This window comes from Asterias rubens, chromosome 5, assembly GCF_902459465.1.
Source record: "Asterias rubens chromosome 5, eAstRub1.3, whole genome shotgun sequence".
Classification (NCBI taxonomy): Eukaryota; Metazoa; Echinodermata; class Asteroidea; order Forcipulatida; family Asteriidae; genus Asterias; species Asterias rubens.
Window position 1 is genome coordinate 15,246,105 of NC_047066.1, and position 275,669 is coordinate 15,521,773.

At 39.4% G+C, this 275,669-nt stretch overlaps 8 protein-coding genes across 10 annotated transcripts; 5 read left to right on the top strand and 3 right to left on the bottom strand.

Moving 5' to 3' along the window:
- The first annotated feature begins 16,470 nt into the window (after nucleotides 1-16,470).
- Nucleotides 16,471-35,016, top strand: LOC117290382 (golgin subfamily A member 3-like). 2 transcript variants are annotated; one of them, XM_033771750.1, is made up of 16 exons: nucleotides 16,471-16,575; nucleotides 17,531-18,586; nucleotides 19,121-19,261; nucleotides 20,291-20,410; nucleotides 21,840-21,985; nucleotides 22,384-24,711; nucleotides 25,215-26,303; nucleotides 26,551-26,644; nucleotides 27,717-27,931; nucleotides 29,090-29,233; nucleotides 30,133-30,267; nucleotides 30,875-30,991; nucleotides 31,887-32,012; nucleotides 32,351-32,544; nucleotides 33,190-33,303; nucleotides 34,150-35,016. In XM_033771750.1, the coding sequence occupies exons 2-16, from the start codon at nucleotides 17,587-17,589 to the stop codon at nucleotides 34,373-34,375; spliced, it is 6,189 nt and encodes a 2,062-aa protein (XP_033627641.1). In that variant the 5' UTR covers nucleotides 16,471-16,575; nucleotides 17,531-17,586; the 3' UTR covers nucleotides 34,376-35,016. The 2 variants fall into 2 exon arrangements, with proteins under 2 accessions (XP_033627641.1, XP_033627642.1); XM_033771751.1 differs by having other exon boundaries at nucleotides 19,124-19,261.
- Nucleotides 35,017-45,038: 10,022 nt separating this feature from the next.
- LOC117290547 (protein phosphatase PTC7 homolog) lies at nucleotides 45,039-75,115 on the bottom strand. Its single transcript, XM_033771983.1, has 6 exons — nucleotides 74,760-75,115; nucleotides 64,404-64,583; nucleotides 56,359-56,554; nucleotides 55,103-55,226; nucleotides 53,257-53,386; nucleotides 45,039-46,847 (listed from the first exon to the last, which is right to left on the bottom strand). The coding sequence occupies exons 1-6, from the start codon at nucleotides 74,992-74,994 to the stop codon at nucleotides 46,780-46,782; spliced, it is 933 nt and encodes a 310-aa protein (XP_033627874.1). The 5' UTR covers nucleotides 74,995-75,115; the 3' UTR covers nucleotides 45,039-46,779.
- A 1,742-nt stretch (nucleotides 75,116-76,857) lies between these two features.
- On the bottom strand, nucleotides 76,858-87,320 carry LOC117290981 (dynein regulatory complex subunit 2-like). The gene is made up of 9 exons (XM_033772574.1): nucleotides 87,175-87,320; nucleotides 85,219-85,382; nucleotides 84,515-84,767; nucleotides 83,200-83,423; nucleotides 81,477-81,674; nucleotides 80,645-80,863; nucleotides 79,741-79,893; nucleotides 78,465-78,682; nucleotides 76,858-77,668 (listed from the first exon to the last, which is right to left on the bottom strand). The coding sequence occupies exons 2-9, from the start codon at nucleotides 85,369-85,371 to the stop codon at nucleotides 77,581-77,583; spliced, it is 1,506 nt and encodes a 501-aa protein (XP_033628465.1). The 5' UTR covers nucleotides 85,372-85,382; nucleotides 87,175-87,320; the 3' UTR covers nucleotides 76,858-77,580.
- A 305-nt stretch (nucleotides 87,321-87,625) lies between these two features.
- Nucleotides 87,626-109,347, top strand: LOC117290402 (putative L-aspartate dehydrogenase). Its single transcript, XM_033771788.1, has 8 exons — nucleotides 87,626-87,807; nucleotides 101,338-101,473; nucleotides 102,842-102,926; nucleotides 103,690-103,833; nucleotides 104,645-104,753; nucleotides 106,142-106,262; nucleotides 107,733-107,890; nucleotides 108,879-109,347. Exons 1-8 carry the CDS (start codon nucleotides 87,762-87,764, stop codon nucleotides 108,914-108,916), a joined length of 837 nt encoding a protein of 278 aa, XP_033627679.1. The 5' UTR covers nucleotides 87,626-87,761; the 3' UTR covers nucleotides 108,917-109,347.
- Nucleotides 87,737-99,418, top strand: LOC117290401. Its single transcript, XM_033771787.1, has 7 exons — nucleotides 87,737-88,057; nucleotides 88,989-90,401; nucleotides 91,001-91,351; nucleotides 92,043-93,431; nucleotides 94,370-96,334; nucleotides 96,883-97,449; nucleotides 98,085-99,418. The coding sequence occupies exons 1-7, from the start codon at nucleotides 88,019-88,021 to the stop codon at nucleotides 98,232-98,234; spliced, it is 5,874 nt and encodes a 1,957-aa protein (XP_033627678.1). The 5' UTR covers nucleotides 87,737-88,018; the 3' UTR covers nucleotides 98,235-99,418.
- A 3,303-nt stretch (nucleotides 109,348-112,650) lies between the features above and the next one.
- Nucleotides 112,651-183,655, top strand: LOC117290305 (eIF-2-alpha kinase activator GCN1-like). The gene is made up of 48 exons (XM_033771622.1): nucleotides 112,651-112,925; nucleotides 114,784-114,979; nucleotides 115,616-115,724; nucleotides 116,882-116,980; nucleotides 117,777-117,980; nucleotides 118,892-119,000; nucleotides 121,176-121,250; nucleotides 122,299-122,427; nucleotides 123,563-123,715; nucleotides 125,146-125,319; nucleotides 126,408-126,560; nucleotides 128,670-128,762; nucleotides 129,948-130,023; nucleotides 130,526-130,685; nucleotides 131,296-131,485; nucleotides 132,173-132,300; nucleotides 133,578-133,759; nucleotides 134,422-134,515; nucleotides 134,858-134,980; nucleotides 135,996-136,194; nucleotides 137,704-138,077; nucleotides 139,685-139,909; nucleotides 140,654-140,781; nucleotides 141,578-141,767; nucleotides 142,289-142,525; nucleotides 146,454-146,648; nucleotides 147,037-147,283; nucleotides 148,065-148,186; nucleotides 149,621-149,735; nucleotides 150,550-150,729; nucleotides 152,247-152,467; nucleotides 153,342-153,549; nucleotides 154,142-154,338; nucleotides 164,817-165,074; nucleotides 166,719-166,934; nucleotides 167,955-168,119; nucleotides 169,070-169,184; nucleotides 170,065-170,204; nucleotides 170,524-170,667; nucleotides 173,060-173,329; nucleotides 174,201-174,545; nucleotides 175,410-175,606; nucleotides 176,573-176,687; nucleotides 177,105-177,201; nucleotides 178,925-179,073; nucleotides 179,760-179,864; nucleotides 181,766-181,984; nucleotides 183,313-183,655. The coding sequence occupies exons 1-48, from the start codon at nucleotides 112,808-112,810 to the stop codon at nucleotides 183,433-183,435; spliced, it is 8,061 nt and encodes a 2,686-aa protein (XP_033627513.1). The 5' UTR covers nucleotides 112,651-112,807; the 3' UTR covers nucleotides 183,436-183,655.
- A 4,636-nt stretch (nucleotides 183,656-188,291) lies between these two features.
- On the top strand, nucleotides 188,292-225,182 carry LOC117290954 (leucine-rich repeat-containing protein 74B-like). Of its 2 annotated transcripts, XM_033772537.1 has the most exons (14): nucleotides 188,292-188,622; nucleotides 192,737-192,884; nucleotides 199,777-199,949; nucleotides 201,230-201,337; nucleotides 202,819-202,912; nucleotides 204,475-204,524; nucleotides 206,423-206,590; nucleotides 207,816-207,931; nucleotides 209,138-209,216; nucleotides 210,374-210,469; nucleotides 211,271-211,513; nucleotides 212,905-212,990; nucleotides 218,690-218,722; nucleotides 224,681-224,757. In XM_033772537.1, exons 1-13 carry the CDS (start codon nucleotides 188,476-188,478, stop codon nucleotides 218,718-218,720), a joined length of 1,539 nt encoding a protein of 512 aa, XP_033628428.1. In that variant the 5' UTR covers nucleotides 188,292-188,475; the 3' UTR covers nucleotides 218,721-218,722; nucleotides 224,681-224,757. The 2 variants fall into 2 exon arrangements, with proteins under 2 accessions (XP_033628428.1, XP_033628427.1); XM_033772536.1 differs by lacking the exon at nucleotides 218,690-218,722 and having other exon boundaries at nucleotides 188,293-188,622; nucleotides 224,681-225,182.
- A 37,273-nt stretch (nucleotides 225,183-262,455) lies between these two features.
- Nucleotides 262,456-268,648, bottom strand: LOC117290867. The gene is made up of 4 exons (XM_033772422.1): nucleotides 268,578-268,648; nucleotides 266,311-266,741; nucleotides 265,217-265,326; nucleotides 262,456-263,496 (listed from the first exon to the last, which is right to left on the bottom strand). The coding sequence occupies exons 2-4, from the start codon at nucleotides 266,546-266,548 to the stop codon at nucleotides 263,326-263,328; spliced, it is 519 nt and encodes a 172-aa protein (XP_033628313.1). The 5' UTR covers nucleotides 266,549-266,741; nucleotides 268,578-268,648; the 3' UTR covers nucleotides 262,456-263,325.
- Between the last annotated feature and the right edge of the window lie 7,021 nt (nucleotides 268,649-275,669).

Below are 275,669 nucleotides of genomic sequence, written 5' to 3' on the forward strand. Positions count from 1 at the left end.
GTGATGAACTTGGTAGTTAGGTAACGTAGAAGTCAGATCAGCAATTGCACGGTGGTCACGATTATCTCCAGATGACCATGTTTCAGTAATACAGAAAATGTCAATGGAATTTGAAATGACGAGATCACACATGACGGTGATTTTGGGTTTTAGTGATCGTGCATTCCATAAACCAAAGTTAGTAGGAACCATTTTCTGCTCAGTAGAAGGTGTTGGTGTTATTTGTACAAGGTTGGTGAGATGAGCACCGTTTTGACTTGGCTGGTAATCAGGGTGAAACTCACAAGTATAACACACTGACCATAAATATTTACCATTAAACGGAAGTGAGTACTCAAAACGGCGCAGACAATAAATATAGTGTGTACAACACCGTGAGTTCTACCCATGTCCACCCAAAGTATAAGACACCGGACAGTAACAAACGTGGTATGGCCTACAAAAATAGGTGTCCCAGGGGACAGAAAATATCTATGAAATTGGGACCTACTGTCATGTGACCACTCCCGAACAGGAGGTCACATGACTAGGAAGGGTTAATCACAACGCTGAATTAAAAAGTCGTGATGAACTAACAGACTCTGAAAAAGGTACCTACATGTATTTTACATGTTTGTACAATGAACTACCACGAAAGAACTTGGGAGATTTACTTGTGAGTTTTAACCACCGTTCTTAAAAAACGTTGGTTTGTTAAGATAAAGAAGTTGTGTTGATTTTGATGTGGAGATGGAATGTAAAATTTGTTAATCTTTGAATGAAGTTTCATACCAAATAACTCAAAGATGTGTTCACTAACCTTGGCAAGTGTCTGCTTACAAATCTGCGACAAAACAACCAATTTGGAGCTGCAAAGAGAAAACAATATCTGATTAAACAGTGTGTCTTTTTACATTAACATGTAGTTCTAATTTATTATAAACTAAATGCAGGTCACAATAAAGGATTGGAGTACTTCTTGTACATGTAATACAAAACACAATGTTCACAGATTTACATTAAACTTTATAAACAGTTTGAAAAAAGTGATACATGTATTAGAAGGCTTCCCTTAAAACTTAACTTGCTGTAGTTTTTGAGAAATTAGTAAAACAATGTTTAATGAAAAAAAGCGTTTTACATGCAAACAATTTGTTTCTGTGACTTGTTTTACTCATTTCTCAAAAACAGCACCTCAGTTAGCAATATTTAATGGAGAAGCTTTTCTACCGTCATTATCTTCAAACCATATAAGTTTAATGTAAAATATGTGGACATTGTCTTTTGTGTCCAACAAAAAGTACCCAGGGCATTCATGTAAAGCCCAGAGGGGAACCAAAAAATATCACAGGCATGGGAAAGACTCGGGAAAGTACTGAGTATACAGTGCTAACACACATCGGTGTATGGGGAAAGTACTGAGTATACAGTGCTAACACACATCGGTGTATGGGGAAAGTACTGAGTATACAGTGCTAACACACACCGGTGTAAGGGGAAAGTACTGAGTATACAGTGCTTACACACATCAGTGTAAGGGGAAAGTACTGAGTATACAGTGCTAACACACATCGGTGTAAGGGGAAAGTACTGAGTATACAGTGCTAACACACATCGGTGTAAGGGGAAAGTACTGAGTATACAGTGCTAACACACATCGGTGTAAGGGGAAAGTACTGAGTATACAGTGCTAACACACATCGGTGTAAGGGGAAAGTACTGAGTATACAGTGCTAACACACATCGGTGTAAGGGGAAAGTTCTGAGTATACAGTGCTTACACACATCGGTGTAAGGGGAAAGTACTGAGTATACAGTGCTAACACACATCGGTGTAAGGGGAAAGTACTGAGTATACAGTGCTTACACACATCAGTGTAAGGGGAAAGTACTGAGTATACAGTGCTACCACACATCGGTGTAAGGGGAAAGTACTGAGTATACAGTGCTAACACACATCGGTGTAAGGGGAAAGTACTGAGTATACAGTGCTACCACACATCGGTGTAAGGGGAAAGTACTGAGTATACAGTGCTAACACACATCGGTGTAAGGGGAAAGTACTGAGTATACAGTGCTTACACACATCGGTGTAAGGGGAAAGTACTGAGTATACAGTGCTAACACACATCGGTGTAAGGGGAAAGTACTGAGTATACAGTGCTAACACACATCGGTGTATGGGTAAAAACCTAAATTAATATTTTTTATCCCCGATGCAAATTTAACATCTATTATATCGTTGCGGTACCCGCTGCCAAAACATAGGATTCAAACTGCCTCTAGCTGCCGGGCAACCTCGGTAGTCTAGTTGGTAAGACACTGCTCTAGAATTGCAAGGGTCGTGGGTTCGAATCCCACCCGAGTAACATGCCTGTGATATTTTTTTCACAGGACTCGGGAAAGTACTGAGTATACAGTGCTAACACACATCGGTGTATGGGTAAAAACCTAAATTAATATTTTTTATCCCCGATGCAAATTTAACATCTATTATATCGTTGCGGTGCCCGCTGCCAAAGCATAGGATTCGAACTGCCTCTAGCTACCGGTCAACCTCGGTAGTCTAGTTGGTAAGACACTGCTCTAGAATTGCAAGGGTCGTGGGTTCGAATCCCCCCGAGTAACATGCCTGTGATATTTTTTTCACAGGACTCGGGAAAGTACTGAGTATACAGTGCTAACACACATCGGTGTATGGGTAAAAACCAAAATTAATATTTTAGTATTATTGTTATGAATATGAGACACCCTACCTGGCTGGAGCTTTCTGTGCATTGGTTGCCATCCGACCTCTTTTCACTGTCTCTCCATCCCCACCTTAATGAGAGAAATAATTCATGACTTCATTCTCAATGGTTAGAAGAGCATTATGGCTAATTCATCAATAAGTAATTCACTATGGCTTTTCCCTTCATTATATTTTGACAGAAATCCATTCATTTTTCATATCTGGTTCATTCACTTTTGTTTTCAAAATGAATGCTTTGTTGAGTTAACATTCAACAATGAAAGAGTATTCAATTTCATTAACTCTCAATGGTTAGAAAAGTATTATGGCAAATTCATAAATAAGTAATTCACTTTGGCTTTTCCCTTAATTATATTTTGACAAAAATCCATTCATTTTTCATATCTGGTTCATTCACTTTTGTTTTTAAAATGAATGCTTAGTTGAGTTTACGTTCAACAGTGAAAGAGTATTCAAATTCACCCATTTAGCTTTCACTGGTTAATCAAAACCATTCAATTCTACTAAAGATTAATTAAATTTCGTAAAAGCCAGCTCAGCAAGAGTTGGTCAACCATTCAATTTCATCAAGTGTAAATAGGTAACAGAAATTTAACTTAGAGACACTGGACACTATTGGTAATTGTCAAAGACCAGTCTTCTCACTTGGTGTATCTCAACAAATGCATAAAATAACAAACCTGTGAAAATTTGAGCTCAATCGGTCATCGAAGTTGCGAGATAACAATGAAAGAAAAAACACCCTTGTCACATGAAGTTGTGTGCTTTCAGATGCTTGATTTCGAGACCTCAAATTCTTAATCTGAGGTCTCAAAATCAAATTCATGGAAAAAAACTTCTTTCTCAAAAACTTTGTCACTTCAGAGGGAGCCGTTTCTCACAATCTTTTATACTATCAACCTCTCCCCATTACTTGTTCCAAGTATGGTTTTATGCTAATAATTATTTTGAGTAATTACCAATAGTGTCCACTGCTTGAATGGTCAAAGTCATGAATGCCTATAAATGGAATAGAATGACTGAAATGAATCTGAATGAGAAAAACAAAATAATATCTGAACGAACATGAAATTTAATGCAGTAAAGGCAGTGGACACTATTGGTAATTCCTCAAAATAGTTGTTAGCATAAAACCTTACTTGGTAACAAGGATTGAAGAGCTGTTGATAGTATAATACACTGTGAGAAATGGCTCCCTCTGAAATAACGTAGTTTTTGAGAAAGAAGTAGTTTTCCACGAATTTTATTTCGAGACCTCAGATTTAGAATTTGAGGTCTCGAAATCAATCATCTGAAAGCACACAACTTCCTGTGACAAGGGTGTTTTTTCTTCCATTTTTATCTTGCAACTTTCACGACCAATTGAGTTCAAACTTTCACAGGTTCGTTATTTTATGCTTATGTTGAAATACACCAAGTGAGAAGACTGGTCTTTGACAATTGCCAAAGGTGTCCAGTGTCTTTAACATCGTTGAAAAGATCCGATCTTTCTCTTTCCAATGATGGTAAGCTTGAGTATATAGAGAGTGAACAAGGACAAAAGTACAGTTCAGTATTATATTAGAATAAAATATTGGATTAAATATTAAGAATTTCACAAATTCCAGCGTAAAAAGCTCTTACCTGCAGTGGGCCATGAGAGTCTGTTACCAGACGAGATGCATGCAGCTACACCACAAGGGTTGGCCACCAGACAAGTGCGAATCCAAGACTCAAATGTGCGACATGTGAATGCAAGAGTGATCTGTGAGAGGTGAGATTCGCAGTAACAGCATACGAATCAATATATATTTGGTTTGCGGTAACACCATGTGTGTATCTACTTGCCAGGTAGGTTTTGCTTTTTCGGGAGACTGCTCAGTTCTGAAAAGAACTGTCCTGAACTACTACCTGAGCGGAAGGTAGAAAATCAGCTGGGACTACATATACTTCTTTAGTTATAGAGGATCCACTACCACTGAATTGTGACTGCTGTAGGGTTAGGGTATTTTATTCATTCGGGTATTTTATTTATTGTAATTTTATTTATTTTATTTTATTTGACTGCTGTAGAAGACAGGGCTCACGGTTTGCTTTGCTAGGATTAAGCCATGATCTTTTCTCCAGGTGTCGTGGCCGAGCGGTTAAGAGCACCAAATTCATACTCTGGTGTTTCTGATCAGCAGAGTGTGGGTTTGAATCACCAGCCGTGACACTTTTGTCCTTAACCAAGACACTTAACCATTGCTTCGCCCTTCCGATGGGACGTAAAGCCATTGGTCCCAAGTGTTGTGTAACGCATGTAAAAGAACCCAGTGCACTTATCGAAAAGAGAAGGGGTTCGCCCCGATGTTCCTGGCTGTGGCTACTAAATGCGCCGTAGCACCTTGTAAACCCTTATAAGATTCTACAAAATTGGGTCTCAGAATTCATCACTTCAATAACCTATCTTTCTGAAAGTTTGTATATACTCAGCGCCTTGAGTACCTTGTTGGTAGATACGTGCGCTACATATAATTATATTTTACCCTTACAGACAAAATATACGATTCTGTGATTAAAAAAAACACCCTCTGAATATGCTCAGAATTGATAAGGAATTCTTTGTACATCAACAAACTGTTTACCTTTGAGAAGCCACTCTTTTGTTGAAGGGATTGCATTTTTGCAAGCTCGTGTACTGACTTCACCGAACTAACATACGTGAAGATACAAATCAAAATACATTGTAATGTTATGAAATAAGTGATAAGTAAATCCCTTCTGACTCCCCCAGTTATCGAAACCTAGTCGTATGGTTCTCGCTCTTTCCAATATGCAGCAGTTCAGTTATGGAACAGTCCTCCAGAGGTTGTCAAACAGGCTGAGACATCAGAACAATTCAAAACCCAGTTAAAAACATATCTGTTCACTTTGTACAATAATTGTTGATTTCCTTTTACAGCGCATAGGGACCTCACGGTGATATGCGCTATATAAGAATGATTTTTATTATTATTATTATTATTATTTTATTTGAGTTCAGCCTCGCTAACATGGGCAGCCAGTCATTTCATTACCTCTCTTCACTAATATTGTATATAACCCACGAAAGGAAATTGCAGAAAAACAATGCTGTTGGCTAACAAAAAGTGACAGCTCTGTACGCATGCTAGTTAAAAACATTTTAAGCGTTAGTAGCGGGGCTTCAAAAAGCAAGTAATTTGGCTGGTAACCAGTTTCTGCTAGGCAAGATTTGTCTGTGCTTAGGACATTTTTGTTATGCTTACAGGCTTTATGACATTGGGCCCTGATGGTATTTTGGAAAGTAGGTAAGTACATGTACATTACTAACCTTGAGCCATCCACAGAGCCTTCTAAGAGGAAGCTCATAGATTGAACCGCTTGAAGAGATAACAGAACATCAGTGGCAGAACCTGCATACGGATCTACAGTAAACACAATTACATTGAAAGGTATTATACAGGATAGACCCCTTGCTTATTTTCTCAGAAGTCCAAAACAGCACCCTCTCTGATTGCCGAGAGTTGTGCGCAGCGCACACGCCTTTCAAATGTTTGAGCTCAGCGATGGCTGCCATTGCATGGGGTCTTCTAGCAGAGCTGACAAAATAGTTGCAGTGTTCTTTTTATTGTCAATCATATACATGAAACAGCAAACCTGTAAGAAAGTTTGATTACTCTGTTGTGTGAGTCAGGAGAAAATAGGGAAAAAAACATCCACAATTTTCAGCATGTCAACAGTGTCCCTATTTTGGTCGCACAACCAAAATCAGCTGTTGCGATTTAATACATTTTCAGATAATGTTTGTTTGAGATGACATCATTTTAGACAGCTGGACAGACACCATTCGAGAATGGTCACGTTGTGATACCACTCAACTCAAGGCAGCAGCACTGGAAAAGACGGGCTGTGGTGGGAGCGGTACCAGTGATTCAAGCGGGGTATAATTGAAGGAGGAGGCCATGGGCAAATGCCTATGTCTACCAGAAAGAGATTGGTATAAAAGTAGGCAACCATTATACACATATTGACCGGCAATGAGGTAAAATTTAGTGTACGTCTATTCCCCCCCCGAGGGACTTTGGAGCGACCACAAGAGGGACCCATTTCTTGAGGCTGAAGGAAATATGTCCCTCTTCTGGTCACTCACAGGCGCGAGGGGGATAGACATGCACTTTTTACCTAATTATGCCAGTCCATATGTGTTTTATAACACACCTCGGTCTTAAATGTGAAATGAGAGAAGAAACTTGGAAAAGAAAGATTAATTTCCCCTGATTCTGTTTTTTAATTGCTGTATATGGTTCACATCATGAGAGGGCCCTGTAACCAGTCAAAAACTTAAAAGACTAGTGCACCCTCGGGAACTGTAGTTCCCACAAAACATGCGCGTGCGATCACTAGCCTATATTAGTTCACCCCACATGACCGTGTTTCAGCCAACCAGAACACAGAAAAAGCAAGAGGTGTCTTATAATATGAAATATTCTTTGAGAATGTATGCACTTACCAGCTTCTACAAGGAGTGAGAGCATATCGTTGAGATGAGCAAGAACAAAGGCCATGTGAGTGTTCTCATCCAAGCTCTGGAAGAGAAAATTAATTCAAGAACAAAGCTCCACAATCACATAACTTCAAACACAAAAAAACTTTTAAATCAAAATTTAGTTTGGCCTTGTTTTTTAACAATGACATACAAAAACCAGTAGTTGAACACTTTAGCCTGCCTGCAGCCGATTTCACAAAACGCGAGGATTAATCCCATCTCGAGTTAGGACGAGTAACCCGTCCTAACTTAGGGTGGGTTTTATGCGTCCTAACGTCTTGGAATACGGAACTGAACTCGTCCTAAGTCCTAGGATTTATCACAAGTTAGGAAGAGTTTGGTGAAATTGACGGCTGGTCATTCCCTGCATCACCTCAAGGGGGCCAGTGTTCAGCAGAGAGCATTCAGAGACAGATATGCAAGGGAAGCTGCTGAACAAAAGATCATCAAGAACCTGAACTGTATTGATCAACAACTAAACAGGGACCTTAGTTTACTGTCCCACTACAAGGAGTAGATGCTCTCTCTTCAGTCACCGACCCCACCTTGTGCTATTTGATTATAAGCTCATGCATTTTTGTGTAATGAGTTAGTCTTTAAGTGCTACCACTACATTCCTGGTTTGTCTTCTTCTAATGCAGAACAGATTGCCACACAGTCAAATGGGCAGAAAGGGTGACACGGCTGTAATTTTGTAAACTGCAATCACATAAACGTATAATGGATCGAGCCAATTTGGGGGGGGGGGGGGGGTCATTATCAAAGTTTGACTCTACCTTTAAAAGTTAAATTGGCTCCAAAAAACCTGGGCCAGGTGTACCTGGTACTATAAGTACCTTCACAGTCAGCATTTACATACGTACTTTGTTATATCTACTTAAAGCCATTGGACCCTTTCGGTAAACACTATTGTCCAAGGCCCACACTTCGTGTATCACAACTTCTATATAAAATAACAACCCTGTGAAAATTTAGGCTCAATCGGTCATCGAAGTCAGGAGAAAATAACGGGAAAACCCACCCTTGTATCCGCACGTTTCGCCGTGTCATGACATGTGTTTAAAATAAATCCGTAATTCTCGATATCGAGAATTGATATTGTTTTACTGTTTTCTCAAAAAGTAAAGCATTTCATGGAATAATATTTCAAGAGAAGTCTTTCACCACTACCTTCTGTAAACCCTGTAAATCTGTGAACTTTTATTTTTTTTTTTCTGTACCGAAAGGGTCCAATGGCTTTAAAGCCAGTGGACACTATTGGTACTTACTCAAAATAATTATTACCATAAAACCTTACTTTGTAACAAGTAATGGGGAGAGGTTGATTGCTCCCACTGAAGTAACGTAGTTTTTGAGAAAGAAGTAACTTTACACGAATTTGATTTCGAGACCTCAGATTTGAGAATTCGACGACCGATTGAGCTCAAATTTTCAAAAGTTTGTTATTTTATACATATGTTGAGATACACTGAGTGAGAAGACTGGTCTTTGACAATTACCAATAGTGTCCACTGTCTTTAAGCATCCATACCTTAGAGTTGATGTTTCCTCCTCTGGTATCAACATCTGGGGATCGTGGACGCGTTGGCCATCTACAAACATCTTTGTTAAGATCAATATTTACAGCAGTTACACGTTGTATGGTTTTTGACTGGCGGTCTCCCTAGGCCGCCAAAATTAGAGGTAGATAACTCAGTTGGCAGAGCATGGCACGTCATACAGAGGTCGCAAATCTCAATCTAGTCAATGTTTTGATTTTCAACCCACAGTTATTATACACATAATGAATGTTTATGAGTGCAATGGTGCGAATATGTTCATGAGTTGAAAGATGGAATGTTCTATTCAACGAGGCGGAGCCGAGTTGAATGGAACATTCCAGCTTTCAACGAATGAACATATTCGCACCATTGCACGAATGAAAAACATTCATTATTTGTTTTATATAACATCCAAGTAGATCTTTGTCATTTTGATTGAAAGAAACAACTTTCAAAACAAACAATTTCAACTGTAGAAGCCGAATGCTAGTAATTTTACTATGCCTTCTTGCAGTAACACCTGCTGCGTTACCAAAGACACGCGCACGCAGTGATGTTTTTACTCAGCTTTTTCGTTCCATCCGAAAAGTACCATTGCACGCTGGCAGCGTGCCAGCGTGCAATGGTACTTTTCGGATGGAACGAAAAAGCACGGCGAGTGACTCAGCGTGCAATGGTACTTTTATTTGCTATCACGTGACGGACAATCCTCCAATCAAATGGCAAGGATCGGCTTGGGTGTTATATAATGTTCAATAATTTCATTAGACGTGCATCCGATCAATGTGTACTGTTAAATAGGGACTAGCCAGCAGGACCAGTTAGCTTGTCATTTCAGTAGTCAAGCAGCTTTTTCACTGTCAATATTACTCAAATGAAACAATGTAGGTATACTTTCCAACACTGAACTAGCCAGGAGCAAGTTCGAGTGGGCACATTTAGCCGACCCGTGGTTGACTACTGACCCGCAGCGTACATGCGCAGTGATGCACTCACTCGAATGACTCTAGTCAAGTCTAAACAACCTTCCGCCTTTTCGCTATACTGTCACTGGTTCCCCTCTGCGCTTTACACATGTTAGAATGGAACATGCTAGTGGGACCAGTGAAGAAACCATGGGCTCGAGGCTGGTTCCAAATGGTCAACCACAGTAGTCAACCAATGGTCGACCAGCCTGGGTTCGAGTGCAAATGGTCAATAATAACAAATTCTTATACAGCACATTTCACTATAAACCGTATCAATGCGCTTTACATTAGTCCCCTGGTCATTGGGCCAATAAACATCCCTTTTAATCTTTCTCAGCTCCCACTAGGGAGAATACAGCCCCGAGCTGCCGTGGCGCTCCGAAAGCTTTTCATTCACAATATCAACCTCTACCTACGCAGGTACCCATTTATACCCCTGGGTGAAGAGAAGCAGTTAAAGTAACGTATCTTGCTCAAGGACACAAGTGTCACGACCGGGATTCGAACCCACACTCTGGTGACTTAGCACCAGAACTTGAATTTGACGTACTAAAAAAAATATACGCGCCTTTTAAACATGACGCACATGACGCTCGCAGTTTGTGACGCTGGTAAGCAGATTGTGCGTTCACATTTGCTGCATTTTTTGCTTCGATGACACATAAAAAAGAACAAACGCACTATCATGCAAATAGCCGTACAATTGCTGTACAAAATTTCCAGCTTTTGTATTGGTTTGTACATAAACATGGCTGTGCCCACACGGCTTCGAAACCTTAGTGCTTGTAAAACGGGGTGTTAGCGCTCTAGTCCATATATATAGCTCTACGGTTGAACATGAAACAATCAGCAGATATTTAAAAAGGATACTCGTCACCAGCAACTAGAGATGAACGAAGTGATATCCTGTGAACCTGCTGCAGGAATAAATACAGCAGGAATTCCAGTGTGTCTACTGACGCCTGACTCTTCAGAAACTCTGCAAATTCAAAAAAGCTATCAGTAGTCACAAGAGGAATAACCATGGTAAACAGGTCAGTGTTATAGTCATGAACTTTGACCCTTCGACCTACAGTCATAATATGTAACGGTTGCTTATAAAGACACAAAAAAAATGAACACTTAGACCTTGTTTTAAGGCAGTGGACACTATAGACCAATCCGACGAAACAAAATTGGTAGCGCCCTCTATTGAAAATTACCAACTGCGGTGTCTTTTTGTGCACAATCTAGGCATTGAAGACACGGCAGCAAATGGTGCGCGGTGCTCAACACTTGCGTGCCCGGTGCTCAACACTATGGCGCCCGGTGCGCGTCGGATTGGTCTATTGGTAATGTCTCAAAATAATTATTAGCATAAAACCTTACTTGGTAACGAGTAATGGGGAGCTGTTGATGGTATTACACACTGTGAGAAACGTCTCCCACTGAAGTTGAGTAGTTTTCGAGACAGAAGTAATTTTCCACGAATTTGATTTTGATACCTCAGATTTAGATTCATTCGTATCTCGCAACTTCGACGACCGATTGAGCTCAAATTTTCACAGGTTTGTTATTTCATGCGTATGTTGAAATACACCAAGTGAGAAGACCGATTTTTGACAATTACCAATAGTGTCCAGTGTCTTTAAATTACAATAATAATAATAAAAAATTCTTATAGCGCATTTCACAATAACCGTATCAATGCGCTTTACATTAGTGCCTTGGTCATTGGGCCAACAATTAGCAGCTGCAGCTCCAGCTGTTGCTGGGGGTGTTTCTATGGGCAGCCTATGGTCTGGTGATGAGTGATTAATTGATTGGTTTATTTCTTAACTCTGGTTATGAAGCCACTGGTTCTCAGAAATACGAACTTATAGGGAAGGCACACGCTTGGTAATTACTCAAAACAAATATTAACTTAAAAACTGAGTTGGTAACGAGCATTGGAGAGCTGTTGATAGTATAAAACATTGTAAGAAAGGGCTCCCTCTGAAGTAGCATAGATTTTCAGAAAGAGGTAATTTCTCACTAAAATAATAAAAGACTTCTAGCTAGAAGTCTTTTATTCCTATCTGAAAGCACACAAATTCGTCCACCAAGGGTGTTTTTTCTCTCATCATTTTCTCGCAACTTTGATGACCAATTTAGCTCAAATTTTCACAGGCTTGTTATTTTATGCTTATGTTGGGATACACCAAGTGAGAAGACTGGTCTTTGACAATTACCAAACGTGTACCTTCCCTTTAATCATTGTACTAGCCAAGAACCTAATGGAGAGAAAACAAGGAAGTTAAAATTTTAAAGATTGTCATCTACGACAGGGCAAGGCATTTTTCACTTTGCAAAGGGCACTTCTATTGGAAAATGTTAAGGCCTATGGGAAACTTTTGAAGGGGCACCATGGCCTGGATACCTTTTTCTTCGGGTGTTTTGCAAGATTGCACCTTCTCTGCCAACTGAAGTCTCGTATCTGCTGGGCATTCACAAAGTAAATCATATCCTTCAAAGAACCTATAAAAAGCAAAAAATCACAACAATTTACAATAAAGTAACAATATATATTTCGTTGCGGTTAACACCATGTGTGTATCTAAATTGCTGTTAAAATAAAAAATGTAGAATTTAGAAAATAAGAATGTAGTATTTCCTCAATACAGGGCACCTCTATGAGAGAAACTTCAGTTTCTATTGGAACATTTCAAGGTGCACTAAGGGCAAGGAGGCAGTTGCATCCGTTAAGCACCAATTTCATAGAGCTGCTTCAGCACAAATTGTAGCTAAGCACAACACAATTATGCTCAACAGAATATGGTTTAAGCTTGGGCGATATCACGATATTATCGAATATCGCGATATTAATTTGGACACGATTTCGATATCGGATGGATTTGGTTTTAATCGAAATATCGATATATCGCGTTATATCGCGATATATCGCGATAATCGCGATATATCGATATATCGATTAAATACATGTATCGCGATGTATTTGCTAGCTGAGGCATCTTGCACCCCATAGGTTTGGAGTAAAACCAGAAGAACAGGTCATTAGAACACCTCTCTTATGCTAGGACTGTCTCTTCTACAACTTTCACTTGGAGTTTTAAGACTGATGATGTCAAATTTCATTAATCGCGATTATATTGAATATCGCGATATATTGTCGGCGATATATCGTGAATAAAATAAATCGATATCGCCCAAGCTTTTACCAGCCAAAATACCATTATACCAAGCATTATTTTCTGCTTTGGCAACTGGCCCTGCAGCCGATTTCATGAAACTTTACGCAACTGCGGAAGTCCACTTGTGCAACGTTTATGTCGCAAGTTGCGCCATAAACGTTGCTCAAGTGGACCTACTCAGTTGCGTAAAGTTTGGTGAAATTGGCTGCTGGCTTACAGCAAGTACCACTTGCTCTCATTAGAAATGTTCCAAACATTTCAGAAGTTATTTGCCCTGCAGAATTCTTTAGCATTTGCATTCACTATAAAAAATCAGAAACTGCAATCAGTGCATAAACTTACATCCAGGCTAAGTCGTCTGATATGTTGAGCTTGTTCACAGCAATGTGTCTCCACACTGGAAAGCTGAGATTGGGGAAACCTGCTCGTCCTTTGGTCGTTGCATACACAGCCACTTTCCGCAAATACTGACATTAAGATGGAATAAAAACAGGTTTAATAATTGAAAACAGAGCTTTGCCTTTTCTCTTGTAAATTAAATAATGAGTGCTTTGATATTCCTTAGGAGGGGTGTGACAAAGTCCAATCATTATTTCAAATAGAAATGTGCCTATCCCAGGCCTGATCATTCACGGAGGGAACAAGGCGATTGCCTCCATGCCCCCTGGTCATTGCCTTGGCGCCATTGAAATGCTACCATAGAAAAGTACAATTTCCTCACAGGATGCCCTTTACCAAGGAGAATATGCCTTCCTTTTAAAAACGAAGCATATGTACAGGCCTGCATATATTTATGTAGTTTTATATCCTACATTCATAAATACCTAAGACAGTTTATCCATTCTGATTGGTCGAGAGGGCATCACGTGGGGGTGTTTGAACGGATGATATAACACCAGTAAAAAGCACCTGTGCTTATACATGTAAGACAGTTTCTCCATTCCTATTGGTCGAGAGCATAAGGAGTTGTTTACCAGAGGGCCTTACCATTTCATAGCTGGAGGGGTATTGTGTTGAAAGAATTCATTGAACAATTATAATTTTTGCATTTATTTTACTTTTTGACCAAAAAGTGTTGATGTTTTTTGACCGAAAATATTTATGAATGGGAATCAAAGTGTGTTGAATCTGTTTTCAACTAGTGGTTTAAACCTGCCGAGGCCTGGTTTTTGATAATTTTACCTCGACTTCGTCTCGGTAAAACTATTAAGAACCAGGCCTCGGCGGGTTTAAACCACTAGTTGAAAACCTCTTCGCGACACATTGATTCCCTTATTATTCAACTTACGTGGAGAGACAACTTTGGATGTGGAGAAACCTGCAAGGCACCGATGTGAAACGGATCAAACTTGAGCCACAAATTAGCTTTGGCCGCCATTTTATATCATCAGGCAGTTACATGGATCTCAGTGTAGACCTCTGATGAGAAAGGTTCAGCATAAAGAGCAGAAATTGTTAATATAGGTGCTTGATGCTTGATGGGTAAACACCTAGAAAGCTAACTGCTTGTCCAAGGTGTGGTATGGGGGTGCTCGTGTTGTGCGGTCGTGAAGGTGCCGTATTTTAAAAGTAAAAACATCCTCATCATCTTAAAGGAACAAGTTGCCTTGGATCTGTCGAGTTTGTCTATAAAAAGCATTTGTAACCATTTGTTATCAAAAGCATAAGGTTGGAAAGATGTTGTAAAAGTAGAATACAATGATCCACACAAAGTTGCCTCGAAAATGCGTGGTTTTACACGGTCGGCCATTCATGGGAGTAAAAGATTTGACTCCCATGAATGGCCGACCGTGTGAATAGTTGACGAAGTAAAAGGAAAACCGTGCAATTTCGAGGCATGTTTGTGTGGATCATTGTATGCCACTTTTACATTATCTTTCTACCCATGTGCATTTTATAAAAAATGGTTACAAACGCTCTTCAAAGACCAACTCGACCGATCCAAGGCAACCTATTGATGGGTGGTGGTGAGGAGCATGTCTCTCACTGCCAGAAGGGCCACTGCCTGAAAAACGTGTAGATTCTGCTGTACTCGTAAACACAAAATTATTCAACCTCAAAATATTTCAGCCTCTATCATGAACCATGTGCGTTTGATTGCGATTGTGTAGTAGTAGAATCTGGTGAACCATGGTGACTGAGATGACATTACCACTTTGTATAAAATATTTGTTGGGGGAGTTTTCCATCATGACTATGTTTGTCAAAATCATTACTGATGGGGCGCTGTTTTTGTAAATGCGGTTGTAAATACTTTGTAAAACTAGAGTTACTCTAACCACTAACTGCCCCAGTTATCCAGCCTGACGCTTACTCTTACCCTTCCCTAGTCCTAGAACTGTGACGTTCGCTCCGCTATCGCCTCGGGAGGCGATAGCAGAACGAACATCATAGTTCTAGGACTCGGTACCTGACGCAACTCTACATTGAAATAACAATCGGTTTTTGTTTTGCATTGAATTAAACTCAGAAAAAAATATTAATAAATTGTTTTTGAAAAAAAAAAAAAGAACTGACTGAAGAAAGGGACGTTTTTCTGTTGGACAAAAAATGTCAAGTACACTAATTGATGTGATGATTGTATTAAATTACTGTATTTATTATTTGATCGATGATTGTTTATTTTCTCATTACACATAATCAGGTAAATTCTTAAATAAAATAAACAGATTAGTTAGTTGAATTTAGACTAGCCCACCTTGTTGAGCTGTTAATGGCTCCGCTTTTAACATCGGTCTCATCACTGTCACCATTGACAGTGATGAGACTGTGACAGCGATGAGACCGATGTTAAAAGCGGAGCCATTTAAATAATTAACAGCTCAACAAGGTGGGCTAAATGTAATGTTGTAATGTAGACTAGCTGACTAGAGATTTGTCTGCTTGCAAAATTTGGTTTTAAAAATTTGCAAGAATTTAATAATATGCGGGGGGGGGGGAGAAGAAGTTAAGATCTTTTCATGACGTTGGTTAAACAAATTAAATTAATGAAATTAATCAGGATTGATTGAGACAAATTTAAAAGTCGCGCGTTCGGAGCATGATCGCAGCGGTATGATGGACTGTGTAGTGCGCACTCTGCAGCGGTCCCCTGTGCAGTGCGGCAGTGCGCCGCGCAAATAAACAACCGCAAGAGAAGAGGAAAGCAAAACACGCACCACAACAATCCCAAACAACCCATTTAATTGCACAAACCATTGATTGAAACGCTGCATTTGGGCCTATAAAATGCATATAATAGTTATAAAATTAACAACTTCAGATTGGAGTTAGAGTCAAAAGTTTGCGTTACAAAAAGTCAATTTTACAGCTCACCTGGTGGCTGCCATCTTGAAATCTCTATTCACGTACAGAGTGAGATTTCAAAGCTGTCAGGCGTTCATTCTTTTTTGTCCTCTATCATCGTTCCCAGGTATATATTTAATATCATTTAGCGTACATAAATTTCGGCTGTGAACGAGGTTGAATGTACGCGTGGAACCCGGAAGACCTCTCGTTTTTCGTGAGAGTTCGTGAAAAGGGACGTGTTCAATCTCCGTCAATCGGGATTTCAATATAAAGAGGCGAAACATCAAATTTAGAGTTAATCAGTAATAGTCAGAACCATTTCTGGCGCAGTTTATGGTTTATTTTCAAGGTAAGATGACATATTACTCAATTTGTCTTGAGGAGGTTAAAAAGGTTAGGAAATGAACGTTAGTTGACTCATCGACTTGACATATCGAAACTGATCAATGAATAATGATGGGATTGATGAATGAAGTTCCTGCATGAACCGGTTTGATAACCGGTCGATCAAAACTGTGTTTTTCAGTGTCATTTCTGTCACACACACTCACAGACACAGGGGTATTTCAGTCGGCATGGCTCATTAGTGTCGTACCTTGCCTCTTTTTTGTACTTAAACTTTTATTTTAACCTCGCCCGGGTTAGACTCCTAATTTATAATTTTATGATTTGTGACTTGACCTTACTTTGTTAACTTTGACTTGAGTATTATATATTTTATAATCAATTATCAAAGTTAAAAATTAAATAATATTCATAATCACGATCATGTCATGTTGCGTTTTGCCGATGATGATGTGAGTGCAAACCGTACCATGAGAACTTGTGTTTTTGACTTGGTCACCCCGAGGTTTAAATTTAAAAGTAGACTAACAGTGCGCGACTAAAGAGTCCCATAGACAATTGAAACATTAAAAGGGCCACAGACTTGAATTGAACCAACTTCATTTATTCACGGTAAACTTGGATTGGATTAAAGGCAATCAAATTGTTGAATATTAAATTTTTACCTGTGATGGCAGTGTCATCCAACTGCTTTTTTGCACTACCGCAATCTTGGACTTTATTTCCATTTAAAGTTTTGGGGAAAAGATATTCTTTTACTTTAATAGAAGACTTCTATTTTTTTCATGGACCTCAAATTAGAACAAGCAAAGGCACTAACAATTAGCTTTAATTTATTACCCAAACAGATTGTTCTTCATTCAAAACCTGTACAATGTACGTAATTATTCATTAAAATAAACTATTATCCCATGTTTATAAATACTAATCTTTGACTAATGTTTTTTATTTCATTGAAGCTTTTGCCGGCTAATTTCGCCTGGCTTCCTGAATTTACAGTCAAGAATGTATCTCAATGGATGAATCCGAATTGTCTGCTTCAAGACGAGCAAACTACCTGACCAGACAGCTGGGGGATACTGGGGGCTCTTTTGACGTCCTCATTTCCTACGACTCTGAGATACAGCGGCAAGAGTCTGCGGGAGACAGGACAAACAGAAGCCAGGAGACTTTGCGGGAGCTTGCCGGACTCTCTCGTATAGAGTCTCCATCCTCCAGACAAGACTACGAGGAAGTATCTCTCCCTCGGGGTGAGATCCTAGATGATGACATCAGTGAGATTCCAGTCAGAGATGTAGATTCCGTTAGTACTGTAGTACCTGACGCAGGTTTAGTGACCACTACGGGACATCTCCAAACTCAACCGCAGTTTGATTTGTTTTCAGCTGCATCATTACCGTCATCTCCTGACAGATTACCATCTCATGAAGGTCCCCAGATCTTGAATTCATCAGATCCTCTTGTCGAAGGCGATAGAAACACTGCAAGGTATCTTCGGATTCTTGTCCCACAGCAAGACACTGGTTCCCGAGCCTTAACGCCACCTCTGGACATTCCCCAACCACAACCAGGCTACAGCAGAAACACATCTTACAATATCAGTGACGGCGAATTGTTTGAGAGCCTACCAAGCACATCAGAGTTTTTGTTGCTTGAGAGCCCCTCCGATTCCCCCGCCCACTTTAGTCAACTGCGCCTGACACTGAACAGCATAGAATCAGATGGGGAAACATTTTTATCCCTTGATGAAAGTGTAGGAGAACAACAACAGCACAGTTTGAACAATAGTTTTCTCAGGCAGCCCTCCAGACAGCATAGTCGTAGCAAGCAGAAAGTTACCAACAAGAGTAAAGCCATCGAGGACACACAGGTTGTGGGGAGTGATCTTAAGAAAGAACTCCAAAGGCTCGTTGTGGAGATTTACTCTGAGAGAAACACAGAGTTTGTCCCCATTCCAGGTCTGATTTCAAATAGAATGGATGCTATCCATTCTGCAAGAAATACAACACAGCAAGGTAATTTTTGGAACCCCCACATTTTAACTAAGCAGAGACTGTTTATTGCTTTCGCATATAATACTGTTGCCCTTTTACTTTCGTTACTACAAATCACTTCGAGGGACTAAAAGAGACCAAGCAAAAAATCTGTAAACAAAAGACAGTAAATTGTCCCTTTTGTTCCAAAACCTTGAATGGAATTGCCCTGGCACTGACATCACACGTGGCTACTGCTGCCAAAGGTATGCCATTTTGTGGGTCAAAATGTATGTAAAGATATGGTGGTAGGCTATTCTTCATGCATGTTTAGCATTCTCTCTTAACAGTGACTCGCTGTCCAAATGCAATTTATAACGCCTAAGAACCAGTCAAAATTCACTTAAGTGTTCCAGCTGGCTAGTTTAGTGTTGAAATAAAAGTTCTTGAAACAGTGACCGCAGTCTAGGCATGCAGAGTTTCAAAGCTGATATTTTAAACTATATTGTGGTCACACTCACAACCTGATCTTTCACCAATTTGTCAAACTTATTTAAATTTGTATTCATTGTTCAGCAGATTTGAAATCTCGCACAATGGGTGATGGGCACCCTTCCTTCGTACACTTCCAAGACAACATGTCATCAGTAGAAGACATCATGGACGCCAAAACAGTTTCTACTGCTCCTGACTCTCAAACAACTTGTAACTTTGATGGTAAATAACAAATCAATCACAATACTTAAAGACAGTGGACACTATTGGTAATTGTCAAAGACCAGTCTTCTCACTTGGTGTATCTCAACATATGCATAAAATAACAAACCTGTGAAAGTTTGGGCTCAATCGGTTGTCGCAGTTGCGTAATAATAATGAAAGAAAAAACACCCTTGTCACACGAAGTTGTGTGCTTTCAGATGCTTGATTTCGATACCTCAAATTCTAAACTTGAGGTCTCAAAATCAAATTCGTGGAAAATTACTTCTTTCTCAAAAACTACGTCACTTCAGATGGAGCTGTTTCTCATAATGTTTTATACTATCAACCTCTCCCCATTACTCATAATCAAGAAAGGTTTTATGACGATAATTGTTTGGAGTAATTACCAGAGGTCCACTGCCTTTAAGCAAGCCTTAAACTTACACTTTGCTCAGAAAAGCACAGGGCACCTTGGCAATGCCCCTTATTTTTGACCGCGCGGGGGCGCTATAAATAGTATTTTGATCACTTCCGGGGGTACACGCGATTCGCCCTGCACAAATTAATAGGCGTTCTGTCACTTTTGTTGCGCCGTAGTTTCAATTTGCTTTAGAGGTGGATTATAACGGCTCCTTTTAAAGTCTTATTGTCTGTGATGGATTAGATGTCTGTGGTTATAATGTGTTCCAATCTTTAAAAACTGTTTTGCGTATGAATGAATATACCCCCGGAAGTGATTGAGAGCGCCCTCACGCGGTCAAAAATATGGCCCATTGCTGTTGGTGCCCTGGGTTATTTCAAGGCCTGCTTACGAAGATCACCAGTGAACTGTTTTTTAGTAAATAGTTTACATCACTTTATCCACCCCATCTTTAAAAAACAACTAAGAGGACATGTTAAATCAATTTGAGTGTTTTAATTTTTCTATTTTCCATATATTTCTGAATTAATCACTAAAAATTGTTGAGTCTATGTGTCCACAAGATTATTTTTGTGGCATTGAAACTCATTTAATTTATACATTTTAAAATCTTTATCTCTGAAAAGGAGCCGATAAAGCAGCTGTATCTGGCAGTGACCGCCCTCAACCGGCTGGAGCCAGTTTGGAGACATTGTCAGCCCTGTCCTCTACTGCTGATGCTTTGGCTCTGCAGCGCTCTGTCATTGGTAAAAACCTCTTGGTTGTTTAAAGAATCACTAGCCCTTCTGTCTTACCTTTGTTAATGCCATTTACAAGTTAGGAAGTGAGATATGGCTTTGAAGAAAAAGTGATTCATGACCTTATAATCTATGTAACTTTTGTAGGACAAAAAAAACAATGTCCACAGATTTACACTAAACTTACACAGTTTGAAGATAATGATAGTAGAAAGCTTCCCTGAAAATATTATGTGCTGAGGTGCTGTAGTTTTTGGGAAATGAGTAAAATTTTGTCATGACAATTATTTTAATCATTTACAAACGTATTTTCATGACATTGTTTTAATCATTCCTCAAAAACTACAGCACCTCAGTAAGTAAGATTTGAAGGGAAGCTTTCCATCAGCATTATCTTCAAACCCTGTAAGTTTAACGTAAATCTATGGACATTTTGAAAAAGTACCCAAATCCTTTAACATCAGATCTGTCAAATGATGGTTATACTTAAAATAAGGTTGCTCTTTTTGAATCTCTTCAAATTTGAGTTGAAAGATCCGACCACCTACGGAGCGCCCTTTGGTTGTGTGCAAAAACAAGTATATTTGATTGCAGAAAGAATTTGACATTTATTGAAAGGAAATTTATATGGAAGGGAATTCAATAAGTAAGGATTTTAAGTAAAGGATTTTGTTACTACTTATTTTGCTGTAAAACAATATCGTCATAGAGATAATGGAGTTTGTATAAATAGCCTTTGAACAAAAGTTTTGTGTTTTCCAAAGATGTGTGCTCCATGCTTGAATAGGCACCAGCAGTTGTCTATGTCAAAACACAATTGATAACAAAGGGGTTAATACACAAGTAATAATAATAATAATAATAATAATAAGACTTGTAGTGCGCACATATCCACCCTGCTGGGTGTTCAAGGCGCAGTAAAACCAAAAACAAAACAAAAACAAAACACAACACAAAGAAAAACAGACACAACAAAATTAGTCATTGAAAACCTGTGACATAAGATAAGTTTTGAGAAGAGACTTGAATTTTGCAGTACAAAGACAAGATCGAAGAGTAAGTGGTAGAGAGTTCCAGATGCGTGGCGCGGCTGAAGAAAAAGACCTGTCACCCCATGAGTGTCGAGACTTGGGTTCAATGAGAAGAAGCATAGAACTTGATCGAAGATTCCTTGATGGAGTGTAAACTTGAAGCAGTTCAGAAATATAGTGGGGAGCCTTGCCATTAAGAGCTTTGTGGACAATGAGCATCAGCTTGAAGATGATTCATGTCCTACATGTATATACATGTGGACACACAATTGAATTATGATCTTGATGCAAATTAGATTGAGTCCATGTTTTCAACAGAAGATATAACATTGTTTACTTCAGTTGCAAGCTTTATTCTATGAGATGCTATTTGCAAGATATTGACTGAAAGATGTTTTAACCTCCAGGCTCTAGCCCAACAAAGCCAGCATCAATGGAAGAGATTGCAGCAGCCATTGCAGCAGCTGAGAAACAGTACAGGCAGCGACTTCAGTATTATAAGCAGCAGCAACAGCCTGAACAGCAGCACAATGGCAATCCACCGTTCAATATGGTAACAAAAACACTTTTATCATATTTGGTTCTTGTCAGGAATTTTTCATTGCAACCACATCTAAGCATGCCAGTCTATCATTATGGGAAAGCTCCATTATGAAAGAGGCTTAAATGAAACCCCCTTTTGGTCTGGCAATTCACTCCTGTTATCTCCTTGTAAATCCTTTTCCAAACAATGGACTTAATTGGATCATGCACAAACCAGACGTGCTGCTGACTGCCCCATGCAGATTAACTGCTCATCCTTTAATTTTAACGACCCAACTGAGATTGATATACTATCTGAGTATGGAGCTTTCCTGTGATGTAATCCAGTGTACAATTTGTTCCTGATTTTGTTTTAATGTATTAAATAAAAAGCTTTATGAAACCGTTTCCTTTTTTTTTCCTTCCCAGAATACCTTGGATGAAATGCCAACCCGCCTACCAGCCACCCCACCGAGAGACACCTCTGAGGACAATACTCTTGTCCAATCAAACCATGAAGTCAATTATCTTGCATCAAATGGTAACCAAAACATAACACACACATATGACCCCCAGCAAGGTGCACCAGCCAGAACCAAATCCTTACCAAATACCACAAGAGTGCGCCCTGGCTCACTGGTCGCTCAAAACACAGGACTCGCTGTTAGTAGTGCAGTTGGGGCCAGGTTTGGGACCCCAACCTCAAGTAAAGAACATAGCCTGTCGCCAAAAGATTCCTCCAACAAGGATCCAGTGTTTTTCCGTAGTCCAGTTCAAGCTATCACAACCTCACGAGGTGGGCGAACAATAGCAGTTCACAAACCTGACCCCAAGAAAGTAGAGAGTAAAGGATCTAAGAAACATAACCCTAAGAGAGTTGACAACCAGGTTTATTCTACCCCTGCTGAGATGAAGGCATTAATCGCTTCACATTCAGAGGATCTGCTGCAGGACAAGAAGCACAGCAAACTTCCACCAAGTGTAGTCTCTGTCAAAGCTGCAGAGGATCAATTTCAGGTTCAAGAGGTTGGAGTTGAGCCAAACTCTGGGGTCATTGTAACAAGTGATCCAATTCACAGAGTCCACGAAGACCCTTTTACTGAACATCAGGCTGCACATACCTCTCCATTGCCATCTCCCGAGGGAGATAAACCCAAGCAGTCTTTTCTAGGATCGTTCTTGCAGTGGGGAAAGAAACAAGAACCTCAATCCCTCAATTATGAAACCAGCTCATCAACCGCACCATCACCTGGTGCTGCCTCACCTGGTGAATTTTCAAGCCTGGGAAACAGTGGGAAATCCCATTATTCAGGTCTTGCTCAACAAACAGCTGCAGAGAGCCATGACTCTGGTATTGACTTAGTACCATCCGCAAACAATATAGGGGAGGTATTCCATGCTGACTTCGAGCCAGTCAGTGCCTCAACTCCTGTAAAATACAGAGAGGATAGTAATGGCGTCACTGAGCCACACATGGCCAACAACAGAATGATGAGCTCGCTAGCTAAGAAAGCCGACTCTGATGACGAAACTGATTCTAGGCTTCACACAACAAGACAAGGCCCATTAGGAGAGTCGTCATCCCACCAGCAAACCTTCCCCAGTGGGAGCAGTGCTCAGAAGTCCAGATCAATCAGAGCAAATCACGTTGGGAATAGTACTTCCCATGGAAGTATGCGTCGGAGGGACTTAAACAAATTGCCAAGTACACGACTGACATCAGTGTATGGGTCCCTCAAGGTTGCAAGCCCTAGTTTTCCAGCAACTTCAACAGATCCAGGAGATATGGAAAGTGTACTACGAGAAAAAGCTAACCTTGAAGGGAGGCTGGAGACTCTTGCAGTAGAAACAGAAGCAGCCCTGCAACAGAGAGCTGAGATGCAGACTCGGGTCGCTTCGCTTCAGGCTCAGCTTAAAGCACAAAGCTCTGTTGCTGACACCTCTCAACACCAAGTGTCTGCCATTGCTAATGATCTGATTACTGCTCAGCAGAATCAAGCACAGCTTGAACAGGCTGTAGCAGCACTTCAAAACAGTCTTGAAAGTAAGGAGGAGGATTTAGACAATCTTCACAGAGACCTGGAATCTTCTGAGTCTACAAGCCACAGGCTTAATCTAAAGATGGAAGAGATTAAGGAAGTCATGGGAGCAAAAGAAGCTACAATTGCAACCTTAAAAGAAAAAATCATAACTTTGCACAAAGAAGCAGAAAAAGCCCACAAGGAACGTACACAGTATTTAGCAGAGCTCAAGACACTACAAGGGGATGTGGAATCACTTATTAGTTCCAAAGAATGGTTTGAGGAGCAGCTGCAAGCAGCCCAAGAGTCTCGGAGTAAGCTTCAGAAGGAGCTCACAGAGACCCAGACCCAGGCAAAGAAGCAAGGCGCAGCAGTTGAAACCCTAAAAGCAGACAAAGCACAGCTGCAACATCAGTTATCTGAGACCCAGCAGCAAGCTTTGAAGGAGAAGGAACTGATCGCCAAGCATTTAGAGACAATTGAGGCAGACTTTCTTGCCCGTGAAGCTGCATTTGAAGATCTTCAAAAGGAGAAAACTGCTGTCCAGGAGGCTGTGGCTTCCAGGATGGACCAGATGAACGAAGAGAGGTCAAAGCTGTCCAATTTGATTGCTAGCTGTGTGGAACTTGAGCGCCAATTGGATAGAACTCAGAAAGAGCTGGCAGACAAGAAAGCTAGTGTTACAAATCTAGAAGCTGAAAAGAAAGAATTAATTAAGAGACTAGCACTTGTTCAAGTGAGTAAGAATTAAAGATGTGGTGTTTAATAATTAGATTATAACATGCAAATAAAATCATCATCACATTTAAGTGAAATGTTAAAAACAAGTAGTAGATTGTTGGATACCTTTTATACATACCAGGTATGCATAAGTGTGTGTGTGTTGAAACCGATGACTTTCAGGAAAGAGATTCAGCTGGTTGGACTAAAGATGTTCAAGGTTTGATTTTTGTAGATAACCAACTGAGAAATCCTTAAAAAGTGAAAGGACAAAAAAAAGGTTGTTGGGTTGACAAACATGTTTGTGTAGGGACTGCTAGCTGTGAGGACTTTAACAAAGGGATGCTGGTGTTTTGACAGAGCAATGCTTTGTTATGCAAACCCAATGGGGGCATTGCTAAAAAAAAACTAAAGTCCAACCAAAGGAAAAATTAAGTCCTTAATTTACGGGGTCAACAAACATGTGCGGGTGCGTGTTGGTACAAAATTTCATTTTCTGTTTTTTTTTTCTCATTAAAGGAGTCTCTTATTTCACGTGACAATGAACTGGAGGCAATGCAAGAAAAATGTATTGACAAGGAGACAAAGTTACAAGAACTTCAAAGTAATTCAACAGAACAAGAAGGTGCTTTGCAGAATCATCGAGCTGAGAAGGCCTCCCTGGAAGCAGCACTGTCTGCTGCCAACCAGGAGAAAAGGGCATTTGATGAGGCATTGCAGACCTTACGAAAGGATATGGGAAAGGTAGAGCAGAACTTCATGCAGATGAAGCAGGAATTGAGCAACAAGAATGCCCAGATGGAGATGCTGGAGAGAGACAGAGAGGATGCCCAGATGCAGCTACATAATGCTGGGGAGCAGCTGAAGCATCATCAACAGAGTATGGAGAGCTACCAGGAGGACCTCAGTGGCAAGGACAGCCTGGTAGGAGAGTTGGGTAGAGTCAAAGATGTCTTGGAATCTCAGATTGCCACACTCAGACAGAAGCTTGATGCATTGCAAAAAGCAAATAAGGAGTCTCACGCAATCAGGGCAGGCCTTCAGGATGAGTTGGCACAGAGTCAAGAAGATTTCAAAGACTTGGAAGTCCAGTTGGAGTCGGCAATGTCAGAGAATGCTCACCTGGAAGGGCAGCTGGAAATGATGGCTGATGAGCAGCAGCGCTTCTCAAATCTTCTAGATGAGAATGCCAACTTGAAGCAGAGGCTTGCTGAAACCCAGAGCACAACACACCGTGAGCTGGCAGACCAGAGAGCCAAGGTGCTACGTCTCGGCTCAGATCTTGCCTCCACACAGAAGGAGCTGAAGGACAAGCAGCGCAGCTATGAGACAACAGCAGGAACTCTGACCAGGAAACTCAAGGAAGCCATGGATTCTAAACAGGCTGCTGAAGGAGACCTAGAGGCCCTTCGCCAGAATGCAGCAGCCAGTAGCATTGAAGTGCAGAATCAACTCATTGCTCAACTGGAGGCTGCAAAGACGGAACTCTATACTGCCCAGCGAGATCGGGATGATCTAGAGAGACAACTTGAAACATTGAAAACTAGAATGGAAGAGGAGGCTGATGAATATAAGGATAGAGTGGCAGAGCTCGAGGATCAGCTCCAGGTAAACAATAATAATCCACAACAATAAATAATATTACAAATACAATGTACATATCCTCAAGAAACAAACTCACTGTAAACAAGCATGGCATACAAACTGAAGACTTCATTACCAGTATCTGTGGAAGTTACAAGTATATATTGTGTTTCATGTCCAGCACGTTGTTCAATTATGGTTTTGGTTCTTTTACATTACTTCCCTCTTTTTAATCCCGGCATTTGATTTTAATTTTATATTCACTGTCAAGGTTCTTAAAGACTTGTGTGAGCAGCAACAGAAAAATGACGAGGCCACTCGCAGGATGGCATTGGACCTGGAGAGAGAACGAGGTCGTTTGGCAGGTCAGTACTAAAAACATGACATTTCTTGGTTCGTCTCAGTGTCTGTTGACATTAAGAAGCAGGAATGATATTCTTCCTACTTAAAGTGAAGGCACACATTTGGTAATTACTCCAAACAAATATTAACTTAAAGAACTGACTTGGTCACAAGCATTGGAGAGCTGTTGATAATATAAAACATTGTGAGAAACGGCTCCCTCTAAAGTAGTAGCATAGATTTTGAAATAGAGGTAATTTCTCACTAAAATAATCAGGCTTCTAGCCAGAAGTCTTGTATTCCTATCTGACAGCACACAAATTTGTCAAACAAGGGTGCTTTTTCTTTGATCATTTTGTCGCAATTTCAATGACCAATTGAGCTCAAATTTTCACAGGCTTGTTATTTTTGCTTATGTTGGGATACACCAAGTGGGAAGACTGGTCTTCGACAATTACCAATAAAGTCAAGTGCCTTTAAGTCTGATTTCTGATTTTTTTTTTTTGCCCTGGAAAAATTTGATTTCTGTTTTATTAAAGGCAGTGGACACTATTGGTAATCACTCAAAATAATTATTAGCATAAAACCTTTCTTGGTGACCAGTAATGGGACGAGGTTGATGGTATAAAACATTGTGAGAAATGGCTCCCTCTGAAGTGCCATAGTTTTCGAAAGAGAAGTAATTTTCCACGAATTTGATTTCGAGACCTCAAGTTTAGAACGCACACAACTTAGTGTGACAAGGGTATTTTTTCTTTCATTATTATCTCGCAAGTTCGATGACCGATTGAGCTCAAATTTTCACAGGTTTGTTATTTTATGCATATGGTGAGATACAACAAGTGAGAAGACTGGTCTTTGACAATTACCAATAGTGTCCACTGCCTTTAAATAGCCTGAAAAATATGTTAAACCATACACCATAATATGAACAAGTAGTTCAGCCCTTGGGGTCAAAGATTTGTTTCCTACTTTTACACCAGGACCAAATTTCATGCCTTCATGTGTACATGTACATGTAGGTCAGCCCAAAATATCCCTGCTGAAAATTGTTTGGGACCCAAACTTTATTTTATTTGTCCTAATCTATTGAAGGTGTTCAGCAAAGCCACTCAGCCCTAAAGCAACATGCCAACCTGCTTGAGGCAGCTCTTGGTAGGCGAGAAACAACCTTGGCCGAGATGGCTGGCCAGATGTCCACCAGCAGCCAGGAGCATGCTGCTGAGGAAGGGAAGCTCCGTGCGAAGCTCCGAGAGGTCACCGAAGCGCTCAAGAAAGAGAAGGAAGCGAGCAAGAAACTTCAAAAACAGGTGTGTGGAGGAACAACATTTGATTTTCAGACAAACTGTACACAGAAAATTGTTGACCTGCTGGGTGCAAAAATATTTGTCAGTTCTTCATTTCAGAGCAACCAGATTAACACACTTATGCATTTGTTTCATCTCTTTGCATTTAACCCTCCTACTTTCTGACCATTCAATATCATTGTAACATACCCAGTGTATGTATATCGACTGCCAAGAGGTGGCGCCCTGTGCATAGTTTGTGTAGTTCAAGACATGTCAGGAGTCCTAATAAAACAGACATAACCTTTACAGCCTCTCTACAATCACCAATAGACCGTATTGAATAACCCTTTTTTACTATGAAAGTCGCCATCTTGAAAAGCAAACCGTATGCACGTCCAAACATGTACATAAATGCAGCACGCAGCATTCCCGGTTTGATTTCTACGGCACACGCACACAGACGCCATGTTGTAGGGCATATATTTAAAAGGTGACGTCATATTCAATAGGGTCTATTGCGGTGTTATAGTACATAGATACACTATGCCAGCCTAAAATATGATTTCATGTGGTGAATGAATCTGAAACGAGGGTAAAACCCACTCACGGTAAGGAGCTACATAAAGACAAATATTTAAGATAACAAAACTTTGGGCAGCTGCAGGTAGGAACTGATATTCAAGCTAAAATAGTCTAGATCCCACAAAGGGATATAAACACCAAGCTGACAACAGCCAATCTCTCTCATACAAACATTGGTTTAGCGTCTATGATTATGAATTACACAACTCAAGAAATTGTGATTCATTAACTAGACGACAATATTTATTCTAGTCGTTGTGAAATCAGCGGTTAGCTGGGGGATTCCAACCCACAACCTTGTGATTGCAAGTCCTGCAGTCTAACCACTTGACCACGGTGACAGACTGTAGGATGGAGGGAAACATGCACCAGGCAAAGAGATGCAGTACGTGGAATAAAGCTGGAGGAATGGCCCTTTGGTCTATATCTAAGCAAAGCAAGAGTGCGGGTGTGCCAGTTTAGTTTCCAGCGAGAATTGCTACGGGGAATACTTTATTCAAGACTAAAGAAGCAGAAAGCCTGGTTTCATGCTCAAACATTCTTTATAGCATTGAATATAGATGTGGTATAATAGACTAATTAAATTAATGTATACAGGTTGCTTCTGGTAAAGCTGAGACTGGGAGGCTTGTGAGAGACATTCAAGACCAAGGGGAAGTACTAGAGGAGACCAGACAACAGCAGGATGCCCAAGGTCAGGAACTACAGGCTCTTTCACAACAACTCAACAAGGCTGCTCAGGTATGGCATTTTAGCATACATTCATGCACTATAAGTTATAATACTACTTGGTTCTTATACATGTTATTTAGCTCTTTGTTGCACCCCCTGGGGGCGTATCAAAGCGCATAGTATTTTATTGTGCAAGGTTTGTGGAACTATGTTTGTGTAGCACCTTGTAATGGTTTACATGGTGCTATGGCGAAATGTGCTGCCCATCAGACTAGGAACATTGGGCTGAACCACTTCTCTTGATGATAAGTGTACAGGAGTGGATTTCACAAAGGTAATCCTAACTTAGGACTAATCCTAGGCAATGCTAAGAGATAGGACCAGTCCTAAGTTAGGATGAGTTACTGGTCCTAATTTAGGACCAGTCCTATCTCTTAGCATTGCCCAGGACTAGTCCTAAGTTAGGACTACCTTTGAGAAATCCACCCCTGCAGCCGATTTTACGAAACACTAGGATTAATCCTATCCCGAGTTAGGACGAGTTAACCTATCCCGAGTTAGGACGAGTTACTCGTCCTAACTCGGGATAGGATTAATCCTAGTGTTTCGTAAAATATTCTTAAGGTCTGCATGCTTCAGTGCAGGGCTGGGACTCATCCTTAGTCCTAAGATTAATCCTAAGTTAGGAAGAGTTTGGTGAAATCGACGGCTGGATACTTTTACCTGCAATACACAATACACATGACCTATAGCTTTACGTACAACCTGGAGGATGCAGCAGTAATGGTTAAGTGCCTTACTACAGGACAGAACTGTCTCGACCGGGACTCGAACCCACACTCTAAACAGAAACACCAGAGCTTGTGTCTGGTGCTCTTACTTGCTGATCCACGACACATCATACAAGTATTGACAGAACTGTTTCACTCTTGATATTAAGATTTTTATTTTGTTTTAAATACTTTCAGCTCGAGGGAGATCAAAAAATGAAAGCAGATGAGGTCAGAGTTCAACTACAGGAGGCACGAGGTCAGATAGGTCAGCTGAAGAGACAGCTTCAACAGAAGCAATCTAGAGATCCTGTCGTAGCTGAGCAAATCAAGGTAAAGAAATGAACCAAAGACAACATACATGTACCAATGTGGTGGTGTTTGTCTAAAAAACTAAAATGACCACAGAGTAAGTATTGTTTGAAGCTTTGCATGGTGTGGCGAAATAAGAAGGAACTATATTAAAATAAATAGTAAACTTACGGGTACAACCATGTGTAAATCTCTATGAGTGAGGGTTGGCTCTGAAAAGAGCCGGTTTGGTCTCAACGTTTCGAAAAGTATACTCTGCTCGTCTTCAGGGTAAAGCTAACCTGAAAACTGTTAATAATGGTGGTTTTGATTTGTCACCAAATATACTGTTCGAAAGTTGAGACCAAACCGGCTCTATTCAGAGCCAATACTCACTCATAAGAGATTGACACATGGTTGTACGCGCAGGTTTACTATTTATTTATAGTTCCATCTTATAACCACAGAGTGTTTGACAGAGACAGAAATGGAATGCGACTTTTTATTTCACATATCAAATAATAAACCACAACCGAAACTGACTAGGTAAATTAAAAAACAAAATTTACTAGAGGTCGTTGGTTCAAATCCCGCTCTTTACATCGTGATGCCTAGAAACGCCTTTGATACATTTTTGTTGTTCTTGTAGGCTTTGGAGTGGGAAAGTGAACAGCGAGGGCGTGAAGCGGAAGCCTTGAAAGAGCAACTGGAGTTAGCAGAGCACAGACAGAAGATAGAGATGGACAACGCCCAGGCTACCGTAAAGGTACTACCCTCAAACATACACAACAAGTGCTAAGTAGTGGTTTTTAGTTTCTAGCCTGAACTGAAAATTATTGGTCTCGGGCCTGCTGTCCAATGGGAGATTTAGCCCTGGAGAGTTAGAAAATAGAATTAAGCTGTTGGAAACTGCTTACGCACTAAAAGGAGCCATGGGTACAAATGCACAACATAGTGAATGACCTGAGGGTTTGACCCTAGCAGAGTCTTTCTCGAGGGCTATATGACAACGCAACACTCACAACAGTTACGCAAGTGTAACAGAAGCAGACAAGTAGGAAAGGGGGGGGGGTTGGAAGAAAGGGGCTTGTTTGACCACAATATATTAGAAACACAACTGACAAGATCGTAGATTGGAAGAGGGAGACAAGGTAATTAATTAATAGCGCCATCTATCTAGAAAACTAATATGAGGCGCTGGAGAGGAAAAGAAACCGAAACGGAAAAGTTTATACAAAAAAAGGATCTAAAGAGTGCCTAATTTAAGTGATTTAGGAAACAAATAGGTTTTTAGTTGCAATTTAAATGTGTCTAATGATGAAGCTGTGCGAATGCCTATTGGTAGAGTGTTCCAGAGGGTTGGTGCTGCAAATGAAAAAGCCCTATTACCATAAGAGGTGTGTGTCCTCGGTGTCACAAGAAGACACTTGTTTGATGATCTGAGGCTGCGTTGAGGAATGTAATGTGAAACAAGTTCATTGAGATACCCTGGTGCTAATCCGTGAAGTACTTTCCATGTTAAAAGTAATAATTAGTGAATGAGGGAGATTAAAATAGAGGTTTTCCGCGGGGAAAAGGAGAAGGCAAAGACAAAAGATTATTAGTCTTTCCTTCCTGGAGATCTAAACACAATTTTATCTGTTTATGTTTTCTTTTTACAGATGGGGCGCAAGGAGCTAGAATCTTTGAAGGCGGAGCTTGACTCAACTCGGAAGGAGAAATTTGCCTACCAGGGAAAGCTCAGTCAGTTCAAGTCAGCTCTTAAAGCTACATTACAACAAAACAAGGTGCAATATATAACAAAAACATTGAACTGGATCATACGGTCATTTGGTGGCCGACTACTAACACCACCTTTGTAATAAGGGAATGAAAAAGTTGGGACAAGGTCTTGAACAGCCGTTTAAAACTGGCATGGTCATTTGGGCGAGATAAAGGACCAAGCAGAAACAGGGTCCTTTATCGCATGGCCATGTCCCTGCAAAGGTTTTATTATTTCATTACCAGAATCCCAGGAATTCCTTTGGAGTTAGAAATAGCCGAAAATGTGGACATGCAGCAAATAAATGGTGGTTTTAACGACTTGCTAACGTGATAATCATTCTATTTCATCTTCCATTTGTAGCTCCTGAAGGCAAAATTAAAATCGAGACAGAAAGAGAGGAATGCCGCAGCAAACACCAAGACGGCTGCCGGTCTGGTTGCCAGCGGTGACGTTACCATGGTGCCTGATGACATCATAGTGCCTGAAATCAGCGTAGATGTTGAGGCCTTACTGAATAGTGATGATAGAGACGGCATCACAGCCAGCAGTAGCAAGTAAGACATAACCCTAGACCTGTTCCTAGGGGTCTGTATTAGACCTTACTTCCAATTTTATTCAATGTAGATCAAACCAAAGCTGGATAGACAAAAATAGTCTGGGTCCCCATGTGTGAAACTTGGAAATGGAACTTTCAAGTACAAGTGTATGCAGGAGTACCACAACCTAGATAGCCACATGTATTCAATTTCAAACACAAGTGTAAAACAGTATTCGAGTACAAGATGAGTGCTTCAATTTGTAGATGAGTTTATTTTCATGAGCGCGCATACAAAAGAGTACACAAGTGTACGCTTAATCCTAGAAATTGTTCATGAGTATTAAAGCCTATAGACACTTTGTATTCATCTACATGTAGGGTATTCCATTTACTTGATAAGATGTTCCTTAGTTTTCAAGGACCAAATAACACGCCTTTATAGGACATCAACACAAAGAAACACAACACAGAAATTAGATTCCTGACTTCAGAATGTACCCTAAAAGCAGAACATCTTTACAACGGCGCTTGTTACAGCAAGAGCTAATTGTACATGGAAGAACAAGAGAAGAGCACCTCAGCTGCACTGGCAACAATCATCACCCTCACATCAAAGAATCAACAATAATTCTGTTTTGTATCCATTTCTGTATACCCACAGGCCTCTGACAGCATTACGGGGATGTTTACAATCAGTCAAGGATCAGATGGGTGGGTTACAACAACAAATGGACGAGCACACATCGGCCGTCAACTCCTCTTCCCGAGCATGGAAGTAAGTACTCACTTTAAGTTCTAAAGATTAAGATATGAACTTCATGTCGGATGACTTGTATACAGGCCAAACTTTTCCAAACTGGCCTACAGAGGACGATTATAAATTCCAAGAACAAATTCGGAACATCCTTTGTTGGCGTTTAGTTGATCGCCTAATGTTTATAGTCGGGCAGTAATAGACCGATCCATTAGGCTCCGCCCACAACGCACGTGTGAGTAAGAACATGTGAGCCTCTCCAATGCCTTTCTGCACAATCTGCTGCCCGCGCCAAGCATACGCGCACGCATGTCGGACCTTATTTGTCGACCTTCGTTACGTTGTGATTGGTCAATACGCAATTGGGAGGAGCTTAATGGATTGGTCTATTGTATTATGTATCAGAGGCATGCAACACTTCGTTCCCCTGTACAAGGAGTGATAGATGGTACTTGAATTTCTGCTCGAAATCTCCCTTTTTCTGGTGGGTATTGTGTAATTCCTAATAAGATACCGTTGTCCTTTTGTTATACAAATGTGGCTATGGACAGACTATCATCATTGTTAATCATTGTACATGTGTTCGGCTCAGTGGGCGGTAAGTCCGAGTGGAGTCTGAGATTCCAGCGTACCTTGGGATTTACGGTATTCTCGAAAGAGAACAAAAAATCCTGATGCTTATTAGGACAACCTTTGATGTTTTTCCTTTGTCAAAGCAGGTTTTTATTGTGAGGATATTCTCAAAGGAAAATTATTGGCTCCTAAAAGTTCAGAATATCGTGCAGAGGCGAAGAAAATGTTTGTTTAATACCGCCATGAAGTGGTTAAGTATCTTTTTGTAATATATACGCATATTTTTTATGATAGGGATGTTGAGTCCAAAGTACGAGACCTACGTAAATCCTGTATGCCACCAGTGGAAGGGTCCTCTTCTACAGCTCCCACAAGCACCTCAAGACGTTCACCACCAACCACACCCAAGAAAGCCCCGCCCAAATCGGCGACGCCAACAGCCAATTACATAAACAACTCACCACGTACAACTCCAGCATCCATGACCTTTCCCACCTTGCCGAACGTCTACGACATTTAACCTCTGGCTGTAAAGGTAGTGTATAGACCCTATTCACAATGTGCAGCGCACATACAGGCGCGTCTCCTGTCTGCAATTTTGTGTGTAAAAACATGCACAAAAGGAATGGACCCCCCTAAAAAAAACAGAAAATAGTACATGCGCTTTGTTTGGAGGTGCGTAAAAACGTGTACCCATCCTTTTCTGCACATTTTGACACACAAAATGGCGGACAGAAGATGCGCGTGTATCGGTGCTGCGCGTTGTGAATAGGGTCCATTGTCAATTTAAAATTATGTTTCTGGAAGCCATTGGGAAGCAGTTTGCTAAAAGCCCATAATGGCCACAAAAGAAATAACATTTTGGCAGAATTATTGTTTTAAACTTTTTTTTAGAAGCAAAGGTTGTACATTTTTATTTCGAGTTTGGCCAAAGAAACAACTTTTTAGTTTCCTTCTTTTTTACAAGATGTTTTAGCAGGCTGTGAAATTATTAGCATAGATTATTAGCATAGATTAATCCTTCAGGGATATCCAAAATATGTAGAACTTGATTTGCATGTACATTGTAGAAACATAGGTTTTGTATACTGTAGTGTAGTTAAAGGCAGTGGACACTATTGGTAATTGTCAAAGACTAGCCTTCACAGTTGGTGTATCTCAACATAAGCATAAAATAACAAACCTGTGAAAATTTGAGCTCAATCGGTCATCGAACTTGCGAGATAATAATGAAAGAAAAAGCACCCTTGTCACACGAAGTTGTGTGCAATTAGATGTTTGATTTCGAGACCTCAAGTTCTAAATCTGAGGTCTCGACATCAAATTCGTGGAAAATTACTCCTTTCTCGAAAACTGTGGCACTTCAGAGGGAGCCGTTTCTCACAATGTTTTATACCATCAACCTCTCCCCATTACTCGTCACCAAGAAAGGTTTTATGCTAATAATTATTTTGAGTAATTACCAATAGTGTCCACTGCCTTTAACGTAGGTTACAATTTCACAAGAAGAATTTTTCCAGGGGCAAGATCCTATTTATAAGTAATGTACAGTTGTAGTTGAAGCAATTCAAACTTTATGATTTTCACTTTGAAATGATGAAGAAAGTTGCTGATAGAATGTTTAAGATCTAGTGCAGTATACACGTATGAAAATGAAATAAACTCTTTTGTAGCATTTTATAGTCACCCGTAGTTATACAATAAGGGTTAAAATATGTATATGGAACTTGCCCAACTTCTATAGACCAGGGCCCAATTTCATAGAGCTGCTTAAGCACAAAAATTTGCTAAGCATGAAATATCTGCCTCGATAAAACAGGTTCACCAACTGATATTTCCACGTGATTTTCAGGATAAGCAAACTACAACTGAATACCAGTAACAAGCAATATGCAACAAGAAGAAATTTGGTTGGGAATCCTGTTTTTATCAAGGAAGAATTTTCATGCTAAGCAAATTTTTGTGCTTAGCAGCTCTATGAAATTGGGCTCTGCTAAAAAGCAAACAAATTACCTGAGCACCAAAACAAGTTACCAACCAATTTGCCATGTGACTGATTGATAGACAAACTGATTTCTCACTCAATCACCTTCAGTTCATGAATAATTCTGTTGTGCAATATTTTCTATTAAGCAGTTCTTCGAAAATATGCCCCGGCGTGTATTTTGTTCATGAATATATTAAGTTAAAATAAATGGTGCTAGTAAAAAACAATTCTACTACATGTAGTCAAAAGGTAAACCAGTTGTTAGTGCGCATTCCGTTGCATGCTTGAAACTGCGATCTTTGAAATTAGCTACTTGTTTCGCTGAAATATTTGTATAGAAATATCCACTTAATACATGTACAATCATCGACTGGTTTTCTGCTTAGTTTTGCTTAGACGAAATGTGGTAAGCAAGGTTTTTCTGTTTAAGCAGCTCTGTGAAATTGAGCCCTGAGGTCCGTTTCATGGCATAGTGACCATGGAATTCTGCGCTTACGCTCCACCAAGGTCCATAGAAGTACATGTATGTGCTTTACAGGGCGCAATAAGCGCTGAATTCTCTGTTAGGAAGCGCCGTGAAATTGGGCCCACGGTGAATTTGGTCAATATGAGATTGAAGAAGCTAATGGAGGACCCAACTAGGTAAAGTTGTAACGTTATGACAACTTGTATGTAACTGATATGTTTTTGACATGTTATTGCAATAACAAACTTAAAAGGTTTTTACAGATTGTTGCTATATAATCAGTAGAAATCCAGCACTGCTTAATGTCTTCCTGACAACAAATTTATGGTAAAGGGTTTCGGAAGTCTGGTGCATCTAATTATTGTAGAACATTACTAAGTAGGATGTAGACCGCTGTTTATAATACCAAACTGTTCAAATTTAATATTTGGAAGCAATAATTATAAAGACAATATATTTAAATGAATCTATTTAAGCTAATTAAGCCTTGTATTAATTCAGTATACATAAATTGTAGTCAATGTTATTATTTGTTAGCCATGTTTTATTTTATTCCCAATCATATTTTTATATGCCGCACATCTCTTTATTATTTTCAATGCAAAAATAGTGGACTACATAGCTCGATTAGATGGACCTACTAACAAAGATTGCCATTTTTGAGAAGTTGTACTTTGATTCTCAGTAAAACCCAAGTGGAACAGATCCTTGTGCTGTTTTTTGCCAGAAAGTTCCTTTTTCTTGCTTGGTATCAGGAAAAAGGTGTGAAAATTCTCATTCTAAAGCTTAGAATTGAAAACCAGTTGCTTTAAAAAAGAATTTTGTCTGACTTGCTGTTTGAAAGAAAAAATGTAAAAGTCTATAGATTTTCCACTTGACGTCTCACAATGTAAAGTTGGTTGCTTTACGAGCAATTTTGTCTTTTTTTTTAGTGCACAACTACGTCTTTTGCGTAAATACTGAATGTAGTGCATGATTGGTCAATGAACCATGTGGCTGCATAGGAAAAATGTGAAAGCTTGACGCCACTCAAAGGATAAATCTTGATGTTCTTTATCCCCAATGCAAAAGTAACATCCATTCAATCGTTGCGGTACCGGCTGCTTAGGGAGTCAAACTGCCTCTAGCTACCGGGCAATCTTGGTGGTCTAGTTGGTAAGACACTGCTCTAGAACTGCAAAGGTTGTGGGTTTGAATCCCGAGTAATATGATTTTTTTTTTTCACAGAACTCGGGGGAAAGTACCGAGTATACAGTGCTTAAACTTAAATCGGGGCATGGGTAAATCCGAAATTTATATTGTTAAATAGTTGGCTATAAAGATGCTGTTTTTCTTTATACATGGATGCCATAGGCTTAATTTATAATACACAACCTTGAGTTTGAGTCACTTTGCATCATTAATTGAGTCTTGAGTGATACAATGTATCTCAGTAATTTTGACTCGTTACTCAAGTTGTTAAATTTAGAAACTTTGCAATTTTTCAATGTTAATTTGGTTGAAAGATTAGTTTTGTCAAGACTTTATGTATACGTTCTCTAGGATATACCTCTCATTAGTATGAATATAGACTGTACAGGGTAAATGCTGGATAGTTGCAATGGATGTAGTGCTACTTTAATTACTATATTATTTAATTATAACCTATTGTTCAAATCTCAATTAAATTTATTATATAACCACCTATTTTAATCCTTCACATTTATAAGTAATCATAAAAATGAAAGCACAATGTAGTGATAAATGTTATTCTGATACGGGAAATATTTTGTAGGGGTAAATTTTTTAAGTTGGAAAAATTATTTGGTGTTGGAAGGATTAGTTTTTTAAAAATGAAATGAAAGTATTTGTTATACAATTTTCTACATCCACCCTAAAGGCGGAGTGTTTAGTGGACACCATTTTGGCATCAATGACCATACAGTACAACAATAAACTGTTTTGTAGAATAACCTTTTAAGCAAGATAGCTCTAAGGGGGTCGACTTTTCATACCCACTTAACCCACTTATTGAAAAAAGTAACGTGCCTTTATCATCCAGTCAAATTTCACAATAATAATAATAACAACACAGCATTTGTAATAACATTTGTATAACATTTAACAGCACCAGTTCAGGTCAATCAAAGAATTCTTAGATGTGTTCAAATGCCTATCTGAAAAGATGTGTTGTAAGAGAGTTTTGGAAGTGAGTAGCGTCATGTGTCAACAATCAAATACATGTATGCTTGACCCCAATAGACCGTATTGAATAACCCCTTTTTACTATGAAAGTCGCCATCTTGTAGGTCAAACCATATGCGCGTCTTAATGCGTACATCAATGAAGCACGCAGCAATCCCGGTTTGATTTCTACGGCACCTGCACATACACAGGCACGCACACAGACGCCATGTTGTAGGGCAGATATTTGAACGGTGACGTCATATTCAATACGGTCTATATAGCCAATTAGTGACCACAACCGGCTTGGCCCGCAATGGCCACGCAGTCCCAAAAAGCTTTAAGATTTGACCTACTTCCACTCAGCCAGAATGGTAGAGTCCATGACTGGAAGTGAAATTCATCAGTGTTTCCAAATCTTTTAAAACAAAACAAAATTTCTGTTTTGTTTTAACCAAATATTGTGCCAAAGGCGCAGGATGAGATTACTGGCTGAAATGTGCACTGGACGCCATTTCAGCAAGAAACTGTGGTGTAGATGACCCTTGCTATCAAGGAATAAGAAAACATTTGCTCGCTGAAATGGCATCAATGCATATTTCACTTTCCAAGAGCTCCAGTGACTGTATGCCTTCTGCAAGCTCTTGAAGTAAATCTTACACAAAATGTGACCCCGTGTGTTGAAACTGAAAATAGAAGTAAAAGACTCATTTGGAGGATTGGAAACAATGATATGATCTGGAATTTTGACGTGGTGTCTGCTTTCAGTCACAAAGTATACAGTATTGGCCATACAGTCTTTTCTTTGTATTATCCGAACCTCGTCTTATATGCAGCGCACTATTTACAAGTACATGTACGAGGATCATAGAGTTATATATAAGAACTAGAGGGCCCACTGATGATGCTGCTTGCACATACGCGAAGGGACCGCAAGGAGACGCGCGCGCCATTCTGTACGAGCATTGAATCTGAAGTACATGTTGGATGCTGTTTTGTCAACTTACAAAATGGCCGCACAAACACACGCTGTTTGATGCTGTTTTGTTAATTTAGAAAATGGCCGCATGCGCACATGTCGGGCCGCGCATATTGGCCAGTGCCCCCTCTAGTTCTTATATATAACTCTATGACGATGATGTATATGTGGACTACGAGTGTGTGGTGATGATTGTACAGAAATAAAGGGTCTATGAAGGGTACCATATTGACAGAATAACAATCGAATTCTAAAATATTGACACTAGTGATTCTACATTCCAAGTACACTGACACTTCATTGTGAAGAACTCAACTAAAGATATTCTGTAGTGTTTATTATTATGCATCATTATGTTCAACAGGGTACATGTAGAAGTTTTAAATTGTTGAAATACTCCTTGGAAAAATTAATTTTGGTTATTACCTAATTATTTTATGGTTTACTTTTCAATTTTGTAATTTGAATGAATGTTATAAGGTTTTATTAAACCCAAATGGATTATCTTTCTTTGGTAAATAATTGTTTGTGAATAGTTTTGTTTGTTTGCATTAGTACCCGACTTTCGTCATCATCTTCCTACAATGTAAACAGGTACAGTCCTCGCATGCGAGTAAAATTGTACCGTGAAGTGCAAAAGTGAGCAGGCCGCGGGGAACACGTCACCAAAAACCTCACAAAATACGTGTATACATGTATATTCAGATGCATGTTTTAGTAGGCTGCCAGTGGAAGTAAAAACTTGAAACTATGGATGGCTTTGTGTTTTCAAACTGTCTTCAGACCCTGGTCTATTGACATCAGATGTCTGTAGTTCAGACAAGGCACATCATATTGGTCTATGGCAATTATATCTGCCGAGTTGAGCCCTAGAACTGCCAAAGTTTTTGACATGGAGAAAAAAAAAACATTCAAAATGAACAACAAAGAAACAGGAGTTGGGTTTTTAGTGGGTTTCTTCCCTACATTTCACCTCCTGTCCTCAATTCGAATCTTGCACCAGAACTTTACAGTGTATTAGGTTTTACAGTGTACTTGATTTTAGGGTTTTCCTCCACTTCAAAAGTGATATTTCTTGATGATGGTCTTCAAGCCTACTGGGCCCACTTTCATGGTTCTGGTTACCGTAAGCACAGAGTCGGCGCTTACGGAAGCAGGGAATTTATTTGAAACGGGTATTTCACAGGTTAGCAGCGAATTTTGGCTTCTGTGCTTGCATACTCCGTGCTACTACATGTAGGCATTCTGCGCTTGCAAGGCTAGCGCAGAAATTCGGCGCTTGCAAGTAAGCGGGGAATCGTGATCGTACATGTAAGTGCAGAATTCGGCGGTAAGCAGAGCCAAGAAATTGGGCCCAGGTTACAGTGTTACAAACATTTATACTGGTTTTGGACAGGCGCGCCAGAGTCATGCCAAACCAAATAGAGTAGGTAGACTAAAATAAATCTTGGTTTCAGACAGGCGAACTCAACATAGCCTTTTACATAGCAACCTCAGCTCATGACAAGATCGACATTTGATACCAAAGCACTCCACTTCAGCAACAGACGTTCTTTAGACATCTAACATGTCCAGTCGCTCTTAATTGTTTCAGATGTCCAACTTTCATGTACTCTGAAACGGGTGTTAGTTACTTCTATAGAATCCTTGGTTTGTTACAAGAAACATTTTATCAATATAAACCACAAGGGAAAATTCACTGGGTAAATTTTGAAATGATTTTTGGGGTCGAGCATAGAATTTAGTAGAGTGGGATTCGAACCAACGACCTCCGGATGAACGTGCCGGCGCTCTACCAACTGAGCCATCTACCCCTATATTGGGGGTGTTCCTATTTTGTCAATATCTTTGTTCGGGGGTGCTAGTCAGAAGCCATACAACTGTTAACTGCCGTTTAGCCAGGGATCATACCAAAATTACGATACAACCTGGGAAGCGGCAGCCAGGGGATCACCTTAAGGGGATGCGACTTTTTGTTTCAGATATCAATATAAACCACAAGAAACTGACTGGGTAAATTTTGAAATGATTTTTGGGGTTGAGCATAGAATTTACTAGAGTGGGATTTGAACCAACGACCTCCGGATGAACGTGCCGGCGCTCTACCAACTGAGTTATCTACCCCTATATTGGCGGTGTCCCTATTTTGTCAATATCTTTGTTCGGGGGTGCCAGTCAGAAGCCATACAACTGTTAACTGCCGTGTAGCCAGGGATCACACCCAAATTACGATACAACCTGGGAAGCGGCAGCCAGGGGATCACCTTAAGGGGATGCGACTTTTTGTTTCAGATATCAATATAAACCACAGGGGAAACTGACTGGGTAAATTTCGAAATGATTTTGGGGTTGAACAAAGAATTGACAAGTCAATTCTTTGTTCAATTCTTTGTTCAACCCCAAAAATCAAGAAACATTTTAAATACATAAAAAAACAAATACATGTAGTCAGACAGTACTAAAAAAGTTTCATTTGCAGACCTATAAGGGTTTATTCAGACAAAATGTTCTAATCCTTGACAACATGTTCAACCAAGACCAGTCTCAGGTTAACAAGCAATTTATAGTCAAGTACAAATTTACAGTTTTTCCATACACAATGCATCCTAACATCACCTCATTTATTTTAAACAAAAAGGAAGGGGGTATTTTATAATAATATAAATATAATTTCTGTAAAGTTTGCAGCTAGAACTGTACAACACAGAAAGATCCACCTCAATCGGGTTTGAATATATTTAAATATATTTCTACATAGTCTTAAGGGCCTCATCATGAGTTTGTGCAGATAACTTCAAAGTGTTTATTTTATTTTATAGATGATCTCCCCGTGAAGGGAACTCTGCAAACTCCCACACAGGGATACAATCGATACAAAAACCAAGCTGGCAACAGCCAATCTCTCTCATACAAACATTGCAATGTTTGTAGATTTCTGGTTTAACGTCTATGATTATGAATGGCACAAATCAACAAATTGTGATTCAGCAACAAGAAGACAAAACTTATTCAAGTCATCATGAAATCAGTGGTTAACTTGGGGGATTCGAACCAACAACCTTGCAGCCTAGAACTCCCCTCCCCCCCCCACCAAGTCCAGGTTTTACCAGTGTAATGATCATGGGTGATACACTTTTCTACAGCCATTCTCCTGAGCAATTCGGAGTTAATATTTCTAGCATTTGGCCTACTGTAAATGACATCATCAATGTATCTCAATTATCTAAATTTTAATCAATTATTCCTTAAAACTTTTAGTCTACCCAGTAGCCAATACATTATTGCCTGAAATAGGGCCCTCTTATAGATTAACCTCCGTCATTAGCCTACGATTACGAGTTGGGGCATGTGATAGCTAATCTGTAGGGGCATTTTTCGTGGCTGATGCGGGTTTTTTTGTGGCTGATGCAGAGGAATAACCGCAATCTCAGACTTGAAATCAAGTCTATGCAGAGGTTAGCATACACATCCCTGACACAGAAGTATCAAAACAGAAACCAAAGATATTATGAAAACCAAGCCTTTGTAAATATTTGGGTTGAAACAAAATAATAAATTACACAAATTACACAAATGTTTTACAAAAATCACAGCAGATATCATCAAACAAAACAAAAAAGGAGTAAAACATAACACATAATAATAATATTTAAATCTTTGCATTGCTTTTGTGTTTTTGTTTGAAAAAAGAAAGAACATAAAATTTACACAAATTCAGATTTCAAAAGATCATGCAACAATTTTACTCTGGCCCTGACACATGAGACAGTTATAATTGTGCAATATAATAATTCAGTATAATTCAGTTACCAGATTTTTCTAGTGTTGGATAAAAAAATGCTTACTGTTAGAGAATAAAGAAACTTTCATACGTGAATTTTTTATATATTTATACCAGTACACAATGACTAGAGAAGTGTTTCCACACAAAAATCCACAATTTGCGAGATCGCCTAAAAAAACTTGGTCTTATTGTAATTTAGCAAATAAATATAAAATAACTATAAACGTCACAAAAATTCTCGCCAATTCTATGCCGTTTCTTTCACAAGTTGGGTTTCCGATGACATTTATAGTGCATTGAGCTAAACAAATACATATCTCATAGTCGTTCCAACTCTTTTGAAAGTTTACATGGTAAGTGATTTAAACAAAACCAAACTTTAATTCGTGTAAACTACATGTAAAGGAAGGTGAATGCATGGATCTTCACTTGACCCTTTTTACTTCTGGAACCGACTCCAACACTGCAGCATTTCTGTGTCCAACATGTAGAATTTCTTCCAGCTGTGGAGAGTTTCCACTAGCCACACAGAAACATAACTGACAATGCTGTATGGTCCAAAGCATTCTAAAATAAAATCTAAGACTTAAGAAAGCCTAACTGATGATGAATTAACTGATGACGAATTTGGAGTCAATAACGCTTGGAAGTTTTATGCAAAAGAGATTGTGAATTAAAGGAACATTACAGAATTGACATTTGCTGGCAGAGTAAGCACTTTATGTAATCCACCATATACATAAACTGACCAATCTGTCGAAGTTTAGGATTGATCAGCCATCTGGGTCACGAGAGAATAGTAAAAAAAACGATTACAAATTTTGCATTGCATCGATGCCAAAACAAAAATGAATAAAACGCTCACTGAGCGATGAACTCCAAACGCGAAGTTAGATTATTTATTTCTCATCAAATATGAAATTTCAGACATAAATATTTCAAGGGATGTTTTCTACTATCATCATCATTAGACCATGTAAGTTTTATGTAAATCTGTGATCTTCACAATTTTTGTTTCATACCAATTCTGTAACGTTCCTTTAAGAAACCCTAACTGATGATGAATTAACTGATGATGAATTTGGAGTCAATAACGTTTGGAAGTTTTATGCAACAGAGATTGTGAATTAAAAACACTTTATGAGAAAAACATACAACTGAAACAATATCAAGTGCAACATTGTAGAGTTTTTTCAAAACGGGAAACAAGGTCATGCCTTGCTGTAAAACTCAATGGTGTATGCTCAATAACTGGCATTATAATTCAACTTTGAAACCTGACTTAGTTTGTAACCTACAGCTTGCATCCATCTTGGCATATTAATTTGTTTTTCAACTGTAAAAAAAAATCGTTTCCAAGAAGCATTGCAGTATATTTTTAAGATGGTGCTTGTGCGTATGGGCCATTTCTGGTTCAATAGGCGATGACCTTTTTCCTACAACCGAGTAACAAAATTGTGCTACCAACATTAATGTGGCTAAGAGTGGAAACAGTGATCCAGGTTAGCATTTACCCCAGCACCCCAGCCCCCAACCCTACAAATACCTGGTGAACCTCTCACACCCCATCCTGCCCCACCCACCACATGTGGGAGACACTGTATAAATAGGTGGCAGCAGACCATAGAGTTATATATAAGAACTAGAGGGCGCAGTGGTGATGCTTCTTGCACAAACGCGATGGGACCACAAGGAAACACACGCGCCATTCTGCACGCGCGTTGAATATGAAGTACACGCTGGAGTTTGTGTTTATTGAACACTGACGCGATGCTGTTTTGTCAACTTACCAAATGGCCGCACAAACACACGTTGTGAGATGCCTGTTTTGTCAACTTAGAAAATGGCCGTCTGCGCGCATGCCCGGTCGCGTATATAGGCCTTTGCGCCCTCTATTAGTTCTTATGTATAACTCTATGCAGCAGACATACACATGTACATGTACATGTATCAGGTATAATTCCAATGGTCTGGAGTGGCCATGTGTATGTTATAAAATGAATAATGGATTTACCCGGGCAGTCTGCTGCCACCTACTTTAATCCCCCAAAAGTCTCCCATTACTTAATAGCTTAGTGAAAGGCTATGTATGTCGATAGTATGCTATTTATTATATATATTTATGATTGTACCTCTACTAGTACAGACCTCTTCATTAAATTAGTGCTTCCCCATAGGGGAAAAAAATACAGGCTGATTAAAGTGTAGACTAGTATAACCTGAGAAAACAAACATCACATTCAGTCCATTTTCCTACTCACACACTTACACGCACACCCACCAAAATGGTCACCATGTCATGCATATCTAGATTGTTATTCACTTCACAAAGTCAGGCCGTGTCCAAAACGGCGACTTCGGCTACAGCTACGGCTAGATCAGCGTATCTGCCAGTGTTGAAGAATAGGCAGACGTAGCTAACTAGCCATAGCTGTAGCCGGAGTCACCGTTTAGGAAATGGCTACCCTACAGGATAATACAGGAACAGGCGGGTAATCATCTACTGTTGGTTACAAATGGGATCATATACATGTACATGTAAGTTTGCTCAGTTTGGATGAGCAAGAGGTTGGGAACTAGACTGAACAGCATTCAAGTACAGTAGGTTGGTCCACAAGCCTGTTGGAATAAGTCTGTTGGAGTACAAGTCTTGACTAAACATGTATGCTGGTCAAAGCCTGTTTGAGCAAGTAACTTGGAGCAAGGTCTGTTGGAGTAAACATATTGGAGCAAGCCTACTGGGGCAAGCCTACTGGGACAAGTCTTTTGGGGAAAGCCTGTTGAAAGAAGCCTATTGGGGCAAGCCTATTGGGGCAAGCCTGTTGAAAGAAGCCTATTGGGGCAAGCCTGTGTTGGGGCAAGCCTGTTAGGGCAAGCCCGTTTGGAGAACCCCGACGGAGTAAGCTTGTTGGAGTACACTTTTTACATTTACATAACATAATAAATGTCCTGTTGGAGTAAGCCCGTTGGAGTAAGTCTGTTTTGCAAGCTGGTGGAAAACAGGCCAGGCCCTGTCCAACCTCAACGACAGCTCTTAAGGACTCCAGTAATCCAAAATGTATATACTCAAGACTCTGCTATGATTTGGTTAGCCTGACCTCCTGCAAATACTACTTGGTTTGGGAGTCGAATCCACCCAAAAGGCTTCAGTTATGTTGGTAAATATGTTTAGTACACCGCACAACCCATTGTCCTTTATACTGTACCCTTCTCAATCCAATACAGTAGATGGTTAAATATGTGGGGAGAACATACATAAAATAATGATGTTGAATCTCTTGAGTTCCTTATGTACATTTTATACCTCACGCCAAATCACACACAGAAGATAAAGTGCGCAGCCAATAGACATTCATCATGTACAGTAGTGGCCATTTTGCTTTGCAACCCCGCAAATGTACAATGTATACAGCCCAGACCGAGGTTGAAAGTACATTTTTAGTCTGGCCCCATACATGTACATGTACAGGTGCTATAACTGCGTACAGGAAACTAGATTGCCCACAGCAAGAAATAGAGCTATGGGTGTAGCCTTGGGCTGTGTGCTATGATGACTCTTCATGTGCATAGCAGACAGCTGAGAGTATTACAGTGATGTCATCTGGTTTTCCTCCTGCAGAAGAAACACAAGAAGTAAAACAAAACATAGAATTGATTAAAGGTATTTTATAAAGTTCAGAAATATCTTGGACAGTTTATCCAGTTTACCTTTGTTCTTTTATTTCTGTTTTCAAATATCTGGATTCGTACAAGTAAGGTCACTAGTCACTGTTTAGAATCCCTTGCATGCCTGATACGTCACAGAAGCAATGAAGGCGATTGTCTCCACGCCCCCTGGTTATTGCCTTGGTGCCCTTGAAATGCTCCAATAGAAACTTACAGTTTCCTCATAGGGTGCCTTTTACCGAGGAGAAAATGTCTTGGTGCCCTGCACTGCCCTTTCCATTTCAAAACACAAAGCAGACAGGCCTACCCTTAACCAAAAATATGCTATAATAATCATGACCAACCAATAATTGTTGTACTCATATTCTCACAAGCTGGAGCATTTCATGCACAAATATTTCATGGGAACTTTTCTACCAAGACCATCTTCATACCATGTACATACACACAATGTACAAGTTATGCATACAGCGGAACATTCATATTTTCAATATTACCAATATTATGCATATCCTTTACCTTTAAAAGTTGCAAAACTAGCTGTATAAAGAAAACACAACAGATTGTTTGTCTGTGATGTGCATCCCTTGGTGTTTGTCAAATCTGGAAGCATTTGAAACAACACAGGATCTGCACTTTGCACACATGTTCAAGTTATTTCCCATGTCACTTCATCCATCAATTGAAGGTCATGATAATAATAACAGCTCATATTACTATCAGCAAAATGTCATTTGACAAGTGTTTGGGTTCTTCGTAGGATTACAACAGCTGTTACTAAGGATCCTTTTTACAAAGTCACACCATGAAGTTAGGTCCAAGACAAATTTCTGATTTGGATATTTTATTTTTATTTGAAACATACGGCAAACATTTGTTATTGTCAAAGACCAGTATCCGCACTCTACACAACCCACGGTATGTGAAAGTTTAAGCTTAAAGGCAGTGGACACTATTGGTAATACTCAAAATAATGATTAGCATAAAACCTTACTTGGTAACGATTATAGTATAAAACATTGTGAGTAACGGCTCTCTCTGAAGTAACTTAGTTTTCGAGAAAGAAGTCATTTTCCACGAATTTGATTTCGAGACTTCAGAATTAGATTTTGAGGTCTCGAAATCAAGCATCTGAAAGCACACAACTTTGTGTGACAAGTGTGTTTTTTCTTTCATTGTTATCTCGCAACTTCGACGACCAATTGAGTTAACATTTTCACAGGTTTGTTACTTTATGCATATGTTGAAGTACACCAAGTGAGAAGACTGGTCTTTGACATTTACCAAGAGTGTCCAGTGTCTTTAATTAATCAGTCATCGGAGTAACAAGAAAATAGTAAAAAATCCCATCACTGTTTTCGGTGTTCCCAAAACTAGATTCTGGACTCTAATACTAATTTGATTTGAGTTGGGCAAAACAAATTTTCGGGTCATTTTCTATCATGACCATCTGTGTATTCAACATGTCCAATGTTATTTTATGGGAAAATATCTTTAAACAAATACATTTTCACTACTTGTATGTATTACCAAAGTTATGCACACCCCTTCAAAGGTAATACATGTACATGTACATTTACATGTATGCACTTCATGGTTGTTGGAGGGGTACATTCATTGCCACCCTCAAGTTTTAAAAACAAATGCCTAAAGTGGCCACAAGTGGCTGATACCAAAATACACTTAGTACAAGTGGCTTGTTACCATTCCTAGGACCCGCAGCAAATCTGGCAATCGCACATTCACTGTAACTGCATCCACAGAATGGAACAACATCCCTTCTTTCATTAAAGCCGCTAAATCCACTGACCAATTCAAAAAACTTCTGAAAACACATCTCTTCCCTGTTTAAGCTTTTCTCTTTTTCTCATGCTTTTCAAACATTGTGTATGTAGCTTTTTCGATAAGTTGTTGTTGTTTTATTGTGCATTTTCAGTTTTTGTAAGCGCTGTGATATAGTTTTCTATGGGGAGCGTTTCTAAATACCTGTTATTATTGTTATTATTATTATCATCATACTACGGGTCGCTTTATACCAACAAATTGCCCACATTTGGTGTAGTAAGCACAAATTTCATGTAAGCAGAGCCATGAAATTGGACCAAGAACTTGAGTCGATTGCTCTAGACCACTCAGCCATGACATGCCTACTTATCATTTCATTTCTCATTCAGACATTCAGCGAGCTGAAGACAGACATCCAGGACCCACATACATGTACATGTACAGCTGCCTAAACCCCAAATAGTGCTTAACAATTTCTTGCTTAGCAGAAATGAGCAGGACACCAGCCATACATGTATATGTTTTTTTGTGCTTAAAGGGCCTGGCTGCATTTGTCATTCTTCTCGTCAAAGTACTTTAAGTGTTATTACTTCCAATTTGAGCAATTACAAGTACCAACAATGCATGGTAACTCTGAACTGTGTCATTATCCATGCTCTCCACACTGCAGTGAAGTTATAATCTACGTTAATCATTGTTAATGGGTTGACTCTAGTGCCGTAGAATTTCTCAAACCAACCATTAAAGGGATGCAGCAATAAGGGGTGAGATTCGGCAAAAGTGAAAAGCTTGAAAAGCATGAAAAGTGAGAGCAAAAGGGACATTGTAGTACAACAATACAACACACATTTTTCAGGCCTTTATGCTGCATTTTCAAAAGCGCAGGGGCACCAAGGCATTTCTTTATAGGGCACCCTATGAGGAAATTGTTAATTTTGACTATAGACCCATTGCATGACGCCACTCTCTCAAAAAGGAGGCAGATCATTGGACAGTAGCCGTTCTCTGGGCGTAAAAACGTGCACCTGACCTCAGCGCACATGTAGCGTTTCGCGTTATGCAAGGGGAGATATTGACTTCTTACACAATTTTAGCCTCCGAACAATGCGCGTAATTTTGGGTGCCAACTCTCTTTTGTGCATGTTTGTATACGATTTTGACACCTAAAATGACACCCAGGATAGGCACATGATGTGAGCACGCTGCACGTATTGCAAGGGGTCTATAGCATTTCAAGGGCACCAAGGCAATGATCAGGGGGCACCGAGGCAATCGCTTTTGTTGCCTCCATGAAGTATCAGGCCTGATTGTCAATGTCTGTTCTTGGCATTACATGTAAGTGGAATGGCGCCTCTTATAACTCCCCATATACATTGCACAATAACATCTGAGGTCATCATGACAATAATCCTTGTTCGACCATAATGATTCAGGTAGAGTCAATGTTCCTATGTGTTAGGCTCCACAGTTATGAAATACCAGTTAGCATGTGCAGGCTGGTCCAGTGGGAATTCTCCACTACATGTACGAGCCCAGTGGTCTTGTGAATTGTCTCGCCAAAATCAAGCTTTAATAATAATAATAATAATAATAATAATAATAATAATAAGACTTGTAATGCGCACATAGGCCTATCCACCCTGCTGGGTGTTCAAGGCGCAGTAAAACCAAAACCAAAACAAAAACAAAACACAACACAAAGAAAAACAGACACATAAAATTATTGGAGTAGATGTTGTGTACATTCCCTTTAATGAGAACACTACAGCTTCTAAACAGACTACACGTTTTCATCTGACGAGTAATGAATTGGCAGAAAATGATTGATGTCCATTAAGCACCGGCAGTGTTGGTCTACTGAAGCTTGATCAGTTCATGCCATTAAAGAAGTGTACCTAGAGTAAATAGTACCTTGATATGCCGTTTAATTTCCAGAGATATTTCTAGCTTGGTTTGTTCCCCCACAAGAGTCAAGATAATGTGCAGACACAAATCAGGGGAAAGGTTTAATTGTACAGCTTGTAACAATTTCAAGAACTTAACTTGTTGGTCAATAGTTCAAAAACAGTTCTTCTATGACTGTGTTTTAAAGGAGCACGACTACTTATGTAGTTCCTTCATAAAGGTAAATTTCCACATTTTCTACTAGCCTTGTTTTAGTCTCTAATTTTCATTTTGCCACTACAGAAATGTTGTTATAAAATTTATTATAACAAATAATGCACAACTTGTTTGCATACTACATGTATCCGATGTTAACAACATTTTGACTTGTGGCAGTGCACCTAAAGGTACCAAGAATACTTAAGGGGGTTGAGTATGGTGAGATTGAACCCTTGCATTTCTGGTTCACATAGCAAGCACACTTGTTTACAGGTTTCCAATTTTAGAGAGCCAATTTTAACTAGCCCAAAGCTTTCTTGTGTTTTTAGCAAGTAACAAAGTCAAAGCCTGTAGATGTCATTCTAAAAGGTTTTGCCGTCCCTTTAAGGAACTGGAAATCAGTCATGGGACTGTAATGAGTAATTGACTGCATATTCATGCGTCATGAAGGGGACTCCCCTATACTGCCAACCATGAGAAATATCAGGAAGTTCCTCTTAAAAGCTTCCCTGGGACGCTTGCCCGACAGCCACTTAAGCTGTAGCAGACACTTCACTCAAGGATCATTAACAAGAGTCTTCCACAATAAATGGAAAAACAATCTCAAAAGCTTTAGTTTATATGAACCTGATACTTGTATCATGGAGCAATAAACTATATTCCATGCTTGTATCAATTGGCCCGACATACATGTACATGTACATTTCATCACTTGAAATACTCCACTACTCTCTTGATTAGGGTCCGACCTATTTTTTGTTTTTAGGAAATAGTCCCATTTGAAATATTGCCTTGTTCATAAAAAAATGAACAGAGCTCTAATTTTGATTATACCTAATTCGGAGTACGCACTTAAAATGTGCACAATTACTGATGAAACATAAATCAGTATCGACTGTTTATTTGATGGCAAGACCACCTCACTTCACTTTTATGATTTTTCTACAAAGACTGTTTGATTGAAAAATAAATGTGTGAAGGGAAGGAATGACAGAACTGTGAATCATCGTTAAAGAGGGGCTCCAACGTCAAAATCAATTTTGTGATCCACTCATTTCCCCAGAAGATAGAGTTTTTATAAAAATGGGAAAAACAACTAAGACGTCTCTAACCTGGGCCCAGTTTCATAGAGCTGATTTAAGCACAAACCTCAGTCATCACAACGTAGGTTTGAATCAAACTCATGCACATGTAGGTCATTGGTTACTGTGTACGCTGTATACCGTACAGTAAATGCTTGTAAACCATTTTAAGGTGCTTCATAATAGGAGACTTTCCAATGCTAGGTGGCAGCAGACATACCGGGTAAATTTCCATTGTTTACGTAGTTCTGAACATGCGAATTATTCTGAGAACAATGGATTTACCCGGTAAGTCTGCTGCCCTCTATCGTCCCAGAAAGTCTCCCATTGGATCTCATAATCCATAACTTCAATGACCTATTATCTTTCTGTAAAAATATATACTAAAGCGCCTGGAGTGCATGTACCTTGTTGGTACATGTAGACATGCGCTATTAGACTTTGATATTAATAATTTTCTCTCTTCAACCAAGTGCACAAATGGGAATCTGTGAGGGCTGAGATGATAGTATTTTGATAAACCCCTTTGTGCCCCTTAAATGCTTTATATTGTTTTTTAACCATTATTTGCTTCTCCTCATACAGGTGTATAACGCATTCTGCAAGGACCCGGAAGGTGACCATGTTTTGAGGAACCCGCTTGAGTTCCACATTTAATTGAGAAATTCAAGGAATGGTTTCAGTGTGCCTAATGAGCAAAGATAATTAATGCACCATTCACATAATTTGATCCAGACTTCATTTCATGTTTCTACCGTCTATGCCTTGTTTCCTAAGGGCTATAACAAACAAAAGTACAGACTCTATACAAATGTACATAGATTTGCACACAACTTACATACATGTACAGGTATGGTCAATGGTATAAAAGATGGTCACAGTGGAAAACCTCTCTTCAAATATTTTTAAACTATAATGTTATAAACATGAAGATTCTTTCAGCTTGTCCAAAACAAAATGTTTGGAAATGGTGAAAACCCAATTTTTTTTTGTTTTTTTCACTATTTTTGTGTGACTCTCTGGTGACTGATTGAACTTTAAAACTATCAACAGGCTTATTTCATACATGTTTTATGTCAGTAACATAAAGTACGGCTACTGGCCCCAATTTTACAGAGCTGCTTAATGACCAGTTTTGTGCTTGCTGTACGATTTTCATTTCATAGCACTGCTAACAGTAAGCAAGATGGTAAGCAATGGTGAACGTGCAAGATGGCCGCCAAGTTTTCTTGCTAACCTGTGAAATACGTTTACATCTTAGCAATTTTTTTTGCTTCAGTAAGCGCGAAAATTTGCTTACCGTTAAGCAGTGCTAAGAAATTGGGTCTTTGACAGGTTTACCAATGCTGTCCCTGTGCTTTAACCCATGTCCATTCCAATACATACCTAAGAATTCCATGCCATTCTCCCTAGCATGCTCAGCAAACGGTGACATATAGTTAGGGTCGTACGCAAACTCCCTCGCCCTCTCTGCAATCGCATTGACCGCACTTTGCATACTACCTAAGGTTTCATCCTGGACAAAATAAAACGCACAAACAAGTTTAAGTAAAGACGATAATAGTGAGAACTGTAAATTATCATCTATAAAAAATAACTAGGCCTGCTACCCTTGTACACACGACTTAAAAACCAAATTGTCAATGTTCTCATTGAAACTGTTTCTTTTTATAAATTAATCTGTTTATTGTTATAAACAATTTCTAGTGTTTTTGTCTGTACTGTTTGAATCAAGCCCAGTTTTAATTTCCCCTTTCTTATCTATAACTTACATCTTATCTTAAAAGGTCTTTAATAAAGGTATGTTAGTCCACAATACCTTTGTGATTTTAATGAGGGGGATCCAAGGTCAAATTCAGTTTTGTGATTCACTCGTTTTGCAATAGAGTCCTTTCGAAAATGGGGCGGGGGGGGGGATTATGCGACATGTAATCACAAAGGATGATTTAATCATAATAAAAAAGTATAATACAATCATAAATTGACAGTGATTGATAGACAATGTTGCAAGGTAGTAAAACAATTACATGATTAATCAGGAATTGATCAGTATATATTGAATAAACAAATACAAATCAAATGCACAAAAATGTTGTTTAAATGCACACTGTGTTAAGTATACATACATGTACATGTGCATTGTACACTGTAATCACATAAAACCAAAATGCACATAAATACAATTCAAATGCCCATAAATAAACATGTAATACAGTTAATATAACACATTAATTTAAATGTACAAATACAAATCAAATGCACGTCAATATAGTTTAAAAACATAACACATAAATTCAAATGCACATAAATACAATAAAAATGCACATAATACAGTTTAAAAAATATATAACTCATATGTTTAAATGCACATAAATACAAATCAAATGCACATATAAAATAGAAATTAAATTCACAGTACATAAAAACCTTGCATGTTGAAGGCAAATTTACAAAATATGAGGCATGAAGTTTAATGATTTCACACCACTGTTACTCCCAGAACATTGACCATAGGAACCCCAAAACCGGTTTCCTTAACAATTTACGAGACTAGCCAAATAAAAAATGTCAACACCAATGAGTACCAATGCGTGCGTTTGTTTAGCTTCCCTAGGTCAACCCAGGTCTTCCCCCGGTGCGTTAGAATAGCTTTGACGTCATTCCAGGGGCTCACCCTGGTCAACCCCGGTCAACCCCAGTGCCCTGTTGTGGAGTGGGTCACTTGGGGGTTGGCCCCAGGTGCATGAAGAGCGGTGAGTGATCGTTCGTTTAGCTATTGTCAGGGGCTCACCCGAGTGAGCACCGCGGGGTAGACCCAGGGAAGCTAAACGAACGCACCCAGAATGTACTATGAGCTTCAGTGGATTCTCCTTTCCACAATCTAGCACCAGCATGACCAAAGATCAGCATTTAGCTCTGGTTGTGCCCTCACCGGTACATCCGGTTATGCCTTCACCAGTACATGCCCTCATCGGTACCCACCCCCTCCCCTCCCCGCCATAGCCTTTAAAGGCCCGGTCACACAGGCTCCGATAACGAGAACGAAAACACGAACGATAAAAATGCATGCCCTTGATTGGTTGAATTGCTCCACGCAGAATACGCACACGCTTATTCAACCAATCGGGGGGCGTGCATTTTTAACATTCTCGTTTTTCGTTCTCGTTATCGGGGCCTGTTTGACCGGGCCTTTACCCCCACCCTATCCAAAATCTCATCCCTCCCATCCTACCTTGATTTTGGCTAGTTCCTTTAGAATCAGACTCTCTGGCATGTTATCAAACAAGCCATCAGTGGCCATCAGGACTATGTCGCCAACTTTGATTGGGACGCTTGAACTCGAAGCAGACTCGGGACTAAAACACAAAACAAATCAATCAATCAATGTAAAACTCCTAAAATCTCTAATGTTTAAATTAGATTTATTCTATAATTTCTATGTTATGTTTGAACTTTTTTCTTGTCAAATTATCATGGATACCAGCACTATAGATAATATATTGTTTAAAACACCCCGCGCTGGTTGGCACGTCAACCAAATGTTAGCACAGATGCTTTGAAAGTGTCTTATGTTTTTTCCGGGAGGAAAACCGGAGGGCCTGAAGAAAACCAGTGCTCACATGCATGGCCTTTAGCCAGGAATATAACCAATGGTGAGGCTACCGCTTTACACACAAGCCATCCATGGCAACCTATGTAAATAGCGCTAAATGGCAATGATTGTAGCAACTGTCAATGAGTTACCTTTGGAACGCTAGGTGGCAGCAGACTTACCTCGTAAATCCATTGTTCTTGGAAATGTGCGCATGCTTAGAACAAAGCAAACAATGAAAATATACCTAGTAAGTCTGCTGCCACCTAGCGTTCTAAAGTCTCCGGTTGAGACCATTAAACACAAACAGTAGGCTCAAACATAGCTAGCCTGAACGTCTGACGCCATTCTTCGAGGCTTGTGAATAACACCAGAGACCAGCATCAAAAACTGGCGTGTAGTTTGACCTTTGACCTCCCTCATTTCACATTGAGATACGCAACGACAGGCGGCAGTACTGCATGTACTGTTCGGGCATGGAAAGCTCATGTCACTGCACGGATCCAATGATATCATTGTATCCAATGGAATCACTGGATCCAGCGACGGGGGACCAGTCTTTATCCTTGCGGATAAAGACAGGGGCCTACTCTAACACATAGCCTGAACATCTGACGTCACACTTCGAGGCTTGTGAATTACGCCATAGAGTGGCCTCTAGCCTAGGTCAATCCCCGTCCATTTGCACCTTTCACCTAGATTCATATGCAGACGACCGCAAGTGCAGCTGCCAAATGTCACCTCGGACCAATCAAAACACAGACATAGAAAGCTTACGTCACTGCAGATTTATCCAATGAGATGATTGCATCCAATGAAATCACTGGTTCTGAAAAGCAGATACCTGTCTTTATCCTAGCGGATAGAGACAGGGGCCCAGTCTAGCTCAAACATACCTGTCACTAAGAATTGTGTTCAACCCTGGTGGCGCTATAGATAGCTGGAAGGGTGTATTGAAGTAATGTTGCTGTTCCTCCGATCGATGCACTACCTTACCCCCTCGCACAACCAGAAAACCTGAGTCTCCTAGATTGGCTGAGTGTAATGTCTGCTTCTCATTATCGATTATTATTATACAAGCTGTACTGCTACCTGTAGGTGTGAAAACAGTAAACAAAGATGTTACTGAAAAAGAAATAGAAGAAAGTTTACAAAATACAAGTCAGGTGAAAATATAATTAAAGGGAAGGTACAGTGTACACGTTTGATAATTACTCAAAACAAATATTAACTTAAAAACTTACTTGGTAACAAGCATTGGAGAGCTGTTGATAGTATAAAACATTGTGGGAAACGACTCCCTCTAAAGTAATGTAGTTTTTGAGAAAGAGGTTATTTCTCACTAAAATAATAAATCACTTCTAGCTAGAAATCTTTTATTCCTATCTGAAAGCACACAAATTAGTCCAACGGGTGTTTTTTCTTTCATCATTTTCTCGCAACTTCGATGACCGATTGAGCCCAAATTTTCACAGGCTGGTTATTTCATGCATATGATGGGATACACCAAGTTGGAAGACTGGTCTTTGACATTTACCAAATGTGTACCTTCCCTTTGAAGGCAATATACATGTACCTTTGTTCCTTCAAACCGTTTGATTGTTTTAATCATATACTAAAATGTACCCTGTAGGCCACACAGTAAAACCAAAAGGTGGTCATGTTTTTGATATATTGCCTAAAATCCGGAGTGGAAATGTCCGCGCAGGAAAATAATCCCTATTGACCCCTTGCGCGTGCGTCACACATGGCGACTAATGCCATGCTCACCATGTTGGTGGTCAACAGGTTTACGTGTAAACACCGCGTCGCCTAAAATGCGCACTCACATGTAACTGAATAACACACGTTGACATTGACCACCAAAATGGCGCATCCAAGACTATTCTGATGATGACGTCAGGTGAATTGGGTCAATACAGAACAAACAATCATTCAAATTGTGGGGATATGTATAAACTGATATCATTTTACATTTACCACATTATTTCGGAGTGAACTGTTTAACAACATGCTTTATAATATCCAAGCTTCTGTAGGCTTCTTTACATAGCAAGTTCTTATTGGCATTTTTTTATTTTAAGAGTGATCAGAGCCCAATTTCATAGAGCTGCTAAGCACACAAATTTGCTTAGCATGAAATTTTTTCCTGGATAACAACAGGTTTACCAACCAAATTTTAATTTGTTGCATATTGCTTGTTACTGGTATTTAGCTGTTGTTTGCTTATCCAGAAAATCATGTGTAATATGGTTGGTAATCCTGTTTTCATCAAGACAGAAATGTCATGCTAAGCAAATTTTTGTGCTTAGCAGCTCTATGAAATTGGGCCCAGGTGATTACCAAAGGTGTACACCTTCCCTTTATTTAGCTTTCCAGATTTTGTGCAGTTCAAATCACATTTTTTTTTAGATTTACTTTCAAAATATTTCATGCACAGCATCCACAGCCCCCCACCCGGCCATACTGCAGTCTACACCAAGGTAAAGATAGAGTATACATCCAACTTCACCATTGAAAGGATTTTAATAATGCCTTGTACAATTCAAGACATGCCAGAATTTCCACTCAGTCCCTGCTCATCATCTGACAGTGATTTATTGCTTGAGATTTTCATTTTAAAATTGGGGGGGGGGGGGCTTGAGTTTCTTCCTCGCTCTAAAAACAAAAACACCCCTGGATGATCACTCAGCAGTGTCAGAGGGAAGATTGGGCTTTCATTCGTTTGGGCTAGATGCAGTAGTAGACTTTAAAGGCACTGGACACATTTGATAATTACTCAAAATAGCATAAAAACTTACTTGGTAATGAGTAATGGAGGAGAGCTGTTGATAGTTTAAAACATTGTGGGAAACGGCTCTCCGAAGTAACCTAGTTTTTGAAAAAGATGTAATTTAACACTAAAATAATAAAAGACTTCTGGCCAGAAGCCTTTTACTCCTATCTGAAAGCACACTTATTGGTACAACAAGGGTGTTTTAAATTCTTTCATCGTTTTCTTGCAACCTCAATAACCAATTGAGTCCAAATTTTCACAGACCCGTTGGGATACACCAAGTGAGAATACTGGTCTTTGACAATTACCAATCGTGTTCAGCGCCTTTAATAGTCCAATCTATGAGCACTGACATGGATAGGTTTATTGATAGAATCTCTTCTATTTGTCTGGATTCAAGTACTGAACACATTTAACGCTGGTCATTGCCAGTTAATTAAACACTACTAGAAATCCGACTCCTATATGATATTCAACCTCAGGACATGCCTGGGGTAAATAACAACTCTACTGTAACCCAATGACCATTTTAGATTTGTGGTTAATTTCGAATGAAAAATTCACTCGCGCTGTGATGCTGTTTTGATCTTCAGCAAGGGTAGCCAATTGCAAGGAAAAGGCTACATGTACCTTGCAAAAATAGTAAAACAGTCAAAAGCCCTGTTCGCATTGGACTTAATTTGGGTAAACTAACCGAGCATGGGTTTTTTACCAATTTTAAGTCCAAAGAAGATTGGGCTTTCGTTATTTAGCTAGATGCAGTTAGGGGACTTCAATAGTTCAATCTATGAGCACTAACATGTATCTGGTTTGATAAAATCTCCTCCATTTGTCTGGATTCAAGTACTGTACACACTTTACGCTGTTCATTGCCAGTTAATTTAACACTACTAGAAAACGACTCCTTTATATGATGCCTGGGGTAAATAACAACTCTACTGTAACCCAATGACTATTGTACATTTGTGGTTAATTTCAAAAGAAATATGCACACTTATGCTATGATGCTGTATTGGATCTTTTTAAAATTGCAAGGAAAATGCTACTTTCCAAAATTTTCTAAGGAAATTCAAAAAATAAAACTCAGTCTTACAAGGTACATTATGAAATATGGGACCAATTTATGTTGCACCTTGTGACTTGTGAAGGCTCATAAGGTGCTGCGGCGCATTCAGCAGCCAGTGACAGAACACTTGTCCCCGGTCAGCAGCCAGTGACAGACGCAGCCAGAGACAGAACCCTTGTCCCAAGTCAGCAGCCAGAGACAGAACACTTGTCCCCAGTCAGCAGCCAGAGACAGAACACTTGTCCCCAGTCAGAAGCCAGAGACAGAACACTTGTCCCCAGTCAGCAGCCAGAGACAGAACACTTGTCCCCAGTCAGCAGCCAGAGACAGAACACTTGTCCCCAGTCAGCAGCCAGAGACAGAACACTTGTCCCCAGTCAGTAGCCAGAGACAGAACACTTGTCCCCAGTCAGCAGCCAGAGACAGAACACTTGTCCCCAGTCAGCAGCCAGAGACAGAACACTTGTCCCCAGTCAGCAGCCAGTGACAGAACACTTGTCCCCAGAAGAACCTCTTTGCTTAGAGATCAGTGTCAATGGGGTCTGCATGGTAAAAAGTGTCCTACTTAGTGTAAACTGGAACTCTCCTGATCAAAAACAACAGAGCACTGTCAGGTGCTCTTAATCGCTTAGCCACAACACGCCGCAAAGGGCCAACTTTCCAGAAATTTTTCAGAAAACTTCCTGAGAAATTTGCCCTTTATGAAAGTCAGGAATTACATTGGAAAGAGTAGAGACTGTCACGGCTCAGCGGTCATTTATTGCAGGAACTCAAGTTCTGGTGTCACCAGAGTGTGGGTTCTGTTCATTTAAAGCATGTCAAGGCACTTGTGTCTTTGAGCAAGACACTTCACCACAATTGTATTGACCTTCATGGGACATTAAGCCATAGATCCACTAAGTTGTGTAATGCACTCAAAAAGATATATTGTAAAGAAGAGCTTGCCGCAGTGTTTCTAGCAAGGTTGGCTGCAGATTGCGCTGCATCACCTTGTAAACCCCAAGGCACAATAAAAATAAAAAATAGTTGATCGTCCCCGCCCGCATCCTTTTTGTGGGGGATTTTTTTTTTTTTTTTTACTCCATCTTTTCAAAATGACTGGCCTAGGAGCTTTTTCTGAATCTAACGTGATGCTCTCGAACATGTGTAGTGTATGCCTACCAGCAAATCTTTTTAACGAGACGAAGTCGAGGTAAATTATAAAGAACCAGGCCTCGGCGGGTTTAAACCACTAGTTGGAAACCGATTAAACACACTTTAATTCCCATTCATAAATGACTTTTTGGTCAAAAACATCATCACTTTTTGGTAAAAAAGTAAAATAAATGCAAAAATTATCATTGTAAATGATTTCTTTCAACACAACACCCCTCCAGCTATGAAATGATAAAGCCCTCCGCCGCCCTTGGGTAAACAACTCCTTATAAGGGAATGCTGTGTGCGTCGCGCATATCGCGTGATGTGGCACAACTGTTTCAGCCGTTGCTCTCGACCAATAGGAATGAAGAAACTGTCTTATAAGAACAGGTGCAAGGTCCGTGTCACGCCCATGAATTAACACTTTTTACTGGTCATAAACAAAAGGTTTATACACACCCACGTGACGCGCTCTCCACCACAAAGAATAGCGAAACTGTCTGAGGTATTTATGAATGTAAATTTAAAGTTTAAAATGTATAATTTAATTTAAATAATATATTGTAGCAAAAATAGATTAGTCTTATTGTGGTAATGAAACCAATGGTGCACCTCAAAAGTGAACTGAATCACTGTATACTGGTATAAGAGATGTTAAATTTGCATCGGGAATAAAGAATGTTAATTTTGGTTTTTACCCATACACCAATGTGTGTTAGCACTGTATACTCAGTACTTTCCCGAGTCTTGTGAAAAAAATATCACAGGCATGTTACTCAGGTGGGATTCGAACCCACGACCCTTGCAATTCTAGAGCAGTGTCTTACCAACTAGACTACCGAGGTTTCCCGGTAGCTAGAGACAGTTCGAATCCTATGTTTTGGCAGCGGGTACCGCAACGATATAAGAGATGTTAAATTTGCATCGGGGATAAAGATTATTAATTTTGGGATAAAGAATATTAACTGTAGTTTGCGAGCCTGAGGAAACCTGCATTGATCTTCAAATCAACCTGACAACAGTATGGTCCTTTGAGCATTGTAATATGTACAGCAAAAAACACACTATCCGTGTACATGTGTTAGGTCTATGCAATCTACAGTCCATTATCTGGCACATGTTGTACCTTCCATCTTTAATTAAGACAATTTGTACAGGTGTAAAATGTCTATGGAAATATATAGTGTACCTTGAACATTCAATGTACGTACATGAAAGTATATTACATAAGAGTGCATATTACAGTTACACAAAAAGTCTCCAATGTATGTACGAAGAATTGGATTCTTGAATATTTGAAGTCACAATTATACTTGTATTGAAGTGAAGCCTGTACCACATGCACTGTGCTGGTGATTTGTAAAAAATTAAATAAAAAACATTGTGTGCAATTTTTCTATAAATGGCCGTCTTTTGGCAGAAGGAATAAAAGGTCCAAGTAATTTGCACTTCTGTCTAATGGAATGTTGGTCAATTCATTACTCGGTGTCGTGTGAAAGCTTGAGAAAACTCTGAAGCATGAGATGAGAAGTAAACAATTTGCGCTCGTAAAATTTGTCACATAGAAACTTGGGTGTTTCCTGGGGGGGGGGGGGGGGGGGGGGGGCTCTGTGTGAAAAATTCTAACGACACCTTTTCCATCACTAAAGCTCTATTTAATTCAGTGGACACAGATATGTGATGCTGCCTATACTAGCTGCCAGTGTAACTATTGACACAAGATAATGTACTGTGGTTTGCCCATGAGTGCCACTTCACAATCGCTAATGCAATCTGCCTCACAGGCAAGAGTAATTAAAAAATCACTCTCTCTCTGTCTCATTTACATGTTTAAGTCTTTCCATCATACCGAGGTATCTGTGTAGAGATGAACAAACGCACTAGGCTAGCATTGGCATCATTCCGCCACCATCCTAAAGATAAAATGCTGATGAAACGATGCACAGCTATAATGTGGCAGCAAACAACCATGTATAAGGCACCTTCATCCAGTGCCATCTTGTGAACATGGTCATTTATATTTTTCGTATAAAACCCTATTTGGGGTTTTGCTACAATGCACATGTAAAGGAATGGTCAACACTTGTATCAGGCTAAAAAACACTGAATAATTTCTATCTCAATATGGGAGTTTCTTTCCTAACTGTATGCTGATTTAACAACCACATGTGTAGGCACGATGCCCCATGGCCGTTGCCTTGGTGCCCCTTAAAATGTTTAACCGCCAAAAGTAGAATTTGCCCTTTAGGCAGTTAGGATGGTCAACTTGTACGTAGTACTGGATGAACATTAATATGGGCCGATTTCACAAAGATTTAATATTGATCTACATGTAATTGCAAAGCAATCTGAATTGCTAAGCAAAGTGTGATGTCACAAATCACCATCGTGATACTGACAACTCACCTTCATCTGAATCTTACTGATAGTATTTTGTGAAACCAAGCCCCTGCTCCAATAATGTTCATATTCTGCTGAAACAAAAGACACGCCGAGTTCAACAAATATCAAGAACAGTGATCTTAATTGTTTCTGAAATCTACGGATGCTTTCTTTACCCAAATTATTGTTTATCACTTGAAATGTAGAGTTTTTCCTGTATAGCTGCAGCTGTCGTGGCCGAGCGGTTAGGAGCACCGGATTCAAGCTCTGGTGATCGATCAGAGTGTGGGTTCGAATCCCGGTCGTGACACTTGCTACGTAAAATTGGGAAGGTAGTGCTTTCTGCTCTACTGGCCAGGCTTCGGACTGATGATACCCAAGCCTACATCTGTATGGACTGTAAAAGGGGTAACCCTGTTTCAGCCCTTGGAGTAGGTGGCAACACCCTCTGGAAAAAAATAATTGTAGCCCACACCTTGAAGTGGCCTTCAGGCCTTGTATGTCTGGCGAATTGCATAATTTTTTTTTAAAACATCATTAAAAGTGCATTACTAAACTCCCAAAGGTCTTGTGTGTGAACGTTCTTGAAACGTGCAAGGAACCTGAAAAATGACTTTATAAATGTGCACCATACATGATCATAAGTTTGTTGTCAGTTCCTTTATATGTCATAATATTGACATGTAGTTCCTTCCTTTAAGCACGGAAATGAAACCTGTACAATTTCCTTTCTATGTAGTTGGTTTGTTCGCAGCCCTTGGCCTAATAACCAGCCATGTGGCTTGGGTAGTGTTAGACTCCGTCTGAATTGGCGGCTGTAACTAAGGCTAGTTTGCCAAGTCAAGTATAGGACTTACTACCGCACTAGCAACACCCTATAACTACAGTCATTATAGCCGCCAAATCCGATACGGCTTTACAATCTAGGCACAAATTCATAGAGCAGCTTAACAGTTGATTTTGGGCTTAGGGCACGATTTTTCCATTTCATAGCGCTACTAACCGTAAGCCCACAAAAAAGCATGCTACATTGTACAGGCATGCAACTGCCTTTTTCAAAGGCACAACGCAAGTGCGGAGCGAGGCAGCCCAAACGCCACGGGACATGAGACCAACAATGGTACCCTAGAAAATGTTGAGGTTTATTATGCTCTTAGGTGCATTTTTAGCATGTACTAGGCTTATTTTACATGATTGTACAAGGCTAAAAAAAACCAAAAAAACACGGAATTCCACGAATTGCGGAAGAGTTGCATGCCTGATTGTAGATGTAAACTTCCGACACTCAGTAACGTTCTCAGATTGTGTATCTTGTACAAACGTTTTTTCTGCGTGGACACACTCACTCTGGACTTCCGGCGAAATCTCAAAAACGTGAAATTTCCACATGTTACTATAGGATTAAAACAATCGAACGGTTCCGAAATCCGAAGGTATACTTTGCCTTTAACCAGGTACATGTATGAATCGATGCTTAAACCTTCCGGTGATTCTCACTGATGCATGTACAGATAAAGCCACAGAGGATGTGATTATGACAGCCTCACATTCCAATCCAAGTGTGAACAAGGCCAATTTACCTATAGATGGAGATTTGCTCTCTAAGAGTTCTTTATAACTAGTTGCTATGATTGCTACTGGAGATTGTGCATTGAAGTTGCCGAGTCGTACGAGTCTCTCGCAGGCTTTCATGAGCTGACCCGGGAACTGGGAGGGATCGATTCCGTAGTCTCGCCAACCTCCAACGCCATCGGCGACACCTGCATAAACGAACAGAACCAGAATGACAAGGAAATTATTTCATCAAATCAAAAGCGATCAAAAAGTACACCACTAAGGGAAACCTGACTAGGTAAATTTCTAAGGATTTGGGATACATGTAGAACAAAGACAATTTTACTCTAGTGGGATTTGAACTAACCATCTCCGAATTAACATGGCGGCGCTCTCTCAAGGATTTGTTTCGTGACCAGCATTTGAACCCTCCACCCAATGTTTAAGCCACCAGAACTTGAGTCCGGGGCACCAGACTGGTCGGCCATATGATTTATTTATTTTTATGAGATTTTGCCTAATATCACAAGGCCGGACAGCCACTTTAAGATACTGTAGGGGTATACACTGGTTTCATGATTTGGGATGTCAACCCATAACTGTCCCCAGGGTCGTGTTGCCTACATGTACATTGTAGTCCTGAGGCTGAAACAGGGTTTCCCCCTTCAAAGTTGGTGTTCATGTATTGCGTAGGATAATATCGAACCTGGCTGGTACTGTAGTATACATTAAAGGAAAACTTTGCCTTGGATCAGACGAGTTGGTCTATAAAAAGCGTTTGAAACCGTTTGTTATGAAATGCATATGATTAGAAAGATGTTTTAAAAGTAGAATATAATGATCCACACAATTATCAAAATTGCACGGTTTTCATTTTCATAAATGGCCGACCATGTTAGTCGACGAGGTAAAAAGAAAACCACGCAATTTCCAGGCATATTTGTGTAGATCATTGTATTCTACTTTTACATCTTTCTAACCATATCGATTTTATAACAAACGGTTACAGAACGCTTTTCAAAGACCAACTCGACCGATCCAAGGCAGCGTGTTTCTTTAACTGTGTACATTTGTATAACATGTACAGTATACTATACTGTATTATACTGCACATTTACATGTTGCATACTACAAATACCCAATCAAATTGGGCATGAGGCATATGCCACATATTGTACAAGTATGTAATCTCATTTCATAAATTTCCATAAATATTTTTAGAGGCGAAGGGAAATGGTGGTACTACAGGATGAAGGATGGTTAATAGATCAGTCTTTGGTGATTTAGCTCAAAAAGATAGGGTTAAGGGCAACAACAAAGTTCATACATGCAATGCCAAGGACAGAGTATTCATTGTGCATAATATAGTGCAGAGATATTGATTGAATAGCGCATCCTGATACCTAATCTTGTCAGCACAATTCAGCTGGTGTATTGGAAATCAATAATGCGAGAATTACTTCAGGACACCAAGCTTGGTGCATATTGACATGTAATCAAATGAGGCATGCATAGAAAATTACACTCGAAGTGGAAAAAGCAAATAAATAAACCTGCAAGGAATAGGCTGCTATGTATTGACTGTGGTTTTACAATACACTGTTTGGTCTATTGGGGTCACGGTTCACTCCATACAAGTTCATCCACACTTGTTGTGTACTGGCAAACCATAGGCATACTCAATAAACTGCCCTGGTAACCAACAACAAAGCCATCCAGTTTAGAGTAGAAAATCAACAAATTGTACCATAGTTAGTACACAACGTACTAATTTATAAGCTCAAGTTCATGCTTTTGGATTTTAATTTCAGGAAAGTGTTTTACCCTCTCAAAGATGACATTCCAGGCCTGTCATATTCAAGACATTGTAAACATGGATTACTTTTTATTGTCTGAAAACCCTACTCTCTGATTCATGTACATAATATAAAATTCAGGTTCCATTTTCCATCAATGTTCATACGTACAATGCAGTGTAGAAGCTCAAGACCCTACATTATTTTTGCCTGCGTATTACGCACTACAGTTTAAAGGCACTGTACATGTTTGCAAGTTGCACGTTTGGTAATTGTCAAAGACCAGTGTTCTCACTTCATAAGCATAAAAACACAAGCTCAATTGGTCACCTAAGTTGCGAGAAAATTATGAAAAAAAAAACACCCTTGTTGGACAAATTTGTGTGCTTTCAGATAGGATTTTAGTGAAAAATTACCTTTCTCAAAAACTACGTTACTTCAGAGGGAGTCATTTCCCACAATGTTTTATACTATCAACAGCTCTCCAATACTCGTTACCAAGTCAGTTTTTAAGCTAATACTTGTTTTAGTAATTACAATGTACCAAACGTGTACCTTCCCTTTAAAGGAATGTTACAGAATTGGTAAGAACAAAAATCGTGAAGATCACAGATTTACATAAAATTTACACATACACAGTCTAATGATGATGACAGTAGAAAACATCCGTTGAAATATTTCTGTCTGAAATTTCATATTTGATGAGAAATAAATAATCTAATTTTGTGTTTTGAGTTTATCGCTCAGTGAGCGTTTTATTCATTTTTGTTTTGGCATCGATGCAACGCAAAATTTGTAATCTACTTCACTATTCTTTGAGACCCAGATGGCCGTCGATCTTGAACTTCTACAGGTTTGTCAGTTTATGTAATGGTGGATTACATAAAGTGCTTACACTGCCAGCAACTTTTTTGCTAGCAAAAACAATTCTGTAATGTTCCTTTAACTGAAAATCCTGGTTTCAATCCTATTTGAGAGTTTAAAAGTCCATGAAAATATGTAAACATATTGATGAAAAAGTTCTGGAGCAGTAGAGCACCCAATATTTCTTCCAATTACTGTTACTTAACCCATCATAAAAAGAAATAAACTATGGGGTCCACTCTTTTGGCTGGATGCTTATTTTCAAACATTTGTAACAAAGACTACTAAGCAATATTCCAATCCATCAGGGTAAGGGATTTCCATAGTTACTGATGAATTTGTGTGCCAATATAACCGGACCCCTGGGCATTTAGCAATGCCAATTTAATTTAATGGCAATTAGGGTCATATCGCCAACATACAGGTAGTTTCAACTGTATAGCTCGATGATATTGGCTCCCATGATCCAAAAATCCTTTTACAAGTAAATGTATATAGTTTCACACTGAGTCAAGGTGCATCCTTGGAGATGGACAACTCTAAGTGGTTCTGACAAATTACCTACTTCCCTGTTGTTCCTGGGGTCCATTTGGGTTCAGGATATATCCAATGAGAGTGAAACTGACCAGTTAAAGCGGCTATTTAATGGGATTTTTTTTTTTATAACAAACTTTTTTGAGAAATTTCATGGACACTATTGGTGTCTATTATTGTTAAAGACTAGCCTTCACAGTTGGTGTATCTCAACATATGCATAAAATAACAAACCTGTGAAAATTTGAGCTCAATCGGTCATCGAAGTTGCGAGATAATAATGAAAGAAAAATAACTCTTGTCACACAAAGTTGTGTGCGTTTAGATGGTTGATTTTGAGACCTCAAGTTCTAAATCTGAGGTCTCGAAATCAAATTCATGGAAAGTTACTTCTTTTTCGAAAACTATGGCAGTTCAGAGGGAGCCGTTTTATACCATCAACCTCTCCCCATTACTCGTCACCAAGAAAGGTTTTATGCAAATATTTATTTTGAGTAATTACCAATAGTGTCCACTGCCTTTAAAAAAGAAACTTGTGGATACAATGGACATAGTTATGATGAGACTGCATTTTTTTAGAAGTCAACAAGTGCACAATCGCTGAATGGCTGAAGGTCACTAAACATTTGAGGATGCTTGGTGGTGGATCAGTTTTGATTTGGGTTTGCAGTATAACTTCAACGTTTATATTTTTTTAACCTTATTATCTTTCGGGTTCTTCACCAGGAACCGTTATCAGATGACGTTTACAAAAACATTAAGAATTGTTTTGGTGTAAACAGGCTTTGTACGTTGCATAATGTGAACGTTGAAACCATGACTGCTGCATAATTATTGTCGACCGTAAGTAGTCGACCGAAAACAATTTGTGTCAAATCTACCATTTTGTAAGCATAAAATATTCATGAAATCAAAATTCGAGTGTAAAACAAAGAAAAAATAAAAACGCGACTGAGATTTTGCTACTTTTACGGTCGGTCGGGATAGGGTAATCCAACAATTTTTTTTTTAGGCCTTAGGTTACATACACGTGAACCAGTGCTCACTCTCAGTGTTTTCCCTTAAAACTTTTTTAATGACCACCCAGTGGAACCAGTTGTACTAGACATCATTTAGCTCTACAGGTCATTTCACTACTCCGTCCAGTGTTTTCTCTTGCCCATATTTTCATATTATATAGGGAGGCTTTTCAACACTGAACTGTCCAGTCAGATCACTTCAATGAGAGCATTTTGACTACTGTTTTAACTAACATTTGGCCAGCAAACCACCGTTAGTGTTAACAGAGAATGCTGATTACAATACAAGCCTCTCTGCTGTAACTCAAAAGGTTCTTGTATGAACCATTATACTAACATGTGAGCGATCTTTAACTTCAAAGAACCTTTTTAACTTCACTGATTGTAAAAATCAGTTCATGTTTAGGTATAATGTCCGGTTCAAAGTGGGGAATTTTGATTTCAGTCCAGCAGCACTGAGCTACATGTACCCATAGGCCTACAAAGCAGGAATCTCAAATGTTGATCACTCAAAAGGCTGAACAAAAAACAGGATATTATCTGCGAGGTTTGTAGTTGACAAACAAAAAATCAACACAAGTTGTGGGGTGCAAATTCTGAAGCACTGTGTGTTTAAAATACACCTATAGTAATGTAGGTCCTACTTGAAAGGTGAAACTTGTACAAATATTAACCTTTCTCCTTTGATCATTTATAAACTCTCCTATAATCTCACTTTATCTCTGCCTTCAATGATATCAATGGTGTGTAAAGATGTTAAGGCACATACTGTTGTGAGATAAAAATACACAAACTCCAGTATACTGAGTGACCTTTAAATGACTGATAAAAAGTCTTTGTGTTCCATTTTGTGAAAACGACATTCAAAACCATACCTTGGTGACAAAATGAGCCCATATTTTCACAGGTTTGTTATTTCAAGCATACAGTGTATGGTCCAGAATACACCATAGTTTTGAAAAAAAATCCTGTGGAGAATCCTGCTATTGATGTGGTTTATTATCAAGGTTTCCTTTTTTCTAAAGTTTCAATACATTTTACATATTAATAAGTGCCCCTTTACCTGGAAAATCTTGCGGTGCCATTTCAACAACAAAGTTCAAGGAGTAAGCTGACTACCTGACTATAATATATTAACATTATTTTAGATTAGGTTTGCAATCGTAAATGCATCCCACAGTCATTTCAGCTCAAAGTCTGGACGCTTTTAATCAATCAGACTAATCCCATTGCGATGCCATGGGGGCTGAAACTAACCTGAGTGGCTACAATTACACTACACAGACCACTGGAGAGAGAGAGGCAAATCCAGCATGACCTGGTAAACATGGTACACATGTATGTACATGTACTTAAAGGCAGTGGACACTATTGGTAATTTGTCAAAGACTAGCCTTCACAGTTGGTACATCTCAACATGTGCATAAAATAACAAACCTGTAAAAATTTGAGCTCATTCGGTCATCAAACTTGCAAGATAATAATGAAAGAAAAAAACACCCTTGTCACACGAAGTTGTGTGCGTTTAGATGGTTGATTTCGAGACCTCAAGTTCTAAACTTGAGGTCTCGAAATCAAATTCGTGGAAAATTACTTCTTTCTCGGTGAGTTGGCCGCGCGTGTGTGAAAGGAAAACGAGAACGTCTAGCACCAAGACTACAACGCACACGAATGAATATGATCCGGAAACTGGGCGTCTCAGTCATAAACAATGCAACACACGCATTCATTTTTAGAATAAAATGTAGGTTATGTTCTAGCCTAGCCAATTATTCATAGGCAATAATCCATTTTCATTTGGCAAAGGGAGCGTCCACTCGTACGGTAAATCAAAGTCTGGAAACTTTTGAAGGGGCACCAAGGTCAAGACCAGGGGCAACAGAAACCATGGCCTCCATAGCATCCATGTAATTTCAGGCCTGTGTACCTTCTCCTTTAGGAAGAATATTGAGTTTGGGACACATTATAAACACAGTATAATAAAACCATGCAACCCCTGGGGAGTGCTAATAATTTATAAACAAGTGACACCTTTACCATTTACATGTAACTGACCTACATTTATGAGATATCAAGTGTGTGATATCTGCATCTGCTATTGAAACTGTTATTTACATGTGTGCAAGATAACATGTGTACACCATTTGTATCAATACTGGCTGTGCTCAAATCTTACATTGATTACACTTTCACACAAAGGCTGAGTGCTTTTGTTCAAAGGTTCAGTTTCCAGTCATTTGAGTCCCAAACTTTTGTCTTATGCCCCCCCCCCCCCCCCACAAAAAAAAAGTATGCAAAGGAATAAAAAAAAAGAGATACATGCTGAACGCAACATGACACTGGTCTCACATCCATACAAAGTTGTTGATACGTCAATGTAAGTTTGCCGGAAAAGGTTGATCATATTTGGAACAAACATTCATGAGCTTTTTCAGAGGTGTGATGAAGTGCTAGTATAAGAACCCAGAACCTATAGGATATTAGATACTGTGTACATTTTTACCAGTGCGCAATTGAAGTGTTGGCATGACAGCATCTGTCATTAATGGCTATGTATCGTACATTCAAATGACTTTCCCTATTCCAATCCTGTTCTGAGTAAATAACCCTCGCTGACATTTTCACAGCAGATTCTTGCCATAGTTGGAAAGCTATCACTCAGGCAGGGTGATATTGGTTAGAGCATAGAGTACTCTACTCTATGATTAGAGTGCTGGTACAGAATTCAAGATGCATAAAACTGCACTAAGTGCACTGCATCCTTGCATGCTCTGATTCAATCTGAAAATTAGTTTTCCAGCAGTGCAACACAAATTTAATCCGATTGTGTACATGTATGTAGGTCGACACCAAAATTGTGAGGAATTAAGTTTTTTGTGATTTGTGATTCCTGTAGTGCAATGTTGTCTGGAATTGCAAACTGCCTACATGGTACTACATGTAGTACCAACTAAAAAGACCAGAGGAAAACTTAACAGAAAATGGCCCCCTTTCTAAGATGAAATTTCATACCTCAAACTGCAAGGGAAGTTCTGAATGATTTACAAACAATGCACGATTTTTTAGTGACTGGCCAGCAGGACCAGCTGTTTCACTATTAATCTTTCAAATGAAATACATAGGGTTCGCTTTTCAAAACTGTACTAGCCAGGTGGACCATTGGGAGAGAATTCTGACTGGTCCTCAAATGTTTTAACCGGCATTTGGGCCAGCGGACCGGAGAGAACGAAGCAACGAAGAGTGAAGTAAATTTGGGGGTTGAAAAAAGGAAAACAAAGTGTCACTTTTACTGAACTCCTGTAGGAAGTAGAGTGGATTGAATGACCCTCTTTTCAGCAATTGTAACTTGTGCACAACTTCTCCAACTGTGCTAAAATTGGCAAATTTGTTTCATTTAATTTGCCACACGCATGATGCACACAGATTACAGCTGTCTCTTCATTACTAGCCAAGAAGTGTTTACTCACTACACATAGTACATCACGTCTACGTCAGAAGTTCATAAAGTACGTCTGATCAGACTCACTGATGTACAGGTAAACATAATCAGGGCTTAAATTTCATAACAGTCCCAACAGGTCTTATCAGCAATTTTACTGTACCTAGTATTGCCTACTATAAGCCATAGTACACTACACATTAAATATGGAAGTTTTAAGACAGACAGGATACATAAATGTAGGCATGGATTATGTTGATAGATCAAAATTATCTCACATTGGACAACCTGTGTACGAGGTTAGTAGAGCCAAACTAGCATTTATAACAAACCTCACATTGAAAAACAATCGTCACGCACCTATTAGCCGTGTACAAAACAGCGCGATACTCCCTCATTTTGCCAACCAAAACGTTAGTGCGCACGCGCAATGTGCAATTTACATATTTCATGGGAAGGGTCTATTGACCGATTGACCTGGAACTATTTCTACCTCCATAAGGTTTATCGCGATTCAAAACCGCAATGCTGAGTTACAACATCAAGGCTGTGCGTGCGCGCGGTCCGTTCATTGCCCGCTGTTCACTCATTATATGGCGCGCACGCACTGCAGCACTGCAGACCTACCAAGTCTCACGCATTAGGCGTGAGACTTACGCATTTGGGCTCTGTCTCATGCTCACACGCACAGCAACCATTTTCTTACGCATTGGTGGGGGTGAGCTTTGAAAAATCTCACGCATAGCTGGCCTCTGGACTTGGCATCTCTGGCACTGCCTTGCAACACCCCTTTAACAGAATGGTTTAGTCCAACCGAAAAATAAAGCGTCTGCAATGCGATGCGAGAGATTCAAAATATAAACCTGGGAATTCGCTCCAGGATCTGGAAAGTTGTTGTCCTTTTTCTTCAAAAATATTTTCTCAATTGTGTTTTGAGTGTTCATTAGGCCAAACAAAATAAATGTTGTGTTTACGGTAACCCGACCGACCTGAATTTTTTGCGGCCGAATTGCCGACCTCAAAACATTTTTCTAAATATTTTGTGAGTTGGTAAAATTTAAAATGACAACTTATAAACTTTTATATTTAACCACTTTCCAACATGAGGGTTTATTTAAACTTGATGAGTCGAACAAGGTTAGTATCAGCCCTGATACTTCACCCACGACGGCAACGACGGCAATTGCCCCTACCGATTGCCGCAATGCCCTTCAAAAACCCAATTTTTCACGGCAATGATTGCCGTGCCCTTTTCTCATCATTGCCGCCGTGCCCTTCCTCCCGAAAAAAAATTATATTCAACGTTGCCCAAGTTCAAAAATAAGCCAAAAAGTCCCGATGTCTGTGTAAATTTTTACGCAAAGAAATATACCCCAATTTCACGCACGTAAGAACAACAGCAGATTTCAGGCCCGTTAGTCGTTGTTCTTTGCGTGCGACAAAAAAATACTCAAAACATCGAACGCTAGAGGGCGTTTCGGAACAGCGATAGCGTGAGTTTAAACGCCCTCTAGTGGTAAAATTACGCGAACCAACGCTAAACGCCTTGAGACGAAGACTCGACGTGTCTGTGCATGCTAGGATAGTGGTTTTCCCCATGCTTGGTACATGTGATGTACCATCATGTACAGCATAGTCGTCGCGCACCGCATGCATTTATTCTGTCAACATCGTGTCAAAATGGAGCAGTTACGTGGGAATTTTAGCATCTCTACGAAAAACTACACAACGTGCATGACCAATAGTAGGATTACGTATGAACAAAAATTATTTATTGTGTATTGTAAGTAGTTTATTTTGTTGAGTTAGATGAATGCTTTCTTTTTTCATTGGGTAACAGTTAGAAAATGGAAAAATTTGAAGAACTATTTTTTGCAGGCAACTCGGAGGTTTTTTTTTTAAACTGCCGTCGTGCCCTTCGCAACTTTTTTATGATTGCCGTGATGCCCTTCCAAATTTTTGAAAATTGCCTTGGTGCCCTAAATTTTTACAAAAAGTCAAGGCAAAACTGCCGTGCCCCTTAAAAGCCGAAGTATCAGGGCTGTAGTATAATGGTAACGGGTTTAAAATATTAACAAATAACTCAAAATTCAAGAACTTAAATAAAAAATAAAAATAAAATTACAAAATAAAATTATTTTCCTACCTACCTACCTGGAACTTTTTCGGGCCGTTACCGTAAACACAACATTTATTTTGTTTGGCCTTAGAGTTAGACATTGAGGATTGAGTTTGTGCCCTTAGAATTTGTGTCATGATTTTTGAAAGCGGTAAAAATGGGGCAAATCTTGTGACTAGCTGTCAAAATTGTACGAAATTGTACGTGTTGGACCAGATTGTCATTTGCCGCTCGAAACGATCTCGTAACCCTCCGGCCTGGCGACCGTCGGGAGGGTTACATTATCGCAACTATAGTATAGACCTTATCCCTTATTATGCATTGACGTCATCCAGCCGCCATCTTTGAGGTCAAACGGTGACAAAACAATCGAAACGCACATATTAGATTGGCCAATAATGAACAACCTCCTTTTGACTTCAAGGCGAGGGCGCCGTACTGAAATGACGTCATGTGTATAAAGGTCTATTTATGTATGGTGCAAAATGTGCAACCACACACAACCATGCTAAAACAGACTAAATAATAAATTGTTGATCAAATTTAAAAAATTAGAAAGTTATAAAACAAATAAAAATTTTGCCAGCATTAATTTTCCCAGAAATTCTTACCTAAAACATCATAGTTCTTGTACTTTGAAACAAAGCAAGCATCGTCGCCGAAAATGTCTTTTTTGAATACTTGACCGGCTCTATTGTTGTTCGTTGCCGAGTCTTTGGAGTAGCCACACGAGGCTGTCACAAGTCTCATCCGCCGCCGACCCTCGGCGTGAACTGAGGCGTCGTACGGGACATAACCCATGACGCAGCGGGCAAACTGCCGCCCGTACACTAACACAGATTGCATGTCTAGAAGGTAAAGGAATTGTTCTCCTTAAAGTTGAAGAAATATTCCTCATTGATAGCAGAATTAACCCTACATTTGTTATTTATTTGGAGAGAAGGCACAAATCCACCACACTACGCACGACGCCATCTTGCGTTAAAGACAGTTTGTTGCCAGCAATATTATTATTTTTATTTTGTGTCGTCATACGTGCATTTGTGACGTACCTCCATTCGGCCCAATTACTTTTTACCTAAGTAATCTTTATCCCTAGCAGGTTAAGCCACGCAAATTTGAAGACCTTTACTTACCTATGATAAAATAATATATTAAAGGGATATGACGTTTATTTAAATGAATATTCATTGGCAGTGGGTGGGTTAATTTATTTCTAGTCAACAGAGGGCGGTATTTGTACTTAATGGGCGTGAAAAAAAAATGCCAGTCGGCCATCCATCCCCATGCATGCCAGATCCGAGTGGTCGGTCTTTGAAGAGGATTTGAAACTTTGCATGGTGGAAGTAAGATATAGAAAAGTTTGCGGTAACACCATGGATGTTGTTTAATAAATGACATTTCTGAATTGGTGGCTACAGTAACGGCTTTGGCTAGATTTCCGCAACATAATGTGATAAACTATCTATCGTATCCCTAACCATAAGCAACAGTCGTAGCGATTCAGTTGTGGCTTAAAATGAACCTCTGATCTTTTTGCGAGAGTGATTTTAACTTGAAATGAACACATACAAATATTTATTCACATTTTTTCAAAAGAGCCCTTTGCTTTGATTTTCTCTTGAAGAAAAAATCAAGTATGGCCTCGCAGTTTCCGACTCAACTCGTGTTATTAAAAAAAAACTCCCCACTATTATGAAGATCATGTCTTGCATGCTGGCTTTCAAGAAATTTATTTCAAAATAAAACACCTACAGGGCCAAGATGAATAATCTGAGATAAGGGTTTATTATTGACAGAAAACAAAATGAGTGAATGAATGTTGGCATGGTTCAGATGCCATTGTTATACTTTTATTTTAATTGGCTATGCGGTAAAAAATAACTTTTCATCAAAGTCAACTTGACTAAACCTAGATTTATAACTATGTACATCAATTCTGCAGAGACGATTAATGCCTCAATTTAAAAGACACGCAAGTATTTTATACAAAAAATTGTTTCAAACTGCTGTGGGACTTATTTTACAAAACAAAAAATGATAGATACACTTTTCAAAAATCTTTTTTCAACGTTCTAGGTTTGAATGTTACTAATATCTTATAAATGAACACAAACTGCCATGCCCTGTTTTCAATAACAATGACATCTAAAAAATGTGGGTTGACAATGCATAGCAGTTCTATATATATCCTTTATTGACAATATTTAGTGAAATGTACAGAGATAAAATACATAATAAAGACAACTTTGCTAGGATCACATTTGTTTTTAACTGGACGTTGTTGAGAGAGAGACACTACACAAAAATTTAAATAGTTACTTTTGGTAACTTTTAAAGGCAATGGTAATTACTCAAAATAATTATCAGCATAAAACCTCACTTGGTAATGAGTAATGGGGAGAGGTTGATAGTATAAAACATTGTGAGAAACGGCTCCCTCTGAAGTGACGTAGTTTGCGAGAAAGAAGTGCTTTTTCACGAATTTGATTTCAAGGCCTCAAGTTTAGAATTTGAGGTCTCGAAATCAAGCATCTGAAAGCGCACAACTTCGTGTGACAAGGGTGTTTTTTCTTTCATAGTTATCTCGCAACTCAATGACCAATTGAGCTCAAATTTTCACAGGTTTGTTATTTTATGCATATGTTGAGATACACAAAGTGAGAAGACTGGTCTTTGACAATTACCAATAGTGTCCAGTGTCTTTAAAGGGCTACCAAGGCCAAAACAATTTCAAGAAAGCTGCTTAAGCAGCAAATACTGCTTGGCAATTTTCTGCTTAGCGAGAGTGAGCAGGGAACCAGCCACATTATGGTTTGGAATGTTGTTTTGGCTGTGAATTTTGTCTCTGACAAAGCACAATGTACTTTTTGTGCTTAAAGCAGCTCTTTGAAATCGAACCCAGGGCAACAGAGGATGGCTTTCTGTCAGTGCCCCCATGTAATGCCAGGTTTTGGCCCAATTTCATGAAGCTGTTAGGCAGATAATTCTGCTTATCAAATATCTTTGCCAAGCATGAATTGAGTAGGGAAGCAGTCAGAGCAATGTAAATTGGTGTTTTCTTCTGAAGACCTATTTCTGCTAAGCAATATACTGAAATGTGCTTGGCAAGTTTTTATGCTTGCATGCTTTATAAAATTGGGCCTTAGTGTCACTTCGAATATAAAAGCATTCTGTATTAATTCAATAGCAAATGAATAAATGGTTGAAAGCTCCCCACACATTGATTGGTCAGAACCATTATGAATAAATTTGCATAATAGAATTTTGACAATGGCCTCCAATCTCGTGAAAGAAATCACTCCTTTCTTTTTATAAAAGTTTTTTACAAGCTATGACTAATTGGCTGAAAGTCTGGAAGTTTTACATTCCAAACACAGCGATTGGTCAGAAACTTCATAAATATATTTGCATACTGCATTTTAATGAGCTTTATATAGTGTGCTTGATGATATGGGCACCTTCTACGATGGTCTGTGTGGGTCTCTGCACTCTGGGATCTGTCACTGGCACAGATAGCCTGTGAAGAAAAAAGAAAAACAAATCATAACTTTTTACACAATACTTGTAGTTTCTTCAAAATGTCTACCGACTTAAACCGGGTTCACACTTCCTGTGAATGCCAAGTGCGATGCAAATTTTGATGCCATAAATTCGCAACAAACAACTCACATGAGCTACTGCAAAATATTCACAGCCACACAGCCAACAGAACTGTGACATTAAATTCACTTTGCGAAGCATTCCCATTAAAGTCTGAACTGGGCTTTACTGAGGCAAGGAATCATTACATGAAATACAACATTTACAACACAATGTCGGCCCAGGAGAAATTATCAGGAACTTTCTGCAAACTTCAAATTTTGTTTCTTGTTTTTGACGTGCCTGGAATTTCATCTTTCAGAGGGCACAGCCAATTTCATTATGTAAAGGGCACTTATTTTTTCCAGTGCAGCACCTACACCATGGAATGATCTCCCATGAACATTAAAACTTCACCAAATGTGAACATTTTCAAGAAGAGACTGAAAGCCCATTTGTACTCAAAGAGCATTTTCTATGTTTGTCAAAGTGCCTTTGAACATATTTATGGATACAGGCGCTATATAAATTATTTTGATTGATTGATTGATTGATTGATTGGGTGCCAAGGCCACAACCAGGACCAAAGGGGAGACAACCTGTAATTCCGGGCCTGTCAAACGACATCTTTGTTGGTAAAACTTATGAAAATTGTCAGATATCGATCGCATGGCACTACATTAACTGGTTTTTCCGTTTGAATCTGATTACAAGATATTTTGTATTCAACGTACTGGACATTGGTGCGTTGGTTGACCACAAAGAGTGGATTGACCTGGCTGAGAATCTCATCATTGACCGAGATGCCATCCAGGTACTGCTTGAGGACCGTCCGCAGCTGCTGGTTCTCATCTAGCAAGGTGGACTTCTCCTTGTCCAACGCCACCTTGTCCAAGAGGACCTTGTTGTAACGCTTCCAGAAGTTCTCTAGAGAGGTGTATTCATGCATGATCTGTTGGGATGGAAACAAGATGGTTCAGTAGATGATAAAACAGGAATAACAATTCTGTCATTGCATAATTACGGTATCTTCAAAGATATAATTTCTTTGACATGGGTGTATTTGTTTTATTTTTTATTATTTTTTATGCAAGTCGCCAGACACACAAGGCCTGAAGGCCACTTCAAGGTGTGGGCTACAATTATTTTTTTCCAGAGGCCGTTGCCACCTACTCCAAGGGCTGAAACAGGGTTACCCCTTTCATAGTCCATACAGATGTAGGCTTGGGTATCATCAATTCGAAGCCTGGCCGGTAGAGCAAAAAGCACTACCTCCCCAATTTTACGTAGCAAGTGTCACGACCGGGATTCGAACCCACACTCTGCTGATCAAACACCAGAGCTTGAATCCTGTGCTCTAAACCGCTCGGCCACGACACTGCTCAAAGGTCACACCTCGTTAAAATAAATCTTTAAAAGAAATTGGGTTCACCAAGGTCCTTTATCGCACAACCCTGACCCTGAACCCACTCTTTTAATCCCATTCATAAAAATGCCCTTTTGTTTAAAAGTGTAATAATGTTAGGAAATCTAGAAACAAATCTGAAAATTTCCAATATCTATAACGTTATTGGGCTTTGTTTCGCAAAGGGTAAAAATTGCATTGATGCTCAACGGATGTGCGTAGGTGGGCGAGCTAGCAGTCTTTACGTTTATTGCGTTATGCGTAAGCTGGCGCACCAAGCCTATTTTTAAATAGTTCTTACTGTGTTTATATCACATGTTTAAACATGACCATGTGATGCCCTCCCTGACCAATCAGAATGGATAAACTGTCCCGGGTATTTATGAATGGGAGACAAATATGCCTGTCTAAATGGTTTATCAATTTAAGGAGACTTGCTTTCATGTTTTTGTAAACGAGCCATTTTGAAGGAAGGAATTTCTTCTACTCATCTGTGGTCTATATCATCCATAACCATATGGTTAAATAGATGGATTGGATTAGAGAATTGGAGTTGGGGTAGAGGTGGGGTGAAGGGGCTATTGGATTGGTTATTTTTTGCTCACCTCTGCTAGTGGCTCTGATGGTGGCTCCGCTACAGCTGCCTGAACATCTTCCTGTTCTTCTTGAGTCAGACTTGAGGCGTAGAACGGCAGCACCTTCTCCTCTTCTGTCTCCAGTTTCCGACACTGCTCAGTAAGCTTCAGTATCCTCTCACCCTGTGAAGAACAACAGTTCAAGTTATGAGCTATCTAGCTATCAATCTCCCTGTATTGTCAATACCTTTGTTCCTGGGATGATAGTCAGAAGACATTCAACCTAAAATTGCCGTATAACTAGGAATCACACCCAAGCTTACGACAAAACCTGGGCCTGGGCAAAAAATATTGTTTAAAGCCATTGGACACTTTCTGAACAGAACAAAAATTAAAAATTCACAGATTTACAAATAACTTACAGGGTTTACAGAAGGTAATGGTGAAAGACTTCTCTTGAAATATTATTCCATGAAATGCTTTACTTTTTGAGAAAACATTAAAACAATTATCAATTCTCAATATCGAGAATAACGGGTTTTCCCGTTATTTTCTCCTGACTCCGATGACCGATTGAGCCTAAATTTTCACAAGTTTGTTATTTTATATATAAGATGTGATACACACAGTGTGGACCTTTGGACAATACTGTTTACCGATGTTGTGCGATTGCTTTAACAATTTTTTGCTAAGCATAAATGAGCAAGCAGTCACAAACTGTACACGCAGCATGGTAGTTTGGTTTACCTTATTCTGGCAAGCAAATTTTTGCTGCACTCAGCAACTTTTTTCTGCTCATAGCAGCTCTATAATAATTTGGCTCTGGGAAGCAGCAGCAGAGAGATCACTTTGAGGGAATGCGACTTTTTATTACAAAAATCAGAGAAACTGACTGGGTTTTTGTTTTTCACTAGAAGTAAAGTCTGAATCGTACCGAGTCGGTTTTCCGTGTGAGCTCCTTGATTGCAGCGTTGCTCTCCAGAGTCAGCTTAGTGAGGCGCGACCTCTCGTTGTCGCGGAAACGGTTCATCTGGTTCTTCAGTTCGTGGAAGTGCTCGGCGATGACCTCACGCTGCTCTCGTAGGTCCTTGTTGCGGTCTTCGCTCTCGCGGGAGTTCTGTGACATCTTGCCCTTCAGCTGTGATATTGTGTCCTAGATTCAAACAGAGTAAAAGTTTAATTTAGTACATACAACAATACAGTATCAAATATACAGTAGACTTTATATATTTTTTGTCCAGACACTTTCACCAAAAAGTGTTTTCTTCAAACAATCAACAACAAAACTTTGTCTGGGCATCTGGGCCCAATTTCATAGCACTGCTTAAGCACACAAATTTGCTTAGCAAGAAATTTATAAAAACAGGAATGCCAACCAAATATCCACGTGATTTTCAGGACTAGCAAACAACAGCTGAGTACCAGTAAGAAGCAACATGCAAAGACTGGAAATTTGGATGGCATTCCTGTTTTTATCAAGGAACAAATGTCATGCTAAGCAAATTTTGGTGCTTAGCAGCGCTATGAAATTGGGCCATGGTGATGATAAACACGCATCTTTATTCCCAAATTTATTTTGGACAGATTTAAGGCTGACATTATACATATTATAGACCCGGACTTTCCCGTATGTGTTATGTTGTGGCACGCACCTACTGTGAAATGATGTGTTTCATCCATACAAAGAGCAGCCACACAGAATTCATTTTTATTTTATACTGACGTTAAGTGGTTAAAAAATAAAACAATATTTTTCATGGCCTTACAGATATTCTCTGTAGTTTCCTCATCTGCATCTCAATCTCCTTGGCACTCTTCTCATCCTTGACTTTCAGCGTCTCAAAGTGAGCCTTCCTCTCCTCGGTCGTCTCATTATAACTCTTGAGGGCTTGTTGGAATTGCTTCCATAGATCCTCCACTTGACCCTCCAGCTGAATCCTCAAGGCATGCTTCTCCTCAAGGTTCTGGGGAAAGACACACAAATTGTAATGATTTAAAAATGGCTTTCTCTCTGTAATGTGTGAGTTTTTTTAATGTGTTCTAAGAAAAGACAAAACCAGAAAACATCATAGGCACACAGGGCTTGAATTTCAACCTGGGCCCAATTTCATAGAGCTGCTAAGCACGAAAATTTGCTTGGCATGAAATTTCTTCCTTGATAAAAACAGGATTACCAACCGAATTCCCATTTTGTTGCATTTCCTAGTTACTGGTATTCAGCTGTTGTATGCTTATCTTGAAAATCACGTAGAAATTTGGTTGGGAAATCCTGTCTTTATCAAGACAAACATTTCATGCTAAGCAAATTTTTGTGCTTAGCAGCTCTATGAAATTTGGCCCAGGACAGCAGGCCCGAGGCCATTGATTTTAACATCATTGTGTTCAAATGTTGACTTTGATTTGATAAATTTGTACCTTTTATCCTGTTGAATTCTCCACTTACGATCACCATTCTCCGCTTGCATGACAAGCGCCAAAATTTCTGCGCTAGCTGTGTATGCATCGAATGGCTTGTAGCGTGGAGTACGCTAACCTGTGAAATATGTTTGACGCAAGCGCATAATTCCCTGCTTCTACGGTAAGCAGAGACATGAAACTGGGCCCAGGTCTAGTAATTTCACTTAAAGAATTAGGGTACTTTTTGTTGAAGATAATGATAGTAGAAAGCGTACCTTAAAATATTAGTTGCTGAGGTACTGTAGTTTTTGAGAATTGAGTAAAACAATGTCATGAAAATACCTTTTTACATGTTAAAATAATTTTCATCTCATGATCACTGAGACGAAAATTGTTTTCATGACATTGTTTATACTCATTTCTCAAAAACTACAGCACCTCAGCAGGTAATATTTTCAGGGAAGCTTTCTACTATCATTATCTTCAAACTGTGTAAGTTTAGTGTAAATCTGTGGACATTGTGTTTTTGTCCTACAAAAAGTACAAAAACCCTTTAAACTATAAGCCCTGTGGTGTTATTGATTTTCGCTCCAATTTCGAGCCCTGGAGTAGTGTGTGTTTACACTGAGAGTACCAGAGTTCCATCCAAGCAATGATGACATCAATTAAAGGAACATTACAGAATTGTTTTTGCTAGCAAAACAGTTGCTGGCAGTGTAAGCACTTTATGTAATCCACCATATACATAAACTGACAAACCTGTAGAAGTTTGAGACTGATCGACCATCTGGGTCATGAGAGAATAGTGAAAAACCGATCACAAATTATGCACAAACAAAAATGAATAAAACGCTCACTGAGCGATAAACTCCAAACGCGAAATTATATTATTTATTTCTCATCAAATATGAAATTTCAGACAGAAATATTTCAAGGGATGTTTTCTACTATCATCATCATCAGATCGTGTAAGTTTTATGTAAATCTGTGATCTTCACGATTTGTTTTCTTCTACCAATTCTGTAACGTTCCTTTAAAGTAATTTGGTTTTATCTAAACTAAATGGGGACAACAGAATCAAGGGATTCATACTTTATTCTTGATTTCATCTCTCAAGCTCTGGAAGTCTTGCTTAGCGTCGTTCTCTCGGTCGTTGCTGTTCTGTTCCATGGCAAAGAGGATATCCTGTAGGTCGTTAATCTCCCTACGATGCTGTTCAATAATCAATGATCGCTCACTGTTAAACTCCTTCATCAGGACGGCAAGCTCCTCACCATACTCCGAGTGCAGAATGTCCAGACGACTCCGTTGCAGATCTGTAACCAAAGAAACTTACAGATTAACAGTTCTTGGTATTTTATATTAAAAAGTCACATTCCCCTGAAGTGTATGGGTTCTTTTTGTTGGACACAAAACACAATGTCCACAGATTTACATTAAACTTACACGGTTTGAAGATATTGATGGTAGAAAGCTTACCTTAAAATGTTACTTGCTGAAATGCTGTAGTTTTGGAGAAATGAGTAAAACAAGTCACAAAAATAATTTGCGACTCTAAGGCGAAAATTATTTTGGTATGTAAAACGCATTTTCGTGACATTGTTTTACTCATTTCTCCAAAACTACAGCACCTCAGCTAGTACTATTTAAAGGTTAGCTTTATACTATCATTATCTTCAAATGGTGTAGGTTTAATGTAAATCTGTGGACATTGTGTTTTGAGTCCTACAAAAAGTACCCAAATCCTTTATGACAATCCCCTTCCAATGTTGAATTGTAAGCTTTGATGTGATCCCTGGCTACACCACAGTTAACGGTTACTTGGCTTCTGGGCCCAATTTCATAGCGCTGCTTAGCGGCTGATTTTTTGCTTACTGTGCGATTTTCTATTTCATAGCGCTGCTAACCTTAAGCACACGAAAAGGCAAGCTAACCTTCCGGTGCTTACTGCACAAAAATAAATGACGTCACAATGCAAATCCACGGTAAACACGCAATATGGCTGCCCAATTTTTCTGCTAACCTGTGAAATACGCTAAGGCTTAAGCAAAATGTTCTGCTACAGTAAGCACGCAAATTAGCTTACCGTTAAGCAGCGCTATGAAATTGGGCCCTGACTGTCATCCGTAACAAAGATATTGACTAATAGGGAGACCGCCAACTTAGGGCTCGAATAACTCAGTTGGTAGAGCTGGTTCAAGTCCCACTCCAGTCACTTTTTCTTTGTTCAGACCCACACTATTTAAAACTTATCCAGCCAGTATCCCCTCTGGTTTATTCCTTGATATTTTTATCTTTGCAATATAATCATATTGGTGATAATACCCAAATCATGGACCATAAGCACTGTTTTAGAGCCCAAACTTGTTCACAATTGGTCTCTAACCACTACACAATGAGTCATTACCAGTGAGTGAGTCCATGTTTTGTAGGTGACTTCTAAGTGCCATGCCATACTGCTCTTCCGCCTCTGTTAAGTCCTTGGCCAAGGATTTGATGACGCTATCCTTACGATCGACGACTCTCTCGAAGGTCTGACTCAAGATCTCGATGTCTCTTTTGAGTTCTTTAGACTTGGCAGCTCGCATGATGTTACGCCATTGGTGTGTGATCTTGTACATGTTGAATCTTGTGTTCTTCTCTTCTTTGACTAGCTTGTCCTATTAAGAAAACAAATGCCAGAATGTCACTCATCAGCAAGATTATGCTCAGAAACAAAAACATTTAAAATTAACTGAAGATTAAGCTGATGACTTTGTACAGGGGTGTTTTGGCTCATCCCAACTTCGAACTGGACTCTTTGAATGACAAAGAAAGTCTTACTTGGAATGGACAGAAAATTGGAATACACAATTTGAGTAACGTATGAACAAAACATTTTTTAGATTCAAAGTTTGGAGGATAAAACTCACCGCATTACTTTGAAGAGAAATGATTCTAAAAATGCTTTGTAATAGCGAAAGCTGCTGAACTTCTAACCAAGTGAAGTTTTCATCGCCATTAATTATAAGAGTGAATATCAAAAACATATACGTATACCTTCCCTTTTTAAAGGTTAAAACCATGTTAACCATTTCGGAAAATAAGGGGTAAATGCACTTCTATATCTACCTTCAAAAACTGGTTCAGCATGTCTTCTTTCTTCTTCTTCATTTCTTCCTCAGCCAGCATCTTTTGTTCAAGGTATAAGATTCGTTCCTCCTCAGTCATCTTGGCCAGCTTGCCCTTTTTACCAGATTTCTTTCCTTTCTTCTTGGGCGCCATGTTTGGGATTTCTGCAAATGTATTAAAGTGATAGCTTACATTAAAAAGTTAGTTCTTGGAAAGACAAAACTCAAAAATCAACAGCCTCAATGTGCATAATTAGCGCATTTAGTAACAAGAGCTAGACACTATAGACCTCTTACACAATGCACTTACACACGCCTATCTTCCGTCATTTTGGGAGTCAAAATTGTGCACAACGGAATTGACTCCCAAAATGATGGAAATTGTGGACGCGCATTCTTAGGAGGTGCCATCAGCATTTTGCAAAGGGGTCTAAACCCAATTCTACATTTGGCTAATTCATTGAACTTCCTACATAAATGGAGGACTAGAAGGAATATGCAGGTCAACTTGGTCTAAAATCCATTCTGTCATGAGTAAACTCGCACTTATCGGGAAAATGTTGGATTCATCTTCTTTGTGAACTTTGACTTCCATCTATTGCAGTGTTTTGTGTAGAATTTTTTTGCCTCTGGCTAAATTATCATGCACACATTCCCCCATTTAGTCTAATATTGAGTTAGACCAGTGTTGGAATTAGGCCTAGTTGCCATAATCGTAACCCGACACACTCCCTTCTGGTCTGCGACCGTCGGCAAGATGGAGGGTAACGATTATCGCAACTATTATATTGAAGTAACTAGATATTTTAAAATTTATTAATTTGATTAATTTTTGTTTGTTTGTCTGCCTGGGATCGCTGTGTCTTCCGATGGAGTCCACTTCCAACCCGGGTGACTTCAGACCAAGTTGACTTTTGAATCGGACAGAGTTGACTTTGACAAAGTTGACTCTAGACCATCGAGTTGATTTTGGATAACTTCAGAAGTTCACTTTAACCTGAGTTGACTTCAGGCCAAGTTTAATTTTGGACTGAGTTGAAACTCGACACAGTTGACTCTAGACCATCTTGACTTCCGATCGAGTTGATTTTTGACTGAGTTTTTGAACCGAGTTGGCTCAGGCTAAGTTGACTAGCCGTCTTGACTTCAGACCAAGTTGACTTTGGACTGAGTTTTCGGAAAAGTTTCCGAATGGCGCCACCACTTATTCATTCGATATGAAATAATCTGATTTACCTCAATGAGATATCCCTTTTTGTAAAAATGAGTATAAAAGTGGTGGCGCCATACGGAAAGTTATCCGAGTTTTCTTCGGACTGGGTTGACTGGACAGAGTTGACTTCAGACCACGTTGCCTCTAGACCGTGTTCACTACTACAGACTGTGTTGACTCTTAACCTTGCTGTAGTTAATCTGCAGGAAGTCCTATGGATTGATACTTCTTAAATTATGGGATCACCAAATTATGGGGCTAACAAAAATACTGTTGACATAACTATTATTAATACTAGCTAGACCCCTTAATTCATGATAATGCGACATTCTGCCCATGATGAATTTGCCCTGGTACAGGGAACAGGGCAGTTTCAGCATGCTTTGATTGTATGTACTATTTAGGGAAAAATTTCCGTATGGCGCCACCACTTTTTCATTCGATATGAAATAATATAGTGATAGTATCCAATTTGGGTAATCTTCCGGTCGTCGCCACCAAGTTATCCGTACTTAGTTTACTGCAACTAGACAAACGGCAATAAAAAGCCAAAACGTTGTCATGGTCATGGTTCTACTTGTAAACAAAAAACACCAATAAATAATTACAACCAATATTTAGTGTATTTTTTTATATTTTTTAACAAAAAAGAGGAGTTGAAGACTGAACACTGAACCGAGCCTGAATTCAAGCTTTTATAAAATAGTACAATATTTACAACATTAGAGAATGTAGAGAACTTACAAAAGCCGACTTCACAATGTTTACAATAAAGTCTCCAGTCTTTTTAAGAAGCTATGTTGCTTCTTGTCAAATTCTGTAGTTTTCGTTCGAACCGACTGTGCAGATGACACAAAATTGTCGTAAACTTGGGTGGTGAAGATGTTTTTTTTTCTCAGAAAGTGCAATGACCCCACTGTGTAGCGAATCTCATAGCAACACCGATATATTTCTTTTAACAGTGTTTAAATACAACAATTATTTATAATTTTGAAATATAAAAAGTAAAAAAAAATATATTTTGGGAGAAACATTGTAAACAGTTTTAATTAAATTACTTATTAAGTAAATATTTTTTTTATTAAAGTGCTATTGTTTTTAATGTTTAGAGTGAGCCTAAATTAGGTCAAACAGTAGGCAACAGCCGTCGGATAAACAGTGCGCTCGCCTAACAATAGTCTGGTCCCGGTTTTTTGTACGCATTGCATTACGTTTATGGTTTGGGTCGAGTTGGGCCAAACTACGGGGGCTAGGCTACGGCGGGATCTTCCGAACCCGACCGACATACCGACGTATGACTCCTGTTCGTGCGGAGAGCTAGCTACATCAGAATGGCCAATAATAGGAGGATTGGGATTGTTGGATTTGGACATTTAGGTAAATAAAACCAAAGCAACATTTCATTGAGTGAATCGAAGAGTCTCTTGTTCGTGAATTTACCTATTATTTATTACGTCGCTTCGTAAATAACGCATACGGACGAAGTTTTTCTACTTCCTTGCTTGCTGCCGAAGCTGTTCGTCCGCCGTCAGTACGACCCTCACGCGCTGATCGACCCAGCCCCAGCCCAGGCAGCCGAGGAATCATCATGTGGAAAGTTAAGGCAATGCCGGAACTAGAACTGCCGGTAAGTCTGTAGAGTAGAGTGTGACAGTGTGGGAGTTTTTTATATTGCTTACACTCATGACAGTTATATTTGTAAGGAAGCTGTAGATAAATAAGTTAGGACTTTAGATAGATACTAGAGTAGATAGGTAACTAAACTAGCCCAGGTTGGACTCCTCTGTTGCAGTGGCACTGACTAACTTAGCTGGTAAAGGCCTATTTGGATATTTAAATATAATTAAAAAAACACTGAAATCATGTGCAAAATCATATTCAAAAGTTTTTGCTCTTCACTTTTTCACTGACTAATATTTGCTGTAGAGACACTTTAAAAATATCCAAAAGTGTAAGTCGAGCTAGTTCTAGAAACTATAACTTAATAAGGCGCCCCCGTGAGCGCCTTGTAGTTTCTAGAAGTAACGTACGTACGTGAACTAGCAATTTATTTCTATAATTTGAGAACGTCATACGTTTATAAATGTACCCAAATAAAAGCCTTCAAAATTTATATATTTTTTTTATATGAAATCAAAAAAGATATTGTTTGTTATAATAATGTGTGTGTTTTTTGTTATATTATTATTATTATTGGTTAATTAAAACAATCAAACATTGCAGTCAAAAGTCAAAGGCTGAATTGAGTTGAAAAAACAGATGTTAATATTTGCATAAAAAAAAACATACAAGAAATACAATTTGTTTTTATACATTACAAAATAAATTGGCTTGTGCCAGTGATATCTTCAACAGAAAAAAACTTAAGCTTTTTTAATGAAAATAATCACCCACAAATCAACCAAAAAACTGTACAAATGTATGGCTTTCTTAATTAAAATGTATAGAAAGAGATAGCTCGTTCGTTTACTAATATTATTACACTACATGTACATTGTACCTCTATAATAAGCAAACAGTCACAACACCAATCTTCCAAATTTTTTCTTTTCCCGCAGAGTACGTCCAGAAGCCCCGCCCGTCAATCCAGAGCGAGTTCATACAGGAGCTATTCCCAAGAAGCTTTAACAGAAGCATTTTGTTGGGTGAGGAATAAAAATGGGTCAATTTACCGTGCTGCAAAAATGTTTGGTATCCCTGAGGGAACACTACGGGATCGTGTCAAGGGAAAAATTGGCCCTGAAGTGACCAAGTCAGGACCACCTTCTCTGTTCAGTCTTGAGGAGGAAACCTCTTTGGTGAACCATCTGAATAAAACGGCTCTACTTGGGTTTGTATACAGCAGGGCCGAAGTTGTAGACATAGCTTCAGCATATGCTGTCATTACCAACAAACGCGATACAGATCATCATCTTACGCGAAAATGGCTCCGTCTCTTGATGACGAGGTGGCCTGATCTGAATGTCAGGAAGCCACGAAGCCTTCATCTTTACAGAGCAAAGGCAACATCCGAAGAGATAGTGAATGCATACTACACCGAGCTCGATCAGACAATGACAAAGTACAAGTTAAAGGATGCCCCTGAACGCATCTTCTGCGTCGATGAAAAAGGTCTGACACAAAACCATTCCCCACGTGCCATCATTGGTTCGTCTCCCTCGTCCACCAAGTCCACCCCACTTGATGCGACATGGGATAAAGAGATGACCGTGACTCTCATCGGTGCTGGGAATGCACTGGGTCAGCAACTACCTCCATACTTTGTATTCTCAGGACAGCAAACGAAACAAGAGTTTCTTAACGGCTGTTCTCCTGGTGCAGACGGAACTGTCAGTGACAGTGGCTGGTCCAGTGCTGAGATCTTCAAGACATACCTTTCAACACACTTCTTGAAGTATGCTTCTTCAAATAGATCAGCAGAAGAGCCAATACTTCTCCTCTATGATGGCTATCTGTCTCGGACTAACCTAGCACTGATGGACTGGGCACGAGAAAAAAACATAGTGCTCTTTGTCATGCCTGCACAAACAAGTCGTGTCTGGCAGCCAATTGATGTAGAATGTTTCGGTCAGTTTGAGAGCGCTTATAATTCCATCTGCCATCAACTAATGCAAGCTAACACAACAACATGGATTGACAGATCCCAAATTTGTGAGATTGCATGCAATGCTTATACCAAGGCCCTTTCGCCAGAGAGCTTAAGGAGCTCATTCAAGAAATGGGGGATTTACCCGTTGAGTAGCGCTTTGGTGAATGACACTAGGTATGTTCCAGACATGCCAGACGAGGCTGTCAACAAGTGTGCTTCTGTAAGAGGAGATGATTTGGCTGAGAAAGTTGAGGTCGAAGAAAATGATTTGTCGGAGGAAGTCAAGCTTGGCCAACAAGCTGACCATTCATATGCCGACCTTCCTGATTCAAGACCTGCTCTTTTGAAGGAGAGAAAGTATCCATTGAGAAAAAGAAAAAAGGTACATGTCTTTATAATAATAATAGTAGTGGGTTCTTATATAGCGCGCATATCCGTCACTCAGTAGGAAGGTTTAGCTGCAATGAATGTCAGAAAATTGTGTCATTAAAATCTCTTGTTTTTAGCATGTACGTAAAGTTACCATTTTTCACGTCAGACGCATATCAGCGTGTTTCAGCGTGCTCCTTAAACGTATACAAACTTACCCATAAAATGTTCATACGCCATCATACGCTTACTTTAAAGCGTCAAGGTGTGACGGGGCCTTAAGTTTCTTGCGTATTTCTTGATTTCTCATTTTGTCTCTTAATGAGACACCTAGTATGGAGCTTATAAGCAGAAAAAAATAGCTCAAATTTTTCAGCTTAACAGAAATAACCAGGATACCAGTCACAAAATCTACTTGTGCCGTGGTAGTTTGACAGATAAGCATAATTTTGTTAAATGCTAAGCTACTTTTTGTGCTTAAAAGCAGCTCTATGAAGTTGGGCCCAGTGGAGAGCCGTTTTAAACAATGCCAGAGTTTGCGTAACTTGATGATGATTACTAGAGCAAACGTTTGCAAAACCCAACTCCCAAATTTTGTTTTTCATCTTGCAGAAGATTATCCTAAGCCCCGGGGAACAACCCATGAAGAGTCCGTGCATCAGGAGCTGTTCTCCAAAATCATCAGTTGGTAGTGCCAAGAGAAAAGTCGGTGTCCCCAAATCCACACAGAAGGATCGTGTCAAGAGGAGAGTTGACCCTAAAGTGACGAAACCAGAACCAGCTTCTGTGTGCACCATTTATGCTCCAGCTATAGACGTCAACGAGTGTGGTCCTGCAAGAGAGGATGAATCCACCGAACAAGTGAATCTTGAGGTACAAGTTGACCAATTATCTGCCGACCTGCCTGATTTGAAACCTGATCTTCTTAAGGACAGAGAGGACTCAATGAGTGAAACAAAAGCGGTAAAAATTTCCCGTAGGATTTGAATCTTTGCATGGTGGGAGTATAATCAAGAGAAATCTCTTTTGATTAGTACTTGGTACTGGTTCTTAAAAGAACCAGCGGTTGCCATTTGACAACTCAAATGGCTGTGGTTGACATTTGCCAACTCACTGGCTGTGGCTCCTGTATGCGCCGTAGCACCTTGTAAACCCTTATGAGATGCTACATAATTGGGTCTCAGAATTCATCTCTGCAATAACCTATCTTTCTGAAAGTTTGTATATACTCAGCGCCTTGAGTACCTTGTTTGGTAGATACGTGCGCTGTATAAGACTTTGATACTATTATATTATTATTGTTTCGATCAGTATGCTCAGACTGTCACTACTCAAAAGAGACGGTGCTATCGCAAACCTTACCTGATTACATGCTCTGTATACTATTTCTGCTGCTGAGAAAATTCAGTGTACCCTCACATTTTGCGGGACGATTTAGTATACATGTACAGTGAAGGTCTATTATTTCTAAGAAGGATTTTGTGCCTTTGGGAAAATGACAATACATTTTGGAATTGTATAATTGTCCCAAATCAACAAAAACAGCTGCTTTTATATAATATAAAACCTTATAGAAAAAGATCATTTATTTCGTTAAAAACTGATATTGTTAGGAGCAAATTATGCAACTTTCAAACATTCTCTTTTCATGCAGAATACGTGCACAAGCCCTGTGGTACACTCCAGGAAGAGGCAAAGTTCATATAGGAGCTATTCTCCAACATCTTTAACAAAAGCTTTTTGTTGGGTCAAAAAAAAAAATGGATCATGTCGTGGTGCTGCGAGGAGGTTTGGTATCCCTGAGGGAACACTACGGGATCGTGTCAAGGGGAGAATTGGCCCTGAAGTGACCAAGTCAGGAAAAACTCCTGTGTTCAGCCTTGAAGAAGAGAGCAACTTGGGGAACCACCTGAAGAAAATGGGTGCACTGGGTTTTGGATATAGCAGAGCAGACATTCTTGATTTGGCTACTACATACGCTGTCAGTGTCAACAAACGAGAGATGGATCAGCCGCTTAGCATCAGATGGCTCCATAGCTTCATGAAGAGGTGGCCTGAACTGAGTGTGAAGAAGCCACGAAGCCTTGATCTTTATAGAGCGAAGGCAACATCAGAAGAGGTAGTGAATGCATACTACACTGAGCTCGATCAGATAATGACAAAGTACAATTTGAAGGATGCCCCTGATCGCATTTTTAGTGTAGACGAAAAAGGTCTGAAACAATACCCGTCCCCACCTGTCATCAAAGGTTCCCCCTCCACATCAAACCCACTTGCAGTGACAAGCGACAAAGAAATGATTGTGACTATTGTTGGAGCTTGGAATGCGCTTGGCCAGCAGCTACCACCATACTTTGTGTTCCCAGGACAATGTATGACACAAGAGCTTCTTAAGGGCTGCTCCCCTGGTGCAGATGGAACCGTCAGTGACAGTGGCCGGTCAAGCACTGGCATCTTCAAGACGTACCTTTCAACACACTTCTTGAAGTATGTTACTACAATCCGATCAAAAGATGAGCCACTACTCATTCTGTATGATGGCCATCTTTCTCAATTCAATCTGTCGCTAACAGACTGGGCACGAGAGCAAAACATAGTGCTCTTTGTCTTACCTGCACACACAAGTCGCATGTTACGGCCACTGGATCTTGGGTGTTTCGGGCCATTTGAGAGCGTTTATAATTCCCTCTGCCATCAACGAATGCGAGCCAACCCAACAACAGCGATTGACAGACACGCAATCTGTGAGATTGCAAGCAATGCGTACACCAAGGCCCTGACTACAGACATCTTGAGGGGCTCGTTCCAGAAATGGGGGGTTTACCCGCTGAATAGTGCTGTGGTTGATGATACCATGTACGCTCCAGCCCCGAAGGCTGTCAAGCAATGTGTTTCTGAAACAGAAGACAATTTGACCGAGGAAGTGGATTTTGACCCAGAAGTTTATTTTGACCCAGAAGGTGGTCATTCATCTGCTGACCTTCCTGATTTGAGACCTGATCTTTTCAAGGAGAGAGAAGACTCAACTGGACAAGGGAAAAAGGTACATGTCATGTATATCATTTTCTCGGTACTCAAAATCATTGTACTCTATCCTACATGCACATTTATTTTGAGGGATGAATGGACCGATCCGGCCTGTCAATCAAACTGTGGGCGTTCACCTATTTGACCAATCACAGAAATGATTGTGGTCTGACAAACTCGGCCTTGCGTGCGCGTATATTTGGCACACACGGCAGAATCGTGCAGAATGTCATTGGGAGTGCTCGTACACGTGTCTTGCTCACGTGCGCGGTGGGCGGAGCTTTAGTGAAAAGCCGGTATGATCCATTAACATGTAGTGAAGGTACTCGAGATTATCAATGTTGTACATTGTTTAAGAAGGATAGTTATGTATGTGTGTATCTTGCTTTACTTAAATTATCATGACCAATTTTGAAACTAAGTAATCACCCCAAAATTTTAAAAAGCAGCAAATGTTGATTGATGGAATTAATAAAAAAAGAAACAATAGTTTTAATATTACTCTACTACAGAAACTACGTGTACCTCACCTGCAAATGCATTCAAATATGATGTACATACATTTTGCTGAACAAGAACTAGGACCTGTTACAAATAGCCCAGACTGCACTCCCTAAGAAAGTCCCCCATACAAACTCTAAACCCTTATCTCCACCATTGCTGAACAAGAACTAGGACCTGTTACAAATAGCCCAGACTGCACTCCCTAAAAAAGTCCCCCATACAAACTCTAAACCCTTATCTCCACCATTGCTGAACAAGAACTAGGACCTGTTACAAATAGCCCAGACTGCACTCCCTAAAAAGGTCCCCCATACAAACTCTAAACCCTTATCTCCACCGTGCTGGTTCAGCATTCACAAGTCTCTCTGGTACATGTACTTCATGAAATTTACAGTTTTGCATCTGTCACATCTGTCACGACATGTTTCCAAATATTTTCTTATCCCGCAGAGTATGTGCGTAAACCCTGTGACTGCGCAACAAACCAGAGCGAGGTCATACAAGAGCTATTCTCCCACCGCTTTATCCGAGGCATTTTGTTGGGTCAAGAATAAGAATGGTTCCACTCGTGATGCTGCGAGAAGGTTTCATGTCCCTGAGTGCACACTACGGGATCGTGTCTCGGGGAAAGTTGACCCTGAAATGGCTAGGTCAGGATCGCCTCCTGTCTTCAGCCCCGAGGAGGAGAAGAAATTGGTGAACCATCTGAATGAAATGGCTCTACTAGGTTTTGAATATAGCAGAGTAGAAGTTAGAGACATAATCTCAGCATTTGCTGTCATACTCAACAGACGAAAGAAAGGTCACACATTTGGCCTCAAATGGTACCGTACGTTCAAGAAGAGATGGCCTGAACTCGTTGTGAAGAAGCCCTCACAGAGCCTTGATCGTCGTAGAGCAAATGCAACATCTGAAGAGGTAGTGAATGCATACTTTGTTGAGCTGGATCAGATAATGACAAAGTACAAGTTGAAGGATGCCCCTGAACGCATCTTCTACCTTGATGACAAAGGTCTGACACAAAACCATTCTCCACCTGTCATAGCTCGTGCATCTTCCTCATCCACTGCACTTGATGCGACAAGGAACAAAGAGACTGTGACTCTTATCGGTGCTGGAAATGCACTGGGTCAGCAACTACCTCCGTACTTTGTATTCCAAGGACAGCGTATGAGACAAGAGCTACTTAACGGCTGCTCTCACGGTGCGGCTGGGACCGTCAGTGACAGTGGCTGGCCAGATGCTGAAATCTTCAAGAAATACCTTTCAACACACTTCTTAAAATGTGTTAGGCCGAATGCGAAAAGATTGAGAGATGAGCCAATACTCCTCCTCTATGATGGCTATCTGTCTCGGACTAACCTAGCACTGATAGACTGGGCACGAGATAAAAACATAGTGCTCTTTGTCTTGCCTGCACACACAAGTCATGTCCTTCAGCCACTGGATCTTTCATGTTTTGGGCCATTTGAGAGCTTTTATAATTCCCTCTGCCATCAACAAATGCAAGACAACTCAACGACAAAGATCGACAAATACTCAATCTGTGAGATTGCGTGCAATGCGTACACCAGTGCCCTGACTACAGATATATTGAGGAGCTCGTTCCATAAATGGGGGATTTACCCGCTCAATAGTGCTGTGGTTGACAGTACCATGTATGCTCAAGCCCCGAAGATTGTAAAGAAGTGTGTTCCTGAAACAGAAGATGATTTGACCGAGGAAGTGAATTTGGACCCAGAAATTGACCATTCATCTGCGGACCTTCCTTCCAAGGAAGTGGAGCCCAGTGAAGATTATATTGCTGTGGAAGTGTTGGTCCGAGAAGACAATCTTGCTGAGCTAGGGGAGGTTGGAGGAAATAGTTTCGCTGTGGAATGGCAATTTGGAGCAAATGATTTTGCTGAACAAGTGGAGGTCGGAGAAAATGATTTAACTGAGCAAGTGGCAGTCGAAGAAGACGTTTTAGCTCAGCCAGTGGTTTTCATATCACAAGCCGACCTTCCTTCTGAGCAAGTGGTAGTGGGAGAAAGCGAGTTAACTGAGCAAGTAACAGTCAAAGACAACGTTTTAGCTGAGCCAGTGGCATATTCACAAGGTAACCGATCACCTGCCGACCTTCCTTCTGAGCAAGTGGTAGTGGGAGAAAGCGAGTTAACTGAGCAAGTAACAGTCAAAGACAACGTTTTAGCTGAGCCAGTGGCATATTCACAAGGTAACCGATCACCTGCCGACCTTCCTTCTGAGCAAGTGGTAGTGGGAGAAAGCGAGTTAACTGAGCAAGTAACAGTCGAAGCCAACGTTTTAGCTGAGCCAGTGGCATATTCACAAGGTAACCGATCACCTGCCGACCTTCCTGATTCAAGACCTGATCTTTCTAAGAAGAGAGGAGACTCATCCAGTCAAAGAAAGAAGGTACCTGTCATGTTTGGTTTCTTATTATGGAGGGATGAATTAGAATACAACAAACTTCTAATTGACTTTGTTGGTTTCAAGTCCATATAATGTATCTGATAATTCTGTGTTAAAAAGCGAACAATTTAGTTGTTTGAGTTTTTGCTTTGAAAAGAACTAAACAAAATCCATCCTGAATTGAAAATTAAATTTCCACCCAAAATCAACACCCCAATATGTAAGAATGATTAATTTCATAGAAAAGGACAGGTACATGTAGCTATATATTTAAAAAAATATATATATTATATATCAAATAATAAACCACAAGGGAAACTGACTGGGTACATTTTTAAATGATTTTTGGATAGAACAAAGAAAAATTGACTAGAGCGGGATCTAACTTAGGATTAATCTGAGGACTTAGGACAAGTTAAGTTCCCTATCTGAAGACGTAGGACGCATTGAAACCATCCTAAGTTAGGACGGGTTAAATAAATATATATATATATTTGCTTTGGAAGAAACAGACCCAACATTAAACTTTCAAATCCTTTCCTTTTCCACAGAAGACATCCATAAATCCAGAGATACGATCCCGGAAGAACTCGTCATATAGGAGCTATTCTTCAGAAGCTTTAACAAAAGCTGTTAGTTGGGTGAAAAGTAAAAAAGTTTCAATTCGTGCTACTGCAAGGAGGTTTGGTATCCCAGAGGGAACACTACGGGATCGTGTCAAGGGGAAAGTTGGCCCTGAAGTGACCAAGTCAGGACCACCTCCTCTGTTCAGCCTTGAAGAAGAGAGCAACTTGGTAAACCACCTGAAGAAAATGTGTGAACTGGGTTTCGGATATAGCACAGCAGAAGTTCTTGATTTGGCTACAACATACGCTGTCAATATCAACAAACGTGATGAAGGTCAGACATTAAGCACTCAATGGTTCCAAAGGTTCCAGTCCAGATGGCCTGAATTGAGTGTGGAGAAGTCAACAGGCCTGAGCCAAGATGCAAGAGACGATGTTTTGGCTGACCAAATGGAGGTTGGCCAACGAGGTGACCATTCACTTGCCAGTCTTCCTGATTCAAGACCTGATCTTTTCAAGGAGATAGAAGACTCCATAGGACAAAGAAAGAAGGTACGTGCCTTTGGTGATCATATTTATAAGTTCAGCATTCTTTAACCAAATTCTACTGCGGCAGAAGAATATTATATAGCGAGACAAGTTCTTGACAGGAGATGTAAAGCCCGGTTCATACTTTGTGCAAATACAAATGCAGTGCGAATTTCACGTGAATTTGACGTCACATTTCTGTTTTCGCAGCAATGTTCCTACGAAGTATTCATTGCGAAAATGTGACGTCAACATTCTTATCGCATTCGCAGGAAGTATGAACCGGGCTTAAGTAGTGTTACTGCAAACCATTTAAATTCATCATTCTTTTGTTGTGTTTATCAGGCCTGCCGTCAATTTCACCAAACTCATCCAAACTTAGGATTAATCTGAGGACTTGGGACAAGTTAAGTTCCTTATCTGAAGCGTAGGACGCATTGAAACCATCCTAAGTTAGGACGGGTTAATCGTCCTAGCTTGAGATAGGATTGATCCTAGCGTTTTGTGAAATCGGGCGATGTACGCTTTGTTTTTGACAGGGTGAGGGCAAGCACTCACCTCCGTTGCGTCCGTGAAGTATCAGGCCTGGTTTATTTTTTAGAACCATTTTGTACTAAAGTTATATGCTTATGTTTTTCCAACTGTCAATCTGTTTGTAGGTTGGGAAAAAGAAGAGAGGCCCAAGCTTTGTTGTGTCGGAAAATGCCAACAGGAAAAAGATCGCAAAATACAGTGCCGGAGAGGAAACCTCAAAACCAACAGAGAAAAAACTGAAGAAAAGGAACAAACAAATAAAAACACAAAGATGATAACATTAGAGGCTTCACACAATACCTACATGTATTTAACCTGAACCTTAACCTGTCCAACTATTCTCTTGTTTCACTGAAACACCAAACCGCTTAAGCTAGAGCACCACTATTTGAAGATGATGCTAGTGCCATGACGGTGCTTAGTTCATATTGCATATTGATGCTAGTTTATTTGTTGTGATTATAGTAGCATGAATTTCGGTTTCCTTTTGTGCAAGGAGTAAATGTACATGTTTACATTAAAAAGTAAATGTATAGGGCAAAAAGGTGGCAAGATTGCAATAAAATTGTTAACATCAAAATTCATAAGAGCATTTTTGTACAGAAAATATTGCAGAGATATGTTAAACAAACATCAACTACATGCATTGTATGAGAACATGTAAGTGCATTGAATACAATCACAAGGTGAAATCCTTCGCCGATTTCACAAAGCATTAAACTAATGCAAGACAAATTGTTAATATTAACGTAGTGATTTGTGTTGTGTAATCACACCTTTCTAAGCAACTCAATTGATTTTCAGTTACAATCAATCTTGGCTCTTTGTGAAATCGGCACCTTTTCCCATGGCGAAGGTGAATGAAATGGAAAAGCAAGATCAGTGAAGACTTTGCAAAGTGGTTATATTCTGTGACAAAACAAGATGCATTCAGTATTTGTGTTTTGTAACTCCTACGAAGGATCCCTGTTACTTGACATTTTCCAACAAACAAACACAATTACAAAATGGACATGGAATCTCTAGTCAATCCCACACTCTGAGAAAAATTAGTTTTTAAAAACCTAAATATGGTGTAAAACTTCATGTAGATCCCAATTCTTGTACAATGACTTGCTTAGTTGCGAGTTACCATTTCCATTTGAATTCCTCAGTTCATATGTACTTCAACTTTTTTTTAGCAACCTCCAGAACCCCTTGTATCATTGTCCTAGAGATATTCGTTCAAAATTGTGTGTTGGTGTTGTTCACCGTATCTTTACGTAAAAAGCTTGCCCGAATGATATCATTAGATTAAAGAATTCAAATATAAGTGGTAAATTTGTGATCAAGCACGTCGTACCAGACATTATTCAAATCTAACACACGAATGGCTTTTTTGCTGGAGAGTGAGTTAAAGATACTGGACACTATTGGTAATTGTCAAAGACCAGTCTTCTCACTTCATGTATCTCAACATATGCATAAAATAACAAACCAGTGAAAATTTGAGCTCAATTGGTCATTGGAGTTGCGAGATAACTGTGAAAGAAAAAAAAACGTCCTTGTCACACGAAGTTGTGTGCTTTCAGATGCTTGATTTCGAGACCTCAAATTCTAAACTTGAGGTCTTGAGATCAAATTCGTGGAAAATTACTTCTTTCTGGAAAACTAATGTATGTCACTTCAGAGGTAGCCATTTCTAACAATGTTTTATACTAACAACCTCTCCCCATTACTCATTACCAAGTGAGGGTTTATGCTAATAATTATTTTGAGTAAATACCAATAGTGTCCACTGCCTTTAAAGCAACAAATTCAATATATTTGTCTTTACAATGAACAATTTCAGCTCTCTGGAAAAAGTAAAGCCATGGATTATCTCATTTACGTTTTGGGTTGTTTTTGTATTCAAGTTTGACAGTTTAGTTTTTATTGATTGTTAAATTATGAAATCATTTTAGGTTTTCTGAATAACATGTAAAAGTTTTCCTAAGCACAAAAATTTGTTCAGCATGAAATTTCTTCCTTGATAATAACAGGATTACCAACCATATTTTAATTTGTTGTATATTGCTTGTTACTGGTATTCAGCTGTTGTTTGCTCATCTTGAAAATCACGTGCAAATTTGCTTAGTAATCCTATTTTTATCAAGGAAGAAATTTCATGGCAAGCAAATGTTTCTGCTTAGAAGCTCTATTAAATTTGGGCCCTGGTAAATTTTTCAGAAATTGCTTAAGAATATCAATGCACACAATTCACGCATTTATCAAATTATATTTTTTCTCTTAGATATTCTTGCCTTCAGTTTCATTTTGGTGCTCACATGATTTTGTTCTTGTTCATGTTCGTTTATATCTAGATTGTATTTTATTTATAGGCTTTAAAGACTGTATTTTCCTCAGATGAAAGAATGAGGAAACATTGAACAAATTTAAGTACTTTTAGATGGAATATTTTGTTCAGGTTTTGATGTTTTGAAATAAAACAAAATTCTGTTATATATACAAGCATTTGTAAATGTATAATATTTTGATGTTTTATGAAATCTCAAAGCACAAGTTCACCTGAGAGTCGAAGGCAAGGTAACATTTGTAACAATTCTACTAGTTTTAGTTTATTATTTGAAATGTACAGCATTAATACAATTAGACCCATTGTTTTGCAAAGTATAAAAATGCCTACAAAGGTCAAAGATGACCTGGGCCCAATTTCATGGCTCTGCTTACCGTAAGCACAGAATCGGCGCTTAAGGAAGCAGGGAATTCTGTGCTTACGGCAAGCGTATTTCACGGGCTAGCGGCAAATTTGGGCTTCTGCGCGTGCGTACTCAACGTTACTAGGAATTCTACGCTTACAAGGCTAGCGCAGAAATTCGGCGCTTGCACGTAAGCGGGGAATCGTGATTGTAAGCGCGTAATTCGAGGGTAAGCAGAGCCATGAAATTGGGCCCTGCTGAATACACTTGTTCTGTGTATGGCTGCATACAACATTATGCTCCCTAAAAATCCTAACAAATTGATAACACCTTTTCAATTTGGGGTGCTTTTGTTAGCCCATGATAGATCTGTGTTGTGAACCCTTAAGGCGGAGTTACTTGTATAGATGGTCGCCGATGGTCAGGCTATGGAAATCTTGACGTGCGATCAAAAAAAGAGACAGATGATAGGCCTCAGCGATGACTATAAACTGTGCCGCGCGTCAAAATTTCCATCTGAAAATAGACTGACTATAAACCGACTATACCAAACCCCTCCTCCACTCAAAGTCTTGCATCTCCCTTTGAACTCTCACCCCCTCCCCTTAAGGAATGGTTTGATACATCAAAAGCTGTTTCTTGTACATGTAGCTATTTTGTACAACAAGTTATAATACTTTCATATTTTTGTTTATAACAGGACAGTTTTTGTTCAAGTCGATACAAGAAAGTGAAGACTTCGACATTGCCTTCGTTTGGAACAGAACGGCATCAGCTTTGAAGGAATCGGTTCCACAGCAATACATCCTGGAAGATCTTGCAGGATTTGCAGAAAGGTAATGAATGTAATGTACCAGTAGCAAGCAGTTTATCTGAAGTCGCTCACTAATGGCACCTTCCCATGAAATATGCTAATTAAATTCACGCATGCGTACAGACCCTGTTGGTTGGCAAACACCATAGAGTTGTGCACTAAGCAGACGCGCAATCGCGTCTGCGTCACGCACCCATTAGCCGTGTACAAAACAGCGCGATGTTCCCTCATTTTGCCAACCAAAACGTTAGTGTACACACGCTATGTGCAATTTACATATTTCATGGGAAGGGTCTATTATAATTATGTGCAGTCACTTTCAAATCCCCTTGGAAGTACTTCACCTTAAAATGTTGAAAGGCTTTGAGAAACATGTTGACAAAATAAGCACATTGGAACACTTTATAATATGCTGGGCCCATTTTCATAAAGCTGTGAAGCAGAACATGCTGATGAACATATTTCTTTGATAAGCAAATAAGGAGTATGTACTTTAATATAATTTTGGCTGGTGACTACAGTAGTTTCTGTTCAGCAAGATTGGTCTGTGCTAAGCAATTTTCGTGCTTACAGACTGGAAAACGACCTTAAAACCGACATGATGGACACGCTTTAAAAGATTTGGCCCCGGGCGGCAGTAGATGAGTGAATATCATTATGCAAGGAAAGGTATTTTGTCAACAACTTTGGCCTTTCTTAGTTTGAGAACACAGTATGAAACAAGTTTGGACAAATTTGTACACAGTTCTTTGAGATTCAGAGGATGAGTGAAGCGTTGTCTTCTAAACAAGGCTTGTGTTATCCATTTGTTTGATTACACTCTTTGGTACCTGGTACCTCTGTTTTACTTTTCATATTTTTGCCCTTGGGGAAAACAAAGATTATTTTTGAATTTGTGTGATTGTCTTTAAGCATTGTCATTTCTGCTTTCTTGTGTTTTACTCATTGAAAGACGCCCACCTTACTGAAACATATAGACAATTGCACACAGGCCTCACTTAACCTATGGCACCCTGTGCCAATAATTTTATTAACATTTTCTTCATATAAGTCCCCGGATCAGAGGTAACATAATGTGTCCCTCCAAGAGCGAAGCTCTAGACCTGCTATACCAAAGCCTGTAAAACATAGCTTTACATGTGTTCGACCATTTAGTGGTTGGCTGTTTTACACCATTCCAGCCGTCGATTTCACAAAGAGTTAGGACTCGTCTTATCTCGAGTTAGGACGAGTAACTCGTCCTAACTTAGGATTAATATTAAGGTCTGCATGCTACAGTGCAGGGTTGGGACTCGTCCTAAGTCATAAGATTAATCCTAAGTTGGGAAGAGTTTTGTGAAATCGATGACAGTTTCTTGTACGAATATCATGCCTGATGTTCCTTTTACAGAAAGCCAGATCTCATTGTTGAAGTTGCTCATCCATTGATATCCAGCCAATATGGAGAGGCATTTCTAGCAGTAGCTGATTACATGGTAGGTTCTTATTAAATTCTTAACATAACCCTTGGTGCCCCTTGAGGTTTTTTACGTTCCCTCATAGAGGTCCTTTATTAAAGAAACAGGACACTATTGGTAATGATCAAAGACCAGTCTTCTCACTTGGTGTATCTCAACATATACATTAAATAACAAACAATATTTTCTCACAATGTTTTGTACTATCAACCTCTCCCCACTACTCGTTACCAAGTAAGGTTTTATGTCAATAATTATTTTGAGTAATTACCAATAGTGTCCACTGCCTTTAAGGATAACTGCCCTGGTCGCCTTTTACAAGAGAAACACATCAAGCCTGGTAATGGCCACATGTTTCAATCATATTACAGTATTATAGCAGAGTCTTTTCCAATGCATTTAGCCTTCGAGAAATATCACATGTCCCAAATAAATAGTTTTAAAACACACCGAAATTAAAATGTTCATCAAAACAGAAAATGAACCAAGGATGACTTGGAAAGGAAAGGGGGATGGAAAAGGAGAGAAGGAAGGGTGGGGTGGGGGTGGGGAGACAATACATGGGAACGAGGGAGAGGCCATAGGTGACATGGATTGGGAAGTACATGTATGAAGCAAGTAATGATCAAACAGGTGGACATTTAATAGGTGGAAATTAACCATATTTGTTCATAAATCATATAGCTTCTTAAATGAACCTTTTGTATTTTCTTGAAAATTTTTATATTGAGAATGGTATGGTTAATAAAATATATATTTGTTTTTAATTCCATCAACTCAGGTGGGGTCACCAACAGCATTGGCTGACCAGGAAGTAGAAGATAAGCTCAAGGAAGCTGCAAAGCATCATGGGTTATACATTCCAAGTGGTGCATTCTGGGGAGCTAATGACATTCAGAAAATGGCGGACAGGGGAACATTGCAGGTAAGTGCAACCCTGAATTACAGTGCTGTCATCTGACTGCATTACGTGCCGATCTTATTTTCTTCATTCATTCATTCATTTTACTTTCATTTTTATTAAAAAAACAACTGGCAGCACGAAGCTGAATAATGTGGCATTACAAGGTTCAAATATTTATAAAAATCAACTAAGCCTATTCACTAGGCCTCTTATTCATCACTGCAATAACCTATCTTTCTGAAAGTTTGTATATATACTCAGCGCCTTCAGTACTTTGTTTGGTAGATACGTGCGCTATGTAAGACTTCGATAATCAAAATCAAAATAGTGGTTGGTGTTTGTAAACAAAAGTGCGGGGTCCAGTGGTTAGACTGCAGGACTTGCAATCACAAGGTTGTGGGTTGGAATTCCCCATCCCAAGCTAACTGCTGATTTCACAATGGCTAGAATAAGTATCGTCGTCTAGTTATTAAATCACAATTTCTTAATTTGTGCAATTCCTAATCATAGAAGTGAAATAATCCTAGATAGGCTGTTGCCGGCTTGGTGTTTATCCCCTTGTGGGAGTTTGCTAAGTTCCCTTGATTGGAAGATCATCGAAACAAACATAAACAAGCGAAGGTCTAAACAAATTATGACCACTGAAAGTGATAGTTTAGTTTTGATAAATTTTATAGAATTGTTGCCCATTTGTGACAATTCAAAAACCATACCCTTCTGTACAGTAGTGCATTAGAAAAAGAAGAAAAAAAAAAACTCTAGTTACCCTGTCAGGGTTAATCTCTGTGATTTGAACATTATGCTAATACTGCATGGTTTTGTTTTTCCTTAGGGTTTAACAGTTACAATGAAGAAGCATCCCAGCAGCTTTAAGTTGGGCAGTCCATTAAAAGAGAAAAACGATAACGCACTGGATGTTGGCGAGACAGTACTATATGAAGGTAAGCAGGACATGAATCACCATATCAAATTGAGTTTAATCAATTGATTAATTATTGTATTTTTCCTCACTGAACAAAATCCAACACAATATGGTTACTCGGATTCAAACAGTTGGACTCTGATTTGGTGGTTTGCAACAACCCTGTCGGTCTTACTTTAGTTTAAAGGCACTGGATACTATTATACACATATTGAAGGGGAAATAGGCCCCTCTTCTGGTCTCTCACAGGCCCGAGGGGGAATAGACATACTAGTTACTGAATTATGTCAGTCAGTTTATGTTTTATAACACAGCTCGGTCTTAAATGTGAAATACGAACAGAAATATGGAAAAGAAAGGAAGTTTTGTAGTTGCTGTCATTGTTCAAGTCAAGAGAGGGCGCTGTTACCTTAGCACTAATTTCAAAGACTAGTGCCTGCTCGGGAACTAGTTTTGCAAAACACACGCGCAAAACACACAAGTTCATCCCACGTGACTGTGTTTCAGCCAAACAGAATACAGAACAAGCAAGAGGTGTTTTATATTGGTAATTACTCAAAATAATTGTTAGCAGAGCTGTTGATAGTATAAAGTGTTGTGAGAAACGGCTCCCTGTGAAGTAACGCAGTTTTTGAGAAAGAAGTTATTTCTCAGTAAAATATTTGAATTGATTTCGTGACCTCATGCGTGAGATCTCAAAATCAAGAATGAAAGCACGTATGACAAGGATGTTTTTTCTTCCATTATTATTTCGCAACTTCAAAGACCAATTGAGTTCAAATTTTCACAGGTTTGTTATTTTGTGCATATGTTGAGATACTCCAACTGAGAAGACTGGTCTTTGACATCTACCAAAGGTGTCCGTCTCTAAGACTCGACAATACTTTTTCCCCTTATTTTTACATTGTAGAAGTCTTCCGCAACAATGTGCATGTTTAGGGGCCATTTATTTGCTTGTTCCATGTGACACCCAATGTGACCAGCTTTGAAACAATATTTTTATGCAAGTCACCAGACAAACAAGGCCTGAAGGGCACTTCAAGGTGTGAGCTTAAATCAACTATTTTTTACAGTTGCTGTTGCCACCTACTCCTGGGGCTGAAACAGGGTTAACCCCTTTACAGTCCATACAGATGTAGGCTTGAGTATCATCCATCAGTTTTACAGCCTGGCTGGTAGGGCAGGAAGCACTCCCCAACTTTACGAAGCAATCATGGTTAAGTGTCTTGCTTAAGAACACTAGTGTCATTACCAGGACTCGAACCCACACTCAGCTGATCAGAAACACCAGAGCTTGAATCTGGTGCTCTTAACCACTAGGCCATGACACGCCACCAAACAGAGTGCTCAAACTCTCAAGATATTTCTAATGTCTTTATAAATTCCTTTCTATGTTTTCCTCATCAGGTCCTGTACGTGGTTTGTGTCCCTTGGCTCCAAACAATGTCAACACTATGGCAGCAGCAGCTATTGCAGCACACAATCTTGGCTTTGATAAAGTAAAAGGAAAACTAGTCGCTGACAAAAGGTATAATATCCCCTCCCCTCACCACTGACTCCCCTCCCCTCCCAAGTCAGCACTAGACAAGTCAGCACTAACAAACATTTGTATTCAACTCATGGCTTGAGAAAATAAAATAAGCTGTTGCAAACAACTTATCAACCAAATGAACCGATGGTATAAATGCAAAAAATAGTTAATGGCCTGACGTTTCGACTCTAGCAGAGTCTTTCTCGAAGGCTAAATGAACAGGTATGGCTTATCAGTTTAATAGATAAAAAAGAGTAGTTAGTGGCCTGATGTCACATTTCAACCCTAGTTGAGTCTTTCTTAAAGGCTAAATAATTTACAGTTTATAAGGATAATGGACATTATTGTTTGGCTTTAGCATACACTTATGTGTGGATAACCAAAAACAGGCCTATTTTTCAAACTTAATCTGATTTCAAATTTGTTGCTCTCCAAAAAAATCAGTGAAATCTTTTTTAAAGAGGTAGGGAAATGTTCAGTTACTCAAATGTTTGTTCTTTCTTCTAATGTTCTTGGTTGTTTTTCATAACACTTTCTTTAATACAGGGTGAGTCAAGAAGTTGATCGGGATTGGTGATGTTTTTCAAAACAAACAAATGACACTCAAAGGTTCGGTTAAGCAAAGTTTAAAGGCAGTGGACACTATTGGTAATTACTCAAAATAGTTATAAACATAAAACCTCATATGGTAACAAGTAATGGGGAGAAGTTGATAGTTTTAACATTGTGAGAAACGGCTCCCTCTCAAGTGACGTAGTTTTCGAGAAAGAAGTAATTTTCCACGGATTTGATTTTGAGACCTCTGATTTAGAATTTGAGGTCACGAAATCAAGCATCTGAAAGCACACAACTTCGTGTGACGAGGGTGTTTTTTCTTTTATTTTTATCTCGCAACTTCGACGACCAATTGAGCTCAAGTTTTCACAGGTTTGTTATTTTATGCATATGTTGCGATACACCAAGTGAGAAGACTGGTCTTTGACAATTACCAATAGTGTCCACTGTTTAAACAAGCACTCTCTCCTGCTTATTAGAAATAAGAATGAGAGAAGTTGATCATTTCTGAGAGGAGTTGGTCTATTTTAATAAAGGTACTCTTTTTGCAAGGTGTCCACGGAATACTTGACAAAATAAATTAATGATTTTTGTATACCCTTTGCTATACACAATTGTTTAGATTCAGTCAAGCATTAATATTCTATGGACAGCTACAATAACACAAGAGCTTTCAGTAAAACAGGCATTACTTCTCTTAGAAATGATCAGTTTGTTGCATTTGTTTTTATTTTTTTATTTTTTTTAGATAAACAAGAAAGAATGCTTGTTTAATATATGCTTCACGGGGGTTTAGAGTGTCAGTTGTTGTTTTGTTTTTAAATCATAAATCTTGGTCAACTTCTTTTTGCAAGAATTCGGGCGAATGCATTGTTCTAACTGTTTCCTCTCACCCCTTGTTCTTGACCCAAGTCTAACAGATTGGCACATTGTTGAGGTGGATGTGACAGGGCCCGGTAGTGTTGAGGCAGGAAATGCATTCACAGTCTCCACAGTTAGGAGAAACCCGGCGCAGGTTGGCAAAGTCACTGGGAGTGCAACCTATGTTTCATTTTTAAGCAGTATGCAAAGTAAGTACTAAGTTAAAGGAACACGTTGCTGTCACATTCACACATGCATACATACAGGACTAGCGCCCTCTAGAGTCTAACCCCTACTCATGTACCTTTCCATCAAGATGGCAGCCAAGTGTTAACGTGATTAAAACTACCAAAGTTCATGATACAAGCTCTCTCTCTCTAAATGCCAGCAGGAGGCATTACATGGTGGCAGCGGTGGGATCGGTCGAGTTGGTCTTTGAAAAACGTTCTGTTAAAGGCAGTGGACACTATTGGTAATTGTCAAGTGTCACGGCTGGGATTCGAACCCACACTCTGCTGATCAGAAACACCAGAGTTTGAATTCGGTGCTCTTAACCGCTCGGCCACAACACTTCCAAAGTGTACACTGCTAATGGAAAGCAAATATACAAATCTTGAAAGTGTCTGGATACATTTGGTAAACACTCTTGAAATTAGTGGCAATAAAAGCTTACTCGGTTAGAAGTACAGCAGCTTTTGGTAGTATCAAGCATTTTGAGAATCATCTCACTTTGAAATAATGTGGTTATGGAAAAATATATCAGTATTTATATCCCGAAGTTGGGAATTGAGAAGCGATACTTTCTGACAGTAACGTCTCTCTGCTTGTTTATTCCAATGACGGATTACTCTTCCTATGCGGACATAATAGCTCTAGATATTCGGCGGTATCTCAAAAATGTGACCGCCTTTTGAAACAAAATTTTCACAGGAGGAGGGCGGGGGAGATGACATGCCTATGCTGGTAAACACCAAATAAGTCTAAAACATTGTGAGAAACGGCTCCCTCTGAAGAAACATAGTTTTGAGAATGAAGTAATTTCTCACTAAAATATTTAATTTAAAGTATTTGAATTGTAAATATACATCCTGAATCTCTGAGTTGTTTATATTTCCAAAAAGCATCAATGATATAAAAATAGAATCAACAAATAGTCTTAAACTTTGTTTTCTTGATTTTTATGCAATCTTTCTATAGGGGCACGTGACAGAGGTCCAGGAGTCCACTTGTGTTGATGATGACCCAGCAATTCTGTATGACTGAAACACCTTGATGACAACTGTCTCCTGAAATCTAAGCCTCACTTTTGGACTTCAATAAAATGCAGTAAATGTTACTTTTTTTTAGTTGCTCACGAACAGACACACAAACAAATGCAATATAAGCGTTAGAGGTCACCATCCCTACACTTCCTTAGGTGATGAACTTTAAGGCACTGGACACTATTGGTAATTGCTCAAAATAATCGTAAGCTTAAAAACTTAATTGGTAACGAGCAATGGAGAGCTGTTCTCCACCCAATCTCTATCATATCTGGTTGAACTTTTTCATTCCCACAACTCCAATACTGCTAATGCATACAGGCAACGACTCCGCTCATCAGCTGATCAGACCCGGCTTTCCGTTCCTAGAACTAGACGGAAAGCTGGGGATAGCTCATTCTCCATAGCTGCCCCTCGCCTATGGAATGAGCTCCCCGCAGGTCTGAGAGAGGCGATCTCGTTGCCTGTATTCAAAAGCCTTCTCAAGACATTTCTGTTTCCCCACCCATCCTAGTTTGTTTGTTTTTCTTTTGTTTTGTTGTCATAGTCTCATGTAAAGCGCTCTGTTCTCCGTAGAGCGCTATATAAATGCTTCATATTATTATTATTATTATAGTATAAAACATTGTGAGAAGCGGCTCCCTCTGAAGTAATGTAGTTTTTGAAAAAGAAGTAATTTGAATTGAATTCCAGACCTCAACTGAGGTCTCGGATTCAAGCATCTGAAAGCACACAACTTGTGCGACAAGGGTGTTTTTCTTCCGTTATTCTCTCACAACTTTGACGTCCAATTGAGTTCAAATTTTCACAGATCTGTGAAAACTTAACAGACCTGTCTGTTATTTTATGCATATGTTGAGAAGAGAGAAGACTGGTCTTTGACAGTAACCAATGGTGTCCATGCCAGTGCCTTTAAAGCCATTGGGCACTTTCGGTTAACAGTATTGTCCAAGTCGCACACTTCGTGTATCACAACTTATATATAAAATAACAAACCTGTGATAATTTAGGCCCAATCGGTCATACGAGTCGGGAGAAAATGACGGGAAAACCCACCCTTGGTTTCCGCACGTTTCGCAGTGTCATGACATGTGTTTAAAATAAATCTGTAATTCTCTCTATCGAGAATTGATATTGTTTTAATGTTTTCTCAAAAAGTAAAGCATTTCATGGAATTATATTTCAAGAGAAGTCTTTCACCGTTACCTTCTGTAAACCCTGTAAATTATTTGTAAATCTGTGAACTTTATTTTTTTTTCTGTACCGAAAGTGTATAATGGCTTTAACCCGAGACATGAATTAATGAGTCACCTATCCTGAACCCGTAATTTCCTCAACCTCCTAGGGGGAAGGTATACCATTCGAAATGACTCCAGAAATTAATGACCATGATTAGTCTCTTTGGTAAGAAGCACTACAGCTGATCATTAAGAATATCAATTTTTAGAAATGATTCCCTTCATTGCCTTTTTGTAGAGAGGGATTAAAAACATTTCAATTTGAGAAATGTTTTAGCACGAATGTTTCTCTGATTGTGTATTCCAATCACGGATGGTTTCGAAATCAAGCATCTGAAAGCACACAACTTGAGTAACAAGGGTGTTTTTTCTTCCATTATTATCTCGAAACTTTTGATAACCAATTGAGTTCAAATTTTCACAGGTTTTGTTAGTTTATGCATTTGTTGGGAAACACAAGTGAGAAGACTTTTTTTTTTACAATTACCAAATGTGTCAAGTGTCTTTAAACCTTGCTGTGTGTATGGTAAATCTAAAGAACTGATTTGAACTTCTGACACTTGCTGTTGCCTACCGGAATTTTCTTTAAATAATAATAATAAGAAGAAGAAGAAGCATTTATATAGTGCCATCTATCTAGAAAACTAATGCGAGGTGTTGGAAAGGAAAAGAAACCCAAAACAAACAAGTTTATACAAAGAACAGGATCAACAGAGTGCCTTATTAAAGTGACTTAAGAAACAAATAGGTATTCAGTTGCAATTTAAATGTGTCAATGATGAAGCTGTGCGAATGCCTAGGCCTAGTGGTAGAGTATTCCAGTAGAGGGCTGGTGCTGCAGATGAAAAAGCCCTGATATCAAAAGAGGTGTTGTACCTGGTTGTATACAGCTTTTGAGCATATGAGTTGTAGGATAATGCCTCCGCACTATTGTTATAGCGCCCTCAAGTGTTGATATTAAAGCACATGTAAACATGCTCATGAAGGCAGACAGAGGTGTTGTACCTGGTTGTATACAGCTTTTGAGCATATGAGTGAAACGAAGAGCAGGATAGTCCTGAAATGTTTCAATGAGAATCATTGTAATAAATTAGTGGATAAAAAACATTTTCACAAATTTGGATTGGAGGTTGCAGGTTAAAGTCACACTCTACTTTTCTTTGTTCAACCCAAAACTATTTATAAATTTGCCGAAGATGCACTGTAGCTAAAAAATAATGATGCTTGTTTATCTGTCACAATTTATATATAGTGTACTTTAACAGTTTTTGTGTACTTCTAAATACCAGCCTAAATACCAAGCATAACCTCAGCATATTTTCTTACATGACTTCTTAAACTGTATTTTCAAAAGTATTTCATGAGGCTCTTTAACTTATGTTCACAAACTCTGTTATCTAAAACATTTAGTAAAGAACCCTTGCTTTCTTTAAGCCTACCATTTTATATTGTTTCACCTTTGAAAAAGTGTTAGAATAAAAACAAGAAATGAATGATGTCATACAACTTTAACGATGACAAAAACTATGGAAATAAGTTTTATTTTTGTTAAGCTGTAAAATAACTCTCAAAATTTGTAATGTCTTTGTCGGCAATGACCTGTCGGCTAAGTGGGGACACTCTGATTACTCATAATGGGATTTTTGTACACAAAAAAGAGCTGCCAAAGAGACAAAACAGAAAGTGAAAAGAGTCGACGTCACCCACAGAATAATGCTACATTTGAATAAGTTTGACGCCATTGGACAGCCCATCTCAAGGGCTATCTTCTTGTTCCAAATTTGTCGCTGGTGACAATTTGTGGGCGGGGCCAGCGGCCAGTAGGCCTACTGCATATGCCACCAGCAAATTGCCCTTACAATGTCACACAGCTGACGCTGCCGAATAAATCAATTCTGCGCTATATATACTTGACAATAACTCCGGAACTTTTAATTAGCATGCAGAGAGTCGCATGTTGGACCCGACACTTGCCGACATATCCCTGCCCGTGGAGGTTAATTTTTCCTCCATGTCCTGCCCTCCCCTGCATCCAAATATTAAAGTTTCATGGAACAAGTTTTTACACCACCATTAACTGCAGTCCCGATGGTTCTCGAAAAGCTGCGAAATTAAAACGATTTTAAACTTGGCCACTATTGTCTATTTCTCCCTCCATGCTTATATAAATAAGTTTGTCATTGTGGCAGGAGATAATGTTCACCGGAGATTTAAAAGATTTTTAGGGCATACGAATTATGATAATTAGCTTGGCGTATGAAGTTTTGCCTATTTTTTAGTGTGGTCATAACATGGAGTTATAACTCTAAGGGTTCATAAAGATTTCCAGTGGACCCGTTAAAGTGAAAGGGCGCCCTCTACACTGTACAACGCCAACTTTGTTGCTAAAGCAGATTCGACTGGGTAAAGTCTATTAATTAAAAAAAGTATGGCGACCTACTTGTGCGACGGAAACGCTATTGCACCACACACATTCGTATCGGCACAGTGCGTTCAATGCACTGAACGTGGCACCTGCACGTGTGTAACACATTGAAGTTAAATGTCGTGTTAGAAATTCCCCTTTTCAAAAGTGTTCCAGTGATCAGTGAAGAAAGTCTAGCGGTTTTCGTCACTTTCCAACACCATGTCTGCCCCAGAAACATCTGTGGTATTGAAGGATTTCTTCTGCAAAGTAACAACCTCAAAAACAAAGGAAAGACGGCTCATTTTGTCTGAGTTGTTGACCTGCATTAACAAACCTGGTAAGTATGTTGTTTTGCACAGCAGTATAGTAGACATGGTAGAAACAGAGGAACAAAAAAAAACTTTGTACAGAGTAGGATAAATAATAAAGGATAACTTTCCGTATGGCGCCACCACTTTTTCACTCATTTTTACAAAAAGGGATATATCAATCATGTAAATTAGATACTATATTATTTTATTTCGAATGAAAAAGTGGTGGCGCCATACGGAAACTTTTCCATAATAAAAGTGGAGCAGTGAGACGGACAGGTCAAATAAACAGCCCCTTTTTCACTTTGTTTGTAGAACATTGATACAACTTTGAAATGTAAAGACCAGCTGGTAAAAAAGACAAGTAGGCTTCTTATTATTAAAATAAAAACTACATGTAATGGGTCTAAAAAGTAAAAGTAAAACAAATATTTGAACAATACAATTTTTGGTTTAACTGTTACAACAGTACAACAGCAGCAGGGAACGATTTCATCCCGCAATTTTTCATAGCCAAGTATTTCGACAGATTTTGTGCCACTCACTGAATTGTTAAATATTGAGTAGCGAATGATGATTTTTGAATAGCAACTGACACCTTTTGTGAAGCATTTCTGCTAGGCCTATCTATACAATACAAAATACAAGGCAAGGAGCCCCAGGAGCAAGTACTGTACTGACTGCTAATGAATATGATGATTGACCCTGACACAGGAACTGACTGTACAGTACAGCAGGGCTTAATTTCATCATAGAGCTGTTCAGGAATTTTGGTTGGCACTTTTTGTGCTTAGCAGCTCTATGAAATTGGTCCCTGATCACTCTTTTTCAGAATTTGTAAGGCCTATTTTATTTATTTTTGTAATTAATTAAATTTTGTGAAAAATGCCTCTTTTTCACTAAATTTCTTTTACCACAATCAATCATTTCTGGTTTTTTACGCAAAAGCAAGGTCGTTAATGTTCAGTATTGTAAAATATCTTGTTCATGTCATTTGTCATTCATGCTAAAATGGCGATGAGGATGAAGGTACCGAGTCTGTCAAAATAGCAGTTGTGTAAAATGTATGTTTGTGTGTGAAAAGTAGCTGTAAAAAACTCACCATTTGTCAACGTTAACCTTGTCCATAAATCAAACGAGGATTCAGTTTTCCAGAAGAATAAAGACTAATAATTCCAAAGAAAAAAAAATGTCTTGGAAAAAGATCTGACAGTAAAAGTGTGAAAAATTAAGTTTACTTCTGCGTTTTCGGGACCAGTATAAAACTTGCTGGGGTTTTGTGAAAAAAATGCATGCAAAAATTGCTGAACTCCCTAATGGAGGGTTATTTCTTCTAGAACTACTATTATTAACGCTCCCTGAGCCTTTCATAGGGGTCTAAATCTTTTTGCCTCCGTAATACTATGTTTTGAAAATGGTCAACGATTAATGATAGATGAATGTTTCATGGTCATTTTTTAACCAGCAATAACTTAAGTTTCCTTTGTTAAACTACAATGTACTACACACCTAAAACATTCCCAACACACAGGACATACATACAATGCAAGTGGTGTGAGGCGGTTTTGCCTAGTTGCATGCAAAAACTTCTTGAAAACTGAAATTTCTACTAATACATCAATTGTTTTGATGTCAAAGCCGCAAAAGCACACTCAACCTTTACGTTAAAAGGGGCGTATACCATGCTGTTCTTATTAGCGCAATATGCATAAACAGCGCATGTGCATAGAGTTGAAGTGGCAAGGGTGTAACAGTGGATTTGATTATGTATTGTAAAACTACAATTAAATCCAACGTGGCCCGTAAAATTCAAAATCGGTTTGTTTAGGATGTTGAGATAATATGTAATTGCAATGTATTTTATTTGTGTTGTTGATGATTTAGATTTTCCTGACAATGCGTCCAAGTTGATCTTCAAGCTTCTACCCCTGACCCTCGGCCACTACACAGACTCAAAGTCTCGTCGGGAGGTTGAAGACATTGTCAGGGCCCTCTTGGCTAAATACGGAGACGATGCCGTGAAATCCCTCCTCAAGTTTCTCACTGGCCACGCCCGGCAACAAAGAAATATCATAGCATCGTAAGTTGAAATGATCACACCAATCTCTGCCGCAGTAATGCTGAAAAGAGTAGCCAAGGATCATAGACTAATGTGTAAAGTTTCACTAACTAAAGCCTGGTTCATAAATGTTTACGTCACAGCCCTTTTTTTTTGCACCTTCAAAATTCATTTCGCATTCGCAGGAAGTATGAACCGGGCTTAAAGGCACTGGACACTTTTTGTAGTTGTCAAAGACCAGTCTTCTCACTTACATGTGGTTTATTTCAAAATATGCAAAAAATAACAAACCTGTGAAAATTTGAGCTCAATTGGTCGTTGCGAAGTTGCAAGAGAATAATGGAAGAAAAAAATGCCCTTGTAGAACAAGTTGTGCGCTTTCAGATGTTTGATTTCGAGACCTCAAAATCAAATTCTAAGGTCTCAAAATGAAATTCAAATATTTCAGTGAGAAACTACTTATTTCTTAAAAACTACGTTACTCCAGAGGGAGCCGTTTCTCCCAATGTTTTATACTATCAACAGCTCTCCATTGATCATTAACAAGTAAGTTTTTGTGCTAACACTTATTTTAAGTGATTACCAATAGTGTCCAGTGCCTTTAAGCCATCTGCCACGATCTTGTATTATAGTAATTTATTCTTATTTGTTGCACAGACGAACTTCTGGTGGCTCTCCGCTGGCGAGTCTTGGCTGGACCTGTGTGTTGGTCCACTCGGTCTTCAACACCAAAGAGAAACAGACTGGAAGTGCTTGGGATGACCTGGTAAGTACACTTACTGTCACAGACTAGAGCCGTTAAGCAGAACAAAGCAGGAGTCTCTAATGTTCCTTGTGTATAAATATTCTCCTGTGCTGCCTAAATTATATATTTAAAAAATGTAAATCTGTAATATAATTCAGTCTATTGGGCTGCGACAAGAAATGTATTTTTGTACACTAACAAACCAGTAATAATAGTGTCACATTATATGCAACTTGTGGCTGGTATCTTGCCCATTTCTGCTAAGCGGAAAACTGTTCAGCAGTAATAGGGAGCTTTTGCATGCAAACGGATACGGTTAATGCGACGGAAACGTCATCATTATGACGTCGTACGCTACTCGCTATCCGCTATACGTGCAGACGACACAAATATCCTGCTTGCTACATGTAAGCAGGTTACGGATAGCTAAAGGTATGCGTATGCGTATCCCTTCGTGTGCAAAACCTCCCTAATATCTGCTAAAGCAGCTTCATGAAATTGGACGCAGGGCTGAGGAGTCATCAGGGTGTGGATTGAACCCTGGTCATAACACTTCCATGAGCGAGATACTTAACAGCTAATTGTTTCTCATGACCCAGTGCTCAATTTCGTAGAGCTGCTTAAGCATAAAATATTGCTTGAAAAGTTTCTGCTTAGCTTAAGTTAGCAGGATACCAGTCACAGATTGTACATGACAAAGTGGCATTTTGGCTGGTAACCTGTTGTGCTTAGCTACCTTTTGTGATTAAGTAGCCCTATGTAATTGGGCCCAGGAGTGATGAGTGGGCTACATGTCGTCAATGTGAATGATTAGCAACATGTGTGTCTATTTGCCTGCTGGTGCTGCATACTTCTAAGGAGTTAAAATGGTTTCAGGAATACCTAAGGCTGATTTAAAAGGTTGTAATAGTGTAAAATGCTTTGATACTTAGGGTGCATTCGATAAGCTACCCTGTGTCGACTTTGCGGTGAGCCCCTGACAAGAGCTAATTGAACCACTCACCCTCTCATGGTGACGCCATGCACCTTGGGCCAGACCCAAGTGACCCAGGGCACTTGGGGCTGACCGGGGTGAGCTATTCGAACGTAACGGGTCGCCCAGCGGAAGCTAATCAGACGCACCATCTGTTTATGAGCACTTAATAAATGCCTGTGATTATTACTATTTAAACCAACAGATCGAAGCACAATGCAGTTTTATCTCTGCTGTTTTAGCCACTAACTACCAGTCACTCATCAAATCAGCATGCCGGAAACTCAAGAAAGTCTGGAAGCAGGTAACTAGAAATCATGACCCAACATCTTAGACATGTTCCCTGTTTACCTCAGTTATTATCAATGATATTGATCACAGTAACAAATAAGGGTCAGACTATGTTCCTATTCAGCCTCGGTGAGGTTACTTTCTTTTGGGTGGTAAGTAAACCAAGATGGATGCACCATGTCAAAGATCAATGCCATAGTACTTCAAAAAATTGAAACATTTAAGGATGGTTTTCAGAAACAAAAGTCTTGTGAAGTGACACGTAATCAGGGTTCTCCCAAGGAATGTTGTTTTCCATTGAAAAATCAGTCTGTGTGCTCCTTCTATAGCAAGGTATCTCAAATTCTAAAGCGAGTTTAGCCATGTAATTCCGGTATTTTCTTAATAGTGTATAATTCAAACAAAGAAGTCTTTTACTTAAAGCAAGTCCCACGAGGAAGTAGAACGAGAAAAGAAAAGCAATGAACATTTCACGTTGATCTTTAACGATGCGTGGAAACTGATCAGAAAGAGTCGTCATAATGGCCTCACAGCCCGCAAACTGAAACATGAAGTAGTACAGGGGTCGATTTCATAAAGAGTTAGGACTAGTCCTAACTTAGGACTAGTCCTAGGGGATATACAAAATGTGTGGCTAGTCCTAGGTTAGGACGAGTAACTCGTCCTAACCCGAGATAAGACTGGTCTTAACTCTTTGTGAAATCCACCCCAGATTGAAGATTGCAGAGTATGGACCTGCTTTTAGGCTACAAGAAAATGGATACCAGACTACTTATAATCACATTTGATGATGCACGTTATGGTTTCAGGTACCAGATGCAGTCGGCAGTTACGCCGCAACGTTAGCCAAGCCTGACCCTACAGTACATAGGCTGTGCATGGTGAGCCTGTTAATGCAACACTGTAGCCAGTCCAACCAGAGTGATGTTATTGATGCTCACAGGACAGCCTTCCTGGACATATACATCAAAGCCGTGTTTGGAGGCAAGATAAAGCCACAAGTTCACGCTCTGGTAAGTTGAAGTCTTGTATTTTTTCGGAAGCGGGGATCAAAGAAAGGGGAGTGGAGTAGGAAGCCAGCTGTAAAACCCTTTCCTTGCTATTGTTGACTTTAGTCAACTGCACTCATAGTTGCTCTTCCGTACCATTGGTGACTTGAGTCGACCAAGCTTGCACACAAAAAGGCACACTCAGGCTTGAGCACAAAGTTTGTTTGTAATAAAGCTGTAGTTTGTCTACGTTCACTCATCGTACCCAAGCTTACCCCCAGTGGAAAGAAAAGTGTTGGATCTATACAATGATGGTAAAATAAATTTGCTGTCTCTTCCCAAATGCCAAATAACTACGGAACGCCATATGTGTACAAAATGTGTTTGTGATTACAGAGGAAAGAAAGATCACATTGAGGAAAGAAAGACAAAGATCTTTGACATTCCTTGACTGATCTCAATGATTTTTGGATTATATAGAGGGAATTCAATGATTAAAAGAAAAAAATAGTTTCATGTGAAACAATATCTTCAAGGAGGTAATTGACTTTGTATAAAATGGCCTTTGAACAAAAGCTTTCTGTTGTGTGACATGCGTGAGAACGTGTACTTCATGCTTGAGTGGTCAAACAATGCGGTCACCAGCAGTTGTTTATGTCAAAACATTTTGGTTACAAAAGGATTTTCATTTCTTAAAGATATGTAGTACGCATTCATAGTTTCGATGTTATATACAAATTAAAATGAAATGAAAGACCAAAAATGCTTCAAGGGGCAATTGACACAGATTATGTTGGGACTGTTATATCAAATATACATCATACATGGATACATGATCGTTAGGACTAGCTCTCACTCATGTATATGTACCTGATATTCTAAAACAAAGCATTCATCCACCGATGACGTTTTATACTTCTGATCTCGCTTTTTAGAAAATCAGCAAATGGTTACTTTGTTGCGTCACCCATGACGAATTCAAGCAGAAGTTTCTTCCCTTCGTACAAAAGGCAATGCTCCGCAGTCCTGAAAACATCCTTGAAGGTTTGTACATCATCCCTCTTCCCTTTTCCAATGTTGTAACCAAGTAATTTTTTCTTGAAGCCATTGGACACTTTCGGTAAACAGTATTGTCTAAGCTTGGGCGGTTCCTTCGGTTACCCGGTTCTACCCGGTTCCAAATTGAAAACCGGACCGGCGGTTCCTCTCTACTGTGGAACCGGGTACCCGCTTTTGTCGGTTCCGATTTCAAAAGACCGAGTCCCTATTATAAAAGACTCTGTGGAGCCGATCCTGGGACGAACCGGCTCCAGAAATTGAGGCTTGGAAACAGTGACCGCAGATACACTGTGCAAAGGCTTCAAGCTGACATGAGCATCGACTATCACATGTGGCTGCATTATTATACAACACACAGTGCACAGATGCATAGGCATATGCTGAGATATACAGAGTCCAAAGTCCAACCAGACAGCACGTTGTGATTGGCTGCCGATATATCCATATTCATAAAAGCTTGTCCCATGCACAAAACACACAGTACTGTATGCATGTACAGGCATGTACACTTCTATGTACAGAGAGACGGCACACTGCATGCACTACGGACGTACTGCACTATGAACGTACTGCACTACGGACCACTGACCTATAGAGATCAGTGCTACGGACGTACTGCACTGCGGAAGTACTGCACTACGGACGTACTGCACTACGGACGTACTGCACTACGGACGTACTGCACTACGGACGTACTGCACTACGGACGTACTGCACTACGGACGTACTGCACTACGGACGTACTGCACTACGGACGTACTGCACTACGGACGTACTGCACTACGGACGTACTGCACTACGGACGTACTGCACTACGGACGTACTGCACTACGGACGTACTGCTGCCAGCCAAATAAAAGTCTTGTATAAATGCATGGAGAATAGGTGCTCGGTGGCACGATGTCTGATTGACTTGGTGGGTATTCTGGTATTAATTTTTCGTTAAAAATAGATCGGCTCCAATTGTGTGTATGTGTGTGTGAGCTCCGGACCGATGTCTGATTAACTTGGTTATTTTCAGTTAAAATAGATCGGCTCAATTGTGTGTGTGTGAGCTCGGATCGGGCGGCTTATGTTTTATATAGAGTGGAACCGGGTATGTCTCAGAACCGAGCTTTTTTTTGGAACCGGAACCGAGCCCGAAATTTCTGGAACCGCCCAAGCTTAGTATTGTCCAAAGGCCCACACTTCGTGTATCACTACTGATATAAAAAATAACAAACCTGTGAAAATTTAGGCTCAATCGGTCATCGGGGTCGGGAGAAAATAACGGGGAAAACCCACCATTGTTTCCGCATGTTTCGCCGTGTCATGACATGTATTTAAAATAAATCCGTAATTCTCGACAACAAGAATTGATAATTGTTTTAATGTTTTCTCGAAAAGTGAAGCATTTCACGGAATAATATTTCAAGAGAAGTCTTTCACCATTACCTTCTGTAAACCCTGCAAGTCATTTGTAAATCTGTTTTTTTTTCTTTCTTTTTTTCTGTACCGAAAGTGTATAATGGCTTTAAGTTGCAAGTCATCTTTATGCAAGCAACATTATGTCCCAAAATAAGCCCACTCCCATGAGGTTAAGATAAAGTACATGTACAGTCAAAACCTGTTAAAAGACCAGTGGTGGATTTCACAATGGGTTAAGACTAATCTTTATGACGAGTTACTTGTCCTAACTTAGGACTAGCGTTAAATTTTTAGTTTCTCCTAGGACTGGTCCTAACTCTTTGGGAAATCAACCAAAGGTTATAATAATATTTTAAAACCATGAATCTTGCACCCACGTGCCTGCATTCTAATGTTTGACCTTATGACAAAAGCACTCGAAAACATCAGCAGTGGCATTGTCACCCATGAATTTCTGCGTTGATTTAGACAAATTTAATTTAAGCAATTTTTGCATTGTCGTAAAATCAAATTATGAACTCTCAAGTCACTTTTGCGTAAGTCAAGTCAAATCTCAAATAATGTCTCCCCAAGTCAAGTCAAGTCGAAAGTCATTTCTCCTCGAGTCGAGTCACTACTCACTTCTCCCCAAGTCAAGCCAAGTCGAAATGAAATTTTCATCTCAAATCTGACTAGAGACTCGGCCTCAACTCCAACCATCTCACAATGCATTGGTTTTTTAACAGTATTTAATGTTGTGTGTTCCTTTGGCAGCTCTTAGCTACCTTCTAAGCGGTGTCTCCCTTGATCTCAGCCAGTATGCTCAAGACTTGGGCAAGAACATTGCAAGTAAGTCAACAAATATCATTTTTATACCTGTCGTCCTCTTTGATTATAGATCCCCAGTTTCAATTATGTGCTCCTTAAGGAAAGTTTTGCGGTAACACCATGTAATGACTATCTCTAATGAGTTGGGGTGGTTCTGAAAAGAACCGTTGGTTTAAACTCGACGTTTCGATCAGTATGCTCTGATCGTGCTCCTTCCAATAGTGTACTGGCTTAATGATCTCCATCCAGGGAACTCAGCAAACTCCCACAAGGGAATATAAACACCCAGCTGGCAACAGTCAATTTCTTTCATACAAGGTGTATTGTATATGATTATGTGATTTAGTATACAAGACGGTAATTCTAGTCATTGTAATGGAGCAATGAGCGCTACATGGGTCCGGGCAGGAACAGTGTTCATGTATTGTGACCAGTCAGGCCTATAGACTAATCCAGGCGCGCAAGTGCTGGGCGCCGCCATGCGCTGCACGCCACTGCTGGGGTGTCTTTGTGCCTAGTTTTGTGCACAAAGACATGAGAAAATCGATTTCTTTTCCTTTTCTCTTTTTATGGGAATTGAATGTCTTCCTCGACTATTTATGAAATTTCCTTGATGTGGCTGCTTGATATAACAACGTACTACATTCTTAATTTGTAAGATTAAGCAGAAAGTAAAATACTGAAATTCTGACAAAAACATTGCCGATGTAATGCATTTTAGCGACTATTATGCAGTTTCCGCGTCTTTGACCCCTAACTCGCCTAAGACAAGCACCTTTTTCAAGATGATCCGGCTTCTATTTTGTTGCAAATATTTATGGTCAGTGATCTACATTGGTATATCGTGATGTCCTGTTAAGGAAATTGTGTTATTCGTTAAAGAAAACATTTAATTTCCATAAAGAGTGAAAAGAACCATGATTTCCTCATGTCTTTGTGCACAAAACTAGGCACATGTACACCTCAGCAATGGCGCGCGGTGCTCAACTCTTGTGCGCCCGGTGCGCGTCGGGATCGGTCTATGTGGGTTAAAATTCTGAATTAAATTGTTGTTGTTTATTTTTGACAGCCCACCTGCATGCCAAGGAGGAGCTTCTGATGATAGAAGCCGCAGTGGCTGCTAAGAATCTAGCCATGCAGTGTAGCGATGGTGATGCCATACAACAACTGGCTAAACACTTCTTTGCTATCCTCAATGGTACGTTAATCAACCATTAGACTGGGCCCCTGTCTTTATCCGCATGGATAAAGGTACCTGCTGCTCAGATCCAGTGATTCCATTGATATCATTGGATCAATGCAGTGACTAAAAGCTACCTTATCTGTTTTTGTTTTGATTGGTCTGTGGTCACATCGGACGACCAATCAAAACACAGATATGGAAAGCTTACTTTCAGTCGTCTGCATGCTGCTTCCACACGTGTGTATTGTATACAGTGTACTTACCTGTCAAACTTGTATGTAATGTTGTTGTAGAATTTGGCTACGTACATGTATCTCAATTTGAAATGAATGTAGGTCAAAGGTGGATGTACACGCCGGCTGGTGGCCGTTCTCTAGCGTTATTCACGAGCCTCGAAGTGTGACGTCGGATGGTTAGGCTAATCAACCTTATGTAGTGTCATGTCACTGCTTACTGTAAATCCCAGCATTCTTACTACCATAAACAGGGGTGACTTTAAACAGTGTGGTGACTTTGCCTGCAACAAAGAAAAGCTATTATTTTTATGTAGTCTCTTTTACTTTAATTAATATTTCTCAAATTATTTCTATATGTTCTTATGGGGTGATGTACATGTATGAGTATATAAAATGACTATGGTTCTCCTGTGTAATTCCTTGCCTTAAAATATGCTTTTCACACTTTTTTTTGTGCATGGTCCACTTTGGTGGTGGTCAAACTTTTGGTATTCTGCATTTTTCCACATTTTTTCTAGTTTTACGTTTCAAAAATCCTTCATGTTTTGCAGTTAAAAGAAAACCGGTTTGTTATCCAAATATAACCACAGTAACAATGTTGCTTTGGATCCCATCAGGTGCACTGATTGAAAAACCAGGTGATCAAATTGGATGTCCAAAGTCACCCCAAATTTCTTTGCTAAGCGAGGAATGAGTGGAGTACCAGTTGCAACCATGTCAACTTTAGGGAATGTTGGCTGGTAACACGTTTCTGCTATGCAGGATTTGTCTGTTCTTACCAAGTTATTGTGCTTACAGGGTTTGTAAAACTGAGCCCTGAGAGCAAGGTGACACTCTATGCTGTTGTAGGGAGTCTTTGTTACAGTTAAATACAATAACTCTTAATCAGTTTTATCATTTCCTTTGCTTTCCAGGTTCAGAGGGCAAGCTGACCATCGTGACGCAGCGTATGGGCATGTTGACTGGCATCGGCAACCTCAGCTATAACAGCGTAATGGGACACACCTCTGTACATGCATTGGCATCAAGCATGGTAGAGATGTTCATTGTGCCACTACAGCAAGAAGGTCAGTCAAGCTTCTTACACCCATTCCAGACAGGCGCAGCAGAGTCGCGCTGAACCAAACAGATTAGGAGCGACTCTAGGTCGACCCAAATAAATGCCAGTTTCAGACGGGCAAACTTTACATTGGCTCGGCTTATGACAAGTTCAACGTCTGAAACCATATGCTCCAGAGTTGTTCCGAACGACTGCAACAGTCGATCTTTTGACTTCTAGCGCGTCCAGTTGCTCCAAACTGTTTCAGACCCAGGAGTAGGGGGCAACGGCCTCTGAACAAAATAGTCAATTGTAGCCCACACCTTGAAGTGGCCTTCAGGCCTTGTGTGTCTGGCGTATTGCATAAAAAAAAATTAAAAATTAAAAAAACAGGTATCCGGGTATCCAAAAACAAATGTCAATATCTGTTTTCATTTATCATTTCCATTACCTGAAGCTAGGGGTGAACTTTTCTAAATCTTAAGAGTTGATTAGAAGTCTTTAAACATTCCAGATGTAATGATCTAATTAATGTATAGTGCCACATACCTTGCAGGAAAATACTGTATGTTAAAGCGCCATGAGCTAACACTGGGTGATAGATATACGTGCTTTTTATGAAGCTTTGTTATTATTTGTATTACTCGCGAAAGGCCGCCGGAAGGCAGCCTTTCACAAGGCTAATGTGTTACATATTTATGTGTTAATGTATATATTCTTATTTTTTTTTTTGGGGGGGGGGGATATACAAAAAAAGGTATGTGAAATACATCAAATTTTTAAATACAAAGGAAATAAACAAATTTGAACCTCCTTAGTATGATCGCCTGGACTGAAAAAATACCGTAAGAAAAGTTGCAGCCCGATCTATACAGGCACCTGGGAGATTTTCTTACACAAGCAGACAAGTTACGTGTATTAGTATATAGATAATAAAATGGGTACAAATATTCTGGTAGTTTTATCATATATCTGGACCTTTATCAAAGATACTAAAATGAAGCAGCGAGAATAAGTTTGTCATGTTTGTAGACGCACAGTTTCTACCTCGCAATCGGCTCAAATGGAGCTCCATAAATAGTTGTCAAATAAACAGAAATAAACCAACTGCCAATCACAACTAGGCTGAGATTTTTACTTTTGCAAAGTAGGTCTACATCTTTTGAAACGATTGAAGCATGAATTAAACACACTTTTTGAAAATGTATGACAGGTAACAAATTCATGATCTCCTGTTTAGTTTGTTTGGAGGAGTTTGTGTATTTTGGGATGTACAGTTAATTTCATGTACATAAATGTAGTTTTCATTTAACCCTTTTGTTACTAAATTCTTTGGACATAGGCAACTAGGCCTGGAATAACATAAGAGTCCATGAAGGTCATGGCCGCCTCTGTTGCCCTTGTCTTGTTGCTCTTGCCCTGGGTGTATGAGTGACTGTTTTTATCTGTTTTCCACAGTCCATGAGGGCACATTGGTTCACACCCTGTCCATGCTGGCCCTATGGTGTGCCAAGTTCACCAGCACAGTACCCAAGAAGCTCATCGACTGGTTCCAGAAAGGCATGACCCTCAAACAGTCCACATCATCGGTCAGGAATGGCTACATCCAGTGCATGCTGGCAGCTTTCAAAGGTAAGTTTCCATTGAAAAAGCCCTTGTGTCTGGGGAAAAGGCCATTCTCCTTCGGGAATGAATTTAAGCAAAACCAAACGAAGAGCTGGTGCTGTATTGAATATACATATATCAGGGATGTGATTTTTTTACCAAAATTCTGTTTCTTTTAAACCCCCACCCAACAAATGATAAATGTTTGTAAGCAGGCTTTGCACCCGAAAGCTTTCGTCCTCGCAAGCTTTTTACTCTTTGCACTTGCAAGCTTTCACTCTTTGCGCTCGCAAGCTTTCACTCTTTGCGCTCGCAAGCTTTCACTCTTTGCGCTCGCAAGCTTTCACTCTTTGCGCTCGCAAGCTTTCACTCTTTGCGCTCGCAAGCTTTCACTCTTTGCGCTCGCAAGCTTTCACTCTTTGCGCTCGCAAGCTTTCACTCTTTGCGCTCGCAAGCTTTCACTCTTTGCGCTCGCAAGCTTTCACGCTTTGCGCTCGCAAGCTTTCACTCTTTGCGCTCGCAAGCTTTCACTCTTTGCGCTCGCAAGCTTTCACTCTTTGCGCTCGCAAGCTTTCACTCTTTGCACTCGCAAGCTTTCACTCTTTGCGCTCGCAAGCTTTCACTCTTTGCGCTCGCAAGCTTTCACTCTTTGCGCTCGCAAGCTTTCACTCTTTGCGCTCGCAAGCTTTCACTCTTTGCGCTCGCAAGCTTTCACTCTTTGCGCTCGCAAGCTTTCACTCTTTGCGCTCGCAAGCTTTCACTCTTTGCGCTCGCAAGCTTTCACTCTTTGAGCTCGCAAGCTTTCACACTTTGCACTCGCAAGCTTTCACTCTTTGCGCTCGCAAGCTTTCACTCTTTGCGCTCGCAAGCTTTCACTCTTTGCACTTGCAAGCTTTCACTCTTTGCGCTCATAATTCAGGTTTTTATTTAATTTTTTTGCCCTTGGGAAAAATCAGAAAAATGCTCCAATAAGGCCTTCAAATTTATTAGAGTCTACACCATGTGTACAGTCAGGCCAGCCCTTGTACTTGATATAATGTTTTTTTGTAGAGTATGGTAATATAACTATAATAAATCCAATATGCCTAAATACTGATGTTTACATCCGTTGCTAGGTGACACTCTTCTACAGGCCTTGACAATGCTGCCTCTTCTGAAGCAATCTGTGGAGCGTGCTCAGTCGCAATCTACCCTGGTTTCCATAGTAACAGAGGGTCTCTCTTCTGCCTACATGTTGACCTTGATGTATGGTGCTGATATTGAAGCTGGTAAGAAAATTAGCGACCATCTTGTTTGTATATAATACTAATAATAATAATAAAATTAGAGATTTATAAAGCGCACATATCTGCCTAAAATGGCACCCAAGGCGCACAAGAAAAAACTAGAAACAGTAATTAGCGAAATAATGACAAGTATGGAAGTGACTGTTAATCGCTGGATTCCTTCATGAAGTATGTTTTCAGATGCTTGTGGAACAATGCTGTAGTTCTGCTAGATTTGACGTATGTGGGAAGTGCATTCCACAAAAGTGGGGCTGCTGCAGAGAAAGACCTGTCACCCCAAGACCTCCTCGTTCTAGTTTCCTGGAGCTGCTGGGCTTTTTCTGAACGCAGGCCAGGTCTGAAAGATCTCTTTTGCACAAGCAGATCCGACAAGTACACTGGTGTCTGGTTGATTCTGGTTTTAAAAACCAGGGAAAGTACCTTGTACTTGAGTCTTTGCTTCACAGGCAGCCAGTGTAGATGTTTGTTTATTTAGATGGTCTTCTCGTCAAGGGAACTCGGCAAACTCCCAAAAGGGGGTATAAACGCTAACCCTGGCAACATACAAACATTGGTTTATTGCTATGATTATGAATTGCACAAATCAAGAAATTGTGATTCAGCAACTAGATGACAATTCTTATTCTACTCATTGTGAAATCAAGGATTTGAACCCTTGTAATTGCAAATCATGCAGTCTAACCATGGTGACCACTGTAATTCGGTACAGGAAACAAAACTGAAGCTGGATAGAAAAACAGTTGAGTTTTGGTTCGGGAAATGAAAAACAATACTTATATGTTTGTTGGTTTTTATGGATACTGAGAAAGCAGTCTTAATCTGTTGATACATGTATTGGGGCTGTGTTTAAGAAACAAGGCTTCAAATAGATGAATCACTTTTAAATTTAAAGGGTGGCTGAAGTGTTTTTTTAAATAAATTAAACGATTAAACATGACTTTTTAAACCTGAAATATTTTTTATTATTTGTTATTAAATGCGCAAGTATTTTAAAAATGGTTTTCAAGAGATAAGGGGAACCCACCCCGCCCCTAAAAGGGAGCCTTCATTTGCATAAACATGACGTCATGTCGGTAACCCGAGCCGTCGGGCCCCCTGGCTGTGTGCATATAGAGACGTGTGCACTGTGTGGCCTGGTACCTAGGCGCTTGTAGGTAGGGACAAGACTCTTTTTGCTGACGATATGTTTGAATTCCCGACGTGACGTCGATGGTAGGGGGGCGGTAAAAATCCACAAAAGGGGGGGGGGGCATGACTTATTCCCTAATTACGCAAGTGAGATATGTCGAGGAAAAAACAAAACACATTTTATTGATGTTAAACACATATATCAGAAATAAATAAATGACAGCAAAATTAAGTGTTTTATTTTGATTCACTGCAGCATCCCTGTAAGAGAACAACATCCTGACAATGACTACCAGAACAAGCTTGTCAAATTGTTTGGTTCTTACAAGGATCTTTGAATGCGTTTCTTTTTAGAACCATTTAATGAGGTTTTTATGAGGACCATTCAATGCAATTCTTGTATGAAAACAAACAATTATTTTAAATTATAAATTAGTCAAAATTGAAAATACAATTTGAATGTTCATTTTTATTTAGAGATCACTTAAGGAGCTACAAACTTTGTTATATCTCAACTTTAAAACACTACAACTAAAGATAATAATAATAATAATTATAAACTTATAACGCGCACATACCTGTCTCAATAGAGACACCCAAGGCGCACAAAAAAGAAAATCAATGTAACATTTAACAGAAAACTTGAAACTGAATTAGTAAGAATGCTTGAATAAGTATGTCTTTAGTCCGGTCTTGAGGCATTGAAGGGAGGTAGCAGTAGCAATTTCTCTTGGAAGAGTGTTCCAAAGTCGTGGAGCAGCCACACAGAATGAGCGGTCTCCCCGCGAGCGTCTCGCTCTGGTCTCAGAGATTAGATTGGGTGAGGTAGCACCATATCTAAATCTCGTTGAGTAGTGTCGGTTCTGAAAAGAACCGGTAGTTGAAAACTCAACGTTTCCCAGTATGCTCCGATCATCTTCAGGGAAAATAATAACATCTTTGCCTCCTGTGTTTTGATTACAGAGTCCAAGTTGAGCTGGATTTGGAGTGTACTGGTTGATACTGAAAAGCAGTATTTTGTTTCAGAGAGATTTCTTTCCTCTGCCTCGGAAGGTGGTAAGTTTGAACATTGATCCATAAATAATAATAATAACCATGTTTATAACGCGCCTTTTGCCAAAGGATACAAAGCGCCAGGTATTATTACTGCAAGGAATGGGACTACGTTTGAATTATGAGACCTAATTTTGATAGCACCATGTAATGTTTTACAAAGTGCTGTGGCGCAATTTGCTGCCAATCGGACAAGGAACACCGGGGCGAACCTCTTCTCTTTTTGATAAGTGCACTGGGTTCTTTTACATGCGTTTACACAACACATGGGACCAACAGCTTTACGTCCCATCCAAAGGACGAAGCAATGGTTATGTGTCTTGCTTAAGGACACAAGTGTCACGGCTGGGGAACCCACACTCTGCTGATCAGAAACACCAGAGTTTGAATTAGGTGCTCTTAACCACTCGGCCACGACACTCCCAAAAGTCAAGTGGACAACACAATAGAGAGGTTTCGCAAGCGTGCGGATACAGACAGATACGGATATGATATTAACCGTATCCATTCACGTCAGCCGCGTGTTGGATTTTGTTTTGCAAAATACAGGTATGTTTCACTTGAGTGTGCCCGCATTCGTCATGAGTGGTTGTCTGACAAACATGACTGGTAGGCCTTGAGACCCCGTGTTTTATACACTGCATTTTGTCATCGTTTTGCTTGCAAATGACTAAAACAAATTCTGTCTATATCAAGCACGATACCAGTGAAAGCAACTCCGTGGGAAATGTTTTTGATCTGGGACAAAAATACAACTAAAAGTCTGCAAAACAGTATAGTGTTTTTCTACGCGTGTATGAGCTCCCGTATCTGTTGCTAACGTGTATGCAAAATACGATAGTCGCGGATACACTTGCTGTGTCTGTACACTTGCGAAACCTCTCTAATGATGGAAATGTGTTTTAGTGATAACAGCTTCAGTTTTTTTGCAGGCGCTTATTGAGTGCTGATCACAATAAGCAACTGTATTCTCTCATTGCTACTTTATTGCTTATTTGTATTTCAGATAGAACTATTTCTCTAGAGGTTTGGTACTGGTGTAAACTTTATAATCAGTAAGCTTGCATATTGAGGCTCATTAAAGGTTTTTATTCTCCAATTTTTATGGAGCAAATGTTTTCAACAACCTTTGTCCTAAACCATTGCTGAAATAGAGTGTTAATTGAGTTTTTCTGTGCTTGTTTTCAGCCTTACAGACGATACTGCAACTGAGTGAGAAGTTACTCATTGAGCATTCAGACAAACTCAAACCTGGAACAGAGAGGTCAGTTTACTCATTTACACTCACAGTGTCCTCACTGAGTATTTGTAATTGACCGATCCATTAGGCTCCGCCCACGACGCACGTGTGAGCGAGAACACGTGAGCCTCTCCAATGCCTTTCTGCACAACTCTGCCGCGCGCGCCAAGCATACGCGCACGCATGTCGGACCTCATTTGTCGGACCTTCGTTGCGTTGTGATTGGTCAATACGCAATGGGGCGGAGCTTAATGGATCGGTCTATTAAAGAACTACAGAAAAATATGGCTTAACACTTTGCTGCTTAGCAGATATGAGCAGGTTATCGGTCACAAATTGTACACTAGACGTGGTAGTCTAGGCTGGTATATTTAATGAGGTTAGCATAATTTTGTTGTGCTAAGCTACATGGTGTGCTCAAGCTCTTTGGGGCCCAGGTGCTTACTGACGAATGAAATGGCCCGATTACCTCTTGAATATGTATATATTCTAATAATAACATCCATCTCTGCTTTATGTATGTTAGGCTGTATCATCAGGCGATAGTGACAACTCTCGTGCACCCAAGCTGGAAGCTAAGAAAGAGCGGCCAGGTGGTTGCTAAGAGACTTGTAACCAGCGGCAACGGCCTCCAGGTAGCCAGGTCATTGCTTCAGGAACTCAGGGCTGCCATGGCAACACAAAAGGTACAACTTCATTGTTTGTCAGATTGTATGCTTACAATATTTATAACTACTTAGAATTGAACAAATAAATTTTGACTTGAGCGCAGTTTGAATTACCTCCGGACTACAGGCCGAAGTCCCAGAGAAACCTGTGTGCTGGAGGTTCTGTCCCCCAAATGGGAAGTTGACATGTTTTAAGTATTGTACCAATTCACCGGGCGTCATCATCAGAATAATCTTGGTTGCGTCATTTGGGTGGTCAATGTCACCGTGTGTTATTCAGTGAAGTGCGCATTACGGGCGAAGCGGCGTTTTCACGTAAACTGTTTGACCACCAAAATGGTGAGCGAGGCACAGTCCCTGCTTGTGACTTGCGTGTAAGGGGTCAATAGGGCAATCTACAAACTGAGTTATATCTAGCCCTATGGTGACAGTCTCTTTTTTTTGGGTCATTATCATTGTTCGGGGTGCCATACAGAAGCCAGGGCGAAGCGCCGATTCTTGAACGGTCTGCCATTTTGAATCACCACAATATCTTAGCCCATGAAACGGTGGAAATTATAAAGCTGCAAGGGGCTCGTAAGGTTGTCTAGTCTCATTTCCAGACTGATATTTACCATCTTGTGTATAGGTGATAGACCCTACCCAGGCTGATCTGACAAATGGAGAGTCTGGTACGGAGACTAGGCAGGGCATCTCCGCCGTGGTGCTAGCCTCTGCCCTCCAGGCGCTGATAGTGAATGCAGGTACTTGCATGGGCAAGGAAGACGCTGGCAAGCTGGTCCTTGAGGCGCTGATAGATGTCCATCAGCCAACTGTTGGTATGTTATCTTTGAAACTTATTGTAAGACTTGTAAAGAGACTATAAGCATTCCTACTTGTACTTTATATACTTGGTTTGTGGTAACGCCATGTGTGTATCTACTTGCCATGTAGAGTTTGTTCTTTAGAGAACTAATTGTCTTTCTATATTCTACTACCGCGGAGTAGATTTATCGGATTGTTCGGGAGACTTCTCAGTTCTGAAAAGAACTGTCCTGCTTTTTAACTACTACTTTTTAACTACTACCTGGGCGAAAGGTATAGAAAATTGGCTGGGACTACTAAGAGTTCTGAAGTTGGTCTCAACGTTGCAACTAGCTTACTCTAGTCATCGTCAGGAGGTTGTACTTTCTCATGGACACTATATCAAATGAAGACACAAGGCTGTTAAGAACATTGTATTATGTAGTTTCCAGGTCAGCAATAAAACAAATCTTTGCACAGTTGCTGGCACAGTTTTTAGGATTTTAAGTGTTTCAATATTTTTGGTTTTGTGTTTTTGTCTTTTTAAAACCTGTTCTATTGTGTTATTAATGCTTTAAATTTGTAATATTTTTATTCTCTGTAATGCATCCGCAATTCGGCTTTTTGGCAGCCATGTTTTGCTTTTTCTTATTAACCAATAATATTAACAATGATACTCTCAGTAAATTAATTTGACTTCCTGCCTGACATCTGTTCACTAGCCTCCGTCAAGCCCCTCCTGTGGTCAGCAATTCTTCACAAGCTGAAGCTGGATGCAGTGCAGTTACTGACTGACAACCTAGACGATGTCTTCGAAGCAATCGTGAGCGGAAATTCTTGCTCTACGGAGGTAAGTAGGGTGGAGTGGCTGAGCTGATTAGAGCACCAAACTCAAGCTCTGGTGTTTCTGTTCAGCAGAGTATGGGTTTGAGTCCCGAACGTGTGTCCCTAAGCGAGACACTAAACCGTAATTGCTTCTCTCCACCCAGGGGTAAATGGGTACCTGTGAGGGCAGAAATGGTTCCTGTGATTGATTTGGCCGAGTAGCACATATTTGTTGCACAGGCTGTATACTCCCCAGGGAGCTGAGATGGTTTAAGGTTAGAATTAAATGGCCCAGTGACCGGGGGTTAGAATGTTGGAAGCGCTTTGAGGCACCATTTGGGTGTGATAAAGCGCTATATAAAAACTGGTTATTATTGTTATTAATAAGTCTACACATGGGCTCTTAAGTTACCCATAGAGGCATTGTATTGGGGTAGTACGGTTGGTCTTTTCCCCAAATGTGGACTATTTATTAATCAGGATCCAGTCAGGAAGTGAACAGCATCAGGGTAGTTGTTGGGTGTGTTTATGCAAGCTGGTTCGTAATGGCAACTATAGACCTTATGCATTGACGTCGTCCAGCCGCCATCTTTGAGGTCAAACGGTGACGAAACAATCAAAATGCACATAGATTGACCAATGAACAATCTCCTTTTGACCTCAATGCGGGGGCGCCGTACTGAAATGACGTAATGTGCATAAGGTCTATTCATATCATGATACGATCCAATAACAGGCTCTCAAAATAACCCACGGCACACATAGCAATTGCCGTACTGCCCTGTGCTTTTGCTGTGGTGCCCTTTGAAAAGTTGCAACACAAATTTACATCAACTTCAAAGCAGTGCCCCTTACCAGAGGAAAATAGACCCTTCCCATGAAATATGTAAATTGCACGTAGCCCGTGCGCACTAACGTTTTGGTTGGCAAAATGAGGGAACATCGCCCTGATTTGTACACGGCTAATGGGTTCGTGACGCAGACGTGACTGCGCGTCTGCTTAGTGCACAACTCTATGGCGTTTGCCAACCAACAGGGTCTGTACGCATGCGTGAATGTAATTAGCATATTTCATGGGAAGGGTCCATTGCTATGCCCCTTCAAAGTACCAATTGCAATCAGGATACACATACATGTACCAGTTGAGGTAGTCTATTGGTATTATACCCCATTTGGGTTACTGGTTCGGGGCTTTGGTATCGGGAGATGAAAGTGCCCAGGTGTTTCCATTGTGACTGTCAAACTCCACCGATGTATTTTCGTGTGTTTCTTTGCTAAACTAAAACTAATTTTTCTTAATAGGCATCTTCCAATGCTGCTGCCGCTACCATAGCTAGACTGGCGCCTAAACAGTTCTTCCCCGTGCTAGTCAACCATGCACAGAGTTGCCTCGGGAACCCAGATCTAGCATTAGTAACACAGGAAGAGTATGACATCATGAAAACACCCGAAGGTGAACTATTCAACAAAGCGTTCATCGAAAGGTAAGTTTATTTTAAGTTAAACTGGCAGACTAATGCCTGTGAGGGGTGTGCATTATGTTTATTTTCCTTAACGGTTGAACGGAACATCCATTTAACCGTTTCTACCGATTTTTCTACCCATTTAACCGTTTCTACCGATTCCACTCCAAACTAAGAATCGGAAGTATGAGACAACATGTAAACGAAGCAAAGTCATCACACCTTCCTGGAGTAAAAATAGAATGCTTTGTTGCAACATGGAGGGACAACACAGCAACGTCCCTCAAATTACGTAACAGTATTATCTCCTGATCATGACTAGAGCAATCTGGTCGAAACGTTGAGACCAATATAAGAACTCACTCCGCGGTAGTGCAGTTTTTAACGATCCTTCAAGCTAAAGTAGTAGTCCCTGCCAATTTTCTATACATTCGACCCAGGTAGTAGCTAAGAAGTCTCCCGAAAAATCTGATAAATCTACTCTGCCGTAGCAGAACATATTGCAAGACAGTTTTTTTTAAAACAAACTCTACCTGGCAAGTAGATACACACTCTTAACCTCGAGACCTTATTTTTTTATTGACAATTATGAAAAATTCATAGCCCCCAATTTCGATATGGCCTTTGCTATCGATCTATATTTTTTGATAATGGACAAAGCTATTCACTTTTGTTGAATACAGAATGGCAAGTGAAAAGAGCAGTACCGCCAACATGAAGAGAGAGAATAAAGCGTACTCCTTTAAGGAACAGAAGATGGAAATAGAACTACAGAAGGTAAGTTAGAAGAGATTTTTCCTGAAAGACGTCATGTATGTGGGAAACTTGGGCTTTTAGCTTTGAAAATTCCACTATCATAAGCGTGGATGCAATTTTTCAGCTGATCGGTTGATTTTATCGTATTGTATTGTTTTCTAGGCTATGCCATATAAAATTGAAAGAAAAAAGGGTGCAAAGTCTTGCTGTGCTGTGCATTTCCTCTTTTTTTTACAAACTGCAGTTGCATGCCTGGAATTTGTGATTATTTTTTGGTCGAGCTGTTTAAATATCCTGTGTAATGTTTGTGGATAAGGCCAAAAGAACTTCATATTTTATCTTTCCTTTTTTTACTTGTTTTAGGAAATGGAAGCAAAGAAGAGAGCAAAAGGAATTAAGATTGAAGTCAAGCTGACAAAGAAGCAGCAAGAAGCTAAAGATGCTGAACTAGCAAAGGAGTCTGCCATCCGGAAACGTCTGGAAAAGGTAATAATAATGCAGTTGAAACTGGTATGAACCGGTTTGAACAGGTCTGAACATGTAGTAAGAGGCTACCAGGCAGAAGTGCCTTAAAACAGGATGGATGCAGTTGAACTCGCCGGTACACTGGTTTGAACAGGGCCCAATTTCATAGAGTTGCTTAAGCAGAAAATATTGTTGAAAATATTTTGCTGAGCAGAAATGAGCAGGATACCAGTCCCAAAATTAACATGTGGCATGGTTGTTTGGCTGGTAACCTTATTCTGGTAAGCATAATTGTGTTGTGCTTACTACTTTTTGTGCTTAAACAGCTCTATGAAATTGGGCTCTGGTCTGAACTTGTGATTAAGAGGTTACACAAAGAAGTGCCTTTAAACAGTATGGATGCAGTTGAAACTGGTTTGAACTGGTTTGAGCAGGTCTAAACATAGTACAGGGCTATCAAGCAGAAGTGCCCTAAAACAGTATGGATGCAGTTGAAACTGGTTTGAACTGGTTTGAGCAGGTCTAAACATAGTACAGGGCTATCAAGCAGAAGTGCCCTAAAACAGTATGGATGCAGTTGAAACTGGTTTGAACTGGTTTGAGCAGGTCTAAACATAGTACAGGGCTATCAAGCAGAAGTGCCCTAAAACAGTATGGATGCAGTTGAAACTGGTTTGAACTGGTTTGAGCAGGTCTAAACATAGTACAGGGCTATCAAGCAGAAGTGCCCTAAAACAGTATGGATGCAGTTGAAACTTGTATGAACTACATGTACATGTAGTACATGTAATACAATGCCTTAAAACAGTGATGACATGGTTCAACCTGGTGTGAACTATTTTGAACAGTGTCTTATATTTTGTGGTGGTTTTTCGACCATGAAATGTGTTTGTAATTTGTAATGAAATTGTCTTTTGTAGTCGGTATTGAATTTGAAAGTTTTGAAACATTGGGAAAACAAATGTCAGTTTTTATTTTTAAAATGGGATGAAATAAATAAAATGGAATTGAACTGATTGTTAACTTTTTCTTGCAGCTGGATCAAGACTTATCCACCACTGTCAATCTACTCCATGCTTGTGCCAGGGGCTGTCCCTCCACCATGGCACACACCATCCCCACCCTGGTGCCTTGTCTGTTGTCCCTTGTGTCATCCCCTCTGGCAGCCTCTCAGGTCACTGAGGTCTTCTTGGCTCTCAGGAGATGTGTGTTCAAGAAGAACCAGATGAATATTGGTAAGTACACTAATGAGTAGTGCCAAGTACAAAAATGAATAGCGCGTAGTACAATAATACAATAATAAATATATCTACATGTAGGGTCACTTATGGGCAATTCTACGGTTTATTTATTTATTTATTTATTTGTTTTAAATCTTTGGACATAATTCTTTGTTGGCAGGGGCCGTCCAGGGTAAGGCAAAAGTTTTAAAAACTGTCATCAAAGCGTTGTGCCCTCCCAGACCCCTCCAACAAAAAACATACATGTTACCAAAATACAGAAAATAAAAGCATGAATTTTAAAAATGTAGATAATAACATATAAAAGTACAAAATGCCCATATCACCCATAAAATTATTAAGAAACAAATAATAATAATAATAATAATAAGACTTGTAATGCGCACATATCCACCCTGCTGGGTGTTCAAGGCGCAGTAAAACCAAAAACAAAACAAAAACAAAACACAACACAAAGAAAAACAGACACAACAAAATTAGTCGTTGAAAACCAAGCAAAGTATATACATGTACAACAACTATGGGATGAATGTTAAAATAGAGCGACATTATAAGAACAAAAACAAAAACACTATATAGCAGCTGTGGAAGATTGGCAATAGCAGATTAACCCTCAGAACTAAAATGGTCACGTAAATTATATTTGAAAACGTTAAAAGGCTCAGTGACAAGACGGTTGCGCAGATCACGATCAAGCTCAGAAAATGTTTTAGGAAATCGAACAAGTCCACAAAATTTGAGTGCATTGACCCTAGGATTGACATGGTGGAATGTACATGTTAGTGAATCTAAGTGACGACAATTAACGGTTACTCACGTTATGTTTTTTATGTACTTTTCAGATTCCTTGAGTTGTAATTACCTTACTTAAAAGGTTTAACAACTGGGCCCAATTTCATAGAGCTGCTAAGCACAAAAATTTGCTTAGCATGACATTTCTGCCTCGATAAAACAGGATTACCAACCGAAATTTCCACGTGATTTTCAGGATGAGCAAACTACAGCTGAATACCAGTAACAAGCAATATGCAACAAGAAGAAATCTGGTTGGTAATCCTGTTTTTATCAAGGAAGAAATTTCATGCTAAGCAAATTTTTGTGCTTAGCAGCTCTATGAAATTGGGCCCTATTCTCCTCATAGTAGTTGATGTAGACCTAGACCTAGACCTAGTTCAGCACCAAAGATGAACATTATCAATTGGGTAAATCTTTTTTTTTTTTTCATTGCACTCTGCTTCGGAAGAGTCCATGTTTCACCTCAACAAATATAGTCTGCTACAATGCACTCATAGGAATTCAATATTTGTATTGTATTTTTGTTGTTCCACAATGGATTCATTGAGCAGGGCATTTGGAGGATAACCTTACTCTAGGGAGCATAATTTTGTTGTGCTTTTCTACTCTTTGCATAAGCATCTCTGAAATTGAGCCCAGTTTATGAGTGATGCTGCAGTTTTCTTCCACTGCGTGATGTTTAACCTCATGTTTGTTTTGATCGACTAGGGGATACGGTTGCCTACTGTACCCTACGGCTGTCCAGTACAGCTTGCCCGCTAGACCCCAGCTGGCGTGATGAAGACATCATCAGCATGGCATCCAGAGCTGTCGAGGTCATCCATGCAGGTCAAAATCCCACAGCAGAGGTCAACGAAGACGACGACGACGACCTTTCCAGTGATGAGGTCCAGCTTAGTCTCCTCTCAAGGTGTTTTCCAGCGCCGACACTCGCGTACTGCTTCCCGCTGTTGAATCACGTGCTCAGAGACGGCGGCTCGGTCGTCAAGAAGAACGAGGAGGTTATTGAGAAGGCGCTGGATATCCTTTCTGCACATGCTCAGTTAAGATGCTCTGAGGATCTTGTAGATGAAGTCGATGAGGTAAGTTTTGGGAGTCAGAGCAGTTGCATTCTATAACAGAGGTAATGATATTAGTATTAATGTACAGTTTGATATACACATGTACATGTAGCATACTGTATGAACCAGTAAGGTACTCAAGGTGGTTCAACAAAGAATAATAATAATAATCAGTTTTTATATAGCGCTTTATAGCGCATGTCTCAAAGCGCTTCCAACATTATTACCCCTGATTACTGGGCCTTTTCATTCCATAAACCATCTCAGCTCCCTGGGGAGCATACAGCCTGTGTCACCAAATATGTAGCGCACTAATTATAAGCTAAATCAATCACAAGAGCCATCTCTGCAATTATAGTTAAATGTCTTGCTCAGGGACACGAGTGTCACAACTGGAATTTGAACCCAAACTCTGAACGGAATCAGCAGAGCTTGAATTCGGTGCTCGTATCCGCTCGGCCATGACACCCCACAAAAGAGAAACACTTTAAATGACAGGTTGATTTTATTGAAGTATGAGATCCATTTATGCAGTACCATATAACATGTATAAGGACTTAAGGCAGTGGACACTATTGGTAATTACTCAAAATAATTATTAGCATAAAACCTTACTTGGTAAAAAGTAATGGGGAGCTGCAGATAGTATAAAACATTGTGAGAAAGAAGTAATTTTCCACGAATTTGATTTTGAAACATCAGAACTAGATTTTGAGATTTTGAGGTCTCGAGATCAAGCATCTGAAAGCACACAACTTCATGTGACAAGGGTGTTTTTTCTTTCATTATTATCTTGCAACTTCAGCGACCAATTGAGCTCAAATTTTCACAGGTTTGTTATTACATGCATATGTTGAGATACACCAAGTGAGAAGACTGATCTTTGACAATTACCAATAATGTCCAGTGTCTTTAAGAGATGTGGCGCGTTTAGCAGCCACTGCCTGAAACACAAGGGCAAGCCCCATCTCTTAGTAATAAGTGTAAAGAGCTTCTTCTACAAGTTCTATGGTCATTACACACACTGACAAATACGAGTCCTATGACTATACATGTACAGGTGTAGTTCCCATCTAATAGACGAAGCAATAGTGGTTAAAGTGTCTTGATCAAGGGCACAAACTTATAACCTCTAACATACGAAGTAGTATCTTCTTACAGTCATGACCAGGATTTGAACCCACACTCTGCAGCTGCTGACAACACCAGAGCTTGGGTCCGGAGACCTTGACCGCTTGCCTACGACACGGCACAAAGTGTTATTATTGTTACTGTTGTTGTTAAGAAAACATGAGTTCAACAGGTCTTTCGTAAACACAGGTTCTTAATATTCTTTTATCCCCGATGCAAATTTAACATCTGTTAAATCGTTGCGGTACCACTGCCAAAACATAGGATTCAAATTGCCTCTAGCTACCGGGCAATCTCGGTGGTCTAGTTGGTAAGACACTGCTCTAGAATTGCAAGGGTCGTGGGTTTGAATCCCATCCGTGTTGTTTGCCTGGTTTTTTTTGTTCACAGGGGTGGGAAAGTACTGAGTTTACACTGCTACTACACATCAGTGTATGGGTAAAAAACCAAAATGAATATTAAATAAAACAAATGCTTGTTTGTTTTGATGATGACAGAACGGACCTGAATTGTTGCCACGGCGAGAGATGCTTGAACTTCTGACTCGCCTGATCGGCATCAGCGGACCTAGCCTTCAGCAGACGGCAACCAGTGTATTAGTATATCTGTGCCATAGTGCCAGCGGGCTACCAGGATGTACCATGGCTGAACAAGATGAGATCGATGTGTTGTTGTCAGCATTGCAGTCGTCATGCATGGCTGCACGCGAAGCTGCTCTCATGGTAAGTGTTTTACTTGGCTGGCCTCGGATATGTCATGGCCTATTGAAAATGATACGTAAATAATTTTGGGTTGATTAGAACAGGACTTAAGCCTGCGCCCTCTGGATTAGTGTGCTGGCACTATACCAATGGAACTCTATAACCCTATGGTGCCAGTCCCCCCCCCCCTTTTTGTCAATATCTTTGTTTGGGTGCAATTGATACATAGATTATTTTGGGTTGAACAAAGACAAATTTACTGGAGTTGGGTTTGAACCTGTGACCTCCGTATTAATGTGCTTACACTCAACCAACTGAGCCATCTACAATCCCGGCCAAAATGCTTGGGCCACCCATTCGCAACGATACAATAAACAATCCCTGTTCACATCCCCCTGACAATAAACCTTCTCTCATTTTCAGAATACGAGTAACAAGTTTAAAATTATAGGTGCTTTTACAACAGCCGAGTTTTGCTGTCTTTAAATTGTTTACAAACACATGGCAACGGACCTCATTGTTGCCCCAACGCAGGGTGAAACATGTACTAGCCATTATTTAGAGATTGTGCTGAGCATTGTGACCCCCCAAAAAATTAGTAGTGTCAAAAACTTTTGTCGTGAGTGCTGTTTCTGACGTCATAATTAACAACATCAACTCCAGAGTAAAAAAGTGGTAGTCTTATTCTGTATTGTTTTCCCCCAAATTGTTTTTCCAACAAAACTAAGAAAATAAAAAGTAAAAAATTGTTATTTTCCTTATTAGGGGCTGAAAGAGTTGAATGAAGTTCTTCCCACCATGGATTCAGAGAGGGAGACCGCCCTCAACTTGAGCCATCGTGTCCTCATTGCAAAGCACGACCCAGAGGAGAGTGTCAAGTTAATGGCTGGAGAGTAAGTTCACATTGGTCTCACTTCCAAATAAATCTAATGGATTTGTACATGGTATCACTGCAAACCTTACTAGAGTGTACTAGAGTGTATTACTACCATGTAAAGTTTCAAGTCCTATTTGTGGTGTTACTGCAAACTTTACTAGATTGTAACACCACCGTGCAAAGTTTTGAATCCTACTCATGTACACTTGTGACAGACTCTACAAAAACAAGTCGCTTGTCGCACTACCCACTTTCCAGTATAGGGCTGTTGGGTCATGGGAGGGTGACCCAAAAATTATTTTAAAAAATTGTTTTATGTGGTTTTATGCTTCTTACGGTCTATATTTTCACATTTTCTGAAATAGAAACTTTGTTTTGAATCGATAAAGGTAAATAAAACATGTTCTTTTTGTTCATCCCTTAGACATCAATAGTTGATGTTTTCATTAAACAGGCTGTTTCCCCAGTATGGGTTTTCTCAGATTATGACATAATATATTTTTCAAAAGGTCCTAACTTTGTCAAACTGAAGCTTGTTGTATGCTCTTTTTAGCCATGTATAAAACCCAATAAGTAAATGTTCCCCCTTATGACTCATTTGCACAGAGCCCATCACATGTTGTTACTGCAAACCCTACTAGATTGTATCTCCACCAAATGCAGTTTTAATGTATACAAGTGAAATTGAGGCTGATTGGAAAATTGGCTGGCTCCTTTAATCAAATCTGTGCCAAGATCATACCAGGGTACAGGATCCCAGGCATAGGTGTTGGTGATTTGATAAATTGAACGTATGTTGGTATTATCTACAGGTTATGGGATGAAGCGGCACTCGAGATCGACCCCGACCTCTGCTCTCTGACCATCGTTGATGTCATCCACAGCCAAGACGTAGTCAGGCAGTCTGCTGCCCTCGCACTGGCTGCCTTACTGGAAGAGTACCGCAAAGAGATTGAAGGAACACTGTCGAAACTCTTCTCTCTTCATCAGGACAAGCTCCTGGTGAGTCTGACCAGATTTTTGGGATGAGATATTTTTCACTTGTTTTGTCTGAATCAAGCATTTGATTTGTCAGTATTTTTCCTGACTGTTCCATACTGTTTGTACTGGTTTGCTTGATGTCCCCAACTATTGAGCCCTTGCATGCACGTCACACGCGACAACCATTTTGGTGGTCAATAGATTTACGTGTAGACTCCGCGTTGCCTTAAATGCGCACTTCACTGAATAACTCACAGTGTGGTTGACCACCAAATTGGCGCATCCAAGATTATTCTGATGATGTCGTCAGGTGAATAAGTGTGGCGTGTGTCCACATAGTGATTCAAGTCCCTACACGTTCATTATTTGGACCTGTTTCATTCTCATGTCCACCCTTCGTATGTAGAGTGAAACCACTATACAAATGTATAACCACCATATAAAACCTGTTCTGTGGAAACGGTTGGGGAACTCACTGGAAAGGGTGAGCTAATCATCAGAATCTTACCAATTCACTCTTACCCTTGTCGTGTTTCGCCCAGATACCCCCACCTGTTATGGATAGCCTCGGGCGTGTCATATCAGAATCCCCGCCCGATGAGTTCTCGGCCCGCTGCGGCATCGCCAACGCCCTGGGGAAGATATCACCCTACCTCAAGAAGAATCAAGTGTCGGAGGTGTTCCGGTTCTTTGTTCCTGACGGGCTGAATGATCGGAATGAGGAGGTTCGGAGAGTCATGCTGCAGTCGGCTACAGCAGTCATTGACAACCAGGGCAAGGTTAGTGTCAACTAAAGTGGAAAGACTTCTCAGTTTTTTTTTACTATTTTCGATTGTATTAGACTTGACTTAAATTTTATTATTTTAGAGTTTCCTTGGGCTGTAATAACTTTATTTAAAAGGTTTAATAACTGTTATCCCTATAGTTCTAGCCTACTTAAGCACCAAAGTAGACATCCAGAAAAAAAAAATGTAATGTATGATATACAATGTACAAGACACGCTAAATTGATTACTCACATGTGGGGTGTCGTGGCCGATTGGATAAGAGCACCGAACTCAAGCTCTGATGCTTCTGTTCAGCAGAGTGTGGGTTCGAATCCCGGTCCCACTTGTGACCCTGAGCAAGATACTATAATTGCTTCTCTCCACCCAGGGGTAAATGGGTACCTGTGAGGGCAGAGATGGTTTTTGTGATTGATTTAGCCGAGTAGCGCATATAATTGTCGCACAGGCTGTATACTCCCCAGGGAGTTAAGATGGTTTTAGGAATGATTTCAGACCCAGTGACCAGGTTTAATAGTGTCGGAAGCGCTTTGAGAAGCCCTCGGGGGGTGAAATGTGCTATATTAAAACTGGTTAATATTATTTCAAAAATGTCAGAAAATGTAACATGAGTAGCCAAATCTGGATCTCATCATTGGTGCTGAAGTAGTTCTAGGTCTACCCTAACTTCTATTGGGATAACAGTTATTAAACCCTTTTAGTCCAGTTAGGTAATTACAGCCCAAAGAATCTCATGGATACATCAACAATGTCGCAAGAGTAACCATCGAAATCCCCTTTTCAATTTCAGTCATCATTTTTATCATTTGTGACCCGCTCTGACGGAATGAGGAATGTCTAGTAAAGTTTCATTTCGTGTAATTTGACACCGAACATAATCATAACAAACAATTAATGAAAATTATTGAATTTTTTTATTTTTTTATTACTACACTTTTAGGTTGCCTAAATCTTGATTAAACTTACTATGGTCTTACCTTTTCGTCAAAAGATTACTAAAGATGTAAAAACAGACGATTTCTGAGCCATGTTCTTGACGTAATTATCCAAAAATGTTCCAAATCCCACGGGACAGACAGCGAACATTCATTGAAAACACCAAATTTGGCGAGTGTCGCAAAACTTTTCACACAACTTGCATAGCGCCACCAAGAGTACCATTGGAAAGCCAATGATTAGAGGTGTCTAAATATAGCCACCAAAAACATGTGTCAACACTGAAAGGGGTTCAAAGGTCACCAAAGGCAAACCCTGTTTTATCAGCGATGACATCTCTCATTCATAAATCCGCGTCGCGAGATTTAGTATGGCTCACAGACCGAGGCGTTGTTTATCCATGCAGCGTGAGAGTCCGATCACCCGACCCGGTCTTGTTGCCATAGCTAGTTGTAGCGCTGGTAATACGACAATGTACACACGAACACTGCGCGGGTACCATGCACAAACTTTGCTACACGTACGACGTATGGAACAGTGGAATGTTTATCGAACGTTGGGAAAACAGTGTCTAATTTCCATCATTGTTTTGTGGTTTTTCAAGGTTGAATTGTTCCAAACCAAAATAATTCTGAATGTTAAAGGAATAATCTTTCAGTTAAACTTCATGCTGGGTAAGAAATTTCGCTAAAATCATGAGATACATGCACGGGGAAATTGCGAATGTTCCCGGGTCTTCAAGCCGAGTATACCCGTGGGGGTTGATGCTATGCGCTGAGTGACAGCTGTCTTTTCAATGTTTTGACTTGACGGAACAAAACTCGCATTTCAAGTTGGAAATATCAACGCAAATTGCTCTAAAATTTCAGGTAAACATTGTCAAACTTATTGGTGAAATTGTCTACACATTATAATCTAACTTCTCGTTGAGTTGTTTGTTCATTTTGGTAATTTTGTTTGCCTGACTACGGGGGGTTAAAAATTGATGTTTTCATTATCGTAAACAAAAATATTAATATTATTTTAATGAGTGTGTGAGACGTCGCGTTTTTTCAAATTAATTTTTATGGAGTTTGTGTTTTCCAAAACGGGTCGTAAAATTAAGCGTCAAGGGCGTCGAAAATTCCACATTGGTTCAGACAGGAAGGTTGTATGATCTTGATTTTTATTTCATTTAAAATATTAAGATTTGCTTGTTTGGAATATTATGAAATATGCAAATGTGAAATTCACTAGACAATCCTCATTTCGTTAGAGCGGGTCACATTTGTGACAATTCCATATTCAAAAAAGTTTAGGCCTATTGATTTTGGTATTTACCCTTACACTGATGTGTTTTGGCACTGTATACTCAGTACTTTCCCCTTACACCGATGTGTGTTAGCACTGTATACTCAGTACTTTCCCCTTACACCGATGTGTGTAAGCACTGTATACTCAGTACTTTCCCCTTACACCGATGTGTGCTAGCACTGTATACTCAGTACTTTCCCCATACACCGATGTGTGTTAGCACTGTATACTCAGTACTTTCCCCTTACACCGATGTGTGTTAGCACTGTATACTCAGTACTTTCCCCTTACACCGATGTGTGTAAGCACTGTATACTCAGTACTTTCCCCTTACACCGATGTGTGTTAGCACTGTATACTCAGTACTTTCCCCTTACACCGATGTGTGTTAGCACTGTATACTCAGTACTTTCCCCTTACTCCGATGTGTGGTAGCACTGTACACTCAGTACTTTCCCCTTACACCGATGTGTGTTAGCACTGTATACTCAGTACTTTCCCCTTACACTGATGTGTGTTAGCACTGTATACTCAGTACTTTCCCCTTACACCGATGTGTGTTAGCACTGTATACTCAGTACTTTCCCCTTACACCGATGTGTGTTAGCACTGTATACTCAGTACTTTCCCCTTACACCGATGTGTGTTAGCACTGTATACTCAGTACTTTCCCCTTACTCCGATGTGTGGTAGCACTGTACACTCAGTACTTTCCCCTTACACCGATGTGTGTTAGCACTGTATACTCAGTACTTTCCCCGTACACCGATGTGTGTTAGCACTGTATACTCAGTACTTTCCCCATACACCGATGTGTGTTAGCACTGTATACTCAGTACTTTCCCCTTACACCGATGTGTGTCAGCACTGTATACTCAGTACTTTCCCCTTACACCGATGTGTGTTAGCACTGTATACTCAGTACTTTCCCCTTACACCGATGTGTGTTAGCACTGTATACTCAGTACTTTCCCCTTACACCGATGTGTGTTAGCACTGTATACTCAGTACTTTCCCCTTACACCGATGTGTGTTAGCACTGTATACTCAGTACTTTCCCCTTACACCGCTGTGTGTTAGCACTGTATACTCAGTACTTTCCCCTTACACCGATGTGTGTTAGCACTGTATACTCAGTACTTTCCCCTTACACCGATGTGTGTTAGCACTGTATACTCAGTACTTTCCCCTTACACCGATGTGTGTTAGCACTGTATACTCAGTACTTTCCCCTTACACCGATGTGTGTCAGCACTGTATACTCAGTACTTTCCCCTTACACCGATGTGTGTTAGCACTGTATACTCAGTACTTTCCCCTTACACCGATGTGTGTTAGCACTGTATACTCAGTACTTTCCCCTTACACTGATGTGTTTTGGCACTGTATACTCAATACTTTCCCCTTACACTGATGTGTTTTGGCACTGTATACTCAGTACTTTCCCGAGGTCTGTGAATGAAAATCACAGGCATTTCAGGTTGGATTCGAACCCACAATCTTTGCAATTATAGAGCAGTGTCTTGCCAACTAGACCACCGAATGCTAACACACATCGTTGTAAGGGTAAAAACCAAAATAAATATTCTTTATCCCAGAAGCAAACTTAACAGAGCACTCAAACATTTGGGCCCGAATAGTAGATGAATAATTGAATAATTATGATTTTATCTCCTGTTGTTATTTCTTTTAGGATAGTGTCGTCGTACTTCTCCCGGTCTTTGAGAAGTTCTTAGACGAGGCACCGAACACATCGTCCTACGATGCTGTGAGACACAGCGTGGTCATCCTCATGGGATCACTAGCCAAACATCTGGACAAGACTGACCCTAAGGTCAAACCCATCGTGGCTAAATTGATCGAGGCGCTCTCCACTCCGTCCCAACAGGTGAGAACAATTTTTATAATAATAATAATAAACGGCACTCAGAATTAGATGTTGAGGTCTCGAAGTCAATCATTTGAAAGCCGTAACTTTGTGTGACAAGGGTGTTCATTTATTTTTACTCACAACTTTGACGACCAATTGAGCTCAAATTTTAACAGGTTTGTTATTTCATGCAGATGTTGAGATACACCAAGTGAGAAGACTGATCTTTGACAATTACCAATAGTGTCCAGTGTCTTTAAAGATACTTAGATAAACTGTTTTTGAAAAGACGTCATGGCTCAGTAAAAGAATGTTTAAACCCTATTTTCAGGTCATTTATTTAAAAGTTTATATAGTTAGCACTTCGTTGTCTTTCGACTCTCACATTTTTGTTTATTCTTTCCAGGTCCAAGAAGCAGTCGCCAACTGCCTTCCCCCTCTCGTTCCAGCTATCAAAGCAGACGCCCCGGCCATCGTCAAGAATCTCTTGGCCTTGCTACTGGAGTCAGAGAACTACGGAGAGAGGAAGGGGGCGGCCTACGGTCTGGCCGGGTTGGTGAAGGGGTTGGGTATACTGTCACTCAAACAGCTTGATATCATGTCGTCATTGCAGGATGCTATACAAGACAAGAAGAACTTCAGACGTAGGGAAGGTAGGTTGAACCCTGTGCAATGTGAAGTTACTGCTGTCCACACATTCAAGCTTGTATTGACCCCTTGCACGCTCGTCACATAAAGCGACTGTGCCCCGCTCACCATTGTGGTCAATTGGTTTACGTGTAAACGCCGCGTCGTCTAAAATGCGCACTTCGCTTAACGCACAGTGACCTTGCCCACCAAATGGCACATCCAAGATTATTCTGATGATGATGTCAGGTGATCTGGGTCAATTTTCCTATTGTCCCTCTTTTGTTTATACTTACTTTTTTTCAACAGCTCCCTATGGTTTTGTACACGCTTTCCAACTGTGGACCTTTACCAAACCATGGACTCTATTGTCCTCTTTTGTTATACATGTACATGTAGGTCCCCGGTTTGAATGTGTACATGTAAACCTACTCATTGACCATTGACACAGTAGCATGTGGTTAGCTTTAGTAATCATCCCACAAGCAATGCCAAAACTGTCATTATTATTACTATATAAAAGAAATACCGAAAGTATCTGATTGTTTTTAGCCGCCTTGAAATTGACAACGCTTAACCCAAATAATTGTTGTCATTATATGCTTAGTACTTTCCCAAGCTCTGTGTAAAAAATATCATAGGCACATTACTTGTATGTTACTCACAATGTATGTGCAAGTTTCCCAGTGTTCTACTGTGAAATTTTGCCTGTCTTTGGTAAACTCTTGGTGGCGCTCTATATTGTGAAAGGCCTGATTCCGGCATAGCACTGTTCTTACCAACAATTTTTTTTTTTTTTATCAACAGGAGCCTTGTTTGCTTTTGAGATGCTTTGTAACATGCTGGGAAGGCTGTTTGAACCCTATGTGGTTCATGTGCTTCCTCATTTACTGCTGTGCTTCGGGGACGGTAACCAGTACGTCAGAGAGGTACGTTTGCATTGTTAATGCAGTGACTAAATAAGAAAATCAATGTGTGGTGAAGAGGTTTTCAACTAGTGGTTTAATCCCAATGAGGCCTGGTTCTTGATAATTTTACCGAGACGAAGTCGAGGTAAATTATCAAGAACCAGGCCTCGGCGGGTTTAAACCACTAGTTGAAAACCAATTCGACACACTTTGATTCCAATTCATAAATACCTTTTCGGTCAAAAACATCATCACTTTGTGGTCAAAGAGTAAAATAAATGCAAAAATTATAATTGTTAAATGATTTCTTTCAACACAACGACCCTCCAGCTATGAAATGGTAAAGCCCTCCGCCGTCCACGGGTAAACAACTCCCTATAAGGGAATGTTGAGCACGTCGCGCGTATCACGTGATGTTGCACAACTGTTTTAGCCGCTGCTCTCGACCAATAGGAATAAAGAAACTGTCTTACAAGAACAGGTGCAAGGTCGCGTGCCACGCCCATGAATTAACACTTTTTACCGGTCATAAACAAAGGTTTATACACACCCACGTGACGCGCTCTCCACCAATAAGAACAGCGAAACTGTCTGAGGTGTTTATGAATTGTAAATAAAGTCAAGCAGTTAAGGAGGGGGTGAGGGGGGGGGGTGGTTGTGATTGGGTAGGATTTGGGTTGGGTAGGAGATGGGACAGGTTTGGGCTGGGTAGGTTATGGGGAGGGGTTTGGGTTGGGTAGGTGAACAGAAGGGGGTTGTGGTCGGAAGGGGTGGGATAGGGTAGGAGGTTTGAAGGAGGTTGGGATTGCTTGGATGTGGAGGGGTTTGTGTTGGGTAGGTGATGGGAGAGGGGTTGTGGTCGGAAGGGGTTTGGGTTGGGTAGGTGATGGGAGAGGGGTTGTGGTCGGAAGGGGTTTGGGTGGGTAGGTGATGGGAAGGTAGTCGAAAGGGGTTTGGGTTGGGTAGGTGATGGGAAGGGGGTTGTGGTCGGAAGGGTTGGGATAGGGTAAGAGGTTGGAAGAGGGTTGGGATTAGTTAGCAGATGTGAAGGGGTTGGGTATGGGATTGGTAGGGGTTGGGATTGGGTAGAAGGTGGGAAGGGGGTTGGATTGGGTAGGATGTTGGAAGGGGTTGGAGATGGAGGTGTAGGGGTTGGGTAGAAGATGGGAATGGGTTTGGTAGAGAGGAGATTTTGAGTATTGAGATTGTTTGACTATGTATAAGTGTACCAATAGCTTTTAAGGTTAGTCAGTGTCTGCTGATATCTTTACATAAGTTTGACTACCACAATGACAGACCACTTCAACACATCATACCAGTACAAGGTGGGTCTATGGTGCTACTTTGCACTTCATAACTGGTTAATAGCAGACCCTGATGTGTGCAATAAATTTCAAATCCGTTTGAAGTACATTAGTACTATGATGATGGTTTTCTAACCTTACTTCTTTGCAGGCAGCAGATGACACAGCTAAGGCTGTCATGAGTAAACTTAGTGGGCATGGTGTCAAACTCGTTCTTCCATCGCTACTCGCTGCCCTGGAAGAAGACTCGTGGAGAACCAAAACAGGTTGGTAGATGCACCATATGTTAATAATAATAATATGGATTTATAACGCGCACTTCTCCAGAAAACCGATCAAGGCGCCTAGTTATAGAAGCCCAAATTCTAACCCTTATCATATAATGAAGCCTGTGGAGAACCAAACAGGTTTGTAAGCGCATCGTCTGCTGCGATACTTATTACAAGCCCAAATACTATTCCTTGTCATAATCTTAAAAAAGAATGTGAAGAACCAAAACAGATCAATTGTTACCAAGCTTTCAAAGTGGGAAGAAGACTCGGAGCCAACCAAAGGGGTTAGTATAAAGATGCACCATCTGTTGTGATAATTATACAAGCCCAAAAGCTTTAAACTTACTGGATGAGCATTTAATCTGCCAGGGGCAGTCAGCAGCCCTAAAGGTTTGTGCATGGTCCAATAGCACCCCGCACTAATGACGTAACTTTTGCTTAAAAAACCCGGCTGTCAGGGAAACATGCAACGCCACGTATGCCATCACTGCGTCATAGGCGCGCCAAACTACACTAGTAGCATAGTTAGTTTGGGGTAAACATACAATTTGGACGTACGCCCGTGTTAGTGTAATTTGACACTTTTGTTTGAGATCCGGGAACTTGGCTTCTATTTTTAGCATTAGTGCAAAATGCTATTAATCCACTGTTTGGAAGAGGAATTACAAGGAGAAAACAGGTTTGAGTTGCCAGAGAAAAGGGCTATTTAGTTCTGGCCTCTTTCTTTCATGGAGCTTTCCTGCCGTGCAAACCGTACTAGATGGTGTTGTATTCATCAGTAAATGTTGGTGTTTATGTTTATCTACAGGTTCAGTGGAGTTACTGGGAGCCATGGCTTACTGCGCCCCCAAGCAGCTGTCCTCATGTCTGCCCAGCATTGTACCCAAGCTGATGGAAGTACTGACTGATTCACACAGTAAAGTACAGAAGGCCGGCTCCCAAGCACTCAAACAGATCGGGGCAGTCATTAGGAATCCAGAAATCCAAGGTATGCCAAAGTTGTTGCTGTTTCGTACTAAAGGGCTAGTATTTGTCTAAAGGTGTTTGAAGACTTCAAACAATTGTTTTCCTGTTACAATGGATTTTAAGTGATATACCCTATTTTTACGTAGTAGGCATCCGTCCTTCAATAGTGATGATGGACTGCGCCCGGGGAGTTATCCTCTCTCATGCAGCTGTGGCTGAGAAGTCCTATTCGTGTGTGGCAGTCTCTGCCACAGTTGTTGCAGACATACAGGGAGGGGACTGACAAAGGGGTGGGGGGCTGCTACTCGCAATTTTCTCCTCTGCCTCTTCTCCTGTAGCAAGGAAGTGCGCGTCTCTTCAGCGTGATTGACCCCTGTGGCAACTGTCTGTCGTTATTTTTACGTAACGTCTTGTTATTGTTGCAGGTTGCGATGTAAATGAGACACGCCACAGTGCATAGTGCTTGTCATAGTTAAAAGGAACTATGTAAACAATACACCCAATTTGCATAGTGCTCGATATGTTTACAAGGTGCTACAAACATGTATGTAAATGAGACATCCAATTTGCATAGTGTTTGTTATGTTTACAAGGTGCTACAAACATGTATGTAAATGAGACATCCCATTTGCATAGTGCTCGTTATGTTTACAAGGTGCTACAAGCATGTATGTAAATGAGACATCCCATTTGCATAGTGTTTGTTATGTTTACAAGGTGCTACAAACATGTATGTAAATGAGACATCCCATTTGCATAGTGTTTGTTATGTTTACAAGGTGCTACAAACATGTATGTAAATGAGACATCCCATTTGCATAGTGCTTGTTATGTTGCCAAGGTGCTACAAACATGTATGTAAATGAGACATCCCATTTGCATAGTGCTCGTTATGTTTACAAGGTGCTATGTAAATGAGACATCCCATTTGCATAGTGCTTGTCAGTAATGGTTACCAGTTGCTTTGTCATCACGGTTATAGAACCCACACTCTAACAACTGAAAACCTTTTTGTCCATTGCTCTAGACCGCTTGGTCCTGACACCCCATCCTCTCAAATTAAAGCATTGTATGTAATGTGATTCTGACAAGAAAAACAAACAGGTACATTACATGTTCATTCTTGGTGAATTCCGTTAAAATTAATTTCGTCTTTCTTTCGTCTTTCATTTTTGAGTTTGAGTGGCAAGATGGCTGAATGGGACTCACAAGATGGCTTCATAGTTCCTCCAGTACTATAATCTAAATAGATGTTAGCATCTGTTAAATCGTTTGCAGTACCCGCTGCTAAAAAAGGGCTCAAACTGCCTCTAACTCGGTGGTCTAATGGTATGACACTGTTCTACTATTGCAAAGGTGGTGGGTTCGAATCCCACCCAAGTAATATGCCTGTGATTTTTTTCACAGACTCGGGTAAAGTATACAAACACACATAGGTGTATATGGGTAAAAACCAAAACTGCAAGCAGTGATTCAGAAAAAGATTCTTGCAACCTCAGAACTGTAGATTTCTTTATTTGATTATCTTATTCCTTGTAGCGATTGTTCCGATGCTTTTGGATGCCCTCTCCAATCCTTCAAAGAAAACCGATGCGTGTCTTCAACTTCTGCTAGGGACCAAGTTTGTCCACTTCATTGATGCGCCCTCGCTTGCCCTCATAATGCCAGTTGTACAGCGCTCCTTCCAAGACCGCTCCACGGACACTAAGAAAATGGCTGCCCAGATCATCGGCAATATGTACTCCCTAACTGACCAGAAGGTACAGTGGTTTTCCGTATGCATATTTCTGTTTCATTTGATCCTATTCTAGCCAAAAGTTGTTTCAACATGTAAGTAGGTCATTTTGAATGCATCAAAACTTTGAAAACTCTTTTGGTATTAGTCAACATGGCGTTTAGTGCATATATATTTTAAGCCAAGTACTTATTAACCCACAATGATTTTTCAATGACCTACAATATAACCTTTTTAATTATTTTGAGTTAAACCTGTACTTTCACTGGCTACCCATTCGACAACGAATTCAATTCAAAGTTCTACTCATTGCATTTAAATCTCAGTTTGGCTTGACTCCGTCTTATATTGCAAATCTCCTTGTACCTTATGCCCCCTCTCGCACTCTATGTTCTTCTGCTAAGCCCCTTTTAACTATTCCTAGAACTTCCTCATCATATGGCGATCGTTCCTTTTCCGCTTTTGCTACTAAACTTTGGAACGCTTTACCTAATAACATCAGGCGCTGTAGTTCTCTTCCATTGTTTAAAAACTTGCTTAAAACTCATTTATTTAAATCCTCTTACACTTAGCTCGTTACATGTCTTGACAGCAGATTATTCATTGTATAATTTTGTATTATGTTCTACATTTCTTTTTTGTTGTATGTATTGTTTTGTTGTTCTGCGCCTCGGAATAGGGTCTTGTACACTAGATAGATGGCGCATTATAAATGCATTATTATTATTATTATTATTGATCTCCAGATTAATGTGCTGGTGCTCTACCAACTAAGCTATTGAGCCCTTATGTTGGTGGTCTCCCTATTTTTGCCAACATGATTCCGACCTCGGTGGCGACAGAGAGGGTCAAGGATTTGTATCATAACAATGTAAAGACTTTGTTTTGTTTTTACGCAGGATCTGGCACCCTATCTCCCGTCCGTTATGCCAGGTCTAAAGGCATCCCTTCTGGATCCCGTACCTGAAGTCAGGAAGGTATCAGCCCGAGCCCTCGGAGCGATGGTCAAAGGGATGGGTGAGAGTAGTTTTGATAACCTCCTCCCGTGGCTCATGGAGAAACTCACCGTGGAGCAGAACTCGGTGGATAGGTCAGGTGCAGCTCAAGGTAAGTTAGCCCCTGTCCGAAATGGGGAGTTCGGCTACAGCTTCGGCTAGATCAGCTCGTCTGCCAGCAGCCATGCTACCATGGGCAGCGCGCCGTATCGATACCTCTCGTCACTAACCCCTGGAAGGGATGTACTGATAAACAACGCTGATTGGCTCATGAAATTGGTAATGCATTAAATGTAAAATGCGCACGAACGTAGTTAAGATTAAGATATTTGCAATCAAGGTATTTGCATGTTGATCGCGCCCGTGTTTTATGGCATGAACACGTTTTTTAAAAAGAAAAACAAAAGACGAAAGACATGCGTGCGCGCGTAGAAAGAATTGATTACAGGCGCTCATTAAAATGTGCTAGATTCTAGCACATTTTAATGAATAAATTCCAGGGGTTATGATTGAGCAAGGCATCATCAAACTGTTTAAGTTTAATGTAAATCTGTGGACATTGTGTAAAAAGTACCCAGACCCTTTAAGTCAATGTAAAAACACTCGCTCACTGAAAAGGATGTATACTATCAGAGTTGTTGTGGCCAAACTCTGAAATTCTTTAACGAACCTTACCCGTAATGTTGCTTGAACTTTTGATTTAGGTCTGAGCGAAGTCATGGCTGGTATGGGAGTGGAGAAACTGGCCAAGCTAATGCCAGACATCATCAAGACAGCCGAGGCCCCTGACATCCCTCCTCATGTCCGAGACGGTTACATCATGATGTTTATCTACCTACCAGGGACGTTTGGCGAAAGGTTTACAGAGTATGTGGGCAAGGTCATCCCAGCTATCCTAAAGGTAGGGTTGGTGCAACACTTCCGTATTTCTATTTATAAATTGACCGTGTCGAATAACCCCTTTGAGAAAGTGTGCACAATGGTTAACTAAAGGTTGACCATTTGCAATCGAACCCAGGCTGGTCGACCATACATGTACGCCTTTCTTAATATTTATGCACGAGGTACGTCACAATGCTAACTCAAAACGACGCGATGGGCGCAGCCACTGCAAGTGATGGGGGCATGCGCCCATAGCCTCATTTTGGGTAAGAATTATGACGTCATGCATAAGTATTAACAGAGGCGTTTTGGTTGACTACTGTGGAACCAGCTTCGACCCCATGGTTTCTTCACTGGACCCAACAGCATGTTCCATTCTGACATGTGTAAAGCGCAGAGGGGAACCAGTGACACTATACCGAAATAATGTGGAAGGTTGACTAGACTTCCATATGAGTTGTTCGAGTGAGTGGGTCACTGCGCATGTACGTTGCTAGTCAGTAGTCTACCACGGGTAGAATAAATGTGCCTACTCGAACTTGCTCGTTGTTGCTATGAAAGCGGCCATGTTATAGGGCAGGTCGTCTGCGTGTCTACACGCTTACATCATTGGAGCATGCAGCACGCAGAGTTCCCAGTTTGATTTCTATGGCACACGCATGCACACGTACACACACAAGCTTAGAGACGCCATGTTGTAGGGCAGGTATTTTAGTGGTGACGTCGTATTCGATAGTCTATACCCGGGACAGAGAGGGCATCACATGGCCATGTTTAAACATAGGATATAGACACGGTGAGAAGCATAAAATGCGTGGCACACAAGCTTGTAAACGCATGGTGTTAATTTACACATACAAAAATCAATACAAACCGGTAGGCCTGCTCAATGTAAAAAAAAAAAAAAACAATTAGCATGCATGCGTATGCACAACTGTTGAGCATCAATGCAATTTTGACCCTGCACGAAACAAAGCCCGATAATATGACAGAAATTCACCATTTTTATTAATTTTCCAGCCTTAATATGCTTTTTGAACAAAAGGGCATTTATGAATAATAATAATAATAATAACAATAATAATAATGAACAGCACTTATATAGCGCTTCACACAACAGTCCCGAAGTGCTTAATAGGAATAGGAATAAAAGAGTAGTGACTTGATATTCAATGGCCATTTAACCCTTTCAATACCACAATGTTTATTGCAAGCGGCCAACCGGATACCGCATTGTTGACAAAGGTCACAATGCTGTGTACTGTATTTTTTCACACTAAAAAAAAAATATAACGTAAAAAAAAAATATATAACGTAATTTGCAGTGTGTACTGATTTCAATCTGGATTTTCTGTGGGAAGAAGGATTTTTTTTGAAAAACTTTGTGCGTACAATTTGGAGCATATGAAATGACCTTTCCTACGATGTCAAATTTGTAAATATTATCTGAATTTTGTTTGCAAAATTTCTGGGGAAAAATAAAAAAATTTTTTTTTTTGTGTGATTTCTGTCTCAAGAAAAACGACAAGAATTTCAACCTATTTTTCCTCATGAACAGATGAACAGTTGTTAGAAACTTATCAGAAAATATAACCTGTTTGATTATAAGCTTCTATTTCCATTTGTACTCAACCTCGGTGCCTATTTTGCTGAAAAACCTCATCTGTTTTGAAAGCGGTTAGCCACTTTGGTCGCTTCGACCAGCTCGAGTGGGTCGAGGCCCACCCACCATGCACGCCCAAGCCAACAGCGTCGAACGGTTGTTGTGCATAGTCCGTTTTTCTCATCATCTGACTACATGTCTTGCTACGAAATACCCCGACGATTTGCTGCCAAATGCTCACTCGATTCTTCGTCAGAACTTACCAAGTCTTTTTATAGAGTCAGTATAGGCAAACATATGGGCCAAAACCTCTGTGCAATGAGCAGACATGATGGTGATTTTTGTTGGAAAAATCGCCAGCGTGAAATCTTGAAGTGTACTTTTCTCGGAAAATCGTAATGGCGACCCCCAATACAATGCATACTATTGCAAAGCTTGGTAAACAAGCTATTTTGTCATATAAAACCTAACAACAGAGGGCGCCAAACAAAGTAAATCCAGACTCTCAACAGAGGGCGCCAAACAAAGTAAATACAGACTCTCAAAGGCAAGACCTTTGTTTTCTCGACCTTGGTACGGAGCAACTACACGATGCACGGTCGAGAAAACTTGACATTGATAAGGAAAGCACTTGCATTGCGCGGTTGAGTAAACTCTACTCGACAATGGTATTGAAAGGGTTAAAGGGTCGTGGCCTTGCGATAAAGGACCTCACCTTCGGCTTTATTTAAGACCTCGTCGCCTACATTTGTACTCTTTTATTCTCCTACCAACATTGCATAGGAGACCATCCACCCAAGTATCATTTTTAGTGCCATTTAGTTTGTGTATACATCTGGCATGGTTTTTAGAAACAACATCCATAACACGTAGCAAAGTGTGACATGCATGTGGCCATCAAGGTGGGGGTTGCACTAAAACAGATTTTGGCTGTCGACCGAATCATCTGTCACGTTACAATTGATTGATTGATTGATTTAGTTTATTGTGTTCAATAGAAATTGCCTTGGCTCTTGTGTATCTAAAAATAGATGAACTTGAACATACAATCAATAGCAAATTAAGAATACATATATTAAGACATCATTTTATATAGTTTCAGCTGTGAGTTATGTTTTTACAATGATATTTTGAGGTGAACAATACATCAGTTTGCTTTAGTGAGATACATTTTTCTAATTTACATATCAAACTAATTTAAGATATAGAGCAGGATGGTTGTACATGTACACTGGCAATGGAGCAGAAGCCGATTTCACGAAACGCTAGGATTAATGCTATCTTGACTTACATGTAGGACGGGTAACCCGTCCTAACTTAGGATGGGTTTATGCATCCTAACGTCTATGGATACGGAACTTAACTCGTCCTAAGTCTTGAGATTAATCCTAAGTTAGGAAGAGTTTGGTGAAATCAACTGCAGGACCTTCAAATTGAGTTGTGATTACTCAATGTGTATCAAAAAATATTGTTTCAACAGAAAATGGACGCTGTGGCTTTTAATGCAAAAAAATAACCTGTGCCACTTGTTCCACAGCAAGCGGGCAATGTGCTACACCCTTTTATGGTTCATTTGGGTTTCCATTATTGATATGGTTTGATCAAATCACGATCGGAGTAATTTGTTTACACATTAGTGCATAGGTTATATTTCATAGTCCAATCCGGTTTGGCCTTTAAGATCGACCAGTGCAATAATAGCATGTCTTAAAGACCATTACGAAATTTTTGTACTTGAAGACATAGTTGCTGGTTTTTCTGCCCTCAGAAAAACCTGCAAAATTATTAAGTTATAGCATGAACAGTCTATTAAAGTCTTTACCATACATGCCATCGGTACAAATAGGCAAGACCTTGAACCCAAGGAAATTCTTCAATCCTTTTCAAGTATCATGAATGTCCTGTATTAACAAAGTTGAAGTTGTATTATTATTAATTTTTTTTACCCATTATTATATGTACACTGATGGGTACAAAGCACTGTATACTCAGTACTTTTCCGAGTCCTGTGAACAAATATCACAGGTATAGTGCTTGGGTGGGTTTCGAACCTACAACCTTTGCAATTCTAGAGCAGTGTCTTACAAACTAGATTCCCGAGATTGCCCGGTAGCTAGAGGCAGTATGAAGTTGAAGTTGCTTGGTTTGATGTGGGATCTCCTTGGTAGTGCTGATCAAATACATTTTGTTCATTCATTTCGATCTGAACACCTACCCGGTTTGGCCTGAGAGGTCGACCAACGCAACAACACAGCATATCTTGAAGACCTTTTCGAAACTTCTTGTATGTGAAGACATAAATGATGGGATTGATGACAGAGTTCATGTTGTAAACAATGTTAAGTAGGCTTATATTTGTATTTTCTCGATAAGTGTCAGAAATACTTGTCCAGATGAATAACATGACATAGAGAACACTTGGCGTCCAGAAAACAACCAGTGCACCTATAACGATCCTAAGCATGCTGATCACATTATTTCTTGCTTGTAAAAGCTCAAGGGCTGCTCCTTGTACATTCTGTTGTTGGAGTTGTTGAGCACTTCTCTTGAGAGTGGCTTGGATCTTGTAATAAGCCCAACTCATAAAAAGGATGGGCAGAAGGTAGCTGAAGACAGCAGCAAGAGTGGCACCAATATTAAAATGTACCGAGTCGTTATTAATGTCACATGCCGTAGTGTTGTCCTTTTTAGCATCCATTGTGAAAAGAAAGGGACTTGATCAACTTCACCATTTTAGCGGACATCAATCGTGGGTAGTGCAGTGGATGTACTATTCCAATGTAGCGTTCATAGGTTACCAGACACAGGCCATAACTTGAAGAGTAGGCTGTTGTAAACAAAATAAATAAGCTCAGAGTAATACATAGACAAGGTATTTCTCTTCCAATGGAACTTTCAATGCTTAGTACTGCCTGCTCCAAGACTATACTCAAACAATAAAGACTGTCAACCACAGTAAGGTATGCCAGCAAGTAGTTAGTCATATTGTGGAGGCTTTTGGTACGAAGGATGACCAGCCAAGCTAGAGTGTTGAGAATCACTCCAATGATGCCTTGCGCTATTGACAGCTCAGCAATCCAGTCAGATCCCTCCACAGCTCCTAGAGTATTGTTATCTACCAACATCTTTGACATTGTCATTTGAAAACGGCTGGCGCTTGTCTGTGGCGACGCCATGAGAACTCTAAGGCAGAAACTTCATCTAGTCTAAACAAAGTTGTCTTTGGTCACAAAAAGTGACTTTAGTGAAATACAGTCCTCCAAAGCACCTAAGTAGAGAATTTAGAGAATCTTTCATATGATTCCTGTGTCAGTGGACGACACCCAAGAAAGATTCAGTCTGCAAGAGTCGCTTGCAAATCTGAGGGTCTTCCTCAGTTTACCCTGTCATTTTGTTTGAATTATTTTGAAAAGAGGCGCGTATCACTTATAATACACATTGTGAAATGTGTTAAAGGTACTTTATTCGATTGAAAAAAGGGGAAATACTTTATTGTTTCTTCTAAATCACTGTCAATCCTATTGTTTGCTCATTCGTCAAACAGGCAGAATGTGATAAAGAGATTGCTTACTAAAATGGGCATCAAGAGAGCTACATAGATATTGGTTTTTGCTGATTGGAGTGCTGTCCAAAAGGTCAATGCTGTGCTTAATTTGTGATTTGAGTTTGCAGTCATGCCTTAAGTTTGCATTAACTTACATGTATTAAAGGCAGTGGACACTATTGGTAATTTCTCAAAATACTCATTAGCATGAAACCTTACTTGGTAATGAGTAATGGGGAGAGGTTGATAGTATAAAACATTGTAAGAAACGGCTCCCTCTGAAGTATCGTAGTTTTTGAGAAAGAAGTAGTTGTCCACAAATTTGATTTCGAGACCTCAGAATTATATTTTGAGGTCTCGAAAACAAGCATCTGAAAGCACGACAAAGGGTGTTTTTCCATTCATTATTATCTCGCAACTTCAACGACCAATTGAGCTCAAATTTTCACAGGTTTGTTATTATATGCATATGTTGAGATACACCAAGTGAGAAGACTGGTCTTTGACAGTTACCAAAAGTGTCCAGTGTCTTTAATAGACAATAAAGTGCTGTCAGTTTGTAGGTCTGAAATGACATCTTTGGCATGAGTTGAACTTACTGACTGCTCCTACTTGCTGTCAGACGAGTCCTAACACCTTAAGTACACAGCTACAATCAAATACATCTATAATGAACCTCAGCAAGAGTGGGACTACATTGTATTTCCATGGCAGCCTGAATTTTAATTGACATTGATTCTAATGAGAGAAAAAACATAATGTCTGATATGGATAATGGTCTATCCATCATTGATGATTACTGATACAAATGTTTGTATTAGGAGTCTAACTCTAGAGTTGTCTTTACAGTTAGTATCTGAAAGGTGAAGTTAGATGTTACAATTTGGTTTTCACATTCAAAATGAGATTTTCTTACGGCTTATTTGATGCCTTTTTGCTGAAGGGGCTGTGTTATCAGGATCAAAGTGGGTCTGTGGCTGTACATGTATGCACTCATACACAACCGAGTAATATGCCTGTGATATTTGTTCACAGGACTCGGGGGGGGGGGGAAGGGAAGTGAAGTACTGAGTATACATGTACAGTGCTAACACACATTGGTGTATGGGTAAAAACCAAAGTTAGTAGAGAGGTTTCGCAAGCATGCGACTACAGCCGCGTGTTGGATTTTGTTTCGCAAAATATACATGTAGGTATGTGTCACTCGAGTGCGCTCGCATTGGTCATGAGTGTTTTTCCTGACAAGCATGACCGACAGAGACCCCGTGTTTTGTAAACTGCATTTTCTCACCGTTTTGCTTGCAAATGACTGACAATTTTTTATCTACTCGTACATGTATATCAAGCACAATACCAGTGAAAGCAATTCCGTGGGAAATGTTTTTGATCTGGGACAAAAAGACAGCTAAAAGGCTGCAAAACAGTATCCGTTTTTCTGCGACGTTTATGAGCTCCCGTATTCGTAGCTTACGTGTGTGCAAAATATGATAGTTGCAGATACGCAGCACGTGAACACACAAAGTGTCGACGTATCTGTATCTGTATGTGTATCCGTATACTTGCGAAACCTCTCTATTATTCTTTATCTTCCATTCCGATGCCAGTTTTCTATCTTCTAAGTCTTACCAGTTACTGTACCCTTGTGCCCTCTGTATCATTCCTATGGAGTGTAGGGACACACCTGCAGTGATTGGGTGAGCGTTCATAATTCCATGTACATGTACAGCCACAGGCATGCTGTGATCAGGACAACACCAGTCACTTTACATTTCTAGAAATGTTTGTTAATAGTTGTCAAAACAATTTTTTTTAACAGCAGCATGCTGATCTTGTATTGTCAATCTGAGCATGTACAAATGTAGCAAGCACCAATTGACCTTTTTCTATGAACGAACTGATAATACATCATATCATCATTTGTGTTTGCACACAAGCAATTTGTGGTAATAAATGCAAGGCACTTGCCTCAGTTTTCTGTTCTGTGATTAGATCATTAAGCTTTGCATATAAATGGTAAAGCAGCTACATGATGTATCTATAATAATAATAATAATATCAAAGTCTTACATAGCGCACATACCTTTCGACAAGGTACTCAAGGCGCTTAGTCTATACATTTATACAGAAAGATAGGTTTTGAAAGTATGAATTCTGATACCCAATTATGTGATATGTAGCACCTTGTAAGGGTTTACAAGGTGCTAAGTTGCATTTAGCAGCCACAGCCAGGAACACCGGGGCGAACCCCTTCTCTTTTCGATAAGTGCACTGGGTTCTTTGACATGCATTTCACACATGGGACCAACGGCTTTACGTCCCATCTGAAGGATGAAGCAATGGTTAAGTGTCTTGCTTAAAGGAACGTTACAGAATTGGTAAGAAAACCAAATCGTGAAGATCACAGATTTACATCAAACTTACACGGTCTAATGATGATGATAGTAGAAAACATTCCTTGAAATATTTCTGCCTGAAATGTCATATTTGATGAGAAATAAATAATTTAACTTTGTGTTTGGAGTTTATCGCTCAGTGAGCGTTTTATTCACTTTTTGTTTGCATCAATGTCATGCAAAATGTGTAATCGGTTTTTCACTATTTTCTTGTGACCCAGATGGCCGATCGATCTCAAATTTCTACAGTTTTGTCAGTTTATGTATACAGTGGATTACATAAAGTGCTTACACTGCCAGCAACTGTTTTGTTAGCAAAACCAATTCTGTAATGTTCCTTTAAGGACACAAGTGTCATGACCAGGGGATTTGAACCCACACTCTGCTGATCAGAAACCTCAGAGTTTGAAATCGGTGCTTTTAAGCATCGGCCACGACACTTCCATCTCTGTGCAAAATTTAACATCTAACAGGCTTGACATTTATTTTGGTTTTAACATCTATTAAAGGCTTGCAATCTTCTAATGTTGAGTTTTTGGCCCTCAGAAAACCATCAAATTTGTTAATAAATAGCATGAAAAGTCTATGAAAGCCTCTACCATAGATACTTGTAGACAAGCCCTTGTACTCAAGAAAATTCTTCATACACTTTTTTTTACTGCCAAGTATCATGCCTATATTAAGAATGTTAAAAGTTGCTTGGTTTGATGCGAGATCTCGCTGGTGGTGTTTTTCTTACACATTTTGTTCGTTCATTGCAATCTGAACACCAATCCGGTCTGGCCTTAGAGGACAACCAATGAAACAACACAGCATGTCTTGAAGACCTTTCTGAAACTTCTTGTATTTGAAAATGTAAATGATGGGATTGATCACTGAGTTCATGTTGTAAACCAAGAGAAGTAAGCCAAATGTGGTATGAACTTGATAAGTGTACGAAACCCTTGCCCCGAAGATAAAAATGGTATAGAGAACAGTTGGCGTCCAGAATACAACTAGTGCACCCATGACAATCCTAAGCATGATGATCACATTCTGTCTGGCCTGTAAAAGTTCAAGGGCTGCTCCTTGTACATTCTGCTGTTGAAGTTGTTGAGCACTTCTCTTGAGAGTGGCTTGGATCTTGTAGTAAGCCCAACTCATGAAAAGGATGGGCAGAAGGTAGCTGAAGATAGCGGAAAGAGTGACGACAATGTGAAAACATATTGAGTCATTATTAAAGACACATGCCATAGTGAAAAGGAGGGGACTTGATATTAAAATCGACACTAACCACGAGATGAAAATGTTCAACTTCACCTTTTTAGCGGACATCAATCGTGGATAGTGCAGTGGATGTACTATTCCAATGTAGCGTTCATAGGTTACCAGACACAGGCCATAACTTGAAGAGTAGGCTGTTGTATAAGAAATAAATAAGCTCAGAGTAATACTTAGACAAGGTATTTCTCTTCCAATGGAACTTTCATGGTGGTGAATGCTCAGTAGTATTGCCCTCTCCAAGACTGTACTCAAACAATAAAGACTGTCAGTCACAGCAAGATATGCCAGCAAATAGTTTGTCATATTACGGAGTGTTTTGGTGCAAAGGATGACCAGCCACGCTAGAGTGTTGAGAATCATTCCGATGATGCCTTGTGCAATTGCAAGCTTGAGGATCCATCCATATGCCTCTGCTGCGCCTAGTAAAGTGTTGTTTTCTGCTGAATTGTTTGCCATCATCATTTGAAAATGCTTGTACTTAATCAGTAGTGGCTCTGTGTATAAACTCCAGGGCAGGAATTTCATCAAGTCTTCACAAATATTTTCTCTTCAGTCACAAACAGTGATTTTGTGATGGTCCTTCGTGGAGCCTTTCTAAGCAGAGTATTTAGAGAATCTTGCCTGTGATTTATGTATCAGTGGACGACACCCAAGAAAGATTCAGTCTGCTCTCTGAATGGGTCTCCATCAGTTTCATACCTTGCCACTCGGTATATTTCTTTCCGAATGAGCCACGCCTCACTTGTGATTAGAGAATAATGTCAATATTGTTGAATTTTATCCTGCTAGAAAGGGAGTCTAATTTAGTTTCATGCTTTTGTTTACTTTGCAGATTTGGTTATTAAAATTTGATTACCTTCAACTGTTTCCCTCAAATAATTTGATACCAATTTGTGTGTTGAATGGAATTCAGTCCAAATTAAATCTCTATGATTAAGTCGTTTTGTAATTTACTTTCAATCCTCATATTTACTTTAATCTATTTTATTTTATATAGAGTAATTGATGAAAAGCTCTCACTATAAAGATTTGAGATGAAATTGCCTTTTACTTAATGAGTTTTTGAACGAAATTGTTTATTATGTACACAACTTATATAAACAGCCATTGATACACTCCCGTTGCCCATGTAATCGTCAAACCCTAAGTTGTTGTCACAGAACAAAGCGATCAAATATAGGCATTTGCATGTTAGATTTAATATTGTCCGGTACAATGACGAGCTTAAAGGCAGTGGACACTATTGGTAATTTCTCAAAATAATTAGTAACATAGAACCTTACATGGTAATGAGTAATGGGGAGGGGTTGATAGTATAAAACATTGTGAGAAACGGCTCCCTCTGAAGTAACATGGTTTTCAAGAAAGAAGTATTAATTTTGGTTTTTACCCACACACCGATGTGTGTTAGCACTGTATACTCAGTAATTTCCCGAGTCCTGTGAACAAATATCACAGGCATGTAACTCGGGTGGGATTCGAACCCACGACCCTTGCAATTCTAGAGCAGTGTCTTCTCAAAACTTATCTTATGTCACAGGTTTTCAAGGACTAATTTTGTTTGTTTTGTTAGTTTTTTAGTTTTTACTGCGCCTTGAACACCCAGCAGGGTGGATACGTGCGCATTACAAGTCTTATTATTATTATTATTTATTAATTCATACTTCCCTATCATCTCTAATCTCTTTCATCAGGCTCTGGCGGATGAGTCTGAGTTTGTACGAGACACAGCCCTCCGTGCCGGCCAGCGCATCGTCCACATGTTTGCCGAGACCACTATCTCTGTCTTCCTCCCAGAGTTGGAGAAGGGCCTGTTTGATGAGAACTGGAGGATTCGCTACAGCTCGGTGCAGTTACTCGGTGACCTGCTGTATCGAGTCTCAGGAGTGACGGGGAAACAGAGTACAGTGAGCGGTGAAGATGATAACTTTGGTACTGAGCATTCCACCAAGGTAAGTAATAAGGGAATAAAAGGGTAGCTTCTAGTTCTTTCACGGCCGTTTAAAATAGGCGGGGTCGAATTGCCGTGTGATAATGGCCCTCGCCGAAATTCATAAATGCCTTTTTGGTTAAAAGGCGTTACAAAATACAATTATAGACACTTTAACAATTGAAAATTTTAGGTTTGAAATATTTTTTTCAAAAACTTTGGGAAGAAACTGTTTCATGCGCGTGGGTTGTGTGTACGTGCGCTTGCTTAGATTATGCGCGCGCGCTTAGATTACGCACTGTTACTAAAGCTATGAATTGCATTCCGCATGATAATCTTGTGCGCCCGACACGCGGAAGCCAGCTTGTTATAAACACTGGTCATTATCAAAGGTTTATACACCCCCATGTTACGCGCTCTCCACCAATAGGAATAGCAAAACTGTCTGAGGTAATTATGAATAACTGTTTAGTTATAAAATCATCCATATTGATCTTAACTTTGTTGGTTTGTGGTGCATAAAAGTAGAAAGGTCTCCCCCGGGCTCATGTGGCTCATCAGGATGGTGTTTACATATAACCGATTTCTTTGGCATTAAATGACTGATCAATTTGTTCCCCCTGGAAATTGTTGAACTGGGGTCCACCGGGGTGAAAGAGCAGTTTTCGCACATTTGTGCTTACGGCGCCCTGTAAACATGATTCTATGGACTGCAAGCATAAAATTCCACAGTAAGCAGAGCCCTTAAACTGCACCCTGATTCCCTAACTAGGGCAGCACCTGGCAACACTTAAGGACAATAAAGTAAATTTTGTCTCGGGCCAACATCAGGCCAGTGTTTAAATCCAATTTCACTGGCACTAAAAGACTGAGAAAATCTCTACTCCCTCCAGACAGTGTATCCATCCATGTGTATCCGTGCAGGTTACTCCACAGCTCTCACTGATGCCCATTGGTACTCCTGGATGGAGAGAAGCAATTATGATAAAGAGCCTAGCTCAAGGACACAAGTGCCGCGAGGGACTAGGGGCCGATTTCACATAGAACAAGATTGATTTTTTAATTTTTTTTTTTTTTAGATTGATTAAACAGCAAATCAATCGTAGTTGCTTAGTTAACGTTGATGTCACAATACAAACCACTACTGAAAATTTGTCATACGATGAATTTTATTGCTTTGTGAAATCGGCCCAGGCCATGGGTCAAACCCACATTCTGTAAATTACAGAACCTGAGTCTAACACCCTAGGCCACTCGGCAACGACACCCTGGAACACTAGGACAACTTCCCTAATATTTGAGATATAAATTATCAAACATATTTTGGGTCTTTAAGTCGTTTTAACTTCTGTTGTGTAATATTTGAGATGTTTTTAACAAACCTTATAAGCCTTTTTAAGGTATGGCGGACGTAATAGGAGTGTACTGTTTGGTTTGGGTGTATACACACAAATTGACCCAATTTATTTATTTATTTATTTATTTATTTCTTGTTTATCCTGGGAAATCCATTCAGTAAGAAAAACTCACTGATCTCCCATGGATCCCAGCTAATAACAAACTACAGAACCTTAAAGTGTTGTAGCATTGTGTCCGCCATATCTCAAAAAGGCTTATTGAATTGATTTAAACTTACATGAAACATATTTCTGTCATTTGTTCACAGTCCATTATCAAAGTGCTGGGTATTGAGAGGAGAAACCGAGTGCTGGCTGGACTGTACATGGGCCGCTCCGACACGGCGCTGATGGTTCGCCAGGCTGCTCTTCACGTCTGGAAGGTGGTGGTGGTGAACACACCGCGTTCATTGAGGGAGATCCTACCCACGCTGTTTGGTTTACTCTTAGGATGTTTGGCTAGCACAAGCTATGACAAGAGACAGGTATACATTGATGAGTTAATGAACGATTTAGTATGTATGTACTGACCTTCATACAAGGGGTGTGTTGTGGAGCCTCAGTGCCCCTGACCCATCATACTTGGGGTATGGTGTGGTGTTCCTGTCGCTTCATACATGGGTTGTGGTGTGGTGTCCCTTGCCCATCATATGTACATATCAATCATACATTGTACATGTACATGGGGTGTGTTGTGGTGTCCCTGATCCATCATAATATGCATGGGGTGTGTTGTGGTGTCCCTGATCCATCATAATATGCATGGGGTGTGTTGTGGTGTCCCATGCCCATTGTACATGTGGTGTGTTGTGGTGTCTCCAATCATACATGGGGCGTATCTGTACAAATTGCAAGGTTTAATTTACTTTGAAGAAAAAAAACACCCCAAGTTTATCTGATAGAAGTGTTGCAGATCCACGGTGCCCTGGTGAATTGTGGAATGCTAATTTTTTATAATTACAAGGCCCTAAACATTAACATGAAATTGGCATTAGGTTCTGCTCATGACAAGATCGACCAAGACTAAAACCAAGATTCTCCAGAGTCGTTCTGAACATCCTTAACAGTTGATCTTTTGACTTCCAATGCCTCCAGTCACTTCTTCTGTTTTTGGACCTAAAGTTTTCTTGTACTTAATAATTAAGTTGGTTGCGACTCCAGAGGGCCTGTCTGTAACGGACATAGACCTTTTTGCAAATACCATTGCGCAAACTGTTGAATTAGGTGCATTGTGGGATAGATATGGATCAAATGGGAGACTTTCTGGGACGATAGAGGGCAGCAGACTTACCGGGTTCCTCCATTGTTCTCAGAATTATGCGTTTGTTCAGAACTACGTAAACAATGGAAATTTACCCGGTAAGTCTGCTGCCAGCTAGCGTTGGAAAGTCTCCTATACCAGCTAGACCACAACACACCTAATTCCAAGCTTCTGCGCGCGCCCGAGTATTTGCGAAAAGGTCTACATGTATAACGCATTCCTGTTTTTAAAAATTTTGATCTAGGTTGCTGCACGGACACTAGGTGATCTGGTACGCAAGCTGGGAGACCGCGTCTTGCCTGACATCATCCCCATCTTGGAGAAGGGTCTGGAGTCCGAGAAGAGTGATCAGAGGCAAGGAGTGTGTGTGGGGCTTAGCGAGATCATGAGCTCCACCAGCAGAGAACAGGTATGGAGGTGTTGGTGCTATCAAGCAAGTCAAACTGCTGTCAAGTCCTGTAAACATTACCTTCGACCAAACTACATGTATATGTTAATTTTGTTTTTACCCATACACCGATGTGTGTTAGCACTGTATACTCAGTACTTTCCAGAGTCCTGTGAAAAATATCACAGGCATGTTACTCGGGTGGGATTCGAACCCATGACCCTTGCAATTCTAGAGCAGTGTCTTACCAACTCAGGCATGTGAGACTTCCTCTTTTCAGCTGATATCCTCTTTTGGGGTTTTGATTTTCCTCTTTTTTTCTACACTTTCTGTGTACAAAAGTATAGGAAAACTATCTTTTCCTCTTTTTTTCTTGCCCGGAGTTCTCTTTTCCTCTTTTTTCATGGATAGTTACTCACATGCCTGCCAACTAGACTACCGAGGTTACATGTATATGGTTTGTCCAAAGCATAATGGTATGGAGGTATCAATCAAGTCAAACTGCTGTCAAATAAGTCTTTCAAACCTTACCTTTGATCAAACTGCATGGTTCCGTTTGTTTACCTAGCATAATCACAGAGTTATACATCAATTTTTTTCTCTGAAACTGTCTCATGCTCAGAATTCCTTTAAACTTACTCTTAAAGTTGCACCACTTGTCTTACAATGAAAACTTTTGTTATTTTTTTTTTTTTTACGAGTTTCAATAGATGGCACTGTCAAAAAAATAATATAAAATGTTGTACATGCAACAAATAGTGCATAAAATGCGTGTAACCAGCACAAGTGTTTGTGTTTGGTCGAGTGGTTAAGACATCTGTTTTTGTGTTCAAAGCCCACCAGACTATTCAGTCCATTATTTGGTTCTGCAGGGAAGCAATGATTTCACAGTACTTATCACACTCTGGTGTAAGGTAAAAACTAAAATCATAAAACTGTTTGTGAATTATTTGTGTTTTTGTAATTTACAGGTGATGGGTTTTGTGGACAACATTGTTCCGACTGTCAGGAAAGCCTTATGTGATCCTTTACCTGAGGTACGAGAGACAGCCGCTAAAACATTTGATAATCTACATGGAACCATAGGTAAGAAACAGAAATGATGAGGGGTGTCAATAGATGAATTGCACTAAGCTTCATCGACTGCCATATTTGATGATAAACAATGGAAAAGTGCGCACGCTGCACGCTGCACACAACTCTCGGCCAATGATAGCCTTGAACGTATGCACATTTCATTAAATATGGCGGCCGATGATGCTTAGCGCAATCCATGTATTTGAAGAGATTGCATAGTACCAGCCTTATTTTATTTTACCATCAATGAATAAATCCAATATTTTTCTTTCCACTGATGGTGAGTTTGGCAAGAGGGTGAACATGGACAAAACTACAGCTTGACTAAAAATGACCTTTGTTATCAGGCTTGAGTGCCGTTAAGCTTAAAGACACTGGACACTATTGGTAATTGTCAAAGACCAGTCTTCTCACTTGGTGTTTCTAAACGTATGCACAAAATAACAAACCTGTGACAATTTGAACACAATTGGTCGTCGAAGTTGCGAGATAATAATGAAAGAAAAACACTCCTGTCACATGAAGTTGTGTGCTTTCAGATGCTTGATTTCGAGACCTCAAAATCTTATTCTGAGGTCTCGAAATCAAATTCAAACATTTTAGTTGAAAATTACTTCTTTCTTGAAAACTATGTTACATGTACTTTAGAGGGAGCCGTTTCTCACAATGTTTTATACTATCAACAGTTCTCCATTGCTTGTTACCAAGTAAGTTTTTATGCTAACAATTATTTTGAGTAATTACCAATAGTGTCCACTGCCTTTAAATGACTAAAGGCGCCAAAGGTAAGGAAGAAGGGGTATGAGTGCAGTCGACTCAAGTCATCTATGGTACAGAAAGGGTAAAGCGGCTGTTAAAAAATAAGGGTTTTTTCTTCTGTTTACATCAGGTCATAGAGCATTAGATGACATCTTACCAGAGTTATTGAGACAGCTTGATGATGAGAAACTGGGTCCTTATGCACTGGACGGTCTGAAGCAAGTCATGATGGTCAAGAGTAGAGTCGTCTTACCGTTCCTCATCCCCAAGGTACAGTATGTCCAGGAGATGTATATTAACTAGAGCGCTAAGGAGTTTTGTGTCATGGTCGACCGCCTCAGGTCATCAGACCCAAGCTTTGGCTATAAACGATATGCCTCAGTGACCAAAGCAACTTAAGGATACAACCGGGGGAATTCCTTACCAGACTAACACTGAGCTTCTTTGGGGACCGGGTCTTTAAAAGGAAGTCTTAACTAACTCAATTTGAGTAAAATCAGTTCCAAACTTCCAAACTGAAACTAATCGTTGTTGTTTTGATGATTACCGATCGTACTTTTTACCTTTCATCTTAATATTTTGTCATCAGTTGATTCAACCTCCAGTGAACACCAGAGTGTTAGCCATCTTGTCGGAGGTTGCAGGTGAAGCCCTCACTAAACATCTAAGTAAGATTCTACCTGCCCTTATGGATGCCCTGAAAACCAGCGTGGGAACGCCCCAAGAACTGGAGGTAGGAATTGAACGAAAATTGGAAGTCCTCTTGACTATGCAGAGTTGTAATTGCATATTTCTTGTGTGCGTACTTCTCTGAAGTGTGCATACTCCTCTGAGTACTAGTGTGCATAGTTCTGTGAGTGCAAGTGCAAAGAACTCCTCTGTGAGTACAATTGGAGTGCTATGTGAGTAAAGTATGAGTACAAGTATGAGTACTGTGTGAGTACAAGTGTGCGACTCCTCTGAGTACTAGTGTGCATAGTTCTGTGAGTGCAAGTGCAAAGAACTCCTCTGTGAGTACAATTGGAGTGCTATGTGAGTAAAGTATGAGTACAAGTATGAGTACTATGTGAGTACAAGTGTGCGTACTCCTCTGAGTACTAGTGTGCATAGTTCTGTGAGTGCAAGTGCAAAGAACTCCTCTGTGAGTACAAGTGTGAGTACTCTGTGAGTACTAGTGTGCATGTTCAGTGAGTACCGGAGTGATAACTATGTGAGTGCAAGTGTGCGTACTCCTCCGAAAATTAGTGTGCATACACCTGTACTTCAGTGAGTGCAAGTGCAAAGAACTCTCTGGGAAGTGTGTGTACCTTGAGTATAAGTGTGCATGTTCTGTGAGTGCAAGTGTGAGTACTATTTGAGTACAAGTGAGTACTCCTCTGATTACAAGTGTACGTACTCTGTGAGTATAAGTGCAAGTACTCATCTTTGAGTACAAGTGTGTATACTTCTCTTTGAGTACAAGTGTGTATACTTCTCTTTAAGTACAAGTGTGTATACTTCTCTTTGAGTACAAGTGTGTATGCTTCTCTCTGAGTACAAGTGTGTATGCTTCTCTTTGAGTACAAGTGTGTATACTTCTCTTTGAGTACAAGTGTGTATGCTTCTCTTTGAGTACAAGTGTGTATATTTCTCTTTGAGTACAAGTGTGTATACTTCTCTTTGAGTACAAGTGTGTATACTTCTCTTTGAGTACAAGTGTGTATGCTTCTCTTTGAGTACAAGTGTGTATGCTTCTCTTTGAGTACAAGTGTGTATGCTTCTCTTTGAGTACAAGTGTGTATGCTTCTCTCTGAGTACAAGTGTGTATGCTTCTCTTTGAGTACAAGTGTGTATGCTTTTCTTTTAGTACAAGTGTGTATACTTCTCTTTGAGTACAAGTGTGTATACTTCTCTTTGAGTACAAGTGTGTATGCTTCTCTTTGAGTACAAGTGTGTATACTTCTCTTTGAGTACAAGTGTGTATACTTCTCTTTGAGTACAAGTGTGTATACTTCTCTTTGAGTACAAGTGTGTATGCTTCTCTTTGAGTACAAGTGTGTATGCTTCTCTCTGAGTACAAGTGTGTATGCTTCTCTTTGAGTACAAGTGTGTATGCTTCTCTTTGAGTACAAGTGTGTGTGCTTCTCTCTGAGTACAGGTGTGTATGCTTCTCTTTGAGTACAAGTGTGTATGCTTCTCTTTGAGTACAAGTGTGTATGCTTCTCTTTGAGTACAAGTGTGTATGCTTCTCTTTGAGTACAAGTATGAGTACTCATCTCTGAGTACATATACTTTCCTCTGAGTTCATGTATGTACATGTAGTTCAAGAAAAGTACAATTAAGTACAAAACAATTTACGCCGAGTTTCTTACAGGTGCGTATTAATTAGTGCAAGCATGGAATGTACAAGTTTTAGTTAAATAATTGTTGTTCTCATGAGTACAGGTTAAAAGTTCAATTCTTTTTTTCAGTGAGTACAACTACAAAAATGTTTCTAAATACAAGTCCAGCTCTACAACTTTGTCATTCTGTCTATGATTATATTCCTTGTATATCTGTGAGGCATGAATTGGTTTTTGTTGTTGGTAATATCGGTGCTTGACTGACTCAATAGCCTCCCATTACATATATTAGTCAAAATGTCTAACGTACATGTAGTCTATAGGATTTGAGGCATTGCATGGTGAGATACAATGTATCAATGTATATTTGGTTTGCGGTAACACCATGTGTGTATCTACTTGCCAGGTAGAGTTTGTTCTTAGAGAACTGTCTTGCTTTATTCTACTGCCCTGGAGTAGATAATCGGAGGTTCGGGAGACTTCTGAGTTCTGAAAAGAACTGTCCTGCTTTTTAACTATTACCAGGGCGGATGGTATAGAAATTAGACTGGACTACTACTTTAGCTTATAGGATCGTAATTAACTGTACTGCCGCGGAGTCGGTTCTGAAATTGGTCTCAACGTTTCGACTAGCTTGCTCTAGTCATCGTCAGGCTACATGTAGTTCAAAATTATCAACCTGCCTGTTTTGCACTGGTTTTTTTTTGACATGGCAGTCGACTGGTGTTAACTTCAAATGTTAGCCAGTTTGATTGATTTTTAAAATGTAGCATTTATTTAACTGTATAAAATAATGAATTACAGGAGCTTCAACATTGTCAGACTGTTGTGCTGTCCGTGAAGGACGAGCAAGGCCTACAAATAACCATGGATGAGATCATACCAGCTACAAAGAGCTCAAGTGCAGGGGTTCGACGTGCTGCAGCGACACTGCTCTACGTCTACTGTAGTCAGACCAAAGTCAGCTTCTCCCAGTTTGTGCCTGGCCTGCTGAGGGCGCTAATCTTCCTGATGAAGGATGACGATCGTAGTGTCCTGGACGTGACGTGGGACGCCCTCAATGCCGTTACTAAGGTAGATTTAACTAGGAAAGTTGTAGTAGCACTTACAGCCATTGGACCCTTTCAGTACAGAAGAAAAAAAAAAGTTCACAGATTTACAAATAATTTACAGGGTTTACAGAAGGTAATGGTGAAAGACTTCTCTTGAAATATTAGTCCATGAAATGCTTTACTTTTTGAGAAAACGGTAAAACAATATAAATTCTCATTAGCGAGAATTACGGATTTGTTATACATGTAATCACATGTCATGACACGGCGAAACGCGCGGAAACAGGAGTGGATTTTCCCTATATTTTCTCCCGACTCCGATGTCCGATTAAGCCTAAATTTCCACAGGATTGTTATTTTATATATAAGTTGTGATACACGAAGTGTGGGACTTGGACAATACTGTTTACCGAAAGTGTATAATGGCTTTAAAGACTAACTGATTGCATAAAGACTGCATAAGCTTTCGTTTGTAGCAATAACTACTTCATCAGATGCAATGATTGAGACAAGCCAAGTACAAACACGAAAGTTACATGTTTGTGAATTCAGTAACAAAGGGTGTAGTAGGTGATTATAGAACAGGAAACCGCAGTCCCTATTAAGTCCTTGATCAACACAGTTCAGGTTCTTGATGATCTTTTGTCTAACAGCTGGGAGTTCTTAACTAGTCATCATCAGGAATTATCATCGGCATCAATGACCTTGTTGCACTGATTGTTTTTTAATATCTTCGTTTTAAAACCTGGTTAAATGCATAAAACCACTTGGACAGATGTTGCACAGAGCAAACTGTGAATTTTCATGAAAGATACAATACAACTAAATTGGATTTTTCTGGTTCAAATGAAGAGTCACAACTAATTTGATTCAATGTTATATTTCTATGGCAGAGTTTGACTTCTGCAGACCAACTGCAGCACATCTCCTCCCTCCGCCTCGCCATCCGCTACGCCGCCGATGGCCTCCACAACAAGGAACTCCCAGGGTTCTGCCTCCCCAAGAAGGGCATCTCCCCCATCCTACCCATCTTCAGGGAGGCGTTGTTAAACGGGCCCCAGGACCTCAAGGAGCAGGCTGCCTCGGGGCTGGGTCAGGTCATCAAGCTGACCAGCAACGATGCCCTCAAGTCACAGGTTGTTAATATTACCGGGCCGCTCATCAGGGTACTGGGTGACCGCTACACCTGGACGCTGAAGGTTGCCATCCTGCAGACGCTTACATTACTACTGGGAAAGGTAGGTTTAATTATTACTTGATATTTGAAATAAAAAAGTCCTCTTAAAGGGTGTATGTACTTTTTCCTAACACAAAACACAATGTCCACAGATTTACATTAAACTTACACAGTTTGAAGATTAGGATAGTAGAAAGCTTCCCTTGAAATTTTACTTACTGAGGTGCTGTAGTTTTTGAGAAATGAGTAAACCAAATAGTTTTCGTCTCAGTTTTAGCATGTAAAAACGTATTAACCAGTTATGCTATGGTTTTGGTATCACTGGTTAATGGGATTTTACACGCTAAAATAAAGGTCGTCTTCCTGAGACAAACATTATTTTGTGACTTGTTTGATACTCATTTCTCAAAAACTACACAACCTCAGTTAGTAATATTTGAAGGGAAGCTTTCCACTATCATTATCTTGAAACCCTGTAAGTTTAATGTAAATCTGTAGACATTTTGAAAAAGTACCCGAATCCTTTAAGTTGATCCCTCTGCTGCCGCCTCCCAGGTGGTATTGAAAACTTGGGTGTGATCCCTGACTATATAGTTCTCGCGATGCACAAGTAAAAGGTAGGTGACCAAACAAACATGCTTGGTTGTTGTTTGTTAAGATGATCTTACCGTGAAGGAAATTCAACAAAACTCTGACAAGGGGATATGACTGCAAGCTGGCAGCAGCCAATCTTATTCTTATGAATTGCAAGAAATTGTGATTCAGAAATTAGACGACAATACTAAGTCTAGTCATTCTGTATTCTTTAAAAAAATATTTATTTAGGGCAAACTCAGGGTGACACTTTGTATTATTTACCCACAGATCTCTTACTGCAAAATTTTACATTTTGAACTGCGTTCTCTTGGTTTGTTTTTTTACAAAGGTTGGTGTTCTCCTCAAGCCATTCCTTCCTCAACTACAAACCACCTTCCTGAGGGCCCTCTCCGATCCAAATCGCTCAGTGCGTCTGGAGGCGGCCTCTGCTTTGTCCAAACTAGTGGTTATTCATGCCAGGGTGGATCCTCTGTTTGTAGAGCTGCATAATGGCATCAAGAATGAAGACAACGAGACAGGGGTCAGGTGAGTGATATTAACTTGATAGTTTTTCCAGGAAAGGTATGATGTTAGGTGTTTTAGAAAACTGGGCTTATTAGTTTTGGTTTTTTACCCATACACAAATGTGTTACAGATCGTTGTATGGGTGAAAAACCCTAAATGAATATTCTTTATCCCCGACGCAAATTTAAAACTGGGCTTGTTAGAGATAATGAGGTTATATGCTTACAGTCCTCAACTCCTGGGCTGTGTTTTGGCAACCAAGAAAAGACGCAAGTTTCTAACTGATAAATAAAACACACTGACTGAAGCAGACGAAAAAGTAAACTAATTGTTAATTTTCAAACTGCTTTTACCGGTAGTAAAATTAGCACTATTTCACGGCATTGTATACCATGGAATTTTGTGCGAAATATCTGTGATTTAATTGCGAAAAATCAGCTGAGTTCGTAAAGTACACACTTGCATAAGAACAGTTTTCTTGTTACCTTAAAAATGCTTGTAAGTGCAAAACTGTTTGTTTTGTCACTCCTCACTTATAGGCATTAAAATAAAAATAAATGTATGTTAGCGACATATACGACCGACCCTGGATATTTTTATTTTTTCATGGGAAGAAGTTGAATGATTAAATTCTATTAAAGACATAAAAATAAAATAAATGTCATCAAGAGTTTAAAAATATTCTATTTGTTGTGTGTAGCCTTGTTTTCTTTTATTATCGTGTAAAATATCGGCTTAAACATCTAGAAAACATGTCATTTTCATTGCGGGGGGGGGGGGGGGGAATCCCTACCTACTTACCCTATTTTTTGGGGGGCCCGTTACGCCAACATAACATTTTGTGTGTGTATGCCTTTGGTGAGCGGTGTCATGAAAATGTGTATTTTGGAATCCTGGTGGGTTTTTTGTTAAAACATTGACAATTCAATGTGGAAGGCCAACATTTATAAACAAAGTATAAACCTAGCATTGATGTTTGTGTTGCAGAGAGACATTACTGCAGGCTGTGCGTGGCGTGGTCAGAGGTGGAGGAAAGAAGATGAACGAAGCCAACAGGAAAGCCATCACAGCAACCCTGGTGGGGCTACTCTCTCTTCCAGAGGTCAGTACTGCAGTATTGTAATGAAGTAGACTGGTCCCATGTCTTTAGTCATCTAACTGCAACTTGTAATAAAGTAGACTGGTGCCCTGTCTTTAGGCATCTAACTGCAGCTTGTCATGAAATAGACTGGTGCCCTGTCTTTAGTCATCTAACCACAGCTTGTCATGAAGCTTGTCATTCTTCCCAATATTGTCCTTATCTGCCCCACTAAAACTGTCTGTTACAAAAAAAATCATTGTCAAAATGAAGATAGCCACTATCTTGGAATCTTCTCACTGTACCCAAGACATGAAAGCGACTGCAATCAACGCTAATAAATTTACAATTTTTCTGATTTTTTTCTGATGGAATAATATTTGTACATGTTCATTTTTCATGATTTAATTTGATGAATAATATACAACATTTCTTCGTCAGGACACTGCTCGGATGGCAGCTGCCGGCTGTGTGGGGGCGCTCTGTCCCATTCTACCAGATGATGAACTGGACTCGCTCATTGGGTCCCATCTTGTTGGTAAGTGCCCTGATCATGATGGGGAGACACATGAATTAAATTCCTTTTAAATGGAATTTTTTTAAGAGCGCACAACCAAGCTCCTGTTAATAATAGTCGGTTTTTATATAGCGCTTTATAAATGTACACCATGTCTCAAAGCGCTTCCACATTATTACCCCTTATCACTGGGCCTTTTCATTATTTAAACCATCTCAACTCCTTGGGGAGTATACAGCCTGTGCCGCCACATATGTAGCGCACTAAAGCTAATCAATCACAAGTACCATCTCTGCCCTCACACGTACCCATCCCTGGGTGGATAGAAGCAATTATAGTGTCTTGCTTTAAAAGGACACAAGTGTCACGACCGGGGTTGGAACCCACAATCTGCCGAACAGGGCCAGAGCTTGAGTTCGGTGCTCTTATCCACTCGGCCACGATCAAATTATGATGTCAGTTGTCAGTTCCTGAATCACAGACAACGTGTCAAATTGTACTAATGTACGTGTGCCTGCATTTCCAAGCTAGTATATGTATATGTTCACTTGTGTGTCTTGTGTGTACTACTAACTGTGCTTCTACAGTCTGGCCGTCGATGCCGTGATCAAGGGAGTGGTGGCAATTTGGTCTAAGATCCGGGTATTACAACCCGGGAATTAAATACTTTGTCATGATATGGGAGTCGTATGGGTATGTTGTATTGAATCAATTATACAATCTTGGTATTACAGGTACATGTACATGAATAAATCTGGGTCAAACATGTACATCTGAAGTACTAAATCTAGGTTAGTAAATCTAAGTTAGTAAAACTAGGTTAGTAAATCTAAGTTAGTAAAACTAGGTTAGTAAATCTAAGTTAGTAAAACTAGGTTAGTAAATCTAAGTTAGTAAAACTAGGTTAGTAAATCTAAGTTAGTAAAACTAGGTTAGTAAATCTAAGTTAGTAAAACTAGGTTAGTAAATCTAAGTTAGTAAAACTAGGTTAGTAAATCTAAGTTAGTAAAACTAGGTTAGTAAATCTAAGTTAGTAAAACTAGGTTAGTAAATCTAAGTTAGTAAATCTAGGTTACTAAATCTAAGTTAGTAAAACTAGGTTAGTAAATCTAAGTTAGTAAAACTAGGTTAGTAAATCTAAGTTAGTAAAACTAGGTTAGTAAATCTAAGTTAGTAAAACTAGGTTAGTAAATCTAAGTTAGTAAAACTAGGTTAGTAAATCTAAGTTAGTAAAACTAGGTTAGTAAATCTAAGTTAGTAAAACTAGGTTAGTAGTATCTATGTAACTTAAAGGATTGTTACAGAATTGGTCAGAAACAAAAATCGTGAGGATCACAGATTTACATAAAAAATTACACGGTCTAATGATGATGATAGTTGAAAACATCCCTTGAAATATTTCTATCTGAAATGTCATATTTGATAATAAATAAATAATTCATCTAACTTTGCGTTTGGAGTTTATCGCTCAGTGAGCGTCTTATTCATTTTTATTTTGGCATTGATACAATGCAATATTTGTAATCGGTTTTTCACTATTCTCTCGTGACCCAGATGGCCGAACGATCTCAAACTTCTACAGGTTTGTCAGTTTATGTACAGGGTGGATTATATAAAGTGCTTACACTGCCAGCAACTGTTTTGTTTGCAAAAACTAATTCTGTAATGTTCCTTTAATCTTGATGAACAAATAGTTTAGTGTGTATGTGTGTTGACCCATTCACTGTTTGGTTGTAATTTTCAGTGAGTGACCCGAGTGCAGTGTGGGTGCTCCAGCATGGAAGGTGTGTGGCTCTAGCCGTAGCCATCAAGGAGGCTCCACAGAAGTTACTGTCTGATAAATACAGAGCCGTCGTACTTGAGACTGTCCTTAAGAATGTCGCCAATGATAGGGTGAGTAGGGTAATAATTTTACATTGGAAATGTATTCAGTATTCAGGGCTCAATTCCATGGCTCTGCTTACCGCCGAATTCTGCGCTTACGATCACGATTCCCCGCTTACGTGCAAGCGCCGAATTTCTGCGCTAGCCTTGTAAGCGTAGAATGCCTAGTTACGTGGAGTACGCACGCGCAGAAGTAAAAAATCGCCGCTAACTCGTGAAATACGCTTGCCGTAAACACAGAATTCCCTGCTCCCGTAAGCGCCAATTCTCTGCTTACGGTAAGCAGAGCCATGAAATTGGGCCCAGGTGAATCACACATTAAAAGGGGTATGTACTCAACAGTTTGGGAAAGAGCAGGTTCCAAGATTTGTCTTATCTGATAAAAAGTTTGCCACGTGTAAGCCTTTGAGTTTACCTCTGACACAAATTTTGACAAACTTTCACAGGTTCTTGTTCATATTACATGTACATGTATGAAGTATTGTGAAACAGTGTTAAATGTTATCTTGAAAGCAATTTTTAACCATAAAAGGCAACCAAATATATCTTGAGAAATCAAATAAGAAACAGTAGGAACCCCCAGGTTAGCAAATACTTGTATCATTTGTGCCATACTTGTATCCTTTGTGGTGGCAATCAATTAAATTTAAGCTTGATTTACATTGTTTGTATGAATGTTTGTTGATTTATTTCAGATACCTGTATGTGTGAGCGGTTTGAGGGCTGTGGGGTTCTTTGGTCAGTATCTCGTCACCACTGGAGAGGAACTCCCTACTAATGTCATCACCATCTTAGTAAAGGTGCGTACATACACAAAATAATAAATGTTTCTTCCATAGTGCCTGTTCCTGCCGAATTCCAGATTCACAACATTCATGTCGCCATTTTGAAAGGCGCCCTCTGTATTCGGTGTTGTATGGCGAGACGGTGATATGAGAAAAGAGTTCCCAACACTCAACAAATAAACACGCTAGAGTCAGTTTTTACTTTCTGGTGATTCAAGAACCTTATTATTTTCAGAAATTATGCCTTGCCTACTACTATTCACCTTTTATAACTTTAAAACAATAAACTATGCTTTACCTTAGCGAAACTGAGAATAGAAGTGTCAATCGTTACGGAGAGAGGTTGAAAAACTGTATTTCACTACGGTCTCGACATCCTGGATACTGTCCTTGTCAAGAGGGGGCGCTATACACAAATAGGGGGTGATTTTGGCACTAACAGTGCCGTAATCCACAATAGTGCTCATGGCGCTTACTCCAATGACAAAGTTGATCCTTGGATGTCTGCTAATGGTGCAAAAGGAAGAACAGGTGAAAAAGGGGTGCTGTATGAAAGCAGCAGCAGGTTGAACAGTAATCCAAAATACTAAATTAGGTGATTTTAATTTTGTTTTTTTACCCATACACTGTTGTGTGTTAGCACTGTACACTCAGTACTTTCCCGAGTCCTGTGAAAAAATAACATGGGCATGTTACTCGGGTGGGATTCGAACCCACGACCCTTGCAATTCTAGAGCAGTGTCTTACCAACTAGACGATCGAGGTTTCCCAGTAGCTAGAGGCAGTTTGAACCCTACGTTTTGGCAGCGGGTACCGCAAGGATATTAGAGATGTTAAGTTTGCATCGGGGATAAAGAATATTAATATTTGTTTTTTACCCATACACCGATGTGTGTTAGGTGAATTGTCATTAGAAATAAGTGTTTTCAAGGCTGTTTTTGAAGACTGATGTTCAACTACGCCGCTGTAATCGACTATGTAGCCTGTGACATTACATGTTCCGTTACCTCAATTCCAGTCCACTTGTGTATAGTATAATTTGTGATAGTTGTTAATGGCCTTATTTACATCAGATTTATATAGTGAAGTACAACGTAGTATATAATGTACTGTCATGACACTGGAAGAACATTGTAACTTGATTTGGTAATAGTATTGTGGGTGCGTTTGATCAGCTTCCCTGGGTCGTCTTTGGTCTGCCCCCGGCACGTTCGAATAGCTTTGACGTCATTCTAGGGCTTCACCCGGGTCAGCCCCCAATGCCCTGCTTGTGTAATGGGTCACTTGGGGCTGGCCTGAGGTGCATGCCGTCACCATGAGAGGGAGAGTGTGATCGTTCGATTAGCTCTTGTCAGGGGCTCACCTGAATGAGCACCGCGGGGTCGACACGGGAAAAGCTAATCGAAAGCACCCAATATCTTACATGAGAGACACTTTATGCAAAATAGCTCATCTTGGCACTTTAAAGGGTCTATGTAACTTTTGCAGGACAAAAAACACAATGTTCACAGATTTACACTAAACTTACACAGTTTGAAGATAATGATAGTAGAAAGCTTCCCTGAAAATATTACGTGCTGAGGTGCTGTAGTTTTTGGGAAATGAGTAAAGCAATGGCATGAAAATTGTTTTCGTCTCATGAGACGAAAATTATTTTAATCATTTACCAACGTATTTTCATGACATTGTTTTACTCATTTCTCAAAAACTCCAGCACCTCAGTAAGTAATATTTGAAGGGAAGCTTTCCACTATTAGTATCTTCAAACCCTGTAAGTTTAATGTAAATCTATGGACATTTTGAAAAGGTACCCAAATCCTTTAAAGCTCGAATGTGTAAGTGCTGTTTTAGAAGGTATAACACAGCAAAGCATGAGTTTGCTCAAATTCATTTTTTCTCGTCAACCCTGGTTTCAGAATCTTAACCATTCAGCGAACGACATCAAAATGACAGCAGCCCAGATGATTACACTGATCGCCAAGGCAACCGAGCATCCACTGGGCATGGCAGTCATTAAGCCCCTGGTTATCGTTCTTGTCAGCAATACCAAAGACAAAAACACCGCAGTGCAAGCTGACAGTGAGATAGCGTTGGTGGCGCTGTTGAGGCTACGAGAGAATGACTCGCATGTACAGGTGACTACACTAGGAACACTTATTATTAGTCATCAAACAAGCGCGAGTGGAATACGGAAAAATATATCGCTTATGCGTCCCATATCCAACGAGGCCGTATGGGACGCATACGCGCTATTTTTTGTTTTGTATTCCACGAGCGCGTGTGTTTTAACAAATTTATCTTCCAGTCTCACGTGCAACGCGCAAAGTTTAAAATTTCAGAGCGTTATTTAGCAACGAAAAGCACGCACGTGCACAAAGTTGAGAAGGTAATTTATACACTGTCCGTATCAGCGTGACTCATTGCGCACTGTGCAATCAAAAGACACTGGAAGTTGTGTATAGGTTTTTATACCACCTTCCAGTTCGTGCATCTGATTGGTGGATTAGCGCGTACTGGAAGATGAATAAATTTGGCGCTTCTACGTCGCATACTTTCTGCCTTTTTGGATATTGGACACAGAGGCGCTTTATTTTCTGTTTTCCACGAGTGCATGTGTAATAACACATGTATCTTCAAGCAAACTTGACCTGCGGCTAAACTCAATACATGGTGTAGGAGCAGTTGCATGTATTGTGTCTAGTGCATTATGCAGAGTTTGAACAGTACAATATGCAGGTTCTGATATTGGCCATGCAATATAAGTTTGTGTCACAATCCTTGTTGCTTTGGATCCACCAATCAGAATCATAGTTTGCCTTGGTAAGGCCATTTTTCACAATGCATCATTTTGAACAATTCTGCATCATTCTCAATAAAGGCACAATTTGAAAACAATGGGATGGTACGCTAAGCAGTAGGACTGGTAGTGCGCACAATTTTTTTTAGAACAATTAGCTGGCTAGAGCACTGTAGGGCCGTGGCAAATCACACGGCTGGGATTCAAACCCATAACCTTTGCATTGCTACAACAGATGACTTACAAGCAATATATATAATATTTATACTAACAAGAAGGGTAGATGGCCTTAGCTTTCGATCCAAACCAGACCTTCTTCAGAGGCATAGAACGAGTACAAACAAATACATAATAATTTGATTGAAAACAAGAGGGGAAAGGGATTAAGGGAAGGATCCAGGAAAAAGCGAGAAAATTATAGCCAATCAAAGTTTCTATTTCAAAAACAATTGCTGGCTATGGACCAATTGGAGTAAAGTGGTGAGGACAAAGGATGATCAGTATGAAAGGATGGATTACTGGACCATAAAAGTGGTAAAAGTTTTGTTCGATAACAATGCAGGGAAACATGAAAGGGTAGGATTAGGGAGTAAGTTGCACCGTGATGCAACCATTAATGGTCAATTAAAGAATAACAAGATCAATTATATATATTTTTTTTATCAGCAAATATTGAAGAACTTAGACGCCATACCATCGGCTAACCTGAATGACTGTATGAAGAGACTGCGTAAAGTCGCAAATCAACCTGAACAACACTTTGAAGCGGACGACACTGTCATGCGCTGAGGAGCTCCGAGCAGAATTTTAAACATTACAAATAAAGGCACTGGACACCTTCGGTAATTGTCAAAGACCAGTCTTCTCACTTGGTGTAATCCAACATATGCATAACAAAAAAGTGAAATGTTGAACTTAGTTGGCTGCGAAGGTGCGAGTTAATAATGGAAGACAAAACACATCCTTGTCGCACAAGTTGTGTGCTTTCAGATGCCTTGAATTCTAGACCTCAGCTGAGGCCTGGGTTTCAATTCAATTATTTCAGTGAGAAATTACTTCTTTCTCAAAAACTCTGTTGCTTCAGAGGGAGCTGTTTCTTACAATGTTTTATACTATCAACAGCTCTCTCTATTGCTCGTTACCAAGTAAGTTTTTATGCTAACCATTATTTTGAGTAATTACCAACAGTGTCCAGTGCCTTTAACAGGATGGGGAATAAAAAGGGGGAACCCAAGTATCATAGTGTGAAGTAGTTATGTGTGTACATAATTGAAGCTCATAAAAGAACTCAGTAAATCATTGAGTGATAATTTGGCAACTTGTATATGAAGTGGGAAACCAATTATTGACTTCTATTTCTTGCGTGTATTTCAACATTTTGTTGTCGTATTTGGCAACTTATTGAAAACCTAAACATTTATTGGACAGATTTCTGTAAAGATTCGCTTCTCAGTTTCGGAAAAATAGGTTTATGAGCCTAAGTATTTTGACATTTTGGAGAAAAAAAAGTATGTGATGTTTGATGAGAGGAAATCTCCACGAAAACTTGTTTGAATCTAGTAGTTGGTGGAGCTATGGCACTGTTTTACCCCCAATGCAATATCCAATACCTTTGGATTTGGGGTCCTGTGCTGTATGAGTTATTATATGTTAAACTAATTCTGTGACGTCACTCTATTGTTGAAAGTGTATTTTATTTTTACGAAACTACACTTAAAGATGCTTTGCCAGATTTTTGGCCCCAAACATTAAAAAACTGATTTTTTTTTTGAGTGAATGGTATTTCAAAGAGTATCACCCGCTCTAACGAAAAAAAGTTTAACTTTTACTTTTAATGGTCTGCATGGAACCATGACAAAAATTTAAAATGTTTCTTATAAAACACATAAGAATTGGTCACGTGATTTATTGTCGGGATCCCGACAAAAACAAATTTTGAGCACTTTATTTCACTGCTACTAATAATTGGCGGACTTTTTCGAGCAATGGCTCAAATGAAAGCTTGTAACTTTCTCGACCCCCATCAAAATACCTATTGAATTTTAAATCAAACTTTTTGGGTCAAATCGGCAAAAAAAACTGACAGAGCATCTTTAACTGTAGATTCGTAACATACTCCACAGTTGAGTGTAGACTCATAGTTCAACTTGAAAATTACTGTCTTTCCAAACTGAAAGATAGGATGAAGTGCAACAAAACATTGGCTAGCTGAATATATGTTATCTTTCAATTTACAAAAACCTTTTCCAGTTTAGAAATATCACTTTAGTAACACAATTTATTGTTAGCTGAGCAAACTGACGTACTCGATAATTTTACAAGCACTAAAGAATGCCTCTATATGTTGTAAAATATTTATAAAGTGTGACCAACCGTCGTTTGTTAACGTACACAAAATTAATCCAGAGGTCATTGGTTCGAATCCCACTCTAGTCAATTCTTTGTTCAACCCCAAAAATCATTTCAAAACTTACCCAGTCAGTTTCCCTTGTGGTTTATATTGGTACACGAAATTAGTTAGACTAACTAGTGTTGTTACTATTGAGAAACCCAATTCATTGAAACTGTTATATAACCAATGGGGGAAATAGTTTATAAGTCAGAGACTAGACTCTAAAGTGTAGATTTGTGAATACAAGGTACTCGCCTTCGGCTCGTACACACGATTCACGAATCTACACTTTCTCGTCCATTCTCCTTAACAGAGCCCATGGTATTCCCAACAGGAATACTCTTGGGGTTTTAGCCTGAACGTCTGATGTCATACTTCGAGGCTCGTGAATAACGTCAGAGACCGGCCAGAAACCGTCGTGTGGTTTGACTTTTGACCTCTCAAAGAGATACGCACAAATTCTACTCCAACATTACCAAGCAAGTACCGTAGCCACCATGCATGTACTGTATACATACTACCACACACGTGGACACACATGTGCAGCTTGGATGACCGAGGGTAAGCTTTCCATATCTGTGTTTTGATTGGCCAACCGAGGTGACCTCAGACCAATCAAAACAAACCCAGCTTACGGTAGCTTTCAGTCACTGCATTTATCCAATGGTATCATTATACCCAATGGAATCACTGGATCTGAATAGCAGGTATATGTCTTTATCCTTGCGGATAAAGACAGGGGCCCAGTCTAGGGGTTTGGGGTCTGTATAGTGAGAGGGATTTATGAGAATCTTTGGTTGGTTATCACTGTGCCCAATAAGATGTTTGGGTTTCTTTTTATAATGGGTGGGTTCTTATGGGGGTTGGTTCTTATGAGAACCCTTGTTGGGTACTCATTATACCCACTAAGATATTCTTGGGGTTTGGGGTCTTTATATTGAGTGGGTTGTTATGGGTATATTTTAACCCCAGATTGGATTCCTTATCTTCCAATGCGGAAAGTAAGTGAACTTACTTTGGAATTTCTCAGATTTCAACAATTCAGATTTTGAAATTCAGATTTCAGTTACGGTTTTAATTTATCTCCAGTAGATGTTATTTCTAAGTGTAAAATTTTGAAGCCTTCACAAAGTTTTGAAGGAAATGTGATACTAACAAGCAAATAATTATTAAAATGGTTTTAACCATAAAATAGGCTAAGCTGTATTGGAAATGGCAATTATTTGTGATTAAAAAATATGCAGATTGCTCAGTAATACATATAGACAAGATATCTACTGGCCATTGTTTGTAACCATGACTTTCTAGGCTTAACAACCAGTTGGATTCTGAACAGCTTTGTTGAGATTAATATTCGTTGAAATAGTGTGTTCCGGTATACACAGAACTGTGGTGACTGTGCTATTACACTATGGAACAAAGGTCCACACAACTTCTTTTTTTATAACTGGGTCCCCATGAGGTGATTCTTTAGAAATTAAAATAAGAGAACAACAATAGCGAGTCCCCACAACTCTGTGAGCAAAAGTTTGTGTGTCATGGCCAAGCAGTCTGGCGCACCTGCCTTACAGGGAAGGTACACGTTTGGTAATTCCTCAAAACAAAATATTAGCTTAAAAACTGACTTGGTAACGAGCATTGGAGAGCTGTTGATAGTATAAAACAGTGTGGGAAACGACTCCCTCTGAAGTAACGTAATTTTTGAGAAAGAGGTAACTTCTCACTAAAATATTTAAAGACTTCTAGCTAGAAGTCTTTTATTCCTATCTGAAAGCACACAAATTCGTCCAGCAAGGGTGTTTTTTTCTTTCATCATTTTCTCGCAACTTCGATGACCGATTGAGCCTAAATTTTCACAGGCTTGTTATTTTATGCTTATGATGGGATACACCAATTGAGAACAATGGTCTTTGATAATTACCAAACGTGTACAGTGCCTTTAAACAGAAAACACTGCTTAACTGTTTTCTGCCCAGTAAAACGGCACATGGTTTTGGTCAGCACAGTTTTGTTTAGCTACATTGTACATCTTGTGCTTCAGCTACTTTTTGTGCTGAACTATTTAAAATCAACTCTATGGGATGATGGCCTATTGGCTGAGTCATTGTAGTATGGCTCAGTGAGAGGAGCATTAAAGGAACGCATTGCCTTGGATAGGACGAGTTGGTCTATAAAAGCGTTTGTTATGAAATGCATATGGTTAGAAAAATGTTGTAAAAGTAGAATACAATGATCTACACAAATATGCCTCGAAATTGCGTGGTTTTCTTTTAACCTCGTCCACAAACACGGTTGGCCATTTATGGGAGTCAAAATTTTGACTCCCATAAATGGCCGACCGTGATAGTTCGCGACGTAAAAGGAAAATCGTGCAATTTTTAGTGGCACTTGTGTGGATCATTATATCCTACTTTTAAAACATCTTTCTAACTATATGCATTTCATAACAAACGGTTTCAAACGCTTTTATAGACCAACTCGTCCTATCCAAGGCAATGTGTTCCTTTAAGGATCAAGTGCTGTGAACGCAAAAACTGTTGGATACCAGCACTATATAATGTCAATTCAATGTCACAAAAAGACTGTTTTGTCAAGTTAAATAAATCTTATACCAGCAAAAATTGAATAAATTTGTTAAAACATTGGAATGTGTCAGCAGTTTACTTTGAGTCCGTCCACGGGCATGCCAACAAAAATTCTTGGGAAAATAAAGTTTTAATGGAGCATTCGGTTTAAAAAATTCAACAAAAAAAATTAAAAATCAGGGGAATCTTTCTAACAGGTTAAAATTAAATTAAATTGTGCTCCTTGAATCAAATTATGTTTCTGTTTGTTTAGTTCCCAAATTTAAGTTAGACCTCAAAGTGTTTTTTTTTTTAAACAGATTTCAAAACAGATTCTCCAAAAGAAAAAAAGACCCCTCCCCCACCTAGTTGCGATAATCGTAACCCTCCATCCTCCCGACCGTCGGGAGGATGGAGGGTTACGATTATCGCAACCACCCAGACACCAAACCAATATTTTATAAGTAGAAATATAACCAAGTCTGGAGCAGTAGAATTTATTAACTTTCAATTAATTACAAAATTTCTCCTGATTTTTCCACCACGGAGCAGTTTTCCCCTTTAATATAAACTTTCACTGCACCGCCGTAGTGGGCTTAGTAGAGTTACAAAGTCCATAACTTTCTGGATCAATCAATCAATCAATTAGTTCTACACAACGGCCCCTTGGCAACTCACGTACACAACAATGCGCCATTTTGCCGTTCATTATTCAAGTTTCTCTCGGACGTGTTTGTAGTGTGATTATGAATACACACAATGCAAAGTAGCACAGCTTTCACTGCAGTTTTTTTTAGATTAGCATAACGACTACAGCCCAGTATATACTGCATGGCATTTTTCAAGAACTGGTACAAAGTTTAAACGTAAAAAATGTCGAACGAAAATGAGCCAGATGAGCAAAATGACGACGAGGTCATGAGTGAGTTAGGAGTTGACGAGAACGCCAACCAGACACCGGCGGGTAGCAGGGCACCTAGCCGGGCCAAGAGCCGCGGTAGTATCGGGGATGATAGGAAGGTAAGGCCGTTGTTTATTTCAACTGTCGAGTGTCACTGTCAGGGCGCACTGTTTCTGTTGTTGTGGGCAGCACTGTTCACGTTTGGTAATTGTCAAAGACCAGTGTTCTCACTTGGTGTATCCCATCATATTAAGCATAAAATAACAAGCAAGCCTGAGAAAATTTTGCCTCAATTGGTCATCGAAGTTCCGAGAAAATTATGAAAGAAAAAGCACCATTGTTGGACGAATTTGTGTGATTTCAGATAGGAATAAAAGACTTCTACTCTAGCTAGAATTCTTTTAATATTTTAGTATACTATCAAAAGCTCTCCAATGCTTGTTACCAAGTCAGTTTTTAAGTTAATATTTGTTTTGAGTAATTACCGAACGTGTACCTTCTCTTTAAGGAATTTAGTTTTAATTTGAAAAGGAGTGTAGGGAGGAGGGATAGCAATTGACAAATTAGTGACAGTAACAATAAATAAAAATGCATTTATATGAATAATATTTTCAAATTTAGTTTAAAGATCATAATTCAACTGTTAAAAAAATTGCGAGTCCAGTTAGTGGCCACCTGTATACTTCTTGGTTCCTTCTGCTTCATGGAGACGATGAAAACAATTCTGTATGGCGCCACCACTTTTTAATTCGATATGAAATAATATAGTATCTAATTTACCTCAATGAGATATCCCTTTTTGTAAAAATGAGTGAAAAGGTGGTGGCGCCATACGGAAAGTTATCCGAGACGATGCCATGGATGCAGAACAAACCTCAACCATACTGTGTGTGAATACCATCTGACCAGCATTATCAACTCACATATATGAAGTGTGAGCCACAAATTTCTGCCAAGTTATCGCTCCAACAAAAGTCCCACATGACAAGAAAATTCATTTGTATTTCAAGATTTGTGTTTTTGCACCTTGTCGTGGTGCAGGCCTAAAGGACTATTTTATCTTAATTATTAAAACTATTTGAAATATAATTTTCTAAATTATGGCAATTTGACTCGCTTAACTAGTTGGAAAATCAGAGTTATTTTAAAACATGTTTTATTCAAGGATGTTTTTACTCCCAATCCTACTACTGGAGCTATAAGCTTCGTTCCTCTATTGTCTCGTGGAAACAATTGATAAGGGTACGTACGAACCTCATAGTTCTAACTTCAAGGAGTATCCCAATCCCAGGTCTGGATATTTTATGAGGAATCTGTTTGTTGTTGTGTTTTTAATTAAACAGTAAATTGTCTGTCTGGTGTTGCAGTGTCAGGGTTACCATGCTACTCCGTGTTTGTTCAGTGATTAAGCTCAGTATACAGTGTTCAGAAACTACAATACAATCTGCAGGTTGAAGTATTGTACAGAAGTAAAGACTGTTTACTCCCACTGTTTGTTCACACGCTGTAAGGTAAATGTCATCAAGTGTTGTCATCGCAAATATTTAGTTTGTTGGCTTGGTGGAAATTGTTCTATACAGTTTCTATTTCTTGGTGTCTATACTTTTTGTTCAGCAAGGAAGATAGGGGTACAGTGTTGCACTTAAAGAAATTACAGACTAACTAATGTACACAAAAACTGCATGAGCTTTATGATCATAGCAACAACTACTTAATAATCTATCCGTCTAACACATGATCTATCTCTATTGTTGTCTACTTTGGTTTAATCAGCACTCGGTTAACAATTGAGCATTACACATGTCTGTCAGAAATTACCTATAGGCCTACCATTCATCATCCAATAAGGTTGAGTTATGAAATTTCACAGGGAGCAATACATTTAGTCGATGCAGAGTATAGAATGATGACCCTCCAATCACGTTATTGCTGTACGCAATGAAGGCCCAAAACCCAGGCCATGGCCCAGTTTCATGGCTCTGCTTACCGTAAGCAATGGGAGCAGGGAGTTCTACAGTGCTTACGCCACGGGTTATTTCAAGCGTATTTCATGGGTTAGCGGGTAATTTTGGCTTCTGCGCCTTACTAGGAATTCTAAGCTTACAAGACTAGCGCAGAAATTTGGGGCTTGCACGTAAGCGCAGAATGGTGGTTATAAGCGCAGAATTCTGCGGTAAGCAGAGCCATGATATTGGGCCTAGATCTCAAGACACATTAGTGTTGAACATTTCAGTATGATGATCAGGTAGAACTAGTTTTTATGAATTTGAAATCGAGGCAATAATTATTAAAAGCATCAGGGATAAAACCTGTTGGTCGGATTACACGTGTATCATCAGCATGTGAGATAACGATAAAGGATTAAAAACATTAAATAGTATTGAGCTCATTCAAATAGTCATTACGTAAACAGCTTCAATGATTAATGATATTGCTAAGATAAAAAACTGGACTAAACTAGATCAGGGGTGGATTTGACAAGAGTTAAGACTAGTCTTATCTCGACTTAGGGTGAGTTACTTGTGCTCGTCCAAACTTTAGGACTAGCCTTGAGTTTTTAATATCTCATAGGACTAGTCTTAAATTATGACTAGTCCCAACTCTTTTTGGAATCGACCCCAGTTTACATTCATGACTTGTCTAGAAGTTCACAAGCCTGTGGCCCTTTCAGACCACAGTGGTAAATAGAAAGGTTTCCTACAAACTCATTTTTAGCATGGTTGCAAAACTTTACACGATCCTCATGTGAAAGGAAAACCATGTTTATTTCGCCAATAATTAAAGGACAGCAAACTTGAGAAGATTTCACTGCAAACATTATTGTCCATTCACATGGAGTACAATTTGTGAAGTTTCACAACCATGCTGAAATTAAGCATGTGACCAGTGCTAAAATGCAGTAGTGTGAAAGGTTTCTATAAACTTGTGAAAATGGCCTTGCCCCCTTCGAAGATGAATTATTTCAGGCCCGATACCAACGCTGTTTAATACCAAGTTACTTGCTTGTAGGATGATAGTTGATAGTAACTAATCTAAAACAATGTGTTTGTTTTTTGCTGGCATTCAACCATAGACCAATCCAGGCATTCAAGTGCTGGGTGCCGCCATGCGCTGCGCGCCATTGCTGGGGTGTCTTTGTGCCTAGTTTTGTGCACAAAGACACAAGAAAATTGTTTTCCTTTTCACTTTTTATGGGAATTGAATGTCTTCCTCGACAATCTATGAAATTTCCTTGATATGGCTGCTTGATATAACAACGTACTACACTCTTGATAAATGTTTAAAATTAAGCAGAAAGTAAAATACTGAAATTCTGACAAAATACCTTGTCGATGTTGCATTTTAGCGACATTTATGCAGTTTCTGCGTCTTTGACCCCTAACTCGCCTAAGACAAGCACCTTTTTCAAGATGATCCGGCTTCTATTTTGTTGCAAATATTTGTGGTCAGTGATCTACATTGATATATCATGATGTCCTGTAAAGGAAAATGTGTTATTCGTTGAGGAAAACATTTAATTTCCATAAAGAGTGAAAAGGAACATGATTTCCTTATGTCTTTGTGCACAAAACTACCTTGGCACGTACACCTCAACACCTCAAGCGCCCGGTGCGCGTCGGATTGGTCTATAAAATGTAGTTGGTGAATAGATAATCACTGTGTCAGCTGTTCTGATATTCATTCAACAAAAAATCACCAAATTAGATTATAAATATCTTAAATGCATTTTATTGGCTCGAAAAGACTTGTTATAAATTATGCATAATTTCAAAATAAGCAACAGTGATTTACATAAGTTCATCAAAACTTACTTTCTTGCCAGTAGAAAAAGGATGGTGACCAAACACAATCAAAATGGCCAACTGTGTTTGTTCGCGATGTACAAGGAAAACCGTGCAATTTCGAAGCATATTTTTGTTGATCATAATTCTATTTTTAAAACATTTATGTGTAGAACCATAGGCCTGACGATTTTATAACAAATGGTTTCAAACGCTTTTCAAAGACCAACTTGCCCGATCCAAGGCAAAGTGTCCCTTTCTTTATGCTACAGAATGCAAACTGGTCCTGCAGATTGACACAAAACTCTCATCAACATTAAGCTACCCTGTCCGGCAACTGGCAGGCCATGGTCACAAAGCCATAGGGGTGTAGTGCATTTAAAACCGTGAATGTGGTAAAATGAAGTAGTATGTTTTTTCTTTTACCAGCTATGCATTGTTTTCCTTACAGACCGTAACAAGAAGGGGTCTATCGTCGATCCGACCAGACAGCAGGCTATCTGGAGTGGAGGATAACGAGGTTGCCAGGAATAACAGTGCAGCTTCGGAGTCGACATACAGTGAGGCCTTTGGGTTCGATACAGACCTAGAGGTTGAAGGTGAATCACTCGTAAACTGCTCTCTTTTTTTCATCATCTCATGCGCAAATTGTTAAATTGAACCGTAGTGGTGAGAGCAAATAGTCTCACACCAACCAGATAGTCTTGCGAGATAGTTGCAAAAGAGCCAGTTTGCTATCACCACAACAGAAATTGAAAATGTCTATTTCAGCTTGTGAATTTAGGGGTAAGATCATCAAGACTATAGCTTATAAGTTTTACTGCATCAGATTTGTTGTTTTTCTACTGGAATAGCCCAATCACCATGCCTCATACTGGAACCTTTGAGAAAAAAACAGGTTCAAGAATTGGAGGATTTGAAACTAACATTTTACATAAAGATCCTACAGGCCACTTAAAGCCATTGGACCCTTTCGGTTCAGAAAAAAAAAAAAAGTTCACAGACTTACAAATAACTTACAGGGTTTACAGAAGGCAACGGTGAAAGACTTCTCTTGAAATATTATTCCATGAAATGCTTTACTTTTTGAGAAAACAGCAAAACAATATCAATTCTCGTTAACGAGAATTACGGATTTATTTTAAACACATGTCATGACACGGCGAAACGCGCGGAAACAAGGGTGGGTTTTTCCGCTGTTTTCTCCCGACTCCGATGACCGATTGAGCCTAAATTTTCACAGGTTTGTTATTTGATATAGAAGTTGTGGTACACAAAGTGTGGGCCTTGGACAACACTGTTTACCGAAAGGGTCCAATGGCTTTAAGCAGATTGCAAAGTTGAATCTTTACTTTGTTCACAGCTGCGTCTTGAAGACGAAAGGTTCATTCAGAACATCCCGGCAGGAACTATAGTATTAGAGAGTAAAATCTTCTTAAGAGATTTCCCTGATTCTCTTTCTTAATTCAGACACAACATCTCAGCATCTAGATGCAAACATTCTTTATCCCGAACATCCGATAAATCTGCCCCGCGGTAGTAGAATAAAGAAAGACAGTTCTCTAAGAACAAACTCTACTGGCAAGTTGATACACACATGGTGTTACCGCAAACCAAATTTATTTTCTTTATCCACATCTGGAAATCAATTAAAATTTGCATACCGCCCAGAGCTTTGAGAGTGACTGGAAAATGAAAACCTAAACCAACAGTTAGATTCTTAAACCAGTTAATCCCTCTCAGAAGTCCTAATCTGCTCTAATGGTGATGAGGATTTTCCTGCTTTTGTCATTGGATCATCCAATAGTCATGCACTAGAATTAGGGAGTATGGAATTGTAAAGCTGTAGGTGCAATGTTTATGTTTGAAAGTGGCATCTGTTTTCACAGTACAGAGCCAGGGTGAAATTTTAAAATGGACCAACAGCCGGCTGGTAGTTTGTCCTTCCTTCGTGGTTTTAGTGTCGCCCTGGGCCAGTAAACTCAAGACAGGACAAGTCCATCAAGTCTTGTGTTTTGAAAATGAGCACTCTGTATTGCGTTTAGCAGGGGTAGCCATTTCACTGGAAAAACACATTTACCAAGAATTTGCCAGGGTTTAGCAACTCAAGTGTGAAAAGGCCAACGAGATTTTGAATTTTGTTTTGTTTGTAAGGATTTGCAACCACTTCTGTTAACTGAGAGCAGAAAAAAAGGATGTTTGGGGGACTGGGTCCATACAGCACCAACACACACTCAGCCATTCACCAGGGCCCAATTTCATGGCTCTGCTTATACCGTAAGCACAGAATCAACGCTTATGGAAGCAGTGAATTCTGTGCTTACGGCAAGCGTATTTCACAGGTCAGCAGCGAATTTTGGCTTCTGCGCATGCGGACTCCATGTTACTAGGCATTCTATGCTTAAAAGGTTAGCGCAGAATTCGGCGGTAAGGAAGCAGAGCCATGAAGTTGAGCCCAGGCCTGGAATTACATGTAGGCCATGTCATCTGTCGTCCCTGGTCTTGGCCTTAGTGCCCGTTCAGATTTTTCTCCATAAGATTTTCCAATGGATGTGCCCTTGGCCTTGATTGCCCTCTTGAAAATGGAATTCCAGGCCTGATTCACCACATACAACCAAGCAAGCAAGCACATGCAATTATAATTTTAAAATGTGTGTAGCAATTGACCACTTGCATATCTGTGTGCATCTGTATGCACCAGCATGATCCAGGATCTCTCCACACTAATGCATACATTAGGGGAACTTTTGTGGCTTGAACAGTTTAAGCGGTGGTGGAAAAAAAAAATGTGTTCAGTTGGACATTTTATAGTTATTACAGTGTTAACTGCTTTGCAATCCTTTGCAATTATTTCTGTCCACGTGACTTACATTATGTTTTTTATTTACCCTGGGGTGTATTTCACAAAGAGTTTAAAATACTAAAAAGATCTTATTTTGAGTAAGGATGAGTTAGGCGAGTTAAGCGTCCTAACTTAGGACTAGCCTAAAGTCCTAGGACTAGTCCTAAGTTAGGACTAGTCTTAACTCTTTGTGAAATCAACCTCTGTTCATTGAAGTTATTAATCAATCCATTATTTTTAATTGTTGTTTCATTTTTTGCTCATTTCAGTGAGCTTGTTAAAAAAGATGACAGAAGTATTGTTTTTATCTCCTGTGCCTTCGTTCTCAGTTGTATGCATTAGTTTGGAGAGACCCGCCATGCAAAGAGTTTTGTTATTTTCATTATGGGCATGGAAGTAACTTTAGACATTTAAAAATAAAACTATTGGCTTTTTACTTTTATGATTTCTCTAAAACACTAGTTTTAAATTGATATGAATTTCCAGTTGCTCCACTTTTGTATGGGAAAAACTTCATTTCATCAATTTTTATTTTACAACATCTCAAATGCATCATTCATATCACTTGTCATTTTAGGGAAAAGTGCAAAAAGAAATGTCAGGAAAAAATGTGTGCATTTATTTCCTTCAATTCTTGTTTTCAATTCATGCATTTTTCTTTCCAACATTTTGGGCTTGATTTATAAATCAATTTGTATTTTATAACACACACCTGATGATGCAATTAATATATATGAGGAAAAAATGTTAATGAAAAACTTTCACAGGTCTGAAACTTTTCGTTAGATTTGATTTTAGTTGTTTCATGTTTCTGGGAACTTTTGCTGCTGTGAACAGAACAAATTCTGGTTAAAAGTAAAAGTGCTTAGTTTGAAGAATATCTCCAAGCATGATTGTATTCATTTGTTACTTTGTTTTAGTTCAATTGTTCTTGACTGTAAATGAATGTAATAATTTGCTTTGTTTTTGAGCACAGTGCATTTTCATTCCGCCATGGTAAAACCAAATCATTTTGTCTACTTTTTCTGTTTGCTCGCATGCACGTTCCCTGCAAATTTTTCTCCCTTCAGAAACCATCTTGGCACTGAGACGAAGTAAGAACAAAGCCCTTGATTGTCAAACATGTGTGCAATTAACACCAGTGAAATAAATGCCAGGGTGGTTCGAGGCGTTTGACCTACTGTATGAAGTTTCAAAATAGTTGTTTTGTTAAAGGGACTATGTACTTTTTGTAGGACACAAAACACAATGTCCACAGATTTACATTAAACTCACACAGTTTGAAGATATTGATGGTAGAAAGTTTCCCTTAAAATAATTCTTGCTGAGGTGCTGTAGTTTTTGAGAAATGTGAAAAACAATGTCACGGAAATACGTTTTTGCATGCTAAAATTTTCATCTACTGAGACGAAAATTATTTCTCAAAATCTACAGCACCTCGGCAGGTAATTTTTGAAGGTACGCTTTCTACTATCGTTATGTTCAAACTGTGTAAGTTTAATGTCAATCTGTGGACATTGTGTTTTGTGTTACAAAAAGTATCCCATTTTTGTCCTTTTACACAACTGTGTGGTATTGATGGTCAATAGACCCCCTGCACAACGGGCAGAGCAATAAATTACACACGCCCCTCTCCTGACCGCCTTTTTGGGAGTCAAAATCACACAAAAACATGCACAAAAGATTTGACTCCCAAAATGATGGAAATGGTAGTCGCGCATTGTTCAGGGGTGTGTTCTGCGTTGTTAAGGGGTCTATAGAAATCAATAGACTCCCATGCATAACGCAAAACACTACCGAAGAACAGCTATCGTCCAATATATGCCTCCTTTTTTGCCTCAGAGATTGCACTTTTTGAGAGTGCGATACTTATGCAAGGGTCTATAAAAACCACTGTTCCAAGAAAAAGAAAAACTGTGAAACACTCATTGAGAAATTGTCTTGAGTTTTGAAGAAACTGTGAATGAAAAAAATTGTTAGGAGTTCGATAAGTGATGAAACTTTCATTCCTTTTCAGTTGATCACTACTCTCGTCAAACTTGTGAGTAATGGGTAATGAAGTTATTTACCCCCTGCTGGCGTTAATTTCATTCTAATTCATCATTATTTTCTAACACACATCACTGCATCTAACATCACATCATTTAATAACATGAACTATGCAATGAATAGCACTTTACTAATGCCACTATGTGTAGGTAGTTAAAATTCTTAAGAACTTTGAAAACAAGATTTTTGTAGTGGTTTTTTTTCCCTTCTTTTTATAGCCTTTTTTATACAATGTACATTGATTTGTATGCATGACATTTGCTGCTGCTGTTTTTGCTTATTTTGCATTTGTAGAATTTAGTCTCTTTTGTTTTGATTTCTGTTTCTTGCTGCTGCTTTTTCTACACTTATCTCCTTTAGCTCTTTCAAATTTCTCTCTTTTTGTTTGAAACAGACTTACTCAATTAGAATATTGTGTAGTGTAGATGTTTGCTTTTCTTAATATCAGTTGGGACTGAGGCAGCCTCGCTACCATGGGCAGCGCGCCGTATCGATACCTCTCGTCACTAACCCCTGGGAGGGATATGCTGAGAAACAACGCTGATTGGCTCAGGAAATTGGTTATGCATTAGATGTCAAGTGCATGCGTGCGTAGTTTTATGATAGTTGCATGTTGATCACGCCCGCGTTTTTAATGACACAAACACGTTTTTTAAAAACAAAAACAAAAACATTCTTTAAGGCAAAAGATACGCGTGCGTGCGTAGAAAAGATTGAATAATGAATATCTACGCTCATTTTTGGCTCATTTAAATGTGCTAGCATATAACACATTTAAATTTGCCAAATCCAGGGGTTATGATCGAGCAAGGCATGCTGGGGAAAAATGACACGGTGAGATTGATCACCCCTGGGAACGAGGTTGGGACTGAGGACAAGAGGGCCCTGTTTTTAACGTAACAGAAGGAACTTTTTCCAAGTGGAGAAATCATCAAACAAAGAACCTCGCCAAATTAAGGAAAACTAAAACAACCTTTAAGAACATTCCACTAAGACCACCCCCCCCCAAAAAAAAAAAATAATAATAATATAAATCATAATAATAATAATAATTTCCCTTTTGACAATATTTTGTACCAATTTATAACAGCATTTGTAGTACTAGTATATAGTATTAAAGGATTTGGGTACTTTTTGTAGGACACAAAACACAATATCCACAGATTGACACTAAAAATATCATTGTCTCCAAACGGTGCAAGTTTAGTGTAAATCTGTGTACATTGTATTTTGTGTTACAAAAAGTACCCAAATCCTTTAACTTGGGTATCACTGAATGTAACTAATGTGATAAGAAAGATGGTCTAGCCTATGTTTAACTTAACAGAAGTAACTACTTTCTACTTATACACTTAAGGATTGTTCCAAGTGGAGAAATGGTCTGAGGGGCAGACAAATAACCTCACCCAAACTCAGAAATACTAAAATAAAATGTCACTAAGACTATAAACACTTATACCCCCAACCCACATAACAAACAAGTTCTGATTAGACATTACTTGTACAAATTTATAACAACCTTTGTAGTAATAGTTAGACAGTATTAACTGAGGTATCAGTGAATATAACTAACATAATTTGCTTTAAAAACAGTCTTAAAGATTTACATGTATTTTCAGAAACGGGTTTAGATTTTTAAAAGATTAAAATATCTTACTATAAGATTCTATTTGTTTCCATTATGGGTATAGAAATATAGATTTTTTAGTAAGGCACTTTCTGGCTTTAACCTAATGTAAAAGTTCCTTACACTAGTTTTGAGTTGGACCGCAGTTCTAGTTAGTCCACCTTTTTAATGGAAAATCTTCAATTATTATTTTACAAAATTTCATACAAGTATCAACTTCTTACATTAATATTTGTAATTTTAGGAAAAGGTGCCCCAATATAGAGTAAAGGCCGAGTCACACTGCAGCGATAACGAAAACGATAACGATCATGACGCAAAGAGAACGCATTCTATTGGTTGAATTGCTTCACGCAGAATACGCACACGCCCATTCAACCAATGGACTGCGTTCTCTTTGCATCGTGATCATTATCGTTCTTGTATCGCTGCAGTGGGACCGGGCCTTTACACTGTTCAAGTTTCAAACTTGAATTGTTATTCACTAAGTGAAAAAGATACATTCGTAGTTTTTGTGGCCAAACTCAGAAATTCTTTAATTCTCGATAAATTCAAATATTTACAAAACTTTTATCTTGCTAATAAAGGTTTTGGGTAGTTTTTGTTGTACAAAACACAATGTCCACAGATTCACATTAAACCTATACGGTTTGAAGATAATAAAAGTAGAAAGCGTACATTAAAAAAGTAGTTGCGGAGGTGCTGAAGTTTTTTAGAAATGAGTAAAAAATGTAATGAAAATACGTTTTTACATGCTCAAATAATTTTCGTCTCATGATCACTGAGACAAAAATTATTTTCATTACATTGTTTAACTCATTTCTCAAAAAACTACATCACCTCAGAAAGTAATAATTTCAGGGAAGCTTTCTACCATCAATATCTTCAAACTCTGTAAGTTTAATGTAAATCTGTGGACATTTTGAGAAAGTACCCGAATCCTTTAATGGAAGAATATTTTTTTTTATTGTAGATGTGCGTGAAGACTACGATTCTTCGGGTAAATCCACCTACAAGGAAGCCTGTCGACTCAATGGTGTCATTCCAGTCTCGTATTTTCTGCGACATATTTCAGACACGGAGCTGATCATGAAGCACCATGGTCTGGGTCCTGCGGGTGCAAAGGCTATCGCCATATCCCTAGTGGTAAGCTCTATATATGGGTTACCAAGGCAACCATAACAACAATGTAGTCTGAAGGGATATATCGCCAGACTATTATAAGGATTGTTTACTTAAATGCCTCATTATTCATAATGTTTGTTTGCACAGTGGGAAATTATTTGTTAGAATTGGGTCGGATGTATTTAAATGTATTGTGTTGAGAATGTTAATATTCACAGCATCATAAAAATGGAGAGACAGAAATTATCAAAGCATCAGCTAGTACAAATATGTACATACACAAATGACCAAAGCTTGTTTGACAATATTTTTTGTCTGGACTTTCAAATTATCAGAACTAAATATGTGAAAATATGAACCAAAATGTCCTTGTTCAAAAATGTACCTAGACCCATTTTTTCTCAGAATTATTGTAATTGGATGAAATGAATGTTGAAAACATTTGCACTGAATGGTTATCAAATGCAATAATAATAATAATATCAAATTCTTATTTATAGCACACGTATCTACCAAACAAGGTATTATATACAAAGTATATACAAACTCTCAGAAAGATATTATTTGCAGTGATGGCTTCTGAGACCCAATTATGTAGCACCATTATAAGGGTTTACATGGTGCCAGGAACACCGGGGCGAACGCCTTCTCTTTTCGATAAGTGCACTGGGTTCTTTTACATGCGTTACACAACACATGGGACCAACGGTTACGTCCCATCCGAAGGACGAAGCAATGGCTATGTGTCTTGCTTAAGGACACAAAAGTCAACATTTGAAAAAACAATCACAAGACCATCAATTTTGTCCAGTCATGAGTTTACTGGCCCATTGGTAGAATCACTGGCCTTGGGTCTGCGGGCCATTGTCCAGTTTAATTTTGAAGAACTGTTATAAACTATATAGGATTTGAGGCATTGCATGGTGAGGTATCAAATTTGGTTTGCGGTAACACCATGTGTGTGTCTCCTGACGATGACTAGAGCAAGCTAGTCGAAGCGTTGAGACCAAACCCAAAAACTGACTCTGCTTTAGTACAGTTAATTACGATCCTATAAGCTAAAGTCCCAGCCTATTTCTATACCATCCGCCCAGGTTATAGTTAATAAGCAGGACAGTTCTTTTCAGAACTGTGAAGTCTCCTGAACACCCGAACAATCTACTCTGCGGTAGTAGAATTAAGTAAGACAGTTCTCTAAGAACTAACTCTACCTGGCAAGTAGATACACACATGGTGTTACCGCAAACCAAATATACTGTTATAAACTAATAAGTGGGTTTATTTAATGGGTATGCTTGTAGACAAACACAACAATCTGCAAGCTGAATCTGAGTGATAACTGGCTGGATGCTGAAGGAGGAATTGCCATCGCTGACATGCTAAAAGAAAACTGCTACATTACAGAACTGGTAAGTTGTCTTCTTTATTGTCTCATTGACACACATTTCATACTCAGCATAGTATTAAAGCCATTGGACCCTTTCGGTTCAGAAAAAAAAAAAGGTTCACAGATTTACAAATTACTTACACGGTTTACAGAAGGCAATGGTGAAAGACTTCTCTTGAAATATAATTCCATGAAATGCTTTACTTTTTGAGAAAACAGCAAAACAATATAAATTCTTGTTAACGAGAATTACGGATTTATTTTAAACACATGTCATGACACGGCGAAACGCGCGGAAACAAGGGTGGGTTTTTCCGTTGTTTTCTCCCGACTCCGATGACCGATTGAGCCTAAATTTTCATAGGTTTGGTATTTTATATAGAAGTTGTGGTACACAAAGTGTGGGCCTTGGACAACACTGTTTACCGAAAGGGTCCAATGGCTTTAAAGACACTGGACACTGTTATATTGGTAATTGTCAAAGACCAGTCTTCTCACATGCTGTATCTCAACATATGCATAAAATAACAAACCTGTGAAAATTTGAGCTCAATTGTTCATCGGAGTTGCGAGATAATAATGGAAGAAAAAAGTACATCAGTTCAGAGGGAGCCGTTTTTCACAATGTTTTATACTATCAATCTCTCCCCATTACTCGTTACCAATTAAGGTTTTGTGGCAATAATTATTTTGAGTAATTACCAATAGTGTCCACTGCCTTAGCGACTGTATGGTTCAAAGTTAACCCAGTTCCATAATAACTCTGAGATTGGTGAGTTAACCCTAGTCCGGAGCAGGGTTAAATGTTACCCAGATTAAAGGGTCTGGGTACAGTTACCTGTACTTTTTGTAGGAAACTGTCCACTGTCTATAGTGGTATGTAAAAACTACACTTCATCTACAGAAGCTCCGTGAATTTTTTAATGAAGAGATTCTCTGGAATGTGAAGTGTGAAAGCTACGGCTAAGAGATTGGGGAGGAGGAACATAAATAGGAATAGTAATATGTGTGACTTCTTATATAGCGCATGTCCATCACCCAGTGACGCTCCTGGCGCTGTAACATACAGTATTTCCTGCAAGATGTGGCACTACGTTTGAATTACGAGACCTATTTTCTGATAGCACCATGTAATGTTTTACAAGGTGCTGTGGCGCAATTTGCTGCCGATCGGACCAGGAACATCGGGGCGAACCCCTTCTCTTTTCGATAAGTGCACTGGGTTCTTTTAAATGAGTTACATAACACATGGGGCCAACGGCTTAACGTCCCATCCGAAGGACGAAGCAATGGTTATGTGTCTTGCTTAAGGACCCAAGTGTCACGCCTGGGGATTCAAACCCTCATCTGCTGATCAGAAAGACCAGAGTTTGAATTCGGTGCTCTTAACCGCTCGGCCACAACACTTTCAATTATTGTAATATTATACACTTCATCTTATTAAACACAGATATACCTCATAAACAAACTTTTTCTCTCTATTTTATTTTCCTTCTCCACTAGGATTTATCGGAAAATAGACTTGGTAATGCTGGTGCCAAAGCATTATGTGAAATGCTCCTACAGAACAACACAGTAACACATCTCACATTAACAGGTAAAGACTTTCACCAATCAACAGAATAGTTCTACTTCTAGAAACTGTAACAATAATAGTAATAGGTTTTAATAAAGCGCTTCTAACACTATAGACCAATCCAGGCGCGCATCCAGACCACCGCGCGCCATTGCTGAGGTGTACATGTGCCTAGTTTTGTGCACATAGACATGAAGAAATCATGTTCCTTTTCACTCTTTATGGAAATTAAATGTTTTTTCCTCAACGAATAACACAATTTCCTTGACAGGACATCATGATATACCAATGTAGATCACTGACCACAAATATTTGCAACAAAATAGAAGCCGGATCATCTTAAAAAAGGTGCTTGTCTTAGGTGAGTTAGGGGTCAAAGACGCAGAAACTGCATAATGGTCGCTATTAAATGCATTACATCGGCAAGGTATTTTGTCAGAATTTCAGTATTTTACTTTCTGCTTAATTTTAAAAATTTATCAAGAATGTAGTACGTTGTTATATCAAGCAGCCATATCAAGGAAGATTCATAGAATGTCGAGGAAGACATTCAATTCCCATAAAAAGTGAAAGTGAAAACGATTTTCTCATGTCTTTGTGCACAAAACTAGGCACAAAGACACCCTAGCAGTGGCGCGCAGCGCATGGCGGCGCCCAGCACTTACGCGCCTGGATCAGTCTATATAATCTCTTGGAGATAATCAGAGCTAAGTGAGGATATTTGTGATGCTCAGTTTCAGTACCTGATATGGAGACCAAGGACAAAACAAAAAATGGAAAACGAAATGTCTCCATAGGGGAATTCTAAAGACTGGGGTGCTCCTAAATGAAATTTGTGTACAAAGGAAATTTGTGGGAAAATGTTAACGGAACGTTACAGATTGGTAAGAAACAAAAATCGTGAAGATCACAGATTTACATAAAACTTACACGGTCTAATGATGATGATAGTAGAAAACATCTCTTGAAATATTTCTGTCTGAAATTTCATATTTTCGCGTTTGGAGTTTATCGCTCAGGGAGCGTTTTATTCATTTTTGTTTTGGCATCGATGCAATGCAAAATTTGTGATCGGTTTTTCACTATTCTCTCGTGACCCAGATGGCCGATCAATCTCAAACTTCTACAGGTTTGTCAGTTTATATATATGGTGGATTACATAAAGTGCTTACACTGCCAGCAACATTTTTGCAAGCAAACCCAAATGTAATGTTCCTTTAAGTGCAGAGTCAAAGGAAAGACCAAAAGAAAGCTCAACAGGGAAGGCAGTTAGGGTCTTACTCAAGGACACACGTGACATGACCAGGGGCCGATTTCACAAAGGTCTCAAACTGATCGTAACTTCAAATCAATCGTAGTTGCTAAGTAAAGTGTGAGGTCACAATACAAATCTCTATGGTGATACTGAAAATTTGTCTTGCGATGAATTTTATTGCTTTGTGAAATCGGCCCCTGGACGTACACCTACACTCCCACAACACTAGAGCATCAGTGCACTACATTATCATTGCTTTTAAAAACGGATTTCTTGAAATCTTGCTGTCATTGACTGTTATTTTGAAATATCATCTTTTAAATATCAGGAAACAACTTTGAAGATAAGAGTGCCGAGTATTTTGCTGAAGTACTTTTGGTGAGTTTTGAATAGCATTCAGAGTATAGTATACAAATATTGAGTGGCTCAGAGTGGAATGGAAGGAATATTATCGCAAGGTAAAATTTGGACTGTTCCATTTCACGAGGCGAATTACCTTCCATTCCACGAATTAAAGCCACTCAATATTTGTTTTATATAACTGACATATAGATCCTTGTCATTTAAATGTATTTTAAAAGTATAACATTATGAAAAATCACACAAATTACTGACAACCGAAAATCATATAGCGCCGCGTAGCGGCAACAATGCACAAATCGGATCACAACCTTTTGCACAGGTGCTCCTTTGTTTTAGCGGCGGCGTGGCGGCGCTGTACTGCTCAAAAACAATGGGAACAAGGATGATCCTAACTGTTGAATGGGCGAATAGGTCTTTTTGATCGCCGGTGCGAATGGGAGTAATAGTGAATGTCACGTGAAGTAAGTTCCACCAATTAAATGACAAGGATCTGTATGTCAGTATATAAATATAATACAGTATATTGACTGCTTACATACATAGAGCGTTATACAGTCAACTCCCATGATGAAGAACACTGTTGTAAAAAAGTTCTTCTTACAAAATGTACTTTCTGAAGTCCTGAATTTCATTTCCGCTTTGTGTTTCTTCCTTTGTGCTGTCCTCTTATAACAACGGTCCTGGGCCCAATTTCATAGCGCTGCTTAGCGGCCGATTTTTTGCTTACTGTGCGATTTCTATTTCATAGCACTGCTAACCGTAAGCACCGAAAAGGCATGCTAACCTTCCGGTGCTTACCGCACAAAAATAAATGAGGTCACAATGCAAATCCACGGTTTACACGCAATATGGCCGCCCAATTTTTCTGCTAACCTGTGAAATACGCTAAGGCTTCAGCAAAGTTTTCTGCTACGGTAAGCACGCAAATTTGCTTATCGTTAAGCAGCGCTATGAAATTGGGCCCCGTTATAAAGAGGTCATTTGGCCAATCCTGTGATATTGTTTCGACTGTACTTAAAACTACGACTCCGAAGTGGTCCTTATTCTTTCTGAATTTTTACTTCTGATTATCAATCATTTATTTCACCAGTGTGTGGTTCTTCTCACAAAATAATCATATTTGTTACACTAAAGGTAGCAGGCCTGATACTTCACGGAGGCAGCAAAGGCGATTGCCTCCATGCCCCCTGCTCATTGCCTTGGTGCCCTTGAAATGCTACAGAAGAAATTTACATTTCCTTATAAGGTGCCCTTTCCCAAGGAGAAAATGCTTTGATGCCTTTGCCCTTTCAAAAAAATGCATAAGTTGTAAGTTTGTATCTCTGCCTCGTGTTCCTTGTGTATATGTCTAATATTTAAAGACACTGGACACTATTGGTAAGTATGAAAGACCAGTCTTCTCACTCGATGTATCTCAACATACGCATAAAATAACAAACCTGTGAAAATTTGAGCTGAATTGGTCATTGAAGTTGCGAGATAATAATGAAAGAAAAAACACCATTGTCACCCGAAGTTGTGTGCTTTCAGATGCTTGAATTCTAAATCTGAGGTCTCAAAATCAAATTTGTGGAAAATTACTTCCATCTCGAAAGCTACGTTACTTCAGAGGGAGCCATTTCTCACAATGTTTTATACTATCAACCTCTCCCCGTTACTTGTTACAAAGTAAGGTTTTATGCTGATAATTATTTTGAGTACTTACCAATAGTGTCCACTGCCTTTAAGTACCGGTACATTGATTCAAAGTACCTTCTAGATGTTGAGATTTGTTTTCACCAATGGTTTTCACAGAACCCCAAATCTTTCCACAAAGTAATCAATTAAATGGTTGTCGCACTGAGGATAGTTTTTCCTTTAGCCTGTTTAGCCCAATTAATTTGTGAGGTTTCTGACATTTTTTGTTTGTTCAGACGAATAACAAGATTGAGTATTTGAATCTGAGCCACAATGAATTCAGTGAGGCGGCTGGTCTGGTTCTGGGCCCAGCTATCTCGGAGAATATCACCATCAGGCAGGTTAACCTAAGCTGGAATCACATTAGGAGGAAGGGAGCTCTTTCACTGGCTAAAGGAGTCATGGTAAGGAGGTTAATAGTATCAGAGATGTTAAATTTGCATCGGGGATAAAGAATATTAATTTTGGTGTTTTATCCATACACCGATGTGTGTTAGCACTGTATACTCAGTACTTTCCCGAGTCCTGTGAACAAAAAAAAAACAAAGGTCTGCTGCCACCTAGCGTTCCAAAGTCTCCCACTGTAATGGCAATAAAAACTGATTTGGTAGGAAGTGCAGCAGCTTTTGTTGGTATGAAGCAATTTGAGAATCGTTTCACTTCGAAATAGTAAATTATAGTTTTTATCCACTAGCATTTGAATCTGAGAAGCATTTCAGGCAGTAATGTTTCTCAGATTGTGTATTCCAATTGCAGTTCATTCTTCCTGCAGGACATAACGGCTCCAGGTTTTCGGGAATATTTCAAAAACGCTACCACCTTTCCGAAAAGAAAGTTGATTGTCTGATGAACAAATATGAAAATCTCCCTTACTATATAGAAATCTTTCCCCCTATTATGTTGAGTGAAATTCTAACTGTCTAATTCTAACTGTGCAAAAACTCCCTGGATTGCAAGATGTTGGCTATCCAAGATGTATGAGGTGTGGGTAGAAATGCAAATAATATACAAATAATGAATTTTTATTAGTGCAATGATGCGAATATGTTCACGAGTTGAAAGATGGAATGTTCTATTCAACGAGAATGGAGAACATTCATTATTTGTTTTATATAACGTCCAAGTAGATCTTTGTCATTTTGATTGGAGGATACAACTTTCAAAACAAACAAAGCGTACGCCTACAATTTCTCTTATTGTGAAATTTTTGTTTCTTTTGGTTCGGCCTGTTGGATTCAACAGTGGAAATGTGCGTTCTGTACAGCTATTTTGAGACACGCATACGCCGAACGGAATGTAGTACGTGTGCCTTGCAGTAACATTGCTGCGTTACCAAAGACCTGCGCACGCAGTGATGTTTTTACTCAGCGTGCAATAGTACTTTTCGGATGGAATGAAAAATGCACGGTGAATGGAACTAAAAATGACGGTGAGTGACGTAGCGTGCAATAGTACTTTTATTTGCTATCACGTGACGGACAATCCTCCAATAAAAAAAATGGTAAGGATCTGCTTGGGTGTTATATAATATTGGCTATTTCAGTCAGCATGTAACACTTTCGAAATATTCATTGTAACTAATTCAAAAAACGTATCCTTTACATGTTTATTTGTTTTATTTCCTTTTAGAATAACATGGGTTTGAAGATTTTGGATCTATCTTGGAATGGATTTGGTAATGAGGGAGCGCAGGCCGTTGGTGAAGCGCTCAAGTTCAATGGATCACTGGAAGAATTGGACATTGTGTGAGTAACAAGAGAGACTTCATTGGCAACTAAACACAATGCATTTATAGACGATGTGACCTATGTTTACATTTAAACCGCCCTCTGTTGAAAAAACACTGAATCCGTCATGTTTCGCCGGGCATAAGGACGCGTAGTCATGGTAAAATTGCATACACTTTCTAGCTGGCTGCCAGAACACAAAGGTTTTGCCCGGCGGTATGCGCACGAATCATGTTATGGTTTTCGAGATGACGTCAGAGGTCACATCGTCTATTGAAAATCATTTTTGTAAATCAGTAAACTCTCATTTTAATTTGTACCCCTGCTTGTTACAATTCAGTTTCATAATATATTTCAGTTTGTCCATACTTTTGCTTTCAATCAGTGCCCTAGAGAATGGCTGCATGACTAGGACACTTTTTAAATGTTGGTATTATTATTAAACTATATTTAGTTTTATCACAGCATGCAAAAGAAAGATCACATTTTCCTTTAACCCTTTGGTGCACAAGGCGGTCGCTAGCGACCACCAAAACCACGTCAAATTGGACCTTTATAAACAGTCATAGCTTAAAAACTACAACCCCCATATATAGTGCCCTCAGGCTCATTCGGTTGTTAAGAACGAGTGTTGAGCTTTCATTTGGCATGATGTTCAACAGGGGGTGCTATTGAAAAATGTTGAGAAAAAATACGGTTGAACATGTTCTTATTTTGCTTTTTTATTTGTTATTAATCCGTGCACCAAAGGGTTAAGCCAATAACTCCTTGAGTCGGCTATGTCCCGTAGCCTTAGATCTCCATGTATTTTTTTCATGATCCTCGCTTTTCCCAAAAGCGCCGCCTTCTGTACCAGATCTACCCTCACATTTGTCCCTATTTCTTAACTTTGAAAGTAGAATTAGCTTTGCAAACTGTCTAGCAACCAAAAGGGCCTAAGGTTAAAATGCAAAATGTTTTTACACAGCCTCACAGTTCGACCCTAGCAGAGGTCTTTCTCCAAAGTCTTTAGCCTTTGAAAAAAAAGACTCTGCTATAGGGACAAAACACAAGGCCAAACACTTAAATGTGTGATTAAAAAAAAAATGTGTATTATTCAAGTGGAGCAGGAGATCATGACAACAATTTATAAAACGAATTCATTACATTTCTTCTGCTTTGTTCTGCAACCAGTTTTTATGACAAACCGTAAACTAACCCAAACTTTTTATATTTTCTCAACAGAAATAACAGAATATCCGGTGAAGGTGCAGTGTTTTTAGGGAAAGGTTTGGCCCACAATGAATCGCTGAAGATTCTGAGGGTAAGCAGGAAGTGATAATAAAAATAATAATTGATTTTCATATAGCGCAAAGGGCGATTCAAAGCACTTCCAACAATATTACCCCTGGTCATCACTGGGCCATCTAATTCATTTCTTAAGCCATCACAGCTCCTTGGGAAGTATAATAATAATAATAATAATAATAATAGCCTGTTTTATATAGCGCTTTTCACACCTGGAGGGCGTCCCAAAGCGCTTCACATTATTACCCCTGGTCACTGGGCCTTAAAATCACTCCTTAAACCATCTCAGCTCCCTGGTGGGGAGTATGCAGCCTGTGCAACATTAATATGCGCTCCTCGGCGTAGTCAATCTCAAGAACCATCTCTGCCCTCACAGGTACCCATTTACCCCTGGGTGGAGAGAAGCAATTATAGTTAAGGGTCTTGCTCAGGGACACAAGTGTCACGACCAGGATTCGAACCCACAATCTGCTGAGTTCGGTGCTCTTATCCGCTCGGCCACGACCTGTGCTACAAATATGCGCTATGTGGATTAATCAACCACAAGAACCATGAGGGACATAATGAAAAGTTAGGGGAGAAAGGGCAAAATATGTCTTGTATTTTTTTACCCGCTTTCTGTCATGGTAGTGTGCAGGACATTTTTAATTGTGACTGTGACCGCCCTTTTGCACGATTTTTTGATCTTTTTGTTTATGGTTGAACAATTGTTAAAATGTTAAAGACACTGGACACTATTGGTAATTGTCAAAGACCAGTCTTCTCACTTGGTGTATCTATATGCGTAAAATAACAAAATTTGAGCTTGATTGGTCGTTGGAGTTGCAAGATAACTATGAAAGAAAAAAAACACCCTTGTCACACGAAGTTGTGTGCTTTCAGATGCTTGATTTCGAGACCTCAAATTCTAAACTTGAGGTCTCGAAATCAAATTCCTGGACAATTACTTCTTTCTCGAAAAACTACGTCACTTCAGAGGGAGCCGTTTTTCACAATGTTTTAAACTATCAACCTCTCCCCATTACTCGTTACCAAGTGAGGTATTATGCTGATGATTATTTTGAGTAATTACCAATAGTGTCCACTGCGGCCTTTAAGCATTCCAACCCTTCCCCTTAGTAATGTCTGTTATACATTGTAACATCCTACTTGATTGGTTTTTGCTCTAAACAGACAGGGAAGAACCCAATGCAGGCAGCTGGAACTTTTGCCATCTTAAAGGCCGTCAAAGACAACTCTAATACATTGATTGATGAACTGGACTTCTCGGTAAGAACAAATCTCTCAGGTGATGCTTTAAAAATAGTGTCATTTTCTCACTACAAGATATCAAACAAAAGCAGACCTATAATCTGTACTCACTGGTTTGGGAATGAGCAGTTTTCAAAGCGATCTTTTTGATCAGATCGAAGGTTACTGACTAAACATGTTTTTAGGGTGTCACTGCCTGCGAGTTTAAAGACACAAATTTTTAGAAAGTTTCACAGGGGCTTGTTTATAATGTGAAGTTTTGGGGAAAATTTTATTATGAAAGCAACTTTAAATCATGTAAATCAACCAGATATATATTGAGAAATCAAATAAGAAATGGTAGGCCTTTTCTCTGTGTTCTCCAGCATTTCTGTTATTTGACACCAGATGTAGTTGGCCCATGGATGACGATGACTGGCCTTGGGGAACTGTGTTCCAGGGTGACTGTTTGAGTTATATTTTACTGATATAAATTTATAAATTTTGTGCTGACACATTTTCTTAGGTCGTTGGTTTGAGTCGCACTCTTGTAAATTTGTCTTTCTTCAACCCCAATTTAATTACTTTACTGATAGCAACTGATAAGAGTCAAAATGAAATTTTTGGGTAATTCAGAGATTTACGGAATGATGATGGCAATGTGGTCGATTTTGAAAAGAACTTAGGACTAGTCCTAACTTAGGACTAGTCCTAGAAACTTAGGCTAGTCCTAAGATAGCACTTAGGATGAGTTACTCGTCCTAAGTCAAGATGAGACTAGTCTAAAATCTTTGTAAAATCCACCTCTTGAAATATAAAATGTCTCTCATTACTTCTCAGGGAATCCAAGTCAACAAGGACTTTGAAGACCTTTTCAATGAGCTGAAAGAGATAAGGCCGAATGTCAAAGTCCACCACGGCGGTATGAAGGAAGCCGTCAAGCCTAAACTGAAGCTCAATCCCATGCTCAAACTCCAACGCTACATCCAGAAGAACAACCTACGCCTTGTCGACTTCTTCAATAAGTTTGACAAGGACGGTAGCATGAGCGTCACATATGCCGAGTTTGAGGAGGGACTTGTGGTTAGTTTTGCATCCTGTATTAGTCTGTGACGTATAAGGCTTAAAATCCACGTGTCTGTCATTTGCAAAGAGAAATGTGTAGTGCACAATTCTTAGCTAAGCTCATCCTTGCCGTGTGCTGTTTGGTTGAGAAGGATGCTTGAACGCAACGCAATTTCTGTGACGTAACCACAGACATATAATATCTAGTTCTTTATACTAGGAAATGCGCCGATTAGCGCTGGTCGTTTGTGACCGCGGTAACATACTTGGAACCTTTGAACACGACTGTTCCTTGCTCTATGGTTGTATTTATGTTGTATTGGCCCTTTTAAATTGTATTAAGTTGTTATTTGGTGTATTTCTTGTGTTTGCTTTCATGTAATTTTGTACATTTTTATTATTTTGTGCTGTTGTTATACATATTTTTGTACATTTTGTGTTGTTCTGGTCGAATAAATAATAATAATAATAATAACAATCCAGAAAATGAAAATACACGCCAAGCAATGCACATCATTTTTGCAGATATGGATACCTAGAATTGCCTGCGTTACCTGGCATGTTTTGTCTTTATTACGCACTTAGCACAACACATGTATGACAGACACATGGATCTCTGGCCTTTAGTATCGACCGTATTGAATATCACGTCACTACTCAAATATCTGCCCTACAACATGGCGTCTAGAGCGTATACTTGAGCCGATGAAGGCGAGGGCCTTTATCGCACGGCAACGACCATGCAGGGTTTTAAACGGCCGTTTAAGAACGAGTCACTACTTTTTTATTCCCATTCATAAATGCCTTTTTGGTTAAAGGCATAATAAAGTAAGAAACTCTGTAAAACTTATCCATTTCCGACGTGCTTGAGCTCTGTACATCCGTGTGTTGCATTGTTATGACTGAGTTGACAGTTTCTGGATCCGTTCGCGCGCGTATAGTCTTGGTGCAAGTTGTTCTCATTTTCCTTTCACACACAGCGCGGCCAACTCACCAACAGCGCCCGCATCGTCCGTAACAAGAAACGTCTTGCACCAAGACTAGCGCGTAGCATCCGAAAACAACCAGTTTTAAACAGAGCTTCAGCTGGTCATTATCAACCGTTTAATAAACCCCAATGCGACGCGCTCTCCACCAATAGGAATAGCAAAACTGTCTGAGGTATATATGACTATTGACCCCTTGCACGTGTGTCACAAGCGACGACTGATCCGGGCTCACCATATTGGTGGGCAAGTTAGGTTTACGTGTATAAATGTCGCGTCGCACTTTCACTGCATAATGCACATCATAGTTTTATTTAAAAACGTACGTGAAATTGCCCACCAGTATGGCGCATTCAAGATTTTGTTGATGATGACGTCAGGTGAAATCGGTCAATATAATAATAGTTTTTGTTGTGTCTTTAGGAGAGTGGGATTGATCTGTCCGAGGAGGAGATTGCGTTTATGATCGGGGAGTTAGACAAGGACGGGGATGGAGAGATCAATTACAGGTACGCCATTACAAATCTGATTCTGAACAATCTCCTATCATTATATACAGTTCACTTTTTTTTTCTTTTCTTTTTACAATTCAATTCAATTCAATTCATCAACATTTATTTCTACCAAGGATAATCACTTTAGAAAGAACAAAACAATTGATACGAAGAGGCATTCACAGGAAGCCGAAGCTTATAAACGGAATGCTTAAACACAAACAAAAAATAAATTGACCATCAAAGCTAAAGCAAACATGGACACTTAAAGGCAGTGGACACTATTGGTAATTACTCCAAATAATTATTAGCAGAAAACCTTACTAATGGAGAGCTGTTGATAATATAAAACATTGGGAGCAAAAGCTCCCTCTGAAGTAACATAGTTTTTGAGAAAGAAGTAATATCTCACTAAAATATTTGAATTTGATTTTGAGACCTCAGAACTAGATTTTGAGGTCCCGAAATCAAGCATCTGAAAGCACACAACTTGTGCAACAAGGGCATTTTTTTGTTCCATTATTCTCTCGCAACTTTAACAACCAATTGAGCTCAAATTTTCACAGGTTTGTTATTTTATTTTATGCATATGTTGAGATACACCCAGTGAGAAGACTGGTCTTTGACAATTACCAAAGGTGTCAATAGTGTCTTGAAGTATCTGAAAACATAAACTAGGCTCCTGTTGACCCTCTTTCATAGAGCTGCTTAAGCAGAAAATATTGCTTAACGTTTTGGTGCACATCATTTTGTTGTGCTTTAGCTACTCTTTGTTTATGTGGCGTGTCATGGCTGAGCCAGTAAGAGCACCGAATTCAAGCTCTGGTGTTTGATCAGCAGAGTGTGGGTTCGAATCCCGGTCGTGACACTTGCTACGTAAAATTGGGAAGGTAGTGCTTTCTGCTCTACCGGCCAGGCTTCGGACTGATGATACCCAAGCCTACATCCGTATGGACTGTGAAGGGGGTAACCCTGTTTCAGCCCTAGGATCGAGTAGGTGGCAACGGCCTCTGGAATAAAACAATTGTAGCCCACACCTTGAAGTGGCCTTAAGGCCTTGTGTGTCTGGCGAATTGCATAAAAACAAATATATATAAAAAATATTTAAAAAGTAGGCAGCTGTATGATATTGGCCCTTTGTCATTACAATCAGAGCATCTGATCAAACTGTTGAGTTGTCAAACCACTGGATCTTCACAGAACCAGCACTTCTTAAAGAGATTTTACACATAGTTCACCACAAATCTCACTTGATCATGCAATATAAATAATTAAAGAATGGACATTATTTTGTACAAGATATCTAAATTGTCATAATTTGTTTTAGGGGCTTTCAAATTAGTCAATGTCAGACAAACAAAAATCTGAATTTGTTATGAACTTTGATTTTTATTGAATATTGTATGGCTTCTTAATATAATCTATACACTGAAAAAGAAAGTAGTGGCTCAAACCATTGAAATACTTTAGATCACAGGTCTCCAACATCAATGGCTTTTCCTGGTTGAAAAAAACCCTTTTACTTTAAAGTTATATCAGGAATATATTGGTATTCTTCCTTTTTGTTTGTTAAAGGCAGTGGACACTATTGGTAATTACTCAAAATAATTATTAGCATAAAACCTTTCTTGGTGACGAGTAATGGGGAGAGGTTGATGGTATAAAACATTGTGAGAAACGGCTCCTTCTGAAGTGACATAGTTTTCGAGAAAGAAGTAATTTTCCACGAATTTGATTTCGAGACCTCAGATTTAGAACTTGAGGTCTCAAAATCAACCATCTAAACGCACACAAATTTGTGTGAAACAGGTGTGTTTTCCTTTCATTATTATCTCGCAAGTTTGAAGACCCATTGAGCTCAAATTTTCACAGGTTTGTTATTTTATGCATATGTTGAGATACACCATCTGTAAAGGCTAGACTTTGACAATAACCAATAGTGTCCACTGCCTTTAAACAAAACTTTTAGTATAACTGAAATTTGATTATCAGTTGTTCCTGTTGAGCCACCTAACCACAATTTTGATGGCAAGAGTTTTTGAAATTAGTAAACATTGACAATTCTGAAATGCCCCTTACTTTTAGTAACTACCAAAGAGCACATAGTATTGAAAACTTGTTAGTTGTGGATAAATTTGACTGACAAAGATATACTCTGACAAAATCCACCCATACTTTCCATGATTTTCCTTTCTCCTATTTAATGTCCATGATACTTACTTTTAACCTTTGTCATTCATGTAGTACAGCCTTCTTGTCTAATTACCTCACAACACAACGTCACTAAACTGAGGCTTGCTGGAGAAAAAGCCTGGCGCCATTTTGTATATCTGAAAATAAGCACTGGTGTTAGCATTGTGTATACTGGGGGTCAGACTAGGATGGCTGTATTATTATGATAAAGGTTTATTTCTTTCTATCTCTCTATTGTAGTTCTATCTACAGATCCGTCTTTCTGCATGAGCATTTTGTGCAGTCGGCGGCCATGTTTTTGGCCGGTCCCCTGCATGAGGCCCAGGAGGCCGCTATCACGATCGCACTGACATTCAGCTCTGCTAACCAAATCCTTCCTTATGACTACTAACTACCTTGCCCACCACTCTCCTCACTATTGCCTGCCATTGCATGGTTTATAAAAAGACATCGGCCATAAAACCTGTTCAAAGAACACAACAGGTAAATTTGATGGTTTGTTTTCCTTCAGTTTCAACCTATAGAACCTTCAACCTTTTCAACCGTGTCATGGCCGAGCGGTTAAGAGCACCGGATTCAAGCTCTGGTGTTTGACTAGCAGAGTGTGGGTTTGAATCCCGGTCGTGACACTTGCTACATAATATTGGGGAGGTAGAGCTTTCTGCTTTACCGGCCAGGCTGATGATACCCAAGCCTGCGTCCGTATGGACTGTAAAAGGGGGTAACCCTGTTTCAGCCCTAGGAGTAGGTAGCAACGTCGTCTGGAATAAAACAGTTGTAGCCCACACCTTTAAGAGGCCTTCAGGCCTTGTGTGTCTGGCGACTTGCATAAAAAATATAAAAAATAAAAAATATACTATTATCCCAGTGCCTGAATTTCAAGGCTAAGATTGGGTCAAAGATTTTTTTGTTTTACATTGTTTAGTTATAAAGAAAGATACAATAAAAGTTACCGAAGAAAGATTCCTGAATACAGTCTGTTTGCTAAGAAAACAGCAAAAAACGCTGAAGGTATTTTCACCCTAACATCGCATGCATCCACGTTAAGCCAAGATGATAGCGAGGACCAGCCACATCTGTGGTCGTATCATTTGGGAACAGAAACCAATCCATAGAAACCTGATGAACGGTTCTTGCATGAATCATTTCTCAGATTCAAATGTTCTTGGGATGAAAAAAATCAAAATTTTATTACTTCAAAGGGAAATTCTTTCTCAAAATAGCCTTTACCATCTTTAACAGCTATTATTAACTTAATTTGAAGGTTGCATTTTTCATGAAATTACTGTTTCGTTTTTTAAAAAGGGAAAACTTTGTTAGAAATCTAGCTCTTCTGGCAATAAGCCATTTGGAGATATGGAGGACACGACACAATTAGGTTTGGGTAAACTTGTCTGTATGACACCCAGAGGGTGGCATGGTTGACTAGTGCGTAAACTGCCCCTCACCAAGGTGACCCTGGTTCGATACCCGGCCAGGGCCATATGTGAGTTGAGTTGTGCGATGGTTCTCTGCTGTGCCACAAGGGTTTTCCAGACCATCCGGTTTTCCTCCCTTGGGAAAAATCAACACTTTCACACTCTGGCTGTGCTCCGTGGCTGGCAGCCAAAAGCGCCCTTGCATGCCTGCTTCTCGAACACGCTGAAGCCGCGTCCTTTGAAATTCAACTCTTGGCTGCGAGTGAAGCCCGGTTCATACTTCCTGCGAATGCTTCGTGCGATGCGAATTTCATTGCGTCACAAAGGGAAATGGAGTGCGTACCGATTGTTGCATCACCAAAATTCGCTTTGCATTCGTATTCGCAGGAAGTATGACCCGGGCTTAAGGATGATTAGCCTCCCAAATTATATATTATTATTATTTTAAACCACACACCTAAATGTATAGTGTCCACCATACCTCAAAAAGGCTAATTCTGGAAGTATCAGAATTGTTTTTTTTTATTTGGCAATAGCCTGTTCCAACATTGACATTCTCCTTCCAATCTTGACTTCACTTTAACTATTTTTCATATATTGTGACAGTGGTTCTGAGTATGTAATCCCACTAGATTTTGATTTATTGTTCTAGTAAAGTGACATGTGTTGTACATGTATTTTTTTTTATTATGCCATTTTGATATTGTAAAGCGAACTACCAGTAACCTGTGTTGGAACTCTCTCAAAGAGAAACTCGTTCCAGACTCCATGTTAATAGACTGTGCAAGTCTCGTATTCAAACATTGCCACTCGTTAAAGACACTGGACACTATTGGTAATTGTCAAAGACCAGTCTTCTCACTTGGTGTATCTCAACATATGCATAAAATAACAAACCTGTGAAAATTTGAGCTCAATTGGTCGTTGAAGTTGCGACATAATAATGAAAGAAAAAACACCCTTGTCACACGAAGTTGTGTGCTTTCAGATGCTTGAATTCGAGACCCTCAAAATCTAATTCTGAGGTCTCGAAATCAAACTTGGGAAAATAACTTCTTTCTCGAAAAGTACGTCACTTCAGAGGGAGCCGTTTCTCACAATGTTTTACACTATCAACCTCTCCCCATTACTCTTTACCAAGTAAGGTTTTATGCTAATAACTATTTTGAGTCATTGCCAATAGTCTCCACTGCCTTTATAAAGCGTGCAATTTTGTTTCCTCATTTATGTGGGACTGAAATGGTCCCGATAATGTTCGAATACGTGAGAGACTTGCACTGTCTATTGGTGCAACGTTGCTTTCGCAAATCTTAAAGACTATTTTATTTATATTTCATGTTCTGCAACTTTCCATTTTCTAATGCAAATTTAACACATCATTTGCTTCTAATGAACTATGCATTATTAAATAACTAATCTGCGCTGACTGTTTCATTGTAGCGTTTTTGTGTTTGGGCTGCACACCCGATGACCCCGCCCTCTTTTGCTTTGCCCCTCCCATTCATGACCTTTAACCCATACCCTGGGAGGTAAGTGCACTTATTACAGTGGCTGCATGCATGATGACCTCACAAGTGATTGACAGCGTTGCTTTTAGTAGTTTGTCGGGAAAGAGTATGAACTTTTTATCTTACAACCAATAAGTAAATCAAATTCTCTTCCAAGTTTGAGAAATGCCATTTAATGCATTTTTGTGCAGATTTTGAGTTAGTAAATTAGTTGCATAATGTACAGATGTGAGTATATAAGCACGTCTGTATTTGGCATGCTCGAATTACCGTTGAAAATATGCAACAAAAGCAAATGTGTTTTATCCAGCTTGATGAAAATCACTTGATCAAAATCTGGACAATTATTACTTCGCCAATTGCTTTTGAATATTGACATTTAAGGATCTCAATTCATAGCTATTATTTGATAAGTGTTTGAAACTTTCTGTTGCAGATTGGTTGTAAATGATAGAAGTTGAAGCTCTAATCTGACAAAGATTATGTAGTTTTTGTTGTTGAGCTGTTATTGCATGCCGATCAACATCTGTTGATTTTTGTTGTAAACTAACCATTATTACTATATTGACTTGCATGCCTACCTGGTCTTCCTCAGTGAGCTTTATCTGGGCTTTGCCAAAGTCTGAAGGTCAGTATTAAGGGATGGATTGCATTCCTACTTGGGCTTTTGACACCAATCGGGTGACTGATGGAGGGTTCTTCTACTTGTACTAATATGCATTTGTTTTGTATGCTGTGCCTACTAATTCTTTTCTGGTTGGTGCTGTGCGATTGAGGTGTTGAGAATTCTCATGATGATATTAGATCCCATGTGACATTGCCAAAATGGTACCTCACTTTTATACGGTTATTTGTCTTATTGTTTTGACTGTACTCCTAGGCGCAGGGAAGCAAATAATACAGTAAACCTGATAAAGAGTGTTTGCTCTCTTTCTTTTCCCTGTCTTTTTTTGTTAAGAACGGATGCAAAATTAAAGTTAATTGAGTTCGATGTCATCACAATGAAAAAAATTCTGCTCTGAACAAATTAATGAAAATACGACATAATGTTGGTGTACTGGAATACCTTCTGTGTTGATATTTACGTCTTATTGTAATAGCGCACTCTCTTGATAGAGTTGAACCAAGTTATACATGGCTACGTATAGTAGCCAGACATGTAGCTGTTCGTGATTAATAAATCAAAGAATATCTTGGCATCCATGTCAATAGGAGACTTTCCAACGCTAGGCGGCAGCAGACATACCGGGTAAATTTCCATTGTTTACGTAGTTCTGAACATGCGCATAATTCTGAGAACAATGGATTTACCCGGTAAGTCTGCTGCCCTCTATCGTCCCAGAAAGTCTCCCATTCAAATCAAAACACCTTTAACTGTAACCATTTAAGTACCTGAAGTTTTGCCAAATTTAATCTTAACAAAATTCCCCAAATGGCAAAAAATTTAAAATTAATTAACATAGTACTAGATGTTTACTTTTAATCTCTTAACTTATATCAATTAAACAACTTTAATAACAAACAAGCTGAGCCAAATTGCATATGTAAATCGCTCACCATAAAAACGTGCCTGGCAAATTTTGTTTTGACCAAGTGGACATTAAGCAGGGAATGGTTAGAAACGGTGTACATTATGATGTTTTGGCTGCTAACCTGTTCTGCAAAGCATGATTTGTCTGTGCTAAGTAAGCATTTTCTTTTACTGACAGTTTTATAAAATTAGGTCCTACTCTTACATTGTTTTTAAATAGTTTTAGTTGTAGATACTCAAACTTAAAAGGAAATTGATTTGTAAAATAGTATTCAAAAGCTCAGCACAGTGTTATCATATTCACCAGAAAAGCAGTTTGTTGGCATATTCTGTAGTTTGTCAACAATAAAATTGTAAATTTTTGAGAAAAAAGGGCGGTTGGGTTGGTGTAGTGGTTTACTTGAGATACACTCTGCGGCAGTGTTGTTAATAGCGAAAAGCCCCCTCCATCTACTTTTAAAAAGTAGTTTTACTGGCGGAGTTCCTACCTCGCAACCAAGCAGGACAAGTTTTTTTTTTTAAATAGTCTCCCAAATTCCGAAATATTCTCCATGGCAGTAGAATAAAAAAGTTCTCATGAGCAAAGTCTACACAGATAATATAATAATATCGAAGTCTTATATAGCGCACGTATCTACCAAACAAGGTTCTCAAGGCGCTGCGTATATACAAACTTTCAGAAAGATAGGTTATTGCGGAGATGAATTCCGAGACCCAATTATTTAGCACCTTATAAGGGTTTACAAGATCATAAGATATATGGCATTACCGAAAACTGAATATTCATTCTAGAAAAAACAAAAGTTTAGCCTGTGGATTTATGCTGCTTTTAACACATCAGGGTGTGGGTGAAGCCTAACTTATAATAAAAATTCCTGATAAAATTATAACATCGGAAAAAAAATTCTTTTTCCAACTCTAAATTTTATTCTTAATTAACTTCGTACAGATTTGAAAATTTAACTATATCACTGCCATCATCTTGGAGAATAAACTGGTTAAACCCTTCCCCTTATCGTGTGTGTTGGTGCTGTACACTCTTTAATTTCCCGAGTCCTCTGAAAAAAATCCACCGTGCATGTTACTAAGGAAAGTACCGAGTATACAACACTACACACATCGGTGGCAGGGTAAAACAACATAATATTCTTTATCCCCATTGCAAGTTTAACTTCTCTTAAGAAATAGTTTAACCACTTGATATAAACTGTTAGTTTTACTAGTATAACCATTGCTCCTGGGTTTTATTCTTGCCTGAAATGCCATCATTGCTTTAGAAAACTTGTTGATTCTAATTGTCATCTTTCCTTATTTTATAAAAATAACTTGTAACATTAAATAAGGGAATAAAAGGGTAGCGACGAGTTCTTACACGGCCGTTTAAAGCCGGCAGGGTCAAATTGCCATGTGATAAAGGCCACAGCCAAAGGCGATGGCCTTTAGCGCACGGCAACAACCCTGTAAGGTTTTAAACGGACGTTTAAGAACGAGTTTTTTTCAAAAACTTTGTGAAGAGTCTGTTGCGCGTGGGTTGTGTGTACGGGGGCACTTAGATTACGCGCCCGCATTAGAAGTAGGTTACACGCTGTTACTAATACCTATGACACGCGGAAGGCAGCCGGTTATAAACACTGGTCAATATCAACCGTTTAAACACCCCCACGTGACACGCTCTCCACCAATAGGAGTAGAGAAACTGTTTGGGGTATTTATGAATGACATTTAATACAACAGAAACAAACACAAACTATTTTCGAGATATTTATGATAAGTTACTTGAAAACTAGAAGGTTATAGTGTTATTACCCTTCCAAATTCAACAATGTAACAAAGCATTTCTCAATTCTTCCCTGGCTTTCTGATTTGTCTACAGCGGTCTGGATGTAAACTTACTGGCAAGCAGTGTATACAAATCACGTACAAGCATAACAGACTAACTCTCACTAACCCACTTACTGTGTGCAACACATCGCACAGACAAGGGCACCAGTGGAGAAAATCAACAAGTACATAATAATAACAAATTCTTATATAGCGTATTTCACAATAAACCGTGTCAATGCGCTTTACATTAGTCCCCTGGTCATTGGGCCAATAACATCCCTTTAATCTTTCTCAGCTCCCAATAGGGAGTATACAGCCCCGAGCTGCCGTGGCGCTCCGAAAGCATGTCATTCACAATATCAACCTCTACCCTCGCAGGTACCCATTTATACCCCTGGGTGAAGAGAAGCAATTATAGTAAAGTATCTTGCTCAAGGACACAAGTGTCACGACCGGGATTCGAACCCACACTACATGTGTACGTTAAATTCACAGCTTTAAAATGAAAGGGCATAGGCCCTATTCTCTGACTTTAACTTTCAGGTCTGGACCCTAGTCACCGTCTTGCAATTTCAGGCCTTGGCTTATATCTTTGACTGTGAATCTCAGCCCAGATTAAGGATATTCAGGTCAAAAAGTTTCAATAATTATGTAGGACCTTCGTTCCTCAGTCTGTGACTTTGATGTCAGCCCATATTTATGTCTGTGGGTCAAAAAGGTTTATTTGTAGAACCTCATTCCTCAGTTCCGGCATATGAGTAATTATATAACACCCAAGCAGATCCTTGCCATTTGATTGGAGGATTGTCCGTCACGTGATAGCAAATAAAAGTACCATTGCACGCTGAGTCACTCGCCGTGCTTTTTCGTTCCATCCGAAAAGTACCATTGCACGCTGGCACGCTGCCAGCGTGCAATGGTACTTTTCGGATGGAGTGAAAAAGCTGAGTAAAAACATCACTGCGTGCGCGTGTCTTTGGTAACGCAGCAGGTGTTACTGCAAGAAGGCATAGTAAAATTACTAGCATTCGGCTTCTACAGTTGAAATTGTTTGTTTTGAAAGTTGTTTCTTTCAATCAAAATGACAAAGTTCTACTTGGATGTTATATAAAACAAATAATGAATGTTTTTCATTCGTGCAATGGTGCGAATATGTTGAAAGCTGGAATGTTCCATTCAACTCGGCTCCGCCTCGTTGAATAGAACATTCCATCTTTCAACTCATGAACATATTCGCACCATTGCACTCATAAACATTCATTATGTGTATACTAATCATGAAAACAAAAAGGAAAAGAGAAAACCAGGCAAGAAAAAGAGGAAAAAGATAATATTCCTATACTTTTATAGTTTTAGAGGAAAATCAAAAACAAAAAGAGGAAATCAGCTAAAAACAGGAAGTCGAACATGCCTGTCAGTTTATCTCTTGGATGTCAAATCTTCAGGTCACAAGGTTTGTTTGCTGGACCATTATTCTTCAGTCATGTCCTGGATCTCAGCCAAGATTAAGGATCTTTAGGTCATTGTCAAGAGGTTTATTTGTTTGACTGTCGCTCCACAGTCTATGTATTCGATCCCGGTCCAGATTTAGAATCTTCAGTTTGCAGGGAGTATTCTTAGCACCTTCTGGTCTTAGTTTTTGTATTTAACCTTCAAATTTAGTTTTGTTGTTCTCTGGTCTCAGTTTTTTTAATTTTTACTTTAACCTTCCAGTCTCGGGCCTTGTTCACTATCTTGGGCTGGCAGCAGCCGATTTAACAAAACTTTACACAACTGGATTACGCAGTTCCATAAAGTTTCGTGAAATCAGCTGCAGGTCTCATTGTATTTCTTGGACCTTCATGTCTCGACTTCAGTCTCTATCTAGATCTAGGTCTCAGACTTTAAAGGTTTAGGATCACTTCCAGGTCTCAGTCTGTCAGTAGGAATCAGGGATAAGTCTCTCTGTAGTACCCTTAGGTTTAGGTCCGTATTTCGAACATTCGGTTCTCAGTGTAGGTCTAGACTTACTTGTCTCAACATCTTGAATCTTCAGGTCTGAATCTCATTTTCTGTCTTGGACCAGGTCTCGGAATCAGTATTTCACTGTCAGGTCCTAAAACCGAAAAACAAGTTGGATAAGGCCCTGGTGGCTTTTCGCCACTCGCATGTGTGGTCTCCCTTTCCAGTCGCTTGGGACAGCGTATCTACGAAGCTTTCCAAGCCACAAAGGCCTTGCAAAAGGCTACTCAATATTGGACTTTGAGGTGGCAGCATTTGCTTTTAACTTTCAGCTATTTGTCTATATTGAACCTTCAGGTCTTCTTCTCTGCATAGAGAACATGGTTTTAGTCTTTTTCCATGGGTTTAGGTCGTCCAAAGTCTTGACCGTAAGACCGACAAAGTGTAGATAAAATTATAAGCACACTGCTAATTGAGGGCTAGATAGCTCAGTTGGTAGAGCGCCGGCACGTTAATCCGGAGGTCGTTGGTTTGAATCCCGCTCTAGTCAATTCTTTGTTCAACCCCAAAAATTATAAGCACTACGATAATCACACTTATAACTTTAAATCTCTGTGTGCTTTGTTGTTGATACTAACACTAATAAGCATAAATCAGAAGTGCGCTGATCAACTTTACTGCATTTTGCATCGGAATCACTTATTGAGGGAACATAGGCTTCAAGAACTTTGGATGTTATTTTGTTCATTTGTTTGCTATGTAGAACAATTGTTTCATTGCAACGTCATGGAATCCACACTGAATTTGCCTGGTGTGCTTGCTTGGGGTTCAGGTTGGGTTTCAGTATTCTTCTTTATCGGTGCATTTGCTTTATTGGTATGGGCTGTTTCTCTTGGTTTTGGGTTCCATTTCAGTAAACAAGAGGATTACATGAGCAAAATGGCTGCATTATATACCAATTTTAATTAAGTCTTATTTATATAGCACACATATCTACCTAACAAGGTACTCAAGGCGCTTAGTATATACATGCAAACTTTCAGAAAGATACGTAATTGAGTGATGAATTCTGAGACCCAATTATGTAGCACCTTATAAGGGTTTACAAGGTGCTACGGCGCAGCCACTGCCAGGAACACCGGGGTGAACCCCTTCTCTTTTCGACAAGTGCACTGGGTTATTTTACATTCATTACACAACACATGGGACAAACGGCTTTACGTCCCATCCGAAGGACAAAGCAATGGTTAATGAATAACTTATATTTTCCCTCCTTTGTCCTTCCCACAGTGAGCTGTTATTTGGAGCCGTCCAGACCAAGGAGAAGGGGCGTCAGTTAGAGCAGGCAGTCCGTGACTTCAAGCAGGCTGTGACTACATCCATTACAGAGTAGGCCTATCACTATTGGAGCCCTCAAAACATTTAAGGCTAGTCGCAGTTCCTTGTAACTTTCTTTATGTGCACAGCTACAATTATGGGTCACTGTATGTTACAAAGATACAAATGGGGTGCGATCAAGCTTAATGAGTCATTTGTCCGAAATATCATTATGGAGAACGAGCTAACTGGTTGACATTTTCAAAAAGTGTTCTTCCTTACTAAATAACATAAAAAAGGGTTAAAATTAGCAATGAAATCTCGACTTCAAACTCCCTTTTCTCAGTTCCATTCTCTCGTATCTCGTATCTCTTGGTGTTTCTACTTTCACATCTGTTAAGCCAAAAGAGGGGTATCAACCTGGCTTTAAAGGCAGTGGACACTATTGGTAATTACTCAAAATAATTATTAGCATAAAACCTTACTTGGTGACGAGTAATGGGGAGAGGTTGATGCTATAAAACATTGTGAGAAACGGCTCCTTCTGAAGTGCCATAGTTTTCAAGAAGATGTAATTTTCCACAAATTTGATTTCAAGACCTCAGATTTACAAGAACTTGAGGTCTCGAAATCAACCATCTAAACGCACACAACTTCGTGTGACAAGGGTTATTTTTCTTTCATTATTATCTCGCAACTTCAATGACCGATTGAGCTCTAAATTTCACAGGTTTGTTATTATTTATGCATATGTTGAGATACACCAACTGTAAAGGCTAGTCTTTGACAATTACCAATAGTGTCCACTGCCTTTAACAGCCTTAAAGCACTATGCTCAATTTCAAATACATAGTTTTTTAAAGGCAGTGGACACTGTTGGTAATTACTCACAATAACTGTTGGCATAAAAACTTGCTTGGTAACGAGTAATGGAGAGCTGTTGACAGTGTAAACATTTTGAGAAATGGCTCCCTCTGAAGTAACATAGTTTTCACGAAAAGTGATTTTCCACCAAACTATTTTAATTTGATTTTGAGACCTCAGAACAAAATCAAGCATGCACAACTTCTTCCATTATTGTCTCGCAACTTCGACGACCAATTGAGTTCACAATTTCACAGGTTTGTTATTTTGAGCATGTTGAGATACACCAAGTGAGAATACTGATCGTGACGGTTAAACAGTGTTAAACAGTTGTCCAGTGTCTTTAACAATTTACTGAGTGACAATCAAATGGCGTTTTGTTTTGAGTAAAATAATTTAAAGAAGGCTGAATTGGCTGTTGAAGCTTCTGCTTGCTAAGCGTACTGCCGAACTATATTTAGCGATAGCCTTAAGGCCGAGTTATGGTCGGTCGCGCGATGGTCGGGCGTCGGAAATCTGGACGCGCGATCATAAAAAGACACGGTTTTTAGGCCTCGGTCTTAGGATTGCGCGCAAGATTTCCGTCGCGCGACCATCGCGCGACCGACTATAAACCGGCCTATAGCTAGCTTTAGCTGCCAATTTGGATACGACCTAAGAGGGTCTGATGTTTGAAGTGGTGCTGTAGTGAATGATGATATAATGAATGCAAATGTTACGAGTTATCTGATTATGTTAGGAATTCTTTTGTTACTTGTAACAAGTAATGGTGTAACAAAAGGTAACAATGCCCAGGTCGAAATTCTAGTTGAACCTAGTTAAACTGAGTTTAACTGGAACTAGTTGAAAACCAGTTGATAAACTAGTTAAACACAGTTAAAACCAGTTGGTTTAATATGGAAAATGGACAGACACCAACTGGTTTATAATTTAAACCTAGATGAACACAGTTAAACCTAGTCCAAACCAGTTGGTTAATATGGAAAATGGATGACTTAAGTCACTATCCAGTTGAACCAGTTGATTCCAGTTAACTGGGTTCAACTGGAATTTTGACCTGGGTGAGGTTTGAGAACTGACAGAATGTATGCTTAATGTGACAGTGATGATGTACTGCATGTAACTTAATGAGTCGGAATGAGAAATAATGTAATGAGTGTTGATGTAAGGAATAATAATGTGATGTACAATAAAATGATGTGATTGAATGACAGTGTAACTATGCTGCGACAAATGACAAAATGGTGTGATGGATGGTACTGCAAGAAGTATGATGATGTGATGAATAGTGAAATGATGTGACTAATGACGAAATGATGTGACGAATGGTGTGATATGATAAAATGATGTGACAAATGATGAAATGATGTGACAATGGATGAAATGATGTGACCAATGGTGAAATGATATGAATGATGAAAAGATGTGAAGAATGATGAAATGATGTGACAAATGACAAAATGATGTTATGAAATGATGTGACGAATGATGAAATGATGTGACAATGATGAAATGATGTGACGAATGATGAAATTATGTGACGAATGATGAAATGATGTGACGAATGATGAAATGATGTGATGAATAATGAAATAATGTGACAAATGATGAAATGATGTGACGAATGATGAAATGATGTGACTAATGATGAAATGATGTGACGAATGATAAAATGATGTGACGAATGATGAAATGATGTGACGGTGATGAAATGATGTGACTAATGATGAAATGATGTGACGAATGATAAAATGATGTGACGAATGATGAAATGATGTGATGGTGATGAAATGATGTGACGAATGATAAAATGATGTGATGGATGTTGAAATGATGTGACAATTGTTGAAATGATGTGACGAATGATGAAATGATGTGACAATGATGAAATGATGTGACGAAAGATGAAATGATGTGACGAATGATGAAATGATGTGGCGAATGATGAAATGATGTGACAAATGATGAAATGATGTGACGAATGATGAAATGATGTGACGAAAGATGAAATGATGTGACAAATGATGAAATGATGTGACAAATGATGTGACGAATGATGAAATGATGTGACGACTGAGAATACGACAACAAGTGTAAGAAAAAGTTACAGTTATTAGTCGTGAGGTAATAAGAGATGTCAGAATGGATGAAAATGTTTCAAGTGAGACTAGTGGCTGATTCTGAGAAAAAATGTGACAAGTTACATAGTTACACAATATAGTAATAACAGATGAGAATGTTACAAAGTGATGATATAATGAGTGACAATGGAATAACATCTGATCATTCAGGAACTCATAACATTAACTTCACACTTCTGAACAGAACAAATTCCCACAAAGTTGGACATTTTATTGAACAGAAGTACATTTAGTTTAAAGGATTTGGGTACTTTTTGTGACACAAAACACTTTTTTTTTTCTTCACAGATTTACATTTAACTTACATCGTTTGAAGATAATGATAGTTGAAAGGGTACCTTAAAATATTAGTTGCTGAGGTGGTGTACTTTTTTGAGAAATGAGAATGTCATGAAAAAATTTTTTACATGCTAAAATAATGTTCGTTTCATGATTACTGAGACGAAAATGACATTATTTTCATGACATTTTTTTACTCATTTCTCAAAAACGACAGCACATCTGCAAGTAATATTTTCAGGGAAGCTTTCTACTACCATCTATCATTATCTTCAAAATGTGTAAGTTTTGTGTAAATCTGTGGACATTGTGTTTTTTTGTCCTACAAAAAGTACTTTATAGACCCTTTAAGTGACCACTGTTTATTGTTGTATGTTTTTTTCTAAGAGTGAAGTGAAATATGTTAGCAAAGGCCAAAAATCAAAACTAGCTAAAATGTAAAACCTTTTAAAAATGTTGTCTTCCCATGGAAAACGTGTACAGTTTGTACAGATACCAGATTTTTTATTGCTTGTGGCCAGTGTGTTCTCCTGTGTTGTAAATTGACTTTGTTGTAAATAAGGTTTCCGTCAAATTAATGTTTATATAATGTATATTAGGAGTCATTGTGATCAAAGTGATATGAACAAATAAATGCCTCAAATTGGGAGTGTTTTATGAACATTTTCTTGTTAGGAAGGAATGATAATTATGTCATTTGTTATATGTAAAATACTACATTAGCCCTCCAAACCACCAACAACCAGAAGCTATTTGAACTTTTCGCGCAAAAGGTTACAAGGATGTACCCTGCTGAACTTCTCGCTAAAAAAATATAGCCTTGTGAGCTTTTCGCTCGAGAAAAGTTACAAGGCTATATATCCTTTTGAACTTTTCGTTCACAAAAAGTTACATGGCTATAGCCTTGTACACATTTTCAAGCAAAATTTCACAAGTACAATTCAAGGCTATTATAGCCTTGTGAACTTTTCACACAAAAAGGTACAAGGCTATGTATGTAGCCTTGTATATACATTTTCAGGCAAAATTTCACAAGTACACAAGGCTATAGCCTAAATCCTTGTACACATTTTCAATTCGAAAAAGTTCACAAGGCCATATACATTGTAGCCTTGTGAACTTTTCACTCAAAATGTTACAAAGCAGCCTTGCAAAGTTTTCGCTCGAAAAAGTACACAAGCCAAAGCCTTGTGAACAGTTCGCTCGAAAAAGTGTCTTCGTCGTCCTATGAGTCATGGCTGACCCTTTGTGACCCTGGTTATGATAAAGTTCCACTTCTGCCTGCCCGGCCCAGTGCAGATCGATATGCAACGTTTATTGATAGGCCCTTGAATTCTTTGATTCCGTCCGTCTGTCCAACAAAGATTTTGACAGCCACGTGCTGGACTACCTGCAACACATCAGTGCACAAAGATCTTCTCGCGGTTGTCCCCCTCTCTTATTGATATGTGACCAAAGAATTGAAGCTTGTTTCTGTTAATTTTTGAAGACAAGGTGTGTCTATTATCAGATTCGTAAAACCTTGTGAACTTTTTGCTCGAAAAAGTACCCAAGGCTCGAAAAGTGTACAAGGTTACTTACCTTGTGAATGTTTCGCTCAAAAAGTGTAGTAAGGCCTTGTGAACTTTTCGCAAAAAAAACTTATTTAGCATGAAAATGTGTAGGCCCTATAGCCTTGTGAACTTGTCAAATTTTGCTTAAAAGGTCTACAAGGCAATAAGCCTTGTGAACTTGTCAAATTTCGCTTGAAAAAGTTTACAAGCCTAGTGAACTTGTCAAATTTTCCTTGAAAAAGTTTACAAGGATATAGCCTTGTGAATTTGCCAAATTTTGCTCGAAAAAGTCTACAAGGCTATAACCTTGTAAACTTGTCAAGTATTGCTTGAAAAAAATCTACAAGGCTTTACCTTGTGAACTTGTCAAATTTTGCTTGAAAAAGTTTACAAGCCTTGTGAATTTGCCAATTTTGCTTGAAAAAGTCTACCTTGTGAACTTGCCAAATTTTGCTTGAAAAAGTTTACAAGGATATAGCCTTGTGAACTTGTCAAACTTTGCTTGAAAAAGTCTACAAGGCCTTGTGAACTTGTCAAATTTCGCTTGAAAAATCTAACAAGGCTTGTCAAATTTCGCTTGAAAAACCTTACAAGGCTATAGACTTGTGAACTTGTCAAATTTCGCTTGAAAAATCATACAAGGCTATAGCCTTGTGAACTTGTCAAATTTTGCTTGAAAAAGGCCACAAGCCTTGTGAACTTGCCAAATTTTGCTTTAAAAAGTCTACAAGGCTATAAGCCTTGTGAACTTGCCAAATTTTGCTTAAAAGGTTCTACAAGGCTTTAGCCTTGTGAACTTGTCAAATTTCGCTTTAAAACGTCTACAAGGCTATAAGCCTTGTGAACTTGCCAAATTTTGCTTAAAAGGTTCTACAAGGCTTTAGCCTTGTGAACTTGTCAAATTTTGCTTGAACAAAATCTATAAGGTTATAGCTTTGTGAACTTGTCAAATTTCGCTTGAAAAATGTTAAGAGCCTTGTGAACTTGTCCAAATTTGCTTGAAAAAGTCTACAAGGCTATAGCCTAGTGAACTTGTCAAATTTTCCTTGAAAAAGTTTACATGCCTTGTGAACTTGTCAAATTTTGCTGAAAAAGTGAACTTGTCAAATTTTGCTTTAAAAAGTCTACAAGGCTATAAGCCTTGTGAACTTGCCAAATTTTGCTTAAAAGGTTCTACAAGGCTTTAGCCTTGTGAACTTGTCAAATTTTGCTTGAACAAAATCTATAAGGTTATAGCTTTGTGAACTTGTCAAATTTCGCTTGAAAAATGTTAAGAGCCTTGTGAACTTGTCCAAATTTGCTTGAAAAAGTCTACAAGGCTATAGCCTAGTGAACTTGTCAAATTTTCCTTGAAAAAGTTTACATGCCTTGTGAACTTGTCAAATTTTGCTGAAAAAGTGAACTTGTCAAATTTTGCTTGAAAAACTCTACAAGCCTTGTGAACGTGTCAAATTTTGCTTCAAAAAGTCTACAAGGCTATATATAGCCTTGTGAACTTGTCAAATTTTTCTTGAAAAAGTCTACAAGGCTATATAGCCTCGTGGATTTGCCAAATTTTGCTTGAAAAAGTCGACAAGGCTATAACCTTGTGAACTTGTCAAATTTTGCTTGAACAAATCTACAAGGCTATAGCCTTGTGAACTTGTCAAATTTTGCTTTAAAAAGTCTACAGCCTTGTGAACATGTAAAATTTTGCTTGAAAAAGTCTACTAGGCTATAGCCTCGTGAACTTGTCAAATTTCGCTTGACAAACCTTACAAGGCTATAGCCTTGTGAACTTGTCAAATTTCGCTTGACAAACCTTACAAGGCTATAGCCTTGTGAACTTGTCAAATCTCGCGTGACAAACCTTACAAGGCTATAGCCTTGTGAACTTGTCAAATTTCGCTTGAAAAATCTTATAGCCTTGTGAACTTGTCAAATTTTGCTTGAACAAAATCTATAAGGTTATATAGCTTTGTGAACTTGTCAAATTTCGCTAGAAAAATCTTACAAGGCCTCGTGAACTTGTCAAATTTTGCTTGAAAAGGTCTACAAGGCCTTGTCTACATAGCCTTGTGAACTTGTACAAATTTGCTTGAAAAAGTCTACAAGACTATATAGCCTTGTGAACTTGTCAAAATTTGCTTGAAAAATCTAACAAGCCTTGTGAACTTGTCAAATTTCGCTTGAAAAATCTTACGAGCCTTGTGAAATTGTCGAATTTCGCTTGAAAAATCTTACGAGCCTTGTGAAATTGTCGAATTTTGCTTGAAAAAGTCTACAAGCCTTGTGAACTTGTTAAATTTTGCTTGAAAAAAAAAACTTATCAGGCTATAGTCCCCTGAAAGCCTTGTGAACTTGTCAAATTTTGCTTGAACAAGTGTACAAGGCCTTCGGTGTAGGCCTACTTGTCAAATTTTGTTTTCAGTTAGTGGCTCAAATTGGATATAATATGTTGGTATTTTTTGTTAAAGTTAAATAAAGTTGGAGTAAATTGTGCAAAGAGTTAGTCAGAGTGACGACCAGGCTTTCAGGGGACTCAAAGTCTGGCCGAAACCAGCGTGGTGATCACCCATTAGAACCCTTCAGGGACTTGCCGTCCCGGTCCCTCCTTTACTCTCCCACACGGTAAATCATCCACACCTAATTTGGGGATAGACATGACGGACCCCAATCCATTACTGGTGCAAGCAGTAAAAGTCATGTCCCTCTTGGTACGGGTGGGATTCGAACCGGTGTCCCAGCTCTGGATTGCACGCACAATGGAACTATCCAGTACACCGTGTCGCCACAGTGCCCGCTGGTGTTTGAAGATGATTTTTATACTACTTAAATAATTCACTCACTGCGTCGAAGCGAAAAAGAAAAACACGCCCTGACGGGAATTGAACCCGGGTCTCGTAGCTCCCAGTCCAATACGTTCTTGGACTAGCTGCGGCGCCAGTTACAATATTCCACGAATGATAAATACCTAAACAATAATATTGATAATACAACACAAAATTAAACACGCACAATATAGACGGAATTGGAGGTTGTTGTGTGTGTTTCGCGGAAACAGTGTTTTGGGTAACAAAAAAAAACACTGCCAAAATAATCTACAGAAAACGATTAAAAAGGAGCTGCGTTCTGCTCTTAATTCGGTTATACATCACCAGCAGTAGGCGTGTGGGTCAAGATCACTGGTTTTGGGGAAGTGGGTTTCAGGGTGAATGTTAATATTACAACTACTTTATTGAGGCCTACAGCTGATCAAATTTCGCTTGCAAAAATCTTACAAGGCTTATAGCCTTGTGAACTTGTCAAATTTCGCTTGAAAAATCTTACAAGGCTATAGCCTTGTGAACTTGTCAAATTTCGCTTAAAAATTCTTACAAGGCTATAGCCTTGTGAACTTGTCAAATTTCGCTTGAAAAATCTTACAAGGCCTTGTGAACTTGTCAAATTTTGCTTCAAAAATCTTACAAGGCTATAAGGCTAATTTGAACTTGTCAAATTTGAACTTGTCGAGGCTTATTTGAACTTGTCAAATTTCACTTGAAAATCTAGCCTTGTGAACTTGTCAAATTTCCCTTGAAAAATCTTATAAGCCTTGTGAACTTGTCAAACTTTGCTTGAAAAAATCTACAAGGCTATAGCCTTGTGAACTTGTCAAACTTTGCTTGAAAAAATCTACAAGGCCTTGTGAACTTGTCAAATTTCGCTTGAAAAATCTTACAAGGCTTGTCAAATTTCGCTTGAAAAACCTTACAAGGCTATATAGCCTTGTGAACTTGTCAAATTTCGCTTGAAAAATCATACAAGGCTATAGCCTTGTGAACTTGTCAAATTTTGCTTGAAAAAGGCCACAAGCCTTGTGAACTTGTCAAATTTTGCTTGAAAGATTCTACAAGGCTATAAGCCTTGTGAACTTGTCAAATTTTGCTTGAAAAAGTCTACAAGGCTATAGCCTTGTGAACTTGCCAAATTTTGCTTTAAAAAGTCTACAAGGCTATATATAAGCTTTGTGAACTTGCCAAATTTTGCTTAAAAGGTTCTACAAGGCTTTAGCCTTGTGAACTTGTCAAATTTTGCTTGAACAAAATCTATAAGGTTATAGCTTTGTGAACTTGTCAAATTTCGCTAGAAAAATCTTACAAGGGCTCGTGAACTTGTCAAATTTTGCTTAAAAAGGTCTACAAGGCCTTGTCTACATAGCCTTGTGAACTTGTCAAAATTTGCTTGAAAAAGTCTACAAGGCTATAGCCCTGTGAACTTGTCAAATTTCGCTTGAAAAATCTAACAGGCCTTGTGAACTTGTCAAATTTCGCTTGAAAAATCTTACGAGCCTTGTGAAATTGTCGAATTTTGCTTGAAAAAGTCTACAAGCCTTGTGAACTTGTTAAATTTTGCTTGAAAAAAATAACTTATAAGGCTATAGTCCCCTGAAAGCCTTGTGAACTTGTCAAATTTTGCTTGAACAAGTGTACAAGGCCTTCGGTGTAGGCCTACTTGTCAAATTTTGTTTTCAGTTAGTGGCTCAAATTGGATATAATATGTTGGTATTTTTTGTTAAAGTTAAATAAAGTTGGAGTAAATTTGTGCAAAGAGTTAGTCAGAGTGACGACCAGGCTTTCAGGGGACTCAAAGTCTGGCCGAAACCAGCGTGGTGATCACCCATTAGAACCCTTCAGGGACTTGCCGTCCCGGTCCCTCCTTTACTCTCCCACACGGTAAATCATCCACACCTAATTTGGGGATAGACATGACGGACCCCAATCCATTACTGGTGCAAGCAGTAAAAGTCATGTCCCTCTTGGTACGGGTGGGATTCGAACCGGTGTCCCAGCTCTGGATTGCACGCACAATGGAACTATCCAGTACACCGTGTCGCCACAGTGCCCGCTGGTGTTTGAAGATGATTTTTATACTACTTAAATAATTCACTCACTGCGTCGAAGCGAAAAAGAAAAACACGCCCTGACGGGAATTGAACCCGGGTCTCGTAGCTCCCAGTCCAATACGTTCTTGGACTAGCTGCGGCGCCAGTTACAATATTCCACGAATGATAAATACCTAAACAATAATATTGATAATACAACACAAAATTAAACACGCACAATATAGACGGAATTGGAGGTTGTTGTGTGTGTTTCGCGGAAACAGTGTTTTGGGTAAAAAAAAAACACTGCCAAAATAATCTTCAGAAAACGATTAAAAAGGAGCTGCGTTCTGCTCTTAATTCGGTTATACATCACCAGCAGTAGGCGTGTGGGTCAAGATCACTGGTTTTGGGGAAGTGGGTTTCAGGGTGAATGTTAATATTACAACTACTTTATTGAGGCCTACAGCTGATCAAATTTCGCTTGCAAAAATCTTACAAGGCTTATAGCCTTGTGAACTTGTCAAATTTTGCTTGAAAAAGTCTACAAGGCTATAAGCCTTGTGAACTTGCCAAATTTTGCTTAAAAGGTTCTACAAGGCTTTAGCCTTGTGAACTTGTCAAATTTTGCTTGAACAAAATCTATAAGGTTATAGCTTTGTGAACTTGTCAAATTTCGCTTGAAAAATGTTAAGAGCCTTGTGAACTTGTCAAATTTTCCTTGAAAAAGTTTACATGCCTTGTGAACTTGTCAAATTTTGCTGAAAAAGTGAACTTGTCAAATTTTGCTTGAAAAACTCTACAAGCCTTGTGAACGTGTCAAATTTTGCTTGAAAAAGTCTACAAGGCTATATATAGCCTTGTGAACTTGTCAAATTTTTCTTGAAAAAGTCTACTAAGCTTATAACCTTGTGAACTTGCCAAATTTTGCTTGAAAAAGTTGACAAGGATATAGCCTTTTGAACTTGTAAAATTTTGCTTGAAAAAATCTACAAGGCTATAGCCTTGTGAACTTGACAAATTTTGCTTGAAAAAGTCTACAAGCCTTGTGAACTTGCCAAATTTTGCTTAAAAGGTTCTACAAGCCTTGTGAACTTGTCAAATTTTGCTTGAAAGAGTCTACAAGGCTATATAGCCTCGTGGATTTGCCAAATTTTGCTTGAAAAGGTCGACAAGGCTATAACCTTGTGAACTTGTCAAATTTTGCTTGAAAAAATCTACAAGGCCTTGTGAACTTGTCAAATTTTGCTTTAAAAAGTCTACAGCCTTGTGAACATGTAAAATTTTGCTTGAAAAAGTCTACTAGGCTATAGCCTCGTGAACTTGTCAAATTTCGCTTGACAAACCTTACAAGGCTATAGCCTTGTGAACTTGTCAAATCTCGCTTGACAAACCTTATAGCCTTGTGAACTTGTCAAATTTTGCTTGAACAAAATCTATAAGGTTATATAGCTTTGTGAACTTGTCAAATTTCGCTAGAAAAATCTTACAAGGCCTCGTGAACTTGTCAAATTTTGCTTGAAAGGTCTACAAGGCCTTGTCTACATAGCCTTGTGAACTTGTAAAAATTTGCTTGAAAAAGTCTACAAGACTATAATAGCCTTGTGAACTTGTCAAAATTTGCTTGAAAAATCTAACAAGCCTTGTGAACTTGTCAAATTTCGCTTAAAAAATCTAACGAGCCTTGTGAAATTGTCGAATTTCGCTTGAAAAATCTTACGAGCCTTGTGAAATTGTCGAATTTTGCTTGAAAAAGTCTACAAGCCTTGTGAACTTGTTAAATTTTGCTTGAAAAAAAAAAACTTATCAGGCTATAGTCCCCTGAAAGCCTTGTGAACTTGTCAAATTTTGCTTGAACAAGTGTACAAGGCCTTCGGTGTAGGCCTACTTGTCAAATTTTGTTTTCAGTTAGTGGCTCAAATTGGATATAATATGTTGGTATTTTTTGTTAAAGTTAAATAAAGTTGGAGTAAATTTGTGCAAAGAGTTAGTCAGAGTGACGACCAGGCTTTCAGGGGACTCAAAGTCTGGCCGAAACCAGCGTGGTGATCACCCATTAGAACCCTTCAGGGACTTGCCGTCCCGGTCCCTCCTTTACTCTCCCACACGGTAAATCATCCACACCTAATTTGGGGATAGACATGACGGACCCCAATCCATTACTGGTGCAAGCAGTAAAAGTCATGTCCCTCTTGGTACGGGTGGGATTCGAACCGGTGTCCCAGCTCTGGATTGCACGCACAATGGAACTATCCAGTACACCGTGTCGCCACAGTGCCCGCTGGTGTTTGAAGATGATTTTTATACTACTTAAATAATTCACTCACTGCGTCGAAGCGAAAAAGAAAAACACGCCCTGACGGGAATTGAACCCGGGTCTCGTAGCTCCCATTCCAATACGTTCTTGGACTAGCTGCGGCGCCAGTTACAACATTCCACGAATGATAAATACCTAAACAATAATATTGATAATACAACACAAAATTAAACACGCACAATATAGACGGAATTGGAGGTTGTTGTGTGTGTTTCGCGGAAACAGTGTTTTGGGTAACAAAAAAAAACACTGCCAAAATAATCTTCAGAAAACGATTAAAAAGGAGCTGCGTTCTGCTCTTAATTCGGTTATACATCACCAGCAGTAGGCGTGTGAGTCAAGATCACTGGTTTTGGGGAAGTGGGTTTCAGGGTGAATGTTAATATTACAACTACTTTATTGAGGCCTACAGCTGATCAAATTTCGCTTGCAAAAATCTTACAAGGCTTATAGCCTTGTGAACTTGTCAAATTTCGCTTAAAAAATCTTACAAGGCTATAGCCTTGTGAACTTGTCAAATTTCGCTTGAAAAATCTTACAAGGCCTTGTGAACTTGTCAAACTTTGCTTGAACAAATCTACAAGGCTATAGCCTTGTGAACTTGTCAAATTTTGCTTGAAAAATCTTACAAGGCTATAAGGCTAATTTGAACTTGTCAAATTTGAACTTGTCGAGGCTTATTTGAACTTGTCAAATTTCACTTGAAAATCTAGCCTTGTGAACTTGTCAAACTTTGCTTGAAAAAATCTACAAGGCCTTGTGAACTTGTCAAATTTCGCTTGAAAAATCTTACAAGGCTTGTCAAATTTCGCTTGAAAAACCTTACAAGGCTATATAGCCTTGTGAACTTGTCAAATTTCGCTTGAAAAATCATACAAGGCTATAGCCTTGTGAACTTGTCAAATTTTGCTTGAAAAAGGCCACAAGCCTTGTGAACTTGTCAAATTTTGCTTGAAAGAGTCTACAAGGCTATAAGCCTTGTGAACTTGTAAAATTTTGCTTGAAAAAGTCTACAAGGCTATATATAAGCTTTGTGAACTTGCCAAATTTTGCTTAAAAGGTTCTACAAGGCTTCAGCCTTGTGAACTTGTCAAATTTTGCTTGAACAAAATCTATAAGGTTATAGCTTTGTGAACTTGTCAAATTTCGCTAGAAAAATCTTACAAGGGCTCGTGAACTTGTCAAATTTTGCTTAAAAAGGTCTACAAGGCCTTGTCTACATAGCCTTGTGAACTTGTCAAATTTTGCTTGAAAAAGTCTACAAGGCTATAGCCTTGTGAACTTGTCAAATTTCGCTTGAAAAATCTTACAAGGCTATAGCCTTGTGAACTTGTCAAACTTTGCTTGAACAAATCTACAAGGCTATAGCCTTGTGAACTTGTCAAATTTTGCTTGAAAAATCTTACAAGGCTATAAGGCTAATTTGAACTTGTCAAATTTGAACTTGTCAAGGCTTATTTGAACTTGTCAAATTTCACTTGAAAATCTAGCCTTGTGAACTTGTCAAATTTCCCTTGAAAAATCTTATAAGCCTTGTGAACTTGTCAAACTTTGCTTGAAAAAATCTACAAGGCTATAGCCTTGTGAACTTGTCAAATTTCGCTTGAAAAATCTTACAAGGCTTGTCAAATTTCGCTTGAAAAACCTTACAAGGCTATATAGCCTTGTTAACTTGTCAAATTTCGCTTGAAAAATCATACAAGGCTATAGCCTTGTGAACTTGCCAAATTTTGCTTTAAAAAGTCTACAAGGCTATATATAAGCTTTGTGAACTTGCCAAATTTTGCTTAAAAGGTTCTACAAGGCTTTAGCCTTGTGAACTTGTCAAATTTCGCTTGAAAAAATCTACAAGGCAATAGCCTTGTGAACTTGTCAAATTTCGCTTGACAAATCTTACGAGCCTTGTGAAATTGTCGAATTTCGCTTGAAAAATCTTACGAGCCTTGTGAAATTGTCGAATTTTGCTTGAAAAAGTCTACAAGCCTTGTGAACTTGTTAAATTTTGCTTGAAAAAAATAACTTATAAGGCTATAGTCCCCTGAAAGCCTTGTGAACTTGTCAAATTTTGCTTGAACAAGTGTACAAGGCCTTCGGTGTAGGCCTACTTGTCAAATTTTGTTTTCAGTTAGTGGCTCAAATTGGATATAATATGTTGGTATTTTTTGTTAAAGTTAAATAAAGTTGGAGTAAATTTGTGCAAAGAGTTAGTCAGAGTGACGACCAGGCTTTCAGGGGACTCAAAGTCTGGCCGAAACCAGCGTGGTGATCACCCATTAGAACCCTTTAGGGACTTGCCGTCCCGGTCCCTCCTTTACTCTCCCACACGGTAAATCATCCACACCTAATTTGGGGATAGACATGACGGACCCCAATCCATTACTGGTGCAAGCAGTAAAAGTCATGTCCCTCTTGGTACGGGTGGGATTCGAACCGGTGTCCCAGCTCTGGATTGCACGCACAATGGAACTATCCAGTACACCGTGTCGCCACAGTGCCCGCTGGTGTTTGAAGATGATTTTTATACTACTTAAATAATTCACTCATTGCGTCGAAGCGAAAAAGAAAAACACGCCCTGACGGGAATTGAACCCGGGTCTCGTAGCTCCCAGTCCAATACGTTCTTGGACTAGCTGCGGCGCCAGTTACAATATTCCACGAATGATAAATACCTAAACAATAATATTGATAAAACAACACAAAATTAAACACGCACAATATAGACGGAATTGGAGGTTGTTGTGTGTGTTTCGCGGAAACAGTGTTTTGGGTAAAAAAAAAACACTGCCAAAATAATCTTCAGAAAACGATTAAAAAGGAGCTGCGTTCTGCTCTTAATTCGGTTATACATCACCAGCAGTAGGCGTGTGGGTCAAGATCACTGGTTTTGGGGAAGTGGGTTTCAGGGTGAATGTTAATATTACAACTACTTTATTGAGGCCTACAGCTGATCAAATTTCGCTTGCAAACATCTTACAAGGCTATAAGGCTAATTTGAACTTGTCAAATTTGAACTTGTCAAGGCTAATTTGAACTTGTCAAATTTCACTTGAAAAATCTAGCCTTGTGAACTTGTCAAATTTCCCTTGAAAAATCTTACAAGCCTTGTGAACTTGTCAACTTTTGCTTGAAAAAGTCTACAAGGTTGTATAGCCTTGTGAATTTGTCAAATTTTGTTTGCTTGAAAAATTCTACAAGGCTATATGAACTTGTGAATTTGTCAAATTTCGCTTGAAAATCTTACAAGGCTATTATAGCCTTGTGAACTTGTCTAATTTTGCTTAAAAGGTTCTACAAGGTTATAGCTTTGTGAACTTGTCAAATTTCGCTTGAAAAAGTCTACAAGGCTATAGCCTTGTGAACCTGTCAAATTTCGCTTAGTAAATCTTACGAGCCTTGTGAACTTGTCAAATTTTCCTTGAACAGTTTTACAAGGCCTTGTGAACTTGTCAAATTTTGCTTGAAAAAGTCTACAAGCCTTGTGAACTTGTTAAATTTTGCTTGAAAAAAAAAACTTATAAGGCTATAGTCCCCTGAAAGCTTTGTGAACTTGTCAAATTTTGCTTGAACAAGTCTACAAGGCTTTCGGTGTAGGCCTACTTGTCAAATTTTGTTTTCAGTTAGTGGCTCAAATTGGATTATGTTGGTATTTTTTGTTAAAGTTAAATAAAGTTGGAGTAAATTTGTGCAAAGAGTTAGTCAGAGTGACGACCAGGCTTTCAGGGGACTCAAAGTCTGGCCGAAACCAGCGTGGTGATCACCCATTAGAACCCTTCAGGGACTTGCCGTCCCGGTCCCTCCTTTACTCTCCCACACGGTAAATCATCCACACCTAATTTGGGGATAGACATGACGGACCCCAATCCATTACTGGTGCAAGCAGTAAAAGTCATGTCCCTCTTGGTACGGGTGGGATTCGAACCGGTGTCCCAGCTCTGGATTGCACGCACAATGGAACTATCCAGTACACCGTGTCGCCACAGTGCCCGCTGGTGTTTGAAGATGATTTGTATACTACTTAAATAATTCACTCACTGCGTCCAAGCGAAAAAGAAAAAACACGCACACACGGGAATTGAACCCGGGTCTCGTAGCTCCCAGTCCAATACGTTCTTGGACTAGCTACGGCGCCAGCTGCATTACCAAATGAATAATATATACCTAAACAATAATATTGATAATACAACACAAAATTAAACACGGCAATATAGAGGGATATGGAGGTTGTTGTGTGTGTTTCGCGGAAACAGTGTTTTGGGTAAAAAAAACACTGCCAATATAATCTTCAGAAAACGATTAAAAAGGAGCTGCGTTCTGCTCTTAGTTCGGTTTATACATCACCAGCAGTAGGCGTGTGGGTCAAGATCACTGGTTTTGGGGAAGTGGGTTTCAGGGTGAATGTTTACATTACAACTACTTTATTGAGGCCTACAGCTGATAAAAGTGAGTACAAATGAGAGGTTCACGTTAATGGGAATTTCTTGTTGGGCAAAATTGAAAAAATCACATGAGGTAAGTCCAGCGTTTGTCAAATTTTAAGGGACAATCACGAGGGGAAAGTCCAGCATTTTACTTAAAAAACGTTGTCCTAATAGGCTATTCCGAAGTCAACACGGGTCGACCTAACAGGACAAATATTGAATAAGAAACAAAATACAAGGGGTAAGTCGGTCATTTAAAACGCAGAAGGCTTTTATTTATGCAAAATTTGTGCAAATTTTCAGTGCACAAGGCCTGGTACACATTTTCAGGTAGTCAAGGCTATAGCCTTGTACACGATTTCACCCACATTTTCAGGCAAAGATGTATAGGTGCACAAGGCTATTAAAACCTTGTATACATTTTCGCTCCAAATTTGGCAAGTACATAAGGCTCAGCCTTGTACACATTTGTTAAAATATATGACCCTGACCTTCAACCTTTGGCATCATTGAAAGATTAGCATGACAATAAGAAAAATGAAGCAGGCCAAATTCATGAGGACAGTTTGAGTAACAAAAAGTTTAATTCAAAATCAAGCAATTCAATCCATCAGTTAGATATAATTTATAAAAATAAAATCAGCAAGTATGTACAATGTATCTACATATAATAAAGACTTTTTATAACAATGAAGAGCTAATTACAATGTGTACAGTTTTCGATGTTTCAGTTCACTTTCAGCAGCAAAATACATCAAATTAAAACAACCTTCAGTACATCATTAAAGGGTCTATGTCACTTTTGTCCATAGATTTACACTAAACTTACACAGTTTGAAGATAATGATAGTAGAAAGCTTCCCGGAAAATATTACGTACTGAGGTGCTGTAGTTTTGGGGAAATGAGTAAAACAATGTCATGAAAATAATTTTCGTCTCATGAGACGCATGAAAATTATTTTAGTCATTTACAAACGTATTTTCATGACATTGTTTTACTATTTCTCAAAAACTACAGCACCTCAGTAAGTAAAATTTGAAGGGAAGCTTTCCACTATCATTATCTTCAAACCCTGTAAGTTTAATGTAAATCTGTAGACATTTTGAAAAGGTACCCAAAACCTTTAACTAAAAAAAGGGTATTTTTAAAGTACCAAATTTAGAGGTTTTATACAGGATTGGTAAGGGTAACAAAATATAAGTGATTCATTTAAGTCCGATTATTAAGTTAATTCTAGTACCAATTTATGATGTGAAATATTTCCGTCTGAAAAGAAGTTAAAATCAACAAAACTGTTGCTGAAAATTAAGAAAAGGTATGAGCTGATTTCAGTTCTTGCAAACAAAACTATAGTGAAGGTTTATATACGTGTTGTAAATTGTGCAAGTTTTTAATTGATTTTTCTCCTATTAACTCACACAAATGATTAAGCCCAAGTTTTCACAGGTTTGTTAATGTTATTTCATGTATTACTGTTCACATAAAACAGGCACATATAGTCTCTGACTATTTTGTTAGCTACACCAATCCTGAACTATACCTTTAAAAGTTTATTATGTAAAAGTAATTACATTCCATTTTAGCGACTTTTCTATAGTTATTAATATTTGGTTTTTACCCATATACACCGATGTGTGTTAGCACTGTATACTCAGTACTTTCCCCCGAGTCCTGTAAGAAAAAATTACAGGCATTTTACTCGGGTGGGATTCGAACCCACGACCTTTGCAATTCTAGAGCAGGTCTTTCCTATAGTTGTAATCACTTCATCAACACTTTATGTTAACAGATAAATACACTTGAACACTTATCAACAATTAACTCTTCACATACATGTAACATTTTAAGATGTTGGCACTGCTTGTTGTGCATGTACATGAAAATTAATCATTATAATTCGTACATTTAGCTACAAAATAAGTTATTAATTCTCTTGACGGTGGTCTAGGCTCCAAGAAGAGCTTGGTTGGTTTAATATCAAATCGTTAACCTAAAACACTAACAGGTACTCTTCATGCACAAAAAGCACATTATGGGAACTTGGGGGGGGGGGGAGGGGGTGCAAAGGGCAAGCACATGCAGAATATTATGCAAATTGATGTACATTTCCTACATTTTCTTTTAAATACCGATGGGATTATGATATTCAAGTACCATAATAATAATAATAATAACAAATTCTTATATAGCGCATTTCACAATAAACCGTATCAATGCGCTTTACATTAGTCCCCTGGTCATTGGGCCAATAAACATCCCTTTAATCTTTCTCAGCTCCCATTAGGGAGTATACAGCCCCGAGCTGCCGTGGCGCTCCGAAAGCTTTTCATTCACAATATCAACCTCTACCCTCGCAGGTATCCATTTATACCCCTGGGTGAAGAGAAGCAATTATAGTAAAGTATCTTGCTCAAGGACACAAGTGTCACGACCGGGATTCGAACCCACACTCCGGTGAATTAGCACCAGAACTTGAATTTGATGCTCTTAACCACTCGGCCGTGACACTCTACCATCTCATTAAGATTAAAAACACTGGATACTTTTGGTTATAGTTAAAGACCAGTCTTCTCACTTGGTGTATCACACCATATGCATAGAACAACAAACCTGTGAACATGTGAACTCAATTGTTCCTCCAAGTTGCGAGAGAATAATGGAAGGGGAAAAAACCCTTGTAGCACAAGTTGTGTGCTTTCTTCTTTTTCAAAAACCTTGTACTTTAGAGGGAGCTGTTTCTCACTTTGTTTTTTTCACTGTCAACAGCTCTCCGTTGCTCGTTACCAAGTCAGTTTTTATGCTGACAATTAAATTGAGTAATAAGCCTTTAAAGATCTGTTAAAAACAACAACAGGGATGTTAAAGGCAGTGGACACTATAGGTAATTACTCAACATGTTTATTAGCATAAAACCTAATTAGGTAACAAGTAATTGGGAGAGGTTGGTAGTATAAAACATTGTGAGAAACGGCTCCCTCTGAAGTGGAATAGTTTTCGAGAAATAATTTTCCACGAATTTGATTTCAAGACCTCAGATTTAGAATTTGAGGTCTCTAAATCAACCTTCTGAAAGCACACAACTTTGTGTGACAAGGGTGGTTTTTCTTTCATTAATATATCGCAACTTCGACAACCAATAGGAGACTTTCTAACGCTAGGCGGCAGCAGACATACCGGGTAAATTTCCATTGTTTACGTAGTTCTGAACATGCGCATAATTCTGAGAACAATGGATTTACCCGGTAAGTCTGCTGCCCTCTATCGTCCCAGAAAGTCTCCCATTGAGTTCTAAATTTCACAGGTTTGTGCATATGTTGAGATATACCAAGTGAGAAGACTGGTCTTTTACAATAACCAATAGTGTCCAGTGTCTTTAAGTTCACAGGGTTTTAGTTCTTACAAAGTAGAGTGTGTATCACAACATCTTATTAATTGGAATGGTGGTAGCTTCACAACCATTTCACATTGTCAACATTTCAGTTTTGCTTGTACATCTAATAACAAGTCCGTTACATACGGCTATTCTAGCCATTGGACCCTTTCGGTAAACAGTATTGTCCAAAGCCAACACTTCGTGTATCACAACTTCTATATAAAATAACAAACCTGTGAAAATTTAGGCTCAATCAGTCATCGAAAATAACGGGAAAACCCACCCTTGTTTCTGCGCGTTTCCTCGTGTCATGACATGTGTTTAAAATAAATCCGTAATTCTCGTTAACGAGAATTGATATTGTTTTGCTGTTTTCTCAAAAAGTAAAGCATTTCATGGAATAATATTTCAAGAGAAGTCTTTCACCAATACTTTCTGTAAACCCTGTAAGTTATTTGTAAATCTGTGAACTTTTATTTTTTTTTCTGTACCGAAAGGGTCCAATGGCTTTAAGGATTTCTGTACTTCTGGTGAGACACAAAACACAAACGTCGATAGATTTACATTTAACTAACATGTCCGTGGTTTAATGATAATTATGGTAAAAAGCCTCCCTCAAATATGACTGGCCAAGGTGCTGCAATTTTTGTAAGTAGGGTGAAACAATTTTGCGATAATAGTGTTTGAACTCAGGGCAACACCGGTTTTACATTATACGTCGAAGAGATTTGGAAAAAGCTCATACCATTTGTTCGAGTACTAAGTAAAACAGGAGAATAACTATTTTTGTATTGGTCATACACATATGTTGGTAAACATGTGTGATTTGTACGCAATGTTAATCAAAATCATTGCAATCTACATGCTTTTCGTTTTGCTTTTCTTAAGTTATCTGCTAGCGATAAAGTCAATTTGCCTACAAAATGGATCAAAGGACACCCAAGAGGAAAATTGGGATGCTGATGTAAGAGTGCATCCAATAAGAGTTTTAGAGAAACCACCAAGTAAGATTTGTCAAAGAGAGATTATTAAATGGTAACTCCTTCTCACTGAGATAAAAGGTATGTCAAAGAGGGATTTAGAGTTGCGATGTTACTCAAAATCATTGCAAGCCACGTAAGTTATTACAGCGCGGCTATAATTATCCCTCATTGTAAGACATGAGGGCACTATTCACCAAAGATCGTATAGCACTGTAGGCACAAGATAGAGAACTCACGCGCAAACGTGAACTACGCACTGGGTGCGTTTGGTCGCCATCTTAGAATTGATAAAAAAAAAATTCTGTTTTCTCGAAAAGGAAAGTATTCCATGGAATAATATTTCAAGAGAAGTCTTTCACCATTACCTTCTGTAAACCCTGTAAGTTATTTGTAAATCTGTGAACTTTTTTTTTTCTGTTCCGAAAGTGTATAATGGCAGCAAATTGAGCTTTTGCTATTAATTCGGGAATTGGTAGGTTTAAGAGGCTTCTCCCGCATATAATGTCAGCTTTTTGTTCAATTGTTAAATATTGCCTATATTTTGTTCTTTGCAGATGTCAGAAGTGGGTTCAGAACACGCGTCGCTGTGACCTCATTCAAAGAACACCCTTATATGTATCCTCCAACTGTCGATTGTGCGCCGATCACTTTGATCCGTGAATTCCCCAACAAACAAACAAAAAACAGGTTGAACTGGAACCCAGTTCCAACTTCTCCAACTATTCAATGTTCTAAATCCCCCCAAACCTCTGAACTCCCAACGCCGCATACTGAAGAGAAAGAGTGAGGTAGTTTCTACACCATCTGGCATGAGTTCTAAAGAAAAATACTACAATTACTAAGGCAGCAGATCTAAAAAGCAAGCTGGACACAGGAATCTCCAATTGGATCAGGCACTCTTGACTGATCCAATTATATTGAATATTGAATCAACATTTTTTTATTTTAGTTTACGTTAGCGTGCTCAGAACAAACTCATCTCACAGAATGAAAGTTTTATTTTCGAGTGTCAAGTATTTTCAATTATTAAGTGCGGTGTTGTGTATGCGTGTATATATATTGTTATAATTATGTTAACGTCAACCAAAATGGTTCTTTTCAGAACCAACACATCCCACAGTGAGAGAGATTAATTTTCTAGACAACATGTTTGGGTTGGCCGTGCCAAGTCTTTAACCATATTATTTCATAATCAAGGACCAAACATATTTTCATGTTGTCAAGAGCTTTCATTTTGGTACAGACTTTGATCGGGCTCAGCAGCCAAAACCCCAGTCATCACACCAGTGTCGACAATGCGATAAAGCTTTCAGCCGACGGGACACCCTGAAGAGGCATTTAAAAAACAACCACAAGCGAGGGGGACCTAACCCACACGACCAACCGTCCACATCGACAACACCACCACCACTGCCGCCGCCGCTGCAACAACCACCTCCACCTCCACATTATACCAAAATAGTCTTGTTCAACATGGCGTTATGTTTTGGAATAATTTGAGTTACTCAATTAAATCTTCAATCACTCTTCCGATCCTGCATTCACAAGAAAATTAAAAAAACAACTTCTTGATGCTTATTCTTAGGTTTATTTAAGTATATTGTTAACTTACTCACCATCATATATTAGCCTCTGTCGTGTATTCTGTTTGTCTAGTCTGTCTTGTGTTTTCTTTCTTCTGTATAGTATTTTATGTTGTTTGTCTGTCCATAGGTTAAGGCACAAAAGCCTCTGCTTCACCCTAACCTAATTGTTGTCCTACTTTAAAAGCTTCCTAATGTATAACTATCTAAATCATTGTAAACTTTCATATCCTAAGATACTAAGTAATACTGTAAACTACTCATAATTTTAATATATTTATAAATGTAAAATGTGTAAGTTTAAACGTAGGGCAGCAATGAAATAAATGTGTGCAAATACAAATACAAATACACCTCCATCACCACCACCATTGTCAAAAAACAGTCTCCTTAATAGTCCCTTATGCCCAGAGTTTATTGGTACACTTAAACTTTTTCTCCATCATATTCAAGAGGTCCACCAAGACTCTGGGAATAACGACGTAGACGATGAAACCACCCTCCCCTCCAGATGACCAGAACAACCCAGCTCCTCCACCCTTGATCAATGACCCTCTGCAAGAAGACCCCCTTGAATTCCCTGATCCTGACTAGATGATCATGACGACGAAATGGGTCAAATCTTGCGTAGACACTGGTCATCAATTAGGACTCACCATCTGGTTGACCGACCAATCCAAGACATCTATAATTTCCACCTTGTTGGAACCAGACAACTTAAACCGGGCGTGGACCCTGACGAGGCGCTCCTTATTGCTTTAAACAACCTCCGTTGCTGAGCCAAAGTTAACATTTCATTTGGACTGGTGCTTCGTCACACCGTGACGGGGGAATTGAGATATTTTCACTCATCTTTTAACAACGCCCATTTTTTTAAGGAACCTTTTGCTATCGAGTCTAGGGCTAATTTGGATTGGATGTTGGAAGCCTTACGTAGGGGAGATGTAGAAGAGTTTGGTCGTCGTCAACGGTCGGACACAAAACGGGTTCTCGAATCAATGACGAATATTACCATCATCGTGAATAAGCTGAAGGGGTTTCCAATCGGGGCCCCAGTAAGAGACACCTCCCAATGTGGCGAACAATCACACGGTAGTGAAGTTGGTCAAAAATAGAAGAACCGGACAACGGTTTACAGACGACCTATGTTTCTTTCGCTGTCTGGCACGCAAGTGTGTAGCCAATGTTAAACACAGCTTTCCCGCCGGCGGTTATCGAGTTCCCCCAACAATCTTGGAAAAATTTGATTACTTGGGGATTTACATTGAAAAGGAAAACAGATATTTCCCCTACCAAACCACTTTTTACTTTGAGTCTTATTTTCAGCCGATACCTGAGCATCTTCAAGGCCCAGGAGTAAAGCTGGCATGGGATAGACGGCACAAGCTTATGAGTTGTATCGTAGCCAGCAATGTCCCTGGACTTGAGGAGGTACAGTGCTTCATCTCCGATGGAAACTCTGCCGAACTGGTGAGAAAGATGGTCCACCATCTTCACACAATTTCAGGAGCCTCAGACATTGTACAAGTTACTTCTGGAGAAGTACGACCAGGTCATCCGAGCCCTTGACGAGCAGTTGGATAACTTCAATGAAGATAGGATGGATGAGGGCGCTTTTGCTGAAGAAGATAAAGAACACCAGTGGAAACATCCTGCAGAGAAGGCAAAGAATGAACTCCACTCTTACTTGAAGGAGCTGCCGGTTCTTGAGTTAAACTCGGATAAGTATGATGTCAACCTAATGAAAAAGTATCTCCAGGCGGAACTTAAGAGGGTTGACCCACTCAAATTTATCGTAAAGAGGACCAGTACTTATATGGTGATTAAAACAGATTTGCTCAAGTTTCTCGATATCACTAATTACCTTGCTCCAGGGTATAGCTACTCAAAAGTTCTAAGAGCATAAAATGTAGATGAACAAAAAGGATTTTTTTCTTACGAATGGGTAGATGAATTGAACAAGCTAGATTGCAAGGAACTAGCACCCCATATGATGCTTTCTTCAGTAACCTGAAAGGGACAAACATTTCTGATGAGGAGTATACATAATGCCAGGAAGTGTGCATGGAATTAAACATGTCTACGTTGCGAGACTTCCTGGTGTGGTACAATAACATGGATGTGACTCCCTTTCTTGAAGCAATCGAGAAAACGTTTGCATTCTATAGAGAAAAAAAACATGGATATGTTGAAGTAGGGACATGACAATCTTAAAGGCTGCATGGCACAGGTATGCGAGAGCTACAACAGACTGGACCGATTTTTGTCTTTGGATAACAGAGGAGAACTTTACGCAAAATTTGAGAAGGTGGAAGAGGAACACCAACCGTGTTCCACCAGCACTGCAAGAACTTTTCGGGGAAATGACCCCCATTTTTAAAGAATGTAGAAATAAGCAAAGAGGACATTGGCGAGCATATGAAGGCATTTGCCGAAGCAGAAGGGGTTATGAAAACACCTCGTAAAAGTTTGATTGGAAGCATGTTCAGCTCGAAAATAATGCTCGCCACTCCTCTTTTGCAATGGTACATTTCTCACGGACTCGAAGTCAAACACGTGTACGAGATCACTCAATACAAGACACGAGACTGTTTTAGAGATTTTGGGGACTGTCAGTGATGCCAGAAAGGCTGGAGGCAGCTGGGGACAATTTTGGCGGATACCATGAAATCGTTAGGAAACTCGGCATGTGGAAAAACAGTTACGAACCAAGAGAAGCATTTGAACATTAACATTTGCCATGATTTAATAAATGAGCGCCATTTCTGCGCTTAACATGTTTTGGGTGATGGTATGAATGAAGTAGAACTAACAAAGAAGACAATCAACCTGAAACTCCCAATACAAATTGGGTTTTTTGTTTACCAGTATGCAAAACTACGCATGCTCCAATTTTATTTTGATTTGCTTTTAATATTCATTCACATATCTGATTTTCAAATGTGTGAAATGGATATCGACTCAGTATATTTGGCCTTGTAAAAAGATGGCATTGAGAGTGTAATTAAAGAGGACATGCCGGAAGAACTCCACCTGGAAAAATCCAAGTGGTATCCACGAGAGGATAGTCCAGTTAATATGGCGTATGACAAGCGAACCCCCCGCTTGTTTAAAGAATAGTGGAAGGGAAAGGGAATCGTTTTGCTTTGTAGCAAAACCTACTTCTATTTCGGTGATCAAAACAAAGTCAGTTGCAAAGGACTCAACAAAAACACAAATGCCATCTCAAAAGAAAGATATCTATCTGTTCTTACTTCCAAAAAAGGGTGGGGTTGGGACAAATCGAGGGTTTAGAATGCGGGATGGCAGTATGTACACATATCGGCAGATCAAAACTGCATTCACATAGTTTTACCCCAAGCGAAAAGTTGCGGATGACAGTGTAACTACAACATATACTGATTTGCAAAATAATAAAACCAGACAACTCCCATCGTGAAATCATTTGAATTGTCTTTGTATAAGTACAAATTTTGACAATTAATTATCTCTGACAACATCACTGTGAGTTTGATAAACATGCTGGACTTTGAAACATTAAAGCTGGATTACAATTTTGACATTGTATAATGTAAAGTGTTTTTGTTGGGTTTTTTTCCTTCATTTGTCTAAATCATTATAATTTTTTGAGAGTTGTGATCTTGTTTTTGTGTGCGTGTTTTTTCCATTAATATTTAAATCCTTTTTTTAATATAAATTCACCAGTGTGAGGTTGCTTATTATTTTACTACAAATAATCAAACTAAATGTGTATTTATTTTTCTGATACTGTTGGTACGTTTAATAAATGAGCGCCATTTTTTGTGTACCAATATGCAAAACAACGCATGCTCCAATTTTATTTTGAATTTCTCGTACAAGTCATTCACATATCTAATTTTCAAATGTGTGAAATGGATACCGCCTGAGCATATTTGGCCTTATCAAATGATAGCCCTGAGAGTGTAATTAAAGAGGACATGCGGGAAGAAGTCCACCTTGAAAAAGCCAAGTGGTTTCCAGGAAAGGATAGTCTGGTTAATGTGGCGTATGACAAGCGAACCCCCGGCTTGTTCAAAGTAGAGTTGGAGGGACAGGGAATCGTTTCGCTTTGTAGCAAAACCTACTTTTGTTTCGGCGATCAAAACAAAGTCAGTTGAAAAGGACTCAACAAAAATGCCATCTCAGTAGTGTATTAGGTGTATTGTGCACCCCATTTCAAGTTCAGGTGCCCCTACTGTTCTAAGTGGGGCAATTGCGGTGCACTCCGTTTGAAGTGTGGTGCAGTTGATAGTGCACCCGCCGTCGTTAGAGTGTTAAACTTGTAACAAGTCATTCACTCGAAGATTTGCTCTACATCGTCCCAACCGGGTACACACCAAAGCCAAACCCATAGCCCGTCCAACCTGTGGAAGACAATTCCAACGTTTGGACGCCATGAGACGACACGAACACGTCCATTGGGCTAATAACAATGCAAAACCTCTGTCCCCGTCTAAGAAGAGTCCACCACCCCGACCCCGTGTAACTGGCCGTCTGATGAAAAAGAGAGCTCCCTGTTCAAAAAGCGGTTTGACTTTTAAAAGTTTCGACTTGCTTAGGCGACATAAGCAGACCAGGCATCAACAGGTACAATCAATAACACCTTTAAATTGGGACCAGCCATCCACTTCTTCTCACGACAAAGTGACCCACTCAACTGAAGTGACTCCCTCCACTGAACGTCAGCTTTTCCCCCTGGACCTGTGCCACTGCCCAAAATGTGACAATATGTTTGCACGACCCTACTCCATGCTGCGAACACTACAAATTAAACCATGCGGGTGAAACGGTAGATCGAGCAACTCATCCAATGCCTCAGCCAGAAGCACCACCATCTGACGATGATGAACTGCAGGAGGATCCTGTGGAATGCCCCAATTCTGAGAGCGACATGTCTTGGAGAAGCATTCAAACCCACCATTTACCCGTATGCGTACTGGACACCTACAACGTTCGACTGGTGTGGACAGAAAGTTAGCATAGCCCTGCTGAAAAGCATATTTTACAAACTGAACTGCCGAGTGAAAATGAACGTATCATTCGGCTTTGTTCTTCGGCACACGGAAAACGGTGACCTGCACTATTTTCATGCCAGCAGCATTAACACAGGTTTTTTCCCTGATCCCATTGGTATCAAATCGCAGGCGGATTTCGAGGAGTTCATCGGAAGGTTTGCAGCCCTGGCATGCCTGAAATCCTACGGAGAAACAACCAGACAGTAAGTGGACGGTAGCTGATGTCACCAACCTGTCAGTATACATGTATAAGATGACTCATTTATTAATCAAGGCACCGCCAGCAGAACTTCCTCGTCACGTTAGAAACAAAAATGGTCTCTACAGCCTTGTCGCACATAGTCACACCGCAGACTGGACGACAATTTGTGTTTTTTCCGTTGCCTGGCCTTAAGCCGTGGTGCAGCGCTGGACTCTGTGCAGCGACAAACCAGACACCTAGCCAGTGTGTACGAGGCCAGGACCGGCTAAAGATCCAACAAGGGGGTGACCATAGAGGACCTAACTACGCTGGAACAACTATTCCATAAAAAGATTCATGTCTATGAACTAGTAAATGAAGTAAATGATGACGGCGAGCCGCCACTCCCGACCGCAAACATTTGCAAAGTTGATCAGACGATCCATTGCAGCTACGTTGATGAGATGCTTGTAAATCTCATTGACGGCCATTTTTGCTATGTTCATGAAAAGAAAAAATACAGCAGAACCTACCCTGACAAGCTGGTCAACAGGACAACATTCGCCAGAATGGAGAGATCTTGCTCATCGCTGCCAAATCTAGCACTCAGTTTGGTAAGAAAAATATTCAGTAAAGAGCAATGGACATCTATTTGTAGGGGGTTAAGGGTCTTCTTCTAGAGTCTGTGAAGCTGGCTTATGTGAAGAAACTTATGTTTGGAGTAAATCCAGACCCACAGTTTGATGCAATTTGGAAGAGAAACTGCACAAACGTGATTGGTGCGGGTTGCAGACTGTTTCACCGAAAGGACAGAACCTAGGACTCTACAATGTCAAAATGATAATTTTACTCATCATCGTTTGTTTGCAGGCTTTCTCCGCTTGCACATTGTCCTGCAACAACTGCAGATCTATGACGAGGATGATGGAGGAGATTTTGGCATCAATAGTAATTTCTTTTCGGCTCGAGTGCGGTATGCGCTCAAGTTGGCGCCAAAGTTTCCTTGCACGGCCATGGTCTACTATGTAGACAACAAAAACTAAATCAAGTTAGGGAACCAAGTCACAGCGGTGGACAGGTGAATCAAGATCAACTGTTTCTTCCCTGCATTGGACCCAACCTCTCGGATCAAGACTTCTCCACCCCTGGGTACTACATAGTGCCTTGTGAATACCTGAAGCTTGATCCAAATTCCCCATCCTCGCTGACAGTGGATCATCTCGGACGACAACAGTTTCAGTAAGTTAATTTATTGCTTGCAGTAACCAACTTTGGTGCAACGTCAGTTTTTCTTCATGTTCATTTCTTTTGAAGGTGGCCGCCAAGCATTTTAATTCAAACTGGCCACTAATTCTTCAGTTTAAAGTCACCAGTTTCTTTATTTTGTTACAAGTTCTTAAAGAGTTTAGTAAATTTAATGAAAAATTCACAGAAAAATTTCATAAAAAAAGAAGACTTCATCGTTAATCATGTGGTTAATGAGATGTTCTATGGCTGTCTCTTCAAGCAGTGCAAGCTGGATGCCCTACTTGTAACCAGCTATTGTCCAGGACATTCGGCTCTCAACCCAGTCGAACGTTTGTGGTCTCCTTGCACACAGGCTTTAAAATCATCGTCAATCCCTGCAATCTGGCTGGCGAACTCCCACCTTGCCAGCAGAGACAATTGAGTGCTGATGAACATGTTGCCAAGGAGAAAACTGTTTTTGACAACGCTATGGCCCGTATTAACCACTACTGGGAGAACACTAAATATGCCGATAAACGTATTGCCATACCAAGTGGGTCAGATGAAGGACCATTCAAAGATTTTGGACAGGTACATGCTGCAGTGTCAACATCAGCTACAAGGTTGAGAGAGGACTGCGCAGTGTGTGACAAATTTAAATTTGTCATCATTTGGATCACATTGCACTAAAAACACCCAGTTCACAGGGTCTGGAGCCCTTGCAGCCATAATTTTAGCAGAGGCTGATATTGTGTTCACAGGTTAACCACATATAAATACAAACAAGTAGGCAAGCATTGACGACAATAGGGCAACAATAGACAGACAACTCAGCCAAAGCAATTTGCATGACAGCCAGAGCACCTGAAAGATTAAAAAGTGCAATAAAGATACCAAAAAACTGTGAAATTATTTACCTACGGAGGGAAGCAAGTGAATTTGACACATGCTTTAAAGACGCGCATGGTGTTAAACATCCTGCACTCCTCGCCGTATACAGTAAAGGAGAACTTGAGCAGTAAAGGAGAACGTTGAAGAGTTGGAGAGTAAATATCACCCACAGTGAACTTATTTCAAGAATTGTTAAAGTTATACCGATCCATGCACAAAAATTAAAATCTACGGAGGCCTGAAGAGAACACAACCAAAAAAAAGGAAAAAAAGTCAGATATGCCGAAAGGCGAAATACCAACAATGTTCCGGGATAGACCAGATCTTCCCAAAGAATGGAAGAGGTTCAAACAGCATTGTGAGCTCACCTTCAAAGGACCACTAGCCAGCAAGTCTGAAGTAGAAAAGGTCTTTGTGTACGATGTATTTTGTCCCGTTTATATTTTTATACCTGTAGTGTATATTTATATATATTTATCTATTTAAAATGCTGTGTTTTTTTTATCAATGATGCACACTGGAAGGCAATGTTCATGTTTTTAACGTGGTGTGTATAATGAATTGAATTGAGTTGAATTGAAATGTCCACCAACATTGCCAGCGAGGGGTGATTCAATGCAAGTTTATCTAGTCTTGTAAATACTTAAATATGTTTGGTTTTTTTCCTTTTTTTCTTTTTACTTATTCCTGTTTAGGCAATCCCTAGGCTTCTGTTTGGTGTTTGTATTTTGGATACTCTTATGTTTTCATAATGATTGTATGAATTTCAAGTATTTTGTCGCTGTGTAATTTTGACGTTTTTAAAGCCTTTATGAATAAATAAATAAATAAACTGTTGACAGAAAAGACTCAAAAGGATCAAGAACTTTAGATAACTTCAGACCCCCCCAAAAAGATGAAAGTTTCCTCTTGGAATGAAAAAAAAAATGAAAAATTACATAATTGCCCTAGATGACTTTGACAACATAACCCACCTTTTTAAAACCTTTTTAAAACCTTTTTAGTGTGTATTCTTCTATTGTCACCTTGCCAGTTAGTTTAGAATTTTAGCAAGTTAGGGTTAGAGGCGTCTGTCTCCTGAAAAGGTCACAACATTACCGATGCCAGCAGGGATAGGCCTATGTAATAAGTAATATTAATAAGTAAATATATCCCCCTACTTTTGTTTGGCCACTGGCCTGGTGACCAGCATTTTTTCTTTGTATTTTTTTTCCACTCTGTACTTTTTTAACATGTGTTCTGCGCCTTTGATCACTTTGTCTGTAACAAAAAAGGCTTTGGCGATAGTATCGGGTTTGCCGTGTAAGACTCATTCAGCATCGCCGATGTGAGTGACAAGTACAGGCTGAGTTTGGGAAGGTACTCAGGATTTGCAGTTAGAAGTTATACATACGTGAAGGTGGCATGTTTATGCTGACTACATGCTACAGGCTGACTGTGGGAAGGTACTCGGGAATCGCAGGTAGGAAGGTTTTTTTTATAGTGGAATATTTATGCTGTTCCAGCAAGCTCGGCTGAGAATGCAGAATGCAGATTCAGATAAAGCTGCTCAAAAACCAGGCTTCGGTGACAGTATCCGGTTTGCCTTGTAAGACTCATTCAGCATCGCCGATGTGAATGACAAGTACAGGCTGAGTTTCGGAAGGTACTCAGGAATCGGAGACAAGACGTTATACATACGTGAAGGTGGCATGTTTATGCTAACTACATGCTACAGGCTGACTGTGGGAAGGTGCTCGGGAATCGCAGGCAAGAAGTTAAACATGTAGGTGAAATATTAATGCTATCTACCATTCCATGTACATGTAGCTGTCTTGTATACTTAATGCTAACTATTCCAGCAAGCTCGGCTGATGCAGTTACGCAGATTCAGTGACAGCTGCCACAAAAAAAGGCTTCACGACAGTATCGGATATGCCGTGTAAGACTCATTCAGCATCGCTGATGTGAGTGACAAGTTCAGGCTGACTGTGGTACTTAGGATTCGCAGTTAGAAGTTATATGTAAGTGGAATATTTATGCTAACTGCAGGCTACAGACTGAGTGTGGGAAGGTACTATGGAATCGCAGGAAAGAAGTTTAATGGTGTACCAACATTTTACAATTGAAGTCCGCTCATATTCTGCGTCAAATTGTTCCCCTGTTCGCCCTTCTCATGGCTTAATTATCAAAACGGAATTAAAGACGAAGCTTTGCTGAGATGGCCACCTACTTCAGTGATTCGTATGACTTTTAATTATGTGAGAAAATGCAACCAGAAAAACACGAACATTGGTTATGTTTTGATCAAACACCGGGAAGCGGATTCGTGACATCGACGCGTGAAGGGTGTTTCTAACCGGCACTCACGGCAGTGTTTAGCGCGCTACACGGTAAAGCTTTGTGTGAAAATCATTGCTTTTCAAAATGAGCGTTTATTTAATGCCTAACAAAATCTAACGTGCATCCCAGTTATCGTAGTCCCATATTGACCAAGTCACGTCGCTCTCATGCCATATTCACAATCATCATTCAGATGAAGAAGGATGACAGGTAGGATGAACTTCATTGAGTCCATCTTCATTTTAATAATACTTTCTAATTTGTATCCAGATGCTTTTGTCAAAATTCACAAGAGGCTTAGAATTGCCGTCCTCATGGTTTGCCTTCCTATCACCTATATGATTTAAAACAAGTGCCTTTCCACTAGTCAAAAAATTAACAAACCGTTCTGTAGGAAAATCAATATCTCAAAATCGAGCAAGCTTTTTATAAAATACAATCGACAGCTCACACCTTGCTTGAGTTATTTTAGCGACATCATCATCTGTGTTTTTGTATTGAACTATCAATGCTTCCTGAACCGATACTTCAAAAGAGTAACCACCTCACTGGATTTGAAACCTTGATAAAAACTTTTCAGAATTGCAATTTAATAATTTCAACATGAGTAGCATCTAGTGTGGCTTTTTGAATCAATATAGAATCGATGTCCATCGAAAAAGAAATAAACTTCATTGAATGGAATACATTATACTTAATAGTTGTCCTTGTAAGTCATTCAAAGGCTCGTTCCAAGATCTGTAGCCAAGAAGAAGGGAGAGTGGGGAAATGTTCCTCTGTACGAACCTTTGACCTTTCAAATAATCTAAATAATGTACTCTTTTGCTAACATTTCAAAAGCTATCAACAATGTTTTTCGTTGATTCAATGAATGCAGATCCAGATAAAGCTGCTCAAAAACCAGGCTTCGGTGACAGTATCCGGTTTGCCTTGTAAGACTCGTTCAGCATCGCCGATGTGAGTGACAAGTACAGGCTGAGTTTGGGAAGGTACTCAGGAATCGTAGACAAGACGTTATACATACGTGAAGGTGGCATGTTTATGCTAACTACATGCTACAGGCTGACTGTGGGAAGGTATTCGGGAATCGCAGGTAGGAAGTTTTTTTTTATAGTGGAATATTTATGCTGTTCCAGCTAGCTCGGCTGAGAATGCAGAATGCAGATTCAGATAAAGCTGCTCAAAAACCAGGCTTCGGTGACAGTATCCGGTTTGCCTTTTAAGACTCGTTCAGCATCGCCGATGTGAGTGACAAGTACAGGCTGAGTTTGGGAAGGTACTCAGGAATCGTAGACAAGACGTTATACATACGTGAAGGTGGCATGTTTATGCTAACTACATGCTACAGGCTGACTGTGGGAAGGTACTCGGGAATCGCAGGTAGGAAGTTATAGTGGAATATTTATGCTGTTCCAGCAAGCTCGGCTGAGAATGCAGAATGCAGATTCAGATAAAGCTGCTCAAAAACCAGGCTTCGGCGACAGTATCGGGTTTGCCATGTAAAACTCGTTTAGCATCGCTGATGTGGGTGACAACGACAGGCTGAGTTTGGGAAGGCACTCAGGAACCAAAGACAAGAAGTTATACATACGTGAAGGTGGCATGTTTATGCCAATTACATGCTACAGGCTGACTGTGGGAAGGTACTCGGGAATCGCAGGTAGGAAGTTTTTTTTATAGTGGAATATTTATGCTGTTCCAGCAAGCTCGGCTGAGAATGCAGAATGCAGATTCAGATAAAGCTGCTCAAAAACCAGGCTTCGGTGACAGTATCGGGTTTGCCTTCTAAGACTCGTTCAGCATCGCCGATGTGAGTGACAACGACAGGCTGAGTTTGGGAAGGTACTCAGGAATCGAAGGCAAGAAGTTAAACATGTAGGTGGAATATTAATGTTATCTACCATTACATGTACATGTAGCTGTCTTGTATACTTTATGCTAACTATTCCAGCAAGCTCGGCTGATGCAGTTACGCAGATTCAGTGACAGCTGCCACAAAAAAGGCTTAGGCGACAGTATCGGGTATGCCGTGTAAGACTAATTCAGCATCGCTGATGTGAGTGACAAGTACATGCTGACTGTGGGAAGGTACTCAGGATTCGCAGGAAAGAAGTTACAATACATGGACATGGACTATTTAAATGAATATTAATGTTATCTAGCATTACATGTACATGTAGCTGTCTTGTAGATTTTATGCTAACTATTCCCGCAAGCTCGGCTGATGCAGATTTAGATTCAGTGAAAGCTGCAACAAAAAAGGCTTCGGCAACAGTATCGGGTTTGCCGTGTAAGACTTGTTCAGCACTCTTACTCGAAAACACGGGTTTTGTAATCTGTGCTAGGGCTATTACTTTGTGCATCACAGCAGATAACGACTCTTAAATATCATCAAGGCAGTTGAAGACCTACATTGGCAGCATCTTGTTTGTTTTGAATATAATTTCGTTCTTGGAATCACTAATTCTTACTCGCAAACACGGCAACCAGATAGAAAAGAGCTATGGGTGGGAATCCAATATTTTTTACTCTTCTAAAAAAATAACGGGACAGGACCGGTACTTAACAATTAAGAGCGGAACTCTACAAACCACTCCTATTTGAAACAAAGAGATAAAAATCCAAAATGTGAATTCAATATTTAACTTCATAAAAAAAAAATGGCAACGGAAATTCTACAGAGCTGGTGCTTAAAATTCTAAATGGCCAACGATTTGTTTTCACAATGGTACGTTGATTCTCTCTTTACGCGAAAAACATGCACCACCTCACTAGATTCGTCATCAGGGGCACGGCAAAAAGACATTTTGGCCGACCTGCAGAGTGAATGGCATTTCCGTTACGAGACAAACTGTGCATTTATTTTTGAAGAAATATTAACTAACAGGATATGCAGACAACCCAAGATCTGAGAGACGCTCCAAGTCTCCTTCGTACTTAAACGGCGTGATTTAAGACCGCGTGATTGATTCAAGATCAACTGCATGCCACCTCAGGCTGAAAGACCAGATCTCAACCCAATAGAAAACCTGTGGCACGAGTTCAAGCAGTTCTTGCGTCGTCGAGTATAACCAACAAACAAAGAGCAACTCATCCCTGGGATCAAGCTGTTTTAGGAGACAGAAGTAATAACTGAGTCTTGTGCAAAGTACATCAGCCACCTCAAGAAAGTCGTCCTGACAGTGATAGAACAACAACGAAGAGCAACTGGGTACTAAGTCCCTAAACCAACCGGTCCTTTTCAGGACCACCATCATATCAAAAGAGAGATTGAACCTCACTTCCCTGTTATTTCTACAGCCATGGGGATCCTGTGGTTGCGTACGGGTGCATGCAAAGAGTTGGGCTTTTTCAGGGGTAGAATAAAACTTGTTCGCTCATCTCGCTCGAACGCTTTTGGGGTACTACCTCGAGATCATCACTGTAGTGGCCATTTATAAAAGACATTCCTGGCAAGTTGACAATGAGTCACAAAGAATCAAGCACAAAAATAAGTTTTCAAATGAGTCATGGAGCTGGCATAAGTAGTGAATTGTCGTGTTATGAAAAAGTCACAGAGCAAGTCTTGTCCCAATCCTGATGATCCAAAATTACGGTGGCAATTGCCAAAATATCATAAAGCAACATGAATGTTATGCACTGAAGAAATGCCATGCTTAGTTCTTACCCAGAGTAAAGAAATCCGAAGATCTGATGCAGATTGGCGAATGTTTTATGTCAAGTTCAGCTTCATGTAGCAACGACTAAACCAGAGCTGCTGGAGCCAAGGCATTGACACATGTGTATGGTGGAATGTATGTGACACAACATAAAGTCTGGGGGAAAAAGTTGTTTGGTGATAGGGTTGCAAAGAGTCTCAAGAGTGCTGCCATCAAACGACTACCAACAACAGATGAGCACTGCATTTTGGATGTCATCAATAACTACCTAATTTATAAACAAGTATCAACAATAAAACAAAACTTTTGCAATTTGTGCGTCTCAAATGTTTAAATCTGGTCCTCTAGAACCTAGATGTAGACTAACAGTCTACATGTTGCATGTAATAAAAATGTTTGCAAGTCCAGGGTGACTGTGGTTTTTTTTGCTCCGAGTTGTCGCGTATTTTACAATTTTGAGTTTCCATTTGTTGTGTTTTCTGCGCCTTTTTTACTTGAGGCCGTACTCATCCTACCACTCTTGCGCTCGCACCTTGTTCCCGTTTTTGAGGACTTAACCTTTTACCCTCATTTTCAAAGCAAACCTGGATTAACAAATGCATGCCAATTCCTAAAAATGGCTTGCGACCCTCAGTGCCCCCCCCCCTTATTTTAGACACGAAACCTCTCAGAAGTTTACAAGTTTCACAAGAGTCTGTGTATCACCAGAAGTACAACACCTTGGTCAAACAGAGTAACTATTTCTCTCTCCATTCGACCATAAAGTGATCTAAATCTTTCACAGAAATGTTGATGCAGAAGGAATTCTTCTTTTAGAAAATCCTAAAAGACTGAAAATAGCACCCTCTGTATACTTAGAACAAAATCCCAGCTGTCGATTTCACCAAACTCTTCCTAACTTAAAATTAATCTTAGGACTTAGGCTGAGTTACGTTACGTATCCATAGACATTAGGACGCATTGAACCCATCCTACATAAGTTAAGGACTGGTTTCTTGTCCTAACTCGATATACAATGTAGGATTAATCCTAGCGTTTCGTGAAATCGGCTGCTGACCACCTCAACAGCTGTACAGCACATGCTGAACAGGGCCCAATTTCATGGCTCTGCTTATCGAAAGCACAGAATCGGCGCTTACGGAAGCAGAGAATTCTTTGCTTACGGCAAGCGTGTTTCACGGGCTAGCGGCGAATTTTGGCTTCTGCACGTGCATACTCCACTTTATTAGGCATTCTACGCTTACAAGGCTAGCGTAGAAATTCGGTGCTTGCTTGTAAGCGGGGAATCGTGATCGTAAGCGCAGAATTCGGCGGTAAGCAGAGCCATGAAATTGGGCCCAGATTGGTTTATATTGTTTAAAAAACCGAGAGGATTTGAATTAGTTTTAACTAATTCCAAACCTCTAGGCTTTTAGAACAATATATACCACTATATTCAGCATGACGAATGACTCCTTTAATACAGAGAGAATACAACATTGATAGTTACAAAGATATCCAGTAGGCTTCAATGCACTCACAACATACATGTACCTGTGAGAAATGTTAGGGTTTTATTTCAGTGCGAAGGGAATGATAAACTTGAAAAATTACACCACAATAAAAAATATTGTTTTTCAGGTTGTTTTTATTTTTTTTTAAAATAAGGTGCCCGTTTTTTTAACCCCCCTCTCAACTTTTGCTAGGTTGGACATGTTTGTGGAACACCAATGCTGTATTTTCTCTTGAAATAAATGTTAATTTGTTTCATTATTTAAAGGCAGTGGACACTATTGGTAACTTCTCAAAATAATTATCATCATAAAACTTTTCTTGATTACAAGTAATGGGGAGAGGTCGATAGTATAAAACATTGTGAGAAACAGCTCCCTCTGAAGTGACGTAGTTTTCAAGAAAGAAGTAATTTTCCCACGAATTTGATTTCGAGACCTCAAGTTTAGAATTTGAGGTCTCGAAATCAAGCATCAGTAAGCACACAACTTCGTGTTTTTCTTTCATTATTAACTCGCAACTTTGACGACCGATTGAGCTCAAATTTTCACAGATTTATTATTTTATGCATATGTTGAGATACACCAACTGTGAAGACTAATCTTTGACAATTACCAATAGTTTCCACTGTCTTTAAGGCAACCAATAATAGTCGATTTATCTAGTGTCCTTCTAAAAAGCTTCAAAGGACTGCAGCATAAATTGATGTGACAATGAGGAATTTCCGCTCCCACATAGTTCATATTAAAATCAGAAACATATTAGCCAAGACAATGAACATTGTTTACAGGGGTTTTATCTAATAATTGCAGTATTAGAAACCCTGCTGTAGCTCACTTTTCACAAAGTTTATGTGTCACGAAAGGATGTGTCTGTAATACGTTTGCCTCTTTCCCATATGACTTGGCGTGCAAAGTCATTCACACGGCCAGAACCGCTGGTCTGATGTTGTCTTTTTCTCTTGCACCCTAGATTTTTCAAGGGACACAATATCTTTTATCTTTTTCCCTTTCCAAATTTCCAGAGATGCGGCTGGTACCCACTGTCACCTTGCTAAACGTAAATGGATTCAACATTCTTGTGATAATAGACCAATCCGCCGAAAAAAAAATTGGGTGCGCCCTCTATTGAAAATTACCAACTGCGGTGTCTTTTTTTTGCACAATCTAGGCATTGAAGACACCGCAGCAAATGGCGCGCGGTGCTCAACACTTGGGCGCCCGGTGCGCGTCAGATTGGTCTATACCACGACAGTTTTTGCCGTTATCTCATCAAGTAGACACTGTTTTCAGCTTCTTTTATCATTTTGCTTATAAATAAGCATACGTTGACAAAGAACAACCCATACTCCTATCGTTACAACACAGTCACAGTGGAAACTCTTTACTTCCTTGAATTTGTTGAAAATAATTAACATACTTATTGCACCATTACCTTTATAGCACTGCACTCTTTGTTATGAATCCCAACACTGCATGTGCCTGTAGAGGTCAAAGGTTGATTCTGGTGAACACGGCTTTGCTCGGATTTCCTGCAAGGTCAATGCGGGTACGTGCAGAATTGGTTCTTCCAATATCAGGTCAGGGGTGAACACATTCATTATATTTGGAGGGGGAACATCTGATGCCTGCCAAAGGAAGTTGAACATTGCTTAAATGAACAGTCTACATGCAGTACACTAATCCCCATTGTTATTTATCTGCAGGGATATGCAGCGTTTTTTTCATGCGTGACCTTGGTTTGAATACTAATTAGTCAAAAGGGCTTCTGGAATTCGGTCATTTTCAGCCTTTGCTGAAAAGTATCAACCAAAATAATGTACCAGTAAATTGAAACGAAGAGCATATCTGTCGTTATGTATAAAAAAACAATCGATGCAACTCAAATTTTAAAAAGAGAAATTTCATTCAGCCCCTGGTATAGATGGGCGCTTTTGTTATTGACTAACTTAGGCTTGGTGGTCGGGGTACCAATGCAAGGAAAAACAGCATGCTGCCCTATCAGTTGATGATGTCATCGTCAGCCAATCGCCCGTGCAAGAAAACCATTCTGTCTTATAGTTGACTTTTTCGTAATGTGAGTTTTGGATTAACGGTGGAAGTCGCTGTATCCTGACTGGACTAGGAACGATCAGGTCTCGGTTTAAACATTTCCAGGTAGAATATGAAATAATCTATCCATACATACTAATTGGGGACTGTTGCCGGGAAAATGCTTTCTCCGTTTTGGAAGCCATTTTTCACGTACAAATTACTCTTTTTAAAAATTGAGTTGCACTGATTTTTTTTTATACATAACGACAGATATGCTCTTTGTTTCATTTTACTGGTACATTATTTTGGTTGAGACTTTCTAGAAAAGGCCGAAAAAGACTGAATTTCAGAAGCCCTTTGTACTAATTAGTATTCAAACCGAGGTCACGCATGAAAAAATCACGCCTACTCGCGCAGATAAATCACAAAGGAGACTTATTAAATCGAGAGTTCTGCGGGTGGACTGTTAATAGACCCTTTTAACCCTCATAGCCACAACCAGGCCTGAGACTTCACGGAGGCAACAAAGGCGATTGCCTCCATGCCCCTTGGTCATTGCCTTGGTGCCTTTGAAATGCTCAAAGTGGAAATTTACAATTTCCTCATAGGGTGCCCTTAACCAAGGAGAATATGCCCTTGTGCCCTCCCCCTTTCAAAAACAAAGCATACAGGCCTGCACAACGCTTATTTGAAGCCCTGTTTACACAATGATAACGAAGGGTCTAGTTCTATCTTCATAAAGTGGTACCAGACTAACCATCTTTTTAGACTCAAGTCGATTTGCTTTAAAAGACCGATAAACTTGCTGAGGGCTGGAAAAGCCACTATCAGTAGCAACAGACGTAATAACACCTGGACCTATTTCACAGAGCTGCTTTTAAGCACAAATGTAGCTTAGCATTACAAAACTTTGCTCTTAGACTAATGCCTAAAGGTTACCAGCCAAAATACAATCTCACTGGTATTTCTTGTGACTGATATCTCACTCATTTTAGCTTAGCAGCAACTTAATTAAGAAATATTTGCGGCTTTTATAAGCAGCTCTATGAAATTTGCCCCTAGAACACTCTATTGCAGGGAACGATTTCATCCAGCAATTTTGCATAGCAAATTATTTAGACTGAACATGTTGTGTGCACACATAATAGCAACCGATACATCTTGTGTAGTATTTTGGTGTGTCATACAAGGGAAATCGTGAGCCTGTTATGGTGTAATTAGTGTCAGTGGATTGATTCTTAATTGTGTAGCATGTACATTCTGTTTACCTGGTACAGAGAGGGACAAAAAGTACTGAAAGTTTAAGCTGCCTACCTTGGTTGGTTTACGCCAGGGCTTTTTACTGTTGGTGTTTAGTCTGCTCAATCTCTCCTCCACCTCCTGTGCTAAAGTTGCCTCTACTGGTACATCAACACTGACCAGACCTGTAGAAAACAAACTTGAACCGTTTAGAATTGCAGAATGCCGGTGGGGACTTAACTTCATCAAGACAACAAACATCAAACACATGGGGAAGATCATGGGCCTTTTCCAAACTTCAGCTTGGGCTACGGCATCAATGTTAGAGCGGTAATTTCAACATCAGGGCCCAATTTCATGGCTCTGCATACCACCAAATAGGCGCTTACAATCGCCATTCTCCGCTTACACGGCAAGCACAGAATTTCATCGCTAGCTGTGTATTAAAGGGTGGCTGCAGTTTTTGTTTTTTTCATTTAAACAATTAAACATGACGTCATGTCGGTAACCCGAGACTTCGGGCCCCCTGGCTGTGTGCATATAGAGACGTGTGCACTGTGTGGCCTGGTACCTAGGCGCGTGTAGTTAGGGACCAGACTCTTTTTGCCGACGATATGTTTGAATTCCCGGCGTGACGTCGATGGTAGGGGCGGTAACAATCCACAAAAGAGGGGGGGGGGCATGACTTATTCGCTAATAACGCAAGTCAGATATGTCGGGAATAAACAAAGAACATTTTTATTGATGTTCAATACATATATCAGAAATAAATGACAGCAAAATTAACTGTTTTATTTGAATTCACTGCAGTATCCCTTTAAGCGTAGAAGGCCTAATAACGTGGAGTTTACACTAGCCAAAGTTCCCTGCTAACCCCTGTAATACCCTTGACGTTAGTGCAGAATTCCCTGCTTCCACAAGCACTGATTCTTTGCTTACAGTAAGCAAAGACATGAAATTGGGCCATGTGGAGCCTTGAGTTGAAAACTAAACCAAAGTTGGGAAAATGCCCCTTGTACATAAATCTGTGTAAGTTCTCGTTTTTCGTTTGCACTGAATAAAAAACAGGAACTTAGCTGATCAGCTAAAATGTAACTGGCTGATCAGCTAAAACAATTCCTACCTGTAGTGGAATATGGTTTAAAATGTCATGCCTGTAAACCGTTTACCTGAATATTTGTTCTTTTTCTTGGAGACATTAACACCTTCGGCAATCTTCTCGGCAAAGTTGATTCTAGCCATTTCGGACTTCTCCAGAGCCTTGAGCACGGTCCCCTCGGCATCGAACTCCATCTGCTTTAGAGTCTTCAGCTGGTGACCGAGGGCTGCCGTGGAGTGATACACAGGCTGAGAAAGCAGTGTACCATCATCAGAAGGGCTGTCAAATTGGACCTTTTTGCCTGCCATGCTTTTCTGTTTGTTTGTCAATGTCGACTATGGGAAAGTAGACTTTACTCTTTGTTTGGGAACCGATTTAAGGGTTGTTGGACCTCTTCATTCCATGGTTCACATCATGTAGAAAATGTATGCTCCGGACAATTGGTCCACTACAGGTATATCAACAGAGGTGGACCACTTTATGTAGTACAACCATAGCTTCCTGCAAATTAAACAATGAAGATGAATAATAATAATAATAAACATTTGTATAGCGCTTTCCACAGGCGTTTCAAAGCGCTTTAACATTGTCTGAAAAGATGTGTTTTTAGCCGAGTCTTGAATGAGCTGATTGAGGATGAGTCACGGATGTGTCACGAATGTGAAGAGAGAGCTTGTTCCAGCAGGTTGGTGCAGCTACTGAGAATGCTCTAGTACCATAAGCGGGTATTCGTGCGTGGGCCATTTGAAAGTTGAAGATGAATGTTGGATGTTGATCAAAGGCTCAGGGATGAAAAAGGCAACTGTGCGAGCTACGTGGTTCCCAGACGCGTGGACATTATGTTTTGTACACAAAGCACAGATTGGGTATTTTTTCTTTCCAGGACGAACATGTACAGATAAATCTTCGCGTTTATCCTGGGAAAAAATAATACGCGCACGATCGTCACTTGTCGTGACTTCGCGGTGCGTTATAGGACAATCGGCATTCGCAGTGTAGTGGTAAAACGGAATAGATGGGGACTGAATTACAGTAAGAATTAAAATTTTAACAATTTTTGAGATTGCAGAGTGGATTTCCTGGACCATTTCCTAGGTCAATGAGAGTTCAAAGAACACGTAGAGCCTAATTTTGGCGAAATTTGATTTAAAAAAGAGAGATTTTACCTCATATCGAAATGCCAAAACCCCCTTGTTTGTGTTGTGAGAGGACAATCAACCTGTTCGTGGAGACGATAGCCGAACGAACCTCATATCATAGTTCTAGGAGTAACCCCTCCCCCACCCCCCAAATGCCCAATGTATGGTTAAATTCCATACTTCACTCACTTTCACTTTGCCCAGTGTAGTACTACACACAACAGTTTACTACACATTTGAGCTTGATGATACACATAAAGTCAATTTTAAAAGTCAATTATATTATAATTATACTATAAATTATAGTTTTACTTAGGGGGTAGTCAGACAAAATCAAACTCAGACCAAACAGCATTCACAAAGGCAAAGCTGTATATAATCCTTGGAATTGGATGGGACAGACAATCATAATGCATGAAAATAAAAACTGCATAATCATATCATACAATTACACCATGACCGTGCATGGCCCATGGGCTTGGCATACTTCCTAGAAACTATAGTATAATAAGGCTTCCCCCCCCCCCCCCCCCCCCCCCCCGGGGGGAGCCCCCATGAGCCTCAATATATAGGGGTCTAATATTATGGGCCTCTTTAACGCTATACGTTTTTCAAATCAGCGTTGATAGGTGGAAGTTTTACGACCAATAGCCAGCAATAACTGAAGTTTCTTTTGGGAAAAGTTTCCGTATGGCGCCACCACTTTTTCATTCGAAATAAAATAATATAGTATCTAATTTACCTGATTGATAGTATCCCTTTTTGTAAAAATGAGTGAAAAAGTGGTGGCGCCATACCAAAAGTTATCCTTCTTTTGTACTACACTACCAAAACTTTCCCCACATATATACTCAATATACATATAAATTAAATAATGCTTGCAATATGCATTTCCTTATTGTTGAGTGAAATTAAAAAACATCGCCAAAAAATGCAATTTTCTGCTCGGTCCCCACTGTTGGTGTTGTTTTTCTTTCTGCCGCATCGCACGTTTTTCACGGGGGAACCTTATTCTAGAAGAAGTAGGCTTGGCAAGGCCAGAGGGTGGGGCTGAATGCTGAACACTAACAAAAATGTTTCGCATTCTTCAATCACAAGCAATTATTGATTAATTATTTTTACAAAGACCAAACCCGAGTCTAAAAGATATAAACCCCAAAACGTACAGCTAACAAGTGTCTACTCTCACCATACTTACTTTTTATTTACAAGAAACTAAGTTTTTCAGCTCCAAATACTGCACAAAAACCGTCGTGAGCCTTGTAATTGTAGTTTTTGTACCGCAACCAAGGTGACCTACCTTCAACGTGGTGGATAGGACGCAAATGAACGAATGTAAAATACGTACGTCACCCGTACGTACATACATAGGTTTACAGCGTCGTGTATGTAGTACGGAATTAGCCTTGGTTTCAAGACAACCAACGTTCCGATTATGCACGGCAAAAACTGTACACGCTTGTGTAATGAACGAACGCTAGCGGGCGCTCTGTAGATCAGATCCAGAAATCAGAGAAACAGAGCGCCCGCTAGCCTTCGTTCATTACAAGCGTGTACAGTTTTTGCCGTGCATATCGGAACGTTGGTTGTGTACGTGTGTGACCGCGCAACACCAATGGTTTTGGAACCCAGACTAGTACGGGATGTGTACGTGTCCATTCGGACCACCTATCATGTACTTGTTGAGCATTGTGTGTACGTGTGCAAATTTCCCGCGTGCTGATTAAAGAGGGCGCCCTCAACGATCAGAGTTATTCCCTTTTTAGGCCTTTTCTCATAGTAATATAAAAACAAAAAATATAAGAATTAAAAACCACCCTGCGGATGTGAAGCACAATCTTTTTTTTCACGCACACTCTAAAACTTTTGGTTTATTTGTATTGATAGCAAGTTTATTGTGCAACTCACAGCTAAAAAGAATATCGTACTTTAGGAATTATTGCGAGAGTGCAATCTTTTCGGTAGCCTACTCAAATGTACAAATGGTTGAAATATCACTTTAAATTTTGGAGGTCCTCTGTTCACTCACACATGTTTCTTACCTCTCAGTTTTTAAAAACTGTTTTAATTTTTAATATTGGGCTGAACAAAGCGAAAATTACTCAGAGAAAGCAGGATTTGAATCTGCCACCTCCGGATTAATCTGCCAGTGCTCTACCAGTGGAGCGTGAACATTCGTTAAGGCCAAGGTGCAGGATTGATTGATTGATTGATTGATTGATTTATTGATTGATTGACTGACTGATTGATTGATTGATTGATTGATTGATTGAGTGATTACTCTACCAAATGAACCTGGAACAGAAAATGCAATTGATGAACATGACATCACATGTTTACCCATGGAGGTAGACTACCTCCATGGTTTACCAAAGAGCCACTTTCTGCAGGCACGATTTGTACAGAGCCTTGTGGAAGAAACCATGAAATCTTATATTTTATGGAGATTGCCATGTCCAATTCTTATCAACTTTTGATATGATGAAAGGGGGCACATCTCAAAACTTGTCCAGCTTTTACTTTCTTAATTATTGGATTTATGTTGAAATTATGACACAAAATGTCAACTTTCCCATATATGACCTGTGCCAAGGTCACACTTATTGTAAACAAAGTTCACAAGGTCTATATATAAAGGGCGGTAAAAGGGGGGGGGGTAGGGGTAGAGAGAAAGGGTCTAGTGAAAATAGGGAAAAGAAATTTGTTTATAAGTGAATGAGGCAGACTACAAAGGGGGATAACTGTGGGGAAAAGGAGACAAAAGAGACAAAAGGTTATTAGTCATTTCCTTCATGGATGATCAGACACTGTGGTTGAATGGTCTGGAGGCGCCTTCTCCACAGTTTCTCCCTGCTCAGACGAACAGTCTCCGATTGTGTCTATTTAGTTGTGTGGGTTCGGTGGGTGTACATGCAGTGAGAAATAATGGTAGGTATTAACAACATGGAGGTAGGAATATAACTCAAAAATCACATTTTCCTTTTGTCAAATATCCTCTTTTTATTATGAACTCCTTGCCTTTGCACATCACACAACCTATCATACTTCATTTATTTGAATATAGCCTGGGCATTCCTCACATATCAATAAGTACACAGTTTTGGCTGTCCTAAAAGGCAAACAAAAGCTGCCACGATAAAAAAATTGTGGTATCTATACAAAAAGTGTCTCACATCTGTATTGCTGATTTATTTTACAAAACAGCCCGCTTATCTCCCTGATGATCAAAGCACACATTAAACCTGGGCCCAATTTCATAGAGCTGCTTAGCACAAAAGTTTGCTTAGCATGAAATGTCTTTCTTGATAAAAACAGGATTACCAACCATACATCAAATACATCACCGAACAAATACCATATTGAAATCGTATAAATTAAAGTATAATTTAAATGGCAGTGTAACATAATATATACCATCAGTATTTCTTGAATTACGGAAAACAACCTGGCCATACTCTTGACACATTTTGACACAAGTGTTGACTTCATTTTATATGCATTATGCAACATCAGGAGGAATGCCCAGGCTATATGAAGAGTTTGATAACAGCCGTGCATCTGTTAGTATAATATGACAAACATCCAAGCCAATCTATCATCTAACATCATAAATGAAGATCACATGCACACTAGGCACTCTGTACAATGCTCTATTTACTATGTACACAAAATTGTACAGTGTTATGTACACTCTCTATGGGCTTCGTGCGTTGAGTATCTTTGTGGTATGGAGTGACAGATTGTCAGTGCATGGCAAACCCTTAACAGACACAATCCCGACCATGACTCATTGTACTTTAATACAATATACAAAGTGTGGACCTGAGAACAAAAGAGGTCCACTTATTGTAGGGATTTGAAACACTATGTGGACTTATATAGGCCCACGGCAAGGACCTGAGAACACATACTGTAGAGATTCGAAGCACTATGTGGACTTATATAGGCCCACAGCGAGGACCTGAGAACAAAAGAGGTCCACATACTGTAGGGATTCGAAACACTATGTGGACTTATATAGGCCCACAGCGAGGACCTGAGAACAAAAGAGGTCCATATACTGTAGGGATTCGAAACACTATGTGGACTTATGTAGGCCCACAGCGAGGACCTGAGAACAAAAGAGGTCCACATACTGTAGGGATTCAAAACACTATGTGGACTTATATAGGCCCACAGCGAGGACCTGAGAACAAAAGAGGTCCTACTGTAGGGAATTGAAGCACTATGTGGACTTAAACACATCCACACAGTATCTTTGTAGAAGTGTTGAAAAAACAAACGAATGTCCACAGAGTGACTACAACACAGAGGTATGACGGTTTACAGTGTAAACAAACCAAAGAGCAGCGTGCATGGACCAGCACGGCTGCTTCAGAGTGCTTCTGCCTTGGGTGCGGAATAAAACATGCTTGACCACGCAAACTGTCCGAGCTGTTTGGTTTGCATACAATGTATACAAATGTGTCTATTTCAATGTTATTGCCTCCCAAACTATTTCAGACATTTGGGTTCAACCAGAGACACAAAACCTGGCAGACAGACAATCACGGTGTCATTTACTACGTGTTGATTCTACATGTACATGTATGAGAATATACTTCTCAATTAACTGTTCAACCAACAAAACGTGTGAAAATGTCATCAAACGTGGCAGCCATACTTTTGAGAAAACAGACTATACTATGGGGGTGCACAAAGAAAAATTTACTCAAGCAAGATATGAACCTGCAATCTCCAGCTTTACATGCCAGTGCTCCAATAGTCTTGATTGACAACGCTGTTTTTTTGTTGCATTAGTCACTGGTAGATGGCGCAACAACAACTGGCTTGTAGGGACTGTGCAAGTCTATGAATCTGGATCAAACCAGTTTGGAGCCAGATATTTGCGTCATACAAATATTTCTCTTCTCCAGTAATTTGTGTTGCGATATCGGCGTTGTTAACAAAATAAATGTTGCCAATCAAGACTAGTGCTCCAGCAACCCAGGTACATAGCACTTTGTTGGCTGTTTGCCTATTTAGTAACCAACCTGTAAACATTTCATCAAGTATGGCAGTCACAATTTTTAGATGTCGTAGGAGAACAATTCGCAATTTTTGTGCTTCAATATTTACTTTTCACGATTTTACAAATCAAAAACTGCCCGTTCGGGAAACAATTTGGGCAAAATTCTTTGCAAAAAATTCAGGCCCTTATTTCATGTAGCACCTAGAAGTACAAGGGAGCTTGTAGCAACATACAGGCCAAAGCCTAGCACTTGATTCTTGTCATACCATGCCACAACAATGCTCACACTTTAACCAGCCCAGTCAAGAGATAATTCTAAAAAATATCATATTTACACATTTGTTTTTTTTTATACAAAGATTTGATACAACTAGTTTCCACAGGAAATAATGGAAACAAATTTATATAAATTTATCACACTAGAGGCACTGGGCCCAAAAGACAACAAAAGGTGTGCATATTAAAATTGATCATTGGCATATTATTATCTAAAAAGTGAACATATTCACAGATCTTATGAATATTCATATTTTGTATACAAAATGCCCATTGGAGGTTAAAGGTCATGAGTTAAATGTCATGAGTAATGGAAAAATACAGCTGCATGTGACGTTAAGTTAATACAATCAGGAGAAGATTTGGAGCCTTTCTCAAACCTCAGCTTAGGCTCAGGCTTAGGCTCCGCACGCTGTGTCTGCAGCTCGGCCTTTAAAGACACTGGACACTATTGGTAAATGTCAAAGACCAGTCTCCACAGTTGGTGAGTCTCAACATATGCATAAAATAACAAACCTGTGAAAATTTGAGCTCAATCAGTGGTCGAAGTTGCGAGATAATAATGAAAGAAAAAACACCCTTGTCACAGGATGTTGTGTGCTTTCAGATGCTTGATTTCGAGACCTCAAGTTTTAAATCTGAGGTCTCAAAATCAAATTCGTAGAAAATTACTTCTTTCTCACAAAACAACGTCACTTCAGAGGGAGCTGTTTCTCACGATGTTTTATACTATCAACCTCTCCCTATTACTCGTAATCAAGTAAGGTTTTATGATATTAATTATTTTGAGTAATTACCAATAGTGTCCTTTAACAGGCATGCAACTGCCCGTTGAAAAAAAGAGAGGAAAGTTTCGAAGGCACAACGCAAGTGCGGAGTGAGGCAGCCGAAACGCCACGGGACATGAGACCCACAATGGTACCCTAGAACATGTTGAGGTTTATTATGCTCTAAGGTGCATTGTTAGCATGTACTAGGCTTATGTTACATTATTGTAGTTGTACATTGTTGTTGCCAGGCATATTATACTAAATGTAGGCAAAAAAATATATATATATATATTATTATTTTAGCGCCAAACATTTTTTTTTTTCTCGCAGAATTCCGTGGAAACGCGGAAGGGTTGCATGCCTGCTTTAACCTGCATTTTGGAGCCGCGCGTATTGCACGAACATCGGCACACGGAGCATTAGCCAGAGCCAGACCCCAAGCAGAGATTTGAGAAAGGCCCCTGGTCATCACTCTGTGGATAATAGATTCATTAATTTCATCTAAGAGCCATTTCTGTTTCCCTCTAGAATAACTTACTTGGTCATAATAACCCCCTGGAAGTGCGACTTGGAAATATCCAAATTTATTGGATAATTTAGTTTTCCTCAGTTGATCCACTCTGTGTTAGAGACATACACAGAGTGCGCTGTTAAAAGACGCATCAAATAATAGAGCAACTGGTCCACTTTGATTATTGTTTTAACTTGTGATATGTCTAAACTGTATGCAGTTTAGAGTGATCATGTAAAAACATGATTCTTTTGAAGTGTACTGCGTCGAAATAAGACCATTTTTTACACGCCTGTACTAAGTGACCGACAAGCGCCTAGGAGTGCTCAAAAGTTAATTTTGGTAACCCATCAGCAGTGATTTTCAGTGCTTCCCTTCCAGGGGTTAGTGACGAGAGGTATTCATACGGCACACTACCCATGGTGGCGAGACTGCTCTGATTAAAAAAAAGTATCATAAAGGAAAACACTATGTATTTGGCTTGCGGTAACAACATGTGAGTATCTACTTGCCAGGTAGAGTTTGTTCTTAAAGAACTGTCTCGCTATGCATATTTCTTTTTCTACCGAGGAGTAGACTTATCGGATTTTTTGGGAGACTTTTTAGTTTTGAAAATAACTGTTCTGCTTATTAACTACTACCCGGGCGGAGGGCAAACTCTACCTGGCAAGTAGATACCCACATAGTGTTACCGCAAGACAAATATATATTGATACCTCACCAAAGGGAAACACAACATCAACGTTTTACTGTTTTAATCTAAAGATGAACACGAAATGAAATAGTGAGCAAAGACCCGACCATGAAACAATTACTAACCTTTAAGTTGTAAAAAACAAATGTTTTATAAAAAGAAACTTGGTTCATGTTTGTTGTTTATAAAAAGAATTTTGGTTCATGTTTGTTGTGTTCTCATTTAGCCTTCGAGAAAGACTCTGCTAGGGTCAAAACGTCAGGCCATTAACTATTTTTTGCATTTATACCATCGGTCCATTTGGTTGGTAATCAGCTAATTTTATTTTCTCATAAAAAGAAACTTCTGACATAATTTGGAGGTAGGCAGGACTGCTTTGCTAGTCTTTGGTGGAGAGTTGTATGTGAATACAATGACTGAAACCAGGTCCCTATTTCATCAAGCTGTTCAATTAGTTCTGCTAAGCAAAGCAAAGCAGAGAACCAGTCACAAACATTGTACATTACATTGTACTACATGGCTGGTAACCTATACCTGCTAAGCAAGATATATCTGTACCAAGCAATTCTTTGTCAGCAAAATTGCATAAGGCTGTTAAACAGAAATATGAATGTGTCAAACATGGAATCTAAGCAGGCAGCCTGTTTCTGCTTATGTTCCAGTATCTGCTTAGCAAGATGTATCTGTACTAGGCAAATCTTTGTCAGCTTAACAAATTGGGCACAAAGTCCCATTTCATAAGGCTGTTTGAACAGAAATAAGTGTCAAACATGGAATCTAAGCAGGCAGCCTGTTTCTGCTTATCTTCCAGTATCTGCTTAGCAAGATATAACTGTACAGGGCAAATTTTTGTCAGCTGTAACAAATTGGGCACAGAGTCCCATTCATGAGGCCGTTAAAGACACTGGACACCTTTGGTAATTGTCAAAAAACAGTCTTCTCGCTTGGTGTATCTCAACATATGCACAAAATAACAAACTTGTGAAAATTTGAACTCAATTGGTCGTTGAAGTTGAGTGCTTTCAGAT

Bases quoted from the DNA above. Each gene is read 5' to 3' on its own strand.
- LOC117290382 (XM_033771750.1), top strand. From the start codon at position 17,587: ATGGATGAATCCGAATTGTCTGCTTCAAGACGAGCAAACTACCTGACC. The intron at 18,587-19,120 runs GTAATTTTTGGA...TTCATTGTTCAG, and splicing joins AAGAAATACAACACAGCAAG to CAGATTTGAAATCTCGCACA. The intron at 30,992-31,886 runs GTACTACCCTCA...TTCTTTTTACAG, and splicing joins ACGCCCAGGCTACCGTAAAG to ATGGGGCGCAAGGAGCTAGA.
- LOC117290547 (XM_033771983.1), bottom strand. From the start codon at position 74,994: ATGCAATCTGTGTTAGTGTACGGGCGGCAGTTTGCCCGCTGCGTCATG. The intron at 55,227-56,358 runs GTATGTTTGAGC...TTTGTGTTTTAG, and splicing joins AACACAATTCTTAGTGACAG to TCCCGAGTCTGCTTCGAGTT. The intron at 53,387-55,102 runs GTAGGATGGGAG...TATTTTGTCCAG, and splicing joins AGGAACTAGCCAAAATCAAG to GATGAAACCTTAGGTAGTAT.
- LOC117290981 (XM_033772574.1), bottom strand. From the start codon at position 85,371: ATGGCGCCCAAGAAGAAAGGAAAGAAATCTGGTAAAAAGGGCAAGCTG. The intron at 84,768-85,218 runs GTAGATATAGAA...TTTTCTTAATAG, and splicing joins TGCTGAACCAGTTTTTGAAG to GACAAGCTAGTCAAAGAAGA. The intron at 81,675-83,199 runs GTATGAATCCCT...GTCTTTCCCCAG, and splicing joins GAGATGAAATCAAGAATAAA to AACCTTGAGGAGAAGCATGC.
- LOC117290402 (XM_033771788.1), top strand. From the start codon at position 87,762: ATGGCCAATAATAGGAGGATTGGGATTGTTGGATTTGGACATTTAG. The intron at 104,754-106,141 runs GTAAGCAGGACA...TTTCCTCATCAG, and splicing joins CGAGACAGTACTATATGAAG to GTCCTGTACGTGGTTTGTGT. The intron at 107,891-108,878 runs GTAAGTACTAAG...ATCTTTCTATAG, and splicing joins ATTTTTAAGCAGTATGCAAA to GGGCACGTGACAGAGGTCCA.
- LOC117290401 (XM_033771787.1), top strand. From the start codon at position 88,019: ATGTGGAAAGTTAAGGCAATGCCGGAACTAGAACTGCCG. The intron at 93,432-94,369 runs GTACATGTCATG...CTTATCCCGCAG, and splicing joins CAACTGGACAAGGGAAAAAG to AGTATGTGCGTAAACCCTGT. The intron at 96,335-96,882 runs GTACCTGTCATG...CCTTTTCCACAG, and splicing joins CATCCAGTCAAAGAAAGAAG to AAGACATCCATAAATCCAGA.
- LOC117290305 (XM_033771622.1), top strand. From the start codon at position 112,808: ATGTCTGCCCCAGAAACATCTGTGGTATTGAAGGATTTCTTCTGCAAA. The intron at 128,763-129,947 runs GTAAGTTTGAAC...GCTTGTTTTCAG, and splicing joins TTCCTCTGCCTCGGAAGGTG to CCTTACAGACGATACTGCAA. The intron at 154,339-164,816 runs GTAGGGTTGGTG...CTCTTTCATCAG, and splicing joins TCATCCCAGCTATCCTAAAG to GCTCTGGCGGATGAGTCTGA.
- LOC117290954 (XM_033772536.1), top strand. From the start codon at position 188,476: ATGTCGAACGAAAATGAGCCAGATGAGCAAAATGACGACGAGGTCATG. The intron at 188,623-192,736 runs GTAAGGCCGTTG...TTTTCCTTACAG, and splicing joins GTATCGGGGATGATAGGAAG to ACCGTAACAAGAAGGGGTCT. The intron at 207,932-209,137 runs GTGAGTAACAAG...TTTTCTCAACAG, and splicing joins CTGGAAGAATTGGACATTGT to AAATAACAGAATATCCGGTG.
- LOC117290867 (XM_033772422.1), bottom strand. From the start codon at position 266,548: ATGGCAGGCAAAAAGGTCCAATTTGACAGCCCTTCTGATGATGGTACA. The intron at 265,327-266,310 runs GTAAACGGTTTA...TGTTTTCTACAG, and splicing joins GAAAAAGAACAAATATTCAG to GTCTGGTCAGTGTTGATGTA. The intron at 263,497-265,216 runs GTAGGCAGCTTA...TTCCTTTGGCAG, and splicing joins CCTGGCGTAAACCAACCAAG to GCATCAGATGTTCCCCCTCC.